Source organism: Asterias amurensis, chromosome 6 (assembly GCF_032118995.1).
Source record: "Asterias amurensis chromosome 6, ASM3211899v1".
NCBI lineage: Eukaryota > Metazoa > Echinodermata > Asteroidea > Forcipulatida > Asteriidae > Asterias > Asterias amurensis.
The window spans coordinates 23,780,365-24,051,972 of NC_092653.1; the positions used below are offsets into that span (position 1 = coordinate 23,780,365).

The window sequence follows — 271,608 nt, forward strand, 5'->3', positions numbered from 1 at the left end:
GTGTGCCCTTTGATCACAGTGTGCACTCTGATAGAATAACAACGAGTGTGCTCTGACACAGACAAAGTAAGTGTGCCTCCTGAACACAGGAGGACTGAACGTGTGCCCTCAGAATACAGGACTGTAAGATTGACCTCTGAACACAGAAGGACTAAGAGTGTGCCCTCCAATCACAGAAGGTCTATACAATTGCCATCCGAACACAAAACTGAGATGTGCCCTCTGAACACAGAAGGACTTAAAGTGACTAAGAGTATGCCCTTTGATCACAGAAGGACTAAGAATGTGCCCTCTGATCACAGAAGGACTAAGAGTGTGCCCTCTGTACACAAAAAGACTAAGAGGTGCCCTTCGATCACAGGACTAAGAGTGTGGCCTCCAATCTCAGAAGGTCTAAGAGTGTGCCCTCCGATCACAGAAGGTCTAAGTGTGTGCCCTCTGATCACAGAAGGTCTAAGAGTGTGCCCTCTGAACACAGGACTGAGATGTGTGCCCTTCAAACACTGAAGGACTAAAGACTGTGCCCTCGTGATCACAGGATGACAAAAGGGCTAAGAGTGTGCCCTCCGATCACAGAAGGTCTAAGAGTGTGCCCTTGGAACACTGAAGGACTAAGAATGTGCCCTCTGATCACAGAAGGACTAAGAGTGTGCCCTTGGAACACTGAAGGACTAAGAATTTGCCCTCTGATCACAGAAGGACTAAGAGTGTGCCCTCTGAACACAGGACTAAGAGTGTGCCCTATGATCACAGGACTAAGAATGTGCCCTCTGAACACTGAAGGACTAAGAGTGTGCCCTATGATCACAGAACTAAGAATGTGCCCTCTGAACACAGAAGGACTAAGAGTGTGCCCTTTGACCACAGAAGGACTAAGAATGTGCCCTCTGAACACAAATGGACTAAGAGTGTGCCCTTCGATCACACAAGGGCTAAGAAAGTGCCCTCCGATCACTGAAGGACTAAGAGTGTGGCCTCCAATCTCAGAAGGTCTAAGAGTGTGCCCTCTGAACACAGGACTGAAATGTGTGCCTTTCAAACACTGAAGGACTAAGACTGTGCCCTCGTGATCACAGAAGGGCTAAGAGTGTGCCCTCCGATCACAGAAGGTCTTAGAGTGTGCCCCTTGATCACAGAAGGACTAAGAATGTGCCCTCTGAACACAAAAGGACCAAGAGTGTGCCCTTTGATCACAGAAGGACTAAGAGTGTGCCCCTTGATCACAGAATGACTTAGAATGTGCCCTCTGATCACAGAAGGACTAAGAGTATGTCCTTCGATCATAGAAGGACCAAAAGGACTAAGAGTGTGCCCTCTGAACACAGAAGGACTAAGAGTGTGCCCTATGATCACAGGACTACGTATGTGCCCTCTGAACACTGAAGGACTAAGAGTGTGCCCAATTCACAGAACTAAGAATGTGCCCTCTGAACACAGGACTAAGAGTGTGCCCTTTGATCACAGAAGGACTAAGAATGTGCCCTCTGAACACAAAGGACCAATACTGTGCCCGCTGAACACAGAAGGACTAAGAGTGTGCCCTTAACACAGAAGGACTACGAAGTGCCCTCCAAACACAGAATGCTTAGATCACAGAAGGACCAAGAGTGTGCCACTTGATCACAGAAGGACTTAGAATGTGCCCTCTGATCACAGAAGGACTAAGAATGTGCCCTCCGATCACAGAAGGTCTAAGAGTGAGCCCTCCAATCACAGAAGGTCTTAGAGTGTGCCCTCCGATAACAGAAGGTCTAAGAGTGTGCCCTTTGATCACAGGAGTAGGAGTGTGCCCTTCAAACACTAGGGCCAAAAGTGTGCCCTTGTGATCACAGAAGAGCTAAGAAAGTGCCCTCCGATCACAGAAGGACTAAGAGTGTGGCCTCCAATATCAGAGGTCTAAGAGTGTGCCCTCCTATCACAGAAGGTCTAAGAAAGTGCCCTCCGATTACAGAAGGTCTAAGAGTGTGCCCTCTGAACACAGGACTGAGATGTGTGCCTTTCAAACACTGAAGGACTAAGACTGTGCCCTCGTGATCACTGAACTAAGAGTGTGCCCTCCGGTCACAGAAGGTCCAAGAGTGTGCCCTTGGAACACCGAAGGACTAAGAATGTGCCCTCTGATCACAGAAGTACTTAGAGTGTGCCCTTGGAACACAGAAGGACTAAGAGTGTGCCCTATGATCACAGGACTAAGAATGTGCCCTCTGAGCACAGAAGGACTAAGAATGTGCCCTCTGAACACAAAGGGACTAAGAGTGTGCCCTTTGATCACAGAATGACTAAGAGTGTGCCCCTTGATCACAGAAGGACTTAGAATGTGCCCTCTGATCACAGAAGGACTAAGAGTGTGCCCTCGTGATCACAGAAGGGCTAAGAATGTGCCCTCCGTTCACAGAAGGTCTAAGAGTGAGCCCTCTGAACACTGAGATGGACTGAGATGTTTGCCCTTCAAACACAGAATGACTAAAGAATGTGCCCTTGTGATCGCAGAAGGGCTAAGAATGTGCCCTCCGATCACAGAAGGACTAAGAGTTTGGCCTCCAATCACAGAACTAAGAATGTGCCCCCGTGATCACAGAAGGGCTAAGAATGTGCCCTCATGATCACAGAAGGGCTAAGAATGTGCCTTCTGATCACAGAAGGACTAATATTGAGCTCTCTGAACACAGAATGACTGAGAGTGGCCCTCTGATCACAGGACTAACAGTGTACTCTCCGAAACAGAAGGACAGAGAGTGTGCCCTCTGAACACAGAAGGACTGAAAGTGTGCCCTCTGAACACAGAAGGACTGTAAGATTGCCCTCTGAACAAGGAAGGACTAAGAGTTGGTCCTGCGGTAACAGGAGGTCTAAGAGTGTGCCCTCTAAACACAGAACTGAGTTGTGCCCTCACGAAAGGATTAAGAGCTTGCCCTCTGATCAAATAAGGACTTAGAGTATTCCCTCTAATCACAGAACGACTAAGAGTAGAAGTAGAAGGACTCAAGAGTGTGCCCGCTGAACACAGAAGGACTCAGAGTGTGCCCGCTGAACACAGAAAGACAGTAAGATCGCCCTGTGAACACAGAAGGACTGAGAGTGTGCCCTCTGATTACAGGACTTAGAATGTGCCCTCTGATCATAGAAGGTCTGAGAGTGTGCCCTCTGAACACAGAAGGACTTAGCGTGTGCCCTCTGATTACAGGACTTAGAATGTGCCCTCTGATCATAGAAGGTCTGAGAGTGTGCCCTCTGAACACAGAAGGACTGAGAGTGTGCCCTCCGATCACAGGACTTAGAATGTGCCCCCTGAGCACCAGAAGGTCTAACAGTGTGCCCTCTGAACACAGGATTGAGAGTGTGCCCTCTGATCACAGGAATGAGAGTGTGCCCTCTGATCAAAGATGGTCTGAGAGTGTACCCTATGAACACAAAAGGACGAAGCGGGTGCCCTCTGATCATTAAATGACTAGGGGTGTGCCCTTTCATCAGGACTAACAGTTTGCCCACTGGTCATAGAAGGACTACGAGTGTGCCTTCTGAACAGAGAAAGACATAGAAAGACAGAGAGTGTGCCCTCTGGTTATAGAAGGATGAAGACTGAAGAGTGTGCCCTCTGAACACAGAAGGCTAAGATTTTGGCTTCTGACCACAGCAGGACTTTGCTCTCTGAACACATAAGGACTTAGAGTGTGCCCTCTGATCACAGAAGAACTACAAATGTTCTTGATCACACAGGGACTACAAGAGTGCCCTCTTACCCCAGAAGGACTAAGAGTGTGCCCTCTTATGAAAACAGGACTTAGAGTGTGCTGTCTGAACACAGAAGCACTAAGAGTGTCAGGAAAGTGAAAAGTAAGAGTTTGAATGAGTATAGTTCAAGGAAGAAACAATCTAAAAAAAATTAAGTGCAAAACTACTTCACCAAAGTTACCGAATATACCATTTAAAATTTAACATCACAGAAATGCAGAACATAACCTTGTTATTAAACAAAACACATATCTTATAAATACACCATCGCAAGCAAATATTTTCAGAATCAATTTGCCGCACCTGTAATGAAACATTCCCTCCACCAATTGTTTCCTCCCACCACCAATTGTATCCTCCCACCACCAATTGTATGTTCTGTTCAATCGTCATCGTTTCAAGTCATCACTTCTTGCCCATGTTGGGCAGTTCGGAGTCCAACGTCATTGGCCTCTGCAAGGTCATCCAGGTTGCAGGTGTTATGCAGCAAACAACAAAATAAACTCACCCCAATCCAATCGTGACACCTCCAATCAATCGTCACACCTCCAATCCAATCGTCACACCTCCAGTCGAGTAGCTGCATCACCAAAGCTCCAAGATCTTCAATTTCGTTGCGCAAATATCGCGTATGTGCATGCTTGCTTGCAATGGTGTATTTATTCACAGATACTAAATGTTACAGTTCTAGAAATACAGATGACTAACTAACTTGTCTTACTATTGATGATCCTTGGTTGTTCGGCCATGATCCAAAGATGAACTGCTAGGCTGCTTTTTCATCTGCGTTGCTCTTCTTTATCCTGCAGCCTTTAAGATGTCAGTATAGAGAAGATTTTCTCCGCACTTGATCTCAGAAAACTATTGGCTACATCTCTGGCCCTGAAAAGTAACAGATACAAAAGTGTATGCAATTGCAAGTCAAAAATGTACAAAACCTTTTGTAGGGGTGATCCAAACTGGTGAAGACCCCCCTAAGAGAATTTTTTTTTTTTAGTGCGTAAAATCATCAATGATATTCCTATTGACTTTCAAACCATTACAGTTGACTCTCGATAATACAAGGTCCGCCGGACTGGCCCGTTTTCCTCGATATATCAAGGGCATGAAATGTTCCATCACAGTAATATCAATGCTTTAGTGGCCGCACGATGTACACAAAGATAAGGCTGCTGCAATCAATGACTGTGTGCATATGTAGAGGGTGCGCGTACCGCACACAAAACACAAAATTACATTTATAAACCGTTTTAATTGAGTTATAATTTTCTTTGAAAGTCAATCTATAAAATAAATTTGGTAGTACATGATTGAAATGTCTGAGTACAGGAATCAAGTACAAGAATTCGGTTTGTATCTTAAAAGGGCATAATGATTTCCCAAATTTTTTTATTCAAAACCTTCATAAAAAACACAAAATACTTAATAAGGGTTACAAGGTCTAGTCTCTTAAAACAAATGACTGGAGGAAATTATTTTGTTCAGTTTTTTTGCAATAAAAGTAAGCAGTAGTATACAACAACTTGACATAAAAACAGAACCAAGCCAAGTCACTACAAATCAAGTTAAAACTGAATCCGAGTTCTGTCCAAACAAAAGCAACATGCACTCTGCAAAATTTTAACAGAGCTCCAATTTCGAATGAGGTGAATATTAGAACAGTTTTTTTAAACTCACCTTTTACTGGAGAGGGCATCTCCTTTATTCCAAGGCGGGTCTTGGACATCTACTTGTTGACTGGTACATGTAAATGGCTTTAATGGAGATCTCACTGCAACCTTGTAATTAATGAAAAATATTCAGGTTGAGAGGATTTAGGACATTCTTTCCAGTGAAAATAAAACTTATTCCAAAGCTTTGGCCATCTTGCTGCTTGACTAACTCCCCAATCGTAGACTGCAAAAATGTTGTAACATCAAGAGGCACCTATAGACTCTCAGTCTGTGTTTTGACTCTGGGTATACAAGGTCCATTAAAGTAAGGAACACAATGCACCAGTATGGATCATACAAGAGCAATATCAAAGCGTTTTTAAATGCACTGCCTTGACATCTACCTGACACCTGACATCTCTTCTAAACAGTTAATTTTTGTGTTACACTGGGGTGAATATTAAAAAGATATTTTATGGGAATTCACATTTTACCTGAGAGTGAAGCTCTTGTATCAGAGGCTGGTCTTGCTTGTTGACGGATAGTCACACTTGAGATCCCGACGCCAGAATGCAACACAAACAAAAAGGACAAATTTGCAACATTTAAGAATTTGACAAACAATTTTCATCAGTAAAACAGATGTTTTTGCTATACTTTCAATCACAAATAAAAGATGACAAGTAATTGAAAGCAGAAATGAAATGGTTGGCTGAACTCATGCACATCATGACTACTTGAATCGGTGCACAATAGATGAGCAACATCAACTCAAGAGGATGTCAAATGCCGGAACAGTTCTTATGAGGTAAGCTGATATGAACTTAATTAATCACTTAGTTCTCAGAATGAAACCTACGTATAAAGCACATGACATAATCGTTTAGTTTAAACTACCAAGAGTTAAGAATTTGTGTTGTGTTGAACAATCGGGGACTTTCACACAATCTTTCAAGCTCTACAGAAAAGGTACCACCTCCAGTCAGCTGTGCATTAAAAATAAAAAAATAAAACTTTAACCAACCAAACTGATTAATGTGTAATATTTTTACTAGAAGTTCAACAGTTTCACACACAAGCAGGGTCCTTGTGTTTTCAGTTTAACCAGATCTCAGCACTCTCTGTGTTTCTACGTACTAGTGACTAAATTGAGCGCTATGGGTGTGTTCTCCAGTGACTGATTGGTCATGTCTCTTTATCTTTAGTCACTTCTCAAGATCTGTGGCGGTTGAAGTTGCAATTTGAAGCTTTTAGTTTTTAACTCACCGGCATAACTAACTGCATCCTCTCCCTGTCTGAGCTCTCATAACCAATCTCTATAGGCGTTGCTCTCTTTTATACACTGCAGCCGTCAATGTCAGTAGAGGTGATTCCTTCCACAGTTGATTTCAAAGAACTACTAAATTCATATAGTCCTGAAAGGTCAAGTTAACAGATACAGAATTTAATACAAGCATAAATTTTAAAGTGCAACAACCCTAGCAGGGGTGATTGAAAATGTGACAGGATTCCTCCCATTGATAATAGTTAACCTAACATATTTCAAACAATTACTTGTTCTTATCCTTTGCTTTTGGTAAAAGTCACATTTAGAACCTTTTTTTAAGCTACAAACTTTGTTTCTGTTATCTATTTAGGGGAAGCATTTTATTGGAATATTTTTTATCTCGCCAGGATATTTCATTGATTAGGACAAGGTTTAACCATAGTATATGAATTTAATAGTGTTATTGATTGTGGCATTTGTTTTCAAATCAATCATCAATTTAAAACAATTCCATTGACTGATGCTGCTTTTGAAAGCTTAAAAAGAGGGGGAGGGCGTTTTGTTGACAAAGGGTGGTTTTGTTTTTTTCCTTTAAAGGGAAGGTACACGTTTGGTAATTACTCAAAACAAATATTAACTTAAAAACTGACTTGGTAACAAGCATTTGAGAGCTGTTAATAGTATAAAACATTGTGGGAAACGACTCCCTCTGAAGTAACGTAGTTTTTGAGAAAGAGGTTATTTCTCACTAAAATAATAAAAGACTTCTAGCTGGAAGCTATTATACAAATATTCAAAGTATTTTGACTGAGCAGTGCAGTAGTAATTTGTTATCAATACTGGGTTATCAGGCCTTGCACAACTATTTTCCCCTAAAACATCAGCATACATTTTGAAAGACCCGAGTGATTCTTGTGAACAATTTTCATGAGAAATGAAACAGTTTCATTTAAGCATGTACCTAAATATTTTTCACATTGTAGGGCTACCTAAGAAGCAATTCATACAATTCCCACTCTTATAGTGAATGTACACAGGGCTCGTGACCAATCTGAGCCATATCGGTGCGTTTCCCCAGGGTGGTTGTTCATATTTTTAACTGTAGACCTAAGTTACTTCTCTAGACTTTGAGAGTTGAAGTTTTTATCAAAGTTAGCTACATGTTTGCCAAGTTTTGTTAGCTTTGACTCACCATGTTTGAGTCTCAGCACATCCTCTCCATGTCTCAGACCTCATCTCAAGTTGGATATCTGGGGAGGCATCCGAAGGTGGATATCTGGGCATCTATTGGAAGGTTGATATCTTATCTGGGCAGCCATCTGAAGGTGGACATCTGGGCAGGCACCCGAAGGTGTAGTTCTGGGCAGCCATCTTAAGGTTGATATCTGGGCAGCCATCTGAAGGTTGATATCTGGGCAGTCATCCGAAGATGGATATTTGGGCAGCCATCCAAGGGTATCGGGGCAGAAGTCAGACGGTGGATATATCCGACAGTGGATATATGGGCAGAAAGAATGAAATTAATCAATTTAATACTTGATGATTAACAATCCTGTCATCAACCTCATTCCTTGTATGGAACTATTTTTTATTGTTTTTGATGGCTATAAACAAGGCTATAAATATCTAAATGTATTGTTTACAAGAAAACTTAATGCAGGGTAGTTTATGTGGGCGCTTCACTCACATCTGTCCGAGGGCTTCATACAAATCTTCCATAAGGAAGAAGATTTTTCACCACTCAGCGAGAACAATCTTGTATTTTGAACTTTATAGGGAAGGTAAATTGTAGCTTATTGAAAGACTGCATAACTGCATACCATGTAGACTTACCATGAATTTTGATAGTGTTGGAGTTCAACCTGTCCAGCATCCCGACTCCCAGGTATGTCAGCCTCAGAGTCTCTTTGGCTACAAAGAGGTTTTTCTGGGCTCATGGTGCAAGCCGTAGTTTTTATCCAGCACCCTGGTTTCTGTTACTGTTGCTTTTCTGTAAAATGACTGACAATATGCAACGAATTGAGTCAAAATTGTAAGAAGAACTTTTGCTTGTTCTAGTACTTTCTTGAATCATTAAGGTTAAACAAATATATTAAATAAATTTGTTTTAGGTAAAATGGACTATTCTCTCGTGTAGAACCAACAACCCTTCCAGGTATTAATCGTTTACAAGTCTTAGCAGGTGGGAAAAATTGCAAAGTCTGCAACACATTACGAGTGTGCTCTCTCCATTTAACACGCAACAGCAAACAGTATGCCAACAGTAACAATTTCCTTGGCATATTTTGAAAGGCAGCAATTCATTAATGTTTATACATATGGTAATGTATTAGTATATGCTAAAATGAGCTAAAGGCAGGAACAAACATGTACTTGTTTATATGACTAGTCAGAGTTAAAGAAATATTTATACATTTTTTGTAGAGGCAGTTTAAATTCTAAATTAGCAGCATGGGGGATATCAATGTTGTAAACTTTTGCATCAGGAATAAAGATAATTTACGTTTTTAGCCATACTGATTAGATATGTGTGTTAAGCACTGCATACTGTGACTGTACTTGTTCATTACTTTGTAAAAGAAATAATTTTTTTTATAGGAACACCAAACTTATTTACTCTACACTAGTACAAGGTTCAGTAAACTAGTGCTTATGATACATTGGTGTCTCAAAAACATAAATACAAAAACTAGGAGGGTCTCCTGACAGTCACCCTACAACATACAGTCTAGGATTTACAAATGTACACTGTACATCAACGCTCAACTGCCAAGAAAAACACTTTAAAAAAGATTTCAATTTTGGCATCAAACACAAGTATGTTAACAATCATCAGGTCTTTTTCTCCATCCTACAGGTCCGAGTGGCTGCAGTCCTTAGTGAGTTAGTAGGTACACATCAGAACTTGTCAAGACTTCTTGAACTTCAAAGCACCATAATTTAACACGGCAAGGGCTACACTCAGGGGATCTTGATGTTATTTCTTCATGCTTGGATCTCACGTTGTGTCGCTGTCCCGAGACTCGTGTTTCAGTTTCAGGAGTCTTGTGCCGTTTCCATCATGCTGCTCATCTTTGGTCCTTCGAACTTTAGCACCCTTGTCTTCACTTCTTCAGTTTCACTCCTGTCTCATCAACTGTTGCCGAGCTCATCCACTAGATATGTTGTTATTACTCTCCGCTGAAGTCATGCTTCTAATTAGGGGCCCTCTACTGGAAGTTGACAGTTTTGACAAGTCATTTTCTGGATCTCAGTCTCATCGCCATCTTATCTCGCTCTGTGCCATTGACATGTTACACTCACATTAAATACAACCAGACCAATGTTTAATCTGAAAAGCTGAAATTTATTGATCACTTCTCTTTTGCATTAGGTGCTTTACAAATGTCTTATTATTATTATTATTATTTTGTACAATACATTTAGTTTTTATTTACTTTAAATAACCTCTCTTCCTGTATATGTTTATATATACTGAGCGCCTTGAGTACCCTGTCGGTAGATATGTGCGCTATAAAACTTTGATATTTATAATAAGAGTTAATCTTGGTGACTCATGTATGTACACCTCAGTTTAATCATAAAAACAAAACAGATACGATTAATGATGTAGTAGTCCCCCATTGTATACATGTAGGTGATTAACAAGAGTGCCTTAATTAATCCTCAAGAAATCATTCCAACTGTTTTATTTTGGTATGTTGCTTTTTTCTTTGATGGGTTATAATGGGAACACATTTAAAAAAATTATGGAATACTATGCTTCCTTCACAACTTGTATAATATAAACAATTGTTATATTTACTTGACATAGCATTTGGCACTGTTGTGTGCAGTAGTATCAGACTTAATTTATTACATTGTTTTTACTTGGAGACAATTGTTCACTTTATAGAAAGTGTGTGTAAATATAATGATGATGATTGCACCAACTGTTATTTGGGAAGATTAGTTTTAATTAAGCCTGGGAAACTTAGTGCGACTTTTGTTGAAGTTGCGATTACTTGATAAATAGTGTCGCCTCAACTACAAATAAAATAGTAAAGGTTTCCTGCTTTGTGAACCAATTGTGTCGCTCATGACTAAATTTGCAACCATTGGAGGTGCATCTAGTCCAGCAGTAAATTACACCAGTAGTTCAGGCTAAGTTTTATTTTTCTTCAAGCTGTGGCCAAGGTCTCAATGTTTGTTATGGGCCATATCAAGCCAATTCTGGTCATCTTGCCGTACACATTCCTAGGGTCTGTGGTTTTGTGTTCCTTCCCAGAGAGTGTCTGTGTCTACTCTATGACTAGCTCAATCCCTCTTGCGGAGCGTGTAAGAAGTCGTCAGCTCAAGTTCCTTGGGCACGTACCTCGGATGCCAAGGTTTACGCTCTATACACTCCGACCTTCGGAAAAAGAAGACCAGGAAGGCAACGCTCATCATTTCTGACATGTACAACGTCTGCTTGGATATGATGAAGGCATGCTTCAACCAAGTCAAATCTCTGCACAGCTTGCCCAAGATCAGCTTAGTTGGTAGTTGCCTGCTCAGCAGCCGAAGGATGATGGTGATGATGATGTCTGTGTTCGTACACGATGTCATACGTAGTCCATCACATCTCATCCAGGTCTAAACAGTCATACATGTACTTCACAACTCTGGCTGGATCAGTGTATTCATCTACTATATCCCTTGCATCACTCTATGTAGTCAGTAGCTTATGTTAACTCCAGAATAGCTGGATCACTACCAGTCCTGTACCATCTCATTCTTGAATTGATAATCTGTCAAAAGATGCAGTTAGCTGCTAAGGAATTAATGTTTAACATTCAAACACTGTGATTAAACTTTATTCAGAACATGTTCACTGCAGTACACAGACAAATCAACAATAAGAAAGTTGAAAAATAGAAAGGACACTCAACAGGAAAACATTTTTTTCGACAAAATTTCCTGAAACTTAATTCAGAACATGTGCACTGCAGTACACAGACAAATCAACAATAAGAAAGTTGAAAATTAAAGAGGACACTCAACAAGAAACATGTTGTCTGACAAATTGCCTGAAATACAATTCCTTTGACACAACATGGTTCTCCACAAGCGGTTTTGGACGGGCGGTAAAAGGCAAGAATGGCGATCGGAGATCAGAATAAGAAAAATACGCTCATCTGAAACTTTCATTTCATGCAGAAACTACCGGGTGATTGTGCACAAAGTGGGATTTAGTTTGGACCCGTGGTTGTGCTCGTGCAAAAATTACTGTGTTGATCTTGCAGAAATAGTTTGCACAATCGCAGATCGTTTAGGAATGGTTTGTGCAAATGGCCTAATGTGCAGGAATAGTTTGGGCAATTTGCCGATCGTGCAGAATTGGTTAGCATCCGGACAAAGCTAACCCTGTGGAGAACCTTGAATACACAACAGAAAAAACAACAGACACAAAATGAAACCAATACACTTTTTTGGGTCATAGTTTTTCAAATGTCAAAATTTATTTCTGAATCTTCCAAAGGACTGTACATCATCTATAAACTCAAGACTTTTTGATAACTATTGAATTAACATGCAGAATATTACCAGTTCATTTCATGGGGTCACTCGGTTAAATTAGGGTACATATATTTCCTCACTCCACACAAGAAGTGTTGATGGGTTTAAGTGTATAGGGCCTACAGTAAATAGCAAGAAAAAACTGTTTGAGCCAAGTTTTGGTCTTAAAAGGATGTCCACATTTGCTGAATTTTTTCAAGCTAGTTTCTGAATTGTTATCTTAAACAGGGTATCCAACAGACCCAGGAACCCCTCTCAGGCCTGACCCCTCTGGTTTACATAATCTACAACCACAACAAAATAATTTGACACAGAAACATAACACATGTTTTCAAAAATCATTTTGTTCTTCTTCAAGAAACACAAGTTGTTACTCTGCCTACAAGACTGCACAGAAAACATCAAACAAGACATGTAACAACATGCACCTAAACCAAATAACAGCACTTGCTAGATGGGGGTCTGTTATTCCAGGGGTAAAAATAATGTTCTTGAATTTGCAAAAAGATTGTGATGTTAAGGTCATGACTTTAGGATACGAAGTTAAATTTTATCTGCATGGCACGAGACAGGAATAAGTTTGCATGTTTGATAATTACCTAGATAAAATCTGTTACACCTGGGATTTCAGTATTACTGAACAGAAAAAAAGCCAAAAATCCCACCTGAGTAATATGTGATTTTTTTGGCACAGAACTCGGAAATGAAGTGATGAGTATACAGTCCCAACACACATCGGTGTTTATGGGTTAAACCATTGAGGAAGTGGTAAAACCAAATTGAATATTTTTTATCCCTGATGCAAATTTAACTATTAAAACAAATCTTTATAATTATACGACATTAATGAAAATGATGTCAGATTGCCCATTTCTCAGACTTATTTAACTGTGATTAGCATAAATATTAAGAGATGCACTCGGAATGGGGAGGGGGGGGGGGGGGGGTGGTATGGTGCCATCCAGAACTTATTTATAACGATCATATTGGCTCTGTGAGACGGTTTAAAATGAATGTCATTAATAGCGCAGTGACCAGGGTTATCATGTACGAAGCACTTTGATATGCCCTCGGGCTGTGATAAAGCGCAATAAAAATTAAATTTTTTAGTACCATATGAACCATGAAACAATTAAAAAAAAAAGGGGGAAAATGTCTGTCTCCAAGTGTTCACATTCAGATATATTTAATTTTATTTTTACTTATTTGTAAATATTTTTTTATTTAGGCCTAATTTTATTTCTATTTTTTTCATTAATAGTTTTTAAATTTATTTATTGACTCACTTATTTGTGTAACCCACTTCGCCCATCCCCAATATGTTTCCCACATTGACAGCCTATTGTACCTAGCCTAGTGAAAGGGGGGGGGGAGGATCGGCGTTGCAATTGTTAAGATTAGTTAATAACAGCCAACCTCCCATTTCAACCCCAATATACTTAAAACGTTTGAATACTTTAACAAATTAGCGAGCAATACCTTACAAACGGACCATTGTTAAGTCAAGTAGCCTACACTGTACCTCCTTGTGTACTAAGCCCGGCCGTATGGCGGGTAAATTCGACACCTCCACGGGCGATACATTCTCAGTTTGTTCGTATTATTTGAGAAGTTATGCAACAGTATCAGTTTTAAATTTTGAGCTAAGAAATACCTAGAGAAGTTTAGGTATGTTATCATTAATTGTAATGAAGGGAAAATTGCAGTAAATAATGAAAATAAATTAATTTACCTTGATTATTTTTTCTTCACATGATGTTCCCCTCGTTGAAAACTCCATTGCGCACGCGCAGGTGTGAAAACGCCTTGGGCGCTTTTTTGCTCCTTTCTCTTTACTTGGAAGTCACTAGTCTGGCGCCCTCTTTGGACTAACAGGAGGCCATCGCATCATCAGTTTATCTTTTACTCGTTTGTTTTAGGCCTATTTCCATTCATTCAAAATGTTTTGAACATTTTCCGAATTTATTTTGGAGCCACAACATTTTCAGATCCCTAAGGCAATTTAATATTAGCGTAGGCCTACTCAATTTGTTTGGAGTAAAATATAATGGTATTAAAATACTCTATATATGCCTATACAAATAAAATGAAAGTAGGCCCTCTATAATAAAAACAAACTTAGTTTATTTCTAAAAAGTAGGCCTACTGCTTATTCTTCTGCTGCTGTAAAAAAAAAAAAATATTTCACCATCGAGCCCCCCTCCCACCCCACCTGTTATGTCTGCCATCATACATCCCAGGCATGCATATGTGCAGTTGGAAGACAGCAACGGAGGAACTTTATTACTAATCTTTGGAGCAAGCGCCATGAGCACTTAGTGTGGATGTCGGTGCTGTAGACGTAATTCTTATTATTATATAACAAAAATAAAGTTTTTAATCTAAAGTGACAATTATACTTATGGTGGTTATAGCACAAATAAAGGGGTACGAAAAGGTACACAATTCAAGGAGGTCTACATTAATAATTATAAATAATATAAAAAAGAGAAATATTAGAAGAAAAAGTAAACATTAAAACAGCAGGCAGCTGTGTCTTATCAAGATTGAACTAAGGACTGGAAAGTATTCCAATGAGCTAATTAAAAGATGTACAGACGAGACAGTGGATCTGTACAAGAGCCTTATCACCATGTGATACCAACACTGTCTCTCCTCTCATCGTCCCTGGTCTTCAACCCGCACGTAAATGTCAACCCCAAAGTCTGACGCTGTTCGGCATGCCTGTGTCGTCCTAATTAGAGAGCATACGCATGACATTATCACGAGAATTAGAAGTGTCATTTATATGTGGATTAGCTTCTGTTAATTGTTTAAACCACGAAGAGATACTGCTGCAGCGCGATTGTAGGAGTGTCTATAATGTTTGATTTTGCATCATCAAAGGTTTTACCGAACGATGTGAAAACATAATTATGTTGATTTTAAGTGATGTATGCCTAGCTTTTATGTGTGTTACTATAGTGTGTGTTACTTTAAAATAAATGTTACACGAATTATCTTACAATATTAGTAAAACATAGGCCTATAAATAATGAATGGCTTTGACAAATCATAAACTGATGATACCGAAATTTCTCAGCCAGAAAAATAATAGACCTTTCAATGCTATACCACTCTCTGTTGGCCACAGGCATAAAACATAAGAACAGGAGAAACAACAAATTGACAACAAATCCACGAACAACTTTAATTATATTGTAATTATTGGGCAGAAGATTTAAAATTTATAATTGCATCATACAAAAATATCATTTTTATTTTCGGGTAACCCCCCCCCCCCATAAAAAAACCCCGAACAGATGGATAAAACTTACTGAAAACTGAATAAGCGATCACGTGCTGCTTCTGTGGGTGTGATTTGACATAAACACTATCCCACAGATTGATGACAACCATTTTGTTATATTTAGTGTTTAAGAAGCCCTCCGGACACTTTTAGGCGATGACACATTGAGATGGGTTAATCAATATGGAGGGGGAAATGATCCAAAAGCGACAATTAAGTAACTGAATAATGCTTACCCAACAACGATGTGTGATCAGCTCTTCTTTCTGTTTCCTGCAAAAAAAAAAAAAAAAAAATAACAAATTAGAATATGTCCAGAAATACCAGAAATACTATTTCTGACGGGATTCGAACCCACTACCCGCGCAAGTGTGTCAGGTAAAGGAGTCACGTGACATAACAATATAATGGAAACGTATAATTGAACTGCCACACACAAAGATACTTGTCAGTAGATTGGGAACACGTGTTTCACGTGTCACACTTTAAACATTTCCGGGTCAGAGTTGACCTTGATTTTGGGTCACACCCATTTCCGGGTCAGGTCCCAGAAACTGTTGTGAAGCTCTGCTGTGTCTGCTTTAGTTTGACCCATTTCTTGGTAAGTTTGATATAAATTCTGGGTCACACTGACCCAGAAATTTATCAACTCAAACCGGGTCAACATTCTGCCTAGGAGCTATAAAGTACATCCAATAAATATTTTGGCACCTCGGCGGACAAGCTTTGTATCTTTATGGAGTCGACAAGGGTTATTTATATAGTTAAACTCCAAGGTCGGATTTGACCTGGATTCTGGGTCCCAGAGGGACTCATTAGAGGGTTAGGCTGACCCGGAAGGGTGGTTATGAAATGGCATTTTAAGTCAAGTTCTGCGTCAGTTTGATGGGTTATCTTGACACATGTTCCTTTGCATAGTGACCCAGAAATAGGTGAGGGACTCGGAAGGTTTTGTTTTTTAGTTATATAGTACGACAATACACTTGTATGCCAATTATTATTGATTTTCTTGTATACAATGCATTACAAAACAAGGTTTTGTAGTTATTTAGCACCAATGCTGTCAGATATTAACAACCGTAACAAGTACTATTTGTTGCTAAAAAAAGTCATTGGGATGATGTCAAATCACTTATACCCTCATCAAGACAAAACGTATCCACTGCCAATACCGTAAACATGTAAAGCTATCGATAACTATGCCATGTGTTTTATCCGAGGTTTTGTAACTGATACAGTCTAACTTTCCAAATGACATGCCATCTGTCACTTCTGCAGGATTTTTATTTTAAAATAACAAAAACAAAACATAAGCAAAACCGATGTGACATCCCATTATGACAGTTGAGATGAATGTACTTTTCCACAATGCTAATTAATTTTTGTTCCGTTCCGTAATGATTATAAGTATGCACAGTAGCCTATAGGTATAGCAGTGGTATACAGTACACGAAATAAAACGATATGTACACCAAAGTGTAACTAATTACAAAAACGTGCACTGTAAGCTTTCCAAGCAACATTGCATCAGATTCGATGAAGGGGAAGCTTAAGGAAAGCTGGATGATTGAAACCATTTACTCTTCTCAAAGCATTCATGGTTGAAATTAATGTACTCTTTCCACAACACAGATGCACGGTCACGAGAAGGTTGCTACTTCCCAACAACGAAATAAGCTCCATTTGAACGGTCATTTATTTCTTGTGAGTCAGAGAACTGATAAGAAATACAATCTTCAAACCCTCTAAAATTACTTGGTTTTACGCTCACACCGATTTGTGTAAGCATTGCTACTCGTCAGTACTTTCCCAAGTTCTGTGAAAAATATTCACAGGCATATTTCTAGGGTGGGATTCGAACCTACGACATTTGTCAATCTAGAGCAGATGTCTAGCAGCGGGTGTACCACATCACAACGATCGGGGATAAAGAAAATTATTGGTTTGACCCTCACACCAGCGTGTGTAAGCACTGTATACAAGTACTTTCCCGAGTTCTGCGGGGGAAAAAAACATCACAGGCGCAATCTCTTTAATATTCTTGATGCTGGTGATAACGACATGTAGGCTTACGACTTGACCACGAGCCAAGAACACTTCATTGTATTGCCCTAAGGGGCGTCGGCTGAGAGCAGCTTCCTCAGTCATTTACGGTAGAAATATAAATATTCATTTAGACTTTGAGGTGATACTTCAAAAACAGTGTGAAAACGAATGCAGCTTTGCTGAGAGGAACACTATTATTTATGTTGTTTACCAAGGGAGCTTTTAGCATTGGTGGTTGAGAATTGTGATGATGATGATGATGACAGAAGGAGAAGGAAAAGGATGTGACGTTGATAGAAATAGTGATGACTTGAGGAATGATGATCGTTGGAAATATAGATGGTGAATAAATGCCATGGGTTGGGATGTCATACTGAGCTTATCATCGCCATATAGAGCTGATCAACTTAAGCACAAAAAAAAAAAAAATAGCTTCGCACAAATTTATGTTTACAAGAATAAGGTTACCAGCTAAACTAACCATAGCACATGGTACAATTTGCAACCGGTATCCTGCTTGTTTTTGCTTAACAGAATATTGTTAAGTATAATATTGGGTCCTGAGCATCACTCTTTAGAGAGACGCAGTTTTCAACGGCATTGTTTTTGAGAGTTGAAAGCGCGCATAAGAAAAGTCTCACAGTTGTACGGTTGTTTACCTGGCAGCATCAATGCAAAATAATTACCGTACAAGTTACGGCTAACGTAAATGTACCGTACACGGAAATCAACCTTACTTCAATAAGATTCAGTGTTCAACGGAGTTGTTTTGGAGACTGAATGGACCGAATGAAATTTCTGTTGTTTACGTAGTTCTGAGCATGCGCACATTGCTAAAAAAAATGGATTTATATAATTGAGTCTGCTGCAACGTGTCCCCAAAGGTCTCCCATTCGCTATCATGGTTTTTTTTAGTACAAAACTAGTTGACAACATAAAACAGGTAGTTGAAGTCAATTCTGTAATAAACTAAAAATTATCACAAAATGCAAGTCAAACTAATTTCCAGTAAGTCTCACGTAAACCTATTTTGTATCATTTCGGGAAACACAATTCCACAAATCGGTCGTTGAAGAGATAGGATCCTTCTTCATAGCTGAAGTCATTGTAAATCAGGCTTCAATACAGTGGTTCAAAAAAGGTCGCCGTGCCATTATTTTTTCTTCGATTTACGTCTCCAAAATGCAAATTAGGTCTCCAACGTTCCACGCATTGTGAGCAAACATTTCGGTGGTAAGCAGCGCCATGCAATTGGACCCAACACAATGGGATTTTACTAATGAATTAGGGCCATCATTAGCTTGACCACTCAATTAATTGTATTCTTTTCCCCTTGTTTAATTACACAACGGCGGTAACACACGTTGATTGTGTATTGATTAGTATGACAATTTTTCTATTGGAAGAGCAAATTAGCGAAACTCTGCCACTGTGTACCGACACCATTCTGTCAAATTGCTCTGTCAACAAATACCGTCGGACCCCTTGGTTGGTTGTCACTGTGACGTGTTGCTTCTGGTTTGATCAAAGTGTGCATAGTCAACAATAGTGAGGAACTTTTTGGGATACCACGATTGATGAAGGAGACACCATTCACCGTGACCCTCATCATTATCATCATCGTTATCATCCCCCTCCCCATCTTCTTCACGGTGTGTATTGATCCTGACTATACCAACTGTTCCACAGCGTGAGGATATTTGGCACACGCGGCATGGACAACCAGGGCAGCTGCTCGCATGACGCTTGAATACATACCGTTGCACCATCGTGTACTGACAAATAAATGTGTCCAACCTTCCACACTAGCGTTGGTGTGCGATCAGGTTCCGTCGAGTAGCACGTACCTATCATCGTGGCTGACTCAAGTTCATAGATACCATAATATCGTTAAACCTGGGACTTGTAGCTATACTTTCAAGGTGTTGCCGTCCTTGTTTTGCAGACACAGTACTATTGTGCGTTGACGTCTATGGGTTTACGAGGATGATAAATAGAACTTAGCGGTTGATGAATGCTGTAATCTGTCGGTAGATACCAACATGTTATTACTAATGAACGCTTTAGCGCAACTTACATGGATCTTACTGCTGGAAGGATACAGGATAGGTGAGTTTAAGATCAAAACAAACATTAGCTTGCCGAGCATTTGGGGCGTGGTCAAAAAATTGCTTCAGCTATTCAGTGTTGCCCTGTTTAATTTTTATGACAGGTAACCTCTCTATTGAAACGTCGTTGTATGCTACCGTTTTGTGTTAACGTTTCACAGTGTTTTTTCTCTTTCTTTGGCAGTTCCGTCCTCTCCCTCAAGTTGTTTCACTTTCCTTTTGTTATGTAATTCACTCTTTTGGTTTCGTGGTTCCATCTTTTAGTTAATGTTTCGCATTTGGTTGAATGCGTTTTCTCCTTAACAGTAATACCCTTTAAATTTATAGTTACGTTTATACGTAAAATGAGTATTCGTAAATGCATAATAATACGTAAATGCGTAAATACCACATGAAAAAATCACAGTTATTATTAGTAATCACATCTGGAACTATACTATTTTGTATTTTATTGGTTTTTTTTTCATGGCTGGATATACATGATTATGAGTTGATCTCTTTTTGTTCATGTCTCTCGCGAGATAATAGAATGATTTTATATATATTCGAAGACTATACATTGAAAATGCTGCCTTTCAAACCTGATTTCAACTATGACATTTTCAGAGGTTAAATTAAATTATGATTAGTCCGCAAAACAAGGGTTTAAATTAACCATGGTTGGAATGAACGTCACCAGAAAGGCTTCTCTATATCTGTTGAAGAACAATTTTACGTTCGCCTTGCAGTAGGCACTTTTTTTGTTTTGCATTCTGCTAAATCGCCTCTCCTACAACATCAATACATGGTTCTGTGCTAATTAAGTAAAGCAGCAGCGGAAACAAAAAGTCCCACGGTGCCAGCTCGAATATCACCCTTTCCCCGGTGTACGGATGACAAGCAAGCGTTTAAGTTTTCAAGCGAAACCAAGAGAAATTATCAGCCACACTGTGGGTGGGTTTTCATAACCTAAGACTAAATTAGCCGCAGGAAATCCTCAGACACCCATGACTAGCTATGTCAACACCTGAATATATGGACGGGAAGGGAAACATGTCAAAATTGTCAACTCGCCCTCTGGAAGATTAGCCGAACAACTTCATTTTCAAACGTAAACATCCTCTGGATCAGCTCTTGGAAGAAATGGGAACGCAAACAGACGGGGAGCATACAAGCGGAAGGATTTACGTTTTGAGTGTTGCGAGTTGAGGATCAAGTTATACGTTATGAGCGTTAATAATGGAAATATTTCTTCAAAGAAAAATCAATTTTATGTGACTTGCGGTTAACGTAAATCATCCCAGTGAGAGTGTTTTCTTAACGTTTCAATCAGTGGGGTTCACATTGCACAAACCAATACTATTTGTAAAACTGACGTGAAAACCTACGTAATTAGGAGGAAACAAAGTCGAGAACATTCACACGTAAATATACACATGAATTATTTTGACAGTGACAGTAGAACGACTTGGTGCCAAATTGGTATAAATCTCTGCACTTATCCTAATACATGTTGAGGTTCATATTGACGTAAATAGTTGACGTCCGTTTTAACACACTACCAATATTACCAAAGTGAGTATGAGATACTCCTTCCAATCCACGTGTATCAACAACGTTTCGTCACGTTGGGTGTGAAAGGAACGTCGTACGACTGTTACATGTTCCGTAAGGTAATCATTCAACGTTTTCTCACGGGAAACAGCAGTACGGCAGATACGTTTCACTGTGATTGTAACTGTTACTTTATTGTTAGAGACCAACCACTAATTTTGGAACTATGTTGTTTATTATGACGTTTATCCCCTTAAAGGTTTTAATGATAATCATTAAAAACATTGAACGATTCCAATCGTAAGTAGTTTTTCGTTGTTTAACTAAAACATAACTACCAAATTGGATGCGACCATACCAACCGTATGGTTTGGTTCAGGTAAATGAATAAGTCAATGTTGTGTTATCCCTTTAAGGTGCAACGCATTATTCAAAGTGGTCAATGATCCTAAATTGAGACCGTGTAAAATAGATACTGCAGCTGCTCGGCCAGTTGCTGGTTATCCGGCACCAAGGAAAGATAGAGATAAACTAAGCTGACATATTCCTGATCTTCAGCTGGTATTCCATTTCCGCAGGCCCTAAAGCGTCAGTATTTACTGAATATTAATTGTGTGTATATACTTCAGAGATATTATTCGATTAAAGGGGTATCAAGTAACAGTTTGAAGGGAATAACTTTTCATTCTTTACTTTTAAACAGCTACGTGAGCGAAACAAGAATGTGTTAAACATAAGTGTTTTCAATTATCATACTTATGGAGTTATTTGATTAGTTTTCTGACGGTGACAATTTAAAAGGAGATTGAATTTCTACAGACCAAAGTCATCATCACAAACAGTTTCAACAGATATGATTCATTTGTTGTGATTATTTTAAATTGAAGTATTTATTACACTACGGTGTCCCTTAAAAACTAAGTACGTTGAACCAGTTCATGCGGCCCCGTATTAACCCTTTAAATGCTACCGCGTGCCACCGAGTCACTAGCAAAACTGTCCGGGGGACATAAGCGTCATGCCCCGGCACTGAATGGTGAACGTGACGGTTCAGCACTATTGCCAGGAAAACCGAACCTCACGGGCATGAGCTGACTTTAACTGAAGTAGTTTGTCTTCTGGATTGCTGGCTAAACGTGATTTCACATGAACACACACACACAAAGTTATGATTTAATCAAATTTGGTTCAAATAATTTGCTCGTCCAAACTAATCACTCAATTTCACTCAGGTAGTTACGGGAATCATCATCGCGTGTATATTGGTCAGACTGACCCATTATGATTTAATCAAATTTGGTTCAAATGATTTGCTCGTCCAAACTAATTACTCAATTTCAGGTAGTTATGAGAATTATCATCGCTTGTATATTGGTCAGACTGATCCCAGCCGCAAACTTCCCCCCGAAAAAGAAATGAAAGAAAAAAAACATCCGCACTCAAGCTCACTCTGAGTTTAAGTACTTGCGGTTGAGTACCTAATGTGTTGTCCACCCACACTGACCTGCTCGTATTCTAGTTTCAATTCCATTACTCGCACTGGGACTCGCCTTGAAGAATTGGTACTAAATCCCACTATGATTTTAGCACTCCACCACCAATGTATCAAATTTTCCTCTGGTAGTGGTACTAAACTACCATCCAAAATGAACCCTTTGTACATTAATTTTGAGTACTCGTTGTTTAAATACAAGCCAGGATGTTGGCACTCGCACTCGGGCTCAATTATCACTATGCAAACTATAGTGCTAATTATTGTACGTGATCGTACCCATAGGCAAATGTACTAAAATAGTATCCAGTGTCTTAGAACTCACACTTAGACTCAACTGCCTTTTGCTAGATGTCGGTCTTGTACCAAAGCAAAAATATAATGTGCTAAAACAATATTGCTCGATAAGTCGTACTCACGAAATTGTTATCAAGTCTCAATATAGGTAGTTATCTTGGCCATTTTAAGGCTGAAGAAGTATCATATCCTGTAAGGCATGTTGTTTGTCAAATTGGCAACTTTATGTTTTAGCATTTAGCCAGGGATCACTTTTAGGCAACCAGTCTATACAGCAGTCTACAGACCCTAAGTGGTAAAGCCCTTTCTTCAGTAATGAACCTTTCAAGCCTAATACGAACCTAGTAATTATCTCCAATTAACCGGAAGCTAAAACCCACCCGGCAAACAATGGTAATTAATTATTTATAAGCGTCACAAAAAAATCCAGTTGAATTCGAAGGTACAAATGGTACACAACAAGCGGTTATGATTAGTCTGTTTTTAATTATTTACAATTCAAGTCCTGGTTACGTCAATCGTCATTTCATTAAACTTTCATTAATCGTTAGTCGGCATCACGCGTAATGGAACACTGTGACCGTTCGTGGGGAGTGTATTCGTTTGAATCGGGAGAAATACAGTGTTTTTTTCTTCTAATTATGTGTCCGCTCAAGGGGGTAACGTGTAGTTATGCTCGCCATCTTTGAATCAAGATATGGTAAAGCGTATATAGCTGATATCATATTGAGTTATGTTCGCAAACAGATGTTGAAGTCTTCTGTGATACATTATTTATGAATCAAGATAAAGTATCTCATAAATCACGGATTTTATTATACCACTTCATCAAAATAAAGATGCATAATAAATTGGGTTATTTGACAGAGTATGCAGTTTAACAATAACCGTTTTCTTAATAGTTCCAACTTAAAAAAACAAAAAAGCATAGCTGTTGTAAACTGTTTATCAATAAAACCATAAAATGAAAACGGCTACAATGTCATAGCTCAATTGTTTCTTTTAGTATTGTTAAACTAACATTGGGTCAGAATTGATCCGGATTCTCGGTCTAACGGGGCCTAACCAAATTCCGGATCATCAGGCTGACCCGGAGAGAGGTTAAGATTTCAACTTCGAACTGCATTTTGGACCAATTTCAGGGTTATTTTGACATGTTTTTTGGTAATGTTGACACTCAGGGTCAACTGGGGTCTGACCCGGAAGCTTTTAGAGTATACTGAATTGAATTTCAGATAAAGCTTGAAATTGAAAACCTTACAAATCTCGTTCTTTGTCTTAAATGTTCCCTCAATATTATAGCAGCCGGCCTACTAATAAGGAAGCAGTAATTTTTCTACTATAGGGTATGACCCTAAATGGTCACACGCAATTTTTTGGGGGACATGTTCCTTTTTTGTTTTATATTACAAACACAATGCTGTATCGGAATCGGATCTGTAATGTGCTCTCTGTTATATTATGCGTATACATGTAGTAGGCATACCACATCATGGAGGTACTGTATACCACAAGCAAAGAAAAGACAGTCGTTTCACTTGATAAGTGTTTGATTTCCTGCGGGTATGTTTCCAGCTCGTTGCCGGCCGGTCTACCGTATTGCTCCGGGCAACTTTTGAGGGTTGTCTCGGCGGATGGGTCTGTCTTGAGGTGGTGTTTGTGGAGGGAAATTATCGGAATCTTATTTGTCCACTTGTTTATAATCATTATTGAGTTTTGATGTCGGCTTGCTGTGTGGTTTGACGTACAGTACAAGTACCTCATCAGTATGCATATTTACGTGGTGTGACATAAGACTGGGGTCGGGTAACCATCGCCACGTGAAGCAAGGAATGATGTGGATGTTTATTTATCAAGCGACGAACGTATACACTGTTTGAGTTGCATGGTAATCCTCAATGAAATATTCAATTAGCATAAAATAAAATTTTATTTCAGAAGTCATATTTAATGTTAATATCACCGTAGCTTAACGAAAAAGTCTTTCAACGAGGTTTATTCACTGCGTTTACATTATTTGATACAAAGAAAGTTTACAAACCGGTGTTAGACTAGGCTTTAATTGATATTAAATTAATGGAGTTACTCCAAAATTCACGAGCAAGTAGGTTCTAGTGTGTGCTGACAGTATTTCTCATGTTCCCGGTTTATACATAGTGATGACGTCTTCGCCCAAAGCTGCAAGTAGAACCAGACTATAGTTTGTAGTCTTGGTCTGGTGATTTTAAGAGTTAACAGAAATCTCCGGGTACGTGCTGTAAGTTCGTCAGTGGATGAGCTAGTATTGGTTATAAGTTATCAAATGGAGAATTCATGTTGTATATGGGATTGCTATTGGCGTTTGCGTGAATGCTTAAAACATTGGTGAAGAAGGAAAACAATAATCTGATTGGGTATCTTAGTGAATCTGTCGAGGTATCTTTAAATTATTCAAACAGTCGATCTGTCACTTTGACTATATTCGTCTACAGTATACTGTTGCATGTAGGCTACACATGTTGCAAATCGCGCGGGCATCGTTAATGGCAGTTCCATCTGGGACTAAATCTCCCCCGAATAACCCTCCATTTGTGGCCACATTATTCAATTACTGGGATCGATAACTACAAATAGACAAACACACTGTAGGAGGGCTTTGATTGAATTACGGTTATTCGCTTCAGTGACTCTGCAAGGTTAGGCCCAGGCGGGAGTCGATACTGGGTTGTTTATCCCTGCAGCTATTGGGTTGTGAAACGCGTATGGGTATTTGTTCTGAATCAATGGCGGTGTTAAATCCCATTGTGAAGGTATTATATTCTATTTGTTTTGTTTATCAGAATGAAACTGAATCAGGTCAACAATATTCGATTCATTACAGATTGCTAAATTTTAAAAACAAATTAACACTTCTCTATACAAGAGATTGCACGCAACCTTTTTTTCAATTTCTTTTGTGTCTTGGGCATAAAATATTATAAGCTAGAGATGTAGGCGTACTCAGACTTCAATAATGTTTTAAAATATTCACTATAATGTAAGCAATGTTTCAATGTTCAAAAACCTAAAAAAATGTTTATATAATACATGCTCTCCGGTCTTCCTTTAGAAATAAAAAACAATTCATGCGAGACAGCTGGAGACACTTAGATATCAATTGTCAGTGTATCCAGGTAACAGTTGGATAAAGGATACCACAAGCGTCTGCTAACACAAGATTACATTCTCTTTTATTGTGCTCTTTAAAACGAAGACAACATTTAAAAATTAGCTTTAATGTGATGACGTGCCGATCCTCCAGAGAAAAGTATCTGAAATACTTTCAAAGTCGAGTAAACAACACTTGAAGCCCAGAAGACCCCAGGTCAAAATTGTTTGTTTCGATCGCTGCGATCCAGATCATGTGAACACGCAAATTCCTGACGAAACCTGTTATAACATTAGAACCCGATCACAGAATTTGATGAAGTTTACACAGAATGTCTGTATGGTATTTTTTATCAAGAAGAACCAGTGTGTTGCAATGAATATATCCTTACCTAGAGCGATGATGTACTTTCACTTTAATAACATTTGTAAGGAATTTACCTTGCCCTGTAGATACATCTTTGCTCATGTTTCTATAGACAAGATATTGAATCAAGTTGACTGGGTCGATGGGATGTGCACACGAGGTGTTACCCCTAGCTCAAATGTAAACCATGCATGCATTAACCGGCACGCAGATCTAGCCGAAGACCTTTAGGCTGTATTACCGATTGGGACAGGAATCTGATGGCCTCGGGGCTTCGTTTACTATAACTTCATCAAAATATTATATCTGGTTTGTTGGTTTCGGTCGAGGCTATAGCAGTAGCTATAGCTCGAACAAGGAATGTCCCCCCTTTTGATTGAATTCTATTTTCTAATGGTTTGATCCGTCTGTCTGACGAACTGTCCGATATGCTCTAAATGCATGTTTCCCATTTTCAATCCAATGAGGAAAGACGCTCCCCAAGTAGGGTTTTATAAATTGAGTTTCCTTTATAGAATGGAAGTAGGCCCTATGTAAAGATAATTGTTGCTATACAATTATTATCCTTCATCTGACGAAACCTTGTGAAATGCTGTCACCATCCTAACATTTTTATTAATTCCAATCTTTCAGTTTTACAAGAGGAAAAACGGAGCGTAAAAATACGTTAATAAACGCAAAAAGGTGTACAAATTTAGCGTAAAAATCATGCGTAACTACGCCAAAAATCCATGTGACCTCCGTATACGTTTATAGTCAACGTAATTCTGTTTAAACTCCACGAACAAACATAACAGCATATAAGCAAATGGTACAAACTGTAGTTCTGGCTCGCTCGTTCGTTCAGTTCTGTATCACACGATGTGGTTCTCTGATAGCGTCTACAGTGTACCTATATTTGTGGTAAAGCTATATGCTATGCAAACTCTTAATTAAACAAAATCCCGTTAACTCTAAAAACATTTAATTGGTGCGCAAAGGAAATCAGTTTGTTTATTTAATCATGTTTCTCGCTGTTGCTAGTCAAATGTGGATGACTGATCCGCGAGAGCTGTAACTTGTTTTCACGCAAACCGTCAAATTTATTCCAGCAAGGTCTACATATTAATTTCGCAATTACAACGCGGCCAATTAAGCACTATTTCCCCCGGGTGCCCGAGTCCCTGTCATCTTGCACACTTCGCCCATGTTGATAATATAGTCCCCTCTGCTCCTCATGAACACACAGTATCAGAGTTGTGTTTCACTTTACATCTTATCGAACTACATCAACGTGTAGATGGAGAGGAGAATAAAAAATTGTATGTCTGCTGATCGTGTACAAGAGATAGATACTTGTGGATTAATAATAGAAACATATTCTGTACATCATGTTTTTTTATTTTTTATTTTGAGGCTGAGCATAGAGGGCATTTGAAACTGTGACGTCCGGATTAACCGATTTTGTTAAGCGTGGTACTTGGGCCAAGTTTATGGCTCTGCTTATCATGAGCGAAACCCACAATGCGTAATTACGCCTGACGAAGAAGTTGTTTTGTTACGCGCAGACGTAATTCATTATACTGAGCATACTTCGCTCCAACATCGCGCTGACCCTGAGCGGAGAACCTTGACCACAAGGGCAGATTTACGCCTTAAGCTCAGCCGTGAAATTCGTCTCGAGCATGTACTTAAAATTAACTGAGCTTGCAGAATGAAAACAAGTTATTTTTTCTCAATACTATAACCATTCATGTTTGCTCTTAAATATTAAGAAATTGCACGTGTTTTTGAGTTATTATTTAAAGGGTCAATGGATGTCACGATGTAAGTGAAGTAAACCATTACGGAGAACCTGTTTTACCTTAAGTGTTTTCCATTTTCAGAAAACAAGAACATAATAAGTTTGTATCGATCTTTATTTATATGGCAGTCGCTTGCTAAGTGCGTGGACTATTGATTTAAAATGTTGAACTTGATAGCCACTGCGATATGAAAACAGATTTATGCCTATGAGATAATCAGCTACTTTGGTTACGCGTTGCCTACACAAAATTAAAGGAACTTTGGGGCTGGAGGAGTGGACATACCTATAAGACAACTGAATTAAGAGACATCATAAGGACAATAAAACCAGCTTAAAGGCAGTGGACACTATTGGTAATTACTCAAAATATTTATTAGCATAAATCCTTTCTTGGTGACGAGTAATGGGGAGAGGTTGATGGTATAAAACATTGTGAGACACGGCTCACTCTGAAGTGCCATAGTTTTCTAGAAAGGAGTAATTTTCCACGAATTTGATTTCGAGACCTCAGGTTTAGAACTTGAGGTCTCGAAATCAACCATCTAAACGCACACAACTTCGTGTGACAAGGGTGTTTTTTTCTTTCGTTATTATCTCAAATTTTCACAGGTTTGTTATTTTATGCATATGTTGAGATACACCAACTGTGAAGGCTGGTCTTTGACAATTACCAATAGTGTCCACTGCCTTTAAAGGAACTTTGGGGCTAGAGGAGTTGACATACCTATATGACAACTGGATTAAGATACATCATATGGACAATAAAACCAGCTTAATGGAGATGTTATAGACACTACCACCGGTGAATAACAACATACCGACAGCGTGAATACTGGATTGGCAACCAAGTTTACACTAGAAAAGGAGAAGAAAGACGCGGGAAAAGAGGGGGGGGGGGGGGGGGACCACATACACACACACTTTTTGTACACAGGTTGTGTACAATTTTACAAGTTAGTTTACAATGTTGTTTATTTACGAACCTCCTATCAGTAACTAGATTGAAACGAGTACTATATAATAAATATTCAAATTAAAGGCACCGGACACTTTTGGTTTTTGTCAAAGACCAGTATTACCATTGGTGTATCCTAACATAAAATACAAAAATCGGGGTCACTTGGTCATCGAAGTTGCAAGATTAAATAAAACCCACACCCTTGTTGCACAAACTAAAGTGTGTATTTTCATATGCATGGGTGCTTTCAGAGTCCAAAAATGTTGTATACTATAATCAACAGCTCTCCAATGCTTTTACCAAGTAAGTTTGTATGCTAATAATTACTTTGAGTAATTACCAATAGTGTCCACTGCCTTTAAATGAAAACTAGATTTCAGCAGCCGTTAAGAGTTTCTCCAGATGGTACGATATCGTGTTTTCATGTATTACAGAAAACTAATAACTAAAACAGACATTAGTAACTTTTTCTTCCTTTAATTCAAGCTGAAACTTCTTCAGACGTTTAACCCTATCGTATATAATTTCCTCACCACGCGGAATTGGATTTCGGTCAGCATTTGAGGTACATTGAAATTCTATCTTGAGAACCCAATAAAACTATTTTAATTTCGTATGAATAGAGTGGTCGATATAATTTAGAAATACGTAATTTAGAAATAGAGCTTAACAAACCCTTAAGAAAACGCTAAGTGCGGTAAGCATACATTAGATATGACAGCAATATTTAGGTGGGGTCTTTCTTCGAGAAGCCTGAGGGTATGTAAAAACTCCGACCAGATGAGGTCGAAGAGTATGCGTGGTCACAGACCAGATGCCTGACGCTAATAACAACGTGGCATCTGAGTAAATAACACTGTATCAAATAGAAATTGTACTATAGTCGCGTAGATAAAGAGAGAAATCCCTAGCCTGAGAATCAAACGGCTCTCGGCAGAACACCGGCCTTGCTTTGAAGGTAGTTTCACCTTTGACCTTCATTGGTCGCTGTCCGGATATATTCATTGTTATATGACAATCATGCTGCATACCAGTTAACTTTTTGAATTAGTTTAATGCAGTAACATGCGGCCACTAAACATGTTAAATGGCATCACCCAGAGCCCAATTATACCTCAGACGGCAGAGACGTAAAGGAGTAGTCTGAGAAATGCGATGCGAGGGCTCAGCAAACATGAGGTAGACACTAATCAATATGGGACTAACGCATTTAAACAGAAATGTCATTTTGATCAATGGTCGAAGGAAATGGCTGATTTTCAAGAGTAAATTGCAGGGGAAGGAGGACGGGTCTTCTGGCAAATCGATAGGAAATCCATCTTCTTAGTTGGTGGGTTAACTGTACAAATTTAAAGGGCTGTTCCACACCTTCAGAAACTACTCAATCTTCATCTTCTAGTGAACTTAAAATGGGCACTTTTCAGTCTAAATGAATTGCTGTATGCACCTCACACAAGCAAGACATCTCCAATTTCATCTCCAAACAATTATTTGAAATTTTTCTTAACTGCAACTTGAAAGCTATGAGACTTTCACTATTCGCTTCTGGATTCTGATAGCGATAGATGCAATTAGAGATAATTCACTGCAGTCGCCTCCTTTAAAGGAACAAATTCTCAACTGTTACATTCTTGTTCAACAGTTATTATGTGAAGCTTGTGGGAATGTGTGAAACCAAAGTTACGTCGACGCATGAAATGTATTATTGCGGCATATTCTCCGCCAACTGCATGGGTCGGGCATAAACTAGTGCAGAGGCCTCGTAACGTAAAATAAACATGCACGTGATCGAACGTAATCCACCACAAAATAGAAACCAACTTTTAATCACGTTTTAATAAACATTTTTTGACATATTTGAAGGTTCGTTGTTAGGTTCTGTATATCGAAAATTATAGATGATGGGAATGATCTTTCAGAAAATCTGTGATGTATCACACCTTTAAAGATTAATATTCACACACCAACACTTGAAGAGCACTTTCTTGTGTTGATACTCAAGACAAGGATTTTATCTGGCTGGCCGACTTTCAAGCCACGGAAACACAAGTTGTAACCGGAGCAATGAAAATACCACACTGTCGTTATGATAGATGCTTGCCATAATCATTGGAATGCAGAGTAATCGCCAAATGTGTGATTTCTAAGACGGTGCTATAATGCCCCGAAGCCATCTGCATTACATGTTTTCTTTTTGATTGTTTGCTTATTTAGTAGTCTCTTTTAAAGGGTGTCATGAATTCTGACAATAAACGTCCACTGAATTGAACTGTGTATTGTGAATTGAGCTCGACGTTGGAGGGCTGACATCAATATGACGCGAAGGTTTGCGTTTGTTGTCCTAAGATTCCAAACTAGATATATCATTTTCTATCAAATTTGTAGGTAACCACTTTTTTAAGCACCCCGCTGCAGAGATGTTTGTATTTGTTCTTTTCCTTTAAAAGTTTTTATTATACAATCATCGTACATAATAGCCAGCGGTGCACTGGGTGGGGACGGCTACACTCCACAGAGGGCTTACGGGAGGGCCATCGTGGTTTTTTTTTACACTATACGGACATGGTGTTGACGTTGACGATGTCACACACAAAGGTTGACATAGACACGAAATTAACTTGCGGGAAGGGGAATGAGGAGAACTGCGCCCACCATTGATATGCTCAGAATTGAACAATATGGAGACTACAACCAACAAAACAGTGCAACGACACAGCATGATGATTTTGATCCTGAAGTTCCGAAGTTTAACATCAACTGACAGGAGGCAAGGGTAAACAAGGACAACATCCAACAGTCTTTGGGCATATCCTGATGACGATGATGTTTACGCCCCAACAAGTCGCAACTGTCCAAGATGTCACATCCTGATAGTTTTGATCATGTCCCCGAAGGTTAACATTAAATGATACACAGGAGACAAGGGTAAACATGACAAGGGCGTCATCCAACCATTGATCCAACAATGGCTGGACATATCCAGATGACGATGATGTTTTCACAACACAAGGAAACCCCTCTTTGAATGTCTGTTCAGATTTCACGCCCTAACAAGTCACAACTGTCTAAGATGTTGCAGCTCATCCATCTACTTGTGCACATGTATTGCCCAGGGATTTAGGCCAACATATTACTCAACCGTACACTCCTAATTTCATCACATCTTGGGCAGACAGTTAATCGGCTTAAACATACCCAAGTTAGTAATACCCATGGGCCATTGCTTGTCTAGCTAATAGGCGTTGTCAAATTACTAATATCTCAAACTCTCTAGCAATTTGTAAATATTTATGTCACGCAAGTGCCGGCAATGGTTTAGCTCGCAAGTTTACTTTAGGTTTAAAGTGATGGATGGGAGTTGACCAACATACAAAGTCAATGTTCACAGTGTTATTCTAATCACTGACAGACTATCGTTCTGATGAGACATACAGTTGTGGCCGGGTGGTTATGTTTAGTATTGTAATGTATAGTCTACGATTCAACTGATGGTGGCATGTGCATTGAAACACTGAAAAATGTACGTTTGTATAATATGGAAACTCTTCAAAAGTCTTTAAAAAAAATATATTGCCCATGGAAGAAACTATGAATAAATGTCCTTTGTGGGAGTGTTGGCTCTGAAAAGAGCCGGTGGTCTTGACATTCTTCAGGAGTAAGATACTTCAGAATACTTAAGACTATTGCAAATTTGCCTCCCTTTATGATACATTTTAAGAAGATGCTGAATAACATTAAACCCGGTGTGCATTTGGAAAACATTTCCCCGTCGTCAGCACACCGGTATGCAGATCAATTCCGTATAATTAATTTTGTAAAACAGCCGGAGGCTTTATTTATAATTTGCAAACCATAAGGTACGTTTTAGCATCATATCGTTCTTATACTGATGGGAACATCATTGCACCCTAAATTAAGCAATAATCTAAATACACTAAGAGGGTATAAATAAAGTATATCGAAAATTTGAATTAAACATTAATGATAATTGCAATGAATATAGAAAGACTGAATAAACTTATTATAAACTCTCCGTTTTTGCACAACACATAAACATAACTTTGTGTTAAGTGACATGGACTATTAGGTAGTCTTTAATGTAAAATGTATGTATATGTATCTGAAATAAAAACGTATTTCACGAATCAAGATAATATTATGATCATAGGCTACTTAATGCAAAGATTGGTGCTTTATAAATCAAATTTCTCAGTACGATAGCGTATGTGTTTTTAAAACAGTGTGCATATGTTTGTTCATATGTTTTTCTCTTCGATTACAACACTTCTGTCTCTTTAAGTTTCATTGTGTCTGAGTTAAAGTAATGATTATAATTTACTGATGTTTTACCCACCAAAACACTTTAATAAAAAAAGATATCGATCTACATGTATAGTGATTTATAACGTAGATTTTCATCACCGGGTATAATCACCATAGTGTTTTTATACTGCATGCACTGATGGCCGATCGATCTCAAACTTCCACAGGTTTGTCAGTTTATGTGTATGGTGGATTACATAAAGTGCTTATATTACACTGAGAGCAAATGTTTTGTTAGCAAAAACCAATTCTGTAATATTCCTTTAAAAGAGAGATGCCATACAAAACAACTGAATAACGTGTTCAAATGGGTGGGGCGCGCTCACTGACATTAGTGGTTCCTCTTGACACCTGAAAAAAACCCGATTTAACCTAGATTTACACTCTTCTCTTGCAATCCATTACATGTATCTTTGGGGATGGCCTTTGTGAAAGTGCAAAATGCAATTATTGTAATATATGCCCTCCCTTTTTGATTAAACAAAACAAGGCACTTAAGTAAGTTATAGGCTCTTCTTGAAAACGGTGGCGATTTGTGAAGATTGAAGGCGGAGAAAGAGCGTATACAGTGTTAATGTTGATTTTGTTATACGTTTTTCCTGACAAACGTTATTAGTTGGAATGATAGATTTAGGCTCATTTATGGAAGAACTAAATTGCAACAGTTTCAGTGACTCAAACGAACTCTGCTTCAACACAGACCAAAGCGTCAAATCACACATAATCCAATTAACTTTTTTTTTATGGTGGACACTATAGCACCGCACTGTTTGCTTTGGGTGCAGACAAATTTACCTAAACCATAGTGTCATACGAGTGTGTCCACCATGTCTCAAAATTGGCTTATTCATGTACGTCTAGTGGCCTGATTGTTTTCTTTAAAGAAACTTCACATCGATCAAAATAATGCACTATAATGCCAAACTGGGAGCATTCACCAGGAATAATGCAGACTGAAAAAGGAGCCGCGGCTGCTGCTTTTGTGAAGAGAATGGCGCGGGGCACTGGGCATTGCACTAGAGATAAAGATTGTTCAGCCCTAGGACACAGTTTCAATCTAAGCCGTCTCGGGCCAAGATAAAATATTTAACCAGACACCCACTGGAAATTACACTGTTCAGTAATTGGCATGGAATCCACTGTGTTTATTAGGGGAGGAGATGGGGATAGGGTAGTGGTCATAAGGCCTGCCTACGGGCCCCGGAAGTTGGCGTTCTATATATGGTGTGTGATGCCAACTGGTGCATAATTCCTTTACCAGGCATGGGACTCTTGATTATTATTAAGTGTGCTGATCCAATTTCAAAGTTGTTTTGATGTTGACATTTAACATTTGACATTTATTGAAAAAATAAACGTTTGAAGTTTTAAGTACTACCCGGGTTTGTTTACGAATAACAAACGTCTTGCGTCAGACTCGTTATTAAGTGACGTCATAGTGGTGCACCATATATTGTAGATGGTACACTTTAAAGTTTTGTTCTTGTTACTTTTATACTAATAACTTAGAGAACAATCAAAGAAAATTTTGCTAAGCAGTATTTCAGTAACAGGTCTTTAAAAGAATGCCTGTATCAACACTCAGCAATATGATATGGGTGTAATTCAGTCTACATTCATAGGTTCGGACTATATACGCATTTATGGGCTACAGTAGCTGCCATTATATATGGATACTTTTTACTGACTGAGGCGCTTTACAGTATTCATTAATGTCATGTGAAGCAGCTTTAGATACTGTTAATACATACAATCTTCAAATCAATTCCTTCATAAATAGTGGTAATCTTAATGAAAACAGGCAGTTTATGGAAAATGATGTAGGCCCACAACTTTTCTCAAGTATCATTATAAGCAGTTCGAACTGAAACAACTGCAGTCTTTACTTGTATTGGCTACCAATAACCATCAGCTATGTCTTACCATGCCCGTAAACGACCTACTGTCAGTCATTGATGTTGAAGTAAAATAATATCACACGATATCTAGTTGATACCAAATATTCAAGGAATTAGTACATAATATGACAAGATAAACCCATTGAGGATCTCAGGTCGCGTCTGCCAACCTTTATAAATTGCCGAATGCTACACCAATATGCACAATTTCAAATAATAACCGATGGAATTTCATAATCTTAAAGGAAAAACAATCCTTTCTTACTCCCTACCTAAAATCTGAGACTCTCTTCGTTAGTAAGTATAAACCCAAACCTAATTGGCAGCTATTTTAGAGCGAAAACCATTTACTCGCGTGTATATTTCTCCCCCCACTTTTTGCGAAAGCTTGAATGATTTGAGAATTCGCTCCACGGCGCGTTTATTTTGGGATTTTCCCCGTCGACTTTTCTGTGTTAGTTTCCTGGGAGTATTTATGCGCCCTTGGGTTTGCGGAGTTCTCGTGTTACGTGGTCCCAGGGCGACCGGTAACCAAATAGCCGTTGCTTGCAGCATAACTTGTAGCAATCAGCGGGAATGGTTCCACAGTGAGACACAGCGTCATGTCTTGAGCAAACCGGTACTACTCATTCATGGAAGACAGTATGAGAAAAAAAGGATGATACTGTATGGGGGATTAGAAGTGGATAACGGCAGGGGAATGGGCTGATAAATTGGAAGATATGTCACTGTGAGCTTCTGTATAGAACTTTGGCTTAGGGACAATCTGTCCGGATTACTTTTGATGATGTTTTTGGCTGAAGAAGAATCTGTTGCTGACTTAAGAAGAAAGAGGAATTGAGAAGAGCAATGACCCATAGTGGTCCATAAATCAAGAGTTACCTTACAGCCCACTACAACATGTATGACGAAACACATGAAACATTTTGGGTGTTAAAAAGCAACAAAATATGGATCGCTTCTGCTAAACGACCAGATTGAAATGCACTCAGTCTTAAAAGTACAATGCTGAAACTTCTCTTTGAAAAAGAACTTTCTCAACAAAAAATCCAATCACCGTGCGAGTACCATGACAACCCATGTTGTGAACAGACTGGCTAAGATCTCCATTACATGGTTCACTTTCTTGTCTATTTGCAACATTGCTTGTAAGAGTGTTTGAAGAGGGTAGCATGGATGGGGTATAGGGTGTGGGTGAATGTCAGTCGTTACCGAGTTTCATGATCGATCTGGTAGGAGTTCCTGAATTAGAACAGTGAAATGGATCTTACGTTGCGATCACATTAAGGCAAAGTCAGGTGGAAATATCGATAGGAATCTATTCTCCTCATTGATCTCATGTGACAGGAAAAAGACACACAAATAAAGTAACATATTAACCGCTTCATCTCTTGTACTGTGCGTCAGGTTAAAATTTCTTAACTTATTGATTTAGATTGGTTTACCAGTGTAACTTATTGAAATAAATTAACAGTCATAGAGAATTTAAGTTGAAATTACGATGAATCTGCGTTAGTATTGATCAGATGACGAGGAAACTGATCTCGCCAATTAAGTTTAGCCTTTAACGCACTGCCAGGGATCTTGTAGGCAAAACCGAGAACATCATGAATGTTATGTTCGATCTTTTATACTATATGAAAAAGACACACGCTGTACACATGATTGCTTGATTGTCATGTGGTTTTAACCGTTTTTTATGAATATGAAAAAAAACAATATTTGCATGATTATTGTTATGGTAATGGTAATGCTTTGGTCATGCTTACGTTATGTTTATGTTTATGGTTACGGTTATGGTTATGGTTATTATGGTTACGCTAGTATATGGCTATGTCATCGACCTTAAAGTCACCTGGAAGTGGTATTTTTTCAAAATGCAGCTTTTGGCACTAATATATGTGTTTTGATGAGTGGAATGTGAATAAACAGTTAAGTAAGGTTTAACCACATTAGTTCTTATGTTATTTACAATTTAAGAGAAGGCCCCGACCCGAGAGGGCGCTGTTCGTGACGTCAATCGAGGCAGACTTTGCCTGCAATGCGTAGAGTAAACACACTTGCAAAGTACATGAACGGTCCATGTAGTGAGTTTGTACGTTTCAAAAAAAGATTGTTTTGCGTTTTTCCGGCAATGCCGACCAGGTGTGTTGCTGCCGAATGCAGAAAAACACATTTTTTTAATTGTACAAACTCACGACTTGGACATACATGCACTTTGCACGTGTGTTTACTATACGCATTGCAGGCAAAGTCTGCCTCGATTGACGTCACAAAAGGGGTAGGCGGAGTCAGCCCCCAAACAACTTAATATATTTTTTAAACATATAAATCGTGACAAACAATTACTAAAAAAATTGTTTTATGGTTCATAAGCATATACTCTTATGTTTGAAAGGGAAAAAAAATCTATTTCCAGGTGACTTTAACACGAGATTAAGTTACACAAATCGTATATAACAAAAACACTAGGAACATTTTGATGTTCTCACTAAAAGCATGCTCTGCTCACCTAATTTGATGAAATTTTCACACATTGATTGCATTATAGTGTTTTGTTTGGAAGCCAGAGGATAACATGAATGGTTGTACCCTTCCAATGATGTTTTATCTCTCGATGCAGTCATCATGTCGATTCTATTTAACCAGTGTATGTATGATGAGTGTATGTTATGTCCACATCGATAGGTCAGGCAGAGTGCACCCCCTCCCAAGGCTCTCGCATCTTGCTGATTGATATCCGTACATTATACCATACAAAATGTCAGCATAGCCGTCTGTGCGTCCTTTGATCAACGTACCATACATTATCTTCAAAATTAAGCATTTTGTTTGGTCGGAAAAATTAATAAACTGTTTTAAACTGTTTTTTTTCACTGTACAAGCCAAGCTGCCTAAGGCGATGCACTATAACATGCAGTAGGAGGAAACCTTGCTAGCTTGTTTTTGTAGAAAAAATTAGCGCCATAATTAACTAGAGGTAGTCATTATACGCATTGGTCAATCCATGTTAGCTCATTATTAAGTCTCCTCTTCACAGTTGACTTGTAGAGTGTCGAAGCTAATGATGATTAAATAATTCAGCTGTTACTCAACCAAAATTAAATTGTCTTTCATGACTGATGATATTGTCGAAAACTAATGCCTTAGCAATTAATCAGTATGAGCATTGAGCAAGATAAAAGCATTGAAAAGTTATTGTGTTCATTTCAGCCTTTATACAAAAATAACCGGAAGCAATTAACGAAAGGCGTTTGTTGTTCCCTACGGACTTATTACTTCTGAATAAATATTACCGAAAATGACACAATAGTAGATAAATAATAAGCCTTGGCTATCCTCTGAAATTTAAACCACGATTCTAGTAATTTACTGGAAGTATCTTGAAAACCAATTACCTATTCGGCGAAATCGGGCGGTGCAGGGACTAAAGGGTTATGGGAGGCTGAGCGTAGAAATAATCGGGTCATTTCTAAAAAGCGTCAAATACTGTCCGATCCTGTTGAATATTGTTGCTACCACAATGTCCACAAACTTCCTACCAAATACTGTTCATTTTTGCTAAATATTGCCCAACCGTCCATCTATCCGAATGTATGTCTGCACTCGGAAATTGTTTAGCACTTTAAACTATATTTTGGCATATAATACGTGCTGAAGATTGTCCTGTGGGCTCTGCAGATACACCAATGGGCAGTGTTGTTTCGGCACCGGGTCAGGCTGATTTGACCCAGGTCGGTATAGGTCCTACTTTTCCTTTGTGTATAGTCAACATGCATCTGATCCAAACACACTCAACTGACTAAGAGTCCAGGTCATGTTGACCCCAAGTTGACCCGTTAAAACTGATCGTGCTGACCAGAATTCTCCTGTGCTCATGAGCTCAGTCAAAAGGACTTCCACGGTGCTTAGTATTTTTAAATGATACCTTTCAACAGCTCCTCATTAATAATAATTGACAGGACAACTTCCAAGCAGTTGCTGGTGATGAATGTTATAAGAAGACTAAAACATAACTGAGAAACAAAAGTGGTGATTTGTCCGGGCGAGAGCCGTGGGTGCCGGCGGCCCCTGCCCGCCCACCGTTGAGCGTGTGACGCACGGTGAACACACCGAGACGGCAAATGACTCCAGGATGAGGGGAAAGTTCAATGTTACGATCAGTAGTTATTAAAAAACACAACAGGGGTGGATATAGTTGGCCACATAATTGCTCGATTTTAGATTATAGCACGAATTCGTGTTCTATTGGTATCTGTGAAGTAAATAGAACTCAGTGGTCAACTATGTCCTATATTTCATTGAATCTATATTTTTGTTAAACCAAACATTAACCGGAAAAGCACGTTGCCCTGATGTAAGTTTTCGTGTCGCACACATGGAACTTCAGTTCAATTTAATTCAGACATTTATTTCCTAAACTTTCGTAACAAACAAGTAGGCCCTACATTGTTAGCAATATATGTTTGGTTTGCGGTAACACCATGTATCTACTTGCCAGGTAGAGTTTGGTCCTAGAGAACTGTCTTGCCTTATTCTACTGCCGCGGAGTAGATAATCGGAGGTTCGGGAGAATAAAGCAAGACAGTTCTCTAAGAACAAACTCTACCTGGCAAGTAGATACACACATGGTGTTACCGCAAACCAAACATACATTGATACCTCACCATGCAGTGCTTCAAATCCTATATAAGTTAGCAATAATCAGGAAAAATGTAATAAGTAATGTATGGAGCTGATTTGATAAGCAGAAAATTGAAGACAAGTACTGCATTGTAGTTTCATCTGGAAGTTCATTTGAAATAGTTATGTCTGACATACTTTCAGACATAGCATTTGAAGAATCTGCATTTGACTTGTTCAACCCCATATTTTAGTTATAAAACTAGGATTGGTATGACCGATCTCCACTGTGGTCTTGCTAGGAGAAATTGTCACTATTTGTAATCTTCCCGATGCCGGACATCCGCCGAGTTACCCAGGAGCTTGGCCCCTTGGAACGGCTTGGTACCTAATCGCATATTTTTCTTGTTATTCTATATTCGATTTAGATATTGCGAGTGCTGTTTTACCACCTAAAGCCCAACATGTTGCACGTTTATGAAAATAACTCCCCTCCGTGTTTAATGTTTGGCCATTCCCAGGGGCTGTTTTCTAAGATAATTTCCCTATCACCGATTGTAGCACAGATTAGCATTATTCTTACCAGGCATAGGGGATTGTTTCAATGGGGGACTGTGGCGTAGTGTGATGGCGCGTGCCGCCACGTGCCGAGCAGGGAGAGTGTCAAGCGAGGCTGTAAGAGCGGGGTCTCCGCACGGCTCATATTGCACCTGGTGTCAGCAATCAGAGACGGCATTCACATTTAGAGAGATATCTGATTTTTGCCTAAATATGGGATTGCATTACGACAAGAAACGCTTATCGCACCTTCAGACATTTTTGGTAAGCCAATTGGGTATTGTAGTCCGAACTAAAATATAGCTCCATATAGGCCGTGTCCGAATTGGTGACTGCAGCTACACGGCTGTGGCTGATGACCATACGTTGAACATAGGTCGTTCCGAGCAACACTCTTAGCAACGGCCGTAGCCGTACCATTTTAGACGCAGTCATCAATAAAATAGCTATGCAAAAACAAATGATCTATCCCTTTAATAATGCTCGATGCAAACACCATACGAATTAATTGCATGTTCTTCTTGAGTAAATGTCAACATCAATGCTACATGAAGAAAACCAGATCAGGTCATTCAACGACTTATATTGTCATGTATACGTGAATGTGATGTAACGAGTACTTCTGAACCCTACGGTCTGACTCTAGGAATTCAACACTACGCAACGATACCATTAACACCTGGCAATACAGAAGTAAAGAGCGCTGGAGTGTCAATGTACGATGTACAACCTATCACTTCTTAGTCGGTACATCAATGACAAACAGAGGTGTGAGTTTCCAGTATCTTTGAGCCAACCTGAATTTGACCCAGCTATAGATTTCATGAAAGGCACTGACAACCCAAGTGTTCACCTTAATAGGTACTGGGTGGGAAACCCAGTTTGGGTGCAGGAGTTGATGGGTAACTTTTGGGGAAACACCCATTGCAACAATTCGCCGCCTCTATATTACTTCTATATACATTGAGCCTTAAGCATGCCTGAAATATCTTCCACTCCTTTGGAGTATGCTGCACCGACAGCCAAATAGTCGCACAGGTTATCATGATTCAACATTCTTCACATTTGGACGTATACGTACCTACTCCTGTATGAGGAGAAGCATTTATGGTTAGAAGTGTCTTGCCTAAACAGACAAAAAACATCGTGACCGGATTTGAACTCACGATCAGATGACTCGGTCATCGGAGCTCGAGTCTGTACACTTATCTTAGATTGTTGTCAGAATCCAGATTTGGAAGTGTGTTGACCTTGTTACGAATGCCAAATATTGCCAGGAACATTATAAGCCTACCCGAGCCACACCCGTGCAGGCTTCATCACCGGTCAATCTAGACCAACTTGACAGCTTTTGGGTCGAAGCTTGAACGTTTTTTGACCTTTTCGTGGTCATGTTAATGAAATCCCATATTGTTGGAACGTCCATCATTGCCAGAGTTATTACCCTACTTTGACTACACCCAGGCTTCATCATCACCGGTCAACCAACACAAACTTGACAGCCTTGGGGTCAGGGCATCTTTGCTAAAACTGGGTCCTGGCCGAACGAACGCCACTCGGGTTCAACCAACCCGCTCCTTGGTTTCATCTCGAAGTTATTGTTGTCGGATGGAGGCACTTAAAATCCTCCTCTGCTCATCTTGTGGAGACAGAGTGAGGATGAATCGCGCCACCTCTAGTACCTCTTGATCTTGGTCTCTTGACCTCTTTGAAGAATTCTTAATTGCGAATAAAATTATACATCGTGTGGATTGTGGAATCCAATACACGAAGCATTGCTCGAATAATACAAATATCGCTGTTGGTATTTTTCTCATTTATGATTGTTTAAAAGAAAGGTTCCCTATAATATTTTAGATGTTGTTTGTGTTACGATTTTTTTTCTCTCCATTTTCGTTGGCGATTTATATTTAGAGTGCTTGATTTTCTATATTGTACAATCCTGCCCAATGGTTATCAATACATTTAACTCGTCTCGGACTTTAAAGTGCTAAAAGAATTCTCATTCATACTATTGGTTTGTGTCAATCGTCAATGCTTTTTCTGTTTTCTGAATTCTGTATTGTATAGTCTTGTCTTGAGTTGATGACATTGCCGAAAGATTTCTGTAATCCATATAATTATAAAGCAATCTCGTGTGTTCCACATAGTAATGCTGGTATTCATCAAAGTTAATTTGGTATTTACACGCAGTTGCCTGAGACAACCTTTGCCACACAAATAGCAGGAATACCCGAGTCTGTGCCTTCATACCGGCTGGTAAGCTTTGCCCGCTATGTGCAAAAATCATATCTTGATTAATCATGCACTATGAAGCGAAGTGTAGAGAAGTAAACACATAAATAACATCTGCCGAGCAGCAATTATTTTAGGATTTATTCCCTTCCTGCCTTTCTTAAAGAAAGAGAAAATCCTACCTCGACAATATAATTCTTTCTGCAAGGACATGCGATGGCTATAAATAGATCAGCGTTCAATGCATGAACGGTCGTGGCGCCCTTCCTCATTCTGTCTGGCTAGTATGTTCGCCATTTCTTCTCAATGTCAAGGGTAACCAAAGCAACCGTTTCACTAAGCATGACGTATTTAAGGCTGATTAAAGAAACGCTAAATCGCTTGATTTACGGGTGAGTTGCTGTCTTATAAATACCAATTTCTTAGTCTGTAGCTAACACGCAACACGCATTGGTAACACATACAAATAATCTACTATTTAACAATCAACTGTCATGACCTTAAGAATGAAGAAACTAAAGCATTTTTCCTAAGCAAAGTTGTCCCTGTAAATGGGAAAAATTTGCATGGTAACAATTAATGAGTGTCATTCGCGGGCCTACAAAATGCACGTGCTTACTCGTCACTGATTGGCTGCTCCCTTTGCATGTGCTTTTGCATTGCAGAGCCCTTCCAGAGTTGGCTACGATGTTAAAATTTTCTGCAAGGCCTACAATCATCCCACCAAAATGTTCTGCCCTTGAAGATTTGTCGTTCTTGGGGTATACTAAATTGGATTGCCATTTGCAAAAGTTATATACATTTAAAACATACGTACAAACTTGTGTGGCAACTTTTACAACGTTTGACTCTTTGAGCGGCTACAACAAAAATAGTCATAAGAACAGTTCAAAGTTCGTGAGAAGAGAGAGAGTAAGAACTACTGTTCACCTCAGCTGTACTGATCGGAATTAAATTGCTTCAACGCTGAAAGTGGCATCACTGAGACTTAAAGTATTACAATCGCTTGGTGATGAATAGTTATTTATTAGCGAAGCAGCACGCCTGCATTATCTTCTAAGTTGAAGTCCATAAAGAATTACCGTTAAACCCGACTTTTTCTCACCGCCCAAACACTTTTTTGATAGTAATTGGAAAACGGCCGACCGGGTAAGTATGGCAATAAAACAGCAGCGTGTGCCATTCGGTCGTCGTCGCTGTAATTAGTGGACATATCTCGGCGTGAATTGCCCACGCCGCAGTACTCAAGGCCGTTGATTGATAGTCTTATGGTTGATATGAATATTGGAGATTTTGTGAAGTGCAGGGACATATAGTAGCCGTGCATGATGCTAGAGGTGGTTTGGAGGCACGATTTGTAAACATGGTGCAAAGTTGTTTGTAACAGTGCAGAATGAACCATTTTCGAATGTGTGAATCTGAACAAATTTTTTCGCATAATTCCGTTTATCGATATGCATATTATATTTAGAAACGGATGCAGGTTTTAGAAACGAAAGTAGGTTTACCAGACTAAAAATCACTGTTAAACCTACTTTCGTGTGTTTTGTTTTTGTTGTGGGTTTTGAGCGAAACGGCAAACTGCACGCGCACCGTAACGAAATTCCACTGTTAATTACCTGGGCTAGCAGTGGTGCCAAACAAACGTACATTTTAACCAGCCATACCTTTTGAGCGAGAATCAACCCGAAGTTTTACACAGCAACAACGGAGATGGTACACAATTCCTACATGTCATTCACCGGTTATGAAGTGCTTACGGGCCAAATGTTACTACATTAGTTCTGCTATACCAGGCAGCAATCGGACAGTTACTGATTTTGTTTCCCTTTTGGTTCATGGTGTCTGAAACTAGGTTAACATAGTTATTGGACTATTTATATACACACTACTATTTCCACCATAATCCCGTATGATTTAGCCTATCCGACATGCAATCGAAAAAAACATACACCCCGATTAGCTTCTTATTTAATACAGCTTTACGAGGATCGTGGGCTTCATCCATACTTCGAGCCTACCGGTCGATTGACCCTATAGACGGTACAGCTGCAAATACAAATCCTCGCTCAGTGCTGGGATTCTCGGTTTTTATTTGACCGTGTAAGCTCAATTTGTTCATAAAGAGTACAGTCATCGAAAAAGGGTTGTTTTGATTAATACTGCTGTTGTTTTTTTGGATGCAGTCGCTTTAAATCATAAGAAACATACAACTTTGTTGGATTCTGTATTCAAAAACGTACATTTCACGTAATAACGATTTTAATTTAATTCCCCAGCACAAATCATCATCGTAACACGAACGTGAAACTACTTTGCCACGGCTGATTAAACTCATATCAAAATCACATATAGAACCACAAAGATCGCGGTACAATAATTAAACATTTACATATTATTGTATTTATATTAAATCACGATTTAAGTTGTCTGCTTTACAAGATACCTGTATAACACGCCATGACACAAAACCAACATAGGCTCGAAAATCGAAGGTCTTTCATAGGGAGCAAAACATGGGAACATAATCCATGCAATCGATAATGCAGTATTCTGTTACTGTAAACTGCCTGTTAATAATTTTCATTGATTGATAATTGACAAGTCTAATTTCTGTTTTTGCCCACAGGCTGTATGGCGTCAGAGGCAGAGGGTCGACTGCATCATCAGCTGTTCGAAAACGGTTACAACAAGCGCCCTCTACCGGTGGTCAACGCCTCAGACATCCTGACTGTGTATTTCGACTTGGCTGTCACACAAATAGTTGATGTTGTGAGTATTGAATTATTAATTTGGTCCATTTCCAGATGTGATGTAGTTGTAATTTCGAACATTCGAGTGGTCACGAAGCATAAATATCAACGTATACCAAAAGTTTAACGAAACAATATAACAACCATTTGAGGTAGGCCTACTACTTTATGACAGGTTGATCATGGGTTGACAACCTGCACACTGCTAATAACATTGTACCACATGAACGGTGGCATTATTTTGAGGTACAAAATCCAACAAACTTGAATATGACCAATTATTATGTGTAGGGATAAGACACAATGTATAGTAGTAAATAACAGTTCAACTAGTTTGAAAAATGCACGAAGAAGAGTCATTTTTCTCCCCGATTTCTGTATGTCATATCACCCTTTAGGTATACGGACGTAAACATAATACGGCGAAAACCACACTGACTGGCAGACACAGTTACATGCACCTGTCTACTTATTCGAGACACTAGCGTTTTAATGTGCTGGTTTTTTTCTTCTTCTAATTTACAGGACGAGAAAAATCAGGTCTTTACGTCAAAGGTTTGGATGAAACAGGTTGGTACCTACTATGAACATGTGCATAATAAAAACCACTTTAGCATTTCTGAAAATAGTAAGAGTGGAACATGATCAGCTAAAAGTTCAATGTTCTCCTATTGAAAGTCTTAGTCTTAAAACACTGTAAAATATGTTGTTGTGACAACTAAACTAAAAAAAAAACCATAAGGGCTACATTTACGAACACGATTTGGGTTGAGTTTGATTTGTTTTCTGCCATTTAAAAGTCATCCTATAGGAAAGTCATATTCTGCATGGGGGAGAAATGTATGATGTCTTTGGGGTGAGAACAGGAATAACGTTGTTTTTTTCAGGAGCCATTTTTTTTTTTTTTTTTTAAAGTTTTGTCCCAGTAATAATATCGTTATGACCATCTATTACTGAGACAAAACTTGTGTGTCGGAAAACAGGAACTCTGTATGGCAGTCTTCTGGGTTCACAACGAATTATTTTCCCAATTAGGGACCTCGCAAGCTTGATAATTTATTGTGCGTAATCGTTCTTAATCGCTTGCATTTGGTAACGAGTAATCCCGAGTGACACACGGGTACCCGTTCCTCGGTTGGATAATTACTTTGAATCATGACTGTAACTAGTGCTGCTTTAAATTAATTTATGTTGTGATTTACTTGCAGGTTTGGACAGATCCAAAGCTTTGGTGGGATCCTAAAGACTTCTCTGACATCACCAACATAAAAGTCCCTACACAAAAGATATGGATTCCTGATATCCTTATATATAACAAGTAAGAACAAGTTGGCATACATTCTCTTGGGGGCGCTGTGTAGAAAAGTTATCAATCAAAAGTTATCAACTCTCTGCGAAGGACCAATATTGAAACGAGGACAAAGGCATGAGTGCAAAACAAAATGAATGCTTGCAAAACTGAAATTGATGTTGGGATTTAAGTAAGGTTCGGATCTGGTTCTGTTTCAAGTTTTCAAAGCACCGTATTTCATATAGGCAGGGTCGTCGTTATAATAGTAAAGTATTTGCTCTTTAATACCATGTGTAACGAAACACTTATCTGATACTAATTATCTGTATCATGCAAGAAGAATTGAGAGCAACCTCGTTCCAATTGGTGTCCGATCTCACCATACAATTCCACAGGATGCCTTATTCACACAATAACGCAATGGGAATGGGGTAAAAGTAATAGAGAAGTACAGGGGACGACGCAGCAGGTTCAGGTTCTCTTCTTTGTCAGATTTGCGTTCAAACCTTCGTCATTTCCATCTCAAAGTTGATGCATATTGGGTTAAGAGTTAGGATAAGAAGAAGTTATAAAATGGCACAGCTTCAGCCAAAACAATATTATTAACCGACAACTTCACTTTACATTTCAGCGCTGATGGGCCGTTCGGCATTTCCTCCAAGACATGGGCAAACATCAACTACAACGGGACAGTCACCTGGTTCCCGCCAATAGTCTACAAGAGTTCGTGTCGTATCAATGTCCGGTACTACCCGTTCGATGAGCAGAACTGCACCATGAAGTTCGGGTCATGGACCTACGACGGTGACGCCCTGAATCTGTTACCTCTCAAGCAGGAAGCCGGCAGGAAAGACTACTGGGAGAATGGCGAATGGGTCATGAAAGAGTCGCCGTGTTTTAGAAACGTCAAAAAGTACCTGTGTTGTGAGTCGTTGTATATAGATATAACCTGCCACTTCATACTGCGTAGGAAGCCACTGTACTATTTCGCCTATTTGCTGATGCCGTGCGGCCTGATCTCCTTCAACACGGTCCTGGTATTCTACCTACCACCGGACATCAGCGAGAAGATGGCGTTGTGTACATCTGTATTGCTGTCCATGGCCGTGTTCCTCCTGTTGGTAACCCAGCAGATCCCGGCCAACGCCACTGACTTCCCGCTGATCGTCAAGTACCTGTTGTTCACCATGGTAGTGGTGTCCTCGTCCATCGTCTTCACCGTTTTCATTCTGAACATCCGGTTCCGATCTCCCCAGACCCACACCATGCCCAAGTGGGTACGGTGGCTCATGATAGACACACTACCCAAGTACCTCTGGATGAAGAGACCGGAGCGGTACTCTTTGAGGTACCGCAATGTCGGGGTCAGCATCACACGAGATGCGCTTGGTCCGTCCAACTTCCTGGACACGAGGAAAATCGTCATGGAGAACAAGGGCAATAACTACACAGTGCGCATGCGTGCTGAGCTGGACAATGATGACGAGTCGGATAACGACTTACAAGGTGATTGTCCAATTGGGGAATGTAGACGTGGCCAATTTGGAATAAAAAACACAGTGATAGGAAACAACCGGTGGATGCTGATGGTGTCGAGCAAACCGGTCTTTAGTCGACATTTATATTCATGTCTTGTAACTCCATGTAAACCACTCTAAAAAGTACTTATCACCCTAAGTTAAACAATCAATCGGTAAAATTTCAGTTGCTGCTAAAACCAAAGTTTTCTGGTCTACAGCAAGTGTTATAAAAATATTAACTGCCTCTTTAACACACTACATATCCATGACATTACACCTCCAAATGTTTCAATCCATTGCTCTTTATTGGCGCAGATGTGTGACTGACAACCAGTCTTATGCCAGACATATAAACTTTATGTCTGATCAATGTGTAGTCAATTAATAATGAGAGCCAAAATTAATAACCAAGAGGTACCAAATTAATCTACCGTCCAGCCACGACCTGGCTGCGTTCATTTATTTCCGTCTTAAATGCAAGCAAATAAAACTGGTTGCTGTCTGAGAAAGAAGACGATATGTTGGCGCTCCGAATGACACTTCTTGGTGGCATTTCTTCCAAGGAATTTTACAATTTTAGAAACAAACACGCGCTGATTAACCTGTCAGTTGTGTGATGAGAGGCAACCGAAAAGTTAACGTAAGTCGTTAAAATAATGCACTACATAAGCGGTATATATTCGCATTTTAGCTTCGTTCGTTTTAAAAACAGTATCCTTTATTGGACGTTAATATTGTTTCTTTCCAATGCAGGGTTCATTCAAATTGTATATTTAACTTTCAGATAACTTCGGAATAACTATAACTTCATGTTTTTGTGTTATATTTTTTTTCGCAGGAAATATGCAGCCATTGCGGTACTTGCCTACTGGACATGTAGATCCAGAGTGTACCGAGGCCATGATTGTCAACAATGCAATTGAAGAGATCATGTATCTTACAACAAGATGCTCCAATGAGGAAGACGACAAAAGGGTAAAATAATTGTTTTGGTTGTCGCGATATTATTGGAGTATCCCATCGAGTTGGCCAAGCGCACTGGTGTTTCTTAACAGCAGAGTGTGGGTTCGAATCTCGGTCTGGACACTTGTTTTAAGTGAGGTTCCTCTAATGCTTCGAAACCATTATTGCTTCGTCCTTCGGATGGGGCGTAAAACCGTTGGTACCGTGTGTTGTATAATACACGTGGAAGAACCCATTACACTTATCTATAAGAGAATTAGGGGGTTGTCCTCGTGTTGGTAATTGCTGAGTTAAAACACAATGTAAACCTTTTATTAGGTGATAAGCATTTTGAGTTGCCCTATGAGAAACCTACATACATAAATTAATTATCATTATTAAGGCCGCAGACCCGAGAAGAAACGGCAAATGAGAATGGCGCGACCTAAACGGTCAAATGTTTCCAGCAATTTTATGTTGATTTACAAAGCAGCATGTTCATTTATGTTCATTTACAAAGTTACTGTTCTGTTTAAGATTCTACACGATCACGTAAACGATATTCGATTTATGCGACACTACTTTATACTAGCCACACTAAAGCTCAATGATTGTTTCGACACCTTGTTACAACCGAAAGTTCTAACCACACAAATTCGTTACTTCATGTTGGTTTATGTTACAAGAGTCCCATGGAAACTGAGTTTTCCCCGTGATGACATACCTACTATTATTAGGTCTTTTCCCAACGAAATGTTAATTGATTGCTCTTCCCACCTTGCAGGAGAAGGAGGATTGGAAATACATTGCTATGGTAGTGGATCGCATCTTCCTCATCGCCTACCTGTGTGCCGTCTTTGCAGGCAATGCGGGAATCATATTCGAGTCCCCTCACGCTAAGGAGTTCTTCTTCGGTGCATGAAGAAGAGGAGTCCCCTCACGCTAAGGAGTTCTTCTTCGGTGCATGAAGAAGAGAAGAATCTCTGATGTTGAACAGACCCTCCTTAATTAATAACAGTGAAAGGTGTATAGTCTCATCCACAAAAAATGCTTCCGTTTAAATTCCTATCAACCAGGTACTTTGATGCTGAATAAAAAAGTATAAATAACACTGACCTTCACATTTTTTGACAGCTAGGCCTACTTTTATGATAAGCATCTAGGCAATCTCCAACATGTTTTTTCTTGAATTTGTGTTCCTTTCACCGATGAGTGATTAGGCAGTGTATACTCAGTGCTTTCCCAAGTTCTACGGCTGTGGAGAACAAAATCCACAGGCTATGTTCAGCTGCAGTTTTTGCATAAAGGCAAAGTACCGATGGTTAAAATTTTCGAAAATAACATTATATTGATGCATTATCTTGCGGTGATTTTCCATTACACATTATACATAGACTATTATTATCCACATTTTCTGCTAAGCGTAGGTTCTCTAGTCGTGTGGAATTATATTGCTACAAAAAACCTCAATGTATGAAACAAGTGGATATAATTTACATATAAATAATATATATATATATATATATAGTCCTCTTTTGAGCTGTGCAGCGAAACTTCGTTAAAAGTGTTCTGACTGTCTTTGAGACAATGGTAAGTTATGTATTTGTACAAAGAAGTAAATAATTTTGAATTAGCTTTTAACCTGGAAGAATTTGGATTAAGCAACCTAACAGCAAGCACAGATTTCGTATACGATTTCGTATATCTTATGACGATAAGAACCAATTGCTAGCCCATGAAAATGACTTCTTGGATGCAGTTTTTTTTTTATGCCGACGGTGGATCTGAGCCCCTTCAAGGATGAGATCTTGAGCAGGACAATGTCTCGGGATATGTCGTAGCGGGCCATTTGGCCCCGTATGAGGTATGGTTAACTTATAAACGCATGCGAATGTGTCAGCTTCATACAATAAGGGTTCAGTTGATCCTGACAATGTGTCAGACATCCCAAATGAGTAGGGACAAGGCTGTCAGGTGTCAATATTGGATTCGATTCAACTCCAGACCGGGAGTAGTACATTGAGCCTTGATAAACCTCCCGTGATCAGACATTATCAGCGTTCGATTGATCCAGAACTTGGTCTAGGAGGATCCATTTGACCCTGGATAAGTCTCACATTGGAAGCTCATTGACCCAGTTACTGGGTCAATGGGTATCCACTTGACCCTGGATAAGCCAACCATAATCCATTAACATCCCATTGACCCTGGATAAGTGTTCCATGCGTTAGATCATTATTTGGGATCAATTGACCCCGTCAGTGGGTTGACCCCTTCAGTGGGCTAGTGAGTATTCGACTCCGGATAAGTCACACATGTCTAACAATATCACATGTCTAACAATATCAGTGTTCGACTGACTCCTTCACTAGGTCATCGGGCATCCCGTTGACCATGATGATTATCACACTGTATAAGATATTATTGTTGGTGTTCGATCATCTCCGATAATAGATCAGTGACTATCCACTTGACCCTGGTTAGATCACAGAGCAAAGATATTTTGTCTGATATTGTCGGGGTTGGATTTCCCCATAATTGGGTCAGTGATAGTGCCACATTAACCGAAACGACCCAGGTGTATGATCTTGCCAAGTTCAAATTGACCCTCCATTGGATCAAATATTATCTCAGTACTAAATTCGGTATAAGGATACCATGTGACAACAATCTGACCCTCAATGGTTCAGAGAGTATACTTATTTCAAATTTACCGGTTTTAAGGTCAGTCGTCGATCTGAGGTACAAATGTTCAAGTGTGTCTGAAATCGTATAAAATGTGAGGGTCGGAGTTCGACAGGGAGTTAGCAATATTAGTCTACATTTTTCATGAGTTAATAAAGAATAAGTCTAAATACTCTATTAGCTGGTCGCCATGTTGGTTTACAAAATGTATATTCACAAAATACGAGAACCATCAAGTGAGGTTTTTAGGTCAGCCCAACCTGTATATGAGTCCCTAAATTTCAAAGACCCTTAAGAGTTACAATGTAGACTGTGAATTGCATTATTTTGTGATGGGTTACCTTCATGCAAATCTATTTCAATATCTAAACTTATACGATCAACTCCAAACTGCTTAGAATAAACCTCTGGTTATTTTGGGATGAGGATCGTGTTCCCTTGAAAGGTTGCACGCTGGATTTGGTATTGGGAATCATTCTTACTTGGACAGTTTTACTGTTTCTTATGGAATACCATGTACTTTACTAATATCGTGACCCCATAACATTGCTCAGTATTAAATTGAAAAAAGCCAGCGGCTGCAGGCAGCCGAGCGTGCACGTCACCGCGGGGTCCTCGCGAACTAAGAACCACCTTCCAATTACAGGTCATCAAGATATTCAATATTAAACGAAAAGTATGATGATTATTCTTTAAATCGTCCACACTAGCCGAACATTTGCTGGAAGAGATGCTTTAATTAACAATTCTTGACCATGGTTCATTGGTTGATGTCATATGACCTTGATAAATGGCACTGCCATTTACCTTGGTAATGACAAAACGTTCAGCATGTAATTATGCATACCCGTGACTAAGCGGAAAGAAAACCGCAAAATTAAGATCTGTTTTTTAGTAGGTCAGACCCACTTCCGGTCAAGGACGGTCACTTTCCGGTTTAGCACGACCCAATTCGGTTCAAATGACCGATTTACGGTATATTAGCATTACCCGTTTCGGTTCAAAATGGCCCATGGTTCCATAATATGCAAAATTTTGGGTCAATCAGACCATGATTCCTGTTCAATTTAACTAGAAAGCCGGTTTATACCGACCCAGCTTAGTTTGACTCCCTGGATTAATTCTGAACCTAGGATTAAACCAACACCCCTGAAAATAGAAAAAGCTTTTTAAATAAGCTATTTTAATATCTTATTTAAAAAACTTGATTTTTATAAGAAATAGGCTAATGATATGTGCTACATGTGCACGATGAATAAGTATATTATAATACAAATATTAAGATTGTAATTTTGATTTGACAACGCCCTTCCCTTTTCTTTAGTCAAGTTTCACACTTTGGAACTGCAAGGGATATCAAAGTACAAGGAATACATTACTACATAATTCAGCATTTCAATGGTAAGTACCCGAACGCCCTCTGTTGGCGATGGTGTACACAGATGAGGTACGCACTCAGTTATCTCCGAATAACTTTTTTGTCTTACTGTTCTTGTTTCTTGGGGGTGTTTGATTTAAAATTAAAATATAAAAAATATTTCAAGCTTGAACACATCAGTAATATTGGGTCATCGGCATTTTGGGGTAAATTTTAACGTTGCCAACATTTAATGGAGATGTGTAACACACGCTCAAACGCTCAGCACGAATGAAGGATTGAACTATAGAAGTGTGTTTCAGTGTAGTTTCACCTTTACACAAAACTGCCTGAAGTATTACCCTGCTATGAAAAGTTAAGTTACAAACAGTATAGGTAAGACGTTGGCTGGTATATTTCTTCTTTTTATGAAACTGTGCTTTGATTAGCTAATGATATTATTGTACGCAAGCACTCCTGTATGTTATTGCTCATTTTGGGGAACAAACACGTTTAGATACAACCTTTACTTTGTTACAACTTGACATGTCAGTTAATACTAACAGCTCCTGTATGATTATAGAAGCTAAGGATGTTACTTGGATATAAGCCTAAATCATGGCAAAATTTGATTAATACTGTATAAATAATCATTCTGTCCAGATATTTATGTTAAATAGTTTCCGTAGACTTATTTCATGTTTTTCTTTTTTAAAGGTCCTTCTTAAAGGTATTTGCAACTTCCATGAAATTAAAATAATAAAATGTTGTGCTTTTCGCACTCTATCCTGAAAATGAGCTGATCATCGGAGCAATTATTTATAGAAAAAGTGTCTCAGATTTTGAAGGAAGTACTAAGGATGAGCGAGTAACATCATATTGATAAGACCCACAAGCCGGCTAACAACGTATCACCGCCGACTTTGAAAGAGTAGGGCTTTTGGCCCGTTTAAAAGTCTAACCTTTTTGATTGGTAAGATGCTGGAGGTTAATTTTTGTTCTCAGACTAATGCAAGTCTGCAGCCTGAAGAAAAGAATACACAGCCTGAACATAACTCAGGGAGCTGATGATATGAATTGGTATTTCTGCTATATACAGTCCAGTGTATAGGATGGAGGGAAACATGTACCTGGAAAGACATTCTAATGAGACGTCGACATTAAAAAATAAAATTAAAAAAATGCACTTGTGTTAAACACAGTGGGTTTTACTCGATTTAAAAGTGATGTTTAGAGATTGTTTTTCCATTTTCAGAAGGACTCTATTCATTGGCAAACGAGTTCATCACGAACTCAGTTTGACCTTGGAGCCCCTCTTTAACCTTTACATGCAGAATACAATGTTTAACCACAAGTGGACTCAAAGAAAGTATACCACAGGGCCTTGACTCACACTCTATAATCATCTGAATGGTGCCATACTCTGAAAGTCTACCTCAGGTTTACATACACCACGACAGAAACCAACTTATCGCTTATGGCAGATGCTCTAATCCATTTGATTACAAGGCCTAATTAAGCCATGGGAGGAGGATAATTTGCCGATCTTTGGTGCTCTTGCCTCCCCACTTATCCTTCAATAAACGGGTAAGGGTTCTGTGTCCTCGGGTAAAAGGTCCCGTTTCGATCGGATATCAGCTGCTGGCAGTGGGGGTAATTCCATGGTGTCATTGCCCTTGCCGTTCACCGTGAACGGTGCGCTGGCCTCTCGGGTATGGTCGTGCGTGGGACGTATGGGGTAGTATCGGTGATGACCTTCTTTCTGAGCCTCCGCTGTATTTTTATTCCATAGTCTGGCTCTTCCTCTGATTAATCAATCATCAATTATTGACTATTATCAATTCCATTGCCAAAACGTGTATTCATGGACTTTGTCTATTAAGTCGGGTACCCTGTATCCATTGCGTTGATGGAAATTGCCGTAAAACGAACCAGACTCCTTCCTACTCAGTCCATCAGTGGTCAACTAAAATGACCACAGTTAACAATTTCTACAATGTTACCAATGAACATCATCTGTAAAAGCTGAACAAAATAAAAATTGTGTTCCAGACAGAAGGTTGGAAAAGTGTACACAGCCGCAACAGGTCTAAGTAAATAATGTACAAATTGTGTTTCAAGAAACCCGAGTTTAAATGTTTCAATTGGAGTAACTTCGGCAACAAACATGGCACTCGCGAAGTTTTTCTCAAACAAAATACTCATGTTGCTGCTTACGACACTCTGTTGAATCGCAATGTTGTGCGGAAGGTCATAAATCGTCCTCCTGCCGGGCACCCGACTACACCTAATCATCGCATCACACAGAGCAGTCTCTACCAGTTTTGAATATTGACCCTCAGGCCAAACTGCATATGTCAAATTAAAGTGACCCGACACCGAATAAGGTCAGGATGCTGCTCATGTCAAGTTTCAAATTAGAGAGATAATCTTCCAAAGACTGAAGTTGTTTGCCGAATATTTTGAGCAGTGTGTTTTGTTCTGGTAAGCTAATGCATAAAAATGCATTTGATTGAAGGCACAAGTAAATAGATAAGCGTTAGCGGTCAACCTAATTAACGCCATTCTTTAATTGCTTTTAATGTATATAGAGATTACACAACAACGCTCATGTTTAATTGCTTCAAATAGTATAAATTGTTTCCACCTATGGGCAACCTTTACATTATCTTAAAGGGAAGGTAACTATTCAAAACAAATATTAACTTAAAAACTTACTTGGTAACGAGCATTGTAGAGCTATTGATAATATAAAACAAGTAGAATAGATTTTGAGAAAGAGGTAATTTCTCACTAAAATAATAAAAGACTTCTAGCCAGAAGTCTTTTATTCCTATCTGAAAGCACACAAATTCGTCCAACAAGGTTTTTTCTCTCATCATTTTCTCGCAACTTCGATGACCAATAATTTAGCTCAATTTTTCACAGGCTTGTTATTTTCTGCTTATGTTGGGATACATCAAGTGAGAAGACAGGTCTTTGACAATTACCAAACGTGTACATTCCCTTTAAACACTCAACAATGTACACACAGTCTTACATTACAAAATGTCCGAGAACTTCCGTTTTCTTCATATAATGTAAAAACTGTTCATAGAGAACTTTTGCATAACACGACTGCATTCCTACAACCCATGAAAACAAGACGGATAACGAGGACACACCCCTAGGGTTCTCGGAATGTATTACACGAGATGCATTAATTGCCTCTAAACCTTAGTGCGAATGACAATGAGAGCTGTCAACTGTGCCAAGACGATTGGTTTTGATTACGATAATTATTTTATGTCCATTAAGAACTAGAAAATGTGGCATGGTCTCATCCCATTTTGGCGCAGAAATGACACCACTCTTGATAAAGGCAAATGACACCACTTTCTTAAAAACCTGTTTCGTGGGTACATCAAGAGATTCATAATCTCATGAGACGAATCTCTACAGTCTAGCAGGGACTCAGATAAATATCTCATCAACGCCATTAAGGTTTCTTTGGGGAGATGAATGTAAGAAATTTACATATTATTTAGAAGTTATGTAAATTGACATTAAACATATACTGAGTGATCTATGAGTGGCTGTCTTACAATGTGTGCAGTATACACCTTTAAAATATTGAACAAGAATTGAAGGAACTCTCAGAATTGAATTCATTTCTCGCGAACGTGATTTTTATATATACGATTTATTATACGGCAGTCCACAGCGCTTTTAAACTGAGTATTCGTGATTTTCCCAGAAATTTCTAATAACGAATTTCACACGTAGGTCCCTATTAATATTGATCAGTTAAGTGTTTCCCATGGAATGCGCATGCGCGATTTGGATTGTTATTTTAAGTATGCAAAATAGGGAATGACCTTCGTGTCGGAAGTGTTGCTTCATGGAAACGGGATGGAAAATTATCTGCAATATACTGAAATCGTTGGCTGCTTCACATGCATATTTCTGCCCGGGCTGAATTAGTTTCTAACTCAAACTGAGGACCACAGACACCCCCTTGAGAGTTGAATCTTGACGATAAACCCAATGAATGTACAGCGCAACCTCAAACGAGAAATACCAAAATATTTACCATTAAAAAGACACCTGGTTGAGGTAGTTAGCCAGCGTGGATATAAAGTAAAGAATGTAGGAAAGATAAAAATTGCCATTGTCCCACATCACTGATTTCTATAAAGAACTAACCGAACCGGGTGGATCAAAAAGTGTGTCGAACGAAGTGTGCACCACGGAACAACAGAGGTCCACATAATCTAGAGACATGAAACACTATGTGGACTTACAAACGTCCACACAGTGTTGTAACTGTGTTGACGGATAGGATTTTCCTAAGTGTACACTACATAACAAAGGAATGTCCACAGAGTACACAGAGCTGCTGGTGTTGGGAGTGTAGGCTTCTCAAACAGCTCATTGACCTTATTCAACATTACCTCATTCCTCTTCGGTTCCGTCCCTTCGTAGGGAATAACATACCCCCTCCCATACCCTTATTATAGTCCAACGTGGGCAATATTCATATTCATATTACGAATATGCTTCTTATTGTAGTCTCAATGGACCTGTGTTAGTGTGAATACGGTCAGCAATTTAAAATAAACAAAACATTGACTCCTTGCACTCTCTCCCATGATACCAGAACTCCACACAGTCCCGAATGGAATTGGTCACGTTCCATGCACTACATGCACTATATTAGGCCCTTTAGCAAAACCAAGCTCATGTAAAGTAAACATTTATTTTTCTAAAAATGCGGACAATGTGCCCCAAATAAAACAGAGTAAAATAAAATAGAATTCTGGGCACCATCGATTTCGAGGACGCTTTAAAGACACTGGACACTATTGGTAATTGTCAAAGGCCAGTCATCTCACTTGGTGAATCTCAACATATGCATAAAATAACAAACCTGTGAAAATTTGAGCTCAATTGGTCGTCGAAGTTGTGAGATAATTATGAAAGAAATAAACACCCTTGTCACACGAAGTTGTGTGCTTTTAGGTTGATTTCGAGACCTCAAATTATAAATCTGAGGTCTCGAAATCAAATTCAAGGAAAATTACTTCTTTCTCGAAAACGATGTCACTTCAGTGGGAGCTGTTTCTCACAATGTTTTATACTATCAACCTCTCCCCATTTCTCGTCACCAAGTTAGGTTTTCTGCTGATACTTATTTTGAGTAATTACCAATAGTGTCCACTGCCTTTAAACAAAAAGAATGTGAAGGTTTCATTGATCAACATTTCTCCATGGCTCGTCCCACTTTGACCCAATAAATAGAATAATATCGGCCACGGATCCATAATTTTTCTATGTCACGGCATTTTTTCAATATTACACTTATACACCACAGGGGACTTACCAGTGTACTTAAAGTGACTACAAAATTTAGCTCCGGTAATCCGTGAACGCCTTTGAAAACTTTCAACCAAGTCTCTGTTTTGCAAACCATATTTTTACAATAGAAATTGTTGCCGAATAAGAGTAATAAAATAAAATAAAAAAACAAGGTCTGCAAAATCTGTTTTCGAAAAACAAGGTTTGCAAAAAAGATAGGCTCGCAAAATCAAGCTTTGCCAAATCAATATTTTCAACCAATAGGCTAATTAGGTAGCAATGTCAGCAGAACATGTTATTGTTATACAGCTTGGATATTTTGTTCAACCCACATCTGATCTTACATCTTACTATTTACATGGATTTACGATGTAGCAGACAATAGCGGGGGACCAGTTAAGAGTATGGCAATTGTCACCAGCCGCATGAGCGCGGCTTTTGTGTAAGTCAACTTGATCGTTCTTAACAGCCTCCTTATATTAGTCCTGTGTTTTTTGTAAGGCAACAAATGTTCTTAAAAACACGTTTCCCTGGACGGAAATTCAGTTAATTTAGAATTGAAACTAAAGAATAAGATAAGACAAGTATAATAGATACATTAAACATAATTGTTTTTTACGACACAGGACCTTTATGTAAAACAGCCGTGTGCTGATATTCGTATCCTGTTTAAAGATATAAAAATTTCAAAAAAACATGATACTGTTTACGCCTTTTAATATTAACGTAAGAAAAGTTTAAGTGAAAAGTTTAAGTCGATCAAAAGCTGGTTCGCAAATTGATTTTGCTCTTCTAAGTCTTATAAACATTTCATTCATCAAAGGGTTTCAAGTAACTCCTTTAAGGTGTCTGGAAAAGCAATGATATCGTCTTATGGCATCCAAGTCAGCGAACTCAAATAGAGCACGTCTCAGTCAGTATACATACAAGTCTCAAGTCCCCATGAATGTTCACTTGTCAGCTGTGACAGCTTTAATCCCATAGAGATACACAAGAGAATTGGAAGCGTCGGCGATCCGACCGCGTAAGCCGTAAACCAGATGGTTAATTCCTGTACTTGAAAGACGACTCCCTTCAAGCCAAATGTCAACTATGTAAAAACGGGGTCGCGAAAACAAAATTACGGTCATATGGCTTGTATTTTCTCCCACTTAAAAGATAACTGTGGCATTGCTAATTTAAAAATTAATAAATTTAACCTCTTAAAAATATACCTAATCAATATTAATAATATCCCCCTCCCGGCAATTATTTGCAGCCTAATTTGTGCAACCTACAAACTGAATAAAGGCCTTTTGTGTTTTCGCATTAATTAGTTCTGAGTCAGTTGGCTAAAAGAAAGAACAAAAGAAATCACCACGGGAGCGCACCAACAAATTTGTGGGTCGGATACACGTATGACGTCATCTGCATTTGTTTGTCATGAACCCACGTGTGGGAACCACACGTTTGAATTCGCGGACGAATACCAGGCTGACGCTCAGAACCAATAGGCTACTCTCAAACTAGAAAGTTGCGTTGCAAGACAACGTCAACACACATCAGTTATTGTTTGCCTGAAAGCAAATTAGTCGCATATTATCACAACTAACGATGATACTTTATTGCTAAAATAGAACGTGAACTCGGCACTCGACCACTTTTCCTGTCAAGTTTGCTCAAATAACACAAACGCATGTGCATTAAAAGTTCATGTGGTTATGAAGGATACAGAAACACTAACACAATGTTGGCACATTTAATATGCACTGAGCTGTTATTCTACAAAGCACTGAAACGGAACAAGTTATGGGAGAATTAATATTACGCGCAGTATGATCAGTACGTTCGGTTGATTGATGTGTCGCTTGCTACCGCAAGTTTTATGATTATCATTTGCCAGCTTTGGCTTTAAACAACAAACTGACACCAACAATCAGCACCAAAATCTCCAGATTGGTATATCTCATGGTCCATGACTAGCTAATGTAATATTCATAATTGAATTGTGTATTCACTGGGTCGCACCAATCAGAAAGTATGGGTTATAATTGGGACTGTACCTCTATGATAACTAATATACACGACCCATATCCATGTACTTCTATGAAAGAGGTAATTTTTCTTTGGGCTATGTTTCATTTTATCGCGTATACCTATTATAAACTAAATGGACGAAACGTACATTTTGTATTTGTGGAGGTGATTGTTTATTTGTTTGTTTGTTTGTTTGTTTTTTATTTGTATATGAATTTTGTTTTCATCGGTTCTTTGTATCCAGTTGAAAACAGACCTTAAGATCTAATCTACTTTCATGTCTTGATTTGATTTCCCTACGCAGACCTCAGGCAATGGACAAGGGTGTCTTCTTCCTTCAACTTGTCGCCGAATGGCGAACGAGCCGTCAAATTAATTACTGTGATGTCCCGCCGATCGTGGTTGGCGAGTCAGGGTCGGTGATTGTCCTTCAGGCCACCAGGTTACACTCCACGACACGGTCAACAACACACTCCTGCATTCACTGTACTTGATGTACAGTAGCGTGGTTAGCGGAATTGATGTGTTATAGAGAAGACGGAACCTCCTGATACCACGAGGTGCGAGAGGCACAGGCGCATGGTTAAGCTACACACCACACCGTGTACTGCTCCCCAGTAGTAACAGTACTTGCGGCTCCTAACATCTAGGTTACGAGTGTTGCACTCATTAGGAAATACACGATAACATTCCCGCATCGATCGCAGGAAACCCGTACAGAGAGAGATAGAGAGCGCAGAGAGTAAAAGAGACAAGAACCCCAGCGGTGTCATTACACAACGCACTCCCCGCGCTGCCACCGCCGGCCGGAGACTGTCATGTCCTAATAAAAAAAAATGCCACCGTACTGCGATATTGTTCTTCTCAGAGATCCGCCAACCCTCAGATAGCTCCGGCAGTCCAACATGACAACTTCGTGTAGTACCGCTTCTGCACCGGCGTCTACGTTTGCTCTTTTATGAAAATTAAAATTACTGGACAGTAGCAGCTGTGGAGGAATTCATTACGCGGGGACGGCCGGGCACACATGGATGTTTCGTTGCGACCGACATCTGACGATATATTGGTTGGAAAGTTTTTGAACGGTAAGCATCAGCTGCTGCACGTGTTGTTCACAGCGACCTCAGGCTGGTCAGCAGTTGTGGGCAGCTATGGCAGCGCTTTACAAGTGGATGGCGTTAGTGCTCTTCATAGCAATTCTGGAAATTCAGGGTAAGTTCTTTGGATCGATTTTTTTTATAGAACCGATGAATCAAAGGAGAATACATGCATATGCATTTCAATTTGAAAATGGCAGATTGTTTCGACGAATAGAGTACACTGATGCATTGATGTACATTAATAATATAATATTATAAAGATATAGTTTGAAAACATAGGCCAACAAAAGACAATTGGGGTTTGCAAATGCCTTAAAGGAACACGTTGCCTTGGATCGGTCGAGTTGGACTTTGAAAAGCGCTTGAAACCGTTTGTTACAAAATGCATATGGTTAGAAAGATAACTTAAAAGTAGAATATAATGATCCACACAAACATGCCTCAGAATTCCACGGTTTTCCTTTTACGTCGCGAAGAAACACGGTCGGCCATTTATGGGAGTCAAAAATTTGACTCCCATAAATGGCCGACCGTGTTAGTCGACGAGGTAAAAGGAAAACCACGCAATTTCGAGGCATATTTGTGTAGATCATTGTATTCTACTTTTACAACATCTTTCTAATCATATGCATTTAATAACAAACGGTTACAAATGCTTTTTATAGACCAACTCGTCCGATCCAAGGCAACGTGTTCCTTTAATGGTGACGTGTTTTTCATAGAAGAAGCCTACGACACACTTTCAAGTTTTGTATCTTGGTATTTATTTTTTCGTTAAATTTTGTATGTCTTTATTTATATTTCTGTGTACCAAGATCATTATTTGATAAACGCTGCAGTTAATGTGGTGCTCCAATATGACACGTCAAATTAACAAGTAGACTCGTCACTTCATTCCAGTCCATTAGGTCATTTCCAAAGAAAAACAAATAATTATTTGGAAATGGGTCCGCCCATTACGTGCACATTATCATTACTCACGAATGAGTAATTCCCTGGAACATACTTTTCTTGCGGGAAAGATGTGGGAACATTTGATACGCTGCACCTGTGCAGAAAGTATCATTTGAAGAAAATATCAACATGCTTCAAGAATCGGTGGACCACCCAGTTGCACATTTCAAACGGCAAACACATTTGTTTCTTTCCGTTGACTATACTATGTTATCAGAATCATAAATATTTCAGGAGACAACTACATACAAAAAAAGGTTGGTAGCCAGTTTATGTCACAGGTTTTCGAGGACTAATTTTGTTGTGTCTGTTTTCTTTCGGTTTTTTTGGGGTTTTACTGCACATTGAACACACAGCATGGTTGATATGTGCGCATTTTAAGTCTTTATTAGTATTATAATTATTAGTGTGTTAACAGTAATTATTGAACAATGGCATACATCGTTCAAAATTTGTAGCACATCCGTGCAACGATTCACTAATTGTCGCCATTTCATATCATGCAGTTTGATCAATTAAGACGAAATGGTGCATCTTTATTTGCAATAATAAAACATTCTCGTGTTTGTCAGATAGATAAAACAAGGTATAGTGGTAGCACTTAAAGACTAACCAATTGCGTAACAAACTTTCGTAGCAACAACTATATTCATCAGATGCAAATCTGATGACGAACTTATTGCTACGAAAGCTTATGCAGTTTTTTTTAATGTAATTAGCAGTCACAAGTGCTACCACTACTTCCCTTGTTTTATCTTTATTTGCTGAAGTTCTTTGGTTTTTAAGTGTGAGTGCACACAGAGTGTCATAGCTCGCTCTTGTATTTTCCCATTAGTTGTACAATTAAAACCAGTTACATAATGTACGGATGGATTCATCACGAGATGTTTCCAACGAGCGAACCTCTCGTTGTAAACCACATTCACTTCAATCAAAACATCCAAGGATGGGATTAAGGCGTAATCATTTTTTTGTGAAGAACGCATCCACTGGAGGTTGTGGAGATTGTGAAGAGAACCGTGGACTTAACCTCGTATCCACAGTTGAGCTCCAGGTGGTTTTACGCAACGGTGATTGGTTATTGCAGTGTTCCTTCTTGATCATAGATAAGACTTGTAGATTTGCATTGTGGTATGCATATTATTAGTAGATTCTTTTACATCATTCATTTCACTCTCACAGCAAATGCTAGGTTTTATCTAAGTTCATCGAAAATTTTGACAAGTGTGCGATTGTGTTCCATTCATACGAAAACCAATTAACAAAGACAACGTTAATCTTAACTGAAATTCAAAGGATTCCTAAAGATCCCCAGAAGAATACGCGCAAGGATTGGCTGGTTTGCAGAGTGTCTATCAGTAATGATGACACAGAGAGCGACCAGGCCTTTTCCCCTTTATAGCTTCGGTTTTACCGTATAATCTAAGCGGTAGGAAAAACAAGATGGCTACTTTAATTAGTCTTACAACTAAATGCCGCATTTTGTTTGGTGGAATAATTATCGTAACAGCAACACTATAAACAGCAATTACTCCAGTAATCAGCATACAACATTATTGTGCATAATTTAGGTAGTACTATTTAATTGCAGCTTTCAGGTTTTGCCGTCAGCAAAAAGGGTCGCCAACAAAAGCCTTCTTTGAAAAAGCAATTTAAAATGATTAAAATCATAGAAGTCTAACCTATTTTTGAAAAGAACAATTAAATCAAAATTACCTTGGATAAACATCCAGGTCTGTGGAACAACAACTTCAATGTTTATTTTTTTTTGTTACAATCTGTTGCTAGCTACAGTTTCAACCGTCGAGCACAGATGGCAGCCAGGCAAAATGGCGCCAATGTAGTCAGGAACAATAGGAAGGTACCAACCCATGCTACACTGTTTTGTTTTGGTTCTATAGTTAGATGTGTTGGTTTTGTTACTACAGGGACAAGGTTGTTGCAGCTGTGTTGACCCTTTGGTTGAACTGGTCATCAGAGGGTAGTTCGATCATGTCCTGATTAAACACATAATAAGTAGGTATTGAAACTTTGCATGGTGGAAGTATAATGGGAGGTTTGCGGCAACACAAACCTCTTCTAGTTTAATTCATAATACGAAAGCAACGAGACGAAAGCAACGAGTTTAAATTCGTTGTTGCAAAATTATGTTCATAATCCTACATGGTTTAATTTATCACAGAGAAACACTGTGCGGCATACGGGAGTACACTATGACACCACACTGCAAAAACTGGGGTGTTAAATCGATTCTTCCTGGAATCTATATGTGACAACACCAACATAGTGCTTTATTCATCCCCCATTACTATATCGTTGGTGAAATTAACACCGTGTCGGTGTTGTCACATCTAAAATACCAACAGAATCAATTTAACACCCCAGTTTTGCAGTCCCATGGTGCTTAATTTGTATTTTTGCTTTCCTAAAAATGTTTTCTCATCAGTCTGTAGTTTGTTTACGTGAGATCATCTCAAATACTTTACCATGTGAAGTTATGTGCAATTTCCCATAGATTCCCAACTTAGTCCAGGAAATGTTACTGTCCATTTCAGTTTATTCTGTTTTCGAGGAATTATACAGAGTTTTTGTTGTGATGAGCTCGCATGATGCTGATAGCATTACCATCATAGGTAACGTTTCTTGAACACTTAATTATAGTTGCTGAGAAACGTTTGTACAATGAGAAGCATTTTGTTCAGAAGTTTGGATAGCTAAACGATCAGTGCCCAATTGCATGGAGCTGCTTAAGCTCGAAATGCAGCTAAGCACAACAAATGTTGCTTACCAAAAGAAAGGTTACGCGCCAAACTACAATGTCACTTGTACAGATTGTGACTGGTATCCTGCTCGTTTCTGATTAGCAGACAATTGTTAAGCAATATTTCTGCATTTTGGGCCGAATTTTGAACAACCTGAACAGACTCGTCGGATCAAGGAGCCTCCCCAACCTGACAAAGCTTATGAACATTCATTACAGGATATGGATTCAAAAAGGTTGAACTGTAACCAACTACAAGTTTGGACAAATTCCTGCAAATGTTCCAAATTGGGTAGCTATTCTCTAATGGGCACTCAATTAGCTGAGTATGAACCCAGGTCGAGATGAAACCCAGCCCTGACATATCGATCCGGCAAGTGGCTCTCTGCGTGTAACCTGGTGGGTGGGAAACACTCTGGACCCAGGAGGTATTTCATATACAGTATGCATGATCTCGTCATAAGGGTTACATTAAGGGCCGAGTTACCAGACGCGGTTCGTTAGAACGGATACACTAACGTGTCGACGTTTCCTGTCTAATGAAAATGTCGCGGAGCTTAAAATTGAAATGTTCGAAAGCAGCAAAAGGGAAGTTATGTCTCGTTACCAAATAGAGATATAGGCTATAAGATACAGTTACTTCCTAGGATGCTATTATTGACAAGCAATGTTCTTTGCAGGCATTTTGTTACTATTTAGGCCTTTATTCGGAAATGAAGTCACGCGGTCCTGCAAAGAGACACACTTGATTCGAGTGACTGGATGAAACAAAATAATCGCTTACCCGGTGATTTTGTTTCTTTTTTTTATCCCAAGCGACAATTCCAAATGAACCCTAATTCCAAAAGAGGAACAAGGTAATAACGTTTTGTGGCCTAAAACAACCTACATCACTATTATTTTAATATAATATGTTCGAATCCAACCTGAGTAAAAAAGCCTATATATTGTTCACAGAACTGGGGGACGACAGTTCTGAAGTTCACAGTGCTTATTACACACATCGGTATGAGTACAACCAAATTATATACCACTATTAACATACTAGTAGTTTGTACTTTCCAAGCACAAGCTGATCTTTGAGACTAAAACATCATCACTTTAATTCTACATAAAAAAAAAAACCAAATCGAATTACAAGAGCTCGCTGGTTTGTTTCGGCATAATTCATCAGAGAAATGGATTTCCAGAAACTGCACATTTTGTTTTAGTAATTTGTAATACTATAGTGTTTTAAGATGTAACCCGCGGTCATCAATGCGATTGGATTTTAATAATAACTTCAGGTAGGTCAATTCCACCCCGGGCGGCAACTTCGCTGAATTATTATGTGATTCAGCAATCGTATAAGAAAGATGAATATGTTTTAAAACCTTAGTCAGGAGTAAGAGTAGGCCCTATTGGTAACAACAACCACTCATGATAAAAAAAGGTATGGAGCTTCAACAGTGCCATGACATTCTATCTAGGTATAGAGCTAGGAGTTAGCGATTTCCACGAGGACAGCTTTTAATACAAAGTGGGTCCACGTATTTAACTGGTAACACTCTGCAGCTTGTGTTGTACAAACGTACAAACACAGCACATGGCTTCGATTTTGCGAAGTGCCTATTTTTGTGCGCGCAAAGTAGACCATGACTCAAATCATTTTCCAGTTCATTAGATGCGCAGAAGTGGAACACCTGATTGAATTAACAATTCTAACAAAAATCAGAAACAGAAACGAGGACCTATAAAAAATAAAGCTGATATCTAACAGGAAAATAAGTGACATGCTTTTAAGATTACCGCAGTAGCTATAGTATTTTGAAAGAAAATCGTGAACAAATCGGCAGAAATGGGTTAACAGTTTTTTTGTAATGACACTTGTGTCATCCATTAATTACGAAACACGTCACGAGTCCCACAGTAAGCGGGTGAGCTTATCCCCAAATGGCTAATACAAGCTTTCATAAACACAAAAATTACACTAGCCTACAAAAATAAAAAGTAATATACATGAGCCTTGGCCAAATGGGAGGGGGGGTTAGGATTTTCGTTAAAAAGAACCTTCCCAAGCGATCCTCTTACTAATGTCTACAATTGAAATGGTTTCGCGCTTCCGCGTTAATTATGGTACGCCTACGCCACAATAAGTTGTACTAATTGTACATTCCCTTTTAAAATTGAAGTTCACAGTTTTTTAATTAGTTGGAAATTGTTTTACTCAATTCAATTTGAAATCTCACTATTTCAGACCGATACAAAACACAACATTGTTCAGTATGAGATACATAGCAGAGTCAGTGAAATATAATTTGAGTATTTCGAATGCCACAGTGAGCCTGACATGAATGTAAAAAAGAATCCCAGACCTTTATGGTTGCTTGTAGTACTTTTATTGAAAACTACATCAATTAATTATTCTTGCAAAAACAACAGATAGAAGTCAACTTCAAGACTGTTAAATTTTACTGCACCAGTTAGAGTTGTTCGCAACTCTTATACCAGATGGTTTTATCTTGATTTATGATATCTGTCAAAGAAGATGATTTTGTTAAGCTTGATTTGCTCGTTTCATTTTGATAGCGCACGACAGTCCCGTAAACAAAACACGAGGACAAGCCACTAATAAACCTTAACAGCTTGTTTTTCATGGGAATAATTACTGGTTATCGTAAATTAGGTCACTCGTCACCGTGGAGCCATGCCGTAAGATCGGTCACAAACACCCCCTTGGTATATAGGGACGAAACCGTATCTGATAATAGGTATGCGTCACTGGCAATTTTATTTTTAACACTTGCAGCTTTAAAAAATGCAAACCATTTTTGGACTGTTTGAAGATGACAAGAAAACTCTTGTCCTTAGAGGATTTTGGCTTACAGCTTCTCGCAATGAGATTTCACTAAGGAATCTCGCAATTCTATTAGTGGGGGTTTGGTATATACAAAAAGGCGCATGTCATTTGGTGTAATCACCAGGATTCGTCTAGGGCAATTGGATTAGTGTAACATGCTTACTGGTGGTGTGCCTTGGATGTAGGCTAGTCTGCGTTAAAGACTGCATTTTGGTAACAGTGATTGTTTTTTTACGGGGAAAAGAAAATGATAAGTTTCCATCTGGAAGCTCATGATACTTTCAAATGTTTGCAAATCGTCTAGAAAAAAATGAATGTTTCGAAAATTTGTCAAAGTCCAGAAATAACTTAAAGACTCGCGAATTATCATTTTACATAAAAAACCTGTCCAGTGTCTATAACGTGCACAAAGTTCACGATAACGAATCGTTGTTTTCACCGAAACGAATTCACTTAACTTGATTAGTTTCACATTTTGCCTTAAATGTGTCTAACGAGAGCTACAAATTGAACAGATTTGTCTCTCCAAAGCCAATGCATTTTAACGGGGAAAATATGCCTTTGTTTTGTTAACCGTATGATTGTTTTAGTCCTATATAAATTTGAAATATTGCCGAATTTCTGAAGTGATTATGTCCACGCATGAAAAATAGTTTGCAATAAAATACACAATTTGAGAGACATTACTGTCGGTAATGCTTCCCAGATTCAAAGGTTCTCGAAAACTGCTGTTCTTCTGAGCCTAGAAAGTTTGTATTGATATTAATATTAGATTGATTACCAAACTATCTTCACTATCTTCACAAGATGGACAGAGGGGAACGAGTGACACAGGTTGGCTGGTTATGTCATGGGGGAGACAAAAGCATTGTGCACTCACGTATACGTTCCTATTGTGTAGACTGTAGTAATTACGTCTACATGCACTGATTGAGTGTGGACATGCGAGGGCCGTTTGTAAAGCAATTTGGACATTGCTCATCAAGCTGATGCTCCATTAAGATTTGAATTTATATTAGAGACACAGTCTGATTTCTTATTTTTGCTGCTGGTGAGAAATTTCCGTAGGCATTAACTTTTCCAATAATGAAAACAACAAAACAAGATTGGCGAGGGGCGATTCTTAGTGTCATATTGGATGTTGGAGGAGGCCGGAAAAAAACCTGTAAATCCACAGCAACATGCAAACCAGAGTTTGTTCTTTTTGGGGAGACTCGCCCATTTCGCCCACATTCCGCCATTTTGAATGTTTGTCTTTGAGTAGTTGTTTTACATTTCTCAAACTATACAGCATAACCAGCAAAATATTTCATGGAAATTTGTTTCTACCACGACTAAGTTTATACCATCAGTAAAGTTATGTGTAAATACGAACATTTGTTTTATACACCCTTTACAATGTTTTATACACCCTTTACAATGTTTTATACACCCTTTACAATGTTTTATACACCCTTTACCTTATATCCAAAGGTTTTCTGATAATAAGTTATGTTGGTACTAAAAGAACCAGTGGTGTACAAACCCGACGTTTCGATTAGTAAGCTCGGATCATTTTCAAGAGAAAACCGGGGAGAATATTCATTAGAATTTAATGTTATCCCATAGCAATGCCTGTGTGTTGTATGACAATTTATTTTTAGACAGAGGGAAAAGCAAGCTGAGCACTTTTATAGTGAATGTGGTTAAGTCAGTACGGCAGACATTTAATCAAATAGTTATTCATTTCAATTGGATAATTTGAAACAGTCACTTTACATTAAGTGTAAACAAAATGAACCGATGTGTTACGGTGGGCTGTCGTTGGTGACGTCATCCAATTTTAATCTCGACCTTCGACCTTAAACCCAATGTCCTATGCCTAAGCGTTTTGGGAAGTAAGTTACACAAATAATGTTGTTTTTATTAAATTAAATCAAAACGATGGTTAGGGTGCAGTATATTTCAGATCCAGTATATTATGCAAACGAAAAGAGAGGTGAAAAATAGAAGAATATTAACACAATTTTAAACTAATAAAAATGTATATCGACCATAATAAATTTACTGAAGAAGACAGGATGCAAAAGGAAAACTGTTTTCGTCTGATATCCCGTATACAAGTAAGGTCATTGGGCGTCTACTCCGAGGGCAACCAGACTATAGATTCAAAGAAGAATGTTAGCTTAAGCTTATTCCACTTCTAAAATTAATGACGTGGCCTCTTCTTCCCCTACTTCAATAATGCCACTGAAGCCGACGGCATTGTACAACAAAACACGCTGAACTCGAGCACCGAACTTTAGAGATACCAAAAAATGGCAGAGGGGATGCCTTAATAAATTGGGTTCATTGCGCTGTATACGTTAATGCACCGGATTAATTACATTACACCAATTCGTCGCGGTGCATTCATTATTTTTACTGCCGTGTTTGCCACCATACTTGAGTCATGCGAAGTGTCATATTAGTGGTATGTCTTTTCCCACCATCTTAGGCACCTTATTCTGGTTATGCACGTCCTATTGTTACTATGACGGGATTAAACTAGCTAGCCTAAAGGCCTGTATTGACTGTGGTAATGCAAGTCGTTGGTTGCCTTTGGGCATGGGAGAGTTCATGGCCATGATTGGCAGTGTGAATGGCTTGGGTATACTGTCTCTATGGGTATATGCAGTGAAGACATCCAGAACAAACAGTCACGGAGAGATAGGGGAAGGGTACATCTTGCTCAAGACACTGGGTGGCGTGAAACGCACAGAAAAAGTAGTGACTTGATTATTTTTGGAAATGCTGATAAAACCAAATTTAACAAAGTACTTCTTGAATTTGAAGTTTTTAAATATCTGTGTATCAATAATGTTCCATTTTTTCCCTCTTCTCCACATAAAACACTTGTCATGATTTTCCTGCACAAAGATTATTTATAGTGGCTACATTATTTTTGGAAATACTGTTACAACCCAAGAACAGTATGTATAAAAGAACTTCTTGAATTGGGAGTTTTAAAACAGCTGTACTTGACAAAAATACCAATAATGTACCAATTTCTTTTGAAGTGCGATTTGGGGATATCAAAGTGTTTCTCTTTACCCAACATAAATACACTTAAACACTTGTCAGGATTTTTCTGTTATCGTAACCAAGTCTGGTTAAACATGGCGATGCCAGTCACTCCAATTCCGATCTAGACTAAACTCTGATATTGATATGTTAACAGCTGGTCGATAACTACAGGCCTACAACATTTTGTACTAAAAACTGCGATACAAATATCGTTAAGGAGTTGTCTGATCAATAATCAATTAAAAAATCAATATGAATTGAATGTTCTTGTACAGTACAGATACGTCCATGATTAATAAGAAGCAAGTTCGTATAGACATTATTTTTAGTATATTACAAATCATTGATCGATGGCCATATTGAAATTGTTTATCAATAATCGACAATTAATCAAAACCGATCAAAAATAAACCGATTTGTGGAAATTAATTATGTGCTTATACACATTACTATTTCATCGGCAGTTTATTGACTTCAATAGCTGGTAGTTATAGTCAATACTATAAATACTTCTGCCACTCGTTAATCCTTTTAGGGATAAAACATTATTACTTTACTATAAACTTGGATGAATAATTTGCTGTATAAAGACATGCCACTGATGAGTGATAAATTTAAATATCAACATGGGGTTTGGATAATGATTTCAGCAACCGATTTAAGAAACTGGTATATGTATGGTATCGAAATGGATGATCTGGAAGGCTATATAGTCAGACCTTTACCAATAATTGATAGTTCTGTTAGCGATCAGCAGCCACCTCGCTGTGATCCTTCGATCGAACGCCACGAGAGAGTATGCATGACCGGAACGATCGGACCATCATGGCAACTTAAGACGGAAACAAGATGCCGATGCATTAGGGCTCTGGCCCCCGCCAACTGCTCAGCCACAGCCCCGTCATAGTGTACATAATTGGCCAAATGTCTCTCTTTTATTAAAGATAAGATCGAGGCACTTTAGTTTTCAAATAACCAAATGCTGAAGTTTCAATGTGCTTTAAGGACTATGGATAAAACCATGTGGGGTTTATTTTACAGTGCCATCATGAGTAGCACAGCATCTTGCAATCATGATATCCCGCTGAAAGTTGAAAAACTAGCAAATGCATTCCTTCCATCAGCTTTACCAAATCACAACATGACTGTGTTCAATTATGTTATTGGAATAAAAGTCAAACAAATACCACAGTATGTGCACTGGGTGATCCAACTGGGAGCATTATCACCACAGTGTGCGCACATCATTATCACTGTGGCTTGGCCCATAGAGAAATACCCAAACTGTGGACACGCTGTGAAGAAGACGACACTGTGATCTAGTTCCAACTTTGTTGTATATAACACACTATGAACACATTGTCTATGAAATGCTATAGTGATCACAGTGGGGATTCACTTTATGAAAACATTTTTTTTTCTATAGGTTTTGTTTTACATAAAAATCTTGTAAATTAAATTCTCCTTGTTTGGTCAGAAAGACAAGTGACGTCATCTGAAGGGTGATTCACCCAATTGTTGAGTGTCGCTAATCGCTATGCTATAATGCTTCTTAAATCCCGAAAGGCATTGACATGGTCTGGCTTTTGCCGAGAGTGCTACATGGCTTAAAGTAGACGGAAGGATACAGTTGAAATCCCGGGAGGACTTTGTGATTCGTTTGAGGTGCCGCCGATTCACCTGTTCACTCAGTGGGAAAAGCTTTACTTGAATCCAACAAATGCTGGTCGGAGTATGTTTTTTCACCCACGTAATATGTTGCAATGGATATGTTATCTTTCATTTTTACACAATCATTTTAGAGCATCTGGTTTGGGATACAAGATGTTTTCTAACGGAGTAAATCTTGTTATGACAAAGCAAAGTTTAAAGGCTACCTAAAAACAACCCACTCAAAAGTAGCCACGAAATGAGATTTTTCCATCCATACATTCTTATCAAAACATAATGTAGGACTGATAATGACTAAATGGATTTCAATTATCCTTTAAACTATCGCAAAATATACACACATTCATCTACCGTTGAACATTTGTTTCACTGGCGGGTCTTATAAGACCAATAACAAATGGGGACATTTTCTCTTGCAATTTATTTTCAAAAGCCAGAGTAAAATTATTTAACATTTTAAATGGATATATAGTTTATAATTACCTCACTATAGTCCCTGATACCATTAATGTGTCATCCTGCTTTTGAAAATTTAAATTATTTTTTTAATGATTGAGAAGTGACCAGCTAAAATTTCACGTAATTTCCATATTGGTGACTGGTACCCTGCTATTCTTTGCCGAGCAAACTGTTCTGTTAAGCGTCTTTATTGAAATGCGCACTTCAAGTCACCTGGAAATAGATTTTTTTTTTCTTTCATACATAAGAGTATATGCTTACGAACAATAAAACAATTTTTTTAGTAATTGTTTGTCACGATTTATATGTTTAAAAAATATATAAAGTTGTTTGGGGGCTGACTCCGCCTACCCCTTTTGTGACGTCATTCAAGGCAGACTTTGCCTGCAATGCGTATAGTAAACACACGTGCAAAGTACATGTACGTCCAAGTCGTGAGTTGGTGCATTTCAAAAAGTGTTTTTCTGCATTCAGCAGCAATACACCTGGTCGGCATTGCCGGAAAAAAAACAATTTTTTTTTGGAACGTACAAACTCACGACTTGGTCCGTACATGTACTTTGCAATTGTGTTTACTATACGCATTACAGGCAAAGTCTGCCTCGATTGACGTCACGAACAGCGCCCTCCCGGGTCGGGGTCTACTCTTAAATTTGTAAATAACATAAGAACTGATTTTTTTTAAACCTTAGTTAACTGTTTATTCACATTCAACTCATCAAAACACATATATTAGTGACAAAAGCTTTATTTTGAAAAAATACCACTTCCAGGTGACTTTAACTTGAGCTCTATGTGACTGCTGACCCGTCGAGTTTAGAGTTCAAATAGTAGCGGACAGGGCATGAGTGTGTCCTTGAGCCAGACGCGCATTACCATAATGTGCTTCTCTTCGCCTGGTTATATATTGGAGCCTTTGGGAATGCGCTCGATAAACCCATAGTAATAATTGATTTTCTGAAGTAATGCTATTTTAAAAAGACTTAAGACAGTGCAAGGGATGCGTGTTACATGAACGTCTCTAGGAAAAGCAAGAGTTTCAATCATCAAGTTTCCAATAAACGCAATTCAATAGTGATATAGGTTGTTATGTCTCATTTTGCTTGGCAACTAAACTAACTAATTGGCTAAGATAAGAGGCCAAATTCGCCAAGCACCAACTTGAAATGAGTTAACACCATTAGAGATTCGTATCTGATATCGCAGGTTTGCAAATAGCAATTAACTTAATTGGCTTACTTTATCTTAACATCTAAATGGTTAGTATTTAAGCCTATATAGTGAAGAATCTTTTATGAAACCTAGTGCGGAGATAGCGAGGCAGAGACCTTAACCGCTATATGCCAAACACTGCAGTAGTTCTTATATCACAGTTTTGGAAATAGTATTTAACTTCATTGGCTAACTCACTTATGATCTTAATTGTTGCTATTTAAACATGTTCAGACATTTTGAAATCTAGAGCAGAAACTACAGAAGCAAATCAAACCAGAATTGCCTTTGTGGTATACAGATTAAACTGAACAGCACATCTCTCATCACGCTACAGACAGTGTATTTGTTTCCACATACACAAGTCTTACACCCATTAGACCGACGCTAGGGTATATATCATCGCGCTGTCCAAGCGCTTCCAAAATCTAATTATTTAAACAAACCCAGGCTTCGATATGTATTTTTTCTCGCGTCAGTGAAGGCGAAAGAACACTCTTTCATCGGTTCAGTCGGGCGAAGGGGCTTGTCAGATTGGCGCGCATTTAATATGTTTTATTTATTGTCAAGTGTAAAATTCATTTCTGAAAAGATGAATCACAGGCGGGATCAACTTTATTTATGAGGAGAGTTTTTTTCTTTAAACGAAGATACCAAAAATAAAACTGTTACTGTTTATATAGTATCCGTTTGTTGCTCTAATTACTTATGTGTTGCGAAGTAATGTTGTAACGTGTATTCACACTATGGGTAACCCTTAGTATGGGTAACCCATACTAAAGGCATGTAAACAGATCATGGTTAATTAATCATAACATATTTTTCGTTCTTTTGCTAGTTTTTCAAAAGTGCAATGAAACACTTAATCCTTGATATTCTAGCTTGGACTATTCCACGAGGTGTGGGGGGGGGGGGGGGCTGGACAAGCAATGTTTTACAGTCATTATTTAGTTCAATAATAATGATAATAAATAAAAATAAATAATACCCCACATACATGGAGCCATCTGTTTTACTACTATTTTTAAAACGTAATTAATTAATTAATTAAATTAAACAAAACAAGATAAGTCGTAAGTTATATCAGCAACAGCTGGAAATGTTAAGATGTCACTATCGATGTCAAAAATGTGTGTAAAGTTGCATGGCGAGCTTATTCTAGACCCAATTTAACCGAGTGCACAATATGGCTACCAACCTTGTTACAGATGGGCCGGGTATAGAGTGAACGTGTTTGATTCATATGCGGGAGAGTGGCTATCGTTAGAAAAAGGAAGCGAAAAAAACCCGAAAGGAAACGAAAAGTGAACGTGCGGTTGAATTGATTCGAATGAAAGTTTAAAATCTGAGCGGTCATAAATAGTGTGAGTTACCGAAACATTCAACAACTATAAGAGAGGGATCATGATCGATGTTTGGACGTTATCTGATTGAAATTGAGTTACACAAGACAGCGTTACGTCGACGTCACCTGTCACGCCTTAAGACACGTTGGAGTGTTTCCTTTCCCCTGTCTTCAGAAATCCCACAAAGAATTATATTGGATGCATCTAACCGCGGCCAGATATTATTAAAAACCAGAAACATATTTGGTTGGGCTGTTTCATTATACGTGATAAATCACACTTATCCGGCAAAGCCTGACAGTAAAAAGATTGTGAATGGCTTAAAGGACCATCATCTCGTCCATATTGAAATCTAGAATATTTACGTTCTTGAACCAATGAGTGTCTGCTTTTAATTTTGTATGTGGAAATGGTATCGGAGACTAAAAATGAAATGGAAACTGTATATCAACAAAAGAGCATGAGATATAAAGTGCAAACATTTGTACAAGGCTCCATATTCCAATCCATAGTAGGGTCTTTTGTATAAACAGCAATACAAATACATACGTATATACAAGTATATTGTAACAGAATCAGGTCGGATAGCAGTGGGAATAAAGGAGCAAAATTCGGTCAGAAGAAGCGTGCGATAGACAAAGAAAAGTACATGAAGGAAAGAGGGGACAGCGGAAATTAGAGAATCGAGGCTTTTGAAATTGGAACAACGTGGTCACTGCATAAAGTTACCCTTTACATAGAAGTTGTATAGGGAATGTATCAACACGATGGGTAAACTTATCAAGAGTAGACAGAAACAGTGGTAGTGGTTTGAGCTTGCCGACAAATATTGTTAACGTTTGGGTTGTTTTCAATTGCATTTAACAAGAGACAATATGCAGTGGAACGAGAACGTTTTCAAGTGGAACCAGAACGTTCCAAGTGACACAAGAACGTCAAAGATTAACAAAAATGTTCCAGGCGGAACAAGAACTAGGAACATTCCAAGTCTAACAAGAACGTGAAACAACAACGTTCCAATTGGAACAAGAACGTGAAACAAGAACGTTCCAAGTGAAACTTCAAGTGGAACATGAACGTTCCAAGAGGAACAAGAATTCAAGTGGAACATTCACGTTTTCAGGTGGAACAACAACGTTCCAAGTGAGACCGTTCCAATTTGAACAAGACCGTTTCAAGTGGAACAAGAACACTCTATAGATAGAACAAGATGTCCAAAGTGGAACATGGTATGTTCCAAGACGAATACGAAAGCTCTAAGTAGAACAAGACGCTCTCATACGATTGTCTTCGGTTTCTACAGTGATACATCTCTTATGTTTTTGACATCCATTGGACTTCATGGAACGACGCACAGGATCAATTTTCACACAGACGAAAGATATCAAAATCTACTGGATCCTGGATCCCAGACAGAGTACATTATTTTAACCAAAGAAAATATATGATTCAACCTGAAGCTCGCTGCTATAATTTCCATACATTTCAAGTTGTTGTAGGCTTCTAACCAAAAGGTTTTGTTGCCGTTAATTTAAAGAGTGATGACCCAAAGTAGACCTTCCCTTTAAAGACATTAATGTAACTCAACCAACTTATAGCTCATTGTGTAACGTAGCGTTATCGTATCTCTCCGCCTATACACTCTGACTAGGTTAACGACCGAAGCATACTAGAATGAAGCCTCTGTTTTTAATTAGATACGATCTCATTCTGAATTCGGTCTATATGGAGTCTATCGATTTGTCCCGTGTCTTCAGTTAACGTCCTGTGTTAGACACAGGGCCCAGAATACACTCCAATTGAAATTCAAGAAATGCCGCGGCATAGCTACAAATTGAAGAGGAAACATGGGGCTTAAGTGTTTTTGCGCTGAGAGCAACTTTTGTCACGTTGCTCCTCCTCCCAGTTCGTGTCCTTTCCGAGGAGTTTCGGCTTCTTGGACATTTTTACTGGGAGGAAAAAACTTACATCCTGTGGACATCCATTTTAAGGGAGTTTTCTCAAGTGAATTTCAATTTGAACAAGTGCATTCACTAAAACAGTTTTGGTTCCAATAAGCGATGCATTTACACTATAGCCTTAAAACATTCTATTAAAAACAAAATGTGACGCATGTACAATATTTTATGTTTTTATACAATTCTACACCGGTATACCCATTTTATGATACCTTCTACGATTAAAAAACTTGTTAGGACTACGTTTACATTGTTTTCAGAAGAATACATGCCCGTAATTTAGTACAACCCGCATGGATGTTTCAAATTTGGTGGTCCCATGATACTTCCTAAAAATACCAGATACATAAACTTCAGAGGAATCGATGCACATAAGCCAACCTAACATAGGAAGGACGGTGCTTCGCGGCATCAGTGTGGTGCCGATTAAAGAGATTTATACGTTTACGAACATTTAAAACAAAGGTTTACACTGAAAACAAATTATTGATCCGGGTCACCGTTTCGTTCTGACTCGGTATATGAGTCAACAAACTGTGGCACAACTGACCCACATTTTTATATGCAACATTGTGTAAAACACCTTCAGACACAAAGCTTAATTGTTATATAATGCTCTGTCTTACAAAAACCATATGTAGCCATTTAATTTCATTTTGCTAATTTTATCACCACACACGCTCAACCGGTGGCTTATCATTAACTAATTAATTAGCGAGCTATGGTGCGCCAAGCTCAACTTTTGAACTGACGATACTTATCAAAGGGTGCAATATTCAATTGAATTCATTTAATTAAGCTTAATTAAGCCTGGCAGCTTGTTAAACATAATGAGAAAATCAATACCAGCGCCTGTTTTAATACAATTAAAACGACCTTCAGTGCGAGTTTGATTTAAGGTGGCATTTAAACGAGATTTAAGGGAGGGGGAAATGCCAGAAAGACACAAATGGGGCTTTCACCTGGACCGGTCCGAACTGGATCGATCTGGTATGGATTGGTTTTAAATGGTGACACACTTGTACCCTTCTCTCTGTGACCGTTAATGTGTTATCAATGGGGCTTACTACAGAGCGGCTACCGCGGGGATGAGGTTTGAGGGCGATCTTTGGGCTCCGGTTTCCATCTATGAATCTTTAAAGACAAGCGCTCCGGAGGAGAGGGGGCTGTGTTATGAGGCATGTGCGCGCAACTCAAGGGGAAATCAACAAGCTTCCCACCTTTTTTATGTGTGTCTGTTTCTGTAAAGTGCTTTACACATCGTCTGATTGTAATTTAGCACGACGCCTTATAATGTGATCAGCAGTTTGTTCAAACACGCGTTGTAATGCGACAAGAGCAAATCCAGTTTTCCGTGTTTTCGTAGCGATTTAAGTCTGTGATGAAATTATGTTAACGGGGTGAATGCTTTCAAAACAGAGAAACATAAATAGTCTAAAGGTAGCTTAAAATAAAACCAGTTTGCTGTCAGACGGAAAAGCAAACCCGAAGAAGAAATGTTTACTTTTAACTTAAAATAATCAACAACAACAACGCAAAAACAAACAACAAATCACATCGCACTGATCTCCCTAGTCACGAAAACTATACAACAATGGAAAGAAGAAATAGCATTTTGCATTAGTTTGAAATTAGTTAAACGGTCAAACCAATGCACTCCAACGGACAACACAAATAATTGTTGATATCAAACAAAATAACCTCTTCAAAGTAAAGCAAAACAAAAATAGAATTTCTTCATCAAAGAAACTACAATTGACGAGAACATTGTCATCAATCTGTTTAGCTAAAAAAAAAATCCTACCGATTAAATAAAATGACAAATAATTACCTTGGCTGATGAATCTAGCCATTGCTAGGTAATTGCCTGTTAATTTCAGGCATACGAAATCTAAATTAACCTAGATAAGGTTTGAAGCTATGCAAGATGGTTTAATGAATGTGTTTGCGGTGATGTGTGCTTGGACATCTCTATTGAGTAATGACAAATCTGATCAGAGCCGTTTATGTCGACGTTTCGACCAGTGTGCTGTGCTCGTCTTCAGGAGATTATGTAAATAAATGTTATTAAACGTGTTTCTGGTGGCAAATAATTTCATCTGCAGTGCTCCCAAACAGTACAGCTCATTTTTTGAGCAGCCGCTCGTGTCATCATGAAAGGTAATGGCAAAGCAAACATAACTTGATTAACAAATGCTTCGAGTTACAGGATGTACAGTTGAAAAAGAGGGGGAATAGATAGAAGGACTGCCTTTTAAATCAACACGTGCGGAAACAAGAGATGGCATTGCCTGTATTACCAACACGAACCTCTGCAACACCTGTGAAAGGTACAAGTGAATGCCATGATTCATACCACGAGTTTTGTTTGGGGGAAAAAGTTCCAAACACTACTGTATCATTGGCATCTGGCATTCACGTAAACAAATTCCAGTCATTTTACTGGTAACGCCTTAGAAAAATCTATACAACGGTAGGAGATGTGCAATGATCTCCCCATTAAATATTGTTTATATCTCCCCATTAAATATTGTTTATATTATGTGATGTAATTTACAGTTGAATTTCGAACTTCTTGCATTATAAGAACAATCCGTAAATGTTACGGTAATTGTTTGGCATCATGTCTTAAAATTACATGTCTTAATGTTTGACAATTAAAAATTAAGTCTTTGTTCAACCCAAATTTGTTTTAAATGCTTGTATAATGTTTCAGATATCCTTCTTTATAACGTAATTGCATAAGTTCACAAATCTATGTGGCAAGATTTGTATTCCGCATGTAGCTTTAATTAGATGTGGTTATCTTTGTCTGCAATTACCAGCAAGGTAACATTATGCAGACTCAAAACAAGTGGGGTATGCAATGACCAGGGGCATGAAGACAATGCATATGTTGCATCGCGTACTTCATGATCAACGAATCAAGTTTAAGGCAATGCAATCATTAAAATGAAGGCCCTGAACCAACAAATAGATCTGGTTGACAAGTAATTGGACGAAACAATGTACACATGGGGCATATGGAAAATCCTATGTTAGCATGGTGTGCGCAGACTGCCAAGGGATTTACACAATACATGACATGTGAAGAATAATCATTGCAGTACATAAGAATGTTATTTTCAACTAGAAACGTATTTTATATTGCATATACATAACATTCATTCTCAACAACTCTGATCAAGTCAATAAAGAATATTTACAACTTAAAAGCAGGGATCAACAATTGATCTTGAAGTTGTTTTTGTATGACGTGGTTCAATATTTACATTTTCCCTTTTTTATCATTCAGATTCTGTTGACGCACACTTTACTGTCAGCACGTGTTGAAAAAATACATTTGAGAGGCACGGGCAGTTTGTTATAACAAACAAACACGGTACAAGTGATTAAACTTACACAGTCCGTTCGTGAGGGCTTGCAGCGTTTATGGTATCCCCCGGGGTCAGAGAGTCGAGGGCTGGAGCCGGTCCTGCCTCATCGCGGAAATTAGCTGCGCACGAATGCATAGCAAATAAAGCAAATCCTGACGTAATTGAAAAGTAAACTCACGTTAATTATAGAATCCGCATTTAGGCCATTTGCCTCCCTTTTGATAAATGGGGGTTTTGAGAAAGGGGATATTGGTTGTTTAAGAAGCCACATTCAGACTGGAGTTGAGGATGTCTGGATGGTGCTCCCTTTGAGTGTTTTGTATGCGTTGCCGATATGCCTTGAGCGATCCAGTAAATAACCGTTCCACCGGAAACTGAAATTCATATCAAGTGGATATTGCCGAGTTAAAGTAAAGTGTCACAAATCACTCACAAAATGCATTTAAATGAATGGAATTTGATCGCCGCAGGATACGGGATTAGCTATGCATAAATTAGGACTTCCGATTTGCATGTATAATTTCTTCAGACCATTTGTTTATGTTGCTGAAGTTATTTTAAAGTGTGAACTGTTGTAAAATAAATGTTCATTAATCAAGAATGTTACCCTAATGAAGTTATCTTCATTTCCTTCTTTTAGTTTAAATTTACGGATCTTTAGCCGTTAATACTAAGTTCGGTTAATTTAATCATTAGGACTAAGTAAATGAGGTTAGTGTTCAATATTGCTGTTTGGTGTCTTGTCACGGAAAATAAGTTGTAGTATTTGGAGTTGTTAGTATGGACGGTTGAATAACTTCAGATAAGTAAATTGAAATACTTCAATAACAAGTCGGCAAAGTCTAAATGTCTTACAGTTTTAGCTCCTCAGATGAAAACAACGCAACGTGTTCAAGACTTAACAAATGAAACGTCTCGAAAGTGCTCCTTGCAGTTTGCTCCAAAACTGTTAATCAAATAACAGTTTCACATATCTCTTGTAACAAACCTGCATTGAGGTGAAGAATATTTCGGTTTTATCTTTAATAATCGATGTGTAATACACACTGGGGCATCATTACGGTAAACCCAAAATATTTTCCGTAATATTTCTTGAAAGCCAGACAGACGTATAATCATTTTGTCATTTACCGTCTATATGTGAGCATTTCTGGACAGCACGTCATCAACCTCTGACATGGCGAAGAAGTTTGGTTGCACACCTGTTCTAATCAATATGACCAAACCGAGGCTAGGGGATGACAGCGAGGCGGAGGGAATAGTCTGGACGTTTCTGTATCATGTACGAATGATTTTTCTCTTCTGCAAATGATTGTTTACAGCCGTCCAGGGAGCAACACTCCATGTGGTAGAAGAGGTCTCTTGCTGTTCAGTGTTGAGCAAAGCATTTGTTAGACTCACTGCCAATATATTCACATGGTTTAAAGGTGTTATGTTAGAAAACTTTCCTAACAATAATTATGCCTAAGTTGCTCTGCTTTTTGACAAATGGGTATTATTTTGTATCCAACGAGTCCAAAAACTTATGTTTGAAAACAGTTTTAGCATTATCAATGGAGATTTACACTTTTTTTCTTGCGATTGAGCGTACAGTTTCATAGGTTTGTTATTTCATGTAAATGTTGGGTCACAAAAAGTGATGATGATGGTCTTTGACAATTCCAGTGTGCTCGCGTGCTTTATGTCAATTATAGTCAGATCTAAACACAGGTAGTGCGATAATTGATTGAATTATCATAGAGAGAGATGATTCCCTTGCAATTGATTATTAGCGCAACTTCTCATGGGCCTATCACTGCTTCAGCGTTTATTTATAGATCTACCGACATCAATTTCGCCGTCACATGATTAATGTATGAGTTTGTGTTCGATCGAATCTATGCGATTTTGGAATATTAAATTCCCTTAGTTGCGATTCCCTCCGGTAAGATTTTAACAAAATCAGTCATGAATGTGATAACGATACTGGAAATGAATATTTTTTTTCGTAGATTAGGAAAGAGAAGTAAACATAGTTTGTATTCTTTTTAAAGTATTTTTTTCGCATCTACTTGATTTTAATCAACACAACGACAACAACCAACCTAAAAAGGTTTCGTCAATATCTAGAGTCACGTTTAAGTGAAATCAACTAAAAATTGTTTCTGGTTTGCCATGGGACTCTTTGTCTTTATTTTGACAGTATTATCAATCGGAAATAGTTCTCTATAGCGGATCGATTTAGAGTGACCTTTCATTGTTCGGGTCACTCTAAAAACTCCCGGGTCAATGGATTCCTGGTCCCAGGGGGCCTGATTGGAGTCTGTGTCAAAATGACCAAGAATTATGGCCAAACTGGCACCGAATCCGACTTAAAATATTACATCTTTAACCACTTTCCGAGTCAGCTTGATCAGTAAAGACGTATCTTATGTGTAATGGTTTCGGAGCACATGGAGACTTTCTTCACTGATGACATTAAATGGTACAAGTTGGTTTTATGTTTCTCGGTGGGCGGTTTGGAACATTTTACTGTTGTGGCTGCACTTTCTCTACGAATACTGCATGCACTATCGACAGTGATGTTGTAACCAATGAATCACACGTATACGGCACGTTAGTCATGACTTGAGATATCAGGTGGAGATATGCACTTTCATTTCTTCACTCTTTCCTGACCTCAAAATATTTTTTAAATTAATCTCAGGTCTACTTTCACTTCATTTATTCATTACGAAGGACAAAAGTAAAATTGCAAAATGTGAAACCCTAATAAAAAATTGCCTCGGGTATAACCTTTCTCCCAAGCCGCGCAGAAGGACATAACCAAGAATAATATCGTCACGGTCATCAAGCAGGCTGCGAGAGAAGTTTATGAAGTGTGTCAACGGCTGGACGTAGCGACTAAATGAAATCGACGGCACGGAATGTGAAAGCAAATAAGACTAGACAGGGCTGGATTAAAATGCGAGTAGGGATGTACTTTATAGATAATATTTAACAACATGTCAAAGGTAACACCCTAAAGATACCGGGTCGGAACTGACCAGACCAATTTTGCAGGTCAGTGTAATACTTTTTCCAGCTGGACTGACCAGGTCGAAGGTCAAACCATGGTCAGACCATGACCCAATTTGTTAAAGCTTCTTCAGCAGCAATTATTGCAGTGAGCTTAAATGACTGGGAACCAGTCACAGATATACATTTGGAATATTGTATTTTTACCAGTAACCTTATTTTAATGCATACTTTTGTTGTGCTTATCTACTTTTTGTGCTTAAAGCAAAAGTTTGAAGATGAGGTCATCGTTCACTCACTGTCCATTAAACAGATTGTGACCCTTTCCGGGTCAATTCTAACTTCTTGTAGTGCAGTAAAGACAAATTTGTAATGGTGCAAATTATTTATCATGTTAGTCATGTGGAATGTTTTTTTAAGTAAAGATCTGAAATCCCTGGTCGCCGAGAAGGAAGAGTTTTGTAAACTTCTGCCATGCAGACTGTTTTTACAACCTCCCCATCACTATAAATGGGCATTTCCCTGCACTTTTTTACACTACACGTCAATATTTGCTTACTCACACACCGCGTAATGGAGGTGTATCAGTATCTCATAAAAGACCATTGGAAGAAGTAGCATCGTCAATATAGTGCAACTTCCTCACCCTCAACTTTGCTTTCCCTGAAATTATTATCTCTAATAAGACGTAAAACTACAGCAGGCTGATGTTTACTTCACGTTGAAGGAAGTAATGACGTTCAAAGATGCAAATGCAAAGAAGGAAAGTTACAAATTTAGAAAGTACAGTTTGTTTGAGGTTTTTCTTTTCGGGATGAACACATTTCTGTAAAAAAATAATCTGTTTTTTCATGAGCGTCACAAGGTCTGTGACTTAATTTCAGGCGTGATATGCCGATGTATGTGTGGCACGCACTGCTTTTGTGCGCGTGGTGCTCGTTTAAAATGCGCCTAGTGGGTTCCGATCTTTCAAAATGACTTATTTTTATTTAGCGATTTTGAACTCTTGCCTGGCTGTCACGAAATGGTTTGTGTGTGGTGTTTCTTTGCAACATTTCGCAGCAGCAGCTGAAACAGTATTGAGTAGAAACAATGGACAGCCGTATGTCTTTATATTGCCTAATTTTACATAGCCTTGCCTCCACAAAGCCACTCTTGGTATGAAATTATTAAGTAGTACATGACATTAAAACAAAATAAATAAAATTACGCTTAGATTTTCAGATAACGGTTATGACATATCTGACATGACTGAACCTCTTTGAAAAAAATAAACACACCACTTCTAAAACAACCTGTTTAGTTTTGTTACCGAAACATCATCTCGAAGCGGACCGGGAAAAAACACGTCGAGCTTGCGTGTCGAAGAGTTAAACGTAAATATAACACTCCTAAAACAAACATTGTATTTAATGTAACGCTGGTTTGCGGTAACACCATGTGCATATCTACTTGCTGGACAGGTTATGGTTCTTTTGAGAATTTGTCAAAAAGAGTTTATACAGTTTGTTAACGATTTCGTTGTTTTGGCAACAATGTTGCCTCTGTACGCACTGGTTTGTTTATCGAAGTCACTAAATATTTCTGGCCTTTATAACTTCCAGAAAAAGAGGTTATCTATTCCGGGTCATACCCCAACCCAGATCCGTTGATCTAAGCCTCGAAACTTTCAACAGGATGGCTTAGTCTCATCATCGACGATAAGAGAAATCTTCTAAGCCCCTTTTATATTTGTTGTCATATAATTTTGTGCGTCTGTCTGCTGGATGAGTACGCGATGAGTGACATGCGCCGCTCAAGAAGCGGTTGATAATCACACAACCTCCATCCCAGAGTCCGTTCCAACTAGTTTCTTACTCACTTATGACGTCACGCTGTTTACAAACGATACGACCTTGCCAGTAGGTCTACCGGTGGGCAATTTAAATTAGCTTTAAAAACGGGATCTCCTAATTTGATGAACTTGTCACAGGTTGGTCGGATGGCGTGGATGATGTACTTATTAGGTAGGGAATTGAATTTACTCTTCAAAAAGCTACAGACATAAAATACCCTTTAAGAATGTTACTACGTTGTCTGCATAGTTTTGTTGCATACTAGTCAAGACCATTGTATGTACGCCTCTTGTCTGCCATGCTACCAGTGGTATGTTTTTTAGATGTGAGTCACTTGTATCTATATCTCTAATTTATGTTATGGTACATCAAAACTTCTGTGCAACATTCATTACAATGAGAACGCTTAATAATCAGAATAAAAAATACTTTTAGACGTTCGGAAGTCGGGGAGAAACTGTCTTGATCTTGGAACCGGTTCTTTGGCGATACAACATAATTCTCACAGGACGGTAAACATCGGTTAATCTGATTCCCTGTCTATTTTTAAACATCCTCAAAGAGCTTTACCATCCAAAAAACTTTGGAAACACGTCATCAATAAATTAATGTGCTCGCTTGGGGACCAACAAAAAAACACTTAAATGTTGTCAAGTATGTTCGTACATTCACACGTGCGTATTGGAGTGTGGTAATCGACTAAGCGACGGGTTTTTTGTTCTTCAAGGTGATATTTGCACGTCTCTGAAAATTATTTCTGAAGTTTAGAATCAACAAGCTTTTAGACTGATGCTAAACACGTTTTTGTCGACAACTACCATTCCTATATAGGGTTTTCTTTTATAATGTCATCAAAGGAGTCTGTACGAGCACGGGTCTTTGACTCATCGGCATGAATATCACTTAAGTTTCTCGTGCAGTTTGTTGTTTGCTAATTGGATTTATCTCGGGCTACCCCTAGCCCAATTTAGACCAGGGTTCTATTACAGCTCTCTAATATCACCCTCCTCTAGAGTTACAGTCCAAGGTAAACCGCGGACATTTCAAGCATTCAATGCGATAGCCCCATGTCCATACAATGACATACAATGCATACAATGATTTATACTACGGGCACAAATTATCTTTGTCTTTGGGCCTGCTTCCCAAACAGTAGAAAGAAAAATCCACAAGAAAGGATTAATTTCTCACTAGATGAAGACTTGTCAGAAGTGGGAAAACGGCGGACATGTTTGCTGGACAAAGACATGGATATACAGGACCAATCTATTGTCAACTTTTTGCTCGGCATAAAATAATTGATTTGATGAACTGTCAGTGACTGAGTAAATCAGTCAGTTCCGTGTGGTGTATTACTAGATTAATATTATTTTTAAAATAGTTTAAATGTACTGCAGTGATTAAAATAAGTTTTATTTTGATGCAATGAGTATGAGCCTTTGAAATGAACACATGAATTAGTTCAATCCAAAATCTATAAAGCCTACCTCTTTGTGCTTCCAGTGAGCACAATGAAGCATATTTCAGATTAATAGAGGGGTTGTAGTAGTGCGTATGTACAATCGATGTCTGTACATGAAGAGGATAGAAAATAGTTTGTGATATGTCTGCATAAGGACAGTTTAATTAAAATTATTAAATTAAAGCACATAAATTGTGCAACATTGGTCATTGTCACACGCCAGTATTTACACGTGATGTGACCCAACACATGCAAGGACATATAACAAATACGTGAACGTTTGAACGCAATCGGTCAATGAAGTCACGAGGAAAAAGTGGACAAACTTATTTTTCGAACATTAAGTTTATGAACTTGTGTTTTTTTATTTCAAAAAATCTATTGCATTTCAAGCAAAAATATTTCATCGGAAGTTTTTTCCACTATGACCATCTTTATACCATGTATGTTGGGTGCAATTCCGTGAATTACTCTTACCAATTAGGTTATGCAAAACATTTAATGAAAAATACACAAAATTTAATGCGTCCATTCCAGGGCTTGAGCACCCCCTTTAACGTGAGGAGGAATGCAACAAAATGTGTAATTGCATTTCTTTTTAAACTTCCAGTAAATAAACACAGGTCTATTCTCCCCCGAATGTCTGAAACGCAAGGACCTGCTCGCTCTTGAGCTGCTTGTTTGTACAGGTTTGTCTCCATGGAGACACACCCACAAAGCATCCCCTAAAAACATCACCTCAAACTTGAGCTTCTATTTTTGTGAAGCCCTTTACCGATCAACTAAGGAAATTAAAAATTACAATTATGAATATCAAGCTGATGCTGCGAGATCCCATTGATATGGTTTTGTCATGAAATGGATTTGAATAAATTTCTCTACGGGCCTTTAACCGCTGGAGTGCAGGCTAACCCGAGGCAATGCATCACTATCGATTGGACAACATCTGCATTGAAATGCAACGGCATTTCATTCTGCCACACTGCAGGAAATGATACCGGGGAAAGATGTACAGTGAGATTCTGACAAAAATATGAAATTTTGACAACTGTTGACCTCTGAACCCAATTCAATGGTGTGTAATGTTGTTCTTAAGTTTAACAGTAGTACAATATTTGCTCAGAACATGAACAGAAAGAAAAATAATTTAAAAAACAAAATTAAATGAGCATAATTTTGAAATTGTATATTATATAGTATTATAACATCAACGAATTGACGTTAAATTGTTTGAAAAAAAAGAAGTATTATCAGCCATGTTGTTTTTCAGACGTCATTAGTGAATATACATTATAGAAGCGCCCTCATAAGCTTATGCTGAGAATCCATAGTAGTGCGCAAAATCAATGGATTGTCCGTATTTCACCGGGGTCAGGGTCAGTAGATTAGCATGGGTCCATCGTACATAATCGAATGTGACGTCATCACGACCGAAAGTTCAAATGAATGGTTAGCTATACAAGTAGTCTCACATAAATGCAACAGTGAAAAAGGGGTCAGCTTTTCCAAAATGAAGCATTAAAGAGCTACTTAACTTGTTACTTGTTATTTAGGAAATTTGGGTCAGAATGATCCTGATCGAGGTTCCAGGGGGTCGGAACCCTTTCTGTGTTACCATTACCAGTTATTATTGGTGTTTACAGCCCAATCTAACCCGTATTCCGGTTTTACTTCGGGTGATGTTACTGGGTGAGAATCAACATCATGTTCACCAGGAGTCCACAATAACTTTGTTCCAGAATCATGTACTGGGTTCTCCGGGATCAGGGGCGTTTACATTCAGAATCTGGGTTGTACTGACCCACTTTGGTTCTTATTTCCGACTCGTGAGTAGTTTTTAAATGAGTTTTCCAACAAGTCTGAGATCGGATCCTCTTTGAACCATGGATCGAACTCTGGTTTATGCTCCGTCTACACCACATTACAATAACTGACAAATCAAAATAGAAGCTGGAGCCAGGGTTTGAAATCCAGCCCAACTCTAGATCGATTTAACACTTCACATAAACATTGCAAAAGCTGAACGTGATTCTGGTAACCACAAGTGGTTCATCTCATGTTTATTTGAATGTCGCAATATAAAACAAATACTACAGCGAGGGAAACTGCAGTTTCTTTATTTTGTTTATCAAATTACCGTGTAGAGAGTTGCTTCACGGGATTGTATAAATCTTTAAAGACCTTGACTCAAGTAAAAACGAACCGGGAAATAGGAGAAAGAGCGGCACCGTCTCTGCCTGACTTAGAGATTAAATCTAATTACTTCAATGCACGAGCGTGTTCGAAGACTACATTAAACTTACCAACAAAATGGGGCATTTTAAAGCTGCATTGCTTTATGAAAACGGCTAATTGATGGGGGAGACATGGTTTATTAATTACATTTGGTTATTGGGAAATAATTGAATCGCAACAAGCCGCAGTAGTGCTTCGTCAACATGTGGCACAATGCGTGGGAGAATTAAGTTCACCTGGGTTAATTTTAGCGTGGGTGGTGACCTGTGAACTTGTGGTGTGGTTACAGGGATGACGGGTTACCACCAGTGCTAGTGGAATTGGGGTAACATAGACTGGTCCCCTGTCTTTATTTGGTTAGGCACAAAAGATTAAACTGCGAATCTTCAGAATCATGAAGACCGTTATAAATGAATGGGAGGTAATTATGGACGTGGGCTAAAATGCGTAATTCACGAGCCTCAAAGTGTGACGTCAGATGTTCAGGCTAGGGTTGATGGCGGATTAACAAAATGGCTAATTATTCTTTCTCCCCAACCGGCCACTCCCCAGGTCCCCCTTTAAGTTTGTGACAGGGCTAGACGTTTTCAAAATACCTGACACTGTTTGTCGACACAGTCAATCCAACGACTTACTCAATGTTCTCTCCATCCCGTTTTTCAAATTTCCCAATGGTCTTGTACATTCCATGATGAAACCAAACCAAGTACGTACTCTGTTTGTCCATGGAGGTAGACAGTTCTTTAGACCACTTTGTGCCCCTTTGTTAAAGCATTAGAGAGAAAGGACAGTCTCTTTCTTTATACAGAGGTAAAGCTATGGTTAAAGTCCTCGACGGTTGGAAACTCTGTGAATGAGCTGAACAGAATGATGATCATAACATAAAGGTCGGTCTTTTTCTAGTGTGACATTTTTACAGCCACAGTTTATTGATGGTACCAACCTGCCGAGTGCCGAGGATAAAAAATAATGTATTTTAACACCTGGGCGGCAGACCTTCATTGGCATACCCCTAAATCCATTAAAAACGTATAAATGTCCCGTCCCTAGTCATTGTGATTATTCAAGTGTAATGTTTATTTAAATCACTGAGATGACGGTCACAGTGATGGAAACAAAAAAGATGAAATGGAAAAGAAAAAAAAGACAGTCAAGGATCTATTGAGATCAACACCTGCCTAAAGAGAATTCTCAATTACTGTGTAACATACCGCCATACATAAGGCCTAACCATCGTATAATAAAGTAACAGCTTATCACTGCTTATGTGGGTAGTTAAAGGAACCTTACAGAATTGGTAAGACAACAACTCGTCAAAGATTTACATATTCCTTGAAATATTTATGTCTTAAATGTCATAATTTGCTAAGAAATAAATACAATTTCCCATTTGGAGTTTATCGCTAAGTGAGTGTTAATTGTGTTTGAATCGGTGTCACGCAAAGTGTGTATAGTCGGTTTTGAACTATTTTCTAGTGACCCAGATGACCGATCGATCTTAAACTTCCACAAGTTTGTCAGTTGATGTATATGGTGGATTAATAAAGTTCTTTCACTGCCAGCAACTGTCTTGTTAGCAAAAACCAATTCTTTAATGTTGCTTTAACAAGGGCGCATCTCAAGCTACATGAATGCACGGGGAGGAGACAATGTGTGACAACAGCTGGGCCTTGCTCGTTAGTCACCGGTAACGGGGGCATCTCAAGCTACATGAATGCACGGGGAGGAGACAATGTGTGACAACAGCTGGGCCTTGCTCGTTAGTCACCGGTAACGGGGGATTGAATGGCCAGATACAAAGTCAATCTCGGTCAATCCATGTCAAAACATGTTATAGGTATGATCCATCATTGTTTTATGGGGCAGAGTTCACTCATATCCACTCAGTGTGTACTATAAACACAATAAACACAAATATTTCATTAAACATGGCCGAACGTTACCGACTGGGAACGAGCGATCACGAAGGTCGTCTGCCAAATTCTACACCAAAACCTCTAAAAAAGTTGTATTGTCCTTTTTTCGTAGAAAGAATTTTCTTCAAAACTTGTTATCATCCCAAGGAAATTCGGACTGTTATCTTTTTGACAGGTATTTTTTTTCTACCGAAATTTTGTTAATTGTTTGCTATACACAAGAAGGTATAAATAAAGAAAATTGTAAGTCTTCAGTGGATAAAGTTCGTTTAACCAGCTCTAGGAAATTGGCCTGAGCCTATTGCCAGTGTACGCAGTCCATTCACCCATCGATTGCTTGTATAGACTCTGTTACCAGCCGTGGGGCTCATTACGTCTATAATCAAATCAGAATCTCCGGTACCAGGTTTGGTGTGTCATTCCTAATCTTCACCGTGTTTGCTTGCCCGGGGAAAGGGAGCAGAATACGGTTCAGCTTTTGTGACAGTGACTCGGTCGTGTGAATTCACCGCAGCCGGCCGTTCCGGTCCGGGGTGAAAAGCACCGCAGGGGAAAGCCCCCGTAATCGATTGTAAAAGCAAACGCCGAGAGGTCTAATACCCCAAGTATGATGTAAATTAATACTTTGCTTGGGTATCAAGTGTATATTTAAAAGCTAAAGGATATGCGTGGTTTGTTGTGATAGTGCAACGAGACTTGCCATGCACGTGCTGGGGGACTAATAGCCGCAAGATACAATAGAGAACAATATTATCCTGTGGCAAGCCTTTGTGGACAGAAATTTTAGCATAACCTTTTAGGAATAATATCCTTAAGTATACAAACATGATGACAATTGATGATACAGAGTTTTAAATTTGATTACTTGTATGCCCATGTTTTTGTATTCCTTCATAATTTGTCATTTATTGTAAAGTCCACAGTCAATCTATACTGCTGGAGTGGCAATCTGACATGGGGTTGGGCGGTAATGAAAAAATAGAGTATTTCATGTGCTGTATACAGCCACTGTAGAATTAAAGAAAAGGAAAGCCCTCCAGAAATAGGAGGGTGGCTTCTGTTATGTTTGCTTGAAGATTTGTTTGAAATCAAAGGAAAGACAGGGACGGTAAAGCCCTACGTGGGAACTGGGGGTGTATTCGCTCGTTCATATACTTAGAATCACACAACCACAGCAAGTACACATAAAAACAAGTATCTATACCCAGCCCACTGCGGGGACAGTCCGTTTCCCATAAACGTAATTCCGTGTGTCGGCACTAACACATTCCGTTCGCCGGCACAAACGTAAGTACGTTGACGGAAGACTGGTATTTCTTGTCGTTATTACAAGCAAATTGTGTCCACTGGCTGCAAAAGATGACGAAACGCCACACTCGAACACTGGCCTTATAACAAGGGAAATTAACGGTAATGTTAGGGCCAGGCAATTACAAAGAAGAAAGGACATTCTGCTTTGTATGCCCACTCTGGCGATTGCAATCTGAAGAAAAAAAGACTTGTACTACCAAAGTGGTCCGGTAACATGCACTGCAATAGGCATAATATTGCCTCCAAAGTTGCCTGCAAAAGTTGCCCTCAGGCTAACAACGTAACTTTTATCCAGTTACAAAATAATATTCACTACAATACAATAATCACTAAAAAAAAATCACTTCTAACCGAATGTTCTTTTTTAAAGAACAATTAAACACCAACTTTTCATTCATCACGATCGTGTCCACAACCTGTTATTTCGCTCTATTCCCCGCCTCTTTACACGGGAAACCACAATGTGCCCCTGGGGTGAGCGACGTCAAATTTGGAGAATGAAAACCACGCTATGGTGTCGATCTCTGCCGTGGAGAATTGGTTTGCGATGACTGTTACAATCCGCTCAATAAACCACGCAGAAATGTTAAACCCGAATGATTGATTCGTCTTTAGGCTCAGGTTAGCCAGTTTCCTGTACTGAGCTTGCCAATTCAGTCCAGGCAGCTGCTCATAAAAGTCTTTAAGACACACTATCATCATCTTACCCCCTCCCCCACGCCCGAAAAAGGAAAAGAAAACTTAACTAAGAACAGCTTGCTTGGAAAATGTGGGTGCTCACCAAAATAAATTTGTTTGCGTCCAAATCACAAGAAGGAGTCCTTCTCGATAGGCTGTGAGATAACAGCCCTGTACGAAAACAAGTTTTTCCAGCTCTTTTTCTAAAGAATTAAAGGGGCATTAGTTGTTCAGGTTATGGCAGAATGAAACTGCAGCGAAAAATGTGAAATTAAAGATAAACTGTGTAAATTTGTTGAAGTGCGTATAAAGTGTGTAAACATACTTTATAATTTAGTATGTTTTTTTTTAAAGTATGACGTCTTCCAACTTTAAGCTTATGGTAATTTAATCAAAATTTGGTTCAATTTTGTTAAGAAAATAGGTTTTTTTTTTACACAAAATGCTTTATGGACCGTCAAGAGGGAGAAGAGAATACACAAGTCATTGAAATTAAGGTTTTTTCATAGATCGAAAATTGTATTATATATAAACCTTTTTCTCTTTCTGTCTGAGTTAACAATGGGAATAGTTCTCTTAAACAACAATTGCCCTTTGTGAGTTACACGCCCGTTGTGTAAACAAAAAGCCACAGTAGCTAAGTCCCAAAGTATACAATAAAGCAATAATTAAATTACACATCAAATTATGGATGGTGGTCGATTTTATAAAACGGTCTTTTTGTTTCAATACATGCACGGGTTAGTCAGCGTGACGTCATTAGTTTGGACTCTGTCGGTGTCCTTGTTGGCTGCGAGGCAAGCAATTCATTCTTGCACGCACGTATAGTGTACTAAAGAGGGGACTGTGGAATTTTAATCAAGAAAATGCCCAAAGAAGGAACACAAAAACAATTTCAGAATGATTCGACTTCATAATGACAACGAAAGCTGATTGATATACTTCCAAGGCATAATTCCCAGGTGCAAAAACCGAGAGAATTACAACCTCACTCCCAAAACAAAATTAGCCATAGTCCAGACACGCATGCAGCCGGTTTGTCAATAACCAAGCTGTGCTTTCTTATAACTCGAGGAAGAATGAAAGCTGATATTTCTGGAGGGCCAAAGCCGCAGAAGAGAAAAGAATATTGCGATGAGGAATGGTGCTGGAGTAGTGCACGAGATGAGAATGGTACTTCACCGGGAATAGTAACTAGATCCTGCCTGGGATGGACCCGAAATTGACGGAGTGGAGCTCCCCCGTGGCGGAGGTCAATAAGAAAGGGAACACTATATAGTTGGAGAAGGGAACCAAAGTTCTTGAAGGAAGTGCCTACCGATATTTGTAATAATTCCCTTGGAGATGCGGGGTCAATACACAGAAGAATGCCGCAATGACGTACATCACAAGGACTGGACGTTGAGCGGCTAATAAGTGTTTATATAGATGCTGCAAGTCTGCTCTTAGAAACTTTCATCATCGCTTCTACTCTTGACACATTTTGATACACTTACATGGGTTTTTACATTCACTCCAATTAGGAGACCAGTTGCAGCCTCAGTTTGGTCTATGCCGTTATTTGATACAGGAAACAAAATGGCAGCCCGCTGCTCACCCTAGGATACAATTTAGGGGATAAACGTTCCCAAATAATTGAAATATAAATTCCAATCCGTTCGCTGCAAAGTAGTGTTTTAGGCTCAATGAGATGTTTGTAAACGTTATGATAGTGAAAGGGTTTTTAGCAAAAGCAAAAAGCATAATTTTGAACAGTTGTTGAGGTTTCAGATATGATTCACATTGTTCAGCTTATGCCTATTACCTGATTGAAAAAGGCGATCTGCTTGGCCGAATCCATAAATATGGGTACCAAATGACGATTAACAACGAGTGACAACATAATAACGATGCTACGTGTGTGCTTTTCTTCTACCTCTATTTTTCTTTCTATTTAGACTATTTCCCGAAGCTTAACTCAGTCCTTCTTTTAGATTCCAGCTGTTTCAATTACTTTTCTGGATAAGTTGCTGTTCTGATCATGCCTTTACTATAACCAACTTCTCCAGACCATGACATGTTTCCCCTTCAATATTGTGACAGAAAATGCACAGAAGGGGTTCAAGATTCATTCCAGAACACATAGGATGGAAAACACATGAATGTGTAAGATGCACTAGAAATTAATATCGGTTTTCAATCGCTCGCTTCCTCCCAGGAGGGTTGAGGTACAGCAGGCATGGCATTTTACAAGCATCCCTAACGGCATAGTGACTCTGGGAGAAAATAAATACACGTAGACGGTTTTTGTTATGGGATTTTCTTCTTCTTCTAGTTTCCCCTTCCCCCTCTTTTTCTTCTTTACTGAAGAGAAAACACCCACCAAAGACAGACGACTGAGAGTTGCACAATTTCCACAATTGTTAAGTTTTCTGAGCGATTCATCAAGCAACTTATGCACCAGAGTCCCAGGGTCAAAACATGTGCGTCTTTCCTTAATTACAACGCGCCATATTGATACCACAAGAATAGACTCTAAAATTGAAGTGCGGTGTCTCAAAAAGACTTAACGAAATTACAGAAAACGTTTTATCCTTTTCTATTTATGCACAGAGTCAGATGCGTCTGTTGGAGAAGAACGACTTCAAGAATTTCTCTTTGACGGGTACAGTAAATTGGCGCTACCTGTCAAGGGCGCCTTGGACAAGCTTTACATCAATTTCAGCCTAGCAATTTCGCAGATAGTGGACGTGGTAAGTCGGCTTCATTTCATGGATAATACTTAGTATGCTTCTATGAAAAACTAAAGAAGCCTTTTTTGATTCCATATTAGTTATTTTTCTCATATCATTCCAGAAGGAGAACGCCATCTAAACGTATACATCATGTTCTTATATAGAAATGTATTATAAGGCCTAATATTTAAACAACCAATATTGTTATCTCTTCCTAAAAGAAACATGTCTTCTCAATCAAAGAATAGGACTACAACTATAGCATTCTGTAGTCAAAGACATATCTCTATAAAAAAGTAAATTGTGTTACTTCAAGTAATTGGTGTCTATTATTTCAGGGTTGGATGCTAACATTGCACGTTGTAATCAATTAAATTTCCTATCACTGAGGCATAACATTATTGGCGTGTCGTTGACGACTGGTTGGTGCATTTGACTCAATTTCTGGTGTCTGAGTCATTGGGGTGTGGGTTCGAATTGCGGTCATTACACTTGTGTCCTTGGGTTAGACACTTAAAATTGCTTTTCTTCATGCATGGGTAACTGTGAGGGGCAGAGATGGTTCTTGTGAATGGTTTAGCAGCACAGGCCGAGTTTTGCTTACGAGTGAAATAAATAGCCCAGTGACCGGGTAATGTTGTTTGAAGCGTTATATGAGCGTCACACTTATAATAAACTAATAGTATTAGCTGTTGCAAACTGCATACCAACTTTAATGACCCATTATATGAACACAAAAAAGTGTTTGTGGCCTGACGTTTCTGGCTAAGCAGAGTCTTTCTTTAGCCTATGAGAAAGACTCTGCTATTTTTTTTGCAAATATTATCATATTTCGCACCGGAGGAAGCCTCGGTCGTGCGAATCTCTTATTAGAAGCAATTTTTCATCCACAGTGCCCCATAAACTCATTCATCAAACCTCCCGTCATTACTAATATCATTTACTAATCACTCAACTCATGACCCAATTCAATATGTCATCGGGGATCTCCTAAACTTAGCTCAGCGAGATCAAGTTCTTGAGTTGCCGGTATGTTGGAATGAGTGGAACATTCGACCGGTATTATGTCACTGAGGAATACCAAGTTTTCTAAAACACTTTAACAAATGAATAAATTGTGCATCTGAACACCTGTGCAATTAAATACGTGTATAAGCATCGGTTGGATTCTTCTTTGCTGAATATAAAGCAAGTTTCACGACAGAGTGATGGATTGCACCAACCGTCTGTAATAAAATTGCAACCTTTTGCGCCGTTCGAATTCATAATATGGTGGCCCTGAAGGGACATCGCATATCGCAAACGTGTGCGCATACGTATGCAATGTCGTGAAACAATTCGCAAATATGTGCGCACACGAATGCAATGTCGTGAAACAATTCGCGAATATGTGCGCACACGTATGCAATGTCGTGAAACAATTCGCAAATATGTGCGCACACGTATGCAATGTCGTGAAACAATTCGCGAATATGTGCGCACACGTATGCAATGTCGTGAAACAATTCGCGAATTTATGTGCGCACACGTCTGCGAATATTATTTGCGATGTCGTGAATTTTATTGCATACCATGTTGCATACCTTTGAATAAAATGTCTAATGATCTGGGGGGTTTCTTTCCAACAGTGAGATAAGCGGTAGTCATTGCAGCAGTAGTCTTTGTTGCGAGGCAAGCGAGGCGTGTGGTCGTCCTTGGCCTGGTGCCAAGTTCCTGGGTATATACATGCTTTACAGAGGGAGCCTGCTGTAGCGCCACAGTACTCCCTAGATCGGTAACAAATTATCCACAACTATGACATCATCCTAATGGTATGCAACATGGTATGCAATAAAATTCACGACAATGCAAAACAAATCGCACTCGTATGCGCACATATTCACGATTTGGTTCACGAAATTGCATACGTGTGCGCACATATTCACGATTTGGTTCACGAGATTGCATACGTGTGCGCACATATTCGCGATTTGTTTCACGACATTGCATACGTGTGCGCACATATTCGCGAATTGTTTCACGACATTGCATACGTGTGCGCACATATTCGCGAATTGTTTCACGATATTGTATACGTGTGCGAATATATTCGCGATTTGTTTCACGACATTGCATACGTGTGCGCACACATTTGCGTTATGCGATGTCCCTTCGGGGCCACCATACATAAAGTAAATTGGCAGAGTTCATTATTGTGTACATGAAAGGAATTACAAATTTGAATAGGAAAGGCTAATGTACACTGATCCCAACAAAATTACAGTGTTTTTAAATGCTCTCAAATTTCTTTAATGTGCTCACTCAAAGGAACATTGTTCCCTTACCATTCACTGGTATGTTTAAAGAGAGTTGCAATCATACACAATGTTGCAAGCCAAACATTCGATGGTATACATTGCGATTTATTTAAATGTTCAAAGTGCCGACTCCCCTTCGTGAGGCCCCTTTCCACCAAGTAAGTTCCAGAATCTCATATAAAACAATATAGTTGCAACACACGGCCTCAAATTGGAAAGTTGATTGCCCGGATAACCTAACGATTATCAATGAACCATGGGTATGAACGCTTGAAATCGATCTGAAGGATTCTTCCGGTGAAGAGAGTTACCCAGACATGTCTATCATAATAGAGTCTAAACCTATACATGCTTAATAAGACTATCGCTGCGGTATTCCCGTCACAACAGCAGCTCAATCTACAACACTAAAGGTTTTTAGTGGCATGTGATAATTTCAACTGTTTAGACAAAGTAGAGATGAAAAGAGTTACCAGACTATACAGACAGAACCTATGCTACTAATAATAAAACACATATCATTTTATCAATGTGTTAAAGCTTCACCACTTTTACACACTGTACAGAAGATGACACTATGGGGCCCAAAATCGCCGTGTTAATCACACTAGCATGAAGCCAGTTCACAGAGTGGAATTACTACATCAACAAAAAAAAACTATACAGACTCAAGGGGTACCATTCCACTTTTTAAAGTGGTGACCAAGTCGACTTATTTAGTAAGTCCAGGAGTGAAATTATAACTCAAACAGCCAATTAACAGTAACGTTTTACCGATGAAACAAATGGGAGGGTTTACTTTGGGAAGCTGGGTGTGGTCACAAATCATAAGACTAAAATGTGTGAGATATGGAGCAAGAACCGGGCCCAATTTCATGGCTCTGCTTACCGTAAGCACAGAATCGGCGCTTACGGAAGCAGGGAATTCTGTGCTTACGGCAAGCGTATTTCACGGGTTAGCGGCGAATTTGGGCTTCTGCGCGTGCGTACTCCACGTTACTAGGCATTCTACGCTTACAAGGCTAGCACAGAAATTCGGCGCTTGCACGTAAGCGGGGAATCGCGATCGTAAGCGCAGAATTCGGCGGTAAGCAGAGCCATGAAATTGGGCCCCGGTCTTTGCTCTACGGTTGATCACGCCCAAAGGATCGCCTGTATGACTGCATGGTTCTTTGAGTGACTATAATACCCAGCTTCCTGTACGTCGAGAATCAATGTTTTGAAACTCAGACTCGGGACATGCCTTTAATGTACAGATACCTCTTATATCAATGGCAGTGTACCAATGGCTTCGTTAGCTTGAACCATGCACACGATCTATGCTTTCAGCGCCCGGTTTATTACTTCCCTTGAGACATAGTCAATGTGCTGCGAATCCCTAGGAGAAAAGAAACTCGCAATGCTATTGACAGAGAACATCAAAAAATTCTTTGAAGCACTTTCCTATGATTCGCCGCAAGCATTTTAAGAATCGGGCTCCTCCCCGTGCGCTAGTTTCTTCTCAAGTAGATTTAAACCATCGCTGAATTTGGTACAACATCACGCACTCTCTTTCAAGACAACCGCCTTGACTAGAGGCTACTCAGCCACTGGCTGACACCGATGTGCCATCAACCCGTACGTTCACGGAGCGATATCTGGGCGTGACGGTCTGAGGATCACACACTGTGGTGATATAACACTGTCATTAGCGAACCGGAGTTGACAGTTACCAGGCGTTTGGTTTACATAATCCACGTGCTCCACATTGCCGACCCTATATTAATTGGGATTGGTGCTAATAAACAAGGGAGCGGTAGTGTTGATACAACTTGAATGTTGAACCCTGAAGGACGAAGGAGCTTGTATTAAAATCAATAGATGAGACTGTAGGATTTTCAAACCAATTCATTCACTGGATGTAATTTATCCCTGGCAATTTATAATGATGCAAAAATTGATAACAACCCAAGTAAAGGCATTACACAGTCACATTGTGTACATACAATGTTGTAGCAACCTGATCAAAGAAGAGGAACAAGTAAATCAAATTGATGTTGTACTTCCCGTATGGGGCAACAACAGACTTTATATAAAGACTAAAGACACCAGACAGCATATTCTCTCAGGATGAACCTTAAATGAAAACTTTCTTTCTGTAAGATCTCTCTGTGAGGTATTTCTTTAAACGGTATCAGTTGAGACATCACATGTTTAAACAATTTTTTTCCACAATCACTTCCCAAAAATGGTATAAATACATTACATTATAATTATTTTGTTTAACACACAGGATGAAAGAAACCAAGTGCTGACTTCGAAGGTGTGGGTTAAACAGGTAAACAATTTGTAAATTTTTAAACAGTATAATATACAAGAGTGTTAAAATAATACAACTACTTTGCTTAACATCTATTATACTTGGCTGTCTAAATGCATTATCAGTCGAGTAGTTTGAAGGGACGCGTCCTGACACGTGCTGAGCAATAACCAGCTGGTTGTGTCATCTTTGGTTTAACGGGAGGTCGACAGGTTTGCAAGCAAGTTTAACTACAAATTACATTTCCCCAAACCTAATGATTTTGGTCGTTTCTCGACAGCTAAACTGAAGTCTAAATACGAAAGGCCCAAGGCAGATATCCCTGAAGAAACAATCAAACAGATCCTTTTATTTAACGTGGACTGTATTCATCTAGTGTGAGGGATGTAGCTCTCTTTAAAATGCAATTTTCAGTCCTTGTTGTCTTTTGTCTACATTTTCCTGCAAAATGATCCAATGTCATCCTTCCATTCTTCTGTATTCTGCCTCTTTGTTAGTTCGGGCAGTGTGTCCAGCTCATATCCATTTAGCTTACTGTAATCTACTTGTGCTGTCCCAAACACCAGTTTCCTCACAGACCCTGTCTTTGATGAAGCATTGTCTCTCAAATTGCTCTTTTAGCTGCACAAAGTTTGTGTTTTGTTGTTGCCAATCCATCTTGTTGAATGTCCATAATAGTAATCTATATTAGTTCGGGCAGTATGTCCAGCCCATATCCATTTGTCCAGCCCATATCCATTTGTCCAGCCCATATATCCATTTAGCTTGCTGTAATCTACTTGTGCTGTCCCAAACACCAGTTTTCTTGCGTGTTTCCTCACAGACCCTGTCTTTAATGAAGCATTGTCTCTCAAATTGCTCTTTGAGCTGCACAAAGTTTGTGTTTTGTTGTTACCAAAGCAAACACCAACTTGCGGTAGGGAATGACCAATAACTTGACTGTCTTCGTAGCTTGTTGTAATCTACTTGTTGTCTAAAACTCCAGTTTTCTTGCGTGTTTCTGCACACCGACCCTGTCTTTGATGAAGCATTTTGTCTCTCAATTACTCTTCGTGCTGCACAAAGTTTGTGTTATGTTGTTGCCAAAGCAAACACTAACTTGCGGTAGGGTATGACGAGAAACTTCATTGACTCCAGGCAGTGTGCCAATCCCATCTCCATTTAGCTTGCTGTGACATTATATTGTCTTGCGTATTTCCGCACACCGACCCTCTCTCTCTGATGAAGCAACTGTCTCCCGAATGCTCTTCGTGCTGCACAAAGTTTGTCTTATGTTGTTTACAAAGCCGACACTAACTTGAGGTAGGGGATGACCAGTACCGGTAACTATACTGTTTGCACCGAGCGAAGCTTGTGATATTACAGCCTTTAGGCATTGCTTGAAACAGTGGTTGCAATATTTAAAGGTCAATGAGTGATGTGTTTCTTCACGCAGGTGTGGAATGACTACAACCTCAAGTGGAATCCTGATGAGTTTGACGGCATCGAGAGGATAAAGGTACCCAGTGACGCCATATGGATTCCGGATATCCTCATATACAATAAGTAAGTGTGATTGATATCCTCTTTCAAAACCTCTAGAGGGCGCTCGATTTTTTTTTACACCAACCTGAAAGGTCACAACAGGCTCAGTGGGACAACATAAGAAGTTTAAATTGTGTATGGTATAAAGATGGTGGAATCAAGTTTGTGACGGAAACACTGTTACAAAGTAATTAGGCTCAATAGAAGTTTCAATTTTGTAAATTGTATAAAGATGGGGGTGAAAAGAACGTCTGCCAAACTTCGCAAGATGAAGAATATCTTCATCATCATTATTGAGACCAAAATATCATCATTGCTCTAAATGCAATTCTTACAAAATAGTCATCAAAACTCTGCTGTCTCACTTATTAACATGCCAATTTATGCAAGTTTTTTTTTCTTTTTCGACTGCAGTGCCAACGGGTCGTTTGACATGCAAACTGGAGCCTGGGCGAGCGTAGACAGCAACGGCAACGTCAACTGGTCTCCGCCCGCAGTCTACAAGAGCTCGTGTAAGATCGACGCACAGTACTTTCCTTTCGACGAGCAGAACTGTACCATGAAGTTCGGGTCGTGGACCTACGACTTTGGAAAGATTGACTTGATACCTTCCAGCCCGAGTGCAGAGAAGAAAGATTATTGGGAGAACGGTGAATGGGCGATCATCCAGTCTCCGTGCGAGCGGCACGTCATCAGCTACCTGTGCTGTGCCGAGGTGTACGTCGATGTCACATGTACTTTTCTCCTACGCCGGATGCCGTTGTATTATTTCGCCTATTTGTTGCTGCCCTGCGGCCTAATCTCCTTCAACACCGTCTTGGTGTTCTACTTACCACCGGATATCAGTGAGAAAATGTCACTTTGTACCTCCGTCTTGCTGTCCATGGCGTGGTTCCTCTTGCTTGTCACGCAGCGCATCCCGCCCACAGGCAACAACTTCCCTCTAATCGTCAAGTACCTTCTGTTCACGATGGTTGTGGTGTCTTCCTCGATCATTCTCACAGTGTTTGTGCTGAACATTCGCTACCGATCGCCCCACACCCATAAGATGCCAAAGTGGGTCAGAACCATATTCATTAATATCCTCCCAAAATACATTGCCTTAAAAAGACCTGAGCGATACGACCAGAGGTGTCGTAACGTTGGAGTTGCGTTGACAAGGGAGGCAGTGACTACAAAATATGTAGACGCAAAAAAACTTGTTATGGAGAGCAAGGGCAATAGTTATACAGTACGATTGCGCAATGAGGTGGATCGTGAAAATGGACTGGAGACAGATTCAGATGGTGACGTCATCACATCAGGTAATCATGGTTGGACAACCTAAATGCCATATAATACAAAAAAATATGTTCGTATGATCAATGTTACGATTTTTAAAAAGGGTATCAAAATATAGCTTGAGCTTATGTGCGTTTTGGGTGTAGGAAGTTACACACGACACTTTATATTATATTATAAGCCAAGGTAGAATGCTCTGCAGTGAGTACAATCAGGAGAGAGAAAAAGAACCGCCTGAGCATGATTTGTCTGTTTGTTGGATGTTCACAGACTCCATTGATTAGTAATGCAATGACACTCGCCAAGTAGCTATTAGCTTGTAATAGTGGCAACCACACTCTCATTCTTCACATTAACCCATTGAGACAATTGCTTGGAACCAACAAACATGCATGATAGTTAACTTTCATTCTTGTTGGGATTCAGTTTGACAACACAGATATAATCAAAAATAAAGACTTCGACTCACAGGCCATGATCAGATACCCTTCAGCATCATTGTTAACGATGGCAGCAGCCAAGAGCCATAGCCGTAGCCAAAGTAGCTTAGTTCGCACATGTCTTTATTTACTTGTTAGTAGTCCTTTCGAAAGTTCTTAAAGTAATTTTCGGGGTACTGTGGGTAATGTGCAATGGTTCTAACTATGTGAGTTTTAGGTTAGGCTAAAAATGCTTATTCACATAGCACTGTATTAGCTCAGGTGTATTTTATTGCACACAGAGCGGAATGGTGATGCATGCGGGGCCGGGGCCGGGGCCGGGAGTAGACACCCATCCTTCTCCCTTACACCCACCTACTGGGCCGCTGCTGCCTCCTCTGCCACTGGCAAGGCAGACACTCCATCTAGCTCCAACGGACTTCGCAGAACAAGTCCAGGTATCTAGAACACGTTTTGGTATTAGAAACTGACCATTAGGACCTTACCCAAATTGTGTGTATAATGACCTTTCCGTGGTTGTAGGCTACAATGGCATGTACTTCTATTGGTCTAAACACTAATCTCTTCTATGCTGATTGGGAAGCGGGTAGCGGGTCCGGACTAAGCTTGTGTATTAAAGGATAGGGCCCTTCTGGGATATTTCACAGAATGAAATCATAGACTTCCCAAAAGTTATCTTCGGCCAACTTGGACCCCACTTAAAAAATCTTAAGAACGGAGAATACTAGGACAACAATAGCAGGACCCCACAACCCGGATCTGTAAAAGTTGTGTGCACAAAGCCCATGGCACGGAGACGTCACACACAAGCAGCCGCCATTTTCAATTTGCAAAACATAAAACAACAAATTTCATCAAAAACTTGTTGTTTATTCCTGAAAATTGTTTATGTCCACATTGCTATTTTTTTTCAATGTATACTTCATTTGCATCAAAACATGCAAATTATGCGTGGACTATCATGCTACCTTGTGAGATCAAAAAATGACGTCAGGTGACTTCAATGAACAAAGGCAACTCGCTCTCCAGTCAGTATAATAGAATGGATTTCGCACCGGGCATTTAGAAGAGACACTTTAATCCATACGAGACCAACCGTGTTTATGAGCCATAAACCCCACTGCGTTACACTTGCATGCTTGTTTAAAGTTGATTAATGTGTTTTGTCAAATGACTGTTCAATAACAATTAAACATTGTATGGGAGAAACGGGGAAGTAAAATATTTTGTTTGAGATGTATAGAAAAGATATCCATACATATGTTGGAACGCAGGAACCGAGAACTTTCCACAACTGAGCGGACAGGTAACTAGTCTAATTACAAATCAGTCAGCCCTGATTATGATCAATCATCGAAATGCAATATCATCTGCAAAATGATATCAATTGAGCCATGCGTAAAGGTAATTACTCCAACAACAAAATAATACCTCGCTGGGTCAATGACGGTGATGAAGAACATAGACCATTTCACTCATATCAACTCCGGTGTGCGTCCGTGTTTATGCGATTGTCATCAAATACTAAATATTACAACACTCATACAAACTAATTAAAGATCACTGTAATAATGTGAAGACTTGTTCACAGTTCATTCTCACAGTTCATTCTCTATCGTAATCTCAGACAAGTACACTTGTGCGGTTACTTTATAATGTAACCAGCTTTTATGCAGTATTTCCCCGGTATACGAGTATCGTGGTTAATCCATCAGTGTTTGCCGACTGATACACATGGGTTTATCTGCATTATGCTGCAGATGTAGAATGGCTGTAATTTAAATCCTAATAAGACAGGGTTTATTTTATTGTGGAACCGGCAAATAATCCCAAACAGATACTTTGTCGTTCGGCACCCTTGGGCATTTGCAAAACACCTGCTTTATCTCTCACTCATCATCGACAATTTTGAAGCGGTGTTCTTCCACTTATACGATCTATTTCAAAATGATCCACGCAGCCACAGCCGAGACCGGAACCCAGGCTTCATACCGTGCTGGTAAGCGCGACGTTCATTGTAACCACACTAGGCTTCAAACCGTGCTGGTAAGCGTGACGTTCATTGTAACCACACTAGCTGCCATGCCGTTAACAACAACCCTACATGGGAGATGGCTTAACGACCCATAAGTGAACTTAATCACTGTTACTCGCAAGCCTGGGGAATCCTGCAAACCAGTGCCTAGATAAGTGAATTGGAACCAGAAATACCGGGGTTAACCCTTACACTTTCATGACACGTGTTCTGGTGTTCTTTTACGTGCACGATATCCTATCGTACAATCCTATAGTACACGAGACCACGGGTTAATGTCCCATCCGAAGGACGAAGCAGTTGTTTATGAACACAAGTGCAAAGACCAGGACTCGAACCCACACTATGCTAATCAGAAACACTCCAGCTTGAGTCCATGGCTCTTAACCACTCGGTCACAACACATCGCAATGGTATGATGTTGTACTGGAGTTGGAAGTTGCCTCCTCCATGTTATTGAGAGGTTTCACACCGTCGGCAATCCATGTCAAGAGTACCCTGGAGGCATACTGGAGAGCATGGATTGGGTACCACTTATTAGGTGCCAGACTATCCAGCTTACGCACAGTCGTTCGGAGGGTCGTCTATACTTTTAATGGTACCCGATCAAGTATGTTGTGTCACTGTATCCCCTGGCAGGATGTAAATAAAGATGTTTGCTGCAAAAGGGGAACTCTGTCCAGTTTGTTGAAAAATTCAATACGGAAAACAAACACCACAGATCAGTACAACTGGGATTATCTAAGTCAGAGCACTTGGGTAAGAAAAGAAAGACAGAAGACTAACAAATCTTTACGCCATTACCCCAGCATGGTCCAATGGAAGATCTCTTGTGGGTCTATTACATAGTGTTTCAAGGAGTTTCATAAAAGTTTAAAGTCAGCAGTGTCATATTTAAAATGTCGATCACTGGAATTAAATGCGTGTCACCTTGCTGGGTTAATAGTTACACCGGGGACCATCTGGTTTGCAATTCCGGGTCAATCTGGCCCTGAATATAGGTTCTTGTAATCATACCGTTTCATCTGCCAAAAAGCATGGGATTGTTCTGTTTATCAAGGGCCGTGCACCAATAATTGGGTCCCAAGAGACATCAGCTTTAACTTCATCCCTCGGTCATACCCCAAACACGCTTGTTTACAAGTCCAAAGCATGACATAATCAGCATTAAAATCCTGGCCCGTAGACAAAAGCATACTTATTGCGCATTATCTTTGGAGTAGTCCTGACCCACTTACTAGCGGTATCCCCAAGGGCACGGCAGAGGGACCGCATATCTGTCAGTTTAGGAAAGCAATTACAAAATGAAGAGTCCGTACTCTCTGAATAAAAATCTTTGTCAGACGTAATGATGTGAGGGGTAAATCTGCTCAATCAAGCCGGTGGCGAAATTTCACACGAAAATAGCTTGATGCCTTTGAATTTTAGACCGTACATGTGATGTATGAAAGACGAGCAATAATTGCCGCCGTTTAAAATCTCTATCCCTCGGCAAGAAAGGCAGGATTAATTAGTGTGGGCACATCTTCCTATATAAGGCTTGGTTTGCGTGCGACTGCAAACGGTGATTTTAGAAACATGATAGGCACACGCAGATTATTGTCAAGATAAAAAGCTGGTGGTGTTGCCAGCTTTTGCCGATGCTGAGATTTGAATGAACCTGGAGAGATCCATTTGCGTCACCAAGTACTGATGCCGAATCGCGATCAGTAAAACGTAATTTAAACCAATCACAAAATGCATGGAGTTGAACTCACAGCTTGGAAGATGTCGAGAGATATTGTCAACTGATTTACAAGAGCAAGTTTATAATTTTTTCTTTTTACTATAACGAAAAACCTTTTTATGACGATTTGACTGCATGGAAAATCAAGGCACTTTTGTCTTACAAAGAGCTCACTGCATGATCAAAAATTACACAGAAAAACCCACACGTCTGAGTATTAAAGAAGGTTACCTTTGAAGAAAAAAGGTGGGAGCGGGCACACTAACTTGTTTAACTTTTAGTAAAAGGCCAGCACTTCCAAACGATACAATAGATTCCGATATGCAGTGCGCCTATAGCCAAAGTGATCTACAATGCTGGGGGGGGGGGGGATTGCGCGGTGAAATCATGATGTGGGAACGAGGTTGGGTTCCGCCTTTTCAGTGAGAATTGGGAACAGGGGAGAATACAGAGTGGCGGTTCGAACAAAGGAATTGTCGAAACACGCTTAAACACTTCCATATAGCGGAAAAGGCACCACGTAGTCGTGACAGGGTCGTTGTTCGTGGGTGTTTGTTTGTTAGTGGGTGTTGGCTCGGTGTTGTTCACTGGTTGCAATTGTTCACTGTAATAGCTATAGCAAAATAACACTTATCAATAATAATGAGGTAGGCCGTCATGTAACAATATAAAACCCTCCTTGCTCATTTTTATTTCAGCGGGTCAAGAAGAGCGCCAGTCATCTAGTCGGTTCCTACCCTCTACCAATCACGATCCTGACCCCTGCGAGGCCATGAATGTACACAGGGCAGTGGAAGAAATCATGTACATGACGTCGAGATATAGAAACGAGGATGACTTGGTTAGGGTAAGCAACTAACCTCAATCGCCTCATCCATTTATATATTTATTTTATTTTATTTATTTAACACCCAACAACACAATTGGCCCCTTAGATAGGAAATGGGAAGAAAATTGTTAAGTTTTAGAGAAAAAACCCAATAAAGGAAAACCCATTGGTTTTACCCTGGTTTTTTTTAATTTCCTCTCACATCTAAAACTTAAACACGAAGTAAAGGTAGAGACTGAAACACCCAATCCACATGCAAGGCTCAGCTCTGAGGTGGGATTTGAACCAGTGTCCACAAAGCTGACAGACAGGGAAAGGAACAACTGAGCCAACCTGATTTTACTGTAGATCATTACATTACCATATTGAATCACTACATATCTGTTAAACCACATTGAGACTAGAAGGGGTGTGGGAGTCAAACCCTTTCCTGGGGAGCCCCCCCCCCCCCCCACCCCCTTACAAAAAAAGATCGGAAAAAAACATCTGACTGCGTCACGGCTTTTTGGTATGATCATGAACATTAGCGGATTCATTACTGTTACTACACTCAAGGATCACTCCAAAAAAGGGTATCTACTGATCGGACTATTGCTCATGAAAAGTGATTTATTCTTTTCTTCTGTACAGGCACGAGAGGATTGGAAGTACGTTGCCATGGTAGTAGACCGCATCTTCCTCATCATCTTTCTCTGCGGTGTCTTCGCTGGCACCATCACAATCATGTTAGAGGCTCCTTTGGCCAAGGAGTTCTTTGCACAAGCATTCATATGAGAATTGGACTAACTTAAAAACTTTGATGCCAGCGTTGAAGCCATGCAAAAGGTCAAGATCTACTGTAGGAGTTCGCTATGGCGGCATCGGCTTGATTGATGGTTTAGAGGGAGGATAACTTTAACTTATCTGTGGTGTCTTGGCTGGTACCATCACAATCATGTTGGAGGCTCCTCGAGCTAAGGAGTTCTTTGCTCAAGTCTTCGTATGAGAATAAGAAACTGTTTGAACGTGGAACAAATTGAAAACTTTGATGCCAGCGTTCAAGCAGGTTAAGATCTACTGTATGATCATTCGCCGTTTGGTGGCAGTGGCCTAATTGGTGGTTTAGAGGAAAGACAGTTTTAGAAACGGGTACTTTTGAAAACAACACGGGACCACTTGGGCATTTTGCAGCCGTATACCACTGCGACCATCCTTTGCTTTAGCAAGCGACCAACAGTGCAGATGCCTCTCTGCAGACTGATCACTATTGTGGGGTAGCCTCAGACACCACTGAACAACTCCGTCACTGTCATCGAAACCATTCGATCTCATCATATTCACAGTCCATATTGGACATGAATAGTGCCTACTATAGGACGTGTCGAATAGATAGTCTGTCAACATGGCTGTCAATGTGCTTTCTTTCACTTGAAGATTGTTTTATAAATATCTTAAATGAAGCTGATGATCATTGACAACAACATCTATCGTCAGCCATTTTGTAGATCTATCGAGCCCTGAAATGACGTAATGTGAGCCCAAAAATAAAGTTGTTTTTTTACGTGATCGCCCACAGTTCTTGTACGAGTATATAACCCTTGAACAACAACAATAAACCTAATCACGTGGAACTTAATCATGTGGAACTCGACTAATAATTAATACCATGTACTTGAGTAATCTGATTTTCATGTATTTATGGACTTTTTCAGTAAAATAACTTATATCCAAGCGTAACGTGCGATCTGCCATCAACGGCCTCTTTCTGAGCGAAAGTGCTGCGCTACAGCGAACAATTTGTACGAGTGGTTTGTGACAAACAAAACTGTCGGGAAAATGTGATTGTGTATATTAGACAACTAATTATAACATTAACAACAAGTTTTTATGGAATTATTATGTTAGCTATGTAAATTGTCAATATAGAACAGGATTTTATTTTTGCCAAATAGACTACACAACAGTGTATTGTTAGGTCCATCCACCCAGGAGTTTTGAAAATACTGTTCAGTTAGTTTTGTATTTGTTTAACTAGCATTATCAGTATTCCAACATGACATCGATTATCACTTCTACTCTGCCAACGGAAGATTCGCCATAATCATCCATAGCTTTAAAGTTTTACTTTATGATATTTTCAAGTTATGTTTTACTTATTTGTTTCAAACACTTATAGACCTGACGTTATCTATTCTTGGTCATGTATGGTTATAAACGAGGGAAACCAAAAGTTTATACTACAAGTTTCCTAAGTTTTAGACCCCTATTTCTATTTACACAGTACACTCTGAAAATAGTTGGGCCTGAACTACTTTCATCATAGAAACAAATATCCTCAAAAAATCAGTAGTTATGTTGATAAACCAAACCGAAATTGGCACATCGAGGGTGAGACCCCCCCCCCCCCCAAAAAAAAAAAAAAAAAAAAAAAACTCAGAAATTGGCAAATAACTCAAACGACTCTAATGACATCGTCACAAGTCGGGTGGATTGAAGTGGTTGTTGATGAGAATAGATTAACGCTCTCTTTAAAAAAACAATGTATCGTACATTAACCAATTAAAGGGAAATCAATACAATTAACTGTCAACATTATGCGTAATTGGTATTTTCTTCTCATTGGCTACCCATCACAAAAATAGTATTGAATGAAAATAAGAGCTAAATGTTAATAATCACCAGCAATAATTTCCATAGTTGTGGTAAAGGTGTTCGTTTTGTTTATTTGAGTGTGGATGTTTCACTGAGTAGTCCGTGGTCCCAAAACATGTGCTCATTTTCGCTAGGCCTCCAAAAAAAAGGGGAAACAAAAGGACTCCAAATGGAAATTCTTAAGACTCGGACTCTCCACACAGGGACATTTTGTGTACAAAATCTATGGGGAACTGTTATTGTGCATGGACAAGGATGCAATGATGATGAGAATGTGAGAATGCCAGTGTGTCCAAAATACATTGCCGTTTTTGTTCACGGATTTACGTCTTCGTTGTTGCTTTACAAGTTGTGGAATGTTTTAGTACATAACATTATTAATGTCACAGAAGTAATGATTGGACAAAATCACTATTGTTGAGTTGAGGGGAAAACGTGTGAAAACCCCCAACAAATCCAATAGATCTAGTTACAGTGATCTTCCTACCAGCGACTTAGCACGAAGATTGTCGATTCAAACAAAAACAGTTTAAGCCTGTTATACCATGCTCTTTCGGAGACGTAGGTGGCAGTAGACAGACCAGGTATGATAGAGGGCACCACAAACATGAACATAATTATTTTATGCAATACACTGTGCAATAAGAACGGGAGGGAATTGTTTTCTCTGAAGAACCTTTAACAAGTTTAGGAACAAAAGTAACTACGTAATGTCCAACTGTACAGTAACCGAAAAGTGAATCAATTGCCTATTTTCATTTCTTATGCTATCTCTTGTTTAACTTCTATGTAAAGTTGTTTATTGTTTACTCTGGTTGCCGTGGTTTAATTCCGTACATAATGGTGCATTTCCATCCACTATGCATGTTTATCGGTAAAGATTTGTTGTTTCCGTAAAAAATATATATATATATATATATAAAAAACAACACTTAACATTTCAGTTTATAAGAGATAACTTTTCTTTTCCAGAAAAGTCGTTTGACTGTAAAATCATTCATTTGAAAGTCACCCTGGGAAATAAATAATTAATTCAAAGTCAATAACAAAAAATAAAAAACAATTCATTACTCAACAAGTTTCGTGACTCCGATATATAATGACTCCGTGTAACATTAAAAACTAATTAAATTGATCAGAAGATATCAGTTAAGGTAAACCTATCGCCAGACCTATCACTATTAGCTTAATGTTGCTTTTAACTTGCAACAAAGATCCACCAATATGCAATAATTGCCATCAAGAGGTTGTGGGTTCGAATACCACCAAGCTAACCGCTGATTTCAAAATCACTAAGTATACAAGTATTGTCGTGTAATTACTGAATCACAAATTGATTTGTGCAATTTAAAAAAAATCATAGACATCTAACCAATGTCTATAATGAGAGGGAGATGGCTGTTGCCAGCTTGGTCTTTATACCCCCTTGTGGGAGTTTGCCGAGTTCCCTTGATGGGAAGATCATTGAGGGAAACTTGCAGGGGTATTATTTTGCAACACTTAGGCCTACGGATAATACTCCTGAAACCAAGAAGAATGACTCAATCAACCAATAAAAAATGATAAGTTTTACCCCTTATTTCTTCATTTGGTGACATAATATAAACAGGAAGGAAAAACAAATCAAAGATCTAAAATCCTCCAAATTGAAACTTCCTGACAAACCTCACACAGCTGGACTTTACTTTAGATTTGCATTATACATGTACATTTGAAACTCAATCGTTCAGCTTTAAAATGGGGTGGGGTACGCGGGGGGGGGGGGGGGTGCATGAACAACTAATTTACATCACTTTTTCCGTCTCAGCCGTCTCTTTACAAAGAGCCGATGGTGGCAGTATACAAGGTTCGCATGGCTTGCCATTATTTTATTCATCATGCAATTTGTTACCGTGATGCCGATAGTGCGCCCTCTTGGTTTTAATTATTACATTTCAGGGGTTTTGAATAAACACTGCCCGTGTCAGACACAATTGTGTCCGCCATGTAATAGTGTCCGCTCCGGACACTTTTGCATATGCAATCATGTCCGGGGCTTTGCAAAAACCGTCCGGTGGACATGTACATGACTGTACATGTAAGTGCGCGCGTAAGTGAGCAAGCACTCACTGAACCTACGTTTATGCAGCAATGAATATGCACGTATATGATTGTAGAAAATACCCAAAAGGCCGAACATTTCATGACATGATGATGCACTTAGCTTGTAAAACAAATGCCAAGGGCGTTTAATTTACTGCAAGGACGGTTTTGCACGGGGGCGGACACAACTTCATGTGCAAATGTGTCCGGGCGGACACAATTGCATTATGCAGCAGCGCCAGGACTGACACGATTGCATATGCAAAACCGTCATGCGAACATTATTGCATGTGCAATAATGTTCTCCAGATAGTATTGCATAGAGGACATAATTGCATACTACACCCACCATGGTAAACTGGCCATGAAATTTCTTGCACGTTTTTATACTGTAATACAAGACAGTAGATTTTGAAACAAATGAAATCAACATTAATGAGAGAACACTTTTGTTTAATTTTAACAATTTAAAAAACGTGCCAGCATGTTTTAATAATCAGTACTATACAAATCATTTTAAAATCACAATATAATCGTTTTCTATACAATCATTTGATAAAAATCTATTTAGATTTAGGTGGGAAAGTCAGCTTCAATTCGATATTGTGACACTAGTGGTTTTTATCAAAATATTTTAAACAAATTATTGCTTTCAGTTGTGTAAATTTTCAAGATTTTCTTGGTTGATGTCTATTTTAGGCAGATTTGGAGCTTGGTTAAAAAACAGCACACTATCCATTAAAGTGTGGGAAAATTATAGAAAAACCAATCTAGATGCTCCCATGTTTACATACAATGGCTAAAGCAAGTTCCCCTGCGTCTCTTTCCCTTACCTCAACTTCAAACAAATTTGGGTATGCTGTTTATCCCTTGTTAAGCAAGAATTCTTTCTCATGCTGACCGAATAATTATTCTTGTTTGGCACAGACAAGGGGTGGGTTGACTCAAGGCCTTTTATCCCGTCCCTATAAAATTGGTGAACAAGTTCAACACAAGCGCATAGAGAATGGTTCATTATTGTTATATAAACTGCTTTCTTCTTCCGATGGATCCATTCAAAGCTTCAGCTTGCCAGCTTATTCTGTCAAGGCAGCATTTTCTTGGTAAGACTGGTGTACACACACCTCTCCGCTTCTGCTGAGTGACGGGATTCGACCAAATGCTTGGCCTTTGCAGTGATTACTGACCGCTGCTCAGGGTTCATCAGAAGATCTTTAGCCAAGAAGATAAATTCCTATAAAGAAGAAAAAATGGGAAAAGTAAGTTTCAGATTGAACCAGAGGAAAATGGAAATTCTGAGGACACTAGGTGGCAGCAGACTTGCCAGTGATCATTTCTTCTCATAAAACAAGTGCATATATAGATATTATAAACAATGCAAAGCTACATGCATCTGGTGTGTCAGCTGCCAAGTAACGAAGGTGAAATTATACCATATTTCTTTACAAGTAAATGTACATTTATAAATAAAACATACTGAAAACTGGAATGAAATAAGATACAAAATAACGTCATAGAAAAACACAAGACAAATTCTCTCTATTTTTAAACAGTTGGGAGAAACTAGAACTGCAAAAAAATATAATTGTATGCACAAAGTCTTTCAAATCGTATTAAATTATATTTTATGGTTCACTCGTCAAAGGAAAGAGAGACAAATAAAATGGTTCAAAACAACAACTGATTTGTGAGATTCTCAGTTCATTGAATTCATTGGTTAACAATTAAAAAATATTACAAAATTTATAATCACTTGGAGTGAGTTGTACAAATACAATACAATAATAGCATATTAATCAGTGACAGGTAAATATGTAAATCAATTAGGAATATGTAAGAGGAGATATTGTGCAACAGAAATCGGACAAATCAAAAGAATTGGAATAACATGAAACATATCGAGACAAAAGTTCATCACAAACTTCTTTGTAATACCTGTAATTAAACCAGTGAGATTACATCAAAAATGCAATTCAGTTTACAAATTGTTGTTGTAAAAACAAGTAATTCAAAGCAGAGGGGTGTGGAAGTTCGAGGGGTTTGTGGTGGTGGGTTTATAAGATAGGATTTCGGGCCAGGGGTAGTTTGAGCTGGAGGGGAAAGTAAGTGTTCCCCCTAGGCTAACCATGAAATAGAGACACCTCAAGAATAGAATACAATTGACATAAAATATCACACATGCTGCCAGAGGAAACAGGTTGCCTTCAGCCCCCCCCCCCCCCCCAACACCCTCTCCCTTTCTGCGGGATATAACTGTACCCTCTTAACAGTGGTCCACTGGCCAAATGATGGTTAAAATAACACAGGACTAGTAAATATTCTCTCCAAGTGGTCCCACCTGGGCCCAATTTCATAAGCGGAAAAAAACTGCTTAACAAAATTCTTTGCTGAGCAAAAATTGAGTGGGACACCAGTCACAACGGTGTCACCTTTTGGCAGGTAACCTGTTTCTGTTAAGCAACAATTGTCTGTGCTTAGCAAGCTTTGTGCTCACAGGTTTTATCAAGTTGTAGCCAGGTTTTGTTGAATCATAGTTAACATGAAATTTGGATCAGTGGAGAATCTGACTGTGAAATCTAAAAGAAACCACTAACTGGTGCTGCTGACTAGTTACAGCAAACCCTGGCTAACTCAATGCAACAGGTACTGACCTGTGGAGTGTCATACAGCAGACCAGTCTGTCTATGCTCAACTAGTGTTCTGTTTCCTGGTATGTTGCGTGCTATCACTGGTACACATAAATCCATAGCCTGCAATGTTACACAAAGGAGATAAAATATGTACATTTATTGGCCCATCTTTGCAAAGTCACAGTGTTTTGTGCCAACTACGGTCAAGTGGTGGGCAAAACTAAGAGTTACCGTCACTTCAATAAATACAATGTACAGCAGCTAAAAATTTATAACAAATTTTAATTTCAGCACTGAAAAGTCTGTCTTATAATTTGCATGGAATCTTAAACAACTATTTGAAGCACCTACACTGTAGTAAATTTACTTCATTTTAGGGCGAGCTGGCCAGTCTTTGGTATGTGGTTAAGCTGAGAGTGTGCATACGAGCCAATATTGGCTTGTAGTACATGTACACAAGGAGGTCAAGAATAAAACAAAATCTGAACCAGAAATCAGACGAGCTTGTGTTCTTGAGCCATGAGCATCACAATTGCTTGATACCAGTTCAAAGGAAATTAGTCCCAGGAAATTCTATCCCCCATTTGGAAAATTAACATGGGCTGGATGAGGATAAAACAAAAGAGGGCGCTATCAAAAGAAGTACACTGTTGAAGTACCAGTACACAGTTCGCCGTATGGGGGACAGAATCTCTAAGGGGACAACAAATCCTGCCACACCAGCACTATATACATGTCAGTGGGTGCGATCGTTTAGCTTCCCTGGGTCGACCCCGCGGTGCTCACTCGGGTGAGCCCCTGACAAAGCTAATCGAACGATCACACTCGCCCTCTCATGGTGACGACATGCACCGCAGGTCACCCCCAAGTGACCCACTCCACAAGCAGGGCACCGGGGGCTGGCCCGGGTGAGCCCCGTCAAAGCTATTCGAACGTACCGGGTCAGACCGGGGTCGACCCAGGGAAGGTAAACGAACGCACCCAGTTATTATTATTAACTACCTCTAGTATAGCAGTGGACATGCCTTCACTCAGTGACGAGTTGACTACAGCAGTACATTCTTGCATGGCTTTATGGCAGTCATCTTGTGCTAAAGGTTCTATCATCTCAACCCCTGGCAACCTGCACACACAAAGTAAAAAGAAATAATGATATCAACAAAAATACATGATGTCAACTGGACTCTCGTCACCAGGCACACTCTGTGGTCCAGTGGCTAGGTCAACAAGATAATGGAGGTTCTAACCCCACCCGAGTAGAATGTGAATTTGAATGTAAGGACACTGCTGACAACCAGACAGGCAAGCATCATCAACAGCAACGTTGTAAAGCCACAAAGTCATGAAAAATTGGTCAGTCAAGGGCGCGTGTTTAGCTCCAACCTGACCATGTGTAATTTGGACAAGATGTTGTACAGCAGGCCTGGAATTTCATCATAAAGAGAGCAAGGCCATTTTCAATTTGCAAAGGGCACTTCCATTGAAAAATCTTGATGGCTTTGTGCACCAGAGAGGTCACTGCCTTTGTGTAGTTCCAGGCATGAAACAATGCTCACTGGGGTTAAGGTAAAACTGAAACAATAAATACAACCTTTTTAAAAACACACAAGTCTTTCAATCTACATGATGTTGTGTCTCACTTAGGTGCGTTCGATAAGCTTCCCTGGGTCGACCCGCGGTGCTCACTCAGATGAGCCCCTGACAAGAGCTATTCGAACCATCACACTCACCCTCTCGTGGTAACGTCATGCACTACCTCGGGTCACCCCCAAGTGACCCACTCCACAAGCAGGGCACTTGGGGCTGACCCGGGTGAGCACCTGGAAAGAAGCCAAAGCTATTCGAACGCACCGAGGGCAGACCGGGGTTGACCCAGGGAAGCTAAACAAACGCACCCTTAGAGTGAAATTTCATTATCTTTATTGAAGAGTACATCCAAGGTGCCGCATACATTCCCGTAACCTTAACACCAACCCCCCTCCCTCCCCCAATGTCCCAGCAAGCCCCAATGGTAAAGAACTAAAGAAAAGTACTACATACCGTTTTACGGTTACTTTGACCTTTTCTGCAAACTGACTGTCCAAACATGGTCCCATGATGACAAGATAAATACTCTTGTTCTCATTATGCCACTCTGTAAAAAGAAAACAAGGAAAGAGACCTTCTGAAAAAAAATTCTCATCTGTAGCACATTGTCCATGTTGGACAATGATATTACTAACATATCTAACACAAAAGGAAACTGACCCCCCTGCAGCTTTAAGCCATGTCCGTTTAAGTCTATGGCGTTCAACTGTGTCTTTAAGAGGTAAGTGAAGTGCATCTACATCCAAGTTTCTAGTTTATCATGATTTTGTTATTCCTTTCATGTTGTGTTTTCTGTAACAATTTGTGACTATAGCAACCCTCATCTTTTGATGTACACTTTTATTTGAGAATTTGAAAAAAAAAAAAAATCTTGCTGCCTTTGAAGTAAAAAACATTCAGTCAGTGGTGCAAAGATATTGTAGTATGAACAATATCAAAAACATATCAACAATGCAAGTGAGTGAAGTAATAGACTGATCCATTAATCTCCGCCCACGATGCACGTGTGAGCAAGAACATGTGAGCCTCTCCAATGCCTCTCTGCACAACTCTGTCGCGTGCGCCAAAGCATACGCGCACGCATGTTGGACTTTATTTGTCGGACCTTCGTTGCGTTGTGATTGGTCAAAACGCAATGGGGCGGAGCTTAATGGATCGGTCTATTGTTCCATTGTATAAAAAGAAAAAGAAACAATCAGAATACCTGAAAAACGGTGAGCCAGATACAATGGATCCTTGACTGGTCTCATTCCAGCCACCAACAGAAATATCTTGCTGTGATCTGGAATGCCACACGCATCCTGAAGATGGAGGTGAAAATCAAAATGGCTGGAGGGTGAGGTTACAACTCCTAAAATAGATCAAGAACACAAGTAGACTTTTATCAAATAATCACCAGGGTCAAAGTTCATTAGGTGGATTAAGCAGGAAAACAATCAAGAGCCAAAGTTCATAAAGCAGTTAAAGCCATTGGACCCTTTCGGTAAACAGTATTGTCCAAGGCCCACACTTCGTGTATCACAACTTCTATATCAAATAACAAACCTGTGATTATTTGGGCTTAATCGGTCATCGGAGTCGGGAGAAAATAACGGGAAAACCCACCCTTGTATCCGCACATTTCGCCGTGTCATGACATGTGTTTAAAATAAATCCGTAATTCTCGTTAACGAGAATTGATATTGTTTTACTGTTTTCTCAAAAAGTAAAGCATTTCATGGAGTAATATTTCAAGAGAAGTATTTCACCACTACCTTCTGTAAACCCTGTAAGTTATTTGTAAATCTGTGAACTTTTTTTTTTTTTTCTGTACCGAAAGGGTCCAATGGCTTTAAAGCAGGAGAACAATCAAGAGTCAAAGTTCATGGAGAACAATAATGATTAGACTTTCACATATCGCTTCACACATCTAGTGTCTCAAAGCGCTTACCAAAGAAAATCATTATAGAATACAGAATGAGAAGTTACAAAATGAAATATAAATTATAAATACAGAAAAGCAGCAGAAACTGGTTTCAGATCGGGCAGTTTTTATGTGGTGCGGCAATTTGGGTGGCAGTTCCAGATTGTGCAGTAACAAGTGTGAGACAAGTGTGAGACTCAACATCACGTATTTCCCCACTAATTTCAAGAGCATCCTTACCTTGTGGCTGGGTGAACAGTCTGCTACCAATGTCAGGCTGAAAAAAAATAATTAAATCTTAAGTTAAACATGTTAACGTGCAGTAGGGTAATTTCACAGTTTTTCAATTTGCATTGATATAGGATCAAAATTTCATGGGAATTTTTTTTTTATGAAAAATGTAAATTTGTCGATCATGCCACTGATTACCAGAGAATTCTGCACTCACAGTGCAAAATTTGTAGGCCATACATGTATGCGCAGAATGAAAACATTGTTGCCCACAGTATACTGCGGTAGTAGAAAAAATGTCCAGTTTAGTTCAAAGAAAGAGTCAGAAAGTTTTGTTTATACCGATGCATGCTACACATAACTAAGCATTCTTTGCTCACACAAATAGTGTAGTAATTTAAGTGGTAAATGGTGAACTTGAGAACAAATTTCTATGGCAGGAAGAGCCATGAATAATGGAGCTTGGTTTTCCTGAACATGTCTTACAAAGTTATATTTTGACAATCAGGGCCCAATTTCATAGAGCTGCTTAAACATGAAATTTTGCTTGACACGTTTCTGCTTAGCAGAAATGAGCAGGATACCAGTCACAAATTGTAGCCTACATGTGACATGGTAGTTTGAATTGTAGCCATATTTACTGTGCTTGAATGATTTGTGTGCTTAAGCAGCTCTATGAAATTGGGCCCAGATATTGGAATATATGGTCAATGAAACGCAAATAACCACAACCTTTTTGTTTACAGTTTGCTGTAGCTTTTGCCTTGAGTGGCATGAGAAAAAATAATTTTTAATCAAATAATATGTAAACAAACAATGACAGTACTTACCCATAATGTAACAGCCTGATCCCTCATGGCTTGATTAAAACTCACAAGAAACCTGTAATATTAAAACGAAATTAAAAAATAAACAAAACTACACACAATAATCTTATCAAACAGGTCATGAAAATTTTAGTTGGTGCTTCAACAACTGAAGCTCAGTCAGTTTCCATAACTCATGCAATGACAAAACTATTCCCTTTTCTGATGTGCTATTTTAAGTTGTCTGACAAAACTAACATAAAAACTGTACTAAAGAAATTTGTGCAGATTGTATTTAGAAGTGAAAGTCAGTACCGAAAAAAATGAAGGTTAAATCTTGCATCATTGGTTTCATGTTTACATCTGGAGTAGAGTAATGTAATAGGAAATAGGAACCTGCATTAGTTATAAATAAGGGTAGAAAAGGATGATCATACGTTTATAAAGCACAGTTTATACTTCACGCGAAAGCTAAGTGAATTTTTGTGAAGCAATAATCGATACATAGGCTAACACTTTTCCAATTATGATGCAAGAAAATTTGCTAATGATGTTAAAACTATCTAAAGCTTAGATGTGGGAGGAAAACCCCAAATGGGGAAAACCCACGCATTCAGGTAGGAACTGAAACCCAAATGCAAGGTTCTGATCCTTAGCAGGATTGGCACAGCCATCTATGTCCCAAAGGTGAAAGGAGCGGATGAAACCAGAACAAAAATACCCAGTAGTAATTTGTCTTTAAAATAAATTCAAAGCTCACCTTGCTTTCATTATGACTGCAGTCATGGTCCGTAATTTCTCATGATTCTTAGGATACTCATTGATGTCTGTGCCACCAAACACTATGCCGTACGGTACAGGACACTCTGCAACAGAAAAACACCCAAAAGGTCTTAGAAATTAGCACATATGCAGTATAGAATCTTTCTAGACATGCTAGATGCAGAAGCCATTTTTAAAGCACAGATATAATGACCAATTAGCAAGGGAATATAAGAGTGGGGACAAGTTCTTAAACAGCCGTTTAAAACCGACAGGGTCGTGGCCGCACGATAACGGCCAAAGGCGGCGCCCGCACGGCCATGACCCTGTCTGTTTAAAATAAGGGAATAAAAGGGTAGCGACAAGTTCTTACACGGCCGTTTAAAGCCGGCAGGGTCGAATTGCCATGTGATAAAAGCCAAAGCCGAAGGCGAGGGCTTTTAGCGCACGGCAACAACCCTACAGGGTTTTAGAAGGGACAATTAAGAACGAGTCACTACTCTTTTATTCCCATTCATAAATGCCCTTTTGTTAAACAAATTTTTAAAAATACAATTACAGACACTTTGACAGTTGAAAATTCAAGGTTTAAAATAGTTTTTTTCAAAAACTTTGTGAAGACTCTGCTGCTCATGGGTTGTGTGTTCGCGCACGCGCTTAGAAATAGATTACGCGCGCGCGCTTAGAAGTAGATTACGTGCTGTTACTAATAGCTATGAATTGCTGTCAAGGTATTTCCCCAAAAGAACCAGTCAATTTGATACTCAGTTTCAAAGTGGGTGTGGGCCAGTACATATGTGGGAAGACTTTGGGTGCAATTAACCCTGTTTTCCTCCACAAGTGTCAAGAACGTAACCCTAACCCACATTCTGATGATAAAAACACCAGAACTTGAGTTCAGTTCACTAAACCGCTCTGCCTTATCATGCCAAGTAGAAACATGTGAAGCCTTGCAAAGCCTAAAAAATCTACATTTTTAAAAATCAAAATCTTACCAAGGAGGAGCCTGCCACTGCGGTAGGCGTGTATGGCGAGCACACAGTCAGCTGCTGTCATGACAACATGATGGTTGAAGTCAACACCACTGCTAAAGCCGTTGCTATCAACTAATTCACTCTCAATGCCATCTTGTTTAAAAAAGTCACTGAAAACATAAAATGGAAACGGTTAGTTTGAATCTCTCACATTTTGTTTGTGTTCTTACATGTCTTAGAGTACAATTTATACACTTTTAAATAAATATATTAGCAGGGCGGGGTGGCGGCCCTGAAAGGGGGAGCTGTGGAATAAAGCAGCATCTACACCAGCGTTTCTAACTGACTGAAGACTATGCAGGCAAATCACCGGGCTAACTCAGTGGTCTACAGGTACATGTAAGACATCTGCTATTGCAATACAAAGGTCGTGGGTTCAAATCCAACCCAAGTAATTTGCCTGTGGATTTCTTTTACAGAACTCTGGGAATGTACTGATTAGATAAATTCATGACAGTCCTTATTACGCATCAGTGTAAAGGTAAAAACAAATATTATTCTTTATCCCTGATGCAAAAATAGATTATTATGACAAGTTATTTTTTGATTATATCTGATCTCTTTAGAAACTACATGTAAGGGCATCCTTGTGAGTTTTGCTTAGCCCTGCACAACACATCCACCGTGGAAACATTTGGGTCTCCAAGAGAGTCTAACTGAGATCCTTCCTGACTAACAAAACCCAACACCATAAAATGGTAACTCAACAGCAAAATGTTTGACTCTTGCAGTATGCATAAGCCCTTGCAAAACATAATTTTAGTTTACTTGTGCATATCTCAGTCCCTGAACACCATCAAACATTTTGAAAGGTTAGGGATGGCTGTGTGGCTATAGACGTGAAAATTGATGAGATTGATCTATTTAAAGTATGAGTACCTTATTCGTTGAGCAGATGAGAAGTTCCCAGTGTGTGCCTTTAGAGCAGATAGAACCAGAACCTTCATAGACAAGCTGTTGATTCTCAAAAATCATCATCAGATAGTGTCCCAAGTAATCACAATTAATATTGGCTGATCTACCTACAAGTATGTCACTCTGTGGAAAGTAAAAAGTTAACAGTTAAAAAAAAATACAATTAATCACATCAGTACAAATACAGGCACTGACCCTAAGCTACGTAACCAATGCCCCTAACCCTAACCCACCCCACACTTTGTACATGTACCCTATCACCATGGTTATGATTAGGCCTACACTAGTAATACTTCTTCTAAATGTACTTCTACGTGTATACTCGGTAGGGTCCATGAGACAGGACGTAAAGCCGAGTGAAAAATAGTGGAAAGTTGTGAAGATTAAAAAAGTGCAATTTAAACAAAAATCCTTCAAGCTACAACGTATTAAATGAGTGTGCATGTGATTTAAAAATGCCCACTCACTGATGGAGTGGTGACAATGTCTGCAGGGATTAAGCTCCATAGTCTGACTGCTGTATGGGCATGAAGGAGAACTTGCAGATGTCCTTTTAGGAATGGGTTGTAAGAAGCTGACAGTGTTTTGCTGAATGGTTGTTTCTCAGTCTTGCATCAGACATGGTTGTGAATTACTGGTGAATGAGGTACGGCTCTTTACCCCTTCTAGTATTGGAGTGACGCCCACTGCAGACTTCTGAGAATTTCAATTATGCTCTTGGTCCGGTAGGATGTAACTGCACAAATCTTTCTTCCAATGGTTTAAACCTGGTTGATGGACGAGCAGTTTTCTAGATGGAGTCTCAAAATAGAGATGGTACTATCTATGCCTGGTCTTTCAATCTTAGACAACAGTGTCTTAGGTTAGCTTGATGAGTCCCTGCATTCAGTTGGCTTTCTGGGTGATGTTTGATATAATGTGAGATTTCCAGGAGAGCTTGGGTGTGAAGGTTAGACCCCAGATTTGGATGTTCTTAAATTGATTTCAATACGTCTATGCCTTGGTGGTACTCAAAGCTGTTTTGTGGGTACAGTGGGAGACTTGCATTGCATGGAACTGGGTCGACTTGAATTTTATCTGCCATTTCGAAGACCAAGACAGCAGTAGAGAACCAATATTTTTGCAGTCATCCTTGGTGTTACTAGGCTCGTCTAACGAACAATCATTGGTGAATAGAAGATAGATGGAGTCGATATTTTAGATGAATGCAAGATAATGGTCGTAGCTTCATGCCTTCATGAACTCCAGAGAAAACATCTGCCCACTCCAAACTTTTGCCATCTACAAGTACCAATACTTGCTGGGATCGCTTTATAAGGAAGTTTTCAAACCACTTCAAGAGAGATCACAAACTTCATACTGATGTAGTTTTATGGGAGGAGTCTCTGGTGGTGTACTTGATCAAAGAAAGTCTTGGAGAAGTCAAGGATGATGAAGCAAAGTTCTTTTCAGTCATAAAGGGCTTTTGCAAAGTCATTGGCTGTGATGATGTGTTGCGACTCACAGGAACAGCCAGGATTGAAGTCATGTTGACAGTCACTCAGAATGTTGTTTGTGTGTCATTATGATTCATTACTTAGCTGAAGATGATGATCGATAAACTATTTTACCCTAGCCTGTACTGCAATCAAACGTCTTGAGGGAAGGTGAAATTTATTCTGTCATCTCTTTCAAGGTGAGCGGGAATTAAGTAAGGACCTTTTGCCTCAGTAATATTAATTTCTTTCAGGATTTTGTGCACACCTTCCTGATTCGAACTGCATGTTAGAGGTGTTGGCTTTTTTCTTAATTGTCAGTGACTGTCTTATTGCTGTGTGTCATCAGGGCTGAAATACCGGTGATATTGCACCACTTGGCTTTTTTGAAGCGCCACAAACTTTTCTTGTGCATGTTATTCTGATCATTCAGCATTGTGGATGTAAGTAGAAGACACAAATCTTATGAACTGCACGTGTACTCATCTGGAATGACTTGAATTGGTCCAAGTCGAATCCTAGAATTAGAGTTCTTCACATTCTTGTACATTCTTGATTTCTTCTTTGTTTGATGTAAGGAGTATCAAGCTTGGCTGGCATGACATCTTGGGACATTACTGGAAATGGTCTTCAATATTTACAGCTGGATTTCTCAATGGTGGATCGTTGAAAATGCTTGATCTTGCTATAAGTTCTTAGCTTGAATTTTCTTGTAGGATGTACATTGTAGGTCAACTTTACTTGAAACAACATCCATCACTGATTCTTTCCACTATTTAAGTGCTCTTGGTGGATTTAGGACGAGTCGTAAAAATAAGGTCCAGGATGTTGCTGGTTCGATCCCTAGTTCTTGTAGGTTCAGACACCTGCTACTCCATAACTCCATGTCAATACAAACATTCAAGAGAAGTTGACACTTGGTGGTTTCGCATGGCGTTTGCTTGACTGTGCTGTTACATGTAGATACTTGCGCTGTATAAGACTTTGATATTGTTATTGTTAGTAGTCCAATCAATGTCATCAATGTTGAATTCACATTTTAGAATGACAGCAGATGGATCTCTGATAATGCAGCATCGAACTGTCAAGTGTCAATGTATGTTTTCAGTGACCGTCCTATTGTTTTGTAGTTGAGGTGAGATACAGGTTGTACCAGTCCTTTTTTTTGCTGCTCGGCTTTGATGAATGGCAGAAACTTTTCTTGTACGTATACATATATACTTGTCATCATGATCATTCACCATACGATTGGTACACAACCGGTAGTAGGACTGAATCTTCTTCTGCACACTCCTCCGGAATGACTTGAATTGGCCCTATTCTAGAAGTAAGTTATACATTCTGGCCCTCTTCAATGTTTGATGTAATCTTAGGCTGGCATGAGATATTTGGAGTCGGAATGCACTTTATATGCTGTATTTCTCGTTAGTTTTTTTGAGAATGCTCACTGAAAAAAACGGTTGTAAGATTTTAACAGTTCAAAGTCAGACGCAGCAATCTCCCTTGAAGTGGATGAAGAATTTTTCCTACTGATGGTAGGATGTATGCAGAACATCATTCAGAACTGCATCATGACCACTGATTCCTTGCTCTACATTGGTGCTCTTGATGGAGTTAGGAACAGTCGTTAGAATCAGGATGTTGCTGATAGCCCTTTCCTTCGTTCTTGTTTTATGTGGCTCAAAACAAAACTGCTGAGTCCATCACGTTGTCAATGTTGCACATTACACAATTCAATACAAATGTTCCAGAGGAGTTTTGACATTTAGTTGATTCATAGGATAGGCCTATTGTTTGACTGTGCTGTCAATCCAATCAATGTCACCTTCATGAAGAAAGATGGCAGATAAGATGGATCTCTGATAATGTGGCATCGAGCTGTCAGTGAGTTGTCAGTGATTGTCTTAATGTTGTGTCTCAGAGATAAGATACCAGTGTTGTCCTGCTGCTTGGCTTTGATGAAGCACTAGTATCAGGATCCTCCAGCATACTGTTGGTGTATGACCGGGAGGAGGCATCAATTTTCTTCTGCATGCACGTTCATCCATGTCTTGATTTGGTCTTAGGCAATTCTAGAATTAGAAGTCTTCACATTTTTGTACATTCTGGCCTTCTTCCTAAACGACCAAACGTATGTTCAATGTAGAGAGTAACAAGCTTGGCTAGCATGAGATATTTAAACTTTAATTAATGGGAATGTTTTCACTATTGTTTGCTGGATTTCTTGTTGGAGGATCGTTAAGAATTAATTGTATTGCCACTGAAAAAGCGGTTGTGAAAGATTTCAACAGTTCAAAGTCAGATTTAACACAGCCATGTATCTCCCTTGAAGTAGATGAAGAATCTTCTTTATTTCTCCTACTGATGTAGTGGACATGTTCACTCAGAATGATGGTTCCTTCCTGCCTTGGTGCTTTTGATGGAGTAAGGATGAGTTGATAGAATCAGGCACAGGATGTTGCTGGCTCGATTCCTACATGTACATAGTTCTTGTGGGTTCAAAAACCTGCTGCTCCATGTTGTCAATAAGTCATTACAAATGTTCCAGAGGAGTTGACAGTTAGTTGATTCATTAGCAAAAGCCTATTGCTTGACTGTGCTGTTACTCCAATCAATGTCACCTTCGATATCAGTGCCAAGAAGGAGAAATATTATCAGACAGTGAAGCAATCATCTGAAGTTTTTTATTGCACTGGGAGTACTACATGTAAATAGGTGGAGTGATGCTTGTTTGACACAAAGGAGCATGATAAACCGAGTTCAACCCTACATGAACATGTACATTGAGTAGACCCATACACAACTTGCTCATTAATGTTGTACTATTGTAGTGAAGGGGGTCAGTCACACCAGTTTCTATCAGTTGATGGTCTATATCGACGTGCTGTCAAGACGTCAGTCCGATCTTTGTTTATGCCATCAAATCCTGAAGCATTCAGAGTCATGAATGCAAAATTGTGCAGAACACATCGAAAACTAAAAGCTAAAATGAGTGAGAAGTTTGTTGAAAAATATGCTGAAGAACAATATCAAAAAGGACTGAACAGTACCACCCATTTTATTTGCAGAATGTAGATGGACAACTACAAGTGGGATGGAGTAAAAACAAACTGTCAGAAAATTTTGACATGCTAGTGGGTTTGTCAAAATAAACGTTGGCATATACCACTCACTACCAAGACCAAGTCAAAAATTAAATACAATGTAATCCAACATTAAACTTAAAAGACTGGGAATGTAAGATGTCTCCCTAAAATGGCTAAAACATTATCACTTACAGTTCAGTCTACACAATAAATTAGCATGGATGGGGGATATTTATTTCCTCCATTGGTTGGACGACCATCCCATTGTCATTGTGATTGTATCATGCCCAGGGCATGGTATGGAGGTAGAAATATAGCATTGATGAGTAGCACTTGGTAACAAAAACAAAACAAGAGCACTACCAACAGTATACAGACAGTAGCTAGGCATCAGCACATAGCAGAAGAATCAATGTCACTTGCTACTGGCACTGCCATCGTGCCAAAAGAACTTGCCAAACTCCCCGCTGCACCCCCTGTGTATTGCATTCACATTCACAACGTGTGTACACACACAGCAATAATGGAACTTTATCTTGGGATTCTTGGTTTTAATTCTCAAGCAGTTGTAAAGATAGAAGTAGATTTGGCACCTAATTTAGCTTTATAAAAATGGTAACACATTTAAGTAATAAATATCAGCATACAACTAGTAAAACTAGAAGTAGAATTTGTAACCTACCTCCAGCTTGCTGACGTTGACGTGTTGACAACATAAACAACAGCTGTACGATATGACCTTCTTCTCAGATGTATGTATAACCATGGAGGTAGATTCTACCTCCATGGTATATCCTTCTACAAATTTCGGGGTCGATCAGCAAGAGAGCGAGGTGGTGCAGCCAGCCGCACTCGCGCTGCATGCAGAGCATGCATGGACCGCACACATACATAGTACGCGCCGCCCCCCCCCCCCCCCCCGAGAGGCACGATTTGTTTACTAGTTTATTTTGTGGGCGTGACCAGCAGCCTAAAAGTCACGTACAGGATGACAGCACGTGCACGATAACCATGCTATAACAAAGCACGTCATAAACATTACCGTACAAATTATGCTAATGAGCAAAAGACTGGCCAATGAAGTTGAGCGAAATTGATTGACCAATGAAAAGACTCTCCACTGCCACCATAGCCCGCGGCCATTTCATGTACTAATTGTAAAACAGACGACCTAAAAAAATTATACAGCAACTTAATTTTTATACTATGGGGGCATTGGGGGCAATCCCAATACTCCGGGGAAAAAATGTACTTTTTTGCTCGAGGGCAGTTGCCTTCAACCCTTCTCTATAGCCACTCGAATGGTTGGACCAATATAATTGGAAAATTAACAAGCCCTAAATTACATTTACTTCACAAAATCCCCTAACTTACAAATACACGAGCGTAAACGCTCTCATAAAACCGGTACATTCTTCAACAACATACATGACATAGCCTATCGTCCGTTTATTTTTTCCCCAATAAAATTATGCCAATAAACTTCAATTACCAGTACGCTAAACTATTCCAAATATTACTTAAAGGTCGTCAGACTTGTTCGCAAAACTGTAATGTTGTTTTTGGACCAAAATAGTTGGAAACTATAGACGGAAAAGCTTACGTTATTTTAAAAAAAATCATCGAAGTCAAAAACAAGACAAACGCGAACTGCTCTCATAAAACCTGCGCATTATTCAACAACACAGCCTACCGTCCGTTTATGATTTTTCCAATGAAAGTATGCCACGAAACTTCAGCCACCGATACGATAAACTAGTCAAAAGCTCCTTTGAAGGTTTTTGCATGGATAGTGCTGACATGACCAAATTAAATGTAAAGTTATAGCCTACAACTTAAAAAAGGTTCGAAACAAATCTATCCAAATTAAAACACCGGGGTATGGTGGGGGGGGGGGGGGGTGAATTCTGAGGCAGAACCCAGTAAAGTAAATGAACTTCGGAGAAAAGTTTTGGGAAAGAGTTATTATTCGTTTGTTTGTTTCTTCTGGAAGGGTGGTTCTCATAGTTATCAAAGCCTCATCAGGTTAACTTGTAAGGAAAGAGTACATCTCGCTCATAAAGAATGTCTGGGCACTAAAAAAAAAGGGAGAACAAAATGTCGTATATAGAAGAGTTTGCGGTAACACCATGTAATGACTTTCTCTAAATGAGTTGGGGTGGTTCTGAAAAGAACCGTTGGGTTAACTCGAAAATGTCGTATGTCTCACTTAAAATTTGTCAGTATCCATCTCAAAATACCGCCACACGTTTACGGGGGAATGAATTTGTGTACAACTCACATCATTTTCAACAACTTTTCAGCTGTGGACTCACCCCATCCATTTGGTGTATCTTGAGGAAACTTCTTGCAAGAAACCGTCGAGGGTCGAACCACGTTTTCCTCCGCCGGTCAAAAGTCATCGAAGGTCCCCTGGAAAAGTTTGGCATAAACTTTGTCACTGACGGCACAGAAATCTTGCACAAAATCCCTCTTTTTTTTGTAGACTTCCACTGTAAAACAACTTCGCTCATTTGACAAATCCATCTCACCGACTGCGTATTCCACAATGTCAAAAGTTCCTCCAAACATGGTAGAAATACCGCCTCCATGTTCCAAGGGTAAACACGTTTCCGTCAGGTCCAAAGTCATTGATGGTCCCCTCAAAAAGTTTGCAGACGGCACAGAAGTCTCGCATAAAATCCCAGTTTTCTTGAATGTTTCCACCGTAAAACGAACGCTCATTTGATAAATCCATCTCACCGAGTGCGATAGTCCACAATGAAAGTTACAAGTTCCTCCAAGGATAACATACAAAATGTCCAAAGTTCCAAGGTTAAATTTGTAATTGTTGAAGTTGATCCTTAAAATCACGTTGCAGTGTTGTCCTGTGTAACTGATGCACTCAAGTGTCTAATCATGTCATTATGCTAATTAGCTTCGCAAACTTGTGAGGCTCTTCATTAGTTAACGCACGAACCGCACGCTTGCACACGTGTAATCACGTGTTATTGGTTGAACAAAAGTTTTGCCCAATGGTAACAATATGGCATGCGCGCGCATACAACAGGTGCAATGATGAAAGAAACTTGATAACTGGCCAAGTATCTGTGCTGACGATTTGAATGGGATTAAAAAACACATTCTTTAGAGCAGTGGAATGCATACTGTGTAATGGCCCATGATATGTTTGATTTATAGTCAGCCTATCCCCCAAATTATAGTGTTGAGTTTGTTAATAAATGATACTCAATCTTGAACCGTGCACAATTTTATGAAGCCTGTAAGCACACAAACGTGCTAAGCACAAATAAATGTTACTTATCAGAAACTGGTTACCAGCAGAAAGCCCATACAGTTGATATAGTTGTGACTGATCCCGACCTCTGGTCGTGCTTTTATAACGGACTGCGTCTTCCGTGCAGGCTCGCTCGTAAGGGACAGAGCTCCACTGGCCCTACGGCCAGTCCCCTGCGTACTCATCTGACTCTTTACTGGTGCCCCACCCATTTGTTTTTGCGTAGCATATAAATTTGCAAAGCAGTATTTTCTGCTTAACAGCTTTATGAAAATGGACCCAGATCGTTGGTCTTTGATAAACCCTTGAATTTCCCTTTTGATTTTTCGTTTAATGTGGCAGGGAAGAAGATCAAGGTCCATTTAATGGTGATTTATAAAATAACAAATACTTCAAAGAAAGTTAAATCAAAAATTATATAATGAGATAATCGATCGGGAAAGAATTTCACGGATACTTATATAAGGAATCGATTGATAATACGTTTGTGATAATAAACATGTCTTTGCATGTTGACTCAGCTGCAGCATGCCCCCCCCCCCCCCCCCCCCCCTGAATGAAGAGGGGAGACTATTTGAAGAAAAGTAGGTAACAAATTCCTCCTGCCAGTAACTATGATACAGAATGATTACCAATTTGTTTTTATTCATTACTTAGACAATTATTTGGAGACCAAAATGTGCATCATCCCTGTGGTGGAGACATCTCTTGTTTTCCCTTTGTCTCAGTTTCTAACAATTTTCCCATAGACTTTATACACAAATTTCCATGTGGGGACAGGGTTTAAAATTCCCTAATGGAGTCCTTTTAATTTCCCTTTTTCTATTGATCCCTGTGGTCTCCATAGAGATACATAATGAGTAAACCTGAGTTCACAATTAGTAAATCACAAACAACAACATTGACTTGACAGGCAATACTGCAGACAGGTTTTGAATGCAATACTTTATTAACATTCCTCAATATTATAATGTTATTAATTATGCGTACCGTGTATGCTTAAAGAGACCTCTACCTTTCAAAATATATTTTCACATGTAAAATAAGCTGAGTCAATATTTATTATGTTACAATGACATTAAAAAGTTTATATCATCTCAAAAAAGTTGTTTATGTTTATATTGCAGAAACTTTAAAAGATATCTGACAAATTCATTAATATATTTATTAAAAATCTAAATTCATTAATATGTTCATTAGATATCTTATAATTTTTGCTTTCTAAAACAAGTAGTTATGCAATTGAATCTGTACGAAAAACAACAGCATGCAAAATAAAATGTCATGCCATTTTTATGTTCGTTATTCTTATTTTAAAAGCCTTTAATAGCTAAAATGATATTTTAAAAGAGTTTACCATGTTTGTAATTTAGTGGAGATTTGGTTATCTGACAATGGATACTGAATACCAGAAGCGCTGCAAAAACCTGGGATGTTAAAATTGACAACATGGGTGTTGTCACATATAGACATCGAACAGAGTGAAAATGAACACCACAGGTGTAAATAACACTCTATTATTGTTTGCACTCATTTTAACATCCTTAGGTCTAAATGTTGATTTTCGTGATCTGTATGTGACAACATAAATGGTGTCAATTTAACACTGTAGATTTGGCAGTGCAGCTTACAGCATAGATTTGACAGTAAGATCAAAAGATACTTTATGATGAGTTGTCAGTATTATCATAGTGACTTTTATTGTGACATAACACTTGCTAAACAAGCGCAGTCTCAGCTTGTCAGTGAAATCGAGCCCAATTCATTCAATTAATCATTGAGCTAGAAAACTGGTCAATCAATTTGTGTCAAGGGAAAGAAACATTAAACACTTATACTGCAAAACTATAAACAAACCAACTTGAGAAGTAATCTAGGTAGACTGTTGCCCAAACCCAAATGTGCGTTAAGTTTGGTCAAATGTTGTACAAAATAATAAAACAATCAGCAGCAGACTATTACTGGAATTGCCACAGTTATAATTCATTACACCGTACCAACTACCTGTTAATATTTTGAGGCACTAACTTTAGACAGTGAATGTTGCATTATCAGGTCTTGTTCCTGAGCTCCCCATTATAAACAGATGCTGTGAGAATTCACAACACATACAACCTATAGCCTGTAACGACGTGGTCGATTTCATAGGCTGCTTAAGCACAAGAAACTAGCTAAGCATTACAAAATCCTGCTTACCAGAATAAGATCACCAGCCAAATACTATGCCACTTGTACAAAGTGTGACTGGTACCCTGCCTATCTTTGCTTTGCAGAAAGTTGTTAAGCATTATTTTCTGCCTAAGCAGCTCTGTGAAATTTGACACGAACACAATTAGTGTGTTAATTTTGAAATGCCTAAAAACATAATTTTCATATCTGCAATAATTGGTCAAATAGGTCAGGGGTGAATATACAGCCGAAGATGGTGCATACTATCAACATGTTTCTTCATTCACTGTGAGTGGTCATTACATTTCTAAATTAATTGGTCAAAAATGAAACTGTTTCACCTGGTGTTGTGATTTATAAATAAATGTATTAAAGTTGATGTAACCCTCGCAAAATGCGCATTTGGTCACAATGTTGTAAAAAATAATTGTTACCAGTATTAAAACTTGAAGTAAGCTTTAAGCTGAACTGTCAAAAAGCACCAGTCAGAAAACTACATAAGCAAAAGGCTTGATCTTTTGTCAGGCCTATATTTTTGCCCATGAAAAGAAAAGAACACTTTATGCTATCTCTACACATGAGGAGATGGCTCAAGACAAAGTGTCCGAAGAATATTTTTGAGCAGGGGTCACCGAGGCCAAGACCGGGCAATCAAGCAAATGAGAATATTTGTATACGGGGTATGTAAGTGCAAAGACAGGAACGTTATACTACTACATAATTTTATAAAGCTGAAACAAGTCAAACCATTATTTACACTAACTCCATTTAAAAAATATTTTCTCCATAACTGTCTTAGACCAATCCATTTTAGGTAAGTTTCATATTTATATCCAGGGGTCGATTTCACAAAGAGTTAGGACTAGTCCTATGAGACATTAAAAACTGAAGGCTAGTCCTAAGTTAGAACGAGTAACTCCTCCTAACTCGAGATAAGAATAGTCTTAACTCTTTGTGAATTCCACCCCTAGAGGAAATCAATATCAGATCAATCTATAACATCAAAGAATAAGTAGCACCCTTTCGTTTTCAAGCTTATTTTAGTCACCACAGAAACAAACATGAATAAGAAATTCAAGCGACGATTGGTCGATAAACGTTGTGTATGTAGCTGTGGTCGGTAAAACAACACACATTGGTCAAGGGCTACAGTCAGATACAGTACTAAAAATAACAAATATAATTAAAAATCTAAAGCAGTCTCCAAATAAACCAACTGTATATTAACCATTTGAAGTATTAGAGTGAAACTAAAGTTTGCATGATTGATTAATGCACTTTCTGGTATCCATTATTCTCTGCTTAACACATTACACTCTGCCGAGTATCTTCCATGATTGCTTCAACACAAATTATATACCCTACACCAATACTTTTACATATTCAAAATAATACCAGCATCACTGTACACGAGCAGCTCAGGAACTGTTAAATTTGTCATTATTTTCTCAGTTGTCATGGTTTTTAGGGAACTGTAGATACATTTGTAAATGAAACAAGTTTGAAAACATATTTTTTTGATAATACACGTAGTGAAAATGTAAAATAGAATAATTTGAATCCATGTTATTAAGTTTAAGAGGGGCTTGGAAACAGCATTCACTATACAGCTTAGACAATTTGCCAAACTTCAGACAGCCCCAAGTCTGTTTGCTCAATTTACAAAGATTAATTTTTTCTCGAGTAGGAGTTACAACATTTCCATACCATTATTATAATATTCACAAATAGAAAAATATCTTAAATATCATTTCAAAAAGTTATTAACAATATCTTCTGTACAAAGAGCCTTCCATGTACAATAACATTATATATCTGCATTTTGCCCAAAGCGATGACGACAGCTGTGTTTTTATCTTTACAAAATAAAAAAAAATGAAAATATCTGGAATGGAAAAAAAAAAGCAAAATAAATAAATAAATGTACGAAGTTTCAAATGACGATTTTAACCAAAGAAAACATCATCATACATGTACTACCTTGTTATTCCTATGCAATTCCAACCCTATCGAGACTATGCAGCCAACATAACCTGGCACCTTTTTGTGTAGCATGCATGTTATGTGATCCTTAATACAAAAGTGTGGTACAGGCTAACCCACAAAACAACTTTCAAAATCTTAAAATTTGAACCCTTTTGTCATCCTTCCTAAGCTCAGCATCAAAAATTACAACTGATTTATTTTTCTTATTTATTTAGAGTTGTTTTCCCCCAACAAAATTGTAATGAAACATAGCTGGTTGATTTTAACAAAATACACAATTGTATAATTTCCTCAAATGAAAAGCATACTCAGTTCAAGAAACATTTTCTAGGTCGTTTGTTACTTCCTATTTGCAGATAAAAAAGGGAAATGCATATCAATAAGGAACAACTTAAGCCATTTAAACATTTCACCAAACTCCCATGGCATTTTGACCAAACTAATCACAACATATTTGTACATGTGTCAATGAAAAGTTATTTTTTACATTCTTTTGATGAAAACACAAGCCCCAACAAAAGTCAATTAAGCCATATATACATTTATATTAAAACAAACGAATACAAAAATCTTGGTTAAACTCATATAACAAATTGTATACACAAGTGCAAACAATGCACAAATTCGAAGGGACCTCCAGTTGGAACCAATTTACAAACAGCTTGCTGCAACCAACAGTCTATTTTTTCCAGTAAAAGTCATGACCAAAAGGATTTCTAGCAGACCAAAAGTCACTGGTTAATTATTGTATCAAACTGTATTTCCTTTTTTAAAGATAAAAAGTTAGATCAAATTAGTTTTAACACAATTTTGCCCCTTTTTGAGTACGGAAAAACAAAAAGGAGCTCTGCGCAAATAAAAAGAGACTCATGTTTTCATTCAATAAGGTCATCTGGATTGTTGATAAGATGACAAGGTTTCGTTTTCTTTCCACAAATAATGATGTAAGTAACATCTGCATTATTTTTAGATTCGAAAAAACAAACCTCATAATCCAAGATGTAATTTTTCTTCTTAATTGGAAATAATGCACCACTGATGTATTGACAGCCAACAAACAAAAATAATGACCTTTGAAATTGCTTAGTCCAGGCCTAGAATTACACACAGGCCACCATGACCTCCATTGCCCCTTGTCTTGGCCTTGGTGCCCCTTCAAAAGTTCCCCATTGACATTAAAGATTTTCCAATGGAAGTGCCCTTTGCAAAATAAAAATGGCCTTGCCCTTTTAAAAATGAAATTCCAGGCCTGTAAGACCACCCCGTCCTCGAACCGTCCCAATCAGGAAATACTGTACTGTATGTTACAGCGCCAGGAGCGTCACTGAGTGACGAATATGCACACTTTATAAGATGCCAATACTAAAACAAAAAGCACCTTTTCATGAAAAAAGCAATGTTACAATTCCTTATTTGAAAAAATTACACGATTTTTTTTTTGAAGTACTTGTAATTGTGATTGTGTTCTCTTCATGTTAAATCATTTCAATTTGTTGTTCTCATTGTTCATCAGGTTATTAAAAAACAAAAGCAAAATTGGGATTACATTTTTTTTTAAACGCAAATGGGTTTGCTTTTTTACATGTTAAAAAGTAATATCAAACTGTTGATTTCAGTGTTGAGTGTAAGCAATTAACGGCATTGAAAATAAGGTAAATTTGAGCATTTCAGAGCTTGTATCCTTATAAAAATTGCAAATAGGTAAAAAAAAAAGCGTCAAAGCAAAATGCTTGATCAAGGCAATAAACGAGGCAGCTCATCTACATCTACATGTACTGTATCATGTGCTCTATTCTTATTCATGGGTACAGAGTGTGATTTTCTAAACAAATTACAGAAATACAGGTCCAAAAAAAGCGAGTGGACAAGTAGATTTTGCAAAGAATTGTTGTTGGCAAAAGTTAATTTTGGGCGTTCTAAACATAAAATATAAAATCTAGGTTTTGGATCTCTTACAGAACTATGTAGACTTAAACAGGCTAAACATTGATCATCTATTTTAACACAAAGTTCTAGTAAATTTCACAAAAGCAAGAAATGCCATCAACTTTTGCAGAGTATCTTACATAAGTCTCCAAATTAATCTCATTACTTTGAAATATGTAGCATATCGAATTGCAACACAATTACAGTATGGATAACAACATGTATTATGTACTGCTACATGAAGACAATTATCCTCAATGAGATAAAGATACTCTGCATATTCAAGAGTGTTTCAAATGACCTTTGACTGGTCTGCTTCTTTAAGTTGCTGCTGTGCCCAAACAATAGACCCTTCCCGTGAAATATGCTAATTATATTCATGCATGCATACAGACCCTATTGGTTGGCAAATGTGCCATGCAGCCATTAGCCCCATACAGAACGGCGCGATGTTTCCTCATTTTGCACACCAAAAGGTTAATGCACAGGCGCTATGTGCAATTTACATATTACATGGGGAGGGTCTATTGAAAGCTTGTTTAGACAAATGAATACTGATTCCGTACTGCCCTCGCCGATGACCGATGGCCATTCTGACCATCCCGTGGAGAAGGCGACTGACCGGCCGAATTCATGGACAAGGAAAACTGGCTGCCGGATCCTAAGAACTCGTTTGAAATCATGAGGGAATTTGAGGTGCCCAGCCCTCTGTTGGCACCATCAGGCGTTTGTGGTGTAAGCGGGGTGCTTGGTGTGCTGACTGACTGCGCATTCGGGACGAATTCAGTCAATGTGACGTCCGGTTGGGTAGCACCATCTCTGCTGTCCAGTGGTATGGGATGGGAGCGAAAGTAGTCCAGCATGTCAAAAATACTTTCAAACCACATGTGTGTGACTTGGCATCGACAGCTTTCATCCAGAGTCATGCGTAAATGCTGTAGAACAAAATAGAAAAAGTCATGATCCACACAAACATGCCTCTGAATTCCGTGGTTTTCCTTTTACTTTCCGACTAACGCGGCTGGCCCTTTTATGGAGTCAAAACTGTGACTCCACAAACTGGCGTGCAGTGTTAGTTCATGAGAGATAAGGAAAAACTAACAAGTTTTGACACATCCCAAAGACTTCTTTCTCCATTATTGACTCTTACCTTTGGTCTGCCATGAAAGTTGAACGTCAGTACGCATTCCCCACGTCTTGTTTCACTCTGTCTGACCAGGAATACTCCATGTCTTGTGTTACCTCCTTGTAGGACAAGCTGTGCTGCATCCACCCTTGATAACGTACCATGAAACCATGGGAACTCGTTCAGGTGTTCCGATGTTGAGGCCATTGGGTCTGATGACGGTTGGTTTAAGTTTTGATTTGATCCATCTATAAGTTAATACAAAATTAAGAAAGTAAAATAAATCATGTTCTGTAGTAGGCTATGTTTGTTCCCTAAATTTAGAACATATTTTGAGCAATACAATTTTGAATTTTAAAGAATGAAATGGGATGATCTTTGTAAAATAATTTTATAGGCTAAATAACAACACAACATGTTTTGCCTTTGAGAAATCCTCTGCTACATTTTGGATTGGTAAGCAGTTTGCAACAGCTACATGTAGTAATGTATTGTTATTCTATATTCTCATAATACTAATTACGTGTACTGTACATGAACATGATGAAGGCCAGTAAATATCAAGCGCACATGTACAGTACATGTACATGTACATGTGCTCATTGACATGTACATACATGTATGTAAATATTTAGATATTTTTTCTTGAGGAATAACAAGAGTAGGCCTAAGGCATATGATAAACTTTAAAGTGACGTCCAGATTGATAATGCTAGAGTGTACATGTCTTGACTGCATGCTGTAACTTGTAAGAAAACAATTTGTATGAATAAAAACCATGAGATTTTCTATCAAAACTTCTTGGAGTTCAGCTTTTCTGATAAGAACTTTCTCATACATGTAGGGTTCCTGTCCCCTCTCCAATAAATGTCAATATGACTCCTTCACTTTTACAAGAAATCAGTCGCACGCAAAGCCATTACCCTACGGAAACACCCCAGCCATACAGCTTAGAGTCCACCAGCTTGTGCAGTATTGCCAAGGCATGGCGGTACTGTATATCTTTAGCAATCTGTTAATACGACGTGCCTTTCAAACTGTCACTTATACTCTGGCTTGATACACTTTGAATACCATATCACAGGATATGAATAATACAGGTACGAGTGTGCGTATACATGTACACACATGGATGACATCTAGTGACCTGCATGTACATGTACAAGAATGAACTGCGAGTTAAAGCGAACTTTAGATCTTTGAAGCTGCTCCTTAATCAAATCTGAAGGAGATATGACAACAACTTCATAAATGTCTTCATTACCTTTCAAAGTCAAGTAGACCAAACTGACTCAACACATGTAACATGTGTGCCAACTCGGACACAAGGCCGGTGATTTTAGCCTCTGGCCAGTAAACTCAGGACTGGACAAGTTCAGTGGTCTTGTTTGTTTTTGAATTTTCATTTGACTATAAGAACCTCACTGTGTAACAATACATGTATCTTTACCTTTCAATTGAAAAATAATATCTTTCAAATGTATTCATGGTGAGAGCAAAATACTTAGTGCATGTTCCAATAAAAACAGACACATGTACCCCAAACCACGAAGAAAGTCCTCTCTCATTATACCTTCTGGGCATGTAAAATAAATGCTGGTCCAGCAAATGATGATGTACATGTAACCTACAAGCCCTGTGGTTTGGTGTATCCTACCCCCCCCCCCCTCCCCCCAAAGGTCAACTCACATTGTTATGGTCAAGTCAAAATTATTCTTTCAAATCACACGGAGAGATGACTCACAAATCACTTTGGTCATAGTCCGGTCAATTTAAACCAGCAGCTGCCTTAACTCAACAAATCCCCATTGGTACAACTACAAATTAGGTCTCGGTTTAACCAATAAATGGTCATTGATGACATCTTTGTTCAAAAATATCAAACAAGTTCTCTTGATTGAAACACATGTACTACTAGTGTAGAACGCAGACATGAAGCTGCAAAACAACAGGAAATGGCCATTAAGGGAAAACAACTTTGTGCAGTGTTTTTCCTATTTTTTATGGCACTGTTTTCTTTTAAGGAAACAAGGAAATCAGCTGATCAGCTGAAAAAGATGCATGCCTGTGCATGGTACAAACTTTTACTGTTTGTACTGTCTGTAGATACATGTATACAAAACATTGTACAATTTTTTTCAATTAATTTAGACCTTTGAAGGAAGAAAAAATGTTTTAAAAAAACCAACATGGTGGAGTAACACGGGGATGTATAATGTACAAGAGTGATGGTCCACACATTAATTTTGTGTACAAAACCAAAAGGAACTAAAAAACAGAGAATCCTTGATTTACAGGGCCTACATGTGCAAAAATGTGTGTACATGTTACATTGTACTGTTTGCATACATGTGTACTTCGTACTACAATAACTTTGTACAATGTAAATATTGCACACTGTAACTTTTGTCTTATGTTTTGTACAGTTTAATACTTTGTTAAAAGCAGTCAGTCTGATGGCCAATGTACATGTTCCAGTGTTCACACTACCAACCCTCGTATAAGTTGACGTACATGATTGCACATGTCGTTGGCCTGTAAAAATCTCTTCCTGGAAAATATCTGTATCAGCATGTGTGAGCCTCCAATCAGAAGCATGTGGGTGGAACTAATGCATTAGATTTGTGCCTCAGTGTCTGACAGAAAAAACATGTGGACAGGAATGAGGTAGACATCTGTGCATATTGGGTGGAAATTAAGCTAATTGCATTACATTACACATCATATATACAATTGTACAGTTCACCGTACACTTGCAAGTTTCACTGCACGTAAAAACAGCACCGAGTGCACAATCTTGTTTCACAAGACCGGACATGTACAGACCAGTCATGTAAAAGTAGGAACTGATGGTAAGGTAATAAAAAACTATTGTTTGAAAGGTGATCGCTAAAAACAAAAATGTAAATAATCACTTCTTGGAAATTATGCAAAACAGTAGGCCCTACCAATGACAAGAGGAAAACATGGTGATCTCATTTATTTAAATTCCAGGAATTTGAAACGCTCTGTTCCGTCCGCATTAGGCCTATTGTTCAGATTTAATTGAATAATCATCCCTCTTCTTACTGGGTGGATTAAGGTCCACCATTATAATGTAATGACGTTTTGTAAACTACATGTAACACGGAACGCCATGCCATTTTGTGGAGTCAAGTTTTTGACTCCATAAAATGGCCGACCGCGTGTAGTTCACAAAGTAAAAGGAAAACCACGCAATTTTGAGGCATGTTTGTGTTGATCATTATATTCTACTTCTAAAACATCTTTTTAACTATGCAATTTACAACAAACGGTTTCAAATGCTTTTTAAACGCTTTTCATGGACCAACGTGTCCCTTTAAGCAGCCCTACGAAATTGGCCCTTGCCTGTTCATAAAAACACTCACCTTGTAAACGCGATTGAGTCTGCATAGGCATTTCAGGGGTTGTTGGTACATCTGAGTTGCCGCTAGGTAACCGATCTAGACTGTTGCCTTGCCGACGTCTAGGGGGTACCTGCGGTGGCGGGGATGAAGGGGGACTTGGGTCTCGACTGGAGAAACCCTCGATGGAATGCTCTGGTGTTAAGGGACTCCTTGAGTTGGGACCGTTTGAATCTGATAAAAAGCAAAAACACATCCATGATGCAAAATTACAGAAAAAGTCAATTCATTTTTATCCTCTAGTTTTCAAGATGGGTGATGAGCAATCATCTGAACTGCAACCTGCATGTACCTGTACATCGTAAAGTTGCAAGGTACAATGTAGGTAGCAGTTGCATTCTACTCTACCAGCCACGCTCCTAGTGGATAACAGTAAACATGTACATGTACAGTGTACCAATGCCTACATCCATTACAGAATGTGAAGGGGGTAACCCTGTTTCAGCTCCAGGAGAAGGTGGCAGCGTGCCCCTGGTGGCACTTCATTTTGTGGTTGATAGCCTAAATCAGTGCAGCCCTCACCTTGAAGTAACCGTGCTGTACATGGTCTTTTTATAAGGCAATCTCTTGAGTAATTAAAACAATTTAAAAAGGAGAGATTTGTTTGGTCTGTTCGGGTCTCAACTTCACAAACGTTCTTGAAGGCAAGGATTTTTCTGAGTTTGGGATTGGTCACTTGAGGTTTCGTTTTGAAAAGTTGTTGGAGAAAGGCTCTTACCTGATTGTGGTATTTGCACTGTGAGATTTGGTTTTGGTCTCAAGAAGTTTTGAGTGGAGGAAGTTGATGAGGGTACATCAGGCAACTGAGGCACGCTAGGTAATGGTCTCCTATTACATCAAAAAAGAAAATGACGAGTTAAAGATTTAATTAAATTTGATTACATTAACATTATAAATACATCTAAATTTATGTAGGATTAAAACAATCGAACAGTTCCAGAAACCAAAGGTATACTTTGCCTTTATTATGTCATAATAAGGGACAGAATGTGTCAGGAACCTTTGGTTTGTGACTAATACTCAACATGAAGGACGGAACTGTCACAAAACAAAAAAGTAGGCAGTTTCAAAATTCCACAACCTAAATCTTTTCCTGTACATGTAGGCTACAATGAGTATTTACAATCAGGTACTTCCTTATTTTTGTACACACCATTATCAAAATTGAAGTGAAGCGTTTGAGAATTGTTTAATATAAATCATTTTATGTGTGTACATTTAGATACTTGTGTAAGATTAGAAGATCAGCGTACACATACATGTTCACGGAATTTATGTGTACAGGGTTTGCCCCTAAATTTTTCAGTGACTGGCCAGCATTTTACACTGCTTTCTTCAGCTTTTTACACTTCGTCAAAATTTGAAATGAACTATAGGGATGTTTTTCAACACTGAACTAGCCACCCGTCAATTTCACCAAACTCTTCCTAACTTAGGATTAATCTTAGGACGTAGGATGAGTTAAGTTCCAGATCCATATCCATTCTTTAGGGCGCACTAAACCCATCCTAATGTAAGTGACTCGTCCTATAAACTCGAGATAGAACTAATCCTAGCGTTTCGTGAAATCGGCTGCATGAGTGGTTCGCATGTGTTTTAATTAGCATTTGGCCAGTATTGGACCACTGCTAAAGTAGTTTCGCGTCAGGCCAGTAACTCACCATTGGACAAGTAAGTCTAGGGATACAATTTGCACTGTGAACATATGTAAAGTTGTGACCAGAATTGGAATGGAAATATATGTTAGTTTTTCATCAGGGATAGCTAATGAAGTTTGTTTTCAACCTCACACAGATGTATAAAAAGCACTAAACATTACGTACACTCCTTACTTTCCTGAGTACATTGACTGAAATTTGATAGTCTTACCGCATTTGATTACTAAAGATCTTTGAGTATAATTTAACAGTAAAAGATTGGCTGCAATGTTATCAGTTTTTTTCCACCCACCATAATGTAGACAAGTATTGAATTCCTCCTTTTTCAGGTTTTATATTTCAAATGATTTAATATTGCAATTCTGTAGTAGATGATGATGTACTCTTGATGTACGTAAATATACATGCAACACTCATGTACACCCACAGTGTACAAAAAAAAACTTGTAAATCACAGGTTTTTTTTCTCCTGAATATGTGCATTACACGTTGACACGTTCCAACCCCCATGGGACCGAAAATGAAGACCTGAGTCATCGCACTGAAGGCTTACTTTAAGGCCAGATGTACAGTAAAGTACAATTACAAGTTCACTTTACAGTCACAAGCAAAAATGTACAGCTTACGTTTTCAGTTTTATTTTAGTAAAAAGTACTTCTCCATTTGAAGACGAAATTAAGATTGTACAAAGCTTGAATGTGTAGTTGACAAACTGTACAGTGTGTTCTTCTTCAAATTTGTGTACTTTGTACAGGCATGACAGGCAAAAGAAACCATTTCAAAACTGTTCAGGCTTGGAAATGGCTGCCATCTTTGATGAATCGTACACGCGTGAAAGGCCATAATTGGCTGAGAGTCGTAAATGCGTGGACGTTTCCATTGTTTCACATCAACGAGGATGGACAATCAAATCATGTGCAATCCATCGACTATACAGAAGCCAGAGACACCATAGAGACAATGGCCTCTGTACATGAAGCTTGTCTTGGCCTTGGTGCCCCTTCAAGTTTCCCATAGTCTTAAGGATTTTCCAATGGAGGTGCCCTTTTTAAAATGGAAATGGCCTTGCCCTTGTAAAGATGAAATTCCAGACCTGACTGTTTAAATCTACTTTGGTGTAAATTTCCATTGTAGCAGGCATCAATTGTCTGTCAAACACTTTATCCATCTCATATCCCCACTGTTTTGCTCCCGGGAAACATAAATGTACTGCACTTCATGAAAAAAGTCAACCTTACTCTTACGAAAAGGCTACACAGAGGAGGAGTGCGGGGGCCACTGAGTACTCACTTAGCTCAGGGCGATCAGCGAGGATACTCAGTACCTTCTGAGGACTTCGCTTACACAAAGCATCTGGGATTAACCTAAAATGCTGCTTTTTTATGTAACAATTAAAGGGTTTGGGTACTTATCGTATGACAAACACACAAACGTGTTTCCCGGGAAAGTATTATTTTCATTTTACGCGACTCTCCTGAAAACATTTCTTTTCTCTCTCAAAAACTTGCCGACTAATGAAGCTAAAACTTCTACAGGTAAATTGAAACATCTTCAGTCACGGTGAGTAGGGAATAGGGATTCAAACTTGATCTACAAAAAGCATGCCTGTACATTCGTTTGGTTCGTTTTTGAAATGGCAAGGACACCAACACATTTTATAATGAGGAAATTGTTAAATTCTCCTGGAGCATTTTAAGGGCACCACAGCAATGAACAGGGGGCGTGGGGGAAATCATCTCTGTTGCCTCTGTGAAGTATCATGCATGGAAAGATCCAAAACCCATTAAAGTTGAGAAACTATGCCAGAGGTTTAGTTGATACTGAGGGAGATGAGCACAAAGTTCATGGGGCTGCAGGCGATGTCAGCCCCCCTTGATATTTGCACTGACTTCAGGGCGAGGTAGGGGTAGATCAAACCAATGTACCCACGGGTTGCCTGAAGGCTACAGGCTCCATCCATGGGACTAGATAGGTACATGTGTGTGAAGTGAGAAGTGGGCTGTTGGGAGACGCAGTCTGAAGGTCTATAAGGGGAGAAAACTCTACAAAGGAGGGGAGAGGAACTGGTGACATTTTGATCGGGGACGTGGATCATCGAGGGGAAAGTTGTACATGTAAGAAGAGCTGCAGGCATTTTTACAAGTTTTGCATGGGCTATGAATGTGTGGAGAAGTTTTGAGGACACTCAAAACTTTGATCGTTACAGCACTTTTTAAGTTAACAACTGGCAATGACAGTTTGAGCTCACCTTGGTACAACAGGAAGATGCATGCATGCCAGTATATTGGTCAGCCAGGAACGCATGTCCTGCATACTCTGGGCTTCTATCACATACTCAAGGTTGTTCTCTGCCTGGAATTAGAAATAAAAACATCCATTGGTCAATTCAATGTTTCAAAGTCAACATTTTTGATACTAATATTTATAGGGCAAGGCGATTTGTCCTTTATTAAATTTTTAAAAGTACCTCTTACATGTATGCCTAGATTTACAAAAAAAGCCACAGGCCACAGGGGGCAATGCTTCTGTTGCCATCTTGGCCTTGCTGCCCCTCTAAAGCTTTCCATAGACTTAAAGATTTTCCTATGACACTGCCCTTTGTGAAATGAAAATGGGCTTGCCACCCCAAATTCATGGCTTGAACTCAGCGAGGAAACATTAAATTTAAGCAGGAACACCATCAAGGGACACCTAGAATGACCAGTGGGCAGTTGACACAGTTGCCTCTGTACCAGGTGTCTGTTAATTAGTGTCTGTACACAAAGCACATTAATAGTATGAACACTCATAGTGCCTGGTATCCACCACAAGTGATGCTCATGGCGCAAGGAAGAAACACAAATTAATGAAAAGCAGGTGTGAAAAAGTGGGTTTTGAGGGCCTCTTTGAACTTATATGAATAGAACTTATGAACTGTGTCTATTAAATCTATGTTCATACACCGTACATGTTTGTTTCCCATTGCAAGTTCAGAGACTGTGCAGTGAGTGCATGCTTCACAAGGTGTTCCATTAGCAGTAGGGTACACAGCATTTGTGTACGTGGTATTGTGCATTGTGTACGTGTGACGTGTGAATGATGAAAGTTTGTCAACCCTTTAAAGTGAGGACCTCCCTTAAGGCCTATTTGAACTTAGTTCTTGTTTGAAAGCAGTGCCCAGGTTTGAACAAAAATCAACCCAAGGCATCGTGAGTCAGTCACTGAGCTCTCTTTTGTTTAACTCCTTGGTGCCATTGATGGAATACACAAATAGGAATGTTTGTCGTCTAATAAGGCAATGGCGACAGTATCTGAAAATGAATAAAGAGGACAACTTAAAGGTTAACAAAGCTTACAAGTAAGAGTCATAGTTCTCTTTTAGACACACTCATACTTTTAGGGTATAAATGTACATGGATAGTTTACCAGTATGTGTGAAACCAAACAAATCTGTGAGTTAAATTTACAGTTATTATGTTAGCTCGTGTCGAAACGTGAAGCCAATAAAAATTAGTGCATGCTATACCACCACCACAGGTCATTTTGGTTGGTAAACAATTTGCAACACCTTCCTTTTTCTCGTCTTTTAATTTGATATTAATGGTACATGCATGTAGTACACTGTCAACACATTATTCAATTAACTGTCAGTGTCAGCGTGTCAGTAATATACTACATGTTGCACCTGCACTTTTGTTTCTGAATATGCAATTAGTTACATAATTGAAGCTGACTGGTCATTTACATTGTGCATCATTCTCATTCACATATTATGTAAATTGGCTAGTACATGTATGCTCCGGTAGCTATGTAAAATCAGAATATGTAATGAGCGTGCAGTATCTAGGTAACAAAGGATTCTAGAAATTAGAATGCCCATCCGAACAAACACACAACTTTTAATGACGAATGCAATTTGTCAGTTCCACTGGGGTCTCTCTGTCTCAGCAAGCTCTGCTCAGCTCAACAGACTTGATTAGATCCTTTCTCTGTCTAGTTCAAAAGCCACAAGGGAGTTCGTTCTCCTAATGGGATGTTCGGCGATAAACATGGTACAAACAAATTTGTCTGTTCACTTCACTCTGACGTGTATTGCTTTACAGCTAACTGCCACATCTGTCAGTGCGCATTTATCTAATTGTCAGGTTGGTCGCAGCGGCAAAGACACTGCACAAAATAGGGTATGTGATCTCTCAGGGAGGTTTACAAACTGTTATATCCGTAGTTTTCAGAAGACTCGAGGCAGTAGAACTACTATTTCTAAGTATTAGGTCCCACACTCAAGAGCCAATTTCATAGCACCTTATAAAAGTATTGGATTTAATTACAATGTTTGACATGTATTGCTTAAAAAAGGCTGCAAGTTACGTGTACATTGTAGTTCAGTGGTTTCAAATAAAACGTCAACATTGATGGAGAGTAGATAGAACCTGTGTATACCTGAAATACACCCTCTTGTGAACCCCCCCCCCCCCACCACCCCCACTACACATTTAATCCTCGACGCCAAACCCCTCTCATCATTCTAATCTTAAAATATGTCTTTTACAGTAATTTTAAATTGAAGTATTGACAATTGGTAATGAACATTATAGTATGTCAGCTTCCAAAAATTTGTTTTCATAATCACATAACCAATAGTACACTGTACTTTGTCTTAAAACTCTGTTTTTCTGCAGGCCAATGTGCTGGCGTCGCATTTCAGCGTTGCTCAACACTTTGAAGTGCTATACTTCATGGTAAAGTGAGAAACCAATACTTCAGAAACGGGCCATTGATCAATCATTATACTTCATAATAATATGCACACATGTTATAATGCATTTTTAATATCAGGTTATTTTTAGCAATGTAGGAATTTTTCAAGATGTCAAATTATTTGGTTGTTTTTTTCTGTATGCCAAAATATGTTCAAAGCTGACGTGTTCCTCTTGGCAGAATAGCATGGTTTCCTTTAAAAATATACTTAATTTATATTTTGTTTCCTAGGACTACCCCTACATGCACATTGTACTTTCTACAAATAATAAAGAAACTGAATTCCCTGCAAGTTACGTGTACATTGTAGTTCAGTGGTTTCAAATAAAACGTCAACATTGATGGAGAGTAGATAGGACTAGTCCTAACTCTTTGTGAAATCGACTCCAGTGCCTTTAAAACCAAAAGGGGAACTTCCTGTTTTTGCAATCCTGTCAATGTAAAATGTAAGTTGTTATAGTAAATGATGAGTGGTTTTAGTAACTGAAATCAGATAGTAAAAGTTATTTATATAGTGTATGATAGGTAATGGGATCGCTTCCTCGTTTGAATGTTAAAAGGCAGGTAAATGTGGAATGAGACGTTCTAGTACACAGCTGGCATTACATTATGCGCACAGCCACAATCATTTACCCTTTTTTTTTTTTTACAAAGACACCAAAATGAAAAAAAAAAAACCTAATATTGAGTTTCTTTGCAGGTCTTGTGCTGACAAACTCAAACTACATGTACATGATCAAACTTTTGATTCATCAAAGACACAGTGATTGTCAAGTTTAATAATAATACCATACAGATAATGCTTCATGTAGCCTACATCAGTGGTTTTAAAACTGTTTTTCATAAAATTGACACAAAAAAACTTGTCCCCATAACTGCGGCTCTGCACACTATACGTACAGATGTCTAATTTGCCAACATTTTACAGATTGAACACTTATACAAACTGTACTGTGGGGTACATTTTTGAAGTCTTACGAAAGGCTAGTTAAGAAGAGGGGGAGCGAATGCAAAAGGGGGGGGGGCAAAGAGCAGTTATCCCAATACTACATTGTACTGTACATAAAGTAGCCTACATGTACATCATATACGAACATGACACATGTACATTGTACATGTTGTGCCTTGAAAATATGGTAACCCGCAAATTTCGTCTGCACTTCTTATTGACCCCCTTTATTGCTAATAATTTTGAGAATAGCTCCGGGAATGAAAATCCAGGGTATGAATTGAATCCCAGGTACTTTCTCTTCAACAAAGCCTCCTGATGAATACAGAGTAACACAGGGGGGCACATCATGGGATGCTTGACCACAGGGTTTATTCACAGCTAGAGATTGAGTGAAAGAAACCCAGGATACTAATTGCTGTAGAGAACAAGGTTGATTGCGGTTATACTACTTTCCCATGGAGTAATATAGGCCTGCAAGTTGAAGCAGACAGCCAGGGTCTAACCCATAGAGCTATTTGACTAGAGCGCTAACTTGCTCTGCGTTTTGAAGCCACCCTGAGCGCAGACATGTTTGATGTGTTGCATGAGTTCGGAACGATTTTAATTTTAAGAGAACACACATTGCCGCGATTTTTTTACATTCGGCGTGTGGGCTTACGTACGCGACTGTCCACTCGTATACGTCCGCGCTACGAAAACCAGAACTTCAACTTGATTGACGTACTAAAAAAAGTATAGGCGCCTTTTAAACATGACACACATTTGCTGCATTTTTGGGTTTGATGACACATAAAAAAGTACAAACGCACTATCATGCAAATAACCGTACAATTGCCATACAAAATTTTAAGCTTTTGTATTGGTTTGTACATAAACATGGATGCGCCCACACGGCTTCAAAACCTTAGTGCGTGTATAACGGGGTGTTAGTGCTCTAGTCAATATATATAGCTCTATGGTCTAACCACACTATTCTTAGTCTATTTCTGGGGCTTGCTAGCTGGCAGAGAAAATAATGAAATCACACTTCTTTCTTTTGAAATAGTTGAATAGTTGAACTCAGAATGAATAAAATATCAAACTAGAGAAAGCAAGTGACGTATATTGTAAATATTATAGTCAGAAAACAATACACGTACACGCCTACATATACACATGTGGTATACAAAAAGTGCAACTTGTTCAATTTTACAAGAAACACAATAAAGGACACTTTGCTGTCTCACTTCAGTGGCTTTTCCAAATGTTGGAAATTTCAGTTCCCAAAACCTTCCAAAGTGTTTCTATGTGTGAATGGACTTGCAAGTTTTATTTGAGTTGATAAGTATCCTGTTTTCCCACTGCACGAAGCTACTTTCCAGTAGGCCTGCACTGCAGGTTGACGCAGACAGCCAGGGTCTAACCTTCTGTTCTCTATTCTATTTCTGGGGTGTCCAGCTGGCAGTGAAAATACTGGCATGACACTTTTTTCTTTTGTAGTTGAATAGTTGAACTCGGATTGAATAAAATATCATACTACTAGATAAAGCAAATGACGCAGAGTATAGTCAATTAACAATGTGAGATTTTCAACTCTAAACTAAACCTTCCAGATAAAGCTCAGAAAGGGAAGCGAAAAAGGTATTGTCCTGTATTCAATATTCCTACATGTAGTTAAGGGCAAAGTCCTATGGATGTTTGCTTGAGACTTGAGCCCTAGGGGTATGTAAAATGCATGTACACAGATCCTTAAATATAAATAATACATTTTCAAAGAGTGTCTCCATAATTTGTGAAAAACAGAAGAGTTAAAAATAAACTGCATGAGGCAAGAGCTCAAATTAATCAAGTAAAATTCCTGCTGCTGATTGAAAATAGTTCCTTGTTTAAAAGAAATGTGAGATGTGAGGCCAAATAAAATAAAAATCAGTTGATCGTCCCCTTCCTCATCCTTTTTTGTTATTATAATTTTTTATTTGATTTTTTTTGTTCAAGAAAAGACTGACAAACTTTCTGTGCATTTCTCATTTAACTTACAAACCTTTAAGAACAAGTGGTGACTTTAACCTGAAGAATTGGTGGCCATAGTTTGCTTGGCGGCCACCTCTGAAAACAATTACAAATAAAAAATAAAAAAGCCCTAGTACTCCTCTTTTTGGAAAAACCTGGATGATCAATTGGTATTTTGTTTTACTTGGCCTTAGTGAACGGGTAGGACTTTACCTTCAAGACAAATGTGTTGTCTTTCTCCGGTAATTCCAGCGCTGTCGTCTCTCTCGCTTCTTCAATCAGAAAGCAGAAAATTCCAATTCTTGGTTTGCTCGACTGTTTGACAGACAAAAAGAAAAAGATAAGAGATTAGATAAACAATTCGGACTACAGTTTAGATAAAAGTATTTGATGAAAAAACAAAAACAAACATATTCTAAAGCAAAAAAAAGGATTGGCCAACCACAACTTTGGCGCTAGTAAGGCTCTGTCAGTTGTTTTGATAAAATGCGCTTTCGATACGAAGCTTCAAACAGGCAGAGAGAGACTAAGCCGAGGCTAAAACTACATATTGTTTGGAAAAAGGCATAACAATATTATCGAAGGAAAGAAGGAAAGAGACAAAAAGTCAGCAGAAAAGATTCACGCCTGATACAGGATTTATAATGAACTGACTCAGGCCTGTACAACACGCTTCGCTTTTGAAAGGGGAAGGGCATTTTCTCTTTGGTTAAAGGACACCCAAAAAGGAAAATGTAAATTTCAACTGGAGCATTTCAAGGGCACCAAGGCAATGACCAGGGGGCATGAAAGCAATCGCCTTCAATGCCTCCATGAAGTATCAGGCATGCTGACTAAATTTAATTCAATTTATGGGTGAAAAAAATTGGCAGCTACTGCTACGGCTACAGGCTTCAGCTGGATCGCATATCATCATGGGATGGAGTAGGACAGGTTATATTTAAAAACAACACCCTTTGGAAAGTGTAGCCACTAATTCTGTATAGCCACTAATTCTGATTCGGCCTTAAGATTGAGTTAAACCAAGATAATGCACTGCTGGCCCTGCAGATAATAAGATTTAAAAAAGAATTTGGTTAAAACTATTAAGATGAAGTCATAACTGTTTAGATAGAGTCATAACTGTTTAGTGCAAATTGCTTTGTTTTACATGATCCACCTACACATGTGGTGTGTGTACTAAGCGTAAAACAAAAGTCCCTACAACCAAGCCCTGTGTCAGGCTGTCATTTTTGTAAAAGTGCCCCTTGAAAATATTTCTATAAACAGAAAGATGCCCTTTACAATGTTTACCAAGAGTTCAATCACAGACTTCTTGAAAGCATTCGGTAAATAATGAGATAAACAATCACGAAGAAAATAAATCTTCCAAGTACACTACAGTGTGGCATCAGTCCCTGGGGTGGTCGTATCACTCCCACTTGGACGACTGTATAAACCTCCTCCGAAGGAAAAAGAAAGTTACCGTTTTAGTAAACTCCTCTCTCAAGTTCCCCAGGCAAGTCATCAGATACTCGCTTTGACTTTAATAAACAAGTTGTTATTGCGTTTGAGGTGTATCGGGGCATCTGCGGGTGACATCGTCGAAACCGCTAGCACTGCGTCATCTCTGTACCCAAATTAGATATTTATAGCGCTACGTGCCCACTTCTACTATCTATGCAGTGCCCTAGGGAGGCATATCAGACGCACAATGCACTGACATTCTGTAATCTATATCCACAATGTACCTTTCAATCTGAAACATTTGAATTCAGGTTTGAAGGATGGTGGATTGGTGTCAGTTTACAGTGTTGCTGTTGTTGTAGGTATCACGTAATGTATGGTATGTTCAGAGTTAGCCCTTTGTACAGATATACAATGTAGACATGGTGTAGACTATACAAAAACAAAGTGTAAATCTCTGTGTATATGTATGCTACTTGTATGCCATAGACCGTATTGAATAACTCTCTTTTTTTGCTATGAAAGGCGCCATCTTGTAGGGCAAACCGTAAGTGCGTCCAAATGAAGCATGCCCCCTGCAAGCACACACGCTCACAGACGCCATGTTGTAGGGCAGATATTTGAACGGTGACGTCATATTCAATACGGTCTTTGCCATCATATTCTCATTGTATTACTATATAATCGCTCTAAAGGTCTAAAGGCAGTTTCCTGTCAACAAACAAAGTGTAAGGCCTGAAATGTTGAGACTTGAGTCCATCATTCCTTCTAAGAACCACCAAAACACTCACAGGGAATGGAGTTATCCAACAATTTTGTATAGCAAAGTATTTCGACTGAAATAGTTTTGTGCACACTGAATGCAATAATGTTGAGTAATTAGCAAATGATGTTTTTTGAGGAGCAACCGACCCATTTTCGTTGCATTTTGCTCTGCTCTACATGTGAAAGGGAAATCGTTCACTGACTCATAATACACAAGGTGTCACGAGAAATTTCTTATGTTCACTGAACTTTAAAATGCAACGTATACAAAAATTCAATTTTCTACACCACAAGACATGTGAGCTACACAGGAAAATGTCTCTATTTTCAGCACTGTGTGTACTGTCATGACTGTGGGCATTAAGGCACATGACTAAATCTATTAACTGAGGACATCGTTATCAGTTCCATTTCACTTCACCCTTGCTCTATGATTTCACTCAGCATTGCCTTGTGAAATAGAACACAGCTTTGTCTTATCCCATTGGTTATCTCTGTCATCCTCTTCTGAGGAACCTTCTTCAGTGTTTCAACCTGGTTCCTTAAATAACTAGATGTACATGTACATATAGAAGATGACAGTACAGAAATAAGTCTACTGTGCACAAGCCTAATGGGATTTCCTGAAAACACAATACCAGCTGTACAAACAACAGAAATCCATGCACCCAATGCAGGCCTGTGCTTCGTTTTTGAAAGGGCAATGGCAACCTGAGCATTTTCATCTTGGTAAAAGGGCACCCTCAATGTACATGCCCTATGAGGAAACTGTTAATTTCTACTATCATTTCAAGGGCAACAAGGCAAGAGCCATGGGGGCATCTAGGCATTATCGCTTTCAATGCCTCCATGAAGTATCAGTCCTGCCAATGCATTGCTCCGTGAAAAAAATGGCACCTTGCCAAGGACTAGGGTTGGGTTAACCAACCAATCTCGGTAGTATGGAACTGGGTTAACTTTTCTCTTGAAAAAAGGAATCTCTTGGTCAGTTTTAATTTCTGTAGAAGGCATTTTACATTGGTTGCTAATTACATGGATCTGTACAATGTACTCGGTACTGTAGTGAGAAAAGGGCTTTAATACAGTACAAACTACAATACATGGATTTGGTGACTTCTTCCAATTATTTTTCTTGGATTTTTTTAGCAGCGATTACCTTTGCAACCTTTCTATTCATACAAAGTCTGCATTAGAAAGCCATTAATGGCATATGATTTCAGTCTTGTCATTTTAGGAATTGTCAAGTAAACAAGGAACAGAACGCCCACATGCTGGCCAAGCAGCAGATCCAACTAATGTAAGTGAATGGTGATTCCTGTCTACAACGTACAAGTCGCTGTGATTTGCTTGTTGACTCGACAAGTTGTTCAGCACCATCCACGGTTTCAGTAATGTCAACAAGCATGAGTGGGTGGAATGCAATAAAGTGCATTGAGCGATATTGGGTTCTACAAATACAAACACTTTTGCATTCAAATACAATTTCTTTGCGGATGGAAACTTCCTGGCGCTACGGTGGGAATGGGAGAAATGGGCAACCACATAGACTTTATTGCAAATACTTGGTATGTGCGCATTAGGCGTGGAATGATGTGCATACTGGTCTAATGTAGCTAGCAAAAGTGTACAAGTAAACCCATACCAAAGGTATCTTCTCATTGGTACCTAAAGTGTATACATCCTTAATGCTCCATGGTATGGGGAATTATGTGTAAAACAAATATTGACTACTTAATTAGACATGCCATGGTTTAGACTCGGACTCTAAAGTACTGTTTTTTCCTCCCCCCAACTTTGCCTCTGGAATATACAGTGTACATTGTAGAACGCTCCGGGATCACTTCGGGAGCCATAGTCTTAACCATAGCACTCCAAACAGTCAATATTTACATTGTGTGTACTGAAGATACACGTAGCAAATACTGTAGCATCCATTATTCAATATCAGCCTCAGGAAAGATTCCTTAATTGGCATTACTGACGACTAATTTATCACTGAAAAGTCCTACATTAGTCTGGAGACTGACATTCTACAAGGTCTCTGTGTATGAGTATGTACCTCAGACTCGAAACCACTCCCACTCCATCTGCTCATGGCCTAATTGGAAAAGGCATATTCCATTAGACTGATCAAATTCAAATCTAATAAATTATTCCTGCTGTTGTATCATTCATTTTGTAGTCTATGGATGCGTTTTTCTTGATGTACAATGTAATGTTGTTACTTTGCCATGTTTTGTGCTAATCAAATGCTCTGTGGCCCTGGTAAAGATGGTCATTTGTCCAGTACATGATGGATTGTTCATACATATCTGTACAATGAAAAGGTATTACAGTGGGTAAAACATAAAATGGGGAAAAAATATTCAGACAAAAATCATTGGCAAATTACCCTCTGTGCATAAAGGCCCTAATCTGTACACACACATACCCTGTTGTAATGCTTGTTATTAGTGTATTGCAAAATGTAGGCCTATCCGTTTCATATTCACAATTTTGTACATTATGTAATGCAATGGGGATTTGGAAATCCCTTGCATTGTATGCATCTTGGAATTACATTTTGAACTCCCTGATTCAGCAATAGGGTTTGAAAGCAAGTGTCTATTTTACATAGGTTTGAGAAGCAATGAACAATTCAGCTGGACCACTTGAAGAAAAAGTTTTATGTGAATTGGGGTGTTCACAGGTGTTTCTGGTACACTGTATGACTGGCAAAGCGAAGAGAATGCTGGGTCCAATTTCATGGCTCTGCTTACCGTAAGCAAAGAATCATCGTTTACGGAAGCAGATAATTCCACGCGTACGCAAACAGGTTAGCATGCATGCGTACACTCCACTTCAATAGACATTCTTTGCTTACTCAAAGCTACGGTACCACAAAAATTTGGCTCGTGCACAATAAGCGGAGAATGGTGGTTGTAAGGCCAGGGGCCAATTTCATAGAGCTGCTTAAGCAAAAATTTTGCTTAAGCACGAAAATAGCTCGCTTATTTTACACATGTTACTGGCCAGAATTTCATGCCATATACATTGCTTATGACTAGTATTTAGCTGTTGTTTACTTAGCATAACAATTGAGTGAAGTCTTGGCCGGTAATCTGATTTTACTAAGTAATGAATTTTTTGCTTAAGCAAAATTCTGTGCTTAAGCAGCTCTATGAAATTGGGCCCAGATTTCAGCAGTAAGCAGAGCCATGAAATTGGGCCCTGGAGAGTTGTGTAAGGTTGATGAACCCTGGTCTTCCCCCAGTCAAGGAGGATCCAGGCTGCAACACATACCGGACTGGACAAGGTCAGTTTTATTCAAGTAAACCTTTCAACTCAACCTCAGTAGACTGAGTACAATAATGTGTAATCACTGATGGTCACTCCATTGAATAGACACTTGTCTAGACAGACAGGTGTCATAATAACCTTTGTGCTCATCATCCAGGGTCATCTTAAATAATTTCCAGGTCTTTTTAAATAATTCCCAGGTCATTACTACCTGGGAATTAGGTACTTCCAGCCATAACATATATTAGCTGATGTCAGCTGAAGGTTTCTTGAAAGAAGTTATGAAATTCATTTGTTATGTTGGGTGACTTTTTTAACACGTTGTTGAAAGTGAAGTGATGTGACCATCACAAACAACAAACCTTAAGGGAAAACTATTTTTAAACTGAAATATTGCACCTTTTTTGTACTTTTAAGTCATAAACTTTGAACAGTAGGTGGGTACTAAAAGATGCTTGTGAAAATTGCTTCCATGCTCCTGGTCAAAGCTTTGGTGCGCTTTAAATTGTTCAGAGAGGCAGTTGCCTTGCTTTGGCTCTCTGAACTGTTCAATGAGGCAGTTCCTTCCATTATGCCACATGCTTTGGTGTCCTGTGAATTGTTCACAGGGCAATTGCCTCCATGCCCCTAACCATAGCTTTGGTGCCCTGTGAATTGTTTTAATAAGGCAGTTCTGTCCATGCACCTGGGTCAATGCTATGGTGCCCTTAGAATTGTTCAGACAGGCATTTGCCTCCATGGCTGCCCCTGGACAAAGCTTTGATGTCGTTTTCCTTCAAATTGCCAAACCTTTAGTTTGCCTTAACAGGAACAGACATGACTCACTACACACTAAACATGGGTAAACAACATTTATCATTACTTGTATTGGATATCAGTACATCAGTACATGTCAACAGTACTTTGTATCATGATATGGCTGGTTGATTTCATTCAGATTGTGATCTACCCATTGCTCTGGGAACTCTGCTTTTCTAAGGAATCTGTCCTATTTCCTTTGAAAAGTACATTCAGTTTGTCCCAAGAGACTAACATGTCTCAATTGGAGTAGACAGTATGAGGTTGGAAGCCAAGTCAGCTTCACTTACAAGAAGTACTTCAACAAATGTTTTGAATTTTTGTTACAATGATGTGTATTAGGCCTACAAATAAGGATGGGGAAAGGTTTCCAATCTAAGAAAACTTGTTATCTGGGGTGGATATTGTTAAAAAATATCCACTGTTCTGGTATCGTCCAATTTTCTTTTCTTGTTTAATTGGTAAAAAGAGAAAGAATCCAACATTGAATTGGATTCAATAAAACAATGCTTCAATAGAATGTGTTTACATTGTTGATTATTAAAAGTTTACTTACTACTTCCAGGTTTGCTCTAAACTTTTTAGTGACTAGCCAGCAGGACCAGTTAGCTTTTCATTTCACTGGTCCCTAAGCTTTTTTCGCTTAAATATTGACTGGTCCTTTGGTGTTTTAACTGGCATTAGGCCAGCGGACAATGGTGACCTTTTGTAGTACAATATGCCCTACAAGTGTACATCAAATGGCTTAATGCTTAATTGATTACTCACAAATTTAACCTTTCCTTTTTGTCCTTTCTGAAACCAGCTCTCACAAAGTTGAACCTCTGTGACCTTTTGTACATGTGTCACACAATAAAGCAGATAAATGGCTTATTATAATCCTTTCAAGCTACTGGGCATGCAGTGTGGTTTACATGTGGCTGTTTGTGAATGATGTTTACACAAGACCAACAATGTAAATATTCTCAGTATGAACTGAAAGGCCCTATGTACACATACAATATTCTTTGCAATCTGGGCAAGGTGAGAATGGTCAAGGCAAATTGAAAGTGTTGTTGTCACTGACCACAGTGACAGAGGTGCCTTTTTTTAGGGCATTCGTTCACAAAGTACACCATTGAGCAAAAAGTGGATTGCTTTTAAGGACTTTTTGGGCAACTATCCTGTTTAATGCTTTGGTTTTTAAATGGAAAGGGCATCAAGAGGTTTTCTCCTTGATAAAGGGAACGTCTAAAGCTATTTAGGCCTAAAGACCTACATGTACGTCTCTTACACTCCACACAAAATTGTTTAGACCTTAGAAAATGAAATGCCCAACCCAGTGTTAAGGCATTATTATTTACAGGCCACAATCCCTTTGAATCCTGCCCTCTGGCAAATTGGATATTAGGCCCTAGATACAAGAAATTGGAAAACAACTGGGCATTTTTCTCCCCAGGCTTGGACATTGGACTAATTCTGTCTATCTGAACTCAATTGGCATTATTGGGACATGTTTATACTGCTGTTATAATGGCATCAGTTGGGTCAGTCCCAACTCTTGTTGGGACAACCCCAACTTGGCGTGGATGTTTTTTTTAAACACACCCCTCCATCTTCCCCACTGTTCGGAGGATGCTTGAATGGTTGTGATTATCACAACTAAACTTGGTCGTACTGGAGTATGGTTGGGAGAGGTCCAGTATTGCTCCCACAGCTGTCTCATGAAGCGGCATGAGAAAGCAAAAACCATAATTTAGACACTTACACATAATGCAGAACATTACACAATCTGTCTTTCAAGAAGTCATCTTACTTGGCCACTGCATGTACAAATATTTGCAGAGAGCTTTAAATTTCTACTTTTGTGTGGATTTGAATTGCATTTTTTTGATTTACTGCAGAAGTGTAGTGAATCAAGTACTCAAAATAATAGTTATGATGATATTAATTTTTAAGTTATTAAGTTAAGTTATGATGATCAAAACCTCTTACTTAAGTTGTGTGATCAACAGAAAGTAATAGTATGACCACATGTATATGAGGTAACAAATTGTGGTATTATACAATGAATACCATACTAAGCTTTCTTACCCCAACAGCATTCAGGAAGTGGTCTTCAGTGACCCATACGTAGTTACTGTATTTCATTCTCAACTAGATATGATGAAACTTTATAAAGCTGATCTTTCAACATTTTGTACGTCTTGATTCAACACTTCCCTTACAACACAAGTTATATTGACAGTAAACATCAAGACTGACTTGCTGTAAATTAATGTGTAAGCACAAAACAAACTGAGTTTGTTTTGTCTGAAACTTTTTAAACTAAAAAGGTCTTTTAACTGCTTCACGCCTAGTTGCGATAATCGTGTTTAGGCTATTGCTCTTGGTCACATCCCATTAGTTAAAGGTTAGACCTTAATTTAGGAGGATTGAGGCTTTGAAATATCGCAACTATTTAAGCTCTGCTATCTATGTACGACCGTGGAGCAACAGCTCAATGAGATGGTTAAGAAAATCACATCACATCACATCACATCACAAGGCATAAAACACTAAGATGTTGAAACTGGACCACTTTATACTCGCTGAATTGTATGCATACCTTTGGCGGGGAATAAAAATCCAGCATGTGCCCCTCCAGGCGTTTCACCAATATCAATCGAGTTCGCTCCCATTTTTGTTTCCCTTGATTGTCCTCACCGACAAGATAGTTCACATTTCCTTCTCGGACAATATCTTCTGGCTGGTACTTGACCCCACGATGTTGGGCCACCGTGTGTCCCCTTCGAAACCGATTCATTACATTTTCAGTCATGTTCCGGAAAGAGAATTTCCGCAGAACTTTATTCTCAGTTCTTTGTCCGCCTCCTCCAACGGGGAGGATATTTCTGCTGTTACCATCAATGCTTGAGGTGCTGGAGTATCTACTGTTGGACTCACCATTGAACACATTCCCGTTCCGGACTTCAGGCCGTCCTCCGAAAGAGTCCGACAAAAGCCTGGTGTTGACGTTCGCGTTGGACTCCGAGTCCGCGGGGCTAGCGGGGCTTTCCAGGGCGGCGTCATTTGCGTTGCGCTGGTCTTCCCTGAAATCAGACGGGCTGACGGTGTTGTAGGCTCGCCGTACTTCTGTTTCAAAATGGTCCATGAAGTGATCGGCGAAACGCCGGGCAAATCTATTCTCATCCACGGGTGGTGCACCCTCGGCCGGGGGGTTGACACTTATGAACCGGTGGTAGGCGAAGGCGAAAGTAGACGCAGCTTTCTGAGCCTCCACCTCGCAGAATTCATTCATATCGATCACTCGATCGTTGTCATGTTGCTCCATCGTCCCGTTCATTTTGACTGTCTGCTACAATTTGATGACGAAATTAATGGTAATACATGATTCCTGATACAATCCACATCGTGTTCCTTCCAAGAAAATCAATGATCAAGGTTTGTTAAACGTGAAATACACGGTGTCTTTCCAAGATAAGTGCTTAGAATTCCTAATAAGTCGTCATCATTTCCGCATCTGTTCGTCGTGTGTGATCATCTGCAGCACAAAACACGCGGTAGATCGCATGCAATGTGTGTGTGTGTGTGATGTGATGAGCGCCATCTGCAGACTGTTTCTCTCAAAGCCAATGAAAATAAAATGCGCAGTACGTCATAATGAATCACTGCGCAAACTGAGGAGGTCAACAGTTCAAAGGCTAACAAGAAAGGTCAACAAAGAAAACAGGTGACTGATTGCTGAATTTAGTCAACTTTACACAGTCGTTGCTGCGCAAACAAAAGTTTCTCCAAAATCCAGAACCAACAAAGCTAATTACTTCAACTTAGATACAACAGCAGAAGAAATCAACGAAAATTGACGATATGTTTGATGCTTGAAGCTTCAAAGTGTGTTGATTTGTGCTGAAAAAGTTACTTTAAAATAAAATTAAAACTTGTGCAAAGTGGAAATCTAAAAGAGACTTGGAAGTGTCTAGGTGATCGTGATCTGGCTGAATGAATTTCTGGACGGTTTCATCAATGAAAAGAAGGACAGGCATGACGGGTGTTTCTCCATGTTCTCTCTGTTTTCAGTGTTTACTAACAAGGTAAGACTAATAAAGATATTGCTATTTGGAGATGAACTTCTTTTTAGCTACACAATGGGTCAATGGGAGAAGACAGGATCAAAATACCTTCCCAGATTAACTCTGAAAAGTTGACACAACAAAACGTGAACAGCATAATGATACAGTGCACCTCCTCAAGTGCAGTGAACTCTAGTTCACACTGAGTTGCGATTCAAATTTCAAGGCCATCGGGAGAGGAGGGTTGGGATAACTTTCCGTATGGCGCCACCACTTTTTCACTCATTTTTACAAACAGGGATATCTCATTGAGGTAAATTTGATACTATATTCTTTCATATCGAATGAATAAGTGGTGGCGCCATACAGAAACTTTCCCCTAATTTACCTTTTTCTTTTGTAAAAATGAGTGCATCCCATAAGTGGTGGCGCCATAATCACCATACAGAAATTTATCCGCTTAGTAGTTAGGTTAGGAAGTTAGGGGGGTGGTTTGGGGGAGACGATAGACGCGAAACCGAAATAGTTCTAGCTAGGAGTAGTTGTCCCCTCCCTAAACTTCACCACTCTGTGGACGCCGGTTCAAAATTAGAACTGGAGGGCTTCTTGCATGTGGATTGGGTTTTTCAGTCCTACTTTGTTGGTTTTAACTTTTCCTTAAAAAAAAACTATTCAATTTCTTCATTGTCTTCTTAAGTTCTTTACTTCACTGGGTAGAACTCATGCAATTAATGTGGGTAGTTTGTGTGTGTAGGGCATGCTTGCAATGCATGCGCTGGTACTCAGTTATATTTACATTGGCTAAATACACAGCGACATGAGGAGTACCAGTTGTGTAGGATGTAGGATTCCTAAACGACACATACCTTGTATTTTTTCCGCAGATCTTGTAGCAATTGGCAAATATATTTCAAAATGTTTTCATAATGCTATTTGTAACTGCTAACTACATTGTACATTTTGTTTTCCTGCAGAACCAAACAAACAGACCTCCATGTCAGCATTTGGGTAGCAGTAATTCTTTCCAAAGATGGCAGACCAAGCCATTCCACTGAGACTACGTCTCATCACGTATCTTACCCCTGGCGTACCCATCAAGTACTTTGAGTTATTGAAGGAATATCTTGAAGAAAAGTTACAATGTTATGTGTATCTTCTGTCTGAGAGTCGCTGGTCTGGACCGCCTGCTGACCGTGTAGATCCTTTTACAACAGGAGATGCTGATATTGGTGAGGAAGAGTAGAACCACAGACGGGCAAAGAGTGTTGGCAATCGCCCAAAAGGGTGGAGGCAATTGCCTCGATGCCCTACGCTTTTCACTGCCTTATCAGGCCAGGAATTTTATCATTGAGAGGGCAAGGCCATTGCCATTTTCTGTTTGAAAATCTTGCATTCACACGCAGGCTTCCATTGGCCTACGTTGGCCTTGGGCCCAATTTCTAAGCAAAAAATTTTGCCTAAGCAAAAAAATCATTGCTTAGTAAAATCAGATTACCGGCCAAGACTCCACTCAATTGTAATGCTAAGTAAACAACAGCTTAATACTAGTCAAAAGCAATGTATATTGCAGGAAATTTTGGCCAGTAACATGTTTAAAATAAGGGAGCTATTTTCGTGCTTAAGCAAATTGTTTGCTTAAGCAGCTCTATGAAATTGGCCCCTGGTTTTGGCCTTGGTGCCCCTTCAAAGATTTCCCACTGACTTTAAATGTGGTGCTCTTTGCAAAATGAAAATGGCCTGCCCTTTCAAAGATGAAATTCCAGGCCTTAGAGTCTATTTGAAACTTGTGTTCTATATAAGTAGCGCCAAGGCAAACAGGCCATGCCTCTCTATAATTCCAGGCCTGCCTTGTTGCCCTAAATTAATCCTTACTGTATTCACGTTGCAGGATTTGTTTGCTTTCCAACATTCCACCGCATGTTTTTGGATCCAAAAAGCACAGTTATTCTCCTAGGTATAGCTGCTGGAAATGCTGACCCTCGCATTCAAGATCAACCGATGTACTTTTCAGATGTTATTACCCACAAAGATAATTGGTAAAATATCAAGTTTTATCATAGAGTTACATATATATAAGAACTAGAAAGCGCACTTGCCTATATACACGCCCGGCATGCGCCCAGGCGGGCATTTTCTAAGTTGACAAAACTGGCATCTTACAGCGTGTGTTTGTGCGGCCATTTTGTAAGTTGAACAAACAGCATCGCATGAGCGTTCAATAAAAAAAAACTGAAACGTGTATTTCATATTCAACGCGCGTGCAGAATGAGGAGCTTGTCATCTTGCGGTCCCGTGGCGTTTGTGCACGAAGCATCACTCGTGCGCCCTCTAGTTCTTAGTTATAACTCTATGAGTTTTATATAACACCCAAGCAGATCCTTGCTATTTGATTGGAGGATTGCCTGATTGAAGGAGTGTTCCATTCAACTCTGCGTCGCCTCATTGAATGGAACATTCCATCTTTCATCTCATGAAAATATTTGCACCAAATTGCAATCATAAACATTCATTGTTTGTATAATAGTCAGGCTCATTGTAGAATGTCGCACCTGTCCTAACATCTTCATCTTTAAGCCTTACTCCCTAAGCCCACTTGCCTACCATCCTCCTCTCCAATGTCACTTCACTCCAACATTCTTGGACCTACTACATGTGCGAACCAAGTGGCTTTCCTGTAGCTCTGGTGACCCCTTTCATAAAATAATCCAAACTCCTTTGTGCTTTTACTTTGTCTGTTCGTAATCCTTTCTTTTTGTGGCCTTCATAATATTAAAAATCTAAATTTGTTGAGTTTAAATGAGAACTAGAATTGTATAGTTTTTTTTACGATTTGGGTATGTTAGTGTTAAAAGCTTGTTGTGCTAACCAAAGTTCTCTTTTGTTTTGCAGTACTAAATTCAAAGAGTTTAAAGACCTGCGTGGTTCAAGATGGGCATACAATGACGACTACTCATTAAGTGGATGTCTCATAACACTCAGGGAACTACGGAAGATTGGAGAAAATGCAAATTTCTTTGGCAACATTGTTCGATCAGGTATGGTTACTTTTGTCGCTTTCTTTTTCTGGATCCTCCCTTAATCCCTTTCCCTTTTTTTTCTATAAACGGATATGTATTTGTTTGTACTTGTTTATGCCTCTGATGAAGAAGGTCCAATTTGGATCGAAAGCTAAGGCCATCTAACCTACTAATTAGGCTATTTAGTTTTTATATATATTTTTGTATGAGATACCACTTTACATCACAAGGCGGGCGGCCATTATAAGATGAAGGTTATACTTTAAAACTGATTTGGGCTGTCGTCAGAAATGTCAAACCTTCCAGTCTCAAGCTCTGGTGTTACTGATCAGCAGAGAGTGGGTTTGAGTCTCGATCTTGACGCTTGTGTCCTTAAGCAAAACACTAATTGTAAACCCTTTCAGGTGCAACATAAATTGGGGCGATCATAAGATATCACAATTCTTCATAAACTGCAAAATACCTGTCTTTAAAAGTGTTTCTCTTAATTTGTTCAAGTGTCTTGAGCACCTAAATGGTGGATGTGCGCTATAAAGACATGCATGCTCAGATCTTTTGTTAAAGTGAAAATTACCTTGTATGTCTATAGCCAACTAAGATCCCCACGTCTTTTAATTGGAATTAAAGGTACTCCTACCTGATCCCTGACCTTTCGACCCCCTATTCCTTTCCATCAGGCGCCCATTTGAAGTCGATCAAGATGGTCCTGAACAAAATGGTAGACGGTGCCGCAATCGACTCCAACACCCTCTCCTATCAGATGAAATGTGATCCAGAGTTGAGGAAGAAACTACACATTGTCACATCATGGGGACCACTACCCGTATACCCTGCTGTGGTCAGCTCAAAATTACCCGGTAAGTGCATTTTCTTTTGGTTTATTTTCTAAAGATACCACCTGATTGAATTTAAGCAAGGCACTTAACCATGATCGCTCCATAAAGTAGGGGAGGTAGTGCTTTCTGCTCTACTAACCAGGCTTCTTATGGATACCCATGCCTGCATCCGTATATGGACTGTAAAGGGGATAACCCTATTTCAGCCTCAGGAATACATGTAGGTGGCAATGGCCCCTGGACAAAACAAATTGTTAATAGCTCACACCCTGACATGGCCTTCGGGCCTTGTGTGTCACATGACTTGCATACAAATTAATAATATAAAAACGTAGGTTTCTGGCCTAAAGTCACATCTATTGAGTTAATTGTCAGTGACTCAAACTCATACTCGAGTCATGAGGTGCATTCTTTGACCTAGAGATGACCCTGACTCCCAGTGGGACATACACTCATTCTTATTGACTCACACAGCCTAAAAATAACCTTTGCAATTCCTAGACTGTTTCTAAACCCAACATAAGAAAAACCCATGTAAGCTACTTTTTACCATAAATAAAACAGTCAGAGTGAGGATGGATCTTCAGCATAGTAGATAAATTCTCAGAACGTTTTGTGCATCCAAGTATTATTCTAATTATCTTGAAGGGCACAGTAATTTTCCTATTGTAAAGGGGAGTGAAAACCTGAAAAGGGCATCTTGGCAAAAGCAACGGGACAACTGGGCAATATTTAGCAGGCGCTGTACATTACTTCAATCAAGGCCTGCATGGATTATACACAAGCAATACAAATTCTTGTATAATGCATTATGAATAAGCGCTGGACAGTCTGCCAAAAATAGAAGTGTAACTGACTTCTAATGCCATACACACTTTGAGTCAATAGATTAACCGGAGATTGCAACTCATTGTGACATTTGCAAAATTGCCGAGGTACGATGCTCTAGAGGGGGATTTACTTACACCTGTTTTTTAGAATTCATCCCTCTTGATGATTCATGTTGGATTCGGGATTCATGATCTCAACTGAGACTGCCTGCCGATGGTAAATTAAATTAAAACTGAAGCTTTAAGACTGGAGGGTCATTGAAAGTCTCAAGGGGCCCATCTTTAAGATCCGCTCAGCAAATAACTTTGAGGATCAAAGATGTCCTTAAATATTCCTATTAAAAGCTATTTGTATCCTTCATTTGTTTTAGTGAAATGGCTGCTGGCAATATACATGTATTTAAGTAGAATAAACTGCATTTAAAAAAAAAAAATTATTCAGGACATGATAGCTCTTTTTTAACTTTTCCATTAGAAATCTGAATTTGCATAACAGTCAGTTCAAAAAGATTTATCTTTGACAGTTTTATAAGTATCTCAGATTTGAGATATTAAGATGCTTCTACAAATAAGCACACAGGTTTAACTCCCTGTCAGTGAAAAACTTCCTTAGGTTTAATTCTTATTATTATTGGTTTATTAAACCAATATTAAGATGCTTCTACAAATAAGCACACAGGTTTAACTCCCTGTCAGTAAAAAACTTCCTTAGGTTCAATTCTTATGTTTTTCTTTCTCTTCATTTTTTTTTCAAGAGGAACTGAGGAAGTCGTTGGTCAGCCACTTTCTCAAGATGCATGAAGATCCAAAGTGGCAGGCTCGTCTGAACGAGTTCTTGGTGACTAGGTTTGTCCCTGTTACATTGGAGGACCTTCAAGGAGAGGGAGACAAAATCAGGGAAGAAGTTGGAGAGATGACCATGACCAAAGAAGTAAACTACTGATATAACACCCTCTCCCTAGTCTTGGTTCTAGTGATGCTCATGGCGCTTCAAGATTATTACCCCTGGTCACTGGGCCTTAAATCATTCCTTAAACCTAAAATCATTCCTTGAATCATTCCTACCTACCATGAATCCCTAGCAAAATTAGATTTGGAACCTCTTCATGTATAAGGCGAGAGAAAGTTTGCAGAGTTTTCTCAACAAAAGCTTGCTCCTCACAGCAGTTCTCTGAGTGGTTTCCACTCTCTGAATACACATCATCAATGTCGCTCAGAAATCAACCCAAGTTCAAACCGTACAGGTGTTCCTTACCACATTCAGGACAAGCCCTCTGCCTTACATGACTGGGTTACTAAATAGAAAATAGTGCAATATTGTCCTCTCAGTCCACCATTGGATCTTAAGTCTCGTTTTGTATCAACCAATCAATTTTTTGGAGGTTCACCCAAATTTAATTAATAATTTTTTCTTGATCTTCTTTTAAGGACTGTTAGTCTTATATATAGTGTGCTTTCTTGTAAAATTTTGCCTCAGACTGCCTGAGTTTTAATATTGTATTTTTCTTCTTTGTAAATTGCATGTAATTCAGCCTTTGGCTGCAATGTGGTTTTAACAATAAACCAATTAATTAAAAAAAAAATTAAAAAAACCTTCTCGGAATAAACAGCCTTGTGCAACAAATGTGGTACTCAGCTGAATCAATCACAAGAACCATCTCTGCCCTCACAGGTACCAATTAACCCCTGTGCAGAGAGAAGCAATTATATTGAAGTGTCTTGTGCAGGGACACAAGTGTCACGACCGGGATTCGAACCCATACTCTGCTGAACACTAGAATCACTAGAGCTTGAATTCGGTCCTCTTATCCCCTTTTCCACGACACCCCATAATATTACGTAAACCCACAATTTGTTCTGTAAAACAAAGGAGGGCCATTGCTTTTATGAATTGTTGCAAAAAATAATGTCCAACATGCCCATATTTTCCTGGAAAGTAGGGTCAAAGTAGACGTATTCAGTGTTGACCTTTAATTGCTTAAAACCTGGAAACTTATTATAGAAGAGCATGGTTCCAATTTGTATCAATTATTTGTATTACTATTATTATTATTATCATATATGATTTGTGTGTTATTAATTTTTTCTGTATTGCATGTATTCAAAATGATTTTCTCCCATGGTAGGACCAATAAAATTGAATTGAATTGAATTGAATTGAATCGAGTTAAGGGTTAAACGCTTCATAATTCGGGGGGGGGCGGGGGCACAAGACTCTTTAGGGGGTGGAATATTTGTACAGGACCAAAATCAAGTAACCCACAAGGATCAAAGTGAGAGAAGTCTAAGCACTGATAAAAAAGGATCTCATTGATTTTATGGGCGAGTAGGGGAGGGGGGTACACTTGCCCCCCCCCCCCCTCGAATTATGATGTCAGATGTTCGCGGGGGGGGGGGGGGGTAGACTGGATACGTCCGTCCGACGTTCAGGCTGGGGGGCAGGGATGGTTGGCAATATTAGTCGGCAGAGGGCGCTGTGCAAGTATTGACTGGTCGAGAGTTGACATAACGTCTATAAATAGAAATTAGTATGGTTCTGCTGGATGCATGCTGCAATGTCACTGTCGTTTTTCTGTGCTCTGTCTATCTATCCATGATATTTCTATCAAATCGGGTTTTTTTTTAAGAGTTTGTTACAGCAGTAACTGGGCGACTAAAGCTTTCATTCTAGGTAAGAATTTGAATTTAAAATATTGTTCAATTTTTGTGTGATTATGTTGAACTGTGTGGAGGAAGAGATAGTCTCTCTACACCTACTGACCTAGCTCAGTCAGGCGGGAGAGCAAAATGATTTTCACGTGAGGCCGTGTAAATTCACCGGCTTGTGACGATGGAGTGGCCCTGGCTCTGTCTACTTGTTATATAGTACTACAGTACCTAGGCTCTAGCATGGAGCAATACCTCATGACCAATCAAGTACAATGGCTACGTTGCCATACTTGTCCTAGTCCGGCTCCGCCGTCGGCAGGAGGGTTACGTTATCGCAACTATGCTTGTCCTTGACCTTGAGCAAGACAGTTCAAACAGACAGACAGAGTGCTGACTCTGTGTACTTAAGTCCACTTTGGTTACCTGCTATTATTATAGTACTACTAGCTACTAAATACTAGCTTGTCCTATCTTTGTATGTGTAGTACTGTCCCTGCTGTGTAGGCCTACTTTTTGTGCTGTAAATTGTGTACTATATTTACTCTATTAGAGGTTTAGTTTAGTTCAACCAATATTAAATCTTTGCTTTAATTTTAATATAATAATAATAATATAATAAAATATTCAATTTATCATTTAGTAAGGCGTAGTCTAAGTCTTGTCATATTAGTAGTTGCGATAACGTAACCCTCCTCCCGCCGGAAGATCGCAGCTATGTCGTGACTGTAGAAAACTCATTCATACTGTCGTAATTAGTAGCAAGTTAACTAGTAGGCCTACTAGAGGAGAACCAGTTACTGTAGTTAAAGATAACGTAACCCTCCTCCATTCGTCGGGAGGGGTTACGTCGAGAAACAACAGTTAATATGTAGGCCATACATGTACTCCCTTTTTTAGAAATTGGTTATTGCCCGTTAATGACAAATTTCAAAGAAAAAAAATGAGTAGGGCCTATACACAATGCAGCGTCCCACCTTCAGAAACAGGGTTAAATCAAGCCCACTCTTACTAGAACCACATTAGGTTCATTCTGCTATTGCTCCATGAAGCAGTCATGAATGAATCATCCTCACAACACAAACGTTTTGTTTTTGCCTTTGCAATTTGCATTCAAATCTCTTTTCTTTTGAATCAAATCTTGCCAAAATTTAGCTCTATGTGGGACTCTGTCATGTCTAGATGACGTGTTCCTTGAATTCTCATTGAGCTTGAGGATGGTCCAGAAAGTTCACTCATCAAACTCAAAATTGTTAAAAAGTTATAAATTCTGATCTGGGGAAGGCGAGAATTGCTTGCACCAAGACTATAATCACACCTTGGAATGTTTGATGAAATATTTGTCTGAAAAAGTTATTTGAAACAATGACTTGAGGGACTATTTGAATCCAGATTTACAGTCGTTTAGGCCTACACACATGTAACTATGGTATTTTTAATTGCTTTATAAAGCAATTATAAATTGTGATTGAATCACACATTTCGCAGTGCATTCTCAACAAAGATGCATGCCACTGCCAGTGACTGTTGACACCAGGGGTGGATTTCACAAAGGTAGTCCTAAGTTAGGACTACCTTTGTGAAATCCACCCCTGTTGTCCTAAAGAGAAGTGAAAGTTGTACTGGTATTGTTGTAAGCTTTAAAGTTCACCATATTCCCTCATGTCCCTTTAATTTTAATAACATGCCAACAGGTTGCCCAAGGCTTGCTCCCATTTCTTGTAAACAACATGTCCCAAACATTCCTAGGCTATGGCCTCATGGTCCCCAATACACTGATCATTTACCCCCCCCCCCCAGGTTGCACCATTACATCATCCAAACATAATTTAAGAACTGATGTCATAGCAAAGAGGGGAGCCAAAGATTACTTTGAATAGTTTTAAATGTATTGTTGATTGCTTTGAAGCGTGTAATCAGCTCTAGGCGCATAGAGGAATCTTTTATTCATAATGCGCCTTATAAATGCTGTTTATTATTATTATCATGTACGTGTACACAATAAGTTAATATTGGTAATTATTATTGTCAGGCTTTGTGTGTCCCATACAAGTTCTTACACCATAGCAATTCATGATCGCTGGCCACAATCTTATCGTACTTGCCCAATCTCTAAACTTTTGTTTTAATTTTCAAAATGGTTTGTTACAGATTCAACATGGGGAAGACGTATTACACCCTCCCCTTAATTCGCTTCACCAACTTTGCAAGATTGCTGGTGTTTCTTGATGGATGTGCTTCATCTGCTCTGTGGCTTGCAGGTAAGTACTTTGATTAAGATTGGTGTCCTAGGTCAAGGGTCAATGATGTTACAACCAAGTCAATTAGGTCCAGTGGTAAGACTGTAGAACTTGCAATCACAAGATTGGACTTGAATCCTACCAAGTTAAAACCCCTATTTTCACAATGACTAGAATAATTATCGACGTGTAGTAACTGAATCACAATTTCTTGATTTTCGAATTCCATAGCCGCTCAATGGGAGCTTGCCGCTCTTGACGGGAAGATCATTAAGACCAACAGTGGTCCCTGATCTCCCTGTCCCTCATGAATGTAGACATTTAATCTGCTGTCACAAAAATGGCAGTGTCCCTGCCTAATGGTATGTCTACATAAGTGGGGTGGCCTCAACCTCTTTGGGCTTGACTTTGCCATTGGGCTCTCAGAGGCCAAGCTTGCTGTCAAGCTGGAAGTTCATGGATGCATGGTGGCGATAGCGATAACGGTACAGCAGCAAGAATTGTTTAGATACATCAGTGTATGGTGGGTTATATCTTAGCATAGACATCAAGGACATGTGCACATTAAACAAGAACTTCTTGGAGCAATTCCTCTTGCAAAGATTTCCATGAGTTCTTATCTGGGGTATCATTGGTGTAGCTGGGGTCCATGGAATCTCATGTTTTTTAAATTTATTTCTTGTTTAGCGGTTTTTCATTCATTGTTTATTTTCTTTCCTCAGGCGGCCATGACTCGTATCTGGAATCAAGTGTCACCCAATGGAGCATTACAAGTTCCACTTTTGAGCTGGCATGCATAGGCATTGTAAAGATGCTCTTTCTCTTCCATGCGTTCTCAAAACTTGAAGATCTAGCCCTGATGAAGTTGAGTGATCCGTACAATCCAGACATGATCAAGAAAAAACGCTTACTTCATGTAGCCACGATCCTTCTGTCATTCGCTAGCTTGGCGTACACAGCAGTCAAAGGAGGTCTCGTGCTCAACTTGATTCTGAACGACCCAGGGTATAACTTGATGCATGTCACATACAATGTCCTAGTGATCTGCGCAGGAGCCTTTTCTCTTATTGAGCTGATTGTGGCTATATTGTGCCCGATGTTTCTGCGGAAACTGCAGGTGATTCGGATCAAGCATGAACTCACTGATGAAGAAGAAGAGAAGATGAAGGTGGAAGAGAATAAGGCCAGTCTAGGGAGGGTCTTGGGACTAGCCAAACCGGTAAGTGAATGCTTTAGCAGCCACAAGTAGCATGTACTTTGCTAACATGTAGTGACCACAATAGACCCATCCCATGAAATATGTAAATTGCACATAGCGATTGCGCACTTACATTTTGGTTGGCAAAATGAGGGAACATTGCGCTGTGTTGTACACGGCTAATGGGTGCACGACGCAAACGCGATTGCGCGTCTGCTAAGTGCACAACTCTATGGTGTTTGCCAACCAACAGGGTCTGTATGCACTATACGTGAATGTAATTAGCATATTTCATGGGAAGGGTCCATTGCTTGTTACATTTGACCATATTACATTCAACCAGTGATATCAAAGCAAGCTCATGTCCTGAACTGACAATTTCCTGTAGTACCACATCTCACCCAAAGCAATTTTGCTTTAGACACTTTTGCTGGACAAACTGTGTTGTCAAATTAGCCAAATCTGCTTCACGTGATGCTATCAAGCAACATGTTAACTTGGGTTAAAGTTGAGTTGAACATACAATGTCACATTATTTGCCAATGCTAATTTTACCTGTGCCTACATCCTTTCAAACCCTGCTTCAGCCCAAGGAGTAGGTGGCAACATGCCCCTGGTGGCAGTTGATTTGGGTTGATAGCTCAAATCAGATCAAGTGTTGCCCGCCCTTTGAAGTGGCCGTGTGATGTTAGGCGATCTCTCTTAACAGTAGCTTGATGCAAGCTTCTCAAACTTACTTTGGTTCTTATTTATTTGAACCACAGGAAATGCTGTTGCTTTTTGTTGGTATGCTCAGCTTGGTTCTAGCTAGTGCTGCAACAATGGCTGCTCCTCTGTTCTTTGGGTATGTCGTTGATGCAGCAACATATAAATCAATGGGTAAGTGTTAAAATCATTCAAAACGGTATACTGTGGATTGCATTTGTTGTGACAGAAGTATGATTTTAGGTTGAGAGCTGTTGACATTGCAATGGACTGACTGAGTGAGTTGCTAACATCATCAGAATGGCTAAACCACTCATTATTTGTACATTCAACTGTTAAAAAGCACTGTCAACAATTGGTAATTACTCCAGAAAAAATATCATAAAAACTTACTTGGTAACGAGCAATGGATAGCTGTTGATAGTTTAAAACATTGTGAGAAACTGCTCCTTCTGAAGTAACATAGTTTTTGAGAAAGAGGTGATTTCTCACTCAAATATTAAAAGGCTTGAGGCCTGAAGCCTTTTTAGGCATCTAAAAGCATAGATGACCAATTGAGTTAAATTCTTCACAGATTTGTTATTTTATGCATACGTTGGGGTACACCAACGAAGAATACTGGTCTTTGACCAAAGCTATCCAGTGTCTTTAAATCTAACCTCTCCATTTCTGCAATGTCCTCTCCGACGTTATCGACCCTTAGATGATGTCAACCGCTCAGTACTGACCCTATTCCTCATCTCGGCTGGTGGAGCAGTAGCTTCCCTAATACGCTCATGGTGCTTCACCCTCGCTGGTTATCGTGTCGTGTGTCGCATTCGTCGGGATCTCTTTGCTGCCATCATCAAGCAGGAGGTGGCATTCTTCGACACTAATAGGACGGGAGAGTTGACGAATCGGTTGTCGTCGGACACCCAGGTCTTACAGAATGCAGTCACTGTAAGTTGAAATTTTGTTTAACATGAGTCTCAAACTGTAGAAATCATTCACAATATCAACCCATGGTGAAGCGAAGCAGTTATAGTGAAGCATCTTGCTCAAGACCGGGATTCGACCCCACGCCCCGATGAACTAACCATCAGAACTTGAATACGATGCCCTAAACCACTCGGCCATGACTCTCTGTGTTTCATATGATGGGCAGCTATGTTGTCAGTTGTAGCCGCAGTCAACTACCACAAACTTGTTCTTCAAAATTCTACAATATCTTGTGGAATTGGGTGGAAGTCTGTTACATTGATACAGCAATAATACAGGCTCTACGTTTACATGTAGGATATCTGTGGAAGAAATTCATTCTTGAACACATCAACTTAAAGATGGAGTTATATTGATGAAAACTTGCACAATTTCTGTCATTTTTCAGGTCAATATTTCCATGTTGGTGCGATACTTGTTTCAAATCCTGGGTTCTATCGTCATCATGTTCACACAGAGTGCTGCTTTGACTGGGGTCCTATTATCTGTGGTGCCTATTGTAGCAATAGGTGCTGTACAATACGGTAAGACAATTTGTGAGATTCTAGGCACTTCTCTGCCAATACTCAGAACCGGGTTTATTTGCTCATCAAATCAATGAGAATATTGAGCTGCTTTCAAACAACACCTACATGTTTTTATAATGTCTTCATTCAGGCCAGGAATTTGATTGTCAGGGTTCCTTACACTGGACCGCTGGCCCAAGGCCAGTGATTTCAGCATCGGGCCAGTTTAAGGGAAGGTACACGTTGGTAATTACTCAAAACAAATATTAACTTAAAAACTGACTTGGTAACGAGCATTGGAGAGCTGTTGATTGTATAAAACATTGTGGGAAACGACTCCCTCTGAACAAACGTAGTTTTTGAGAAAGAGGTAATTTCTCACTAAAAAAATAAAAGACTTCTAGCTAGATGTCTTTTATTCCTAACTGCAAGCACACAAATTTGTCCAACAAGGGTGTTTTTCTTTCATCATTTTCTCGCAACTTCGATGACCAATTGAGCCCAAATTTTCACAGGTTTGTTATTTTATGCTTATGGGATACACCAAGTGAGAACACTGGTCTTTGACAACTACCAAACGTGTACAGTGCCTTTAACTCATGACTGGAAAAATCCGACGGTCTTGCGTTTGTGTTCAAATGTTTAGTTTCAGTCTGATATATAATTTTGTCAATTAAAGCGGGCTTTCTACCCACAATATACAAATGAGATAAATCTTCTCTTAGTGCTTTTTCAAATTTAAACAGTTCAGTTATTAACCTAATAAGGCGTTTTTCTTCTTACTTTAATTCTGGTTTTATACACAAAAATTATGTTCCAGTAAACACTTTGAGCTACAAGCCCTGCAGTCGAATTCTAGCCCTAATTGTGATCAGATCTTTTTGAAATTGTTTGATTTCTTCAGGAAAGTTCATGAAGAACATTCAGAAGAATTTCCAGGATGCATTGGCTAGTGCAGGAGTGGCTGCTGAAGAGTCTATCTCCAGCATACGTACCGTAAGATCCTTCTGTGGGGAGAGAAAGTCACAGCAATCCTATAATACAGAGATTGATAAGAGCTACAAGTACGGCAAGTCACTGTCCTTTGGAGTTGGCGTCTTCAATGGACTGATTGGGATTGTATCACAGGTTAGTTGCAAGAGGATAATAAGGTGGCTTCTTATATAGCACTCATATCCATCACCCAGTGACGCTCAAGGCGCTTTAACAAACAGTATTTTCCTGCAAGGTACATGTGACTGCGTTTGAATTATGAGACCTTTTCCTTTTACTTAGGACCATTTAATGGTTTACAAGGTGCTGTGGCGCAATCTGCAGCCTATCAAACCAGGAACACCAGGGCAAACCCCTTCTCTTTTCAATAAGTGCACTGAGTTCTTTTACATTCGTTATACAACAACACACAGTACCAAAACATCATGGTTAACTGTTTGCTTAAGGACACCAGTGTCACGACTGGGACTCGAGCCCACACTCTGCTGATCAGAAACGCCAGAGCTTGAGTCCGGTGCTCTTAACCACTAGGCCACTAGTTGTTACACAGCGCATTTTACAATATCTGTATCCCCGCGCATAACATTAGTGCTGGGCATCAGGTCAATATCATTCCTTTAATCTTGTTCAGCTCCCTGGGAAGTATACAGCCTTGAGCCGCCATGGGCTTTTTCATACACAGAATCAATCTCTACCCTTGCATGTGCCCATTTATACCCCTGTTTGAAGAGAAGCAGTTATAGTAAAGCATCTTGCACAAGAACACAAGTGTCATGACCAGAAGTCGAACCCACACCCGATTACTTAACCACAAGAATTTGATGCTCTAAACCACTAGGCCACGACACCATGTAAGATCCTACATGTATACAGTGATTTTAAATTCAATGGTATTTAATCACAAATTTGATTACCAAATGTATACCTTCCCTTTGACTCCAGGGAGCGATTACTTTAGTGCTATGGTATGGAGGGAAGCTTGTCCATCAGAATGTCACTACAGGTGGAACACAGGGTATCTCCGTTGGTATTCTAACAGGTGAGTATTTAGTTAAAATTTATAGAAAATCCCTTGCCGTTAATAATAACTTAATACTACCGATTTCCTAATCAAGGCTTAAGTGGTGTTTGAAGCTTTGCATGGTGTGAAAAATAAGAAGTAACTATAAATAGTTAGTAAAATTGTGTAATAATCTCTTTTGTGGGAGTGTTGACTCTGAAAATAGAAGGTGTGGACTGGACGTTTCGAACAGTAAACTCTGTTCTCCTGAACAACTCTTTTTGGAGCGAACACTCCCACAAAAGAGATGTAATTACATAGTTGTACCTACAAGTTTACTACTTATTTATAGGTAACCCTCATCAAGGCTTGTTTAAAAAAATCTTGATCCATTATTAACTGATTCCAATTTATCCTTCCAGCTTTCATGCTTTACACTCTCAACGTTGCCATGGCATTCGCCTTCTTAGCCGCTCTCTACGGAGACTTCATGAAAGCCGTCGGGGCATCGGTCAGAATTTTTGACCTGATCGATCGAGAACCGCTGGTCAAAAATGAAGGAGGGCATGAACTGATCGGTTTTAATGGAGAACTGGAGTTTAATGATGTGTGTTTCACTTATCCATCTAGGCCAGAAAACCAAGTGCTGAAGGTAAAAATATAAGGTGTTAGTTTTATTATTATTATTACCGGAAAACTCTGATAAAGATTTTTCCGAGAGTTTTGCCACAAAAACTCAGAATGTATACATCCTTTTCACGAGTTGGTGTGTTTACTTTGACTTACATGGGTTATTAAATTTAATGGATAAAGAGTCAGCAGCCCCACTGGTTTTGTGCAGATCCAACTAAGAAAAGGAATAACATGGAGATAACAGGTGTGAGTTGTCAGAGTTAAAGGATGTTTTGTTCTTTGAAGTATTCAATGGAAGTATGAACCTGGGTTTTACATTGATAAAGTTAGAATAATCACTACATTATTAGTATTGCAATCGTTTTCGTAGCAAGCTTAGTTTTAATTCCAACCTTTTTTTTATATTTTATTTTCTCCAAAGGGTGTTACTTTTAACATGAAGCCTGGTCAGATGGTGGCGTTAGTCGGGCCCTCTGGTGGTGGCAAATCAACAATAGTTAATCTAATTGAGAGGTTCTATTTACCAGACTCGGGTCAAGTAAAGCTTGGTAAGTTTAACTTTTTACCATAGAGTAATATGTAAGAACTAGAAGGCGCACTGGCATATGTACGCGGCCCCGGCCACTTTCTAAGTTGATAAAACAGCATCTCACAGCGTGTGTTTGTGCGGCAATTTTGTAAGTTGACAAAACAGCATCGCGTAGTGTTCAATAAACACAAATTCCAACGTGTACTTCATATTTAACGCGCAAGCAGAATGGCGTGCGTCGTTCTGCCTCGTTGGACATGGGACGCAGAAGCGCTATATTTTTCTGTATTCCACTCGCGCTTGTGTGATATCTAAAATAACCCAAAATTATTTAGATTTCCCTTGTGTTTGTTCATCTCGTATTAACTTTAATCCACAATTTGCTCCTCTAGGTGGTGTTGACTTATGTGAGCTTGATCCATTGTGGTTCCGTGGTAAGATGTCTATGGTCAGCCAAGAGCCCTCACTCTTTGCTTGTTCAATCAAAGAGAACATTTCATATGGGAGAGATACAACAGATGAAGAGGTATGTCCACAACACTATGATTCAGCTGTAATGGGGAACTTTGGAACGCTAGGTGGCAGCAGACTTACCAGGTAAATGACCATTGTTTACTTAGTGCTGGGCACGCGCCGTTACCGAGAACAATGGATTTTACCTGGTAAGTCTGCTGCCACCAAGCGTCTCAAAAGTCTCCCATTACATTCAGCTGCACTTGAAACCAGGGCATATAAAACTGTTGTACATAATTATAATACACAACATTTATTAGGTGCTTAATACGGTTGTTTCTAAGTGCACATTCAGTATTTTCCTGCAAGCTATGTGGGACTACGTTTTGAAGTATGAGACCTACTCCTTTTTAAAGCACCACGTAATGGTTTACAAGGTGCTGTGGTGCAATATGCTGTCGATCAAACCAGAAATACTGGGGCGAACCCCTTCTCTTTTCGATAAGTGCTCTGGGTTCTTTTTACGTGGGTTACACAACACACAGGACCATCTACTTTACATCCCATCCCAAGGACGAAGCAATGGTTAAGTTTCTTGCTCAAGGACACAGGTGTCATGACTGGGATTCGAACCCACACTGTTGATTAGAAACACCAGAGCTTGAGTCCAATGTTCTTAATCGCTACGCCAAATGTTAGGCATGTAGATTGTGTTTACATTGTGATCTGCCTAGCTGCTTTAGCGCCCTCTGTTGATGGAGTGTGTGTTTTACTGTTCTATTTTTAATAATACAAAGTGTTTTATTGTTGAATGTTTTGTTGTTTTGTCAACTTTGTCTTGAATAGATTTTCAATGCAGCCAAGATGGCCAACGCCCATGATTTCATCATGTCATTTGAAGAAGGGTATGAGACGATGGTTGGAGAGAGAGGGGTGCGTTTGTCCGGTGGACAGAAGCAGCGAGTTGCTATCGCCAGAGCTCTCATCATGGATCCTAAGATTCTACTCCTAGATGAGGTAAGTTGAAATCATTGGCTGTAAGGTGACGAGGGATAAAGTCTTGGGGACAGAGGGCCTTTAAAGAGTTTGGATACTTTTTGTACGCCACAAAATAAAACGCCCACAGATATTTGCCAAACTAAAAGGGTTAAAAGATAATGATTGGAGGAACCTTTCCTTACAATATTACTAGCTGAGGTGCTGTAGTTTTTGAGAAATTAGTAAAACAATTTCACAGAAATATTTTCTCTCGATTCCTCGAGAGGAAAATTCTTTTTAGCATTTACAAAGTTGGAAGTGTGGTCTGAAAGACACTTTACAGGATAAAAACACTTTTAAAAGTGAATTGTTTCAACTTTGAAGTTGATGAAATTCAAAACACTTTTAAAAATATGTTTGTTTCAACCACTGTTAAGATAATGGCATTTTAATTCTTCCCAAATCATAATGTGTGCTATTTGTTTATCTTTTTTGTTTAGGCGACCAGTGCCCTTGATGCAGAAAGTGAGCATTTAGTTCAAGAGGCTATAGATCGTGCTATGGTGGGCCGCACAGTCCTGATCATAGCGCATAGGCTCTCCACAGTCAGAGATGCCTCTCAGGTGAGTAGAGATGCGTTCACAGAAATATTTGGTATTATCTGGATCAATAATAAAGATACTATTACCAGGTTCTTATATGGGGCTTTATCACACCCCTAGGACGTATTAAAGCGCTCAGCATTTTGTCCTGCAAGACATGTGGAGCTACATTTTGTTTAAGTATGATACCAATTCCTGTACAACACGTGTGTTTTACAAGGTGCGATTGTGCATCAGCAACACTGGGGTGTGCCCCTTCTCTTTACAATAAGTGTCCTTGGTTCTTTACATAACACAGAGGATCTAGGCTTTACATCCCATCCAAAGAATTCAGCAATAGTCTCTTGATTAATATCTATCAATTCAAGTCTCTTGATTAATAATATATTAATTTGTAAAGGAGATAATTCTTCCAAACCTAGAGGCACAAAATGAATGTCGACAAGTCTTGATTTTCATTTTTGAGAGGGCAAGGCGATTTCCAATTATGCAAAGGGCACTTTCTTTATGTCTATGAGAAACACTTAAAGAGGCATTTGACCAGGGCAACAGGGCAACAGAGGCCATGGTCTACACAATGTACGTGACATCCATGTAACTCCAGGTCTGGTAGAACGTTTCCTTTAAATTCAAATGATGAATGTTAAAAACATGAGTCCAAAGTTTACTTCCTTTTCGTAACCTGAAACCCCAACACATCAGGTGTTTGGCAGAACTTTGTATGTCAACAACTTATTGTAAATAACAAAGATTAGAAACAGACAAAACAAAGCGACAAGTTTCAGCCTGAAATCTCACTGATTATCAAAATTCATACCAGTGCCAATCCTCCAGAATCCATCGAAAATTCTGTCAAAAATGAGCATTGGAATGCCGCAGAAACACAATTGCTTATTTTGATAGCTTTTAATTGAAATGAGCCCAATATGAACATGCACAAAGTCCTTGACAAAATTCAAATCATGGTTTTTTTTTTTCCTCTTTTGGCTAAAAAGTGACAGGGACTTTTCATTATTCAACAAGGAAACAAGGGAAAAAAGAAGGGAAAAAAAAGATAAGATCGAGAGGGTGCTCCAGTGTCAAGGACTCTTACTAAACGAAATTACAATTTGGAGCAAACTCAACAAGCAGGATAAAAATAGACATATGAGGGTCAGGAGCTGCACTCTGGAACATGCAACCTGACAAAATTAACTAGTAACAGGACAACAATAATTAAAGAAGTAGGAAACACAGTTTAGGCAGAATTAAATAAATAAATAATACTTTAAGATATTAGTTTTGCATCGGGATAAAGAATACAATTCATTGTTAAATTACCCCTAAAGCAATGTTATCAAACCCATACAAATTGCACTATGACCTTATAGTTCTGAGATGGAGGCTAGATATCACTAATATCTGGTCAATTCTGGTTCATCCCAGTTTGTCAGTTAATTTAGATGTTTATCATTGTCTTGTAGCTATTATTATCTTTACAGGCACATTTGTTTTGTTACTGGGTCTCGTTTCCTGTTTTCCTTTCACTTTCTCTTTTACCAGGTCTTGTTTTCTGAGAATGAAAACAGAATAAAAATAGAATTATATTACCTTGCAGACAATCCTGGTAATACAATGTCGTGAAATTTCAGGTTTTTCGCGAACTTTTCTTTGAGCATCAACATTTTCTTGAAAGAGTTTAATCAGTCACCAAAGGGAGAGATAAATAATCCACATTGTGTCAGAACAGTTTGTTGCATACATTCTGGGGATGCATCAGAGTTTATAAACTTGTAAACAAATGGGAGGTTCAGGGTGTAACATCAGGAGTGACCCAGGGCCGCAAGATATTTTTCAGAATTTTCACAGACATCAACTCTTATCCGATAGATCAAGCCCAAGGTTTTGTTTTTAATCTGCGCCTGAATTGGCGGTTTGTACCCAACAGATCTCACTTTGGCCTTTAATTGTCACAAGAGTTGACCTGCCTTTGTTCAATCCAAAACAATTTACCCTTAACAGGCTTTTGCTGATCTTCTAAAACGAGGTCAAATTGCCATCTATCTGATACGTGGGCAGTAAAGGCGTGTGAGGTACATATATAGTGACCTGAGATTACAAAGAGATATGGCCATACTTTGAAAAGTTCAGACTAAAACATTTTTGAGACTCTGCGATGACTTGCTCAGGTTTCATCACTTTTTTAAGAATATATGAATAAGGTGCCTAGGTTGGGAACATCCCCAAGTATCCAAAAAGGGCCCAAATTGGAAAAAAGGTGCCCAAAAGGCTTTCATGCACCAATCTGACTGTTCCTACAACTGAGATGTCTCTAGTGTCTGACATCAAAGCATTATATGACTTCTCATTTTGGATTCTTTCTAGGTACTTGTCATAAGCCATGGTAAAATAGCCGAGAAGGGTACCCACCATGAGCTGGTAGATAAAGGTGGTATCTACAAGAAGCTTGTCCTAAGGCAGTTGAGTGCTGCAGCTGGTACAACTTCTGTCAACACCAAAACAGACGACATTTCTCTGCTTGATGAGGGAGAGGAAGACATTTTGATCAATGGATTGGATTAAAGGTAGATTTGTTTATGTCTAGTTGGTGTTCCTTTTTTCAGTTGCTGGTACATTATAGGAAAGCTCCATTAAGGAAAAAGGTTGAACAATAACGTCATTTTTGCTGGCAACTCCCACCTGTTATTTCCATGTTATCTGTTCAAAACAGTGGACTTAATTGGATCATGCACAAACCAGTAGGGCTGTTGAATGCCTTGGGCAAATTAACTGCTCATCATATTAAGGTTTAAGACCTAAGTAATTCAATGTAAACACATCCACTCACTGAGAAGGATGTGCATACGTTCTGAGTTTTTTGCGGCCAAACTCGGAAATTCGTATTTGGAGCTTTCCCGTAATGTAGACAAACAGAGTTGTTTGTACTTTTGAACGCCAAAAATGTTGTTTTCATGTCCTTTAAAAAGATTATTAACACATTTCACCTCATCTTACTATTGTTTAGAGCACCTAAGTTCAATTTAATTGTTGCACATTATTTTGGTTAAATATACTAATACATTTTTAGTATTACGAACTCCATTTTTGCAGTTGCTTATGGAGTTGAACAATGAGTACTTTCATGCATAGTTGCTTTAGGGTCTTCGGTATAAAATGCGCTAGAAAGTTAAATGGTTTGGAATTATTGGTCAAGTTACTGTTGGCAAATTAATGTTTATGGAAAGTAGGGGCATTTTATATTAAATGAAGAAAAATAGATTTAAATGTATATTGATTCATGTTTAATAGATCATAGCATGGATCAGAATATTTGATTTTATACATTCTGCCATGATCTTATAATGTAATACTTTTCTATACATAGATTGATGTTTACAATTCAATGGGAATTTTGTACTTTTCATAGTGCAGTATATTAATTCTAGAACTTAAGAAATGTTAAAATAAACTAGTAGAGTTAGATAGACGGATCAATTACAGCGTGTTATGATACTATTGTCTTTCAAATCATCAAAAATAAAGTATATATTTTTACGAGTGTTTTTTAAATAATTGCAGACATTAATATCCATATGGATGAGTAAATAAAATAATAAACTTGGTGTTTTACTACCACCTATATATATCAGATTTGTAGAGATGGAAATGAGAAAAACACTTGTGTTTGATCAAAGCAGGCCTCTGTCTAGACTGGGTGCTAATTTAAAACCCAGTCAATGTGGAACTGGTACTATAGCCACATGACAAAATTGATAACTTTAACTTGCCCAAAACAAATTAACACCCTATAACAAGAATATGTGTAACATGTGAAAACAGCTTGCCGAGTATCAAGCCTATGTAGGTAAACTGACTAACAAGATGTGTATTTAATTGTCTACTTAATAGGTTTTGACTGTGAAGTAAAACAAACAATAATAATTAAAGCCAAAAGTATGCCAAGTGTACCTATACATTTAATTATCTGAAACCACTCTATAATGCAGTCAGGTGAAACAGATCATATTATGTCATACATTAAGTCCTTGCGCTTCATCTTCAGTGGGGTATCTATCAGGGCCAGACCCAAGCTATGGTGATGTGAGCGGCAGGGTTTCGGTTCGAATCCCTACATTCCGTTCAGTCTTTACTCTTTGCACATAATTTGTTGAAATAAGCTATCCCTTTAATTATCCAGTGGCAGCGGTTTGTTTTAGAGTCCCAGTAAGTAAACCCTTTGTGGTCATTTAAATCCTTGAACATTTTGCAAACTGCGGAATCAATGGCGGAAGTGTACCAGGCCTACAAAGAAACAGGTAGATAAACACAATATATCCAGGTCTTCACATCCTCCTAAAGTCAAAAGGACAGGATGTAACAAATGAAAAGATTTCACTTTTATTCCTTAGTTTGCTTTGCTCTCCTTTTTTTCTACTTTACATGTAGGCCTATTTCTAAGTTTGCAGTAAAACATTTCCTGTCAATATGTTGCTTTGTAGTGGTACACAGTTTGTGTTTTGAAAACCACATTGGGTATTAAAACCCTCCGGAGCGCAAAAGTCTTGGCAATGCTTGTTTCAATATACTAGTCATATATTATGGACTATTAACTATTTGATAGCCAACCCACAGTCTTCTAGATGGTATAGATATTGTATTTTGACTACTCCAGGGGTGGACCAATGAGCATTTGCACGGGTTGGGTCCCTACTTACTATTCGGCCGACTAAGGCTTGTGTACGAGTGTATGGGGAATTCCCTGAGACAGCGGATTGGTCAATGTTGTGAAAAATCCAGCGGGTAAACGAGCTTGCCCTAGCTACTCAAAATTAAAATTATGTTGCTCAGGTGTATGTTCTTAATATAGTTTGCATTTCATAGCTGTTCCTTTAAAATGGCTGATGTCATTGTGATTAATGATTTACAGGTTAATATTGGGTACATGGTAACGTAAATCATTGACTGACATGATGGACTGTGAATAAAAATGGAATAACCTACAAGTTGTTTGAAGTTTTTAGTTGGCATCCTTAGCTTTTCATTAGTTTAGAAACGAAACGTTTTTACATTCCTCTGTGTGTTGGCAAGACAAGTGCTCACTAATTAAATTGTGTCATTTCCTATGACATACAATAGAAATCACGATAACAGGCTTATCATGATAGACTACTTCGCAAATACTCGGAAAGCTGGTCTTTGTACCACGGCATGTCTACTGGTTTGTTTTCGAAAACAATTAAAGACACTGGACACTACTGGTAATTGTCAAAGACCAGTCTTCTCACTCGGTGTATCTCAACATATACATAAAATAACGAACCTGTGAAAATTTGAGCTCAATTGGTCGTGGAAGTTGCGAGATAATAATGAAAGAAAAAACAACCTTGTCACACGAAGTTGTGTGCTTTCAGATGCAAGTTGATTTCGAGACCTCAACTAATTCTGAGGTATCGAAATCAAATTCGTGGAAAATTACTTCTTTCTCGAAAACTACGTTACTTTAGAGGGAGCTGTTTCTCACAATGTGTTATACTATCAACCTCTCCCAAGTACTCGTTATCTAGTAAGGTTGTATGCTAATAAATATTTTGAGTAATTACCAATAGTGTCCACTGCCTTTAAGCTAAGAGATATTGCTCCAAATATATTTTCCCTATATACATAAATTGGAGCTTAGATCACATGACACGTCTACTGCTTCGTTTTCGAAAATAAGATGAGGGGGTTTCGGAACAGAGTGGTGTCGGAACATACGGGTTTCGGAACATAGGTGTGTCGGACCATAGGGCAGTCACACCTAGAGGACATTACGTCAAACCAACTAACGTGGTTGTCAGAAACTTCCGATTTACTCCTTCTACCGGAATGAAGTCACAGCTTCTCAAGGCCGAAACGTAGGAAGGTTTAGTATTGTTGTAAGTTCAGTTATGGGACTGACGTAAGATGCAAAAAGTTTGTAAGCGCAAATACAAACGTCTTTGGACTCAAATCTAGAGCAAGGTTTTTCACCTTTAAAGGCAGTGGACACTATTAGTAGTTATTATTCAAAATAGTTATGGGAATAAAAAATTACTTGGTAACGAGTAATAGGGAGCTGTTGATGGTATAAAACATTGTGAGAAACGGCTCCCTCTGAAGTAGCATAGTTTTCGACAAAGAAGTATTTTTCCACGAATTTGATTTCGAGACCTCAGATTTAGAAATTGAGGTCTCGAAATCAAGCATCTGAAAGCACACAACTTCGTGTGACAGGGGTGTTTTTTTCTTTCATTATTATCTCGCAACTTCGATGACCGATTGAGCTCAAATTTCCACAGGTTAGTTATTTTATGCATATGTTGAGATACGCCAACTGTGAAGGCTAGTCTTTGACAATTGCCAATAGTGTCCACTGCCTTTAAAGGAACATACACCGTACGCTTGCTTTCCCACTGAGGTCGCAATCGTGCCTCCAAAATGGCCACTGCACTTTCTCTGTAAATCGAACACACTTCTGTCCGTGGAGAACTATCTCCTACAGTGACGTACCGGTTAATCCCCTCCCCAATGTAAACATGATGTGACTCAATTTGAGCAAATAAATTGAAGACTTCTTCAGTGAGCCATGTTCATTTCCATTCTGCATTTCTTTCCATGAAAGCAATGCAAGTTAAATTCAAATATAACATAATTAAGAAGGATGGGGCAGGTCAAAAATGAGATTGAACGTCCTGTGAATGATGGGCAGCCGCATATAACGATCATGTTTAGGAACGGTTTTTGTTTACAAGGGACTTGGTCATGATTGGAGAGCAAAGCGCCTGCATGTCTCAGATCTAATCAAAGACAAAGGCGAAAGAAGACAAATAAAAATTACTAATGATTCAAGTGAGATTGCTTTTTTGCAGTTGTCTGTTAATGAGTTCCGCATGGCCGGGCGGAGAATCCCTAGTCTATTTCACTGTTGTACATATATACAGGCTCGATGAAAATTCTTCTCAATTTTGTGATTGTAGAGCAGTGTTTAACCAACAAAACGACCGAGATTGGCCCTGGGTACTTATAGAGGCAGTCCGAATCGTATACTTTGGCCACAAAACGAAATATAAAGTTGACCGACGTAACACTTTATGAAACACAATAATTTTAAAGAATCTGGACACTATTGGAAATTGTCAAAGACCAGTCTTCTCACTCAGTATATCTCAACATATGCATAAAATAACAAACCTGTGAAAATTTGAGCTCGATTGGTCGTCGGAGTTGCGAGATAACTATGAAAGAAAAAACACCCCTGTCACACGAAGTTGTGTGCTTTCAGATGCTTGATTTCGAGACCTCAAATTCTAAACTTGAGGTCTCGAAATCAAATTCGTGGAAAATTACTTCTTTCTCGAAAACTACGACACTTCAGAGGGAGCCGTTTCCCACAATGTTTTATACTATCAACCTCTCCCTATTACTCGTTACCAAGTAAGGTTTTATGCTGATAATTATTTTGAGTAACTACCAATAGTGTCCACTGCCTTTAAAGAGTCCCATTTTGGGGGAATTTCACAGTAGAATCTATTACATTAGTAGTAGAGATATAAAGTATTCTTCTTGTTCGACCTTTTTATCTTGGTCTTTACCTTTCTTTGTAACTACACTCGTACGTCCTGTCGTCTGCTAGATCAATTATGAAATGTCGTTCTAGATTGTATCTATGGCACTATTGGTTGATTAACCTTGACAGAGTTTTAGTGCAAAGGTTCAATTTTAACTCCACCGTTTTTATTTATTTCTATCATAGTTGCTGTTTTTTGTGTCGCTGTGAGGCAGTCCAGGTTGAAGCAAAAGTGTTCACGAAACGCGAATTGTTGTTCACATTTTATGTATTGTTTTAGTTGATTGTTTTCCTGAACTTTCTGTCACGCATTATCAAATAGCTGCCGCAACTTTTAATTAGTATTATCTTAGTTGTTTTGAGGTGGGGTGTTTGTTATCATGGAAAAGGTTGGTAATAACAAAACTCACAGATTTACATAAAATTTACAGGGTCTAATGATGATTATATTAGAAAACATCCCTTGAAATGTTTCTGTCAAATATGTTACAATTATTTGGTGAGAAATAAATAGTTTAATTTCGCGTTTGGAGTTGATTGCTCATCAGTAAACGTTTTATTCATTTTTGTTTCGAATCGATGTCATGCAAACTGTGTAGTCGGTTTTTCACTATTTTGAAATTGGAAATTCGAGAGCTTCAATGAGTGTGTATTTGTAGATTATGTTCTTTTGAGAACACGTCTTGCTTTATATTTTACTTGTAGATTTGTGGAAATACAGGGATTTCTCAGTTCGGAAAATAACTGTCCTGCTTATCTACCTGGGCGGAAGGGGGAAATCGACCGGGACTACCTTCACTTTAGTGGGTCGAGGGGAATTTTCATTAATCACTTCACTGTCGCGGATTGAGTTCTTAATTGGTCTAAACGAATGATATGGCACTATTAAGAGGAAATTACAGCGTTTACTTCCTGTGATTAGACTTGTTTTATTTTCCGAAATTCAAAACACTGTGGAATGTGACATCCTGTGTTCGCACCAGCCTCAGACTATCACGCAGTTCACTAAGAAAACAAGTTGGCAAATGAACGTGTAAGAAAAGCATAATCATATTCATTTGTTTATGTATTTGTTTGTTCATTTATTTATATATCATCGTTGTTATTATCACTATTGTAATAGACAATACTTGTTACTTTACAATAAATGAAGCAATTTACAGTTGGACAATCAAACATTTAAAATAAGTGGGAATTTAAACTATTTAATTTAAAAAAAGATTAAAAACAGTCAATGGTGAAGTTTTTGTTGAGTTTTCAATAACAAAACAAAGTTCGTTTTGTCAGCGTTGTTGCGACGATGTTGTTTCGATTGTAGCCACATTATTTTGAAGTGAAATGTTTTTCAAAATATACCTGCCCTTTAAGGATAGATTATTCAAAATTCTTCCCTGTGTCATCAAAGATTGAACCTTTTGTCATCTCATTAATAATAGAATTTTCAAATGTGTTTCCCTAAGTCATCAAGATTAAATATTAATTCATTCTTCAGTGATAAATTATTCAAATGTCTTCACTGTGTCATCAGATTTAATCTTATATCACCTCATTAATAATAGATTATTCGAATTTCATTCCTGTGTCGTCAAGATTGATTCTAATTGCAGTTTTATTCTTAATTATCTGACTCTAATGGCATCCTTTGAATTATTTACAATGTCTGTTTTAGAGCACAGTTGTGTACTTTATTATTCATCTATTTTAATTATTTATTTTATACGAGGCACGACTTCAAAAATCGCAAAAACAAGTTCATAAATTTAAACTGACTGGAACCATGTTTACAAAAACAAATCAAATTACTAAATGATTAACCCTCTAAAATATGGATTGTTTCTTTGTTTTATGAACATAAAACAGTTATATTTTCCATACAGCGAAAGCATGTATTAATTGACATCATTTACTTTGAGGCTAAAAATATCCCAACCATAAAATTATTTTAGTTTTCCTATTGTCCCCCCCCCCTTGTCCATGTCTACAAGAGTTTAAACTCGAGTTTCGTTAGCAGTAAAATATCAACTTAAATTTCACAAACTTCTAAATTTTAATTTAGCTGCATAGACTATACGTTATTTAACATGTTATTTTTTTCTGATTAAATTACAGATTACATATTATTACTATCAATTCTATCACGAGATTTTATACACCGCATAGAGAGATCATTGTAATTTGATTGGTTGTGCACGTGTCGCCATTGTTATATCATGTATTTACGACGCTCCAGAATTTAATATTGCAGTCCAATATGGATAATTAAATGATGCTTCATCGTTTGAATAATCATTTACTGCCAGTTTGTCCAAACGAGGCAATGTCATGTCCCAGCGGAAAACATTGTTATTGACATTTAGTCAACGGTTTGAGTTTGATTTGTTTGTTGTAATTTTTCAATTTTTTTTATTATAGATACCTCGAGTTTTCAGAGTCCGGGTTGCATATGAGTTTCGTGTTTTGTGTTTATTGTAAACAAATTTGAATAACTAATAATAATAATAATATCGAAGTCTTATATAGCGCACGTATCTACCAAACAAGGTACTCAAGGCGCTGAGTATATACAAACTTTCAGAAAGATTGGTTATTGCAGTGATGAATTCTGAGACCCAATTATTTAGCACCTTATAAGGGTTTACAAGGTGCTACGGCGCATTAAGCAGCCACAACCAGGAACACCGGGGCGAACCCTTTCTCTTTACGATAAGTGCACTGGGTTCTTTTACATGCGTTACACAACACATGGGACCAACGGCTTTACGTCCCATCCGAAGGACGAATCTCTATCCCAGTAAGTTATACGAATCTATATCCCAGTAAGTTATACAGAAAATATATTTAAAAACAAAAATAATGAATGCATTTTGTTCGTGTATTGTCGCAAGACATAATCACTCGGTAAAATCTGGCCTTTCCATTTTACTCGACTTCGCCTTGTGAAATGGGATAGTCCAGGTTTCACATGCGAAAAGGGTTATCACCTGCGACAATAGACTCAAATGCATTCAATTATTTGTATAATATCCAATGCACCGAGTATTAAGTTTTCTCATGGTGTCACACACAAATATTTACTTAAACGGTGGGCACAATTTTCATAATTATCATGCTAGAACTACTTTAGCAAAACATACGTATTTTCAGATTTATTCACAGTGTTTAAGTATCGTCTGGTTTCCAGTGAGAAAAATCTTGACTTATTTGCTTGATACCTTTGATTTCGTCTGACAATAATAAAGTATTTCAGCACTTCTAAAACCAAATCAGATTTTTACGAAATGGTTTTGCAGTTACAAGCAATCGAAGCATCTTCTCTTTGAAATCAAACCATATTTACGGTGTCAGGACAACTGACGGGGGCATTCCCCTTAAAGTATGTTATGTTAGGCCGCTCGGAGCATACCTCAGCGAGCTAACGTTTGAGAGTCATGAGGCAGTGGAGATCTAAGTCCAACTGTGGATGTCTCGACCTAAAGTTAAAAAGTCATGAGCATTTGATGACAAAGTTCTTTAGGCCTTGGTTTGGTTGACATTGTTGATCTTGATGGTCTTGCTTGATAGTCGTCTTACCATTCGGGATGGATCAGGGATCTTGTTGCATCGGCATCGAAGCATCATTCTAAGTACTACCTTAAGCTGGGGGTGTTTTGTAGCGTAGACTATCGGGTTGATCCATGTATTGCATAAGAAGATGGTACCACCGTAGAGTGTGTGGCGATCGCTGCCCATGAAGAGCATGACACTATAGGGGATGATACAGACGAAGTAGACCACCACTATCATCAGTAAGTTCTTAGTGATCTGAATTTGTTGCCGGTTGAGGCGATTCCTGACCGAGGCGTCGATGGTGTCTCCCGCCTGGATTTCCGCCGGGCTGTCGGAGGGGATATAGCCGCTGCTGACGGGGCCACTCGGAGTGTCCTTGGATATTTGGTAGGATGGTCGGCGCTTCTTCTGCTTGATGAAGTGGCTGCGGACATGAGCGAATACGATAATGTAGCACACAACGATGATGATCATTGGACCAGGGAAGAAGAAGACTACCTGGGTGAGTTGGTAGAGCTTGGCCAGGCGGTGGGTGTCATCATCAGTGCATGTGTGCTCCTGCTCGTCGTAGCCAAGACCACCGATACCAGCCAGAGGTGGCAACAAAATGACGCAGATTGCAACAAGCCATGAAAATGTCACAAGAAAGGTGATCTTAGTAGGGGTGTAGAGCCATTGGTAAGCAGTCATTGGTCTCTTGATGAGAAGCACACGGTTCAGAGCAATGCTAGCCATGTGGTAGAGACTCGCGCCTGAGCTTACATAGCTGATGAAAGCGGTGACCATGCATGGTATCTCGGCTCCAGGGATTCCGTTCTTACTCAGAAGACCAGCCACACTCCACGGGAGACAGAAACACGACAGGAAATCTGCCACGGCTAAGTTGACCACGAAGACATTAGTAGGGGTCCGGAGCCGTCTGGACAGCCCTACGGCCAGGATGACCATGCCGTTGCCGGTCATACCCAAGATGGAGATGATCAACCAGCTCAGGCCGATGAAGACCCTCTCACCGTAGCTGTACAGTGCCCCATCTGGCGCTGATGTGGTGTTCATCTCCATGGTAGTCATGTAGGGCATGACAGTTGTGAAGCTATCATCAGATACCTCCATCACATCTGTGTTGGAGTCGTTCATCGTGATCAGCTTTCTCACTCGGTACAACTGACAGCAAATTTGCCAAGTCCAAGTAGTGAATCTTCACTCTGTCTGCGTCCGAGCTGCAATGGCAAACCGCAATTCTCGCCAATTGGTTTTGTGGACACGAACAGTAAACTCAACCCCTTATACAAATTATCATATCGTGTCCTTCTCGATAATGCCTTTTCACTTCCGTCTTCATGAGGATTGGCAGATTGTGGACCAATCTCCGGGCTGTATTTGATTTAATTTAATAATCACTGTTGGGAAGGAATATCGAACGCAGTTCCTCCAGTTGTAGCGAATGACGTGTTTACATTGAAGAGTAATCGTCCGTGATGCAACCCCGGCCCAGTTCATTTCATATCCGTGTGTTGGTTTATTCATGCAGAATGGCTGTGAGCATCTCAACTTCAACTCCTATAAACATGTGACCGAAAACAGCCTTCTTTAGTTTCCACGAAAGAATGAGGGAGAGGGGCGTGCACAAGAGCGACTACATGGCATTAACGTCAAGCAAACACACCTTAAAGGAGATGTTTTTTTCACGCAACAAATTTCTTTTCATCCTCTGGTCTTCATTATAAAGCATCGTACAAACATGTGGTCCCTTAATCAAATTCAGTGGATATGTTTCGGAGAAAACAATGACAGGCAATTTGTGTGTTGTCCGTGTTTTCAATATTGTGGCAATCGAATTAAACGGTGATTTGACGGGAAGTGTTGTTTTCTAGACTTTCTCAGTCGGAAGGACTTTTTTTTTTGAAGATTGGAACTGGTATAAACTTGTCATTTTTCAGATTTACATGAAAGTCATCGCACGTTCTTAATAATTATCGTGTACGTAATCGCGTCTGCGTGACGCACCCATTACCCGTGTACAAAACAGCGCGATGTTCCCTCAATTTGCCAACCAAAACGTTAGTGCGCACGCACTATGTGCAATTTACATATTTCATGGGAAGGGTCTAATATCGTGTACGTACATGAACGTGTTTTTTGTGTGACAAAAGTCATGTGGCGGCGACACTATACGCTTAAACCAACAATTTCTCTCCTGTAGATAACAATCCTTTACTTTATATGTAAAGGGACAGTTATTGGCGGACGCCTTTCCAATATTATCAGGGAAAGCGCACTCAATTATTTTACTTCAAGACAATGCGTGTGAGCACGCATTATTACAGGCAATTTCGTTTTACGACTCCAATATTAATTTATCCTCAACCCGAACTGTTCTGTTAAAAGTGCATCCATTTAAGGTTTATTACAATCACAAAGATACACGCCCACTTGTGTTTTATCTGCCTGAAACCTGGATGGGGATTAGGGGACTTATCTCAACTTGGGGTCGTTTTACTCAATTTCAATAATGGCAACGTCGAGTCATAATTTAGCTCCGTAATGATGACGAATGATCTGTACGTTTCTCATTAAATTTGTCCAGGCATTGGCGGGACTGTTGTGATTGTATTGGATCATAGATGGCAGCGTAAACTGTAAAATACAACGTTACAATTTTTGAAATTATCAAAAGAAAAATATTAAAATTCATGTTTCAAAACAAATAGGCGACCAAGCAGACAAGTCTTGGTCAAAAGGTATTATTACCGTTTCCTTTCGCATGTTCCTTTCTTCTTGATGTGCCCGAATCGTCCCCCCTGTTTTGCCCGAATTGGGACCGAAGTTGCCCCTTTGCTCTCGTGGGTTCTATGCCCATGGATTTGGTATAAACATATTTAATCAGCAAGAATTACATGTTTCAGTGACAGACGTAACTGTCACGTGTTTTAAAGGCAGTGGACACTATTGGTAAATGTCAAAGAATAGCCTTCACAGTAGGTGTATCTCAGCATATGCATAAAATAACAAACCTGTGAAAATTTGAGCTCAATCGGTCATCGAATTTGTGAGATAACAATGAAAGAAAAAAACACCCATGTCACACGAAGTTGTGTGCGTTTAGATGGTTGATTTCGAGACCTCAAGTTCTAAATCTGAGGTCTCGAAATCAAATTCGTGGAAAATTACTTCTTTCTCGAAAACTATGGCACTTCAGAGGGAGCCGTTTCTCACAATGTTGTATATCCATCAACCTCTCCCCATTACCCGTCACCAAGAAAGGTTTTATGCTAACAAATATTTTGAGTAATTACCAATAGTGTCCACTGCCTTCAACAACATACTCTTTAAAAGTCCAATAAAATTATGTAAAGTTACATATAAAAAGGAGAACAAGGAAGTTTGACTCGATGAAAAGAAACAAAAAACAAAGAATTACCGAGACAATTCCAGCAAAAATTTCTCGGTGCCAATGCCCCTGAGCGGAGGCTTCCGGTGGGATCTGGCTCAGAAGTATGTCAACCGGATCTGGCTATAGGTAGGAAGGAAGAGCAAGTCCCAGTTTCGGAACAGTTGTTCAACCAGGAGAACCTTTCAAGGTTTTTGGTTTCATTTTTTTCTGGAAACTTAGCAATTAAAGCAAGAGTTCTCAAACAAATAATATTTCCACGCCACTATCACAGTGGGTGAACTAAGTATGTTGCATTGAAAACAACCTGCAGTTTTTGTAAGTTTGCTTTGATTTGTAAAAAAAAAGTGTGCAAAATAATTAGAATCAAATATTAGGCTCACTTGAATCTTGGAACAAGCCTGCTTAAAGAAACTAATTTTGCAGCAATGCAATTTGAACCTGTAGTGATAACTTGGCTCAGTTGCATAGATATGCTGAGCAGACAATGATAATAACAATGCTGCGCTAAACAGAGAAAGAAACCAGTTGCAAATGGTACGAAATGGAATTTTTGTCAAAATGTTTGCGCTCATAATAGCAAATTTTCATGCAAACTCTCTGATTTGGCAAGTTCTGAAACCCATAGCTGTTTTTGTTACAACAACGTGTACGTCTCTGAATCAAAAGGCACCAGACTACTAAACCATACCTTTAAACATGGCCCAACGACCATACACCGACATCAGTAGACCTATACCATCCATTATTGATTTGAACCCCCCCCCCCACCAAGAGGTATGTAATTGATTACGTTTGAGTGCACACACATGAAGACAGGTGGGGATTTAAGACAGAAGACGTCAACATGAGGCTTAGGTATGGCCGACATGAAACATATCTCGTCTGATCAGAACTATAAGGTCATACGGCAATTCAATATACGTAATTATTAATACAAAAGGTCCTTAATTGAAAATAAATTAACATTTGAAATTTGAGTAAAAGCTTTGCGGTCCAGATCCAGTCAGACTGACAGCACTCCTCTTCATGTTGTTAAAAGCTTCAAGAGGGGACAGTAGTTTAGTATAACGTCAGTCACTGACAGCTATACACAATGAGCGCCTTGACGAGAGACCATGTCTGCACTTGGGCAATGTCCCCGTTGTCAAGCAGAGGGCGCTCTTTGCGAGACCGTTTATTTCAATTTAACACGAGGCACACTTTTCTCCAGATTTGTTTCCATTTATAATTTATTTGAAAAGGACGAAATATGATTATAATTCTTTTCAAAGCAAGTTGGATTTTTGTTTTAGTAGCCCACAGGCAAAATTTACATCAGTCCGTTTTAAAACTCATAATACAAACTTAACAGAAATCAGAAACGGTGTCCATTTAAATTATTCAGTTATTTATTAATCCCATAAACAAATTGCAGAATTTTACACAAGTTTAGTTATTGATAACATTAGACTAAACAGAAACTATTTTTTTGTATTCTTAGGTTTGCGTAGGTTTGAGTAGTCATCACCAGAAAGAAAAAAATAACAATACAGCATTGGACACAGTAATGTGGAAAATTTCTTTCTCCCTTTAGAGTGCTTTAACTTTCAAGATATTGTTAAGGCTGTAATATTTTAAAAACCTCTTAAAATCATAAACAAATCCTGAGAAATAACATACCTGACATCACCAATCCATATCTAAGCGAATATAAATGCATATACAAAATTGGTTTGAGTAGGATTTTTAGTCTAAATCGTTAAGAAGTTGCTGACCAAAATAATGTTTATAGAGAGTTTATACTATTGTCCATAATGTCTTAATGGGTCGGCTTGATAAGGGAATGGATAAGCGAAGCCAACTTGACACCGGATTTATCGTTACGGGATGCCTCTTTAACTCCCTTAAGTGCGACCTGTAAACAAACACAAAAAAAAAAAAAAAAAAAAAAAAAAAAACATTCAGGTTAACTTATTGGCAATCATTAATTTTTAGGCGAAAGATTAATTTTCTATTAAGCACAAACAGTGTTGCAAACACTCTGTGGATGTGCCTTTGCCCTGAACACTTACAATACTGTAAAGACAAAGCACTGTGTGAACATGTGCAAGGAGTTAGTCCACGTGTTTCAAGCTCCTATGTGAACCTCTTCTGTTTTCCGATGTCCACACTTACAACCACTTTCCGGATCAACCTGACGGAGGATCCGTCAGTCAGGTGTTGGACTGTAAGGTTTCGCATCGAGCATGAAGGCTTCATATAACTATTTTGTCTTAATTTTCCAGGCCATTTAAAGTAAAATTATTACCTTCTTGCAGATGTCTGGAACATCAAACCAGCGTTCTGGGTCACGGATACCATATCTGAATTCGGTGTAACCTGAATTGCTGACGATTGGTAGAGCTGTTTTGAAAAGGAATGGAAAAAGTTACTTAATGGGAAAAGTAAGTACTACAACTATGTATCAATTGTTATGGCTGTACCTGCCAAAAAATTGCCACAGTAGGCCTATTGGTCAAAGGTAGATCGTTGACCAGACCCTTGGCTTCCACAAACACTATAATATTAAATATCATGACTGGGTTCCAGGCTATGATGACTTGATTCCAGGCTTTAATGTCTGCATGGGTCCCAGTCTACAATGACTGGGCTCCATCAGACTATAGTGATAGGGCTCCAGGCTATAATGCTCCAGGCTAAATGACTGAACGCCAGGCTACAATGACTGGGTTCCAGACTATGAACACTTAGAAACAAACTTCAGTTTTTTTAGGATAAATAATGTTTTTACATGGCTCTTGAAGTGTTTTCCCATAGATGGTTACGCTGACTGGTACGCAGCTATCCTGGGCTACCGAGACAGAGTAGTTCCCTTCAATGGTACCCTTTTCACCTCCGTAATACGAGAAGGAGTCCAGGTACAACTCACGGTCTCCGAAGTAATACGTTCCAGCAAAGCTTGCCTCCTCTGAAATATATAAAGGTTAGCGATGAGGGTGATGTTTATTTTCAATTCAATTAAATATTTATTTCCGTACTCACTTCAGTTTGAAGTGAATTAAAGTGTCTAAAAGGTGTATTGGACACCACCTCATTTAGAGAAAAAAAATGGTTTATTATAGCCAATGATTAAAAACATTCACAGGAATTTTAAGTTTTGGACATAAAAACATAGTTATCCTCAAAATACACAAACTTTAACCACATTTAGTAAAATAAAAATGAACCTAAACCTATACAATTGCTTCTAAAAATGTGGAAAAAATCATTAAAAGCTCACACGGCCGAAGACGGTAAGTTTATTATTACAATGCATTATAGACGATGTGACCCATGTTTACATTCAAACCGCCCTCTTTTGAAAAAAAAAACACTGCATACGTCATGTTTCGCCGGGCAAAATGACGCGTTGTCATGGTAAGATTTCATACACTTTCTAGCTGGCTGCCAAAATACAAAGGTTTTGCCCGGCGGTATGCGCGCGAATCATGTTATGGTTTTCGAGTGACGTCAGAGGTCACATCGTCTATTATAAACATTAATCCGCTTCGCATGATTCATGAGCATCACGTTTGTCATTAAGCTCTACTGATAACATTTTCAACAAAACTATGTCTGATTGATTAACAAACATGTGACCATTAGTTTTGTTTACCATACCTTAAACAGTTATTATTCTCGTGCCTTATCTGAATCCCTTATCGTTGAAGCTAGTTTTACTTATTTGGAGTCCAAAAGTCAATCGTTCGTTTGACCATGGATGGACCATTATCGAAGAAGACCATAAAGCAATAGACAAACATCTTTTATAAAGTTTTCGAGAAACATTTCTACTGAAATTTTTTTAATATGATTTCGAGACCTCAGAACCAGGCATAATATGGAAGCACACAATTTCGTGTCACAAGGGTATTTTTTTTCTTCCATTGTTATCTCGCAACTTCGACGACCAATTGAGTAAATTTTCACAGGTTTGTTATTTTGAGCATGTTGAGATACACCAAGTGAGAAGACTGGTCTTTGAAAGTTACCAAAGGTGTGCAGTATCTTTAAAGTATACGTCACTATTTTGAAAGGAGTAATGTGCCAGGAGGATCAGTTCCAGTGTGATTACTGGTTAAGTTCTGGCATTACATTGTGAGCTTAGAATCAGTGGGTTTTAATTTGAAATCGAAGTATTGTGACCTTAAACCTACACTCCCTTTACATAGCTTCACAATCTTGTTACTTACTTGGCAGACAGGCAGATCCGATAGACATTGCTGGGGTTTTGGTGCATGCTCCCCCCATGATGGTGTATGTGTAGTTCTGAAAATAAAGCAAGTTGGAAAATGTGTAGCAAGTGAATGAAACCTATTACCGATGGATTATTTTTTTATAGCAGTTTTTACAACTTATTGGCTATGCAGTCGAGCTGATGCCAACATTTTTACAGTTTGCAATCAGTGATAATAATGTGCAACAATCAGGTAGATATTTCGAAATAGGGAAAAAGGTTCCTCAGTTAGGGAGGTTTCCAATGTTTCAGCAAAATATGGAAATATTTTGGAGATACATGGAGAGTTTGCACCGCTGGATTATTTGCAACATAGACTAGTCCGCTGTTGCAAGGGATTTCCCAAATACTCGTACCCTGTAATGCAACTTTTTGAATATCTCACCCCCTTCACATCAGTGATGATCTTCAGTTTGGTTACATAGTTCATTTGGTAGGAGTGGATTTCCAAGCCGGTTCTCCCCTGTGTGAAATCTATTGCACCTTCTATGTTGTTCAGCTGCGCAATGGCGGTACCGTTATAGACTAGTCCGTTGAGCTGACCTAGAAGTAGATTATTTCATTCATGAAAATATTAAATAAATGCAGGAAAATGCAAAATAGTAAAGACAAAAATAAACATCAGAGGGTTTTTTCGAAAGTACAACACTCCTAAGAAAATAGTCACAAAAGCGAAGACTTTCGGGTCCAGTCAAATTGGCTTTGGCCAGTTACTCGGCCTACTTTCCCTGAGTCCTCTGAAAACAAATTTCACCTGCATATAAAGTTCTAGAGTGCAAACACCATGTTCTACTCTATTACAGTTTCAAAATAATTATAAATAAGCAAAAGGTTGTCAAAACTGTCGTGCATCTACTTCCAGTCTCTACTCGGTTATACCATCTTGCTAGAACCACACCGCAACGCCATGCAGAGTGTTGCATGGTGGTGTCTCACCCGAGCGTGTGTTTCCAACCATGCAAAGTTTCCAATCTTATTTTCAGTAATATAAAAAGTAACAACATTACAAGTTAATTAAGACAATAAAACCCATACACTTACCTATTCTTGCTTCAAATCGTTCTGGTCCACATTCGCAACGTTTTTGGGCCTCTGCGGACCGCGGCGCGTTGACTGCCGCGAGGAGGATCAAACAAACGGCTGCAAAGTTCTTCATCTTGTCAGAGTTCTTAAACAGTCTCGGTGGAAGAAGTCTCGGTGGATGTTAGTAATGCATTATGTTTTTGACTCCTGTCTTTATATTGGTCCTTTTTTGATCAAGGGCACTCTTATCTGAGCTCTTTGTAAACGATGATAAGGAATAATCTCAAATCACGTAATAATCTAAAACCACAAGATGATTAATTTACAAACAAAAAGATGTGGTTTCCATTCTTTAATCTATATCAGTATCAACAAGTACGTTACCTTCAACACTGCGTGACTTGACGGGATGTTTTTTAGAAGGTGTGTTGCATGGATTGTCTTAAAGGAACACGTTGCCTTGGATCGGTCGAGTTGGTCTTTGAAAAGCGTTTTGTAACCGTTTGTTATAAAATGCATATGGTTAGAAAGATGTTGTAATAGTAGAATACAATGATCTACACAAATATGCCTCGAAATTGCGTGGTTTTCTTTTTACCTCATCCAATAACACGGTCGGCCATTTATGGGAGTCAAAATTTTGGCTCCCATAAATGGCCGACCGTGATAGTTTGCGATGTAAAAGGAAAACCGCGCAATTTTGAATGATACTTGTGAGGATCATTATATTCTACTTTTAAAACATCTTTCTGACCATATGCATTTCATAACAAACGGTTTAAAACCCTTTTTATAGACCAACTCGTCCGATCCAAGGCAACGTGTTCCTTTAAAGACAGTGGACATTATTGGTAGTTGTAAAAGACCAGTCTTCTCACTTGGTATCTCAACATATACATAAAAAAAACAATTCTGTGAAAATTTGAGCTCAATTGGTCGTCGGAGTTGAGAGATAAAAATCAAAGAAAAAACACCCTTGTCACACGAAGTTGTGTGCTTGCAGATGCTTGATTTCGAGACCTTATTTTCTAAACCTGAGGTCTCGAAATCAAAATCGTGGAAATTACTTCTTTCTCTCGAAAACTACGTCACTTCAGAGGGAGCCGTTCTCACAAGGTTTTATACTATCAACCTCTCCCAATTACCCGTAATCAAGAAAGGTTTTATGCTAATAATTATTTTGAGTTATTACCAATAGTGCCCACTGCCTTTAGTACCTCCATTGTGGGGCGATTTCTAGTTTAGGAACTAAAACTGCGTTTTATTTGTTGCTTTCAAAACGTTCATCACCTATTGTGAAAGTCAACACACGGTTATACCAGCCAAATGTTGCCATTCCTGGGTTATCTAAAGTTACCGTCTTGGTACGTAATCATAACTCGAGCTTGATATGTAAATCTCTTTCTAAGCTAACAAGCTAAATTTATTAAGATACGCTAAGACAACTTGTAATAGCACTTAACATTCCAAGCTTAAGTACAAAATACGTGCATTTTTGTAACAACGCCCTGTTATCAAAGTGTATCTCGGAACAAACAAACAAAAATTCCCGAAGGGTCGGATCCAAGTGGGGGAGGTTCTGTGCTGCATCTTTTCTTGTGCGATCAACTCAAAATGCTTCTCATTGTTTCGCGTGGCCAAACATTATGCTTTCTTGCAGTCTCTCCCCTTTAACTGTAGGATGCGTTGCAACACATGTAAAGCTAACGGTTACTTCCTGCAAGGGAACCAGTGTTCATGGACACAATATTTTGTCAATTATTTTAAGCTCAAAGAATACATTTGAATCAGAAAACGCCATTTAGAGCAAACAATCTCGATTTAGAGACATTGCATAAAGCGGCGCATGAGCAGCATTATAAACGAAGTAAAACAATAAATTCTTTAATAACAGATAAACTGCAATTTCAGAAAAAATACCAACAAAGGTTTTTCCTTAAAACAGTTGTGATGTGTAGGCTACATTTAGTGCAAATAAATTTTTGGGGAAAACAAAGTTGGTAATAATAAACAGCTTTGAAATTAATCTGCCTGGTTTTGCCGTAGATGATAGAGATTTAGATTAGGGCCTACTCTTGGGAGACATGGCCCTATTGAAGACCACCACAACGTATTGTTTTAGGTCCACTGCCCGATAGGCGTTTTATGTTTTGGATCCGCTAAAAGGTGATGTTTAGAACAGTGAGTCTCATGTGGCAAACTGGAGTTGCCTTTTTAAAAATATTTTAAGGTACCTTGAAAACTGACTTAACTATGAAAAAGAAAATAGTTTAAGTGTTTACAAAATAAAATAACCTACAAACATCATCCCAAAACCAAACCGTCATCAGAAAATGATGATAGACTTTGTGGAGGAGTCAATTAAAGGGCATAAAGTTAAATGAATGATGACCACTATACTTGTGGCATGGGATGGGAAGGGGAAATGTTCGACGAAATTAGACAACGAACTATAGACGGTTCGTCACGACGCGTCGCCACGAGAACGTCTCGCGATCGGTCACATGGTGTCTGTAAGATGTTATAGCTGCAAGTTAACATTGACATTGAAACGCCTCCATGGTGCTTTTTGACCATTGAGAGTGTGTATTCTTGCGTTAGCTTGCATCACTTTATCGAATAAAATTGATTTGACCTCGATTTCAGGTAATTATTTGCATGATGAAATAACACGACGGTCTTGCCGATACTTGGGCCCAGGACTACTCTTTAGGTTTCGCCATCGTCCGTGATGTTCAACAAAAGTTATGAGACAGTTACAAGAGCAAAATCTCGGTCATGGGTCTAGATTAGTAGATGTTCTCCCTTGGAAACGTAATAATTCATTTCCAAACACGACTCATTGAACCGCCATACTCGTTCGGTACTGCGCCACACCCCGACCATTCCTCCCCTCCATGCCCCGACAATGCACACGGAAAAACAATAATACAGCACTTTTGAAAGGCCGCCCTCTATAGTTGAAAAGTAACTAACGCTATTATTTTTGCTTGCGCCGATAAACAAAACAAGGAAATAAAAAAAGGTGGTAAGTCTGATGATTGATAATTTTAGTTTCTTGTATTTTTTATAATTCAAATATGTAAAATTGCGTTAGCTTGCATCATTCCAAACAGTCCCAAACAGATATAGAACCTTGTTTTGAGATTTGTGTATCCATTTGTGTATCAAAACGGAGTAGCGCAGCCGCAGCCGGACCGGCCGTGTAAAAGCGGCATGTGACCACTACCCTCACTGTACGATGAGCGATTCATGGAATTTTACCTGACCTTGTGTTGTGTATCTTTGCGTCATGCCTATATTTGCCTTCCTTCATAGCTTTAGAAAAACCTCATTTATACGGCGAATTGGCTAATAAATTTCACTCAGTTTATGAGCTAATCAGCAGTAGACACTAGAGAATCATCTTTAAATATTATTAGAATTGATAAAGAAGGCATTTTATTGGCCACTCGGTAAAACTAGCCCTGCTTTGATTTTTGTTTAGATTTTCATCTCGATCTTCAGGCTCGTCTTAGTTTCAGGGTTACAACATTGAACAAACAGCATGATGAAGTCTGTTGTGTTGATTCTGTTGGTAGCTGTAGTGGCTGGAATCTCTGCAAATCCAACCCCTCCTAATACTAATTGTTGTTTCGCAGATCAGTTTGAGCTGGAAGCTGGTAAGTAATTTTGTTATTATTGTTCCCTAATTCCTTGGTGGTTTGTAGGTGGTTTGGTCGTCTCCCTAGGTCCAGTCCAGGAAGGATGGTTGTAAATATTGTATTTGTCACTCTGTATTTTGTCCTGTTTATCTTTTTGTACTTGCTTCTTTCTGTTTACAAATTTTGTGTTTTTTATCGTAAAGATCAGATGCACAATGGATTTTTTTTCTTGAATGTTTTTCAACGTGATGTTTAGTTTTTAATAAATTTAATTTGAAATAATTGTAAATTCATTGAGTGATTGTAAACTCACCTACTTCCCGACTAAGTAAATCAACGTGGTTCATACAGTGGCATTGTAAGACTGCATGACTTGCCAGGCCTGTATGCTTTGCTTTTAAAAGGGCAAGGGCACCAAGGCATTTTCTCCTTTGTAAAGGGCACGTCCTATGTGGAAATTGTAAATTTCGACTGTAGTATTTTATTGGCACCAAGACAATGACATGGGGGCATGGAGGCAATCGCCTCCGCTTTTCTCTCTGTGAAGTATCAGGCCTGACTTGCACTCACGGATGTGGGTCCAAATTCCACCAAACTAAATTCGAGCACTGTGATTTCACAATGACTAGGAAGTCAGCTGTGTCTTTAGTTACTGAATCACATTAAATGTCTTTGTAAATTTGTGTAAACTTTTAACAAATTTACAAAGATATTTACTCAGTGAGGTCTTTTATTCAAGACAACTGATCTTGTCCCATTTGAGTTTACCAGCCCACACTACAGGTAATTGCAGGCATTTGGCCTGTGGTTCAGTGTTAATTTTGAGCCCTGTACAAGCCCTGGTAGTCTGGTGGATTTTCCTTCAAAAATTGAGCCCCAGGGAGATGTGAATTTGAACAGTTTTAGCTTTCATAAACCTTACTTTTTCAACTACTTAGATGATATGGTTGGCGTGGTGGACAGTGGTAAAGGTGTTGCCATTGGTCAATCCCTCAAGATGGCATTTGATTACACCAACAAACGATTGGGAGCATTAGTCACGACCTCTGCAGGAACCTTTGTTTACGATTATCGTATGATCATTGACTTCAACAAGGTGAGAAAAATTACTAGACCCTTCCCATGAAATATGTAAATTGCACATAGCGCGTGCGCACTAACAGTTTGGTTGGCAAAATTAGGGAACTTCGTGCTGTTTTGTACACGGCTATGGGTGCGTGACGCAGACGCGATTGTGCGTCTGCTTAGTGCACAACTCTATGGTGTTTGCCAACCAACAAGGTCTGTACGCATGCATGAATGTAATTAGCAGAAAATTATTTCATGGGAAGGGTCCATTGATCAAGCAAGCATGTTATTTCTCAGGACAATAATAACTAAATAGCACATTTTACCATAACCTAATCAATGTGAGCTATGCCCTGGTTACTGGGCCAATAACTTCTCAGCTCCCTGGAAGGTATAAAGCCCTTAGCTGCCTTGGCGCTCCAAATGCTTTTTCATACACAATGTCAACACTCTCGCATCAGTACTTGCCTGAGTGAGGAGAAGCAAAAGCATTTTGCTCATCAAGGGCGCAAGTGTCATGAGCAGGATTCGAACCCACACTCCGATAACTTAACCACAAGTACTTCAATCCTCTAAACCTAATGGCCATGTCACCATGCATAATTCCTGATTTCAGGATTTTCTCAAAATCTCATTGAGTCTCAAAATTTTCTTTAAAGAGAATGTCTAAATTCAATTTATGGAATAGTTCGGTGGTTAATAATCCTATATAGATATTATACAATAACACTAACCTGTGAAAATTTTAAAAGGTGGTAGTGTTTTGGAGATATGGCTGAAAATCCTGGAGGTATTGTCCATGTAGGAAGAATAATTCGCAATTGGAATACACAATCTTAGAAACATTTCTGCCAGAAATGCATTTCAGATGCAAATTGATATCTTTTTCCAAAACCAGATTTCTCAAAATGTTTTATAAGTCCTATCAAAAGCTGCTGTACATCTATTGCATTTGATTGCCTCCAATTAAGTTCTTTATAGTATTATTATTATTATTTTTGTTTGCAGGGAGTTGAACTTTTCATTGATGACAAGTCCAAAACTTGTCAAAAAATGCCATTTAACTCCACTGAAATGGTACACTGCATTCCAGGTAAGTTTCTTCTTGTTTCATTAATTGCTGTATTCTTTAACCAGAGTGTCCATAAATCCCTAAAGTGTGGTAAATAAATCTTGAATTTGTTCTTCTATCCATGCTATTTTTTTTTTTTACTCGTTGTTCTATCGTACAAGAAGAAGGCAATTCTCAAAAGATCCTAAATAGAGTCTTTGTATAAGATTATGCAAATGAGGTACTTTGGAAAGGGCCCCCTCGCCTAGAGGTCAAAAGAATGTTGTTCATTGCGCCAATCCTGTGCGCTGCACATATAAGTTTTTGCGTTTCATCATTGGCTTACCTTGGCTACTGGCTGGCTGGCTTCAATCTATAAGGGCTACTATCAACAATTTCACGAGCATGCAAACCATACTTAGGAGATTTTACATTTTATTATTTTGGGATTTGAGGAGTGTCACTAATTTTTCTCCAGCACAGCCTCCTCGTTGGCCATTATAATTTTTGTGAGTAATAACATGTCGCGATTTGTGTTCACCAGCTAAGGCCAAACTTCTTGATACTTTCTACATGGGCAACAACGAGATCACCGCCAACTCTTTCGCATACCAGTATACGGAGGGGCCCTCAACTGGTGAATTGACCATGGCCGTCACCAAGACTGACTGTATCCCACTCAGTTCATCATTTGTGGGAGAAACTGCTGGAAGTAAGTATACCAATTTAATATATGCTCAAGTTTACTTGACATTACCCTGGTCAGCTAGGCGTAGAAATCTTTCTTGAGTGGCAACACAAGCTTAGTTCCTAGACTGGTCCCTTGACTTTCCCCTGTCTTTATTCCCAAGGGAAGACAGGTACTGGTCTTATAGGCCAAATGATATCAGTGGAAAAACTTCGGTGATGTAGGCTTTTTAGTTCTGTGTTCTGATTGGTTTGCTCCGAAGTGAGGTAGTTTGTCTAGTTGGTAAGAGGTCTGCTCTAGAATTGAAAGGGTTGTGGGTCCAAATCCCACCAAGTAATATGCCTGGGTTTTTTGTTTTCTCACAGCCCTCAGGAAGTGCTGAATACATAGTACTAACACTCATCAGTGTAAGGGTAAAACCAAAAATTGATTTTCTTTATCCCCGGTGCAAACTTCATTTATGAATCATATTGCAACAGTATGTCATTGTCATTTAACACAGCTGCATTGATGGTTGGCGCTGGGTTTAAGAACTACGTCGCAGGCATCAAAGATCCAGCAACATACTTTACTGTGCCATCTTACTGCCCTCAGGTAAGGCTTCAGTTCACCTGAGCCCAATTTCATAAAGCTACCAGTACATAAAACTCTTGCTTAGCAAATCTAGGTTACCAGCCTACGAAACATACATTTACCAATGCTGGGACTGTCTGGTACCAAACCAATTTCTTGCTAAGCACAGGAATTTGCTAAGCAGAATTTTCAGCATAATAGCTTTCCCTGGACCCATTTTCATGGCTCTGCTTACTGTAAGAAAAGAATCAGCACTGGAAGGCGTATTTCACAGGTTAGCGGGAATTTTTGCTTGTATACGTGTATAACCCACATAACTAGGCAACCTTCGCTTCGCAGCTAATGCAGAATTTCGGCACTTGCACAGTAAGCGGAGAATGGAGAATGTCTAATTATTGCCCTTCTGCTTAAATAAGTGCTTTTTATTCTTATTTTTGATCTAGCTTTTTAAACATGGTTCTTGTTATCATGTCTTATTACCTCCACCTTTTAGACTGTCAGCAGCAAGCCTGGAGCTTACTATAAGCATCTGTTGTTCCAGTAAACACCCATCATGGAGTGGAATCGACCCAACATCTACTGAACTGTTGAACTTGGTTGCAGCTTAGTATAAAACTTAAAATCTTTTAAAATAGATTTAGAAATATATTTTTTTAATTTTATACTGAGATACTTTTGTAACTTAGGTGATAAATAGATTGTTTATATTTGAGTTTACAACTGAAATCGTGATACCAAAATGAAGATATACAAACCCTGAAATAGCATCTAAAATATATTGAATTTGTTATCTGATAATGCTTTCATAACATTTTTTTTTTTTTTAACAATGCACATCATGTGTGCATTCTCAATTAATTTACCTCAAATTTAGATTTATTAAGACAGTTGGTCTTTTACTTGCCATTCAAATGACAGAACCTGTATCTTCTAGGACTTTCAGGACTTTGTCGTGTACACTTGCCCTTTAATATTTTTAAAACTCTTTCCTTCTGACTTTAATAAAAGCTAAATAATGAAATCAAAAATTGAGTTTATGTGTGTTTGTAAAGAAGATGATAAAAATATTACATTTCGTTTTGTTTGTGTTTGTTTGTTTTACTATAGCCCCCCCCCCTCCTTTTTAATAACCATCGTACAAAACATTGTATAATGTTCTGACAGTAAAGTGCGTTGGCACCTAGTAATAAGAACTCAAAACAAGGCCTTATACTTGTTTGTTTTTTGATTCACATGTATCAAGTGGTCATAGTTGAAATGCGAATCGTACAGCAAGTTAAAACAATAAACTTTACCATTCAATATTTAACATTGTCTGCAGGTTTTTTCTTCGATCTTCTTTACATTATAGTCCCAAAACGTCCCCCAAATCGCAGATAATTTAAAAACATAATAATTGCAAGTTTTTAACTCCCCCCCCCCTCAACAACACACTTAAAAGGTAGAAGTAATTGTATTTAGAAGGATAAAGTATACATAAATTTCGCTCAAAATACTGCAAGCGCTTGAGCAACCTTGACCTAATCCTACCTCCATGCCTTGACCTAGTTATTCATCACAGTGACGTCGCCTTTCTATAAATATTCATGAGATGAACACGCGCGTGCGCACGAAGATCACCTCTGACCTGTCCCGTCCATTTTGGAAAAAGGTAAACATGTGTTGACTTGTTACGGCGTTCGGTCGACAAATGGAGCGAATTTAGATGATTTCCTTGATGTTGTGTCCTTAGTGTAAATTAGAAGAGTTATAAGACGATCGGAGCTATCGCTAGGATCCTAAATAAGAAATGTCAACCATTTCGGATCGTGATAGCTAGGTTGCTGTGTGCTGGTCAACTCGACTCGGTGACGGTGATTCAATCAAGTTCAACTTGAAACTTGAATTGAAAAGGTAAGTTACACCTACCTCCATGGTTACACTGTAGTAGTGGGCCTATAAACTAACTAAAGTATCCTGCTGGTGTCATGAGTTTTCAGTTGGATAACAGGGAAATTGTTCACCACGTCACAGGCCTTGATTATGCATGCATTTAAATAGTTGCTACATAAATATTTAATAATCATATTCATAACCCTCCATCATCTGCTGACCATGGGGGAATGTGGAATAAGCGATTATCGCAATTCTTTAAAAATTCAATAAAATAGCATTTTTTACTGCACTGTAATTTGTAAAAATTCAACATCTTTCTGTATTCCTAAGCTACACTTGTTAAAATTTACAGTGCCATTAATTTCGCCCTCTCCAGAAAGGCAAGGCGATCGAAGCAAGATGTCAACGAAGGAATGGGCACAGTTAGTGTGCACAACAGATATCAACGCTCAAATCATTCCTATTCGAGGAGATAAATTCACCATTGGAAGAGCTCAGAGTAAGTAAATGACAAAACGTTAGCAAGTTAAAATGCCGCTATGAGAAGTTTACAGTTGGATACTGACTAATAAACTGGTGCTATATTAGTTTAGTGTTAATAAAAATTTAAAAGGGGGTGTCACCAGGAACATTAGGACAAGTACTAGAAAGAACCATTAACTAAAAGTACCAGAAAATACAGGACAATTTTGCAACTCGAAGTGACTGGAACTTGGAAGGATCACTTGAAGTTACATAGCCTTCTCCAATGTTTTGGGTGCAGCGTTGCCTACTCCCAGAACTATGAGGTTTTGTTCCGTATCATGAGAGACGATGGCGGAATGGACCTCAAAGTTCTAGAATTAAGCGGAGCCTATATCCAATGAAGTAAAACCTTGCTATTTGTATTTGGAACTTAAGTAAGAAAGTTTGCCATCTTTGGTCAGTATTATTTTCAACTTCCCCAATACAAAGTCCTTCCTTCCTTGTTCCTTCAAATTCATCCTACTAATTGTTCTTCTTCATTGGACAGCTTCTAACCCCTCATGAGTTTGTGTATTGGTCACTCAACCCAAATGTTGTTGGGGGGAGAGGGGGTGTTGGACAATAGGCACGTCAGACCAAAGCAAAGGGGTTGTTGTACCATAGCGGTGTCATATTGAGTTTCAAAGGGATATTGAAACTAAAGGTTGAGCAGTTGGAATGAGTCTTGAGTTTTCAAATTAGATAAAAACCACTATAAACTATTATTGTTTTCCTCTGTAGGTTGTGATCTTAGTCTCCCAAGTAACAAGTTGATATCCGGGCAGCATTGTGAGATTACTAGAAATGATGATGGGTCTACGTTACTAAAAGATACAAGGTATGTGAACATCACATTGTTTTTTTCACACTTAAACTCCTGTGGAGTATGCAGCCCCATCAGCTTAACTTACATCAATTAAAACAACAATCTCGCTCTAACAGAATCCTAATGGTTTCTGTGTTTTTACTCTTGTAGCACGAATGGGACATTGATAAATTCATCACAGCGTGTCTCCAAAGGAAAGGTATGATGATTCAATGTTATAAACAATAGTATAAAGCAAGTAATAGTTTAATCAACTTATACTATCTCATTATCCCCACCACCTTTTTGAAGTTAAATTTATGCCGTTTTTCTTCCCATGTATAGGAGCATAAACTTCAACATGGAGATGAGATTTTTTTGGTGTTCAGAAAAGATGACAAATCGAAAAGTGAGTAACATTTAATAATATGGTGTGCATGTGTCTCACATCCAACTCTGCCTTCTGCCTCATTAGATATGGACCCAGAACACTAATATTTTTCCATATTTTACTTGCGTTTGTGTGATTTCCTGCCAACACTGTACCTTATCTGTACTTAATTTTAATATACAATGTTCTTGTAACTGTTAAATAAGTTGATGTTACATTGATGTTCTTTCTGTTTATGTTTCTTCAGATGTTGCCTACATGTTTCAAGATCTTAGTCAGCTCTTAGATGAAACTCTACTCAATGAAGAACGAGGTGCGTGTGAAGGTACGTCAGTGTCTCAAATCAAGGGGCAACCTTTATGTTTCAAATTCGTTGTAAATGTTCAAGTTATGTTCTAGTAATGAGTGTGTAAGGGATTGCTTAAACATAGGAGTGGTAGGAGCAGTATATTGGATTAGGTAAGTATCCCAGTGTGTGCACATGGACCATTCCGTTCGACCACACTTGCCTCCTGTTTTAGTATGTTGTCAGTGCGAAAACCAATTTTTTTTTAAATGGCCTAAAAAGTCTATATAAGAGCTTACATGTTGTATTTGGTTTGATTAATTTACTCAAAGTACATGCTACTCATGGTTATTATCAATTTCTCTATGTTCTAGAGAGTGAAGGAGAATGCACAGATGAATATGAGTATCAGAAGGTAGAGTCTGATACCAGACCAACGAATGGGGTCATGAAGCGACCAGCCACTTCGGCGGATTCAGGTGGTGCTGTACCAGCTAAGAGACACTGCGATGAACAGAGTCAGATGGTGAAGCCTGGTGCTGCGTGTCACATCAGGTACAAAGCTCTCTTCTTTGTCAATGTGGAATTCTTGTTTTGAAAGACAATTGCTTGTATTGCCTTAACATTTGTAGATTAACCTCAAGTGATTGTAAACAAAATTTATATTTTTTTTCTCTCAAACTGAGCTGGTGTTTAATTCCTTGGGTCAACATCAGCCTGGGGCAGTCAGCAGCAGTACAGGCTTGTGCATGATCCAATTAAGTCCACTGTTTGGAAAATGAATGGAGATAACAGGTGTGAGTTGCCAGATGGAATGGATGCTGTTGATTACTAATACCAAGTATCGTTTTTGTCACTGCCTTTCAGGGATTCCGATACTACCTCTGTAGCCTTAACTGATGTTGTGCAAGGCCCAGGCCGCACTGATATCCAACCTGAAACAGATAAACCAACTGTTTCAACCAGCGTCACAACTAGCAATACAACCTTACCTGGAATTACAACAGTCACCAGTAAAGCAGCTGTTTCAGGGGTAAACACCCCAGCTGGAATTGGAACAGCAATCGGCATTACCACTGCTACAAGCCAATCAGCTATTGGAGCAGTAACGGCTGATGATTCCCCAGGTGAAGTGCCTTCTGCATCAAATGGAAGTGAATCTGTGCCATCTTATGAGGGAATGGCAGGTACTTTGGTATGCAGTATATGTCAAGACATCTTCCACGATTGCGTCAGGTACTGTAGTTAAAAACCTCTCTATGTTTCTAATAATATCAAGTTTTATGAAAGTATCTACCAATAAGGTACTCAAGGCAATTGAACAGACAACTTTTTTGGGACAGTTTTAAAAATAAAGTTTGTTTCAACTGTGAGACCAAATTATGTAGCCCCTTATAATGTATTACAGGGTGCTGCAGTGCACTCAGTAGCAACTGTCAGAAACACCGGGACGAGCCCCTTCTCTTAGCGATCAGTGTAACTGGTGTTTTTTTTACATGCATGACACATCACCAGGACCTACAACTTTCGCCCCATTTATTTATTTTTTTATTATTTTATTATTGATATCCAACAGTGGATAGCCGCCACTTAAAGGTATCATTAAAAACTATGAAAGACGAAGACTGGTTTTAAGTGTCTTGCTTAATACATGTAATAAGGACACAAATTTCAAAGCCGAGACTCAACTATTTCTGTTGCGTGTTTAGGAACTCTTAGAAAATTTGTTGGGAGCAAGTGTTTTTTTAGCTGTAAGAAAGGGAAAATGTTGCTATATTTTGAACCAAAGAAATGTTATAGACAATACTGAATTTCGAATGGGATCCCATGTAAGGGGTCACTTCACTTCGGTCAGTACTGTATAAGATCTAACTGTTGTGTTTATTCTGTTTCAGTCTTCAGCCTTGCTTGCATTCATTCTGTGCAGCTTGTTATACTTCTTGGATGGATATATCAAAAGAATGTCCCACGGTGAGTAAGGCTCAACCTTTCTTTGTAGTTACCTTGTCCCCAAACTGCAATAATATGGTTAACAGATGGTCAGACCATGTGTTAGCAAGAGGGGTTGTTTGGGTGCTTTTTGGACGCTCCATTTTTATCTGGACAGCCTGTAAGATAAACAAAAACAGAGCAGAGCTCAACCATTTTTTGGAACTACCTTGTCCCCAAACTGCAATAATGTGGTTAACAGATGGTCAGACCATGTGTAAGCAAGAGGGGTTGTTTGGGTGCCTTTTGGACGCTCCATTTTAATCTGGACAGCCTTTATGATGAGCAGGATTTGAACATGGTGTGACCTCAGGATTTATGGATGTATGTGCCAGTGCTCTCCCTACTGACACCTACTCATTTGTTGGCAGTCTCCCTATTTTGTTAATATCTTTGTTGAGGGGCCACCAGTTAGAAGTCATACAACTATATGATACAATTTTAAAAGTGGCATTGTAAGGGGATCACCTTAAACAAGAGATGCAACTTTTTCTTTATATCAAGTTATAAACCAGAAGTGAAACTGAAGAGGTAATCACTTGGATACCAAGACAAATTTACCAGAGTGGGGTTTTAACTATCGACCCTCGGGTTTAACAACTGAGCTAACTAGCCCTACGGCGGCAGTTTTCTTTTAAAAAGTACATATATGATTAAGAGAGACACAAATTGAAAAAAATGTTTCTTTCTTCACAGTGTCGCAATAATGTTGAGAGAATAAGCAGAAATTTCATCGTCAACAATCTTGTGGAAGCATTTGTTAAAGAGCATCCTGGTAAGTCTTCAATAGATAAGCCTGTACTTGAGTTGAAGTGCCGGGTTTTCAGCTTTCAAATAAAACGTTTGGCAACTGCCAATTTATTATTGTTTTACCTCTTTTACCTTTTGTATCTCCTTCAGATAAAAAACGAAGTGAAGAAGAAACAGCTGAAATGGATGCTAAGAATAAAATCACAAGGGATATGATGGTAAGTAATTTTAGCCTGATCCAAGAGTTGTCCAACGAGCAACTTGAAGCCTCCAAAAGTTTATTACTTTCAAAATGTTTCTTTAAATCTGACACAATGGGGTCTTATTTTTATTGAGTGTAATACAGATAGTAATAAAGCAAGGTTGCCAGTTAAAAAAGAAAAGAAAGAGAGTACCCTAAAGTAATGCAGGAATTCCTCTAAGGCTGTGTCCAAAATGACAATGATGTTATGTCTGCGGCTTGATCATCACATGTGTTGAGTCATAGCAGCACCCTTTGCCATACAGCAGTCGCCATTCAGTATGGCTAACACTATGCTTTTAATCACCAGACTCTGCCCAAAAAAGAGCAAGCCGATGTCGTTGAAGTATTCAGCATTAGTGATGATGACATGTCGGGTGAAGACAGTGATGACCATGATGAAAATACGTTCTTCTCCTTCAGGGATCATATTCTTAAGTAAGTTGTTAAGTAAGAAAAATAAACTATTTTGTTTGCAGTTTATTCAAGGGTTGGTGCTGTAGGACTCCAGTTCGGTGTTGGACTCAAGACCCGTTTCGAGGCATTTTGGGGGGTCTTGGTTTCAGAGAATCATGACTTAGGCTTGTGACTTTGATTTGGACTTGGACTCAACCCTGTAACAGGATTGAACTCGGTTCGGGACATGCAAATCGTAAAAACCTTGCAGCTTTATAAGCAACTACCTTTATGATGCCCAAATTAATCATCAATAATGAAAAACAAAATTTGACAGTAGCCCCATGTGACATTATTATTACAAGATCAGAGGTCAATACCCATAGTGCTCACTAAAGTATGGGTTGATAACAAAGACTAGCTCTGGGAGCTGTCTAGTGACAACTGTTAACTTATTCGTTCCTTTTTATTTCTTTTTTTCCCCAGCACCTTTGGACCTTTTGGCGTTCGTAACCAACAACCTCAACGGTAAATACATCTTTTGGTATAAATCTTTTGAAAGTAGACTTACTTGACTGATGTCATCCATACCATTAGGGCGCGTCATTTTGGGCACTGTATAGTGCAGCTTTGTTGCATCTCTTCTTAACCTTGTTGCAATCTGTTTGGATGGAATCAAGCCATCTTGGAGGCCTTTTTATTTGGTGTCATTATTAATTTTCCTATCTGATGAAGTTTTATTCATGTTAAAAAGTTCCATATGAAACATTGGGAGTTCCACATTGTACCAAATATTGTCGTTTTCAACCTGCAGGCCGCCAGACCCAACGTGCCGCCAGTGTCCAGGATATAACGGAGCTCTGTCTGGTGTTGGGTCAAACAACATGCCTGGCACCTCAACTGGTGTTAACAGTAAGGATATCACTTCATAACTCCATCTAGACAATACATGTAGTTGGACCTTACCAAACTTGGGATGGATGTATTCCAACCTGTCCCCAACTTGGGGTGGGAGTTCAAACCAAAGTTGGAACTGTCCCAACTACAGCTGGGATGTGACAAGAATATGTCAGTTTGCATTGTCTTCAACAGAATGCAAATCACTACACACATTAAAATCCATGCATGCTTCTCATGTTAAAGCAATGGACGTTGAGGTTGGCTTTAGTGGGCCTTTTCCCTTCCTTTTTACATCTGCGTCCACATTTTGAATCACGTTTTTGCTGGACCAAAAATTTATTTTAAGAGACCATATTCAAAATGAGTTGAACAAGCACTAAAATAAGATCTATCTCATTTGTCATGCCACTTTGATACGCAATAAAATTGAAAGATATATCACATTAATGGTCAACCCTTTTCACGAAGATATTACACAATAAGGTATTACTGTTTATAGTCAAACAAACAGCACAAGACCACTGGACTTGTCAAGACCACTGGACTTGTCAAGACCACTGGACTTGTCCAGTCGTTATTAACTGGCCTCTGGCCTAGGGTTCAGTGTTCATTTCAAGCCCTGATTTGTAGATTCCTTGGTGTGTTTTGTTTCAAAGGTCAGGTAGGTACATCCACTTCAGGATCTGCTGCACCTTCAACCAGCCAGCTTGGGTCATCATCAGGGTTGCCGACGAACCCTAATCAACCCTTGCCAAGCACAGCTGCAGCTTCAAGCTCTGATGGTAGCGTCACCCGAGGGCACCGATTGAAAGCGATCGTGGGTGACGCCATCCTAATGCCTAATGCTCCCCCGTATCAATGCCTTCCTGGTGCTAATCACTTGATGTGTAGCTGTTGTCAATCTCACATGCCGGACAGGAGGCAGGAATACTTTGCTAACCCCAGAGCTGTGCCTTCACAGAAATGTAAGTTGCAGTAGAAATTGTTTGCTGCACCCATTGCTGATCAAGGTATTGGACTGAGCCTTAGGTCACTAGATGAGCTCAGCAGTCCAATCATTTGAGAATGTGTTGGAATATCTGTCTATGTTATACACATTAAATAATATTGTAGAAAATACCCAATCCATTCTAGAAGCTAAGATCTACATTAATTCTGTGTACTTACCACTGGGAACCAACATGGGGCACTGCCTCCATTTGAGAAGGTGTTTCTCCTCATTGGATTGCTAAAACATGACACTGGCTTTGCCAATGCTGAAGAGCTGTGACCTGCATGCTATACTGAGTTGTCTGGACCAAGATCACTGAGCAAGGTTGAGATGCTTTATGGCCTCGACTTGGTTGATTTTGAATAAGTTGTGGGGATTTGAAAAGATGACTTGATCAGTATGCTCTGATCATCTTTAAGCAAAAAGCATATATGTAGGTAAGCTATTCTGCTTTGCTTCTTTGAATATCTATTGTTGTTTTTACTTGCTCTTCAAATTCTAGTGAATTTTTTATCTTTTCTGTTCAATTCCAGGTGATATATGTGGAAATTTCTTCTGCCATCTGTACTGGGGTTGTGAGAAGTTCGACTGTTATGGCTGCCTTAATAAATTTGGAGGTAAATTTTCCTGTGGTTATTTGGTTGTTTTTTTTTTTAGAAAGAGAAAAACTGTACAGCAAAGTCTTGAATTGTGAGATTCCATGGTAGAGTGCTCTAGTACACTTCAAGCTCAGCTCTGATGGCAGAGCAACTGTGGGTTTTGGTCATTAAACGTTTGGCATTGAGCAAGTCACTTCACTATGATTGCTTCTCTGCACCCAGGAGTAAATGGGTACCTGTTGGTGTAGAGATGGTTCTTGTGATTATTCTATCTTGGTGCACTACATATAATTTGCATATCACGCTGCTTATCCCTAGGGAGTGGACTTGCGGGTCCGAGTTGAAGTGGATCTTTGAAAGCTTACATTATACCATGTAACTTGATGTGCAAGTCGGTGTGAACATATTTGTTTCAACCCTAAAAATGTTGCGCACTCCCGTTACTTTTTTTCTTTTTTCAGATTTATTCTTTGGAAAAAAGTGCCTTGGTAATCTCATCCTAAAGAATGCATATGAATCAGATATACTAAAGGTATGTTTAAAAAGTGACAAACTTTTTCTAAGTAAAAATGTATAGGAACTGTTTGTTAAAGGTGTTATGTTTTTATGATCAAAGCAGGCCTGTGGCTGTACACATACATGAGAATATCGGGCAATCACGGTAGTCCCGTTGGTAAGACACTGCTCTAGAATTGCAAGGGTCGTGGGTTCGAATCCCACCCAAGGTATATGCCTGTAATATTTTTTCACAGAACTTGGGAAAGTACCGAGTATACAGTGCTCACATGGTAAAAAAAAAATAATAAAATATTCTTACATACATGTTAGTAGCAGCATGTGTAAAGATTCTAGTATTTATAGTACAGACTGAGCTAGATTATGATTTCCCCCCCCCCAGGGACTTCATGGTATTAAACTTTCCAAGGCGGTAACATTTATACTCTTGCATATAGTGTATTGCTATTGTAATCAACATTTTATTGCTATAAATGCATGAATATATTATTAACTCCTGGTATTTAAAGTAGAATAAACTTCAATTTTTTATTCTCCGGACGCTACCTCATTAACCTTCCACAAATATTTTCTGTACACTACAGGCAGTGTTCATGTAATAAATGTATCCTTTGCTTTTTGTTCCATCAGAGTCACTTGCAAAGGAACAATCTAACATGGAAAGATGTTTTACAAACCTGCATGACTAAGCTTGACAGTGGGGAATATTCTTGTGAAGGTGAGTGCCTTTTCGTATTTGTCATATTACTACAAACATCAACTCTTTCAATGCCACGGTCGTACATGTACAGTCTGTTTTACGTACTTTAAAAACGTTGTTAATCGTACATAGTGTATACATTCATGTACATATACAACGCTAGAATTTGACCCCCATATGCAAGCCCTGATAAAGACCAGATAAATTGTTTTATTGTAAATTCGTTTTCATTTCCCCCTCTTGATTCTCCAATTACATGTAGCTGGAGTTGTTCACAGAATTACATCAGCAAACACTGTCTGTTACCATTGTGGCCTGAAGAACTTCCAGGAACTGGCGTACCAGTACAGGAAGGATATACCGAGAGACCAACTACCTAGTGAGTGGCGGCTTTCTTCCTTGATCTTTACGAGACCATAGTGACCACAAACGACTTGTACCAAAATGACAGTAGCGGGCACAAACTAAGTCCCTTCTCTGGGTGCACTGGGTTCTTTTATGTTCATTACACAACTCATGGGACATTTTACAACGCATTTGATGGATACTTGTATTAGTCAGTCTTTTAAACCTTAAAAAGGTTTTTTGGCTGAAGGTTTCCCTCATGTGCATTTAGGGAATTAACACTGGCCCGCTAATCAAATGTCAGATACAGCATCTGGGGGCCAGTCTAATTCGTTTGCATATTGCCCAGTGAGCTGATGAGTTTACTGCTTTCAGCCACCTTCAGGACACCACTGATTGTTCCTATTACTTCAAACTACAAGTCCTATATAAATTACATTGCTATATTATAGCCTTGCTCAAAGCTCTTAACATAAAACCACCTCGAGTCAGGCATGTTTGGTACACAAACTGTAAGTGACAGTACAGGGCATGTAACTTACACTTGATGGCAGGTCCATGCCAGTGACTTAGTGCAAGGCCAAAAAACTCATTACCATACAAGCCCAGAGGTCTTGTGTTTTTTAATTGAAAATATGCTACCACGTTGTGTAATATCTTTGTACAAACACTAGTGACTACAAGTCTCATAAATGGCAGGGTACTTACGGAAGACAAATGAGATCAATCTTCTACTAGCTTGTTTAACCCATTTTGATTCTGGTCTTTTGCAGTGCATGTTGTAGCCAGACCAGATTGCCACTGGGGAAGTAAGTGCCGGACACAAGTCTGCAAACTCCACCATGCTACGTAAGTGATTTTGCACAATTACTCTAAAGTAATCTTTTTTTATCATAGTCCAACTTAAACATTGACCAGACTATATAGTTGCATTTGCTCAGTTTCACAGTCTCAATTATTAATTGGGCATTTAATCAATTTTGGGCGTGACATTTTTTTCCCTTTGTGGTTCCTGAAAGGAAGGAATACATTTCCAAAAGCTGTTTGTGAACAGTACCTACCTTTTGCATTCTGTGTGTGGTTATATGCCACACACAAATCTCAACCAATGATATTTATTTCTTTGACCTCTGAGGGCGCTGTTTAGCTTGTAGTGATGCAAGGTTTAACTTTCTTTACCTTTCTCTTCATAGTGTAGTAAAGTAGGGCCCAAGATTCTGTGAAACTTACCTTTGTGTTTTTTTCTTTTCTGTAGGAACTTCAACCACATCTGTGAACAAACAAGATTTTGAATACAATACTCAAGCAAGTCGGCAAGTTTCAAGTAAGGATGTATGTTGTGGTGTTACATGTTACAACGTCTTTAAGTCTTTGAAGAATAATGTCACTTGTGTTTGTGAGACATAGATATCATGATTAGTAACTTTGCAGAGAAAAAAGTTTCCTTGTCAAAATCAGTCATTCAGGCTGAAAATGTTTAAATTGTAACTTGTATTTGCCGGTGTGCTTAAATTGTCCATACTTTAATTTCTTACGTGGGTTGTTGCAACACACTAACTGTTGTAGCTGGACCGACAGTAAGAAATGAGCTGTAGACCATGACTTAATTTCCTAGAACTGATGAGTACAGGTGTTGGCAGTACACCTTTGACCCTGGTCTCTGTAGAGAAGTAACTTTTTTAAAGGAGGCAATGCTATGTAATCTTATTTTTAAAAAAAACTGTAAAGAACGTGTGGGAGTACACAATAATCTTTCTTAAATTTTGTAGATGTACATTTCCTTTTTTGTTTAAAGTAAACTATGCACCCTTAAGCAATCATCACAACCTTCATCTTCCACTGCATCCTCATCCCAAGGCAACATTACCAGCTGAAGACTCCCTCGTCACCACTTCCTCCACCCCTTACTTCCGTCATCCCCCTTAACCTCCCTACCGTCTTTATCTGCATAATTTTGACCCACAGCCACACATTCCCAAGAATGCATCATTCCTTGTGGAACATTCCTTTATTCTTTTCTCTGTCCCTGCACTAAGATGCTCCCCATTTACTTCGTGGAGCACCCCAGTCTTTATAATTCTCCTATGGTGTCACTTTTATTTTCCCGTTTTTGTGCTGTCCATGGTCTCCATAAGTTGACGAAATGAGCACACCCTCTTCCTTTCAATAAATCCTGCCGTTTTCCTCCCTCATCTCTGACATTATAATAATTTTCCTTTCCCTCTCATAACCATGCTCGTCCTTATCTACTTTCTCACCATTATATATCGTATGTACTTCCAAGATGTCTTATTTTTGATCCCAAGTCAACCTCCCTATCTTGGTGGATGTGTTTATAAATAACCTCCACAATGCCTCAATTATAAAAGCATCTGCGGCTAGTTTCTATTTTTAGACTCGGATGAAATTGGGTCTGGCAAGGTATCCCTGAGACTGTCTGTTTCTTTATCCGATAGACCCTGATCAAGTATAATGGGCCGAGGAGAATTTGTTATAGCTAAGGAATAGCACCTGCTCATACGTCTCGAAATTAAATTACTCTCTGCCTTTTAAACCGTGGAGGCGAAATTAAAGCACACATTCAATAATATTATGTAGTAGCATCTTAAACCAGGTTTTGTATAAGTAATTAAAATGGTGGTCTGTGTTTTATTCTTGTGAGCATTTTTAATATAGTATTTCTTCAGTTGAAAACGAGTGGGAGAAAATTATGTTGCTCTGAGCTCTCAAGCTACACTGTAAAACCTCTTGGGTTTGAATGGCCCGAATTTCCGGTTCCAGGATTCGGCTGTGTAGATTCGGCTGTGTCGACATGTGTATACATGTAAAGGCCGAAACATTGTGAGTAACCGCGAATTCGAAATTGACACTGTTTGAAGATTGATCTGAACACGGTATAAATAGTTCGGTCTGTCATTTTGTTAAAAACCTGCTGGTTTCAAAGAGGCTCTTCAATAATAAAACGCTTATACGAAAGCAATGTGGATACACACTTTATGTCAACTTTTACTGTCCACAGTCTTAAACATGTATACTGAAAAACAACATTATTTTTAAAACTCTTAAATAAAGTCATTCTTTGTAACGTTCACTTTCACGAAATGTCATATCTGACCAATATCCCGTTTTGTTTTTGTTCTTTGTTGCCATAAATCACGCCGCTGGAAAGCTTCAAGAGATTTTAGTACTAAACATGGAGCAAGGAGGATTTAAAGCGTAAATCGGTAATGCAAACAGAGCAACCGTTATATATAATCCGCAAGCTTAATTTGGTTTAATGTTTCAAACGTTCGCTGGTAAGCAGTTGCCTCTTAGAAGAAAACGTTGTCATACATTTAAGATGTTTACATTTCTCAATGTAAAAAACAACCTGTGCCTGAAACAACACGCGGATCCTCGCATACTGCAACCTTTGACCTTTCCCGTGAGAACTAATAAGAGCTGTGTTCTGGACTGTGTTAAAACTGAAATTAAAATAGAAGACGCAGTGCGGATGCGATCGATCGTCTTTCATTAGTTTTGTGTTAAATAATGACCAACATACTTTTATACTTTTTAATCAACGCTCTTCGAGTTACATAGGTCCACCTGTTTGATTTCGTTTGGTTTTGTTTTAACATCGTTTCATGCGTTGACAACTCGTTAACCGATTTCCGGTCCTGTTCCGATAAAAGCTGTAGAAATAAAGGTCATGAAAATTTCAAAATGATGTGCCGTAGCGGAAAGTTTTTTTCGGTACTGTGTGTTTTTAACATTTTTTTTCTCTCCAATTCGTCACCCCTTTTCAGTTAAATTAATAACAAGAAATCAGACTGATTCAAGCAATTGCCAACTTGTTAAATTGTGTATGTGTGTGTTTTGTATAAGAGTAAGCTTATGTTCAAGTAATCAATAATGAGAAAATGTCTTAAGTTTAATGCTCGCAATAGGCCGCGTAGCGTTTTTTTAGAGATGGCAGGAAATCTTGAGCGATTATATTCCACGCAGGAAGAATAATCCATATGGAATATACTATCTGAGAATATGTTACATGCAGAAACTTTTCTCATATTGGCATGTTTTTAAATTACTCTCTCTAAAACCACATTCCTTTTAGGGGAATGTTCTCAAAAAGTTATACATTATCAACAGCTGCAGTACTTCTCACCAAGTAATTGTTGTTATTGTTGTGGAAACTGCAAAAGGACGATTGGAAATATTTTAAGGTGCACGTTCGATGCACTATGCATATTTCGATTGCTAAAATTTGAAGAGAAAACAAAATAACGAATTTTTTTTTGTTTTTTCAATTTTATATAAAGATTTTATCTGTTCTTTGATATAAATTTAGTTCAGAACAGATTAAATATACGACGTTTATAATAAATGTTTTTAAATTACTCTCTCTAAAACCACATTCCTTTTAGGGGAATGTTCTCAAAAAGTTATACATTATCAACAGCTGCAGTACTTCTCACCAAGTAATTGTTGTTATTGTTGTGAAAACTGCAAAAGGACGATTGGAAATATTTTAAGGTGCACGTTCGATGCACTATGCATATTTCGATTGCTAAAATTTGAAGAGAAAACAAAATAACGAATTTTTTTTTTTTTCAATTTTATATAAAGATTTAATCTGTTCTTTGATATAAATTTAGTTCAGAACAGATTAAATATACGACGTTTATAATAAATGAGGTTTTAATATAGATTTTAACCAATCCATCATTTTCCCTGGAGTAATTAACAATTAAGTCTTTAAAGCTTTAAATGACTTCGAACTGTCATCGTTCTTTTAAGGACTGAACGGGTTATCTTTTCTAAAAGTAAACTTTTAGATAATAATTATCCAATGCAGTTGTTAGATATTACCACCGATCAGTAAACACCCTTTAAAATTAATGATTTTCCGATGAAAACCGAACAAACTCCTCCGTAATGCCAGATTTTATTGGCAGCTGACCTGGAGAGCATGCTTATTACACAGAGCTTAAACCCCTCATGTAATTGCCCACTCTTTAAAACACGTAGGTACTTCGATCCCGCTCTCGATGATGAAGCACTCGTCCAGCATCGCACGCATGCCGTGTAACAGCTCCGCGTACCCCCACTAGCTTAAGAGCCACGTACGCCTCCTTCTAGTAGTCCTCGGACTTTTCATTTGCTTAGAGGCAACACTCGCCCACGTACTTCTACGCGTCTACATCGATAAAATCACGACGTGAATTTATCTCGTGTTATTATTAACCACTCTACCGCCAACGCAAATCATATTCCAGGTCTATTTTTAGCCCAATTTTCATTTCGTGTATTTGTTCAAGTGTGGAGGCCTCTAGAGGAAGTAGCGACCTTCCTGAAATGGCTTTATACCCTTTTTGCCAATCAATTAATGTATGTCGGAGTCTACACCGTAAGACATCAGCAGGGGAGCACGGTTTTGAACAAAAGGAGCCCATCGTGTATATATTGTAGACCATGTGCAAACATCTGTATAGATAACTGTAACAAAAAATATTCTCTAGATTTTACGAATCAATCTAATTATTTGTATGACTAACATTTCAAACATGGAGAAGTTCAATTTATTTGTTAGCAATATATCGCACATTTCGTCAGGTTTGAGTTCCAAGGGATAACGAAATCTACACTCAGTTTTGTTTTGCTTGGTTTGAGTAGCCAATGATAGGGCCTAGCTAATACAAATCTATCCCCTCCTATTTTTTCCCAATTTTCGTAATTTTTTACTCAGATGTGTGCCTTTTCAGCCCTTCTTTGCCAATAACACGGCTTTGTCAGCAAGTTAGATTGAAACTAGTTCCAGACAAAAAGTGTATAATAATAAATTAAAAGTACAGTTCAAATTAAAAGTACTAATTACATTAATTAGGCATCAACTGAGCCTAAAAAAAAGAATGAAAAACACGATAAAACACAATGAATCAGAAAATAAAATCGAATACAAACTCAAAAGAACAATAAAACAAAAAAATAATAAACCCAAATAAAATTACTTTTCAATTAAAATTTCATTACAATAAAGAGCAGCACAAAAACGATATTAGTAATTCTAAAATTAGTTTAAAAATATGTTAAACTTTAATATATGCCTAATATATTTTATATTGCAATACAAAAATACAATAAAGTGCAGGTTGCATGAAATAGTCTTATAGGCCAATGAATAAATAAATAGATTACACATTTTAGCTAACCCATTCATTGGCTCCTGTGATATAAAAAATAAATAAAATGAACTAAAATAGAATTTATATTGCATTAAACAAATTCATTAAAATAAAGTGCAGTTTGCATGAAATAGTTTTAAAGGCCAATGCATAAATAATTGGAATACATATTTCATCTAGCCCCCTTAATTGCCCCCTTTGATAGAAACTAAAATTACACTAAACTAAAATAGAATTTATCTTGCAATAAAAAAGTACACTTCAATAAAGTGCAGTTTTACATGAAATAGTTTGCTTTGCAAATTTCACCTGACCCCTTATTTGCACCCTATGCAGTCAAGCGCAAAAACTGGCACTACAAATTTACACCAAAAGCAGCAAGAAGAGTATAACGAAAATGTATTTTCTGAATTTCTACACAATAAAACAGTGGGTAGTGTGTATTGTTTTTACTTGTACTGTATATATAGTAGACAGTTTCTGATTGTTCCATTGTGTAAAACGGTCTTACAATGGCAATCCCTTAAGCTCAAATAGTTCTTTGTTGCAGTAACTCTGTGGACGTTCCTTTTGTTCTGTAAACTTGAGGAAAATCCTATTCTTCAACACTGTAAATAACACTGTGTGGACGTCTGTAAGTCCACATAATGTTTCAAGTCCCTATTATATTGTGTGGACTTATTCCGTTCTCAGGTCCACACATCGTAATGTGGTGTTAAAGCACAGACACCACCATTGAAACTATAGTTTTCATTTTGCCGTTATCAATGTTATTAATAAAGTTTATATGAACAAAAGTGGTCTACATTTTCTTGCAACAACATAAAGTGTGCCATACAGTGCAATTCTAGCTTGTTTGTATGAGATATAAACATTAAATTCTGAATTTTAATGAAATTGCTGATCATTGATTTATTGTTAGAGGATGAGAAGGCACCCGACTATTACACACATAAATAATAACTACATTATGAGATTGGTTTTACTCTGGGCAACATTATACAGCTCTCTAAAACTTTGAGAAAACTTTAAGAAGATAATGTTACGCCATGATTTGGTATTTGAGGCGTTGACCGTTTTGTTTGTTCTGTTGCTATAAAGAGAAGGTATCCGTTCGGTATTTACACTTTTAAACTGAGTGACAGTAAAAATCTTTGGTTAGAAACCTAAAAGAGCCTTCGATAGTATAAAGCATTTTGAGAAATATTTCACTTCGTAATGTGGTGTAAAAAGAGATCAGCTTTTTTGGCGATATCTAAAAACCGTGACCCCCTTATGAAAAACAAAAATTCACTTGCTATATAGACAGTCGAATGGTTCCAAACACAAAAGGTTGCCTTAAAGACCTAAAGTCACTTTTATTAAACTACATGTTGGTCCATACTAGGTGCAATCCTTAGTAGCCTACTGATGACGTCACCGTTTCTAAACACTTTACAGAAGGGTGGAAACCCATTGTGTCTCTGTACAACTGTTGGAAATACAGTAAAACACTGTGACGTGGTCACTGCAGGTATCTACGTGGCGTTTTCTGCCAGGAAACGTTATTAATCGGACCAATAAGGGCACATTGTTGACAAAGTAGAGGGCGCTCTTCTTGAACCGTGACTAGTAATAACACGATTGCGTGCGGCAACCCTCTTTAATATAAAGTCATGTCTCCCTGTTCATTGATTTAATCCCTCTCTTAAAAATGACATTCAAACCATAGACCACGGAAAAGCTACATAGAACAACCTCACCGTGTGTTTATCCCACAGAGTTTATAATATTACAGCCCTGCATGTCCAATGTGCATTTCCCATCCCAGACCACTCGTTTGTAATTGACGCTTTGAGGTTTTTTCCTCTCAATCCGTCGCGTGTCTTCCTTCAGTGACAATCCTCCCCCGCATTAGAGGCATCCGGGGTAGTGACTGAGCGTTGACTGAGAAGACCGATCGCTCTTACCATCAGATGGTTGTTATAGAGCCGTAAGGCGTTGTGTTCTTGCAGGATTTATTAAGACGTGGTATAAGATTTTGATAACTTTAAGAAGCCCTCCGGATATCTTCAGTTGGGAAGGTAAGTTTAAACTGATTAGTCTGGGAGTTGTTTCTTTTTTCGTGGAAGTCATTTTATTTCCGATGTAGAGGAATGATTTCGTGACAGCTGAGGTGGAGTTTTATTATCAGAGTCGGCCTTTGGAACGATTGTTTTGCTAGAAGCGCTGAGGGAAATTGTTTGATTGCATTTACACTCTCAATAAATCAAGCGAGTGTTTGATGTTAGTTATGTCAAATAGTTGATAAGCGCTGGGTGTTTTGGCTGACATGTACCAAACTTGGAACACCTGTTTTCAAATAAATCAGAAATAATGAATGTTATAAGGACGTATACTTCGTTTTTTATTATTTATTTAAAGATTTTGTGTATTTATATACGTTATTATTATTATTAACGGTTTATTTATTCAACAATATTTAAAAAAGACACTGGCAGTTAAAAACTGAATTGGTCTTAAATTTACATTTTGACAGTGAATACAATAACAAGATAGTATATGTAATGATGAACTTGGACATTGACTCTTAAATCTAATGGCAATACAAACTATTGATTAGAAGCATGGGGAAGAACAGCGTTCGATAGTATAAAGCATTTTGAGAAACATTTCACTTCGATGCAAAACAATATCGAAATTTAAATTTGAGAAACAGTAGTCTGACACGTTTTTCAGAATGTGTATTCTTATAGGCCTATTAGGGATTTTTTTTTCCAGCGTGGACATAATTGATCCGTATTTTCGGCTTTATCTAAAAAACGAGACCACTTTTTGGATGTACATTTTCGCAGGTTGGGTTTTATTATACATTTGTATAGGATTTAAACAATCAAACGGTTCCAAAAATTAAAAAATATACGAGTTTTTAGAAGATATGTTTCCTTTCTTTATATAAAAAAATACGGTGCACTTTCCACATTGTGAGATTGTTTTCTCAAGCTGTAAGTTATGCCTGCACAAAATCCAAGCGCTCTGCATGCCAAACTCTGTTTATAAGTAAATTGTTTGTTAAACTTCCGTATCCACGGCAAGTGCATACAAGTTTTGCATAGTTTTTACTCAACTATTTGCATGAAGAATCTCATGCACAAAATGCAGTTTAAAATTGACAATAGAGTATGAGCCACCAGTGTCCTTGTAAATTGTACGTGGTCTCGTAAAACTACGCTGTGGATTAAGGAGATGGAATGAACAATATTGGAATTTTCTATATTTGCTGAAAGGATGACACCTGTAGTGAACATTTTGATTAAACACACTTACGATTTGGCGCTAACAGCCTGGATTAATGTCGACAGGACATTCTTCGACAAGTGGTTTGTCCATTTGCTATGGAGGCAGAATAATCAGGCCCATCAATCAGGAATTGGTAAATAACGCAGTGAAGGTTGGCGAGAATGTAATATGAAGACTTGTTAAACGAGCAAATGTGGAACCATTTCGAGTTCCACATTGATTCAGAATGTGGCATGACAACGACTTACATTAAAGGAACACGTTGCCTTGGATCGGTCGAGTTGGTCTTTGAAAAGCGTTTGTAACCGTTTTTTATAAAATGCATATGGGTAGAAAGATGCTGTAAAAGTAGAATACAATGATCCACACAAACATGCCTCGAAATTGCGTGGTTTTCCTTTTACCTCGTCGACTAACACGTCGGCCATTTATGGGGGTCAAAATTTTGACTCCCATAAATGGCCGACCATGTTAGTTCGCACAGTAGAAGGAAAACCACGCAATTTCGAGGCAAACTTGTGTGGATCATTGTATCCTACTTTTAAAACATCTTTCCAACCATATGCATTTTATAAAAAAAAAAACGGTTACAAACGCTTTTGTTTTGACCAACTCGTCCGATCCAAGGCAACGTGTTCCTTTAATGTGTTTAAAAACTGCCACCTGCTGTAAGAAAACATTAATTAATGCTCTTCTTTACGTATAATTATCAAAGTTAAAAGCTATGACTGGAAAGCGTTTAGTTAATCAGTTTGTGTATTTTGTTGTGTTAACTTCAATGTTTCAAACCAGGTTTATGTTTACTCGCGATGTATTGTTTTTTACCTCCACGTCAAATTGTCTTGTTCATGCATTGCTTTTATATCTGATTTAGTATATAAAGGTCGGCAATATGAAAATGAAAACCTAATGAAAGTCTGTACCGTCATGCCAGTCATTTTGCTTTGAAACAGTGTAAAAGCGTTTTATGAATGCAACTTGTTAATTGCTCAATATGATTCATTACATACACAGTACCGTTTAGAATTATGTTTAATTGCCGCGAAAGGTTTTACGTAATCTCACGTTTTGTCTTAGACTATGCGTGGGTGCGCATTACTAAAAGCCAATGAAATCACATAGGAGGTCTTCATGTGCGGTGCTTCGAAGGGGTAAAATATCCACAGTAGCATCCAGGCGAATCAGAAAGAAAGCGAACTTACACGCGCATTATGTACGTCGTATCACGAATCAATACTGCACTATGGTACACCACACAAAATGCATAAAAACACAAGCCAGACTGTAACACACACCCGTGGTATACGTGCTTCCCGCAGATTCGTGACTACGGCAGGATTTAGCCTGATTTGAAGCCAGGTTGCCAATGTTCACAAGGTTGGATGTGAGCATATACATTGTGGCGATAGCTCAAACATGACCGCCTGACTGACCTGCAATTTTGTTAGCAATTTTCATTAGGACTACTGGTAAGTTGGAGCGATATAAATGAAATCCCTAGCAGCTTTCATACAGCAGAGTGAAACGACTCAATTTGGGTTATTGGAAAACCAAATGGGGTCTCTGTTTAAGCATGGCTGTGGGTCCATCTGAAACAGAGACCAACACTACAAGCCGAATGAATAGTGTGGCGTATGCAGTATAACTCTTGATCACCACTGTAGTTTTAGGTCAGAGTTGACCTGGATCCAGGTCAGAATTGTCCTGGATCTAGGTCTTGTGGGACCTGACCCGTTGCTGTATCTATTTGACTCGGAGTCTCTGTCAAAATGACCCAGAAAATGGTCAAACCGACGAATAAACCTTGTCAAAATCCTAAAAGCAGTTTCCGGGTCAGTGTGACCCAGGCACCTGGAACCAGTGAGATTGTAGGTCAATGTGACCCGTGAGTTAGAGTGTGGCTAAGTGGGGTTCCTACAATGACACTACTACTCATTAAAACAGTATTGTGATTTAGAAAAATAAACACAAAATTAACATTCATGATAGAATACGCCACTGGAACAAAACATCGATGTCAAACAGAAACGTTTATTTTGGCGTATCGATCATTCTTCCTAGTAAGATCAACGCTCCTCAGATGAGCACCTGTACGATCGGTCTATACCCACTTTCAAAACCGACGAGATTTCGTTCACTGTTTAAGTGTGATATTCCAACGAACATGTTGGGTAAATCAAAGGCTTTGAATGGCATTTTTTCTTAGGATTGAGTTTGAGATCGAATTCGAGCATTATACGTTGACTGCGTAGAAATTACGGCGGGTAAATTTATGACGAGTATATGGCCCTTTTCGAAACCACGGCTGCGGCTCCCGATTCGGCTCAGGCTAGCTTGGCCCCGCGGTGGTTTAGACAGTTTGCGTATGCTTTACATACAAGCTCAGGGCTTCAGACGATAGAACGGAGCCTGAAGCCGAATCCAAAGCTAAAGCCGTGGATTCTAAAAGGGCCTATAAAACCTCATGAGTATTCATGTCGCGTCAAATCGAGTGAATTTAGCGGCAATCACACTCGGTGGTTTTGTGGCAAAGCATCGTCGTGCCTCGCCTACACAAGACGGCGTACGTTATCAAGTGGCGAAAGATAAGACGTTTTCTGTCTGGCTGCTTTTCCCATCAACTTGATGTATTTAAGTTGATATTTTTGCATACAGTAAACCCACTGATGCATTTCTAGAGTGAGATTCGATCTAAATGCACTTGTTAGATTGTATAGCCCTTAGTAACAGTTTCCCAAGCGTGGCTGATTTTCCAATTTAGAGGATTGTTTATGAAATATAATACTGCCGAATTGAAAAACGTTGGGATGTTGTTTTTTTATCTGCGCGATTAAGCATAATCAATAACATGGAATGACTTTGGGTTTGCTCAGTGGTTTCTTTCCCTGCCTTTCACCTATGTGAACCCCGGTTCGAATCCCACCTCTGACCAGAGCCTTGCATGTGGATTGGGTTTTCAGTCTCTACCTGATTATGACCCCGTTTGGGGTTTTCCCCTTAAAGGCAGTGGACACTATTGGTAATTGTCAAAGACTATGCCTTCAAAGTTGGTGTATCTCAACATATGCATTAATAACAAACCTGTGAAAATTTGAGCTTAATCGGTCATCGAACTTGCGATATAGTAATGAAAGAAAAAACACCCTTGTCACACGAAGTTGTGTCCGTTTAGATGGTTGATTTCGATACCTCAAGTTCTAAATCTGAGGTCTCTTAATCAAATTTGTGGGAAATTACTTCTTTCTCGAAAACTATGGCACTTCAGAGGGAGCCGTTTCTCACAATGTTTTATACCATCAACCTCTCCCCATTACTCGTCACCATGAAAGGCTTTATGCTAATAATTATTTTGAGTAATTACCAATAGTGTCCACTGCCATTAAACTGAGCATTCTTCTCGTTTCCTATTCATCCTGTTAGTGAGGCTAATTATGCCGTAGGGATGTTATAAATAAAACACAAATATATTCCCTCTAGGTAGGATTTCTGTTTTACCATTTCCTTCCGCTGGAAAGATAGCTGCCGCCTTCAAAGACCCGTCCTAAATTGGATTATTGGTCCTATCATCAATAATATACTTGGTATCAGTTCTGACACGTTCTGCACGTCGTGTCACCCGCCCTACCTGTTACGTGGTTATGGTGCACTTTATTCTGTATAAAACGTACGTATACAAGTTACGTGTAACGTATACGTACACTGGGTAGCATTGAATGTTCATTTAGATTTCACCAAAGATTGCGAAAAACAATTTTATTAATCATAAACATCATGATTACCCAACATCATCCTGCTTTAGGCCGCCTCTCTAAAAATAAAAAGTTAAAAATGGGGAAAATACCTAAAAATCTAATTCCGAGGTCTCGAAATCAAACTCGAATATTATTTTATTGAGAAATTACTTCTTTCTCAAAAAAGACGTTACTTCAGAGGGAGCTGTTTCTCACAGTGTTTAATACTATCAAAAGCTCTCCAGTGCCTTTAAAGATCCGTGTTTGATTTAAGGCGCATCACCAATAATTTAGTCCAACCTGAATAGTGCAGGACTATTAGTTTGGACATCTGCACGTAGTTTCTCCATCTTCACATCCTTCCCTACTCGTATTAGCGGAAGGTGTATCCTTCCCGACTCGTATTAGCGGAAGGTGTATACGTCAGACCCAACCTTTAAACAAGCAGGTGTGCCTCATTAAGGCTTGTTTCTAGTTTTTTGTTTATCCATGTATTTCCTTTAACCATCTTTTAGTAGCCGCATCTTAGAACGGATTATGAACCCTTGGAAAATCATGTAGTGCTCTCAGTGAGGTTATTATACAAGATTATCGACTTTAAAAACAAAGTAAACCTTTGACTTTTGGAACCGTTTGATTGTTTTAATCCTATATAAAGGTAGAAGGTAAATGTATATAATACAAATAAATAAATAAACATTTCATTTTAGGTGGTCGCGTTTGTTGAGAAGCGCCGAAAATCTGGAGCGAATGAGTCCCGGCTGGAAGAATAATATCTAATAGGAATTCACAATCTGAAAAGCAGTTGTACTGAAAGCAACGCTAAGTATCGGGCAGTGACCAAATGACCATTTTTCCACATGAAAAATATGAAAAAAATATTTTTAAAATTAGCGATTGTAAATTTACGCATTTAATTTGTTTTGATGTTTTCTGCTAAGTACAATTCCCCGGGCGGTGGAGCCTATGTCTTTTTGTGATGGGTTAAAAAAAACAGTTTTACCCGACCCCATATAATTATTTCGTGCACAAAATTGAACAAACGTACTAAATAAATTAATTTGGAAATTAATATACAGCCCTTCCCAGATCTACACCTCTGATAAAGTTGAGCATCTGTTCGTTTGTAGATGGAGGTTTGCAGTGGTCCCTTGTTAGGAAGATCTTTCCAAACAAATAAATAAACAACCAATAATTAGATTGCAGTAGTCTAATTGACATTGTCCAGTTTGCAACACGTCACACGCGACCTCATCGGTTTGTTGTTTTACGTGTTGGGTCACCCGTCTGACATGTTATTCTCACTCAGTGCGGCTCGTAAAGTACTCACGGAAACTGACTGTCACTTACTACAACTATTTTGCATTAGTTAGTCTTCTAGTTTTACTCGCCGGGGGTGATTCGTGTCAAATTTGTTCTTATGTTGTACTGTTTCTCGCATGTTTTTTTCCCATTCACCTCATTCGTCATGAGACAATTGGAGTTAACTAAGAGGCAATAACCTTAGTTGTTCATGCTGAAAGATTTTGCGTTCATGTTTTCATGGACGCGGTCGGTTTCAGTTGCTTCGTCTCTTGAGGGAACGATGTCTTACTGTGCATTAATTCCTTTCTATATTTATCGTCTACTACAGGATTTTCATCCACGTGGGAAATGATGGTCGTGCGGTGCTGTTAGAGACCACGTTCCACTCGTCGACGGCCGGCCCCCGAGTGCATCACTCTGGCATGAACTTTTCTCCATGATGAGGGGACAACAAAAAATGAAATAAAATCGCGCTGATTTCAAGTCTCCTTTCACTGTGCATCAAACCAGCATATGAGATTTGTAGCGAGGTTTAAGTGCATGCCGCAAAAGGAGCGGCAATGCATTAAGACACCAAGCTGCTTTAACTCTAATGGGATTACTAGTAAACACACGTCTCGGGTCCGCCACACTCGCCGGGATGTCTTCAACAAGTCCGTACCTTGTGAACTTTACGCCGTCGGCCGCGACTCCGGCCTGGGTCGTGGACTCTGCTGCTACCACCGTCGTCCAGATCTCAACCCTGATGGTGATTTTTATCGCAGCTTTCCTCGGTAACGGGGTGATATTTCTTGTCTTTGTTCGCAAACCATCACTGCTATCCGTCTCCAATCGGTTTGTTCTACACCTCGCCGTGTGCAACTTCCTCATGTGTGTTGTAGTGATGCCACCTGTTCTGGTATCAGTTATCTCAACGGATTGGATGTTATCTCAGCAGAGCTGTGCTGCGACTGGGTTCTTGAACCTCCTTCTCTTTGCAGCTATTATTTTAACGTTAGTCATGATAACGGTGGACCGTTACATAGCTGTCATGTTACCGTTACTGTACTATACCTATATGACAACTAGACGAGCGGCCCTTATGATCCTAGTGGTGTGGGTGCTAGCTCTGACATTCGCCCTCCCGCCTGTTCTTGGTTGGAGCTCGGTGTCCTATCACCCCCATCGGTTCATCTGCACCGTGGCCGTGCCAACTGGGGACGCTTCTACAAGCGATGGGTATGAGATCTTTCTTATGGTCGGTGGATTCGCTATCCCACTTACCTCAATGGCTTTCATGTACGGCCGGATGTACTTTGCAGCTAGGGACCTCCTAGCACGCGACCGGCACCGTTGGTTCAGGGTGCCCTCATCAGACAGGAATGGTTCGAGTCCAAGTAGCTGCGCTCCCTTCCGGAGACCGCGGGGCCTCACGAGTGGAGGGATCAAGAAGATCTTACGAGTCCACATTGGGGACGAGTGGAGGACAGCCCAGACCGCCCTGATAGTCATGTTCAGTTTTGTCATTTCGTGGTTGCCGTATTACGTAGTCAGCTTCGTGGAGGTAGCCCTAAACAGACATGTGTCACCTTTTTGGGAGTGGATTCCACTTTGGTTGGCTTTCTCGAGCTGCGCGTTTAACCCGTACGTGTACGTATTCCGGAGTGCGTCCATGCGTCACCATGCTTTGTCATTAGTTGGTGTGCATCGACGTAGTACCAAGGAGGCCAGATTTTTCATCGAGACTTCTTGAAACGTTGACTCCTTTAGCTCTGGGTGGTAATTCGCACTTAATGACATCTTGGAGACATTCAGAAGTTTGGTCGAAACGTCACAAACTGTTTTATGCTCGTGCGAATATTGAAACAGAGATTCAATGATATTGCTTCCTCCTTGGACGGGTATTGCATCCCACACAAAAACCACGGGAGAGACTAATATAGTTTTAGCGGGATGTAGTCACTCGATGTCTATACAAACCGAGTAAGGAAGAAGGATAGTTAGTTAACTTATTTTGAGTTGGACACTTTAACTGAACTTTTTCACTATGAAGGCAGGGAACCTGACACGGCTGTACTGTTCCACTTTTCGATAATTATCAATCACTCATCGAATGGTTATATATATTCGTAACATTCACAAATTAGAAAGAGAATTTACATGACGGCCTTTTTTAAAGCCCGGCCATAAGCCGTTTTGAAAACCCAATCCAAAAGTGTCCACCATATATATACAGAAAAGCCTTTTGAACATTACATTATTACCATTTAGTGGACTAAAAGTGGGTTTTTAGTGGATTTATAGTGGATTAAAACTTTTCTCTAAAGATCAAAAAACATTTTCCTCCTTCCATTCTTACAGAAATGGTGTATAGGCTGAAATATTGTTATTTAACTGCTTGACCATCACCTTTCTCCATTAAGCCTACACCACACCTTTCGCAAATCTCAGGAGCAGTCCAAACTAGTATCACTTATTTGGGTTAAAGCAAGGAGGGTAGTGGTAGCACTTTTTTAATTATTTAAAAGCTTTGTTACCGGTTGTTTAAAAGAATACAAACTTGATCGTCATTGGTTTTACATAGAGAGAGGGATTCAAATAAATTTCTGCATCAAATGTTTCTCAGATTGTGTATTCAAAAAAGGATTACTCTACCCGAGTGGACATAACCGGTCCGGATAATCAATCAAAACGCTACCACATTTAAAGTGTAATTTTCACAGATTATTGTTTTATTGTATATCTACGTAGCTATGCCTATATTAAAATAACTTAACAGTTCCAAAAGTCGAAGGTTTACCCTGCCTTAAGAGACGTTGGCAATTTTATTCTACTCATTTAGTTAAGTTGTATTTTTCACGAATCTTTCTGAATTCACCCGAGAAGAAAAATCGCTCCGGGTGGCACTTTAGATGCAGGTAGTTTCATCCGGTGAAGTCTCGTGATACCACACGGGAATTAGGCCTCTTGACGCGCGTTGTAATTCAACCATCATAAACACCCATATAGTGTCACTTACAACGTGGGCAACAAATAAAGGTTAAATGCACTGGACTCGTTTGGTAAAGTCAAAGACCACAATTCTGTCTTGGTGTATCACAACATGTACATACAATAACAAATCTGTGTGAACACTTGAGCTCTATTGGTCATCGAAGTTGCAAGAAAACAATGAAAGAAAAACACTATGTTGCCCAAATTTGTGTGCTTTCAGATGCGTGTGAGGAAAGGCTTCAGGTATGAATTCTCTAAATATTGTAGTAAGAAATTACATCTTCCTCAGAAACTATGTTTTACTTCAGAGGGAGTCCTTTCTCACATTGTTTTATACAACATCTCTCCATTGCTCGTTTAGCAAGCTAAATATATATATTGAGTAATCACTTAACGTGTCCAGTGCCTTTAACATAATACAAATTTTCATCCCCTTTCTTTCAACCATTGTTAAAGGGATGCAAGACTGTAAACAGAATGAGCTGAGCCATATGTTTCGGATCATCCCTTATACAGTTACCCACTTCAGTGTTCCCCAGTTGAGCCTTCTGTACTGTTGCGACAAGTTTATGCACGCCTCCACAATATCCCAAATTGAATTCTGTGCCATTGCCCCGGATTGATATTCTTTGTGGATCAAACCAGCGCATGTTGCAGCTTTTTAGGGAAACTAAACTTGCATACTGCGTGTTTAAGTGGATATCGAAAGCTCATTTTTTGGTTTATTCGAGGCTCAGGGTAAGCGGAAAATCTTTCTTCATGCTAGATGAGGATCAAATTTTGATGGTTTATCAAATTTGTGCAAACTCATCGGCATGAGGAACCAGAACTCCCTATCTCTGGAAAGTGTGCTTTTACATATTGGTAGCAACTGTGATACAATCATTGCTTACAAACAGTTAATTGCAAACCCGATAGTGTCATATTTGAGGTAAACAAATACATATGGTTTGTGAAGGTTTATCGGCCACAGTGGGGAACTCTGTAGAAAGTGTGATTTTGTATATTTAGAGACAACGTTTGCTTTCCAATAATTAATTGCAAACTAGATAATGTAATATCTGGAAGCGACCGGTCGTAGTAAAGGTGCGGTAGTACTACTCATTGATGTTGATGCTAAATTTAGAACTACCGAATTGATATTAATTATACGAACAACAGGCCTTTCTATAAATATAGTAATATACAAAGGCCATGGCTTTACTTTGATTTGAAATCGGTGACTTTTACATAACAATCAACTTTGTTCATATTGTTCACAGTTGTTTAATATCTAAAACGAAAATTATTTGAGTTCGGTCGACATTCAGTCAAAGACCAACGGATGGATTTGGGATTTGATAAATTTGAAGTGTACACCAATGGTGAAGTATTTTTTATTTAGGCCTATACATTCATCTTGATGATCTACGACTATAACTGGTGCATGAAAAGACTGACGGCCATTTAAAAATGTAAGACGAGATTAACCCGAGGAATATTTTGTTTTAGCAGCATTCTTTATAGGCTACCCTTTAATGTGAGAATCAGTGATATTATGGAGAAAATAAATTTCTCAAAAGTATTTTTAGCACTACTGTTTATAGAATAATTGTTCAATACTAAAAGTAATAGTTTTATTTAGAAATGCGTCCACCTTCAAAATAACATACAGGGAGAATGCCATTAGTAATTACTGCCAAAATAAACGGCTGTAAAAACTTACGTGGGTAGACAAACTGCAGCTGTGAACATTCTGAGAAACTATTCCTTTCCAAAGATTGTTGTTTTAAAGAGATTCACACAATTTTAAATGCATTCCAATTACGGATTATTCTTCCTGCGTGGACATAACCACTCCAGGTTTCAGGCGATATCTTAAAACGTTGGACCACCTTTCAAAAGGAATGCTAGCATGATAGTTTTAATATATCTACAAGTATGGCTAAACAATAAACGGTTCTAAAAACCAAAGTATACTTTGCCTTTCACAAATTTACACGTGTTTATGAGTTAAAACCCTTTTAAGTTACTATGGTTATACAGAAACCAAACATAAAAATGGTTTTGACAAACTTGTTTGTTTTCTTTCTGCTAACCCATTCCCCTATTTATAGAGACAAACGTTTTAAATTAAACATGTTTTCACACACTCGCGGGCATAATATTTTTACTGAGTGATGAATGCCGGGGATGCGATATGCTAAAATTGGGTGATTTAACCGTGGGTCAGCCCACTATAATATTCGTGTATGCCTCCCGGTCGTTTACATTAACCACATCGTGATCGGATACGTTTTCGATGGGCTGGCATTTTAATTTATGTGACAAACGGTCAGTTATTATTGCTATTCTTTGAAAAGGGGTGGTGTAAAGACCCTTTGGGTAATTAGTTTATCAAATTAAAATATGGTGTAATGTTAGTAGGCCTAATAACATACAGACCATAATTCCCACGGCATGGCCCAGTATGCTCGTGACAATATCGTCAATATTATAAGGTCATGGCGCAATTTGAAATTATTGTGGTCTTCAAAACCACACTTGGATTGACCAGTTCTGAAAAAGAAAGTTTAAAACCCTGGGTATTAAGTTTATCAAATTAAAATTATACCACAATGTTAGTGATAATAAACAGACTAAAATAATAGTATAATATTCATACAGCATGGCAAATCAAAGACTATACACAGAATATTGAACAAGACGGTTAACTTTAACCGTACCCTGCTAGAACTAAACTAGAAACAACTAACAGAAACAAATGTAAATGTTTAACTTTAATTATCACAGGTGAGTTTTACTGTAAATATCTCTTTCATTTAGGATTTCAACAATCAAACGTTTCCTAAAACGAATGATATACTTTGCCTCAGATGTAAACTTATGTTTTACTGGTTTTTGTCCAAGAAATTTATATTATTATCAGAAATTATAAGTCAACGAGTCATTAATCAAACAGAACTTACAAGTTGTTACTATTGTTTTTACAAATTATTCGTTATAATTAATTGAGTTGGGTGTGTTTGGAAATTAAATTCAACGTTTATAAAGAATAAATTGTTTGTGTGAATGATTTATGCCTTGTGTGCATGTTATTTTGTTTATTTTGTTTATTTTGTTTGTTCGTCTTATGTAAAGTTGTTTTGTTTCGTTTTGTTTGCTTTTTCTTGACAAGCCCGCTTTTTGGAACGAGCTTCCACATTCATATCCTAGTGTCTGTACTTTTTATTTGATGATATAATGTGGAAACAAACGATGCTTTGAGTTGAATGGATTAATATAGTATTTTTGAAATAATTTGGTTAGGTCTACTGCTGTTTTCGGAATTTCATTTTTGTTTATGGTGAAAGTAAAAAAGTGAAACTGGGGAATAAGGAAGGGGTATTTGATTAGGGCGGTTTTTTGTGTATTTAGGGGAGGTGGGATGGCCACTCAAACCCAAATCAATGCTGGCAGCCTGAGACGGGCATCTCATCGACCTGTTTTTGTGATCAAGGCCAGTATAGAGTCTCAATATAGCAGATTGTGCACCGCTGTTGCCCATAGTCTGGCCTTATTCCCATACTGCATGATGTTTATTAAATCTCAGATTCAATTTGCTTGTAAACCGTATGTAATTTCTCTTGAGGGAAGAGACAGTGGTCTATGAGATGGCAGCGCGTGCTGGGTAATACAGAACTGAACGTGTTGACATTTTTTTTCTTTGGATAGAATTGAATTAATGTGACTTATTTTTTAAAGATTAAAGTTCAACTGTAAACATGTTTACATTGAAGAGAAATGTCATTGGGTTAGAAGGGTTTGGCTCAAGGCTGTTGCCCTACAAGGCTACCGAGTTATAGATTATTGGAAAGAGTATTATGCTCTTATGCCATCTTCGTCTCAAATCTTCAGACAATCAAACACAGTGTTGTGCACTCTATTAACCCCCTGGTCAGAATTGAACTGGAGTCCGTGTCCCACGGGTCCTGACCCACGTCGGGGTCCGGTTGACCCGGAAGCTGGTCACAGACGAGATTTTTCAACCCGGATTCGCTGCGTCAGTTGGACCAATTTTCTCCTCTATCGTCGTCGTTGTTTTGTCGTTATTATTACTGTTGTTTGATTTGTTTTTTCTCTCCTGTTTTTTGTCTGCTGCTGTTGTTGATGATGATTTTGTCGTTGTTGTTTATTTGTTTGTTTATTTATTTATTTCTTCATTTTTATTTGGGTTCTGTTCAGGGGGGGGTGGGTATGTTTGGGTGTTTTTTCTGTTGGGGTGTTGGGATGGTTGTACGTTTTAAGGTTGTTGGGTTGGGGTTTGGAGTTACGTGAGTCGTCTAAAATGTTTGAGTGGGCTTGGAACGATGGATAAATAATTCTATTTGCAGCGGATTTTCGTTGAGATCCTGCCGACCCTCAGGAAGCGCATCCTGGTCATGAGGGACGCAATTATTTTTACCCCCAAGGGTCTCCCATCAGCTTGCTGCACTTTGACTTCTAGCCTTAATTTGTGTTCACATTATTCAAGTTATTATTAATATTAGTATTATTGTTGAGCGTTGAGGAGTACGTGAAATGAGGACGGTTTCTTTGGGGTCTCAGGAGGGGTCTCAGGTGTGTTTGTTAGAGACCACCATTGGATTGGCAGACAGTGTATAATCATGCATAATATGCTCCTGGATCAGGTGTTCGTAGAGGTTTTTCAAAGTTATAAACAATCATTTGGGCCGGTAAAAACACCGTGAGAGGGATGCAGAGATGTAAGAATTTTATCACAGAGCAACGACCAACACAAAAAGGAACTACATGCCTTATTTCTTGTTCCTATGATGTGGCTATTGCGAAATTGTTGAAAACAGCTCCCCTGGTTCACGGAGAGAAGCAAATTTACAACCTTTTGGTTTATAATTTGTAATCTAATTCAAGTAAGAATTTTAGACGGACCAACTACATCGGGAACTAAGCCATGTTTCGGTGGGGTTTTATGAGCGTGAAATCGTTGAAAATAATCCCGCCAAAGCAATTTTTCAACCTTTTGTAACCCAAGTCGTGCAAATCGAGCATCTCGTCACATCGTGTTTTCCAGCTTCGTATAAGACGAATAGCTTGATTCTTGTTAAAGTGCAATATTTAACTGTCACTTTTAACTTTAAATCCCATCGCTCCCTTAGACGAGTTGCGCGATTGAAATTCAATAATAATAGATTGATGGCACTTTAAACTATCTAAGAAAGATTTCTAGCATCATTAGACTGCACCCGTCTAGAAACACATAACACTTCCACCTGTCACACACTACACATTATTGTTCATATTCTCTGCAACTTATTAATATTCTCTGCAACTTTCATGCTAGGAGCAGGGCTCTCTGGAACCGCCCTCTCGTGGTAAGATTTTGATGGCCTGACCGTTGTGCCGCCTCCGTCTGGTCTCCCATGTTAAATGGCACGTTAAATGCATTTGTACTTTTTACCGAAGTAGAGAACCAGTCTACCCGAAGAAGCATGGCGGTAAGTTGAAATTTGCTTTGGAATCTTGGGGAATTGGGTGCATTGGTAGTGACTATTTTGATGTAATTGTATGCTTGTGATGTTAATAATAACTGAGGGATGATATATGTTGTTAAACTTTAACCCAAACCATGCCCAAACCCATGAAAAAACTATCGAGTTAAAATGTGTATGAATCGGAGTCCAAGATGGTTGCGCGCCCGTGACACTACAGTACGGCCTATATGTACATGTACATTTCTAAGGTCACAGTGCCACAGGGACACACTACCGACATGGGTGTACCTGCTGTTCATCCATACTCAATTTGGGACCCTTGTTAGAAGTTTTAGTAATTTTATGTGCACCAACTGTTCCAGGTATAATACTATTAGTGGGACTTCGGAGAGGGGTGGGGTGGGGACATAGGCCAAAATACACACAAAAATAAACTATACTATAAATTATAAAAAGTTCGAAAAACAAAAATGCAAGCTTTGCACGCCAAAAGGGCAGACAAAAAAGTATACAGTTTACATAGTTGAAAAATAAAATTTCTATACGAAAGACATTTCTCTTAAGAACAAACTCTACCTGGCAAGTAGATTACATGTACACACATGGTGTTACCACAAACCAACACATATACATGTATAATGCTCATTACAATGCTGATTTAGGATAACTTTCCGTATGGCGCCACCACTTTTTCACTCATTTTTACAAAAAGGGATATATCAATCAGGTAAATTAAATACTATATTATTTTATTTCGAATGAAAAAGTGGTGGCGCCATACGGAAACTTTTCCCTGATTTATGTTTTCTTACAAGCACTCCTTCTGACTAAATGCACACTGAAGCCAGCATCCATTAAACCACATAGCAGTGTCCACATTCTCATTACTGCATCGAGGAGCAACAATGATCGACATCAACAAGGGGATGTGTTATGTGCAGGTTAAGTGGAATAACAACTTTTCCTTGATTATTATAACTCATCAGTGGCTTATTTTGCTTATTTATTTTTAAGAACAAATCATTTGCTTTTTAATCTTAGGCAAATTAACTGGCATACTTCATGTTTATTACTATCACATGTTCCCCTCCCTTGTCCGCATTAGTAGTGTGGACATTGGGGAAAAAGAGAAATTACTAAATGCCAAGTCGGAACACTCACAATAAACACTTGCAAAGTACAAAAGTACTTTTTTAGTGTCCCCTTTTGTACCATTGTTTGCCATTGTACGATAATGTAGTAAGGACCGGGTCCAATTTCATGGCTCTGCTTACCGCCGAATTCCGCGCTTACGATCACGATTCCTGCTTACGTGCAAGCGCCGAATTTCTGCGCTAGCCTTATAAGCATAGAATGCCTACTAACATTGAGTACGCACACACAAAGCCAAAATTTTTCGCTAACCTGTGAAAAACGCTTGCCGTAAGCACAAAATTCCCTGCTTCCGTAAGCGCTGATTCTTTTTTCCAGACTTTCTTTAAAATTTTGCCATATGCTTTCTCCCTAAGCATCTATCACTAATTTAGGGATAGCTGGTAAAGTAAACAATTGTATACCTAACTTAATTATCTTATACCTTTCTGTCCAAGTTATTTACTACAGCATAAGTTAAAGTCCAACTCTTATTACAGTAACATTAAGAGTGTAAAATATTAACAATTGTAAATGAAAACAAGTAAAACACAATGAGGTTTGAAATGTGACAAACAGAAATGATGTGATCCCACCTTGGTTGACCGAATGAAGACAAAACCTGCTGCCTTGAAGAATTGTTTGATGGTTATTCACTTGCTTCTCATGAAGAATGACATGAAACAGCTTGTTGCCGAACACCCTGGTCACACAAAGACGATGCTTCTTCTAAGATGGAAACATGGCCAGGCGTGCGAGGATCTCCATGAGCGTGGTTTTGTCGGGGTGTGATCTCCAATGTCAGGAAGCAGCATTCTCTCCCCACCACTTATTTTGAACGGCACAAAATAAGCGTAGCCGAGTCGTGGCCAACCATAAGCGGGGCAAAGTCGCAGTGGGAACGCCATTATTGTACAAGCAGTGTGTAGAGATCTTTGTGATCGCAATAAAAATGCAACACCATCGTCAACTACTTTGAAGTACAGAAACAACCACTTGTCAGCATTGGTCTCCGTGTAATCGTGGCGGTAGCGAGTCCGCAACGCTTTGATGTAAAGGCAGTACAGTCGTGATGTATTCTTTAAGTTGCCAAATTGCTGGATTTTGGCGGTTGATAGTGCTCGGACTTGATAACTCTTTGGGTCGCAGAGCTGTGTGACTGGGGTATTACAGCCAATCAGGAGGTAGTGACCATGGGAACTGGGTCTCTACCTCGCCCTACCCCTTTGTGGCACATAATAGCGTGTTTTGGATGAGTGGTCAAGCGCACTGGACTCGGGCCCTGGTGTTTCTGATCAGCAATGTGTCGGTTCGAGTACTTCTGTCAACTACTCCTCATCACACATGTCTTATCACTAGAGAACGGGTTTGTCACTGGCAGTGCTAACGGAACAGGTTTGCCACTGCAGTGCTATTACCCGATGCAGCACCCTGTAATTAAGGTGCTACCTAAATAGTGTCAAATAATTCAAAACTTCAAAGTCCTCTCTATAACAAAATGATTATGAGCACTTCAAGAGAGTCTGGATAAAGAATGTAACTAACCTCATGTCACCAGGAACCAATCAACTGCCGTCAAGTCCCTTGTTGTATCTCACTCATTTATGCTTCCTGAGCCACAAGTCGATCACTAGTATACATGTACAACTCCAAAACCAAGCAGCATGCTTAATCGCAGGAAACAGATTTGTACACATCGCATCACCACCATTCAAGAACTTCATGACTCAGCACCTGCTAAAAAAAGAGAAATCTTCGCACTGACCATTAGACAGTCACCTCCACATACTATCTAATGGAAACACCTCCATACAAGATGTGTGACATCTAAGTTTGTCAATCCACCTCAACTAGCATGTTCAAGAAAATGCTGAATCAACTAATTGATCACCATTTAAAGAGAATGAGTAAAGAAATACAGAGGCTCTACAACAAATTCGACATCACTCATCGTATAAACCAAAAGGATTGAAGGAATACAGAGATGTCAGGAAGGCATCACAAAATTAAAGAAGTTTGTCAAAACTTTTGGTCTCACAACAAAAACCTACAACAACAACAACCCTGGACAAAATGTTTTTTAAACATTAATAAAATCCACAACACAACAATTTTCAGTGTCTCCTGTCACTGAAATACTTGAGATACAACAAAAGGTCAAATAAATTTTAGAGATGTATTAGTAACAATATTAGTAATTAAGCTCCTACAATAACATCTAGTTTAAGCCATTTCCAGTAGAAAATTTACTCTGAGGTATATAAACTTTTGGTCCGTCTTCGAGAGCGGCTAGAGACACTCATCTTACCATTGCAGGCTGGTTTCGGATCCAATCGCAACACTGCTGAACAAATAGCATGTCTTCAAATGGCAATTGATGCGTGCCACTCAAGAAAGCCGAGTCTGGTTATAAAAAGCTTTGTCGCCTTCTCCAAAGCATTCGACTGTGTCGACCGCGGGGCTCTGAGACAGATTCTGTCACTTTAAGGTATACCCACACCTTTCATCAACCAATAATTTCACCGTAAACCAATACATCTGCATGTGAGCGCACATCCGCAGGTTGCACGGACGAGTTTGACACAAAATCTAGTGTGCTCCAGAGAGATACGCTGACACCCTACTTGTTTGTCATCGTCATTAACGCGTCATTGACGACATCTTATGCAAGTCGCTCACCCTAGAAGATGCTTACACTGTGAGGAGACATGTTTCCGCACAGCGAACGGCCGTGAAAATCCATGCACTTGCCTACGCCGACAATGCTGTGCTATTTTCTGATGACCCATCGCCAACTTCATCGCTTTTGAGGCAGCATCAGCCAAAGTAGGTCTGCAAGACGAAGCATGTACATTGGAGACATGGGAGACACTCCACACACTACTATCTGTACAACAACTGGCGTCCCTCTCGAGCCTGCGACAACTTTTGCAACCTGGGATGCAACATTGCAGATAGCAGAAGTGCCATTCAGTGACAACGGCAGCTGGCATTGGTCCCAGCACGCAAACTCACACCTGTGTGGGATGGGGTAGCCAGCGATAACACCAAAATGCAGCTCTTTCGGTCCACAGTCGAGGTGAAGCTCTAGCGATCACTGACACCATTACCAAGAATCTTGATGCTTTTCACTGTACTTTCATGCAGTATTGCCTTGGTATGTACTTTCCAGTACAACTATCCAACACATATTTGTACGCTTGCACATGCGTAGCACCTGCAACAACAATCCTGCTGAGAAGTTGTCTTTGTTTTATTGGCCAAGCTCTGCAAAGACCTGTAGAGGTGCCTTTCGGTCCCTTCTGACACACAAAACCAACCATCTGAACCCTTTCAACAGGGTGGAAGGCTGCGCTGTACCTACTACATATCGCAGGTTACAGACGACCTCAACGCCATCGACATACAACATAATCAGGCTGTTCATGCTGCCCAGGATTGGCCTGGATGGCACAAACGAATTTCTAATATTGCAAAAACCTGTAATCATAACGTCTCAAGCCTAGATCGCCCCCAAAAGATGAAAGATGGAGAAAAATCACAACTAAATGGCAAACTTCTCCAGGTTAAAAAAAATGTGGCAGACCTCCAACAAGATTGAGAGAGATAGTCAGCCTTGTGCAATCAACAATCTGGCAATGACATGCACAGAACAGAAATACTTGGCACAGTTTGGGAGACGCCTTCGCCCAGCAGTGGGATGACATGGATTAATGATGGTGATGATGATGATGAAAGCTATCTTTGAGGGTACAGGCAAGGATAAAATCTTCACCAAGCAATTCTTCTCAGGTTTTACTTGTGGGGATACCACCAACTTACCCTTTGAGCTGAAATTGATCCCCAAGAATAAATTCACAGTAACATCGGATGGACTTCTTAAACGCCTACAATCAGTGAACACCAAGAAAGCAATATGACAAGGGTTTTGATATCAAGATGCATCTTACAAGACCTGACTACTGAAAGTTCACCCTTGATATAAGCTGCATCTTCCAACAATATCGGACACTGGATGTGTTTCTGTTGCCTGGATAAAATGTCAACATGTCTCCCATTTGTAAGAAAGGAGACAGGTGTACAGCGGCAAGTGACTACCTGTGACCATCACATCCATCTGCAGTAAAAAACATTGAGCAATGGAACACTTTGATTATCATGAAATAAAAAGGCTCAAGATGATTTCAACCACGAACAATCATGTAAAAACACAGCCTGTGATCAAAACTCAAGATCTTGCTAAAGCACTTGCTGATAATCGAGGCAAAGTTGATGTGATAGTGCTCAATGTTTTGAAGGCCTTTGATTGTGTCCCTGGCCACCAGCTATTAAAGACAGTTTATCTGTTGAGTAAACCAAAGTATTTTCTGTCAGTGTGAACCTTATTGGGCTAGAAACCAGAGACTACATATCTACTTCAACCACTAGAAACTCTGCCTTCACAGCCAACTGCAATACTGCTTTTATCAGTAAGCAGTAAGACCAAACACAAGAGCAGGAACTGCCAAATGAAGCTTAGCCAAGAAGTACAGTGTGCAACAGAGAACAGGATCAACACTATAAAATGACACTTACTAAGAACTAGCTGAGACTGCCAATGGCTTTCAGCAGAACAATAACTAATAACGCCTTGTACTTGGCATGTGTAGATGAATGGAGAGCACACCAAGGAGTAACTCTTACCAATAAACAATTGTTCCAACTACAGGAATTTGTTGCAATAAAGACATCCAACAAAATAGGGGTAAAAGGGGTTTGCTTCGAAAGACAAACTGGCTGGCAAAGCAGGGTGCGCTGCAGGAATGGATGAGATGTGCAAGTTCTTCTTTACCAGAGGCTACCGTGCCAAGCTAGAAATAAAAGACTAAGCAAAAGATATTGCTTGCGCCATTGATTGTACTCTTTTCATGCACACGGAAACTATAATTGACAGGCGTGTCATGTGGTTGAGCAGTCTAGTTCACTGGACCCAAGCTCTTGTGTTATCTCAGCAGCAGAGTTTGGATTTAAATCCCAGTCATGACACTTGTACCCTCTTGCAATGCACTTAACCATAAATGCTTCGTCAAAAGTTGGGAAGTTATTTCATTCTGCTCTACCAGCCAGGCTTCTAGAGGATTACCCATGTCTACACCATTGCGGAGTGTGAAGGGGGTAACCCTGTTTCAGCACCAAGAGTAGGTGACAATGTGCCCTGGTAGCAGCTGACTTTGGTCGGTAGCCCAAATTTGAAAGTGGAGCCCTCACCATGAAGTGTCCATCCGGACTTTTGATGTTAGGTGATCTCTCATAACAAATGTTTTCTTCAAGTAGAGGACAAAACTTCATGTCAAGTAGTAAAGTTTCAAGTCAATGCTTCGTTCTTTCAGAGACGTCAAAGCTAACACATTGACTGAACTTAAAGAAATGGTCTTTCAAAGACAAGCAGATCAAAGATGCCCTCTAACTTTAGAGTAGGCCTGCTACCAATCTGTAGAAGGCCCATGGTTCAGACAATGAAGAGAGACCATGAGCCAAGAATAAGCAGGAAAAGTAAGGAAGAGTGTTCACTCACCAGTTAATATCATACACCGCTGTAGGAGATATTGGTAGAGAGACACCATCAAAAGCATGTGGCAACTGAAGCTGACGCATCATAAGAACAACAGTGTGGAAGATTCCTGGACACCTGTTTGTACATGTATCCACACTAGAAGCGGAAAACAAAGAAAATGATATCAAACAGGATTAAGATGTCGCAGATCTGTTCAGCAATAAGAATGTATGCCTGCCATTGCTCCTGATCAGGGATGAATGTTTGGAATGTAAATGCTTCATTCTTCATACCTTTTATAAGAAGAACAATCCAGCAGAGTTGTACATGCTACCAAATGTACAGATGTTACATTGCACATCTCAGCTTCCCTAGCATAGCTCTTTGAACAGTGACCAACTAGCAGATGATAAGTTCTGCTGCCTAAAAGCAGTCACCTAATCTTAGTCTGTCTCATTAAGTGTCATTTTTTGAGCGACAGTGGAGCAGAAGTTAGCTCTATTCACTTCTCGGAATTATTCATCCCTAAGACATGATTTGCAATTTCTGCAACTTTTGGTGAGAAATTTCTCATAGGTTTGTGAGGCATAGTTCTCAATGGGTGTTTAAATTCAGCAACCCATCCTAGGCCCTGATTTCCTGAGACCTTTCAACCTGATGGTCGACATGCAACATAACCGACGCCTTGATGCATCAAAGTCACATAAAGTTACATGTAGTTCCATCTCTACTCAAATTTACTCCAACCTTTCACTACTGGCTGAGTTTCTGACCATTACACAACCTTCAAGGATGCCCGCCAATGCACTGGAAGGATCAAGTCCAAGCATATGCCCAAATTCCACTTGCTGCAGCAGAGCAACCAGCGACTAACAGACTGGTTTTGAGATGGTTATCCAAGGAGGCCAGACACCTTGTCCTAAGCACTGAAGTCAAATCAAGTCACAAACTTCATAGGAGGAAGACGCAGTCAAACATGATTTAACGCACAACACAGAAACAAAGTGACCTAGCTACATCATCAGCCTGTGCTCCTTGTCTCCGAGTAGACTCAACAACAGAAAACATTAATTTGAACTTATGTTGCAGCTCCGGACAGTCCGCCTCTCCATCAGCAATTTGGCATCAACGTTATACATGGTTCTAAATAAGACCTCAGGAAATTAGTGCCCCAGTGGGGACTACAGGACACTCAACATTCGCACAGTTCAAGATTATTACCGAATCCCCCCATATGCATGACTTCACAGCCTCGCTTAGTGGAGCCAAGATTTGCACCAAATACTGAACAGACACAAAGAACCAGGTCAATTAAATGTTCAACCCCATGCTCCTTTTGGGTTTAATATTTTACTGATGTCTTTATCAGAATTGTTTTGATTATATTGTCATGTCACAGTTGTTGAGAATCAACACATTTCTAGAGTTGTTTATTGGTTTACTCTACCAGTTAGTTTTCAAGTTCACAAACAAACCTGTGTGTAGAGCAAGGCCATCAAGATAGCAACCTATTCTTATAAACATCAAAACCTAACATTTGTTGAAACCCTTGTCAAATTTGTTGCAAATGTAAGTAAGAGTTTGATGAACAAAGTTTAACAATTGGTGCAGAAGTTTTTCTTTTTCAGATACTTGGCAGGCAGTACTCAACAACATACACCTTTCCGCTGGCCCTATTTGGAAAAACTCAACGAGCATCCCTCATCCGACTAGTATGGATTTGGAATGAGAGCATTGTAGTGTCAAGGTGTCACAGTGGGGTATGTTCAATTTTAATATTGAGATGATTTTATTATGAGTATAATTTCCAATACTAATGCAGGGAAATTTGTTGTCCTTTTGCAATTCATGTGAAGTAAAAACTAAGCTTTTGTTTAATAATCTTTTACAGAGAAGGAAACAGATACATGTAAAATGTTTGGAGTTGTAAGTTAAGAGATTATGAGTCACTGATGATAACAAATGTTTTTTCATTTTTACTTTGAATCTTAGTGCTGAAAAAATGCCATGAGACCGAAAATATGTCTTGTTGACTTTGCTGCGAATATTGTGCAGAACTTAAATGCTGTCTCTGTTGTAAACACAAGTAGTAGACATGTGAATGCAGAGTTGGGATGTTAGAATATTGTTTAAGTATAAGCTTAAATTATAATACAGTGTGTCGCCAGATCATTCTGCTGTAATGTGATTCCATGCAGATGTTCAAAATTTAAAGTACACACCTTTTTCTGTATTGAGCCTGCAGAAAAGATTGGCGAGCCCAGAGACGGCACGGTAAGGCACTGATGGACGAGCCTGGAGACAGACGGCACAGTGAGGCGCTGATGAATGAGCCCAGAGACAGGACGGCACGGCGAGCGATCACAGTTGAGTCTTAGACAAGACGGCACGGTGAAGCACTGATGGATGAGCCTGGAGACAGACGGCACAGTGAGGCGCTGATGCATGAGCCCAGAGACGGGACGGGACGGCGAGGCGCTCACGGTTGAGTCTGAGACAAGATGGCATGGTGAAGCACTGATGGATGAGCCTGGAGACAGACGGCACAGTGAGGCGCTGATGAATGAGTCCAGAGACAGGAAGGCACGGCGCTCACGGTTGAGCCTGAGACAAGACGGCATGGTGAGGCGCTGATGGGTGTATCTTTCATGGATAGTAGATCTACATATACAAAGCAGAAGAAGCTTGAAAGACAGAATGAAATTCCCATCAGTTCCCATCAGGTACAGTGATTATTATTAAGAGTGGTTTTTACCAAATGAAAATAAAAAATGTGCAGAGTAGAGTAGTTACAATGATAGCTGAACTGACAAAGTGTGACCCATATATAATTGTGATATTGTGATTCTATGCAGATACTGTCAGAGGATGGGATCCTAGATGGTGGACTGATTTAATGCGTGCTGCAATACCTCAAACTTGCAGAGAAGTTCGATGACAGACAAGGATCCAGTACTTGATCTACATAAGCAGCACCTCTTGAACTTTTATACCCAACAATCAGGTGAGTTGACCTTGCAGATAAATTTACACAGAAATGATTGAAACATTTTTTGGGCAACTGTTTTTTTACCTGCATGTCATCTCATTTGTCAAAGACTTTTAAATTACACAAAAACAATTGTACACCTGTTAGGAAGTGAACCAAAAAGCCAATTGTGTTGGTTTTTCAATAGAACTCTGTCAGGTTTTGTTTAATAAGTTTTATACAGGCACAGTAAGTTTTCTGCTGTATCATGGCCATGAAAAATGTTTGCTGCCGTTGTTGTTGGTTGTTTTTTTTTATTCCTTGTTGTTAACTGGACTATTATTATCCAACATTATCAAATCTGGTGTTAAGATATAATTGAAATATTTGACATTTCAGGAGGACTCTACAACTGAAAACATGAAGGGAAACATGTATGAGAACTAGATGTACATTAACTGCACCTAGCAAGATGAGAAATTTCAGCTGACACTGTATGAGGTGAGTTCATATATGTAATAGACATGACACTGTTGTTTGTTGTTGTCATTGTCATTGTCATTGTCATTGTCAATGTCGTTGGCATTGTCGTTGGCGTTGTTGTTGTTAATTGGAGTGTTATTATCTAACATTGTCAAATCTTGTGTTAAAGATATCATTGATATATTTGACATTTCAGGAGGACACTTCAACTGAAAACATGACGGGAATTGTGTATGAGAACTAGATAAACATTTACTGCACCTAGCAAGATGAGAAATTTCAGCAGACATAAACACTGAGGTGAGTTCATATATGTAACTTTCTTAATAGACATGACGCTGTTGTGGCTGTTTTTTGTTGTTGTTGCCATTGTCGTTGCCGTTGTTGATGTCGTTGTCGTTGTCGTTGGCGTTGGCGTTGGCGTTGTTAATTGGGCTGTTATTATCCAACATTGTCAAATCTGGTGTTAAAGATATCCTTGAAATGTTTGACATTTCAGGAGGACACTTCAACTGAAAACATGACGGGAAACATGTATGAGAACTAGATATACATTTACTGCACCTAGCAAGATGAGAAATTTCAGCAGACATAAACACTGAGGTGAGTTCATATATGTAACTTTCTTAATAGACATGACGCTGTTGCTGTGGCTGTTGTTTGTTGTTGTTGTCATTGTCGTTGTCGTTGTTGATGTCGTTGTCGTTGGCGTTGGCGTTGTTAATTGGACTGTTATTATCCAACATTGTCAAATCTGGTATTAAAGATATCCTTGAAATATTTGTCATTTCAGGAGGACACTTCAACTGAAAACATGACGGGAATTGTGTATGAGAACTAGATATACATTTACTGCACCTAGCAAGACGAGAAATTTCAGCAGACATAAACACTGAGGTGAGTTCATATATGTAACTTTCTTAATAGACATTACGCTGTTGCTGTGGCTGTTGTTTGTTGTTGTTGTTGTTGTCATTGTCGTTGTCGTTGTTGATGTCGTTGTCGTTGGCGTTGGCGTTGTTAATTGGACTGTTATTATCCAACATTGTCAAATCTGGTGTTAAAGATATCCATGAAATGTTTGACATTTCAGGAGGACACTTCAACTGAAAACATGACGGGAAACATGTATGAGAACTAGATATACATTTACTGCACCTACCAAGATGAGAAATTTCAGCTGACATAAACACTAAGGTGAGTTCATACAATGTGTAACTTTTTTAATAGACATGACAGTGTCATGAAGCCATGAAACTACATGGGTGTGTGACCCTTTAGGGGCAATCCCAGCCATATCTTGTTGGGCCCCCCTGCCCCCTTTCAATGTTGGTTCTGATTGCACGGTCTTCTGCATTCAAATCAACATTGAGCGGGGGGACTGCGGACGGGGAAGAGATGATTATTGTCAGTGGGAAGTGTACATGGAATGGTTTTATGTACTGTTAGGAATGGGTGGCCAAGAATTTTGGCCAGGAATGTAGTTTGGATTTGCAGTTTTCTTAAACAAGCTTCTTTTTGGTGCTCTCTTAATGTCATTTCTATTTAGAAGATAACCTGACAAGGACGGTGAAAACAATAACACTGTCTCGGTGTGATTTGTACAACTCCTACATAAATGAATTGTAACATTGTGTTCTGGGAAACTTAAAAAGTCCAGATATCCAATTTCAAATGGAGGGAACTTAGGGGCACCAGCTCCCCCCCAGCTCTAAGTTCTGTTCCTGTGGTGCCATGTCTCTATAGGGGTTTGTCAAATAACATGCAAGAATTTAACTGAAAATAATAGTTTGTCAACCGTGAAATGCTTGCATGAAATCCGAACAACTGCATTTTATTGTAGTATAAGGCTCAACAGATTCACACGATAAAAAGTTGACAGTTGTTTGTATTGTGTTTCCATACAGATAGAGGACTACATGTCGATCATCGATATGACTCATTTGAAATAAGGGCCTCAAGAGTGACACCACAAAGCTATGAAGCAAGCAAAGACAAGGAGACCTGAACACCACGAACACCATCAAACCATGCAAGCAAAGACAATACAGAAAAAGGAACAACTAGACATCAACGAAAAAAACTGTTTGTACTGAACAACTTTATCAAGGGTTATCAACTGTGATCATAGCCAACTTCTTTCGGACAATCGCAATTTAATGATAATGGTTAAACCTATACAACCTGAATCAACTCGTCAGCTCAATGCTATAAGGCCATTTAACTGCAATTTCAAACTGGTAATGATAAAAAGGTTTTTAAATGAAAACAAATCAACACATTTGAAAGAAATTAATCAAAATCAATAAATAAATGTTTTACTTAGAAAATGGTTGTTCTTTTAGCAAAAAAAAGGACTTTGAAGACTAATTTGATCAACTAACTCTATTATAACCAGAAGCTCCAAAATATAGAGGGGTATATTATCAAACCCATACAATTTGCACTAATGACCTTATAGTTCTGAGCAGACGAGCTGTGGTTGATTCGTTGGACGTGTCGTTTCATTCAATCGAGGCATCGCGACACTGACCGATAGCTGCAAGACCGACAGCTGCAATCAAGTACAAGAACTGAAAGTGAGAACTTACAGAAATGAACTCTATACTTGTACATATTCTACAGTTTCTATGTAGTGTAGTTTAATTTATACCTAAAGTTTATACTTTAGCTCACAATTGTTTCAGTATATGAGGGTATAAGTACAAAAGGACCATAAAACAAGCTAAATGGAGTTGGGCTGGACACACTGCCCCCCAAAAATGTCAAAAGATGGACAACAACATTAATGGATTGGCAACCAAGGATCAGGAAAAGAGGTAGACAGAGGAGAAATGACATCAGGGTTTATGCAGGCTCAACATGGACCATAACTGCATGAAATAGAAATGAATGGCGTCTACATGAGGAGAGCTACATCTTACACTGGATGAACACATCCTAAATGATGTATATGGGAGTTTATTTAAGAACACCGAGCACGGGGAGGCTTCGAGAAATCAGCCATCCTCAAACACTCACACATTACAGACCACCAAGGTGACTGGGAAGCAGCAGAAATCAACACTCCTATCAAGGCATGGCACCCGAGTTGTATCAGAGTCGCCATCGAGATCCACAAACACGACACCGAACCTCAAGGCGAAAGCTTCCATATCAGTGACATCTCTACACCTTCTCCCGACCAATGGATCTCCTATATCCACGGTCACTCCTTATAGGTACCCCCCTCCCTTTAGTCTCCTCCTGTCACCCATTATTTAGACTGCTTTGGGTCGTCTATACCCTCAGTCCCCTAGGCGTCGTACTTCAAGATTCAGCTTCAACATCAGTGACATCTCTACACCTTCTCCCGACCAATGGATCTCCTATATCCACGGTCACTCCTTATAGGTACCCCCTCCCTTTAGTCTCCTCCTGTCACCCATTATTAAGACTGCTTTGGGTCGTCTATACCCTCAGTCCCCTAGGCGTTGTACTTCAAGATTCAGCTTCAACATCAGTGACATCTCTACACCGACTCCCGACCAATGGATCTCCTATATCCACGGTCACTCCCTAGGTACCCCTCCCTCCCTTTAGCCTCCTCCTGTCACCCACCATTTAGACTGCTTTGGGTCGTCTATACCCTCAGTCCTCTATACTAGGCTTCGTACTTCAAGGCGTCAGCTTCCACATCAGTGACATCTCTACCCCTTCTCCCGACCAATGGATCTCCTATATCCACGGTCACTCCCTAGGTACCCCCTCCCTTTAGTCTCCTCCTGTCACCCACCATTTAGACTGATTTGGGTCATCTATACCCTCAGTCCCCCTAGGCCCCACACCCTCACTGACCCCTGTGCAGGTTCCTACTGACACAGTTCATCAGTGAGTACACACTCCACACACACAACTCCCAGGATCCTGAGTAGGATCCAGTTGTCCTGCATCACCGAGCTCCATATCCCGCCTTGGTGCAACACCACGCTTATCCGCATCGTCAGTACTTAGCAGCATGCAGCATCAGAGTGCAGCTTTCTCCAAAAGACATTGAGAGCATACTGATCGAAACATCGAGTTGAAACCAGCAACGGCTCTTTTCAGAACCACCCCAACTCGTTTACATGGTGTTTTACCACAAACCTTACCAAATGTATATAATATGAGGGTAGTTAAAATCTTAAAATGCTAGGAGTTGTGCCCCTGCTCTGCAAGTTCTTAAATCAGAAACATAAAAAAGTAGCTTTATGAAAGGTGTACTTTTGTAGAGGGTGTTATTTAGATTGAATTACGTACATAATGTGTACCATACTTCAGTGTTTGAAACTGTTACTGTGTGTACAAACACTCAATGTTATAAGCCAGATGCTGAGGATCTTGGCTGAGGGTGATGTGCTGGCAACCTCTCCCCTCTTAAACTTGAAATTTGAAACATTTAGGGCCTAAGGTATTGTTCATCTTTGTTTTATTCTTTTGGGAAACATTTTTTTATTTGATATTTGCATGTACCCAGGGTTTGATATTATTTAGTAAAAGCCAGATGCTGAGGATCTTGGCTGAGGGTGATGTGCTGGTAACCTCTCCCCTCTCAAACTTCAATTGAGAAACATTTAAGGGGATACTTGTCTTTGTCTTATAATCGTCTTTGGACAAATGTTTTTGGGTTTTTTTCTAATGTGAAAACCAAGATGTTTGTATACAACTCTAGGCCAAGCCAGATGCTGAGGATCTTGGCTGAGGGTGAAGTGCTGGAAACCTCTCCCCTCTGAAACATAAATTTTGAAATGATGAAAGGGAATGAATGGTAATATTTATCCTAACATTCTTTGGGCAACATTTCTTGGTACAAATCATTGTAGAAGCCCAGAGTTTGATTTCAAACTCGAGGCGCAGCCAGATGCTGAGGATCTTGGCTGAGGGTGAAGTGCTGGCAACCTGTCCCCTCTTAAACTTGAAATGTGATACATTTAAGGGAATGTTATCTGTGTTCTATTTCTCTGGGATACTTTTTGTAGAAATCTTTGCCAGTATAACCCAGACTTTGATATAAACTCTAGGTCAAGCCAGATGCTAAGGATCTTGGCAGAAGGTGGTATGCTGGTAACCTCTCCCCTCTTAAACATAAATTAACTGAATCATTAAAGGACATGAATGCCCTATACATGTTTCTTTGGGGGAACTTTTCTTTTGTAGAGATCATTGTAAAACCCAAAAGTTTGATTTCAAACTGTAGATCAAGCCAGATGCTGAGGATCTTGGCTGAGGGTGATGTGCTGGTAACCTCTCCCCTCGGTGTCCAAATGACACCCATGAATTAAAAGCTGATTTAAATTATTATATATGTTATAGTTATAAATGATGTTTACAAGTTTTAAAGGTAGCCTGCACAAGTTATACACAGCTTTTTAATAAGCAAGTGCATCTATGAGCATTGAACAATGGTTCAACAAAAAAGACTCTTCATTATGCATGTTCATCATTTTCAGCTTTAATCAAGTTTACAAAGTTATTGACCTACCTACACCAGTTGCTGAATTTGCTGGTTGAGGGTGAAGTGCTGGTAACCTCTCCCCTCCCTAATTTGAAAATGATCTGAAATAAAAAATCAACAAATTAAAATCTTCCATTTTGCTTGCCTTTGATTGTATGTAGATTTCATAAATTGCTGTAAAGTTAAAACAAGTTGTGATTTGGCCAATTAAGAGTGAGTGTTTGTAACATAATCCCATTGAAATAAGATGCTCTACTGCATTATTCATACTGAAATAAAGTTAAATTGCATATTCTTGGGATTTTTATTTAAAATTAACAGTTGCCGAGTTTACTTTTTAAGGATGGGGGTAACCTCTTCCCTGAGTAATCGTCTCTATAATAACGATGCTTATATTGAACTTTAAAATCATTTCTTCAATATTTCTAAATACACCAGTTGCTGAATTTGCTGGTTGAGGGTGAAGTGCTGGTAACCTCTCCCCTCCAAAATGGTGTCCCACATTTAGCATACTCTAAATTAAAACAATTAATAAGTTGCTCTCTGAACAACAAAGGAGCACAGCTAACAAATAATGAGCAAGTTCATGTTCTAACTTTTTAAAGACCTTTCTATATACCAGTTGCTGAATTTGCTGGTTGAGGGTGAAGTGCTGGTAACCTCTCCCCTCCAAAATGGTGTCCCACATTTAGCATACTCTAAAGTAACAAATAAATAAGTTGCTCTCTGAACAACAAAGGAGCACAGCTAACAAATAATGAGCAAGTTCACGTTCTACCTTTTTAAAGACCTATCATTATACCAGTTGCTGAATTTGCTGGTTGAGGGTGAAGTGCTGGTAACCTCTCCCCTCCAAAATGGTGTCCCACATTTAGCATACTATTAAGTAACAATAAATAAGTTGCTCTCTGAACAACAAAGGAGTACAGCTAACAAATATTGAGCAAGTTCATGTTCTACCTTTTAAAAGACCTATCTCTACACCAGTTGCTGAATTTGCTGGTTGAGGGTGAAGTGCTGGTAACCTCTCCCCTCCAAAGAAAATGGTAACTCTCTTGTGATGAACACCATGCTGAAATAAAAAAGAGCGAAATGTCACTTTCATCAATTTTGTTCACCCTGGTATTCTAGTCATTGCTTTGGTATACAAACCAGTTGCTGAATTTGCAAAGTACTGGTAACATCTCCGCAAATATCCATCTTTCGCTAATCGCATATGGTTAAAGTTTAGACAAAATTGCCTAAAAATAAGTGTGTTTGTATTTATGCATGTATGGTATTGATATTACTTTTACAAAATAAAGTGTTTACATGATTGTTCATTTTACTACATGAATTTTGTTTCTCAAACTGGATTTGATACGAAGTGTAATAAAAAGTGGTTGGTTACATATTGTCTGGCAATAGAGGGCACTGTTTGTTCAATCTGAGTTTTTTTGCTAAAGAGAGCATAAACATTATATGGGTTTTTGAAGTTGAAACCAACTGAAACTTACACAAATTTTGGCAACCCAGTTTAATTTTCTTCAAATTAATGAGAGAAAGTTGGGTACAACTTAGTAAATCACTTTTTCTTTTATTTACCAACGCTACTCAAAAGCAATTTACACATGGTGGTACCGCAAAACGCACCTGATGAACTGTTAGACTGAGAGATTATAGTGATAATTCTATTTAAGTTTAATTTTGTCTGTAAATTGGCAAAGGTCATAGAGTTATACATTAGAACTAGAGGGCGCACTGGCCTATATACGCAACCCCGCATGCGCGCAGGCGGCCATTTTCCAAGTTGACAAAACATGCATCGCATAGCATGTGTTTGTGCGGCAATTTTGTAAGATGACAAAACAGCATCGCATCAGCGTTAAATAAACACAAACTCCAACGTGTACTTCATATTCAACGCGCGTACAGAATGGCGCGCGGTTCTCCTTGCGGTCTCGTCGCGTTTGTGCAAGAAGCTTCACCATTGCGCCCTCTAGTTCTTATATATAACTCTATGGCAAAGGTATAGTACTGCCATACTATGGTTCTGCCCGAATTAAAACCTTGAAGCTTTTTGAACTGATCAGTTTGTTTGGTATACATTTTTAGTTTAAACCTTTAATTTACAAGAAGTACATGGAATTAAAAGTTTCGTTTGTATAGAAACACATGTATTTGTTAATTAGTGCTTTTAAATGGTATACTACCATTCCCGTAACGATGTATTATTTAAGTCAGTTTAAAGTGTGTTATTTTGTATAACGTTGAAAATAAAAAAAAAAGGCATGTAAACACTGCATGAAATTTACAGAATTTGTTTTACTTATTTGCTTCATTTACATCTGAGGTCAAAGTTCATTTGTCTATCTTTTTCCCCCCCTTTTTTTTTCTTTTTTTTTTGACCCACCCATTCTAAGGTTTAAATATTAGTTCCGAGCGATTTTTTTCAAGAGCCGCCGTAGCGCAGCGGGCTAGCTCACAGCCCCCAGAATCCTGGGGCTGTGAGCCGGGTGGGTTCAAATCCTCTCCGGGACCTTTTTACCATTAAAATAAAGAATTTTTTTAAATTCTAGTAAAAATGGGTAGGGCTTGAACCGGGGACCTTCCGCTCCGTAGTCTCTGGCCTTCACCGCTGTGCTACGAGCTGTTATGAAAATCTAACGGTTTTTGGAGTGATGAATTTGCCGCATTTGGACTTAGAAAATTTTTCACAAATTTCTCACGAAAAGTTTTGCCTTGCTCGAGCCTTGGATTTCTAGCTGATCTGAGGGTTGACCAAGGGCCTTGCTGGCTCAGATTTTTCGAGGCTGAGGTGGTGGAGTGCTAAAAGGCAGTCAGTAGAGCTGGGCTGCTGAGGGGACTGGAGGGTTACATGGCAGTCACTTGGGTTGGGTTGCTGGTGGAGGGCTGGATGGCAGTCACTGGGTTGGGCTGCTGAAGGACCAGGGTATATGGGGTTAGGGTCTTGGTGGGTAAGGACTGGTCACTAGGATAGATTGACTGAGGGTCCTGATGAAGGCTGGCTGATGAGCTGTTTAGGGTAAGGGCTTTTGGGGTGCTGGCTGGCGATCTGGAAGTTACTAGGGCTAAGGGGGTTGAAATTTAACTATGTCTAAAAGGCGGATTTTTTTAGCTGTGTTTTTATTTCATGGAATCGTAGGAATGAAATGCTGACTTGTTTTGGTACAAATACATTTGGAATGATTTAGCTGCATTTAAATTTGCCAATATTTTATTTTAAGCTATGTGTGTGGTTTAGGGGCTAGTAAGGAGTTTGGATTGAGAAGGGGGAAGGCTCGGAGTTGACAATTAGTGATAGGGTCTTGGTAGCCATTGGGTTACCTACTGAGATTTTGAGAACATGAATGGAGGGAAATCTGGTAGGCATTTGGAGATGGGGTCCTGGAAGGCATTAGGTTGGGAGTCTGTTGAAAGTGATGGATTTATTTATTTTTAGTAAAAATTGTACGCACCCTGGATGTCATACTAGGGTGGGGGTTTGTAGTGATTGGGTTTTAAGATTTGAATGATTTAGAAAAAAAGGGGAATTTGTTTAACGTGTTTGGAGCAATGGAATATATTGGGTTTTTTTTGCTATTATGTTAAATTTTCTGTTTTGAGCGTTTTTGTACAACTCATGCGACTATACGAATGCGATTAAAATGCCGCCCTCTGTTAGTGACTTTACATGAAAAATGCAGTTCCAGTTAGAATTGGCAATTTTAAGCTATGCATGCGCTATATAATGCGATTTTTTAAAGTGCTGTTAATATTTAAAGCAGTTTTGCGAATGCGCACAAAATGCTGCCCTCTATCAGTAAATTTTGAATGTTTTTGCAATTATATATAAAATTACCGATTTTCATTGTAAGCTTTGTAGACACTTTATCTTGCGTTTTGGAGTGGTGTGTTACATTAAAAGCAATTTTCGCATGCGTATAAAATGCTGCCCTCTATCGGTAAATTTTAAATGTTTTTGCAATAACATTCAACTTTGCAACTTTTTTACTCTAAGCTCTGCTGCTGCTTTATCATGCGGCTTTTTAAGTGTTGTTTTAGATTGTAAACAATTTTGCGCATGCGTATAAAATTCTGTCCTCTATCGGTACATTTTAAATGTTTCTGCAATAAGATTCAACTTCGCAACTTTTTTACTCTAAGCTATGCTACTGCTGTATAATGCGATTTTTTAGAGTGCTGTTAATATTTAAAGCAGTTTTGCGAATGCGCACAAATGCTGCCCTCTATCAGTAAATTTTGAATGTTTTTGCAATTATATATTAAATTACCGATTTTCATTGTAAGCTTTGTAGACACTTTATCTTGCGACTTTTGGAGCGGTTACATTAAAAGCAATTTTCGCATGTGTATAAAATGCTGCCCTCTATCGGTAAATTTTAAACGTTTTAATACTCTAAGCTATGCTGCTGCTTTATTATGCGGCTTTTTAAGTATTGTTTTAGATTGTTAAAAATTTTGCACATGCGTATAAAATGCTGCCCTCTATCGGTAAACTTTAAATGTTTTTGCAATAACATTCAAATTTGCATTTTTGTTCTAAGCTGTGCTACTGCTTTATCAGGTGATTTTTTAAGTGTCGTTTTAGATTGTAAACGATTTCGTGCATGCGTACAAAATGCTGCCCTCTATCAGTAAATGGTTCAATATTATGTTTTGCAATTATATATAACTTTGCCACTTGTTCAAGAAGAAGCAGACGCTTCATCATGCGACTTTTGGAGTGGTGCGCATACGTATAAAATGCTGCCCTCTATTGGTGAGTTTTTAATGTCCCTGCAATAACATTTAAACTTGCCATTTTTGTAATTGTAAAGCTATGGATATCATGCGATTTTTTGAGTGGTGTTTTAAGCAGTTTTGCAGGTGCGTACAAAATACTGCCCTCTCTTGGTAATTTTTTGTTTACTTATTGCATTTAGATAAATTTGCTATTTTTTTTGTAAGCTATGCAAATGCTTTGGCATGCGATTTTTTTAAGTGGTGTTAAATTGCACGCATGTGCGAATATGCTACCCTCTTCTGGCAAAACTAATTGTTTTTGCAATTGAATTAGAATTTTTAAATTTTCTATTTTAAACTAAGCAAATGCTTTCATGCAATTTTAGAGTATTTATTTTGCGATGCGTTTCATACAAAACGCCCTCTTTTGGTTTTAAAGAGGCAATTGCTCTCAAGATGTAATGAAATCAATAATTTCTCTTTGCAGTTTTCTCTCTGAGCAACTTAAAGAAGATATTTGACACATTTGATTTGAATGAAATCTTAATGGACAAGATATGTACTCTTTCAAATTATTTTATTTTAACTTCTCAACATTCTTAAGGAAATTACATGTTTAAATAATGTAAACGGTTCAATAATTTTACAGTACTTGTTTCTAAGATTAACAATTTAAAGGCATGGACATGATTGGTAATTACTCAAAATACATATTAGCATAAATACGTACTTGGTAACGAGCAACAGAAAACTTTTGAAAGTGAAATATTTTTGAAAAATGACTCCCTACGAAGTAACGTAGTTTTTGAGAAAGAGGTATTTTCTAAATTTTGGTTTTCACCCCAAATTAAACCAAAATGAATTATCTTTATCCCTTATGCAAATTTACCATCTTTAAAACGTAAATTCTAAGTTAATTATTTTAATCTGAAAAAGACTTCGGGCCTGAAGCCTTTCTCAGGCATCCAAAAGCACACACATGTGTGTGTAACAAAGGATGCTGTTCTTTCATTGTTTGTTTGCAACTTGGAAGACCAATTGAGCCAAACTTTTCTCAGATTTGTTCTTTTGTGTTCTTGTATGCATTTGTTGGGACCAATTTTAAATACTTTAACAATAATTACCAAACGTGTCCAGTGTCTTTAAATAAGCTCAAATGTTACCATTACTATTTTTTATTCAAAAAAGAGAATCCATGTTTATAGATTCCCTGCAGCCCCCCGCCCCCCCCCCCCCCCATTGAACTTAACTGCAGTAAATTTGACTTTGCAATTTTCTTAGTTTTTACCCTTTGACCCAAATTATGTATCTCCCCTTTTTGTGATTTTTGTGCCCCTTTTTCTACCAGTGGTTTCATTTTCTTAATGCAGGACACAGCATTGTTTATTGTATTTATATTTAGTTGACACAGGCTCTTAAATGGAAGGTATATACATTTAATACTCACTCTTACAATTAATGCCACTACAAACTTACTTGGTTAGAAGTACAGCAGCTTTCGATTTCATAAAGCATTTTAACATCTCACTTTGAATTAATGTGGCTATAGACAAATTTTGTCAATTTGTATCCCCCAAAAAGTTGATTCTGAGAAGCATTACTGACGGTAATGTCTCTTATATGGTGTATTCCAAGAACAGATTAATCTTCCTGCACGGACATAATTTTGACGAACACCTTTTAAGAGAAATTTTCAGAGGTCAGTTTTATTGTTTATTTCTAAATTGATATAGGGGTAAAACAATCATTCGGTTCCACAAATCAAAGGTAAACTTTCCCTTTAAGAAAGCTACTGTTAAGATTACTTTGGAAATATTTCCATCGTTGGTTTTGCCAATTTTAAACGGTATAGTACTTAAAAGTTCTGCTCTTATTTTCATATTACTTGTAAACAATCGTTTAATGATAAATCCTTTCAAATGGAAGCCCTAGTACTAACTTTTATATTATGTTTTCTCTGTGACAACTTCATATATAAATAAAATGCTCTGTCCTGCAATAAACCAAACACCAGTTTTGTTTCTAAAAAACTGATTGTCCCAATATTTAAATTAGTAATGATAACCTTTGACCTTAACTATGAATAATTCATGATGATGGAAGACAATCTGAGAGGGGCTTACATCTTCCTCTGGGATGGGATGTCAAAATCAAGGGTTAGATTCTAGAGTTTTATAACTCTTGGTTGGTGCCTGATGAGCAACCTGCAGCAGAGGAAAACAAAGAAGAAACATTTTAATGTTTATTTTCTTATAATGAAATTATAAATCAGCGTTCTCACTTAATTAAGGCCCTACTGGACACTTTTGGTAGTTACAAAACCTATATATTAGTATCAAAACAAAAATTGGTAACAAGCAACGGAGAGCTGTTGATAGTACAAAACATTGTGAGAAACGACTCCATCTGAACATGCATCTCTGAAATAGCGTAGTTTTAAGAAAGAGGTTATTTCTTACTAAAATATTTTAATCTGAGAAATACTTCAGTTCTGAAGCCTTTCTTAGGTGTTTGAAATCACATAAATTTGTGCACCACTGATGTTTTTCCTTTTATCATATTTTTTGCAATTTAATGAGTAATTGAGCATAAATTTCCACAGATTTGTTATTTTATGCACATAAAATGTCGTTGACACATAAAATGTCTTCGACATTTACCAAATGTGTCCAGTGCCTTTAATTTGTCCACTGGTCAAAAAGCACCTGATGACCAGTCAGAATTCTGCTCACTTAGTCTACCAGGGCCCAATTTAATAAAGCTTGTAAGCATACAAACTTGCTAAGCACAGACAAATTTGCTTAATAGAAACCAGCCAAATTCCCCAAAATGTTATTGTTGCATCTGGTGTCCCACTCATTTTTTTAATAGGCAAAGGAATTTGCTAAGCAGTTTTTTTCTGCTTGACAGCTTAATTAAATTTGGCCCTGTTGGTTTTTTTCTTGTTACTGCTACAGTCATGTGACCACTAGTTGTCTAATGGGAGACTTGTGGATGGTCCTGTTTCACAGTTCTTGCCAGTGGTACTCATGCTTAGACCTACGTACGCAATACTGAGCATGTGGGTGCACGCCATTGAGTTATATATAAGAACTATAGGGCGCACTGGTGATGCTTCTTGCACAAACGTGACGGGACCACAAGTAGACACGCGCGCACCATTCTGTACACGTGTTGTATATGAAACACATCTTGGAGTTTGTGTTTATTGAACGCTATGCGAAGCTTATTTGTCAACTTACAAAATGGCCGCACAAACACACGCTGTGCGATGCCTGTTTTGTCAACTTAGAAAATGGCCGCCTGCGCGCATGCCGGGTCGCGTATATAGGCCACTGCGCCCTCTAGTTCTTATATATAACTCTGTGGTGCACACTCAGAGTGGCAAAGAAAGACCATTATGTCTGCTGCTGCCAGCATCCCACAAGTCTCCCCTTGTCCCCTTATTGACAAATTTTGAAAGGAAACATTTAGGTATGGACCAGTGAAAAAACGTGGTGGACCAGTGGGATTATGCTCACTGGTATAACCAGCAACTCACTGAAAAAACTAAAGGGGAAACCCTGTCAAATGTCATGTGGTCATGATGAAAAGTTGATTTGCTCTTGCATGTGGATGGGCAAGAAGTTGGTTGGAAAAACAAAGAGGATTCAGGGATTTGGAGAGCGTAGCTAAACACAGCTCGTCAAGGTTTATGCAAACTTTTTCATTTGACTTGTCCCCTGACAGACCCGCCTTTTTAGCATAATTTTTTTTAGTTTCTGTTACTATCATTATCAATAGACGTAATTATGCATTGTTGATAAGATCATGCCACCATCTTAGGGCACATCTTTATACGGGCTGGGTATAGGGGTGGTTTACTGATGGCAAGTTCAACCGAACAGTTATTGGTTACGATCGCCAAAACGCATCCCTGGATGGGCCAATGAGCCACCTTCTTTTGACCTCCAGCAGAGTGCACCCTACATTGAGGTCATGTGCATAACGTCTTTATCAACTAGTTTTTTGTTTTAGCCAGTCAGATATTTTTACTTGCCAGTTGGCCTTCTACCTGAACAATTTGAATAGCCTGTAGTGTTTTACACTGGTTTAGTGAATATGGGGGGATGAGTGGGTTGGGGAGTGAGGTCGTCATGAGGATGTGATATATGCACTTATACTTTTCATGGCGACTGGTACCAACTTAAACATTTCATAATGTGGTAGCCGAAAATCAGGAGCAGCTATGTCCACACAGGAATGTCTTAATTGGGAGACACAATCTGGGAAACCTTTCATGCAGAAATGTTTCAAACATTGAATTGTTTTGATTCTCTTTCTCAAAACAAAAAAACATTCGGTTAAAGGAAATTGCTTCTCAAAATGTTATGCACTGTCACCAGTGCTTCATACCAGGTTTGTTTTAATGGTAGTTCATTTTTGGAGTAATAACCGAAGGTATACCCGCCCTTTAAACAAAACCTGAAATGTGCTAACCTCAATACTGAGATGATTTTCTTGATGCATGGATCCAGAGAATGTTATTGTAGTCCTTTGTAGCTGATGGCATCTAAAGGGCTCCGAGGCGGAGAATGAAAACCTGAAGTGAAAAAAACAAAAAACAAAAATACGCTTGTTAGTTACGGCTGGTGGGGTTTACAAATTGGTATCTTTCCTCGCCTTAGACTTTAGAACCCCGGTTCCAATCATGCCAGGGGGGGGGGGGTGCTGCATGGATTGGGTTTTCAGTCCCTACCTCATTGTGTGGGTTTTTCCTGGAATCATTATTTTTGAGTTTTCCTCCCACATCTAAAACAAAACTTAAACTTCCTTCCTTGTCTTTATATTGGGCTCTTGGCTGGTACAGTTAATAAGTTTGCCTTTCTGAAGGCCTCGCATTGGCTTCAAAGCCAGAATAGTATACATACATGTTTGAAATGAAATGAAATAAAATGAATGTCTTCACCTTATAAAGTAACTATAGCTGAGTACTTTACAAAACACTGAGTGGGGTGGGGATACCTAATACAGGCACAATAGTTGATGACCCTTGGAAAAAGTAGGAAAATTTCATAAGGGCGGACTACTTCTTGCTCCAACAGACTTTTTAGGCCGTTTATTTACAGTTTTGCTGATTTATGTGAGTGCCAAAAAAATAGAAATCAGACTGAAGTATTAAGAATATGCCTGCTAATGGAGAGCATCTCAACAGTTCAAATGGTAAGACATGTCTTGAATTACAGTGTGGCCACAAATTAAAAGGTCATGGCCTCCGTCCTTCCTCCACTGCCCCATTTCTTGGTCTTAGTGCCCCTTCAAAAGTGCCACATAGACTTGTACGATTCAGTCGTGCCCTTTGCAAAATGAAAATGGCCTTGCCCACTCACAAGATGAAATTCCGGGCCTGGTAAAAACATTATTCTCATTGAATTAGGCAACAATTTGAGCGAGCACACATGGACGGGTCTGTTGGACTTGTCCATTAGCATTTTGAGCTAAACCCAATGGACCGCCTCTCATTTGTTTTAAGTGCTTAGTTCTGATTTATTCAGGAATGTTCCCCTAGTTTGACACAATGTCATGGCCCAGCAGAACGCTTTAGTGGTTTATTTGATTGCATGTATGCCTACGAGAACAACCCTTTAATGTGGGTTTGAATCCCTGTCAGTACACTTGTGCCATTGAGCTCACCATAATTGCTTCATAAAAAGTTTGAAAGGTAGTGCCGCCCCTACATCAGCTAGGGGGCTCTTAGTGGATACCCGTGGATGAGACTGTCAATGGGAGAAGCAAACCCTGTATAAACCCCATAGGTGGTAACGTGCCACTGGTGACAGTTAATTTGGGTCGACATCCCAAATCAGTTAAGCGTATAGCCCTCATCTTGAAGTAGCCTTGTGATGTTGTTAACTTTGGACGACACTCCTTATAAAGAGAGACTTACCTGTGATTAAGGAAGAGGTGTTTTCCTGGATAGGAGCTTCACGGGTTACCTTGAATCTTCAACTTCTTAGAGATTGCCATCAAAAGTCCTGCACAAAAGAGAATGCATTCAAAAATGATTAATAGACATACATTGCTACCGGGATAAAATAATTTGAAGGGAGGGTACATGTATGCCTTTGCAGTCTCAAATGTAACACTGTACCACAGGCCCGGAGCCAGTGATCTTAGCATAGGTCGTGACAATTGCTACATAAAATTGGGGAGGTAGTGCTTTCTGCTCTACCGGCCAGGCTTCGGACTGATGATACCTAAGCCAACATCCATATGGACTGTAAAAGGGGTAACCCTGTGTTAGCCCTAGGAGTATGTGGCAACGTCCTCTAGAAAAAAAATTGTAGCCCACACGCACACCTTGAAGTGGCCTTCAGGCCTTGTGTGTCTGGCGACTTGCATTAAAAATAATAACCAAATAAAATAAAAAAAATAAAAAAATGATAGGGCCAGTACACTTATGATTGTACAAGTCCGGTGGTCTTGTGTTTTTAAATGCACCTCACAACGTTTCAAACTTAACTAATAAACACCATCTTTCAAACCAGTTGAGTATTAAATATTACTCTTGCGGAAAAAAATATACAATGTAGATCTTAGTGCTTATTTGTATCTTGTATCTTTATCTCATTGTATGTTTATTGCATTAGGCGCTTTACAAATATCTTATTATTATTGTTCCTAAAACAGCTACATGTAGCTCATATTAAAAAAATTTTACATAGTGCTTTCTCCATTGACGGTCTTGTTACAAACTCCTCTGGTCCGGTAAAAGTTTTGAGCTAATCCCTCTCCTGGAGTCTTGTGGATTTTCACTCCAAATTCCAGCCCTTCTCCAAACATTGACCATAAAAACTTACTTGGTAAAGAGCGCCTGAGGGTTATAGATATTGTTACACATTGTTAGAACCAACCCCCTTTATGAAGTAATATAATTTTAGAAAAAGAGGTAATTTTTCATGCCAAAAATTGAATCTGTGGCTTCTGAAAGCACCTCTATGTAACAAGGTAATTTTTCTTTCATCTTTTTCTTGCAATTTCGATGAACAAACTGAGCCCGGGTTTTCATAAGTTGATTATTTTTTTCATATGTTGGGATACACCAAGTGAGGATTCTCGTCCTTCGGATGGGACGTAAAGCCGTTGGTCCCATGTGTTGTGTAACGCATGTAAAAGAACCCAGTGCACTTATCGAAAAGAGAAGGGGTTCGCCCCGGTGTTCCTGGTTGTGGCTGCTTAATGCGCCGTAGCACCTTGTAAACCCTTATAAAGTTCTAACTAACTAGGTCTCAAAATTCATCACTGCAATAACCTTTCTATACCTTGAGTACCTTGTTTGGTAGATACATGCGCTATATAAGACTTTGATATTATATTATTATTTTTATTCTGCTCTTTGACAATTACCAAAGTATATCCTGCTTCCGGGTATAAATCATGCTGTTGAATATTTGTATCATTACAATCATACATTATTTTGTCAATGGAACAAACTAACAAATGTGTACATAGATAGTTTTTATGCTTGAATTATGAGACCCATTCAAATACAGGCTTGATATTTGGACCTTGAAAAAAACCCAGGGGTCGATTTCACATAGAGTTAGGACTAGTCCTAACTTAGGACTAGTCCTAGGAGATATACAAATTGCATGGTTAGTCCTAAGTTAGGACGAGTAACTGGTCCTAACTCAAGATAAGACTAGTTCTAACTCTTTGTGAAATCCACCCCAGAACTATTTTATTGAGTTTAGGGCTGACCCAAATGTTTACGGTGTACTTATAGGCTTAAGCAAAGTATGACCCAGGGTTTGGAAAAATGTTGTCAAAAATTTCTGGAAATTTAAAAACTCAGGGAGGCTTATATTGTTCACTTACAATACAATTACATGAGAGATAAACAGAGTGTCAAAATTTTGTTCTGAAGGCAATGAAAAAACTAAACAAAATCAGAAATCAGACTCAAGTATAGGAAGAATATTTACATATCAGCACCTTGTGTAAGTTTCCAAAGTAATGCGGGGCAATCTGCTTCAAACCATGCAAGAATCACAGAGGCAAACCCATCTTTTTACAATGGGTGTACAGGTTTGTTGATAAAGTGCATACAACATGCCTGGCATTTCACCTTCGAGATGGCAAGATCATATTCATTTTGCAAAGGGCACCATTGAAAAATCTTATGGTCAATAGGAAGCCTTTGAAGAGGCACCAAGGCCAAGACTAGGGGCAACGGAAGCCGTGGCCTCAGTGGCATACTCCAGACCTGATACACCGCACAACACCTTGGCCTACAGCTTTTAAATCAAACGAACAATGCTCTTGAGACCACAAGTGCCATGACTAAGATCCAATTTCATACAGTCCGTAAGCACAAAAACTGCTAAGCACAGAAAAGTATTGCTTAGCAGAAACAGGTTACCAGACCAAGTTACATTAAGTTTGCATTCATGTGGCTGCTGGCCTACATTTTTTGCTCAGCAAATTTTATTTGTAAAATTTGCTAAGCACAGGGGTGAGAGTCATTACTATCGAAAGTCTGAAACTTGGATACAAATTCAAAGGTATGTTGAAATGTTGCAATTTCTACCATAGTGTTACCCCTGGGGTTATAGATACCATAGAGCTTTTGCAAACAGTGTCTAAAGCACTAGAGAAGAACACCAATGAGCAGGATTTCTTTATTTGTTTGGAAAAAATATTGTCTGACTTTCTTCACCAGGCCGACATAAAAAGTCTGAGTTCAGCCAAAAGTCTGAACAATCTCATCCCTGTAAGCAGTATTTTCTGCTTAAAGGCTTTATGAAATTGGGCCCTGTACTTGAACCCACCTGACGACACCAGAACTTAAGTGCAGTGCACCAGGCTGACTGTCAGAACACTCCACAAAGACAGAGTGTACCTAACTGCTACTTTATTTCCCTTAATTGAACTCAATTTATATCCTTCCAGGTACCTGTCCAGACAGGTTGACTTTTATATTTATGATATTTGGGGTTGAAAAAAGAAAACTGACTTTAGTAGGATTTGAACTAACGACTTCCGATTTAATGTGCCAGTACTCGACCAACTGAGCTATCTAGCCCTATGTTTGCAGTCAAAGACAAATTTACTAGAGCAAATTTGAACCAACAACCTCTGGTTTAATGTTCTGGCACTCTACCAACTGAGCTATCCAGCCCTTTTTGTGGGTCTCCTTATTTTGTTAATATCTTTTGTTGATATATGTGCAACGCAAGAGCAACTGTAGCCCAGGTTGGATTCCTCCGTTGCATACAAAACGCAAAAAAAGGGCCCACTGCCATTGCAAATTTTAATATTAAACTGTTGTCATATTATTTATACCGGATGAAAGAAGCTGAAGCTTCTGGAATTCTAAGACTGCTGGGTTCAAAACATTTTATGTTATCTTTGGATGACACTTATTATGAAGATAAAGTGAAAATTGAAAGTTTACTTCTTTGCTGTAACTTTCTGCTGAGTCCGTAAGTGAAAAATTACCTGACTGCTCGGGCCAATGCTCACAATATTCGTAGTATGTCTGCAGGATATCAAATGTTTTGCTTGACTTGAAGTTGAAAGACAATCGGAGTTGCTATAGTTGCTGCATTTTGCACATTCACATACATCAACTGGTACAAGATGTTTACATCTCTGTGTGGATCTTTGTTTGGATAACTTTCCGTATGGCGCCACCACTTTTTCACTCATTTTTACAAAAAGGGATATATCAATCAGGTAAATTAGATACTATATTATTTTATTTCGAATGAAAAAGTGGTGGCGCCATACGGAAACTTTTCCCTTTGTTTTATTTGATGTAATCATGGGCATCAATCAGGGGAAGGACAGGGGGACATGTCCCTCCCCCCCCCCCCCCCCCATCTTCAGCTTTTTAACATGGTGCCAAAAACATGAACAAATAGTAAAGTGTAGTAGTGGCTATGGCATTATAGAGAAACTTTATACCCAGTTGAAAATATATCAATTTAGAGACTGTATCCATGACTATGGGTTTGTCCTAAATAAAGTGCCATGTACTCCAGAGAGCTCAACACACAGTTCCAATTTGTTGCATGATTTATGTTATAATACTCGAACTGCATTTATAAATGTTATGTGTGAAAAACCATTCCCAGCAAAGTGCTGGCCATCGGGGTGTCTCGATGTAATTTAATCCGCCCTAAAATAGCTCAAACTACACTGATTTGTTTCTTACCTAAGAAGACATGTTTAAAACGCAATGCATTACAAGTGAGCAATTTGGACACCCTGCTCAGGGAGCTGTCAAATTTGGACACACTTTTTAAACAAAATCCTTGCTAAAAACCCTGATTCCCAGCCATACTTTTACTTTACCTGGTATTTCACACGGCCAAGAGAAGCATCCACTTCAAA

At 38.9% G+C, this 271,608-nt stretch overlaps 11 protein-coding genes, 2 long non-coding RNA genes and 1 pseudogene across 19 annotated transcripts; 9 read left to right on the forward strand and 5 right to left on the reverse strand.

Annotated features, from left to right (window-relative positions):
• The first annotated feature begins 19,304 nt into the window (after positions 1-19,304).
• Positions 19,305-54,152, forward strand: LOC139939037 (neuronal acetylcholine receptor subunit alpha-2-like). Of its 2 annotated transcripts, none has more exons than XM_071934751.1 (7): positions 19,305-19,633; positions 45,458-45,600; positions 46,107-46,151; positions 46,790-46,899; positions 47,504-48,378; positions 49,231-49,367; positions 50,119-54,152. In XM_071934751.1, exons 1-7 carry the CDS (start codon positions 19,567-19,569, stop codon positions 50,254-50,256), a joined length of 1,515 nt encoding a protein of 504 aa, XP_071790852.1. In that variant the 5' UTR covers positions 19,305-19,566; the 3' UTR covers positions 50,257-54,152. The 2 variants fall into 2 exon arrangements, with proteins under 2 accessions (XP_071790852.1, XP_071790853.1); XM_071934752.1 differs by lacking the exon at positions 19,305-19,633 and adding an exon at positions 42,807-42,852.
• Positions 54,153-61,530: 7,378 nt separating this feature from the next.
• LOC139939137 (neuronal acetylcholine receptor subunit alpha-3-like) lies at positions 61,531-112,679 on the forward strand. 2 transcript variants are annotated; one of them, XM_071934887.1, is made up of 8 exons: positions 61,531-61,941; positions 96,478-96,617; positions 101,169-101,213; positions 102,631-102,740; positions 103,134-104,023; positions 104,722-104,877; positions 108,900-109,048; positions 109,661-112,679. In XM_071934887.1, the coding sequence occupies exons 1-8, from the start codon at positions 61,881-61,883 to the stop codon at positions 109,802-109,804; spliced, it is 1,695 nt and encodes a 564-aa protein (XP_071790988.1). In that variant the 5' UTR covers positions 61,531-61,880; the 3' UTR covers positions 109,805-112,679. The 2 variants fall into 2 exon arrangements, with proteins under 2 accessions (XP_071790988.1, XP_071790989.1); XM_071934888.1 differs by lacking the exon at positions 104,722-104,877.
• Positions 112,680-114,200: 1,521 nt separating this feature from the next.
• Positions 114,201-128,978, reverse strand: LOC139938430 (glycosyltransferase 1 domain-containing protein 1-like). 2 transcript variants are annotated; one of them, XM_071933956.1, is made up of 11 exons: positions 128,855-128,978; positions 123,576-123,734; positions 122,658-122,806; positions 121,661-121,766; positions 120,925-120,976; positions 120,104-120,140; positions 119,165-119,311; positions 118,414-118,507; positions 117,376-117,496; positions 116,395-116,493; positions 114,201-114,977 (listed from the first exon to the last, which is right to left on the reverse strand). In XM_071933956.1, the coding sequence occupies exons 2-11, from the start codon at positions 123,641-123,643 to the stop codon at positions 114,828-114,830; spliced, it is 1,023 nt and encodes a 340-aa protein (XP_071790057.1). In that variant the 5' UTR covers positions 123,644-123,734; positions 128,855-128,978; the 3' UTR covers positions 114,201-114,827. The 2 variants fall into 2 exon arrangements, with proteins under 2 accessions (XP_071790057.1, XP_071790058.1); XM_071933957.1 differs by lacking the exon at positions 128,855-128,978 and adding an exon at positions 128,540-128,645.
• A 3,397-nt stretch (positions 128,979-132,375) lies between these two features.
• On the reverse strand, positions 132,376-161,227 carry LOC139938526 (SH2B adapter protein 2-like). Its single transcript, XM_071934096.1, has 7 exons — positions 160,293-161,227; positions 151,631-151,732; positions 145,988-146,091; positions 142,800-142,909; positions 142,046-142,255; positions 138,681-138,904; positions 132,376-138,465 (listed from the first exon to the last, which is right to left on the reverse strand). The coding sequence occupies exons 1-7, from the start codon at positions 161,028-161,030 to the stop codon at positions 138,070-138,072; spliced, it is 1,884 nt and encodes a 627-aa protein (XP_071790197.1). The 5' UTR covers positions 161,031-161,227; the 3' UTR covers positions 132,376-138,069.
• Positions 161,228-161,668: 441 nt separating this feature from the next.
• LOC139938398 (uncharacterized) lies at positions 161,669-168,584 on the forward strand. Its single transcript, XM_071933900.1, has 6 exons — positions 161,669-161,778; positions 162,732-162,986; positions 163,646-163,793; positions 164,647-164,792; positions 165,452-165,631; positions 167,196-168,584. The coding sequence occupies exons 2-6, from the start codon at positions 162,788-162,790 to the stop codon at positions 167,381-167,383; spliced, it is 861 nt and encodes a 286-aa protein (XP_071790001.1). The 5' UTR covers positions 161,669-161,778; positions 162,732-162,787; the 3' UTR covers positions 167,384-168,584.
• Positions 168,585-168,982: 398 nt separating this feature from the next.
• LOC139938657 (uncharacterized) lies at positions 168,983-183,456 on the forward strand. The gene is made up of 14 exons (XM_071934263.1): positions 168,983-169,111; positions 171,238-171,347; positions 172,049-172,545; positions 173,289-173,403; positions 173,933-174,168; positions 174,596-174,731; positions 175,618-175,841; positions 176,649-176,745; positions 177,129-177,358; positions 177,761-177,887; positions 178,261-178,394; positions 179,168-179,338; positions 179,800-179,922; positions 182,266-183,456. The coding sequence occupies exons 2-14, from the start codon at positions 171,245-171,247 to the stop codon at positions 182,461-182,463; spliced, it is 2,391 nt and encodes a 796-aa protein (XP_071790364.1). The 5' UTR covers positions 168,983-169,111; positions 171,238-171,244; the 3' UTR covers positions 182,464-183,456.
• Positions 183,457-187,225: 3,769 nt separating this feature from the next.
• LOC139938938 (melanopsin-like) lies at positions 187,226-192,250 on the reverse strand. Its single transcript, XM_071934614.1, has one exon. It carries the CDS (start codon positions 192,146-192,148, stop codon positions 190,976-190,978), a length of 1,173 nt encoding a protein of 390 aa, XP_071790715.1. The 5' UTR covers positions 192,149-192,250; the 3' UTR covers positions 187,226-190,975.
• Positions 192,251-195,771: 3,521 nt separating this feature from the next.
• LOC139939034 (development-specific protein LVN1.2-like) lies at positions 195,772-199,885 on the reverse strand. Its single transcript, XM_071934744.1, has 6 exons — positions 199,702-199,885; positions 199,046-199,203; positions 198,617-198,692; positions 197,176-197,352; positions 196,693-196,787; positions 195,772-196,299 (listed from the first exon to the last, which is right to left on the reverse strand). The coding sequence occupies exons 1-6, from the start codon at positions 199,814-199,816 to the stop codon at positions 196,204-196,206; spliced, it is 717 nt and encodes a 238-aa protein (XP_071790845.1). The 5' UTR covers positions 199,817-199,885; the 3' UTR covers positions 195,772-196,203.
• On the forward strand, positions 197,239-208,016 carry LOC139939035 (development-specific protein LVN1.2-like). 4 transcript variants are annotated; one of them, XM_071934749.1, is made up of 7 exons: positions 197,239-197,367; positions 203,171-203,345; positions 204,266-204,423; positions 205,404-205,488; positions 205,991-206,158; positions 206,637-206,728; positions 207,201-208,016. In XM_071934749.1, the coding sequence occupies exons 2-7, from the start codon at positions 203,231-203,233 to the stop codon at positions 207,249-207,251; spliced, it is 669 nt and encodes a 222-aa protein (XP_071790850.1). In that variant the 5' UTR covers positions 197,239-197,367; positions 203,171-203,230; the 3' UTR covers positions 207,252-208,016. The 4 variants fall into 4 exon arrangements, with proteins under 4 accessions (XP_071790850.1, XP_071790847.1, XP_071790848.1 ...); XM_071934746.1 differs by lacking the exon at positions 197,239-197,367 and adding an exon at positions 202,646-202,711; XM_071934747.1 differs by lacking the exon at positions 197,239-197,367 and adding an exon at positions 202,686-202,708.
• Positions 208,017-208,351: 335 nt separating this feature from the next.
• Positions 208,352-233,045, forward strand: LOC139938370 (E3 ubiquitin-protein ligase CHFR-like). The gene is made up of 22 exons (XM_071933838.1): positions 208,352-208,600; positions 208,959-209,081; positions 209,828-209,924; positions 210,063-210,111; positions 210,237-210,300; positions 210,530-210,607; positions 210,943-211,123; positions 211,436-211,804; positions 212,464-212,539; positions 213,254-213,332; positions 213,458-213,525; positions 213,859-213,986; positions 214,431-214,472; positions 214,759-214,856; positions 215,501-215,809; positions 216,369-216,452; positions 216,896-216,966; positions 217,581-217,668; positions 217,913-218,029; positions 218,769-218,844; positions 219,251-219,319; positions 232,803-233,045. Exons 2-21 carry the CDS (start codon positions 208,982-208,984, stop codon positions 219,285-219,287), a joined length of 2,211 nt encoding a protein of 736 aa, XP_071789939.1. The 5' UTR covers positions 208,352-208,600; positions 208,959-208,981; the 3' UTR covers positions 219,288-219,319; positions 232,803-233,045.
• A 10-nt stretch (positions 233,046-233,055) lies between these two features.
• On the forward strand, positions 233,056-239,412 carry LOC139938371 (G-protein coupled receptor 161-like). The gene has a single exon (XM_071933839.1). The coding sequence runs from the start codon at positions 233,067-233,069 to the stop codon at positions 234,204-234,206; it is 1,140 nt and encodes a 379-aa protein (XP_071789940.1). The 5' UTR covers positions 233,056-233,066; the 3' UTR covers positions 234,207-239,412.
• Positions 239,413-246,990: 7,578 nt separating this feature from the next.
• Positions 246,991-250,205, reverse strand: LOC139938939 (uncharacterized; annotated as a pseudogene).
• Positions 250,203-251,045, forward strand: LOC139938941 (uncharacterized). Its single transcript, XR_011786242.1, has 3 exons — positions 250,203-250,305; positions 250,438-250,586; positions 250,950-251,045. It is a non-coding gene; the product is annotated as an uncharacterized lncRNA (long non-coding RNA).
• A 782-nt stretch (positions 251,046-251,827) lies between these two features.
• Positions 251,828-258,700, forward strand: LOC139938940 (uncharacterized). The gene is made up of 3 exons (XR_011786241.1): positions 251,828-251,930; positions 252,127-252,230; positions 252,941-258,700. It is a non-coding gene; the product is annotated as an uncharacterized lncRNA (long non-coding RNA).
• Positions 258,701-271,608: the final 12,908 nt, after the last annotated feature.

Excerpts from the sequence above, each read along its gene's own strand:
- LOC139938370 (XM_071933838.1), top strand. The coding sequence starts at position 208,982 with ATGTCAACGAAGGAATGGGCACAGTTAGTGTGCACAACAGATATCAAC. Across the intron at positions 211,805-212,463 it reads ATCTTCCACGATTGCGTCAG|TCTTCAGCCTTGCTTGCATT; the intron begins GTACTGTAGTTA and ends ATTCTGTTTCAG. Across the intron at positions 213,987-214,430 it reads TTCAGGGATCATATTCTTAA|CACCTTTGGACCTTTTGGCG; the intron begins GTAAGTTGTTAA and ends TTTTTTCCCCAG.
- LOC139938398 (XM_071933900.1), top strand. The coding sequence starts at position 162,788 with ATGGCAGACCAAGCCATTCCACTGAGACTACGTCTCATCACGTATCTT. Across the intron at positions 162,987-163,645 it reads AACAGGAGATGCTGATATTG|GATTTGTTTGCTTTCCAACA; the intron begins GTGAGGAAGAGT and ends TTCACGTTGCAG. Across the intron at positions 165,632-167,195 it reads GGTCAGCTCAAAATTACCCG|AGGAACTGAGGAAGTCGTTG; the intron begins GTAAGTGCATTT and ends TTTTTTTTCAAG.
- LOC139939137 (XM_071934887.1), top strand. The coding sequence starts at position 61,881 with ATGGCAGCGCTTTACAAGTGGATGGCGTTAGTGCTCTTCATAGCAATT. Across the intron at positions 101,214-102,630 it reads CGAAGGTGTGGGTTAAACAG|GTGTGGAATGACTACAACCT; the intron begins GTAAACAATTTG and ends TTCTTCACGCAG. Across the intron at positions 109,049-109,660 it reads ACGAGGATGACTTGGTTAGG|GCACGAGAGGATTGGAAGTA; the intron begins GTAAGCAACTAA and ends TCTTCTGTACAG.
- LOC139938430 (XM_071933956.1), bottom strand. The coding sequence starts at position 123,643 with ATGAAGGTTCTGGTTCTATCTGCTCTAAAGGCACACACTGGGAACTTC. Across the intron at positions 120,977-121,660 it reads GCAGTCATAATGAAAGCAAG|GTTTCTTGTGAGTTTTAATC; the intron begins GTGAGCTTTGAA and ends TTAATATTACAG. Across the intron at positions 117,497-118,413 it reads GTCAAAGTAACCGTAAAACG|GTTGCCAGGGGTTGAGATGA; the intron begins GTATGTAGTACT and ends TTGTGTGTGCAG.
- LOC139938371 (XM_071933839.1), top strand. The coding sequence starts at position 233,067 with ATGGGATTACTAGTAAACACACGTCTCGGGTCCGCCACACTCGCCGGG.
- LOC139938657 (XM_071934263.1), top strand. The coding sequence starts at position 171,245 with ATGGGGAAGACGTATTACACCCTCCCCTTAATTCGCTTCACCAACTTT. Across the intron at positions 174,732-175,617 it reads AATAGGTGCTGTACAATACG|GAAAGTTCATGAAGAACATT; the intron begins GTAAGACAATTT and ends TGATTTCTTCAG. Across the intron at positions 179,923-182,265 it reads CAGTCAGAGATGCCTCTCAG|GTACTTGTCATAAGCCATGG; the intron begins GTGAGTAGAGAT and ends GATTCTTTCTAG.
- LOC139938938 (XM_071934614.1), bottom strand. The coding sequence starts at position 192,148 with ATGAACGACTCCAACACAGATGTGATGGAGGTATCTGATGATAGCTTC.
- LOC139939035 (XM_071934749.1), top strand. The coding sequence starts at position 203,231 with ATGATGAAGTCTGTTGTGTTGATTCTGTTGGTAGCTGTAGTGGCTGGA. Across the intron at positions 206,159-206,636 it reads TGTGGGAGAAACTGCTGGAA|CTGCATTGATGGTTGGCGCT; the intron begins GTAAGTATACCA and ends CATTTAACACAG. Across the intron at positions 206,729-207,200 it reads TGCCATCTTACTGCCCTCAG|ACTGTCAGCAGCAAGCCTGG; the intron begins GTAAGGCTTCAG and ends TCCACCTTTTAG.
- LOC139938526 (XM_071934096.1), bottom strand. The coding sequence starts at position 161,030 with ATGAACGGGACGATGGAGCAACATGACAACGATCGAGTGATCGATATG. Across the intron at positions 146,092-151,630 it reads ACAACACATTTGTCTTGAAG|GCAGAGAACAACCTTGAGTA; the intron begins GTAAAGTCCTAC and ends TTCTAATTCCAG. Across the intron at positions 142,910-145,987 it reads CATCTTCCTGTTGTACCAAG|GAGACCATTACCTAGCGTGC; the intron begins GTGAGCTCAAAC and ends TTGATGTAATAG.
- LOC139939034 (XM_071934744.1), bottom strand. The coding sequence starts at position 199,816 with ATGAAGAACTTTGCAGCCGTTTGTTTGATCCTCCTCGCGGCAGTCAAC. Across the intron at positions 198,693-199,045 it reads TCATCACTGATGTGAAGGGG|AACTACACATACACCATCAT; the intron begins GTGAGATATTCA and ends CTTTATTTTCAG. Across the intron at positions 196,788-197,175 it reads GAAAACACTTCAAGAGCCAT|CTCTACCAATCGTCAGCAAT; the intron begins GTAAAAACATTA and ends TTTTCAAAACAG.
- LOC139939037 (XM_071934751.1), top strand. The coding sequence starts at position 19,567 with ATGTTATTACTAATGAACGCTTTAGCGCAACTTACATGGATCTTACTG. Across the intron at positions 19,634-45,457 it reads GCTGGAAGGATACAGGATAG|GCTGTATGGCGTCAGAGGCA; the intron begins GTGAGTTTAAGA and ends TTTTGCCCACAG. Across the intron at positions 46,152-46,789 it reads CAAAGGTTTGGATGAAACAG|GTTTGGACAGATCCAAAGCT; the intron begins GTTGGTACCTAC and ends ATTTACTTGCAG.